At 45.9% G+C, this 283,401-nt stretch overlaps 7 protein-coding genes across 10 annotated transcripts in view; 5 read left to right on the top strand and 2 right to left on the bottom strand.

Moving 5' to 3' along the window:
* Window positions 1-75,013, top strand: part of FANCD2 (FA complementation group D2) — an 82,919-nt gene extending 7,906 nt beyond the window's left edge. The window contains 39 exon segments of the mRNA XM_053598718.1: window positions 798-850; window positions 1,896-1,974; window positions 3,737-3,861; window positions 5,054-5,141; window positions 6,435-6,539; window positions 6,902-7,002; window positions 7,339-7,447; window positions 7,666-7,701; window positions 12,626-12,769; window positions 15,161-15,295; window positions 17,391-17,522; window positions 21,664-21,774; window positions 29,714-29,823; window positions 31,627-31,681; window positions 34,626-34,745; window positions 36,009-36,082; window positions 36,394-36,540; window positions 37,071-37,171; window positions 37,817-37,932; window positions 39,778-39,886; window positions 40,458-40,568; window positions 40,819-40,887; window positions 40,890-40,930; window positions 42,098-42,241; window positions 49,137-49,253; window positions 50,779-50,907; window positions 51,034-51,152; window positions 55,219-55,329; window positions 56,929-57,059; window positions 62,023-62,113; window positions 62,415-62,537; window positions 63,652-63,745; window positions 64,008-64,079; window positions 65,582-65,620; window positions 66,630-66,704; window positions 68,596-68,670; window positions 70,953-71,099; window positions 72,193-72,288; window positions 74,902-75,013. Coding sequence (XP_053454693.1) covers window positions 798-850; window positions 1,896-1,974; window positions 3,737-3,861; window positions 5,054-5,141; window positions 6,435-6,539; window positions 6,902-7,002; window positions 7,339-7,447; window positions 7,666-7,701; window positions 12,626-12,769; window positions 15,161-15,295; window positions 17,391-17,522; window positions 21,664-21,774; window positions 29,714-29,823; window positions 31,627-31,681; window positions 34,626-34,745; window positions 36,009-36,082; window positions 36,394-36,540; window positions 37,071-37,171; window positions 37,817-37,932; window positions 39,778-39,886; window positions 40,458-40,568; window positions 40,819-40,887; window positions 40,890-40,930; window positions 42,098-42,241; window positions 49,137-49,253; window positions 50,779-50,907; window positions 51,034-51,152; window positions 55,219-55,329; window positions 56,929-57,059; window positions 62,023-62,113; window positions 62,415-62,537; window positions 63,652-63,745; window positions 64,008-64,079; window positions 65,582-65,620; window positions 66,630-66,704; window positions 68,596-68,670; window positions 70,953-71,099; window positions 72,193-72,288; window positions 74,902-74,976 — 3,909 coding nt within the window. The 3' untranslated portion in view covers window positions 74,977-75,013.
* Window positions 75,014-76,813: 1,800 nt separating this feature from the next.
* On the bottom strand, window positions 76,814-82,493 carry FANCD2OS (FANCD2 opposite strand). 2 transcript variants are annotated; one of them, XM_053598717.1, is made up of 2 exons: window positions 82,301-82,493; window positions 76,814-77,457 (listed from the first exon to the last, which is right to left on the bottom strand). In XM_053598717.1, the coding sequence occupies exon 2, from the start codon at window positions 77,447-77,449 to the stop codon at window positions 76,913-76,915; it is 537 nt and encodes a 178-aa protein (XP_053454692.1). In that variant the 5' UTR covers window positions 77,450-77,457; window positions 82,301-82,493; the 3' UTR covers window positions 76,814-76,912. The 2 variants fall into 2 exon arrangements, with proteins under 2 accessions (XP_053454692.1, XP_053454691.1); XM_053598716.1 differs by having other exon boundaries at window positions 82,212-82,333.
* A 15,564-nt stretch (window positions 82,494-98,057) lies between these two features.
* BRK1 (BRICK1 subunit of SCAR/WAVE actin nucleating complex) lies at window positions 98,058-107,654 on the top strand. Its single transcript, XM_053599276.1, has 3 exons — window positions 98,058-98,276; window positions 106,418-106,500; window positions 107,021-107,654. Exons 1-3 carry the CDS (start codon window positions 98,159-98,161, stop codon window positions 107,045-107,047), a joined length of 228 nt encoding a protein of 75 aa, XP_053455251.1. The 5' UTR covers window positions 98,058-98,158; the 3' UTR covers window positions 107,048-107,654.
* LOC128591632 (60S ribosomal protein L37-like) lies at window positions 102,467-104,560 on the bottom strand. Its single transcript, XM_053599275.1, has one exon. It carries the CDS (start codon window positions 104,443-104,445, stop codon window positions 104,152-104,154), a length of 294 nt encoding a protein of 97 aa, XP_053455250.1. The 5' UTR covers window positions 104,446-104,560; the 3' UTR covers window positions 102,467-104,151.
* Window positions 107,655-116,554: 8,900 nt separating the features above from the next.
* Window positions 116,555-134,384, top strand: VHL (von Hippel-Lindau tumor suppressor). 2 transcript variants are annotated; one of them, XM_053599273.1, is made up of 3 exons: window positions 116,555-116,961; window positions 128,595-128,717; window positions 131,537-134,383. In XM_053599273.1, the coding sequence occupies exons 1-3, from the start codon at window positions 116,622-116,624 to the stop codon at window positions 131,731-131,733; spliced, it is 660 nt and encodes a 219-aa protein (XP_053455248.1). In that variant the 5' UTR covers window positions 116,555-116,621; the 3' UTR covers window positions 131,734-134,383. The 2 variants fall into 2 exon arrangements, with proteins under 2 accessions (XP_053455248.1, XP_053455249.1); XM_053599274.1 differs by lacking the exon at window positions 128,595-128,717 and having other exon boundaries at window positions 116,561-116,961; window positions 131,537-134,384.
* A 12,720-nt stretch (window positions 134,385-147,104) lies between these two features.
* Window positions 147,105-230,283, top strand: IRAK2 (interleukin 1 receptor associated kinase 2). The gene is made up of 13 exons (XM_053599272.1): window positions 147,105-147,241; window positions 156,682-156,864; window positions 184,319-184,465; window positions 187,956-188,062; window positions 193,913-194,107; window positions 194,189-194,253; window positions 198,508-198,622; window positions 202,818-202,927; window positions 207,385-207,580; window positions 212,193-212,255; window positions 225,338-225,538; window positions 226,770-227,043; window positions 227,928-230,283. Exons 1-13 carry the CDS (start codon window positions 147,148-147,150, stop codon window positions 228,044-228,046), a joined length of 1,869 nt encoding a protein of 622 aa, XP_053455247.1. The 5' UTR covers window positions 147,105-147,147; the 3' UTR covers window positions 228,047-230,283.
* Window positions 230,284-235,318: 5,035 nt separating this feature from the next.
* TATDN2 (TatD DNase domain containing 2) lies at window positions 235,319-281,517 on the top strand. Of its 2 annotated transcripts, none has more exons than XR_008381828.1 (8): window positions 235,319-235,935; window positions 236,067-236,480; window positions 247,016-247,627; window positions 267,841-268,725; window positions 274,972-275,099; window positions 278,094-278,277; window positions 278,479-278,575; window positions 278,706-278,839. XR_008381828.1 is itself a non-coding variant. In XM_053600169.1 (8 exons), exons 2-7 carry the CDS (start codon window positions 236,073-236,075, stop codon window positions 278,844-278,846), a joined length of 2,358 nt encoding a protein of 785 aa, XP_053456144.1. In that variant the 5' UTR covers window positions 235,321-235,935; window positions 236,067-236,072; the 3' UTR covers window positions 278,847-278,881; window positions 279,046-281,517. The 2 variants fall into 2 exon arrangements, 1 of the variants encoding a protein (XP_053456144.1); XM_053600169.1 differs by lacking the exon at window positions 278,479-278,575 and adding an exon at window positions 279,046-281,517 and having other exon boundaries at window positions 235,321-235,935; window positions 278,706-278,881.
* The last annotated feature ends 1,884 nt before the right edge of the window (window positions 281,518-283,401 follow it).

Below are 283,401 nucleotides of genomic sequence, written 5' to 3'. Positions count from 1 at the left end.
CAAGCATGAGAGCTCGTGAGATGAGAGCAGTGGTGATTTTTCAGTCTCCACACCTGTGGTGGTGGGAGGCGCGAGATCAGCCTTATATTAGGCTAGAGGAGAAGGCAGTCAGGAACATGCACATTCTATCACAGAATGTGCTTACTCTGACTCTGTCTCCTCTTCTGCCTGCAGAACGCCAGCGTGGCGTCTTTCTGTTGAAGATCACTAAGCTCTGCTAACGTCCAAGATCTATCTTTCTAAAAAGACTGCTTTACTTTCTCTAAGACACTCTCTTTCTCTTTCCAGCTAAAGTAGATAGCCCTCAGGCACCTAAGAGACCCAAGCAAGGTAATTTAGCGGTCTGTGTCCGGTACTTAGTTAAGCCAGGCCTGAGACCTGGCCAGTCCTGGGCCCTGGCAAGTGGTGTCAGGAGTGGGATGTGACAGCCTGGCTATTTTTTTGGTTGCCGGTGTCGTTTTTGTTTAGCAGGCCTGGGCTGGGCTTGAACTGCTTGTCTCAGTGTATGTGGCCAGTGCCCTACTCACTGATCTCCAGGCGCTGAGCCAAATTTTCAGGTTTTTTTCAAAGACAGAGAAGTCTTTGTCTTCCAGCAGATTATATTCAAGATATAGCCAAGTCAGGGGGAAAAAAAAAAGATATAGCCAAGTATTCCTCTGGACACTTCTATAATAAAAGGATGTCAATTTTAGCAATATCTTTCCTCTCAGGTCTGGTGGGTGGGAGAATTCTGGCTAAATTTTATTCCAGTTGTGTGTTTGAGATCATCTCCTAATGCCATGTATCTTCTTTTTTAGCCTGCCATTATCAAAACCTTATTTGAGAAGTTGCCAGAATTTCTTTTTATAAAGTAAGTGAAGTTATTCTGGAATCCTCAAAGTACTTATGTTTTTCTCTGAAAAGGTTACTGTGAATTATCATTTTTCTCTGAAGGTCATATTTATCAAGATGCCAGATTCTTAAATTACTACTAAAATTTTACTAGGGTATCTTTAAAATTTTATTTTATTTTTTTTTTTTTTCTTTTTTTGAGACGGAATCTCACTATGTCGCCCTGGGTAGAGTACTGTGGCATCACAGCTCACAACAACCTCAAACTCTTGGGCTTATGTGATTCTTTTGTCTCAGCCTCCAAAGTAGCTGGGACTACAGGCGCCTGCCACAACATGTAGCTATTTGGCTGGGGCCAGGTTTGAAACTGCCACCCTTGGTGTATGTGGCCAGCGCCCTGCCGACTGAGGTATGGGTGCTGCCAGAAATTTTTTCTATTTTTATGACTTCATAAACATAATTAAGATTATTTTAAATTATATATATACTTTTTTTTTTTTTTTTTGAGATAGTCTTACTTTATCACCCTCGGTAGAGTGCTGTGGGCTTAGACAATTCTCTTGCCTCAGCCTCCTGAGTAGCTGGGACTACAGGTGCCCACTACAACGTCCAGCTATTTTTTGGTTGTAGTTGTCATTGTTGTTTGGCAGGCCTGGGCTGGATTCGAACCTGCCAGCTCCCATGTACATGGCTGGTGCCCTAGCTGCTGAGCTGCAGGTGCCGAGCCTCAAAAATATATTTTATATTTTATTTTATTTATTTATTTATTTATTTTGAGACAGAGTTTCACTACGTCACCCTTGGTAGAGTGCTGTGGTGTCACAGCTCACAGCAACCTCAAACTCTTGGGTTTAAGCGAGTCTCTTGCCTCAGCCTCCCAGGTAACTGGGACTACAGGCGCCTGCCACAATTCCCGGCTATTTTTTTTCTTGTAGTTGTCATTGTTGTTTAGTTGGCCCTGGCTGGGTTTGAACCCGCTGGCCTCAGTTCATGTGGCTGGTGCCGTAACCACTGTGCTATGAGCTCCAAGCCAAGATCCTTGTCTTTTCTTTGTAACATTTCAGGATGAACAGTGATGGAATCAACATGCCTCGGCTCATTATCAGTCAATTAAAATGGCTTGACAAAGTTGTGGATGGCAAGGTAGCATTTGGGATTTTATCTATTATATTTCTTTAATTGTATTTATTTATGTATTTATTTTCTGAGACAGAGTCTCACGTGTTCACCCTCGGAAGAGTGCCATGGTGTCATAACTAATAGAAACTTCAAACTCCTGGGCTAAAAGATCCTTTTGCCTCAGTCTCTCAAGTAGCTGGGACTATAGGTGCCCACTACAATGTCTGGCTAGTTTTAGAGACAGGGTCTTGCTCTACCTCAGGCTGGTCTCAAACTTCTGAATTCAGGAGACCCACCCACCTCCGCCTCCCAGAGTGCTAGAATTATAGGCATGAGCCACTGCACCTGCCCTTATTTGTATATTTACTTATTTATTTATTCTTTTTTAATTGAGACAGAATCTCACTTTGTCACCCTCTGTAGAGTGCTGTAGCGTAATAGCTCACAGCAACCTCAAACTCTTGGTGTTAAGCAATTCTCTTGCCTCAGCCTTCTGGGACTACAGGTGCCCACCACAATGCCTGGCTGTTTTTTTTTGTTGTTGTTGTTTTTTTAGTAGAGACGGAGTTTCACTTTGTCACCTTCGGTAGAGAACCATGGCATCCCACTGCTCACAGCAACCTCCATCTCCTGGGATTAAGCGATTCTCTTGCCTCAGCCTCCCGAGTAGCTGGGACTACAGGCTCCCACCACAACCCCCGGCTATTTTTTTGCTGCAGTTTGGCTGGGGCCGGGTTTGAAGCCGCCACCCTCCGTATACAGGGCTGGCTCCCCTACCAACTGAGCCACAGGCGCCGCCCTATTTTTTTTTTTTTTTTAATATTTATAAAGTTACATGCAATTTTGTAGAATTGACAAAGGAATGGCTCAAAAATGGACAAAGGAATGGCTCAAAAATGAATTTTCCTTCATTCCTAAAATGCCTGACTATTTTTTAGAGACAGGGTCTCACTCTGGTTCAGGCTGGTCTTGAACCTGTGACTCAGGCAATCCACCACCTTGGCCTTCCAGATCTGCTGGGAGTACAAGCATGAGCCACAATAGTTGGCCTCTTTTTAGGAGTTTTTAAAATCATTTTTGTAATTTTTGGTAGATATTCTAAGGGTAAATCTTCGTTTGGAAGAACAGAAGATTTGGAATCTCATTAGAACTGGAATTTGGGGGCCTACCACTTAATTGTATCTTTGAGTAACCATATAGTCATATGTAAAAAATAGGAATTGTCACAGAAATTCCTTAGAATTTGTAGGCTGGGTGTTGTAGCTCATTCCTATGGTCCTAGCACTGTGGGAGGGTGAGGCAGGAGGACCCCTTGAGCTTAGGAGTTTGAGACCAGCCTGAGCAAGACCCCATCTCTACTAAAAATAGAAAAATTAGCTGGGCATTTTGGCACGTGCCTGTGGTCCCAGCTATTCAGGAGGCTGAGATAGGAGGATCACTTGAACCCTGGAGTGGAATCTGAGGTTGCTGTGAGCTAGGCTGATGCCATGACACTCTACCCTGGGACAACAGAATGAGACTCTGTTTCAAAACAAAATATTCCTTAGAGTTGTTAATGTTAAAAGAATTAATCTATGTAACAGATCTATTAGAAAATATATTATCCACTCTACATTTTTTCCTATATCATGTAAAATGTTCATTTCTCTCTGCATTTAGGATTTGAGCTTGAATCTGTACACAATTATATTATACACAAAATAATTTCAGCTCTGCATTTTATGAGTAGGTAGTCTTCCTCTGATCTAGGCAATGTGGTACAATTCTAACAATGTTCTATGCGCAGGACCTCACCACCAAGATTATGCAGCTGATCAGTATTGCTCCAGAGTACCTGCAGCATGATTTTGTCACCAGCCTACCTGAAATCTTAGGAGATTCCCAGCATGCTGATGTGGGGAAAGAACTCAGGTAGATAAGCACCTTGTCACCATCTAAGCAAGGTTCCCCCATAAGAGCTTTATCACTTCAGTATGCAAAGACTAGTAAGGTGGTCCTTTGTATAGAGAGAAGATGATACCTATCTTCTGTGAGTAGGGTATGGGATTTAACTTGTTTTTCTAAGCCACCTCGCCCGACCCCTAGTAATGATTTTTTTCTTGATGCTTTTGGACAGGTTGTTTGCTCTGGATAGAGCACTGTATCACCCACTTTGCCAGTTTTGTCCTTTGTATTATCTTCTCTTAGAACTCATCACTGTCTTTCTCACTACTGTTTGCTCCTGTAGCACCCTTCAAATAGTCTATCATACTTGTCACAACTCATTTTAACTATTTTAGGGTTTTTCCTCCCTTTTACTGAATAGTGGTGGTCTCTTGGTAGTGGGTATTATGAAGGAAGGCTTCTTATTTCCACTTTGTTGTTGAATTTTTTTTTTTTTTTTTTTGAGACAGCCTCAAGTTGTCACCCTGGATAGAGTGCTGTTGCATCACAGCTTACAGCAACCTCCAACTCCTGGGCTCAAGCGATTCTCTTGCCTCTGCCTCCCAAGTGGGTGGACAGGCACCTGCCATAACGCCCAGCTATTTTTTTGGTTGCAGCCGTCGTTGTTTGGCAGCCCGGGCTGGATTCGAACTCGCCAGCTCAGGTGTATGTGGCTGGCGCCTTAGTCACTTAAGCCACAGGCGCCAAGCCTGTTGTTTGAATTTTTATAATGCACATGCATTACTTTTTTTTTTTTAATTGTTAAATCATAGCTCTGTACATTAGTGCAATCAAGGGGTACAATGTGCTGGTTTCATATACAATCTGAAATATTCTCATCAAACTGTTCAACGTAGCCTTCATGGCATTTTCTTAGTTATTGTATGTAGACATTTGTATTCTGCCTTCAATAAGTCCCCTGTACCCATTCTAAGATGCACCGTAGGTGTGGCCCAACCCATTACCTTCCCTCCACTCTAACCTCCCCCCTCCCTTCCCCTTCCTTGGCCCAGCATTACTTTTTGTAAACAAAAGTTTTCAGTGAAATAGACTATAAATAGTAACTTAATGGGAACTAAGTACATCCTCTCTCCCTGTACTCTGAGTGATTTTCTTAAGTCATTATCTGCTCAGCTCTGTTCAAGCTGGTACATCATTTTTCTTTTTCAACCATTCACAGTGACCTGCTAACGGAGAATACTTCACTCACTGTCCCAATCCTGGATGTCCTTTCCTCCCTCAGACTTGACCTGAACCTCCTGTCTCAGGTAGGAAAAATTATGTTTTCCAGAACCAGAGCCAGCTTTTTGACCTCTTGGGACCAATGTCAGTCAGTCATTGCCTTGGAAGAAATCAATTTTTTTTTTTTTTTATTTGTTTTGTTTTGAGACAGACTCTCACTACATCACCCTTAGTAGAGTGCCATGGCTTCGTAGCTCACAGAAACCTGCAACTCTTGGGCTTAAACGATTCTCTTGTCTCAGCCTCCCAAGTAGCTGGGCCTACAGGCGCCCACCACAACGCCCAGCTATTTTATTTTTGTTCCAGTTATCATTGCTATTTAGCTGGCCCAGGCTGGGTTCGAACCCACCACCCTTGGTGTATATGGCTGTCACCATAACCACTGTGCTACGGGCACTGAGCCAGAAGAAATCATTGGTAATGAACATTTTTTTCTTTTCTTTTTTTTTTTTTTGAGACAGAGTCTTGCTTTATCGCCCTCAGTAGAGTGCTGTGGTATCACAGCTCACAGTAACCTCTAACTCCTGGGTTTAGGTGATTCTCTTGCCTCAGCCTCCCAAGTAGCTGAGACTACAGGTGCCCGCCACAATACCTGGCTATTTTTTTGTTTGTTTGTTTTTGGCCGGGGCTAGGTTTGAACCCGCCACCTCTGGCATGTGGGACCGGCGCCCTACTCCTTGAGCCACAGGCGCCACCCATGGCTATTATTTTTTTTTTTTGTTCCAGTTATCATTGCTGTTTAGCTGGCCCAGGCCGGGGTCGAACCCGTAACCCTCGGTACGTGTGGCTGGTGCTGTACCATTGTGTTGTGGATGCCACCCCAAAATTTCATTTTTAAACTATACTGAATGACATTCAATACCTTTTTCATCTTTTCAGTGAGTTTTAGGTGTTACACAATGAGAGATTTTTAGGTCTGTTTTTAAGCAATAAGTTGTAGTGGAAATCTTCTCTATTACCTACATGTTAATTACATATTTCCCCATAGAAATAACACTTTTTTATATTATGTGATCCTTTCTATATAAAAAGAGGATGATACCTATCTTCTTGTGGCTGGTTGAGAATTCAGGCTCCAAAATGTAAGATAACAACATCGCTATACATTTATCATCTGTCTGTTTTTCTGTAAGCTGGGGTGTTAACAAATGAAAGATTATAATTTGGGGAAAAGTAAAAGGAGCCTTTTCCTAAATTAGAAGCGGGAGAACTGAGAGAGAAGTAATTTTTTTTTTTTTTAACCTAACAAGTTAGTGTCAGGTTGAAGTACTGACATGAAATTATTTAAGGTTTTTTTTTTTTTTTTTGCTTATTTTCAGGTCCGGCAGTTGGTGATGAGTAAGCTGTCTTCTGTCAGATTGGATGATTTACCTGTGATAATCAAGTTCATTCTTCATTCTGTAACACCCACGGATGCACTTGAAGTATGCTATTTTTTTCCACCTAACCTAAATAAACATCAGGATAATTACTAAGTTCCAATTGCTCGTCTCTGTTCCCAGACTCATGGTAATGCTGCGTAATGCAGATGACATTCAGGGAAGAGATTGGAACTACTAGTCATAGTAATGATTCTTTTTCAGCTGCTACAGGTTATATTTGCTGTGTAGTACGTCTGTGTGGTAACCCAAGGAATTCTGGAATTGAGTGTGACACACTATACTTCATTGGCTATTCTCATTAACTATTTTTCAAAATGGTTTCTCCAGCATTTTAAATTTTTTCTCGAACTGTGCCTATCCGCTCTGAACGAGCAGAACACATAACTAATATTTATTTTTAACAGGTAATTTCTCAACTTAGGGAGCAGTTGGATCTGCAGCATTGTATTTTGCCATCCCGATTCCAAGCTTCCCAAAGCAAGTTGAAAAGTAAAGGACGAGCAAGGTATAGAGAGTTCAAGAATCACCACCTCTTTTCTTGCATAGAGGAAATTTTCTAACATTTGTCCTGAAATCAGGACAGCTAGAGTTTTTACTACTTACGACCACAAATAACGATAGTAATATTACATTCATACACTGTCACACAGTTTTTAAAATCATGTGTATATTTTTTCTTAGATGGTCATATAAATCCCAGATAAACTACTGTAGACGTTTATTAGCTGTCTTACACATGAGGTTTTGGCTTAATCCAAGGAACATGACTAGTAAGCAGGCACCCATTATCTTGTAAATTCTTTTCTGTTAAGTAGAAGTTTTTCCCCTTTGCTACTCACAGTTCTTCAGGAAATCAAGAAAGCAGCAGTCAAGACTGTGTTATGCTCCTCTTTGATGTAATAAAGTCAGCCATTAGATATGAGAAAATCATTTCAGAAGCCTGGATTAAGGTGAGTGACAGCTTGGGGACTTTGACTATCAAGGAGGAAATGGGTGGCAATAAGTAACAAATGTATAAAAGTCTTTCTTAAAAGTCATTTAAGTAGATACGCTAGATGCTGGTTGCCAGATGGGCAGACTGATTCTAAAATAAGATAACAGGGCATGCTGAATAAGGCCAAATATGTTCCACTGATGTATCATATTTTTGTGACCTTTATATTTTCAGGCAATTGAAAATACTAACTCAGCATCTGAACACAAGGTAATATTCATATGGTATGCATTTCGTGTATTGCAGACATTGGCTAGCTTGCCTTGGTGCTTTCTTTCTTTTTCTCCCTCCAGTCATCCTATGCCCTCTGTAATTGCTTTGAGAAAGATGATTTGAGGGGTGACTTACCAGATAGCCTGCTCCTACTCATTCTTTTTCTTTCTTTTCTAACTCGTGAGTTTCTTTCTAACTCATCCTATGACAGATTCTTACTCTTTAATTCTGGTGATTAAATAAACCTACAGGCCAGGTGCATTGGCTCACACCTGTAATCCCAGCACTCTGGGAGGCTGAAGCAGGTGGATTGCCTGAGCTCAGGAGTTGAAGACCAGCCTGAGCAAGAGTGAGACCCCATCTCTAAAAATAGCCAGGTATTGTGGTGGATGCCTATAGTCCCAGCTACTGGGGAGGCCAAGGCAAGAGGATCAATTGACTCTAAGAGTTTGAGGTTGCTGTGAACTATGAAGCCATGGCACTCTACCAAGGGCGACAAAATAAGACTGTCTCAGAAGAAAAATAATAATAATAAGCCTACAGTTTCCTGAAAGGGAAATATTAACATTCCTTTTTTTTTTTTTGAGTCATGAGTTTTACTATGTTGCCCTTGGTAGAGTGCTGTGGTGTCACAGCTCATAGCAACCCCAAACTCTTGGGTTTAAGTGATTCTCTTTCCTCTAGCCTCCCAAGTAGCTGGGACTACAGGCATCTGCCACAACACCCAGCTGTTTTTTTGTTGTCACTGTTTTTAGCGGGACTAGACCAGATTCGTACCTGCCAGTCCTGGTGTATGTGGCCAGCGCCCTAGCCACTGAGCTATGGGTACTAAGCCTTGTTTGTTTTTTTTGTTTGTTTTGTAGAGACAGAGTCTCACTTTACCACCGTTGGTAGAGTGCCATGATGTCACAGGACTCACAGCAACCTCCAGCTCTTGGGCTTCCACGATTCTCCTGCCTCAGCCTCCCGAACAGCTGGGACTACAGGCGCCTGCCACAATGCCCGGCTATTTTTTTGTTGCAGTTCAGCTGGGGCGGGTTTGAACCCGCCACCCTTGGTATATGGGGCCGACGCCCTACTCACTGAGCCACAAGCGCCACCTTGTTTTGTTTTTTTTTGAGACAGAGTCTCAAGCTCTTGCCCGGGTATAGTGCCGTGGTGTCATAGATTACAGTAACCTCCAACTCTTGGGCTCAAGCGATCCTATTGCTTTAGTTTTTTTTCTGTTGTCAGTAGACACAGGGTCTTGCTTTTGCTCAAGCTGGTCTCAAATTCGTGAACTCAAGCAAGCCACCCACCTCGGCCTCGCAGAGTGCTAGGATTTACAGGAGTAAGCCCCTACACTCAGCCTGGAAATACTAACATTCTAAACAAGCATACCAAAATGTAGTCTAAGAAACCAAGTCCCTAGTGAAGAACATAACCACCTTTTTCTTTTTCTTTTGACTCACCCAGGTCATGAGTTAAGTCCCTATATCTGTCTGATTCCCCTACCTCCCAGCTGGTGCAGTGGTTAAGATAATAGCATTCCTTGGGGCGGTACCTGTGGCTCAGTGAGTAGGGCAACAGCCCCATATACCGAGGGTGACAGGTTCGAACCCTGCCCTGGCCAAACTGCAATAAAATAGCTGGGTGTTGTGGCGGGTGCCTGTAGTCCCAGCTACTCAGGAGGCTGAGCCAAGAAAATCACCTCAGCACAAGAACTGGAGGTTGATGTGAGCTGTGATACCACTGCACTCTACGGAGGGCGACAAAATGAGACTCTTGAAAAAAAATATAGCATTCCTTGTTTTATGTACTTTGTATATGTACACCTGACTGGAATGAATCAAATAGTTTTATATTTTTAATAGATTTTATGTTTCTTTTCTTCATTTATTTTTTGAGACAGAGTCTCATTTTGTTACACTCAGTAATGTGATATGATAGCTCACAGCAATCTCAAACTCTTGGGCTCAAATGATTCTCTTGCCTCAGCCTCCTGAGTAGCTGAGCCTAAGGGGCCCACCACAGCTATTTTTTAGAGATGGGGTCTTGCTCTTGCTTAGGTTAGTTTCAAACTCCTGAGCTCAAGCAATCTACCTGTCTCGGTCTCCCGGTGTGCTGTGGTGTCAGCCTAGCGCACAGAAGCCTCAAACTCCCGGGCTCAAGCAATTGATCTTCCTGCCTCAACCTCCCAAGGACTATAGGCACCCACCACCACTGCCTAATTAATTTCTGTTGTTTCTGTTTTTCTTTTACATAGAGAACGGGTTTCACTCTTTTGCTTTTTAGTTTTTTGTTTGGTGGTACCTGTAGTTGCAACTACTCGGGAGGGCATACTATCTGCCCCAGGAGTCTGAGGTCCCAGCAAGCCAGATTGACACCATGGCACTCCATCCCAGATGACAGAAACTGTCTCAAAACAAACAGAAACAAGCTAACCTTTTAATATTTTTTTATATATTTTGCTAAACTATGTATTTGTATGTGTGTATAATATATATTTCATACTTAAAATTGAGATCATATTCTCAATATAATTTTATAACTCAATTCTTTAAATTTTTTATTTACTTTTTTTTTTTTTTTTGAGACAGAATCCTACTGTTTTGCTCTTGGTTGAGTGCCATGGCATCATCATAGCCCACAACAATCCCAAACTCCCAGGCTTAAGTGATTCCCCCCGCCTCAGCTTCCTAAGTAGCTGGGACTATAGATGCCCACCTGGGGTTTTGCACTTGCCAGAGCTGGTCTCAGACTCCTGAGCTCAAGTGATCCTCCTGCCTCAGCCTCCCAGAGTGCTAGTATTATAGACATGAGCCACCGTGCCTTGGTATGTCTCTTTTAATTCTAGAAATAACTTCTTCTGTCATAAGCCACATGATTGATTTCCTTTAAATATTTTTTTTTTTAGTTGAAATCTTTTTTGTGAGATTGTTATTTGGGTTATTCAGTTGTTGGATGACTATCTTAAACACTTTTATGATATCAAATAAAACAATGAAAAACATCAGTAAATTTTTATGGGTCAAAAATCAAAATACCCTAATATAACTTTTTATTTTTTCATAAATATAAATTGGTCACCTTAGCTGCTTGCATACTTATCTTTGTAGATTTATAATCAATGTATAAATGTGACTTTGTATTCTGATTTTTTTCTCTTGACTTTTTTTTTTCTCCATTCATAAACATTTTGCATGCTTCAATATTATCTTCATTGTTATTTTTAATGGCTATATTCTGTTCTGTTCTAATGATTCTCAATTTTGGTGCCTTGGGTAGACCTTCAAGTCAGAATAGGTGTTCTAAGTAATTTGTATTTTCTGTTTTGTCCTGCTTAAACTTTTTAACTTTTTCTTTTTTTTTTCTTTTTCAACATAGATAATGCTAGCTAATTGAGGAGAAAACCCCACAAGGAATCTACGAATGCAAAAAATCAAAAAGTTTCCCTCCACACTCTCTCATTCCTCAACAGTAATCATCCCTCTAGATATTTTTCTATTTATATGCAAGCTATATGTATGTGCAAATGCTGGCATACCTGCTTTTATACCTACAAATATATATGTTGATATATTGTTTTTACAAAAATAGAATCTTACTATGATTATCATTTTGTAGGTTGTTTTGTTTCCACTTTGCTATATCTCTGCCAAAAATCATATTGTAGGCTTGGAGCCTGTGGCTCAAGTGGCTAAGGCATCAGCCACATTCACCTGAGCTGGCAGGTTCGAATCCAGCCCGGGCCCACCAAACAACAATGACGACTGCAACCAAAAAATAGCTGGGCATTGTGGCAGGCGGCTGTCGTCCCAGCTACTTGGGAGGCGGAGGCAGGAGAATCACTTGAGCCCGGGAGTTGGAGGTTGCTATGAACTGTGATGTCATGGCACTCTACCCAGGGCGACAGCCTGAGGCTTTGAGACAGTCTCTTTATGTCACCCTCGGTAGAGTGCCACGGCGTCACAGCTCACAACAACCTCAAACTCTTGGGTTTAAGCAATTTTCTTATCTCAGCCTCCCAAGTAGCTGGGACTACAGGCGCCTGGCTATTTTTTTTGTTGTAGTTGTCATTGTTGTTTTAGCTGGCCCAGGCTGGGTTCAAACCCACCAGCTTCGGTGTATGTGGCTGATGCTGTAACCACTGTGCTGTGGGCACCGAGCCTGTAGCTTAATTTTTGATGGCTGTTATGCTCAATCATAATTTATTGAAACTTTCCCATATTATTTTCCTAATAATAATAATGGAAGTACGTATTGAGTTGACAAGTAATTTAATCTTTTTTCTTTTAATAAATGGTAAGATTTTCAAAGTTACTTCTGTAATAACGTCACTTTTACTTTTATTTCACACTTTTTTTTTTTTTTTTTTGCAGTATTTGGCAGGGTTAGATTTGAACCTGCCACCTCCGGCATATGGGGCCAGCGCCCTACTCCTTTGAGCCACAGGCACCACCCTATTCCACTGTTTTCTTTTTTCTTTTTTTGAGACAGAGCCTCAAGCTGTCACCCTGGGTAGAGTGCTGTGGCATCACAGCTCACAGCAACCTCCAACTCCTGGGCACAAGCAATACTCCTGCCTCCGCCTCCCAAGTAGCTGGGACTACAGGCACCCGCCACAACACCTGGCTAGTTTTTGGTTGCAGCCATCGTTGTTTGGCGGGCCCGGGCTGGATTCAAACTCTCCAGCTCAGGTGTATGTGGCTGGCGCCTTAGCCGCTTGAGCCACAGGTGCCGCCTTCCACTGTTTTCTTAACAGAGACCAGGGTTTAATACTTGTGACACTGTTTCTCTGAAAAATAGTTTTGAGTTTTGTAAAAATGCAGGTACACTCATGGAAGTTATGTTTTAATGGGAGAAAGTTGAGAGCTGTTGTTTTACTATGGTAAAACAATTTATTAAACTTTTCATGTTGTTGCATATTTCTTGACAATAGATTTTTGACATGGCAATGCTTCTCATCATCTATAGCACCAGTACTCAGACAAAGAAATGCATTGAGAGGGTGCTAAGAAATAAGATTCGATCAGGCTTTATTCAAGATCAGCTACTTCAGAGTGCATTCTTTATTCATTACTTGGTAAGTGTCAGAGAATCAGACAACCTTAGTCCAAAAGTTGTGGCGATGTCATCTTAACCTTTCCTACCCAGTACAACAATCTTACCAGCACCGCTTTGCTGCATTTGATCTTTGATCGGGAGCTCTATATTTCTTTTTTTTTTTTGTGGCCGGGGCTGGGTTTGAACCCGCCACCTCTGGCATATGGGACCGACGCCCTACTCCTTGAGCCACAGGCGCCACCCGGGAGCTCTATATTTCAAAACATAGTAAGATTATCACTTACCTTGATTGAAACCTTATAGTGTTGATAAACCAACCTAAGATTGATTTTCACATTTGTAGCAGAAAGGTCACAAAATTGGTTTACATTGAACTTACATGACTCAAATCCCTTTTTTTTTTTTTTTTGAGACAGAGTCTCACTTTGTCACCCTTTGTAGAGTGCCATAGCATCACAGCAACCTCAAACTTCTGGGCTCAAGTGATTCTCTTGCCTTAGCCTCCCAAGCATCTGGGACTACAGGAACCTGCCACAACGCCCAGCTATTTTTAGAGATGAGGTCTCACTCTGGCTCAGGCTGGTCTTGAACCCAAGAGTTCAGCCAGTCTACCTGCCTCGGCCTCTCAGAGTGCTAGGATTACAGGTGTGAGCCACTGCACCTGACCTAAATCCCCATTTTTTTAAATGAGAAATGTTTTAGTCCAAATCTTCTGATTCCATATGGTATAACTTCATTTTTATTTTTTATTTTATTATTTTTTTGTGAGACAGAGTCTCATTATGTCGCCCTTGGTAGGGTGCTGTGGCGTCACAGCTCACAGCAACCTCAAACTCCTGGGCTTAAGCAATCTCTTGCCTCAGCCTCCCAAGTAGCTGGAATTACAGGTGCCTGCCACAATGCCTGGCTATGTTTTTTTGTTGTAGTTGTTTAGCTAGCCCGGGTCAGGTTTGAACCCGCCACCCTCAGTGTATGTGCTGGTGCGGTAACCACTGTGCTGCGGGTGCCGAGCCATCATTTTTATTTTTTAATTAAAAAATTTTAAGAAACGAGGTTCTTGCTATATTGCCCAGTTTTAGTTTTCATTTTGCATTAATAATTTTAGTCATCTAGCCCTGTTCGATTTGTAGTTTTAACAAACTTCTGTATACTGTTCAAAGTTTAGGTCTTAGAATAGCCGGGTGTTGTGGCGGGCGCCTGTAGTCCGAGCTGCTTGGGAGGCTGAGGCAAGAGAATCGCTTAAGCCCAGGAGTTGGAGGTTGCTGTGAGCTGTGTGAGGCCATGGCACTCTACCAAGGGCCATAGAGTGAGACTCTGTCTCTACAAAAAAAAAAAAAAAAGTTTAGGTCTTGTCTTAGAAGAGAATGAGAATATGTAATTGTAATTGGGTCTTAAGATTTTATGTTTAGCAATGGATTCAATGTCTGTATTGTATATATATTTCTATGTTTATTTCTTATAATGGCATATTTGGAGGTGTGATTTTCCAGATAGCAGAAACAACATATAATTTTTTTTTGCATTTTTCTCAGAAAAGCATTATACCAAGTTTAGTATGTAATACAAGATTTTTGTTTTTTTAGGCAGAGCCTCAAGCTGTTGCCCTGGGTAGAGTGCAGTGGCATCACAGCTCACATCAACCTCCAACTCCTGGGCTCAAGCGATTCTCCTGCCTCCGCCTCCCAAGTAACTGGGACCACAGGTGCCTGCCAGAACGCCTGGCTATTTTTTGGTTGCAGCCATCATTGTTGTTTGGCGGGCCCAGGCTGGATTCGAACCTTTCAGCTCAGGTGTATCTGGCTGGCACCCCAGCCGCTTGAGCCATAGGCGCTGAGCCAGATTTTTTTTTAAGTCCATGATGGTATCAGTAAAGAAGCTGGACTTATTAACTATTTATTTACTCTGGCTCTATTAATATCTGTCTACGTTGCATTATTGGTAGGGCATGATCACATCTTTTATTCATTTATTTTTATCTGATATATGAAGAACTTTTTGATCATCTTTAAATCAGTTTTGTTGTATTGAACTTTATAGACTGATCTCAAATCACAATCAACGCAGCATAGGCCTTCCCAAGGGAAGCAGTATGATTGAAGAAACTGGGATTTAGAGGATCCGGCTTCTAAACTTACATTGGGCAGATAGAAACAGTACTGTTAGGTTTGTAATTTAACTTCTTTAAGTTCAAGGTCAATTTTTATCCATATGTAGAATCCCATTAATTCTGAGAGAAAATACAGAATGGTGAAAGATTATTCTGGGTAAAAGAAAGATTAAGATGACTTAAATTACAATGAAAGTTTGAGAAGAACTCTGATAATCCCAAAAGGGTAAGCATTTCTCAGGTCTTGTAATAGTTAAGTTTTTCCCACATTTTATTTTCTCTCTCTTCTCTTTGCCTCTCAAGGTTCTGAAAGATATTTGTCCATCTATTCTGTCACTGGCTCAGAACTTGTTTCACTCCCTCGACCAGAGCATAATTTCCTTTGGCAGTCTTCTATACAAATATTCATTTAAGTTTTTTGACACTTACTGCCAGCAGGTATGTTGAAATATTTATTTTGGCAAGGAGGGAACAGGGAAAGAGAAAATGACTTGGTTTTTATTTCTTATTGTTTAGAAGGCAGTGGAGGGGAAAGAACTCTGAAGGAGCGTTTGGGAAAGTTCAGTTCTAGCTAGTCCCGTCCTTGGTAAAATGAAGAGACTGGACTGGAGAATCACTCTTGTGTTCTGAACTCTAAAATCTCCAAGTCTAAAAGTGGGGTCTAGATCCAGTCCACTTCAAATAAACCTGGCCTTTAAAGGGCTGGGCTTGTTAGGTAGTTTCTACAACACAGAAATGTCAGTTAAATTTAGCCATAGATAATTTCTTGTTCATTCTGGAATTGCTCTCTGAAAAAAAACTGCGGTGAAAAAGTAATGAATTAGAAAATGCTTGGGCGGCACCTGTGGCTCAGTTGGTAAGGCGCCGGCCCCATATACCGAGGGTGGCAGGTTCAAACCCGGCCCCGGCCAAACTGCAACCAAAAAATAGCCGGGCGTTGTGGCGGGCGCCTGTAGTCCCAGCTACTCGGGAGGCTGAGGCAAGAGAATCGCTTAAGCCCAGGAGTTGGAGGTTGCTGTGAGCTGTGTGAGGCCACGGCACTCTACCGAGGGCCATAAAGTGAGACTCTGTCTCTACAAAAAAAAAAAAAAAAATGCTTGATGGCCTAACCCTATTCTCATGAATATGAGAAAAAATTTGATAGCACCTAACCATAGAGTGAGCAGTGCTTATTGAAAGTATTTATGAAAGCAAGTAAGGAACAAAATGTCTTATTTTATATTTTTGTACATACTATGCTTATTAACTTTTTTTTTTTGAGAGAGAGTCTCACTATGTCGCCCTCAGTAGAGTATGGTGGCATCACAGCTCACAGCAACCGTTAACTCTTGGGGTTAAGCCATTCTCTTGTTTCAGCCTCCCAAGTAGCTAGGATTACAGGCACCTGCTACAATGTTCGGCTATTTTTTGTTGTAGTTGTCATTGTTGTTTAGCAGGCCTGGGCAGGTTCAAACCCGCCAGCCTCGGTTTATGTGGCTGGCGCCGTAACCACTGAGCTACTGGCACCAAGCCCCTATTAACTTTTTTTTTTTTTTTTTTTTTTGAGACAGAGTCTCAAGCTGTTGCCCTGGGTAGAGTGCTGTTGCATCACAGCTCACAGCAACCTCCAGCTCCTGGGCTCAAGCTTCTGCCTCCTAAGTAGCTGGGACTACAGGCGCCCACCACAACGCTTGTCTATTTTTTGGTCGCAGCTGTCATTGTTGTTTGGTGGGCCCAGGCTGGATTCGAACCCGCCAGCTCAGGTGTATGTGGCTGGTGCTTTAGCCACTTGAGCCACAGGCCCCGAGCCATATTAACATTTTTAAAATACAGTTGAGTGGAAATTTAACAAAGATTTGAAAAAAAATTTACAGCAGAGCAGTAGATTCAGCTGACATGAGCTGCCTGCTGCAATTGAGAGTATAATTCTGTTACGACTCTCTTCGTAGAGAAGGGCATCTAAAACATTTTTAAACCTTTTTAATATCTTAGCGCCACTATCATGACCCATGTTTGCTTAGAAACATGCAAGTTTAACCTGCACTGTATAGACCAGTGGTTCTCTACCTTCCTAATGCTGTAGCCCTTTAATACAGTTCCTGTGGGTCACGACCCACAGGTTGAGAACCACAGCACTCTACTTTCTACTCGAAAGGATCTTTAAGACCTTAAGGTCTTTTAAGCTCCTTTTGTGCTATCTTTCTGAGAAATTTTAACAGATTAAGTGCAATTACAACTTCAAGGGTAAAATTTAACCCATATATGAGAAAAAGAAGACAACTATGCTAAGGGACAAAATCAGGAGGGCTTAGATGTGTTCACTGTGGGAAATTAAAACTGGATGGTATTGTGTTTATGCTGATATAATCCTAAACTTCCTGAAGCCAACATTAGTAAAAACTAGTCAATAAATGGTGGGATAAGGTAAGTTATGATTTTAACAAAGTAGATATTAAAAAGGCGTCAGGCACTGACCCCTTTTATTATATCAGCATAAACACAATATTTACCATATTTTTGCTTCACACTATCCCATTGACTGTCCCTGGCTTAGGAAGTTGTTGGTGCCCTAGTGACCCATGTCTGCAGTGGGAATGAAGCCGAAGTTGATACTGCATTGGAGGCCCTTCTTGAATTGGTAGTATTAAACCCATCTGCTATGAAGCTGAATGCTGTTTTTTTGAAGGTATTTACTGGCTCTTTTGTTAGCATGTATCTTAGAGTTATGTGGTTACTGTTTATACTCTTTAGAAACTCTTTTAGATATTGTACACTATAAATGGGGGAGTGGTAAGGAGGTGAAATGATGGGTGAGTAATATGAAAAAAGACTATCCATCTATCTGTATATTAGTTTATTCAGCAAATATTTCTTTATACCTGTGTGCCAAGTTCTTTTTTTTTTTTTTTCTGAGATAGTCTCACTTTGTAGCCCTCAGTAGAGTGCTGTAGTGTCATAGCTCACAGCAACCTGAAACTCTTGGGCTTAAGCAATTCTCTTGCCTCAGCTTCCCAAGTAGCTGGGACTACAGGCGCCCACCACAATGCTCAGCTGCCAAGTTCTATTCTGAGTGCTGTGGTTATAAAGGTTGGTCCTTGCCTTTTGTGAGATAGGCTAACACAGATAAGTCATTATAAATAATACACAATGAATTCTCTCATAAAGATAAAGTGCTGGGCGGCGCCTGTGGTTCAGTGGGTAGGGCACCAGCCCCATATCCAGAGAGTGGTAGGTCCAAAACCGGCTCCAGCCAAACTGCAACAAAAAAATAGCCAGGCATTGTGGCAGGCACCTGTAGTACCAGCTACTTGGGAGGCTGGAGCAAGAGAATCGCCTAAGCCCAGGAGTTGGAGGTTGCTATGAGCTATGACGCTACGGCACTCTACCGAGGGCGATAAAGTAAGACTCTGTCTCTTAAAAAAAAAAAAAAAAGGATAAAGTGCTGTTGATATAACAGCAGGAATAATAATTAAATTTGGGTTGGGAAGTGGCTGGCTCCGCGCCTATGGCTCAAGTGGCTAAAGCGCCAGCCACATACACCTGAGCTGGCAGGTTCACATCCAGCCTGGGCCCGCCAAACAACAATGACAGCTGTAACCAAAAAATAGCTGGGCGTTGTGGTGGGTGCCTGTAGTCCCAGCTACTTGGGAGGTGGAGGCAGGAGAATCGCTTGAGCCCAGGAATTGGAGGTTGCTGTGAACTGTGATGCCATAGCACTCTACCCAAGGCGACAGCTTGAGTCTCTGTCTCACAAAAAAAAAAAAAAAAATTGGGGGGGGGGTTGGGAAGCTGGAGAATTCTTCAAAAAGGAGATAAGATTTTAGTGCTTCTTTTTTTTTTGGCCAGGGCTGGGTTTGAACCCGCCACCTCTGGCATATGGGACCGGCACCCTACTCCTTGAGCCACAGGCACCGCCCGATTTTAGTGCTTCTTGAAGGGTGGGAATGAATGATTGATGAGAGAAAATAATGGAAGTGCTTTCAAGGCAGAGGAGAGTTATGAATAGAAGCAAACATGTACCGGAGTCCATGGTATGTCTGAGGGACGACAAGCAGGCTAGAGTGGCTAGAGAATAGGATATATGGAGAGCAGTGGGAGGTGAGACACATAACAGGGCTATGTTGTGAAGGGTCTCAAATACCATGCTAATAAAGGTTTTCAGCTTTCTTTTATAGGCAATAGGAAGCTATTGCTGGGTTTTTTTTTTTTTTTTTTTTTTTTTGAGACAGAGCCTCAAGCTATTGCCCTGGGCAGAGTGCCATGGCATCACAGCTCACAGCAACCTTCAACTCCTGGGCTCAAGCGATTCTCCTGCCTCTGCCTCCCAAGTAGCTGGGACTACAGGTGTCTACCACAACGCCCAGCTATTTTTTGGTTGCAGCCATCATTGTTGTTTGGTGGGCCCGGGACTCGAACCCACCAGCTCAGGTGTATGTGGCTGATGCCTTAGCCGCTTGAGTCACAGATACTGAGCCTGCAAAACTCTTTTATTACTTCATACGCAGACCAGCTTTAAAAACTAGTGTAGCTATTATCATCTCCACTTGGGAGATGAGAAAGTTGAGGTATTACCCAACTGAGGTTAAAAAGTAAATAGTTTTCTGGGCGGCGCCTGTGGCTCAGTGAGTAGGGCGCCGACCCCATATGCCGAGGGTGGTGGGTTCAAACCCAGCCCCAGCCAAACTGCAACAAAAAAATAGCCGGGCATTGCAGCAGGCGCCTGTAGTCCCAGCTACTCGGGATGCTGAGGCAAGAGAATCACTTAAGCCCAGGAGCTAGAGGTTGCTGTGAGCTGTGTGATGCCACGGCACTCTACCAAGGGCCATAAAGTGAGACTCTGTCTCTACAAAAAAAAAGTAAATAGTTTTCCTTGTGATCCTTCCTGATGTGTTGAAAAGGATAAATAATTCATAGAGTAGACTCGGTGCCTGTAGCTCAACCCCTAGGGTGCCAGCCACATACACTAGAGCTGGTGGGTTCGAATCCAGCCCAGGCCTGCCAAACAACAATGACGACTACAACCAAAAAAATAAAATAAAATAGCTGGGGCTCAGCCACTAGGGTCTGTAGCGGCTGACTACAAACCCAGCCCGGACCTGCCAAATAACAATGACAACCATACCAAAAAAATAGCCAGGCGCTGTGGTGGGCGCCTGTAATCCCAGCTACTTGGGAGGGTGAGGCAAGAGAATTGCTTAAGTCTAAGAGTTTGAGGTTGCTGTGAACTGTGACACTAGAACACTTTACTGAGGGAGACAAAGTAAGACTCTGTCTCAAAAAAAACCAAAAAATCAGAGTAAAAGCTGGGAAGGGGGGCAGCGCCTGTGGCTCAGTGAGTAGGGCGCCGGCCCCATAAACCGAGGGTGGCAGGTTCAAACCCAGCCCCGGCCAAACTGCAACAACAACAAAAAAAATAGCCGGGTGTTGTGGCGGGCGCCTGTAGTCCCAGCTGCTCGGGAGACTGAGGCAAGAGAATCGCGTAAGCCCAAGAGTTAGAGGTTGCTGTGAGCTGTGTGATGCCACGGCACTCTACCCGAGGGCGGTACAGTAAGACTCTGTCTCTCGAAGAAAAAAAAAAAAAAAAAAGCTGGGAAGGGATCATGTGATAAGGAATAGGGCCAGAGACATAACTTTTGGTGGCATATTGTTTCCACTGAGAAAAATGGGAAGGTGTAAGCAAAAGGAATACAGAGAACTTGGAGATATGTTAGAATGCCAAAACAGGAAATTATTAAAGCCCAGGATTGTGGTTCAGAGTCAAGTGAACAAGGAAAGACCAGGTGCAGTGGCTCACACCTGTAATTCTAGCACTCTGGAAGGCCAGGGTGGAAGGATCATTTGAGTTCAGGAGTTTGAAACCAGCCTGAGCAAGAGGCTGGTTTAAAAAACAAAACATATGGGGGGGGGGGGGGAGGAAAAGCAGAAAGAGGGACGGAGGGAGGGGGTGGGGCCTTGGTGTGTGTGTCACACTTTATGGGGGCAAGACATGATTGCAAGAGGGACTTCACCTAACAATTGCAATCAGTGTAACCTGGCTTATTGTACCCTCAATGAATCCCCAACAATAAAAATATATATATATATAAAGATATAAGAAAAAAAACAAAACAGACAAACTAGCTGGGCTTTGCAGCAGTCTCCTATAATCCCAGCTACTTAGGAGGCTGAGGGAGGAGGATCACTTGGACTCAGGAGTTTGAGGTTGCTGTGAGCTAGTCTGATGCCACAACACTCTAGCCTGTGCAACAGAATAACACTTCATCTTTCCTGGTGAAAGAGACGAAGACTTCATCTTTCCTGGTGATACAGTTCCTCGCTAAAATAGATTTGAAAGCCTTAGGAGCCCTCTCAGCTCATATGCAGAATACAAACCTTTGGACTCTGAGCATGGACTTTAGAACTTGAACTTTTAGAGAACAGATACTTGTAGATCACTGTAGATCTCTCTTACAAGGATTTTACCTTTACTTTAGAGAGAGAAAGATGAGATATCACTCTGTCACCCCGGCTGGAGTGCAGTGGTGCAATTATAGCTTACTTCAGCCTCTAATTCCTGGGCTAAGCAGTCCTTAGCCTCCCAAGTAGCTAGGACTATAGGAACACACCACCACATCTGGTTAATTTATTTTTACTTTTATAATTTTTTATAGAGACAGTGTCTCCTATGTTACCCAGTCTGGTCTTGAACTCCTGGGCTCAAGTAGTCCCTCCCATCTTGGCCTCCCTAACTACTGAAGTGTGAGCCACTGTGCCCAGCATTTAACTTCTATTGAAAGGGAGAAATGTTAGCTGCTAACCTCATTGTTGGCATTTTTTTCCTCCCACAGGGTATTTTAGATTACCTGGATAATATGTCTCCTCAGCAAATACGAAAACTCTTCTATATTCTCAGCACACTGGCATTTAGCCAACAGCTGGAAGCCAGCAGCCACATCCAGGTAAGAGGCAGTGTGTTCAGAAAGAGTCTTTTAAACTTCTTCACTAGAAATTTGCTGGAAAAAATCTAGCAAATGATAGCTTTGCCTGTTTGAGTAGTAGTGGAAATAAAATAGATAGCCATAGTCCCAGCATTTTTTTTATTCTTGCCACAAACATGAAACACCTGTTCTGAGCCTGACACTGAGATGCTAGGTATGTTAGCTCTTCTGCCCGCAAGAAGCTTTGTCTGTTCAGATAGAGATCGGTCCATGATCAGCTAACCACAAAAATGAATAAGAAAAGCCATTCATGGCTTGATGCCTGTAGCTTAGTGGTTAGGACACCAGCCACATACACCAGGGCTGGCGGGTTCGAACCCGGCCCAGGCCTACTAAACAACAATGACAACAACAACAACAGCAAAAAAAATAGCCGGGCGTTGTGGTGGGTTCCTGTAGTCCCAGCTACTTGGGAGGCTGAGGCAAGAAATCACTTAAGCCCAAGAGTTTGAGGTTACTGTGAGCAGTGACGTCACAGCACTCTACCCAGGGCGACATACTGAAACTGTCTCAAAAAAAAGAAAAGAAGATCCATTCACGTCTTGTACTTTGTGTGGTGGGAACACAGAATTCCCTTATTTCCTAAGGAACATCTGCATCTAATGTGAACAACTTCTGGACTTGCTTTCTTTTGTGAGCACTGTTTGATGAAAAGGCCAGGCAAAGGAACTGAAATAAGACAGGATTAGAATCCGGTGATGCCTATGGCTCAGTGAGTAGGACACCGGCCCCATATACTGAGGGTGGTGGGTTCAAACCCGTCCCCAGCCAAACTGCAACAAAAAAATAGCCGGGTGTTGCGGCAGGCACCTGTGGTCCCAGCTACTCGGGAGGCTGAGGCAAGAGAATCACCTAAGCCCAAGAGCTGGAGGTTGCTGTGAGCTGTGACGCCACAGCACTCTATCGAGGGTGATAAAGTGAGACTCTGTCTCTAAAAAAAAAAAAAAAAGATAGGATTAGAAGCATAACTCATAGCTCTTTTGTATCTTTAGTGCCCACCCTATAGTAGTAATTCATACTGGACTATGAATAGCCAGAACCTTTTTTTCCTTAATTAAAAATTTTTGTTTTGGTTCCATGTCTATAGCTTGGTATCTAGGACACCAGCCACATACACCTGATCTGGTGGGTTTGAATCCAGCCCGGGCCTGCCAAACAATAATAAAAACTACAACCAAAAAATAGCCAGGCATTGTAGTCCCAGGCACCTGTAAACCCAGCTACTGGGGAGGACGAGGCAAGAGAATCGCTTAAGCCCAAGAGTTTGAGGTTGCTGTGAGCTATGATTCCATAGCACTCTACCCAGGGCAACAGCTTGAGACTGTCTCAAAAAAAAAATTTTTTTTTCTTTTTGGCTAGGTAATATGCACACTTGGGAAAAAAATTCAAAATGTATAGAAAGGTGTACAGTGAAAAATCACTCTCATTTCCTCTCAGTCCTCTAGACAACTGCTTTGTCTTCCTAGAGGAAATTGTTGTTTTTTTTTTTGAGACAGAGTCTCACTCTATTGCCCTGGGTAGAGTGCTGTGATGTCATAGCTCACAGCAACCTCCAACTCCTGGGCTTAGGCAATTCTCTTGCCTCAGCCTCTGGAGTAGCTGGGAGTGCCTGTACCCACCACAACACCCAGTTATTTTTTATTGCAGTTGGGCTGGGGCCGGGTTTGAACCTGCCACCTTCAGTACATAGGGCCAGTGCCCTACCCACTGAGCCACAGGTGCCACTGTTCCTAGAGGAAACTACTCTTACTATTTTATAGCCTTCTGAAATGTTCTCAGCATTTACAAATTGGATATACCTATATAGTCCAACCCTTTTCCCTCGTGTTCTACATCTTTTTTGCATTTAGTGGCATATTTTGGAAATTGTATTCTATCAATGATATAAATTTTATTTTTGTTTTTTTTTTTTTTTTTTTTTTTTTATTTTTTATTTTATTTTTTTTGTAGAGACAGAGTCTCACTTTATGGCCCTCGGTAGAGTGCCGTGGCCTCACACAGCTCACAGCAACCTCCAACTCCTGGGCTTAAGCGATTCTCTTGCCTCAGCCTCCCAAGTAGCTGGGACTACAGGCGCCCGCCACAACGCCCGGCTATTTTTTGGTTGCAGTTCGGCCGGGGCCGGGTTTGAACCCGCCACCCTCGGTATATGGGGCCGGCGCCTCACCGACTGAGCCACAGGCGCCGCCCATAAATTTTATTTTTGAATCGTACAATGTATTTATCATAAAATTTACCATTTTATCTATATTTTAAGTATATAATCCAGTCACATTAAGTACATTCACAATGTTATGCAACCATTACCACTCTCCATTTTTAAAACTTTTTCATCATTCCAAACAGAAATTTGTACCTAGGCAATAATTATCATTTTCCTATTCCCAGCTTCTAATTACCTCTGATCATTTGACTTAGTGTAATGTTTTCAAGGTCCATGTGTGTTGTAGGATGTATCAAAACTTCATTCCTGGGCGGCGCCTGTGGCTCAGTCGGTAAAGCGCCGGCCCCATATACCGAGGGTGACAGTTTCAGGCCCGGCCCCGGCCAAACTGCAACCAAAAAATAGCCGGGCGTTGTGGCTGGCGCCTATAGTCCCAGCTACTCAGGAGGCTGAGGCAAGAGAATCGCCTAAGCCCAAGAGCTGGAGGTTGCTGTGAGCTGTGTGAGGCCACGGCACTCTATCGAGGGCCATAAAGTGAGACTCTTGTCTCTACAAAAAAAAAAAAACTTCATTCCTTATTATAGCTGAATAATATTTGATTTTATATGTATATATCACATCTGTTTATTCATCCATTGATAGACTTGGATTGTTTCCCCCCTTTGGTCCTTTGAATAATACTGCTATGAGCATTAGTGTACAAGTATTTGAGCCTGTGTTCAGTTCTTTTAGGTATATATACCTAGGAGTATAATTGCTGGATCATTTAAAGTTTTGAAAGATGACCAAAGCATTTTCTGTAGCAACTAGACCATTTGCATTCTGACCAACAATGCCGAGAGTTCCAATTTCTCTGCATTCTTGCCAATACTTATTTTCCATTTTTTTATAACTAGCCTTGGTATGAAGTAGGACCTTGTGGTTTGATTTGCATTTCCCTGATAACTAATGATGTTAAGCATTTTTTCATATACACTTATGTACCATTTCTTTATCTTATTCATAGAATTGTCTGTTAGAATCCTTTGCCCAGTTTTAGTTTTTTTTTTATATATATACATGTATGTTTTTAGAGATGAGATCTTACTATGTTGCCCAAGCTGGCCTCTGGGCTCAAGCAATCCTCCTTCCTCAGCCTCCCTAGTAACTGAGACTACGGGCATAACCTCCTTAATAAATGAGAATATAGGCACATGGCACAATGCCTGGCCAATTTATTAACATTTTTTTGTAGTGACAGGGTCTCTCTTTGTTGCTTGAACTCGTGGAATCAAGCGATCTTCCCTACTTGGAGTCTTCAAGTGGCTCAGATTATAGGCGTGAACCACTGTGCCTGGCCTTTTCTTTTTTTTTTTTTTTTTGCAGAGACAGTTTCACTTTATCGCCATTGGTAGATGCCGTGGCGTCACACAGCTCACAGCAACCTCCAACTTCTGGGCTTAGGCGATTCTCCTGCCTCAGCCTCCCGAGTAGCTGGGGCTACAGGCGCCTGCCACAACGCCCAGCTATTTTTTTGTTGCAGTTTGGCCGGGGCCGGGTTTGAACCCGCCACCCTCGGTATGTGGGGCCGGTGCCCTACCGACTGAGCCACAGGCGCCGCCCCGCCTGGCCTTTTCTTTATATACTTTGGATATTAATCCCTTATCAGATATACGATTTACAATTATTTTCTCCCATTCTGTGGGTTATGTGTTCACTGTCTTGATGCCCTGTGATACACAAAAGTAGTTAGGGTGGCGGCACCTGTGGCTCAGTGAGTAGGGTGCCGGCCCCATATGCTGAGGGTGATGGGTTCAAACCCGGCCCCGGCCAAACTGCAACAAAAAAATAGCCGGGCGTTGTGGCAGGTGCCTGTAGTCCCAGCTACTTGGGAGGCTGAGGCAAGAGAATCACCTAAACTCAGGAGTTGGAAGTTGCTGTGAGCTGTGATGCCACAGCACTCTACCGAGGATGACAAAGTGAGACTCTGTCTCTACAAAAAAAAAAAAAAAAATAGTTAGGGTTTTTTTTGTCGTTGTTTTGGGGGGGTGTTGCTCTATTGCTCTAGACTAGAGTGCTATGGTGTCCCTCAAGCTCACAATCAACCTCAGTCTCCTGGGTTCAAATGATCATCCTTCTGGCTCAGCATCCCAAGTAGCTAGGACTAAAGAGCCCACCGTAACACTTGGCTGACTTTTCTATTTTTAGTGGAAATGGAGTCTCTCACTCTTGATGAAGTTGGTCTCAAACTCCTAAGCTCAACTGATTCTCCCACTTGGGCCTCCCAGAGTGCTAAGATTACAGGCACGAGTCACCATGCCTAGCCAAAAGTATTTAGTTTTGGTGAAGTTCAATTTTTCTATTTTTTCTTTTGTTGTTCATACCTTTGGTGTCATATTTAAACCATTGCCAAATCCAAGGTCATGAACATTTTCCCATATTTTCTTTTATTTTTTTTTTTTTGAGACAGAGCCTCAAGCTGTCACCCTGGTTAGAGTACTGGGTAGAGAGCTATGGGCACCACCCACTACTGCACTCTAACAGCCCACAGCAATCTCCAACTCCTGGGCTCAAGCGATTCTCCTGCCTCCACTTCCCAAGTAGCTGGGACTACAGGTGCCTGCCAAAATGCCCGCCTTATTTTTTGGTTGCAGCCATCATTGTTGTTTGGCGGGCCCAAGCTGGAGGGCTGGATTTGAACGTGCCAGCTCAGTAGTGGCTGGCACCTTAGCCGCTTGAGCCATAGGCACCGAGCCTCCCCTGTTTTCTTCTAAAAGAAAGTTTTGGCTGGGGCGGCACCTGTGGCTCAGTGAGTAGGGCTGCCGGCCCCATATGCCGAGGGTACGGGTTCAAACCCAGCCCCGGCCAAACTGCAACAAAAAAATAGCCGGGCGTTGTGGCGGGCGCCTGTAGTACCAGCTACTCGGGAGGCTGAGGCAAGAGAATCGCTTAAGCCCAGGAGTTGGAGGTTGCTGTGAGCCGTGTGACGCCATGGCACTCTACCCGTGGGCGGTACAGTGAGACTCTGTCTCTATAAAAAAAAATAAAGTTTTGGGCCGCTTGCGGTGGCTCATGCTTGTAATCCTAGCACCCTGGGAGGCCAAGGTGGGTGGATTGCCTGAGCTCACAGTTTAATACCAGCCTGAACCAGAGTGAGACCTCATCTCTAAAAATACCTGAGTGGTGTGGCGGGCACCTGTGATCCTAGCTACTTAGGAGGCTGAGGCAAGAGAATCGCTTGAGCCCAAGAGTTTGAGGTTGCTGTGAGCGATGACGCCATGACAGTCTACTATGGGTGACAAAAAATTAATTAATTAAATTAAAAAGAAAGTTTTGACTTAAATTTAGGTCTTTGGTCTACTCTGTGTTAGTGGCCAGGGCCAGACTTGAACCCACCACCCCCGTATATGGAGCTGGCGCCCTACTCCTTTAGCCACAGGTGCTGACCCACTTTGTGTTAGTTTTTATACATGGTATATGTTTAGAGTGCAACTTCATTCTTTTTTGCATATGAATATCTAGTTTTTCCAGCACCATTTGTTGAAAAGTGTCCTTTCACTACTGAATGTTTTTTGTTTGTTTGTTTGTTTTGAGACAGAGTCTCAAGCTATCACTCTGGGTAGAGTGCCATAACATCACAGCTCACAGCAGCCTCAAACTCTTGGGTTTAAGTGATTCTCTTGCCTCAGCCTTGCAAGTAGCTGGGGCTACAGGTGCCTGCCACAACACCCGGGTATTTTGTTTTTGTTGTTGCAGTTGTCATTGGTTAGCTGGCCCAGGCTGGGTTTGAACCCACCATTCTGGGTGTATGTGGCCGGTGCCCTCCCCACTGAGCTATGGGCACCACCCACTACTGAATGATCTTGATACCCTTGTCAAGTCAACTGATCACAAAAATGTAGCTTTATTTCTTGTTTTGTTTGTTTGTTTGTTTGAGATCGAGTCTTAAGCTGTCGCCCGGGGTAGAGTGCCATGGCATCATAGCTCACAGCAACCTCCAACTCAGGCTCAAGCGATCTTCTTGCCTCAGTTTTTCTATTTTTTCTAGTATAGACCAGGACCGGCTTTTGCTCAGGCTGGTCTCAAACTTGTGAATTGAAGCTATACGCCTGCCTTGGCCTCCCAGAGTGCTAGGATTATAGGCATGAGCTACCACATCTGTGTAGCTTTATTTCTATACTCACTATTCCATTAGTCTGAATGTCTATCTTTATGCCAATACCACAGTGTTTTGATTACTGTAGCTTTGTAGTCATAATGCAATCAGAAAAAGTGAGCCCTCCAAATTTATCTTTTCAAGATAGTTTTGGCTATTTGGGATCCCTTGAAATTACATACGAATTTTAGTGTGGACTTTCCTATTTTTTGCAAATATGTTGATGAGATTTTGGTAAGTATTGCACTGGATTCCTTCGATTGGTATTGTTATCTTAACAATACTAAGTTTTCAATTGATGAACACAGGTTATCTTTTCATTTATTTAGGTGTTTAACTTTTTTCAGAAATATTTTGTCTTGTGCTTTTGTTTTTGTTTTGAAGCAGAGTCTTATACTTTGTTGCCATGACTTGAGTACAATGGTGCTGTCATCATAAGTCACTGCAACCTCAAACTCTTGGGTTCAACTCAAACGATTTTCTTACCTCAGCCTTCCAAGTAGTTGAGACTATAAGTGTGCACCACCACACCAAGCTTATTTTTCTGTCTTCCGTAGAAACAGGATCTCACTCTTGCTTAGTATGGTCTTGAACTCCTGAACTCAAGTGATCTTTCTGCCTCAGCTTCCAGAGTGCTAGGACTACAGGCATGAGCCACCATGCTCAACCATTGTTTTGTACTTTTTAATGTATAAGTCTTTCACCTTCTTGTTTAAATCTATACCTAAGTATTTTAGTTGAGCAACCAACAACCTAATAATTTTTATAACCTTATATCATAACAAAGTAATAATAGGAGCTATCACTTTTGAATGTTTACCATGTGCCAGGCACTGTTCTGGGAATTTTTTATGATTTATCTCTAATTCTTAAAACGATGTTCCCAGGGCTGGGCACGGTAGCTCACACCTGTAATCCTAACACTCTGAGAGGCCGAGCCAGGTAGATTGCCTGGCTCGGCCAGGAGTTCAAGACCAGCCTGGGCAAAAGTGAGAGCCTGTCTCTAAAAAAAACAGCCGGGTATTTGTGGCAGGTGCCTGTAGTCCCAGCCACTTGGGAGGTGAGGCAAAAGGATTGCTTGAGCCGAAGAATTTGAGGTTGCTGTGAGATATGACACCACAGCACTCTACCAAGGGCAACAAATCTCAAAAACAAAACACCACCACCCCCAAAAGATGCACCTCATTTAATAGCATTTAATAGATAAGAAAATTGAGACTCAGAGATGGAACGAGTTGCTAAAAGCCATGCGGTAGATGACAAAATTCTTCCTGAGCTAGGTTTTTGTTTGTTTTGAGACAGTCTCACTATGTTGCCCTCAGTAGAGTGCTGTGGCATCACAGCTCACAGTAACCTCAAACTCTTGGGCTTAAGCGATTCTCTTGCCTCAGCCAGCTATTTTTTGGTTGTAGTTGTCATTGTTGTTTGGCAGGCCTGGGCTGGATTCGAACCCACCAGCTCTGGTGTATATGGCTGGTGCCCTAGCTGCTGAGCTATAGGTGCTGAGCCACTGGGCTAGGTTTTTTAGCTCCAATATCTGTAGGCTTTTTTGCTGTGCCATTCCAGCACCTTTATCTTTCTCCATCATTGTCTCATTGCAGGATGATATGCACCTGGTGGTCCGGAAGCAGCTCTCTAGCACCATATTCAAGTACAAACTCATTGGGATTATTGGTGCTGTCACGATGGTTGGCATGATGGCTGCAGATAGGTAATATGGGGATTCTGATGTCTGTGGCTCAAGATGCATTAATCAAATTGCTACCTTAGAAAATAAAAGTAGACATAAATTTAGAAGTGAACAAATTTGTTTTTCTATTTTCCATGTTCCCCTCTTATCTTGACTATATATATTATGTAATTTTTGCAGAAGTATAAAAATAGTCATTATAGTCTGATGGCTAAAACTGGGGGGATGGCACCTGTGGCTCAGTGAGTAGGGCACCAGTCCCATATACAGAGAGTGGCAAGTTTGAACCCTGCCCCAGCCAAAACTACAACAAAAAAATAGCCAGGCATTGTCGTGGGTGCCTGCAGTCCCAGCTACTCGGGAGGCTGAGGCAAAAGAATTGCTTAAGCCCCAAAGCTGGAGATTGCTGTGAGCTGTGATGCCACAGCACTCTACCAAGGGTGACAAAATGAGACTCTGTAGCTAAAAAACTAAATAAATAAAACTGGATTATCAATGGATAAAGTTCTAGGAATCTTTCCACAAAAGGGGAACTCTGGTCCTCCTAGAATGCGTTTTTCTGTATTGCTATGTTATTCCTATCTAGAACTTAATGTTTGATACAAATAAGATCTTCCTTGTGGATTCCCCTCTTACTCTTTCTTACTCTTTGATATCCCAATGACAACATCTAAAAAAGCATCAGATTTGGGGCTTTCTTAGATGTTGCCATTACAAATTGACATTGGAATTCAGTTCATGATTCTTAGAAATTATCTGTCAAGAATTCCTGAGACTGTGGTGGCGCCTGTGGCTCAGTGAGTAGGGCGCCAGCCCTATATGCCGAGGGTGGCAGGTTCAAACCCAGCCCCGGCCAAACTGCAACCAAAAAACAGCCGGGTGTTGTGGCGGGTACCTGTACTCCCAGCTGCTTGGGAGGCTGAGGCAAGAGAATCGCGTAAGCCCAAGAGTTAGAGGTTGCTGTGAGCCGTGTGATGTCACAGCACTCTACCCAAGGGCGGTACAGTGAGACTCTGTCTGTACAAAAAAAAAAAAAAAAAAAGAATTCCTGAGACCTCAGTTCTATCCTTAGAACTAGTATTAGTAATAGGAAGAGGTTGCCCAGGGTACTAATTGAGAGTTTATTCACCGAAGCCATACTACTTTCCTTAGCTCAAATCTTGGCTCTACCATTGCTTATTAACTGAATGACATTACTTTATTTAAACCCAGTGCCTTTGTAGTCTCACCATCTGTGAAATAAGGATAATAGCATTTATCTCAGATTTATTGAGAGCATCGAATCGTTAGAATGCCCAGCACGTAGTACATACTAAAGAACTGCTTGCTTTTTTTTTTTTTTTGAGACAGAGTTTCACTTTGCCACCTTCAGTAGAGCGCCATAGTATCATAGCTCACAGCAATCTCAACCTCAGCAAGTGATTCTCTTGCCTCAGCCTCCTAAGTAGCTGGGACTGCAGGTGCCCGCCACAATGCCCAGCTGTTTTTCTGAGACGGGGTCTCACTCTGGCTCAGGCTGGGCTCAAACCTGTGAGCTCAGGCATTCCATCCATCTCGGCCTCTCAAGTGCTAAGATTATAGGTGTGAGCCACTATGCCCGGCCCAGAAGTGCTGGCTCTTGTTATTACTAATTTAGTCTGCCCTTAGGAAATGTAAGTTAGCTGTCCTTTAATCTATATTTTATGTGGACAAAATAAATACTTGTGTATGCCTTCATGCACTTTTATCCTCTCCTCTACCCCAGAGAAGGCAGAATTTTTTAATTTATTGTCAGTTATAAAATATTACAAAAATGAAACTGAAATTCCTTGTTTTTCAAAGTAGATCTTCTCATCTGACCCAAGGGAGAACTGACCTGAGCAATGAACAGTACACACAGGTGAGATCTTATAACATAGTCAGATAAGTATGAGTTTTATGAGTAATGGAAGAATTACTTCTTGTCATTTGTCAGTTTACCTGAAAGACTAATTCTTTTTTTATTCTTTCAAAATCCACTTTGAAATCCTAAGAGTACTTCTTTTTTTTTTTTATCTTTGAGACAGTCTCACTTTGCTGCCCTCAGTAGAGTACTGTGACGTCATAGCTCACAGCAACCTCAAACTCTTGGGCTCAAGCTATTCTTTTGCCTCACCCTCCCAAGTACCTGGGACTATCGGCACCTGCCACAATGCCCAGCTATTTTTTTAGAGATGAGAGTCTCACTCTTGCTCAGTCTGGTCTCAAACCTTTGAGCTCAGGCAATCCACCTGCCTGGGGCTCCCAGAGTGCTAGGATTGCAGGTGTGAGCTATCCTGCCGAGCCCCAGAGTACTTTTTTTTTTTTGAGACAGAACTTCAAGCTGTCCCCCTGGGTAGAGTGCCGTGGCATCATAGCTCACAGCAATCTCCAAATCCTGGGCTTAGGCAATTCTCTTGCCTTAGCCTCCCAAGTAGCTGGGACTCAGGCGCCTGTCACAACGCCTGACTATTTTTCGGTTGTAGTTGTCATTGCTGTTTGGCAGGCCCAGGCTGGATTCAAACCCGTCAGCTCTGTTGTATGTGCCTGGCACCTTAGCTGCTTGAGCTACAGGCACCGAGCCCCAAGAATACTTCTTTTTAAAAATATTTTTTTCTGGGCGGTGCCTGTGGCTCAGTCGGTAAGGCGCCGGCCCCATATACTGAGGGTGGTGGGTTCAAACCCGGCCCTGGCTGAACTGCAAACCAAAAAATAGCCGGGCGTTGTGGCGGGCGCCTGTAGTCCCAGCTACTCGGGAGGCTGAGGCAAGAGAATCGCTTAAGCCCAGGAGTTGGAGGTTGCTGTGAGCTGTGTGATGCCATGGCATTCTACCTAGGGCCATAAAGTGAGACTCTGTTTCTACAAAAAAAAAAAATATATATATATTTTTTTCTTGGGCGGTGCCTATGGCTCATTGAGTAGGGCGCCGGCCCCACATACTGAGGGTGGTGGGTTCAAACCTGGCCCGGCCAAACTGTAACATAAAATAGCCGGTGTTGTGGCGGGCGCCTGTAGTCCCAGCTACTGGGAAGCTGAGGCAAGAGAATCCCCTAAGTCCAAGAGCTGGAGATTGCTGTGAGCTGTGATATTATGGCACTCTACAGAGGGCAATGGAGTGAAACGCTGTCTCTAAAATATATATATATTTATATATATAATTTTTTTTTTTTTTTCCCTGCCTCTGGGCCCTTAGCACAGTGATTACGGCATCAGCCACATACATCCAGGTTGGCAGGTTCGAACCAAGCTAAAGCAACAGTGACAACTGCAACAAAAAAATAGCTGGGCGTTGTGGCAGGTCCCTATAGTCCCAGCTACTTAGGAGGCTGAGACAGGAGAATCGCTTGAGCCCAAGAGTTTGAGGTTGCTGTGAGCTATAATGCCACGGCACTCTACCGAGGATGGCATAGTGAGACTGTCTCAAAAAAAAATTTTTTTTTTCCTCAGTAGGGAAAAGCTAAGTAAATAAAAACAAAAAAGTAATTTTATGCCTGAACCCATAGCTTTTGTGATTTCTGTTATTCTTTTTTTTTTTTTTTGTAGAGACAGAGTCTCACTTTACCGCCCTCGGTAGAGTGCCGTGGCGTCACACAGCTCACAGCAACCTCCAACTCTTGGGCTTATGTGATTCTCTTGCCTCAGCCTCCCGAGCAGCTGGGACTACAGGCGCCCGCCACAACGCCCGGCTATTTTTTGTTGCAGTTTGGCCGGGGCTGGGTTTGAACCCACCACCCTCGGCATATGGGGCCGGCACCCTACTCGCTGAGCCACAGGCGCCACCCGATTTCTGTTATTCTTATAACGTTGAGAATCTGCTGGTCTCAGGCTCGACACCTATGACTCAAGTGGCTAAGGCGCCAGCGACATATACGTGAGCTGACAAGTTCGAATCCAGCCTGGGCCCGCCAGAACAATGACGGCTGCAACCAAAAACTAGCTGGGCCTTGTGGCGGGTGCCTATAGTCCCAGCTACATGGGAGACAGAGGCAAAAGAATCTCTTGAGCCCAGGAGTTGGAGGTTGCTGTGAGCTATGATACTACGGCAATCTACCCAGGGTGACAGCTTGAGGCTGTGCCTCAAAAATAAAAAAGGAGAATCTGCTGGTCTTGGTTGCATGTTTTTCTGTATCTGTCTAATTTTTCTAATTAATTTTAAATTCTAAGCAAGAAAGATAAGCAGTTTTATTGGAACATGGCGACAATAGTGTATAGTTGGAAAGTTGGACATAAAGGTAATTCAGAGATAGAAAACAGAGGGCCATGAATATCAAGCAAGATATTTTGATTTCATTCTTTAGGCAAAGGTTTCTTAGCATGGAAATGATTTCTAAAGCTTTGCTTTAGAAAAATTAATTTGAGGGCCGAGCGCAGTGACTCATGCCTGTAATCCTAGTACTCTGGGATGCCGAGGCGGGTGGATTGCCTAAGTTTACAGGTTGGAAACTAGCCTGAGCCAGATCAAGACCTCGTCTCTAAAAATAGCTAGGCGTTGTGGGCACCTGTAGCCCTAGCTATTAGGGAGGCTGAGGCAAGAGAACCACTTGAGCCCAAAAGTTTGAGGTTGCTGTGACCTATGATGCCACGGCACTCTACCAACGGCCGCGAATGAGAAAATGAGACTCTGTCTCAAAAAAAGCAAAGAAAAGGAAAATTAATTTGGTTGCGCATATCTGATGGGTTGGAAAGGGGATAAAACTGGAAGGAGATAGATTGGTCAGTAGGTGTAGGAAAAGCTTAGTTGAGAAGTAGTATTTTATCAGGAAGGTTAGTTTAGGAAGGGTTGGCAGCCCAAAGGTTTAACCATTCTTTCTCTTTGTCTTCTCAAGGTGACCACCTTGCTGCAGTTAGTTCATTCTTGTAGTCAGCAGTCTCCTCAGGCCTCTGCACTTTATTATGATGAGTTTGCCAACCTGATCCAAGGAAGAAAGCTGGTTCCAAAAGCTCTGGTAAGGACTGTTTTCTTTGTCAAAGTGATAAATCATGAAAGCAACTTTACTACATACTCTTCAAGTCTTTGACTGTGTTGAGATAACCTCTGTGAGCTCTCCCAAGTTCTAGTTCTGCTCATCTCGCCTTAGGGCTCTCCTCCAAGGCCTCCTTTAGGTAATAGAGATGATAATGAGGAGGATGGTGGTGGAGGTGATGTTGATAGCCACAGTCTTTTTTTTTTTTTTTTAAGAGACAGGGTCTCACATTGTTGCCCTCGACCTCAAACTCTTGGGCTTAAGCGATTCTCTTGCCTCAGCCTCCCAAGTAGCTGGGCTATAGGCGCCTGCCACAACACCCAGCTATTTTTAGTTGCAGTTGTCATTGTTGTTTACCTGGCCCAAGCTGTGCTCGAACCCACCACCTTTGGTATATGTGGCCGGCGCCCTACTCACTGAGCTACGAGCGCCAAGCCGATAGCCACAGTCTTACCTGAGAACCCTATTCTATGCCAGGCTTTGTGCTAAGCACTTCTCATGCATTATCTCTTTTCTACTTCACAATAATGAAGTATGTACTATTGTTACTTACTTTTTAGAAATGAAGGAACTGACTCGGTGCCTATAGCACAGGGGTTACAGTGCCAGCCACATACACCAAAGCTGGTGGGTTTGAACCTGACCTAGACCAGCTAACCAACAATAACAACTGCAACAACAAAAAAATAGCCAGCCATTGTGGCAGGCGCCTGTAGTCCCAGCTACTTAGGAGGCTGAGGCAAGAGAATTGCTTGAGCCTAGAGTTTGAGGTTGCTATGAGCTGTGACACCACAGCACACTACCAAGGGCAACATAGTGAGACTCTGTCTCAAAAAAAAAAAAAAAAAGAAAAATGAAGGAACTGGTCCCGTGCAGTGGCTCAAAGTCTAGCAGGCAGAGGCAGCTGGATTGCCTGAGCTCAGGAGTTTGAGACCAGCCTGAGCAAGAGCATGTCTCCATCTTTACAAAAAGTAGAAAAATTAACCAGGCATGACAGTGTATGCCTATAGCCGCAGCTACTTGCGAGGCTAAGGGAGGAGGATCACTTGAGCCCAGGAATTTGAGGTTGCAATGAGTTATGATGAACCACTGCACTCTAGGCAGGGGGGCAGAGTGAGGCTCTGTCTCAAAAGAAAAGAAAAAGAAATGAGAGAACTGAAGCTTAGAAAGGTTTAACCTTGCTTTAACTAGGGATCTATGGAAAGTATATCCTGGACTCTACCTTTTATTTGTTTCTTCTTGAAGGAATCAGTTGGGCAGACCATCTTTAATGATTTCCAAGATTCCTTTGTGGTGGACTTCTGTGTTGTTCCAGAAGGGTAAGTAGTGTTTACCTATTGGCTTGGTTGTACTGGTGAAGAAGTTATGCTAATATGCTGTTAGTAGCTGAAACAAACTTCACAGTACTCTTGACCTAGCCATTTCTACCCACTCCCACATGTTTTGTTCTCCTAACCCCAGGACCCATGTACTCGCAGCTTCAGAATTGTTAAAAAGCTTCCTTATTCTTTGTCTTGTTTCTAATTTTTCCCCACAGTAGTTTTGTTTGAAATTGGTTTATTCTAGTGATTTCCCGTATCACCTCACTTATCCCTGAGCTGGGACATCAGATTCTGGGTTCTCTCCACAGTGACTTTCCATTTCCTGTGAAAGCTCTGTACGGACTAGAAGAGTACAGTACTCCTGATGGGATCGCCGTCAACCTCTTGCCACTGTTGTTCGCTCAGGACTGTGCAAAAGATGGGGGTCGAATGACTTCACAGGAATCAGACCAGAAGTCAGTAGACCTTTTCTTTTCTAAAACCTGTGTTAGTGTTTTGAACGTTCAGAGGGAGTTCCACAATGTTTTCAATCTGTAGGAAGTTGATCAGAAGGGTATTTCCCAAAAAGGTATTTAGAGGGGTTAGAGATAAGGAGACAGGAGTCTGTGTTTTTTCTTGGATTCTGGGGTTGAGATTTATATTGTATTGGTTGGTGACTGCTTGCAGATACTCTTGAGACTGTTTCCTGTTCTTTATCCCTTGCTTTGCCTCCTGTGGACATCCTTGGCTAACTCTACCTCTCTCACCCTCTCCTTCCATTGTACTTTTTGCTTCACCTGTCACATAGATAGCCACTCCTTATGCCTCCTGCCTTCCTGCAGTTCATTGTATATTTACTGAGTATTCATTAAGTTCCTTGCCATTTGTTCTTGAAAGTAGATAATTCACTTTGGACAAAATTCTTTCACTGTAGCATTGGATTCACTATAACCATGGTATAATGTGTCTGTAAAGTGTGGCCTGCAAATGTATTTTTCCTTTCCAGATTAGTGTCTCCTTTGTGCCTGACTCCCCATTTCCGGTTGCTGAGACTGTGTGTGGAGAGACAGCATAATGGAAACTTGGAGGAGATTGATGGCCTATTAGGTATAGGATGAAGTTTTCAGATCCCTTCTTCTTTGTCACCTTGCTTTGATAAACTTAGGGAACAGGCAGACCAGTATAGAGTATGTGTGGGACAATTTTCTAACTTTAGCAGAATAGTATAGATTTGGAATAGTGGGATTACAAAGACAAAATAGTACATACAGAATCCCGTTATGTTAAATTATTTTTATATTTCTGTATTGCTTCCTGGCTCTTCTATAATTGTTGCAAATTTCTTTTTTTTTTTTTTTTTTTAATAGAGACAGAGTCTCACCTTATCGCCCTCAGTAGAGTGCTGTGGCGTCACACAGCTCACAGCAACCTCCAAATCCTTGGGCTTAGGCGATTCTCTTGACTCAGCCTCCCAAGTAGCTGGGACTATAGGCGCCTGCCACAACGCCCGGCTATTTTTTTGTTGCAGTTTGGCCGGGGCTGGGCTTGAACCCGCCACCCTTGGCATATGGGGCCGGCGCCCTACCCGCTGAGCTACAGGTGCCGCCCAGTTGTTGCAAATTTCTAATTATATATGTTGATTGCTATATAATATGGAGTTCAAGGGTAAAGTAGCAAGGAGAGCTAGCTTCAGGGGCAGCATCCTAGTTCTTTTAGTTTGGACGAAAAGTTGGAAATGTTTGTTTTTCTCAGACTGTCCTGTGTTTCTCACTGACCTGGAGCCTGGAGAGAGGCTGAAGTCTATGTCTGCCAAAGAGCGTGCATTCATGTGTTCACTCATATTTCTTACTCTCAACTGGTTTCGAGAGGTGAGCAGGGTTACTGGGATTTTTTACCTATCGTCCATAGTTTCTCTTAGAAGAAAACTATTTTCTTGGTTCCCCCAGGACTCCTTAGCATGTTTCTACCAAGCACTAATACCCATGTGCTTCTTTAGCTGTTACATCCCACCACTCCCCAGGCAATTATATGTACCTCCTGATGTAGCCAAATCAGAATACTTAGAATTCACTTTATGTTGCCCATGCTTTACTTCCTCCAAGCCTTCTTGTCGTATTCTTCTGACTAGAATAAACTTTTCACCTTCTCCCTGTGGAAATACTGCTCGTGCTAGCACAGGCATACACTTAACTGTGTTGATTCAGTGAGAGGAGTGAGTGGTAGTTTCCCTTCCTTTAGAAAAACAGTATTTTTGCTTAATAGTAATAAAATCTATGATGCCAATATCTTGCATCTCTTCCTTACTGCCTTCCTCTCAAATATTATTTCAGAGAATGTTTGTGACTTGAATGAGTTTATTCAGTCCTCACAGTAGGACAGGCATTTTCCTTGTTTTTGTTTGTTTGTTTTTGTTTTTTTATTGAGACAAACTCTCACTTTGTCGCTCTCTATAAAGTGATGTGGCATCATAGCTCATAGCAACCACAAACTCTTGGGCTCAAGCGATTCTCTTGCCTCAGCCTCCCTAGTACCTGGGACTACAGACTCCCACCACAACACCCGCCTGTTTTTTGTTGTTGTTACTGTTTAGCAGGCCTGGGCCAGATTCAAACCCACCAGCCCTGGGGCATGTGACTGGCACCCCCAGCACTGAGCTACGGGTACTTCCGTCCTTGTTTTTTATATCCAGAATTTTAAGTACAGAGATTTAAAAGTCATGAAAATTTATTAACCACTTTCACTGTACTAGGTGTAATAAGAATGTAGCCCACTGTGCTAGAATAATTTTTAAATTTGTACTCTTGTTTGAGGCAGAGTCTCATTCCATGCCCTAGGTAGACTGCTGTGGTGTCATGGCTCATAGCAACCTCAAACACTTGGGCTCAAGCCTTCCTCTTACCTCAGCCTCCCAAGTATCTAGGACTGCACCTCCCACAATGCCTGGCTAATTTTTCTATTTTTAGTAGATAGAGGGTCTCACTCTTGTTCAGGCTCGTCTAGCACTCCTGAGCTCAAGCAGTCCAGTCTCGGCCTCCCAGAATACTAGGATTATAGGCATTAGCCACCACACCTGGCCTAATTTATACTCTTAAATTGATTCAACTACATTTTCATTTTATGGTTGAAAATCTCAGAAAGGTAGAAGACTTGGCCAAGGTCACATAGCTGGTAAAATAGCAGAATAGGATTTGTTTTAACAAAGTATATGTGCACTCTTGCTAGTCCACCTTGTGAAATAACTAGTAATAAGTAGAACTAGGATTAAAAGTCTGGCTCAGTCGGTAAGGCGCCGGCCCCATATACCGAGGGTGGCAGGTTCAAGCCCGGCCCCAGCTGAACTGCAACCAAAAAATAGCTGGGCGTTGTGGCGGGCGCCTGTAGTCCCAGCTACTCGGAGGCTGAGGCAAGAGAATCACTTAAGCCCAGGAGTTGGAGGTTGCTGTGAGCTGTGTGATGTCATGGCACTGTACTGTGGGCCATAAAGTGAGACTCTGTCTCTACAAAAAGAAAAAAAAAAAAAGTCAGATCTCCTGTATTTTGGCCCAAGTACTTTTGTTTTCTCTACACCAGCTTATTGAGAACACTTTTACATATTACAGACTGAACTCCCAGATCCTGTTGCCTACTGGCATCTTTCAGCTCTGTATGAATAATGTGAAAAAGGTTAAAATCCGAACATATGAAAGTATGAGAACATAATTTGTACTTTACAGGTTGTGAATGCCTTCTGCCAGCAAGTATCACCTGAGATGAAGGGGAAGGTGTTCACCCGGTTGAAGCACATTGTGGAACTGCAGGAAATTCTGGAAAAATATTTGGCAGGTAAGGAAAGTGTCTTATACTGGTAACTACTAGGTCAGTGGTGAGGAGATAAAGAACTTAGCTTTTAAGCCAGGCTCAAGGATAGCAGTCTCCTATTCCTCTTTGTCCAGGAAAAGAATGTTGAACAAAATTTTTAGTGAATATGTTCGTTTTGGTCCTATTATTGTCTCCAAGAGTTCTTGCTGCTTAAAAAAATAAAAATTATGGAGCCTCCTTCACACTATCTACATTAATCGTTTGTAAAACAAATTGCTGTGTGACCAAATATTGTTGCTGTCTTTAGATTTTAAATGTAAGTTTATTTATTTTTAGTCTTTATCTGCTTGGTTATTTTATATCATTATTTAGAATAGTTTTATATTAATTGAGCATAATCAATATGCTATTCCTATAAATTATGTCTGCTATTTTGCTATGCCAAAACAATGTTAGATGACTTGACTGTGTCTTAGAAACATTTAGCCACTCTGGGAATTTTGGAACGAGTTTTTAGCCACGTTAGTGACTGCTGTTCAAGTCTAATGGTGGTATATGGTTCGTACACATTGAGTTTCTACCTGTTCTGTTTCAGTCACCTCAGACTATGTCCCTCCTCCTGCAAACTTTGACTTAGAAACTTTAGACTTAACACCTCATACCAGTACTGCCAGTTTAGCAAAAATCAGAAAAAAAGGAAATATAGGTGAGTATATTTTTTTCTTCTTATCTGTCTCTTTACATTAATGTAAGAGGTTCAATGTATTAAGGCCTAAGTCATTAAAGAGCTTATGGACCCCTTCTTTAGCAGGGTCATAAATGTGCTATAATTTAGGGTTATAAAATTACCGTTTCTACCGTATATAGTCTTCAACAGGTTGTTTCCTGAGGGCAATGATATTTGACAAACATGATTATTGATTACCTGGGTCACTTTTCTCCTTTTGAAATATAAGGAGGAAGGAAGCGTAAAGCAGATGACAGCAAAACATCATCCCCTGACACACTTTCAAAAGAAGATAATTCAGATGTGACCCTACACCATCTGACAGAAGCCAGCTGTATAAGGTATTGAAAAATGACAGATGCCCATAGAGGTAGCAACCTCCAACTGCTGGGCTTAAGAGATTCTCCTGCCTCCGCCTCCCAAGTAGCTGGGACTGCAGGCACCCACCACAACGCCTGGCTATTTTTTGGTTGCAGCCATCATTGTTGTTTGGCGGGCCCAGGCTAGATTCAAACCCGCCAGCTCAGGTGTATGTGGCTGGCACCTTAACTGCTTGAGCCTATTTTCTGCATTTTATAAAGAAAAAAATTAGGGGATAGAGAGGCGGATGAATTCTACTAGGCCTTGGAGTAACACATTGGTAGCAAGATTTGGATTGACTCTATGTCCTTATTTCTCTCACATACTGGAAATTATTTTTTCTAATTATTATCTTGAGGATTTTATTCTCCATTTTTGCTCTCCACCGGTACTTCAGTCTTTCTCTTGCACAAATTATCAAATTCTGCCTTAAGACATCATTTTATAAATACTTTTTTAGCCTCTTTCCTGTTTGATCCCAGATATCCCATGTTATCAGATAACATGAAATGCTTAGTACAGTTTCTGGTACTTGATTAACAGTTGCTCCCTTTTCCTTTTCCTTTTCCTTTGTATCACTTTCTGAATAGGTTTTATGTATTCCTAAAATTGTGTAGGCCATGTGGATCCCAGCTATTTGTTTTTTTAGCTACTATTTATTGTATTAACGTATTTCTTATGTATAGCTTATCTAATTATCCTAAAAACCCAAGATTAGTATTAATAGCACATTTAATATATGAGGAAACTAAGTCCAGAGAGGATAAGTGATTTGCCTCAGGTCACAATAGTTAATCAATGCTTAACCTCAAATTTGCAGCCAGATCTTATTGTTGTTGGAAGAGCAGCCAGATCTTTCTGTCTCCTAAACTCATAGTTTTCTATACTGCACCATAATCCCTTGATTTACCTGATAATTCATCCCTAAGTACAAACCAGCCAGGGTCTTGATGTTTGGCCTCTATCCCTGTAGTAATTAAGTGCTCATCTCAGGAATATTTAGGAAGTTTGATGAAGAGAAACTGGTTATGTGGTGAAAATGTAACTTTTTGCATAAAGTGAATGTATATTTGTACTTTAAACTCTTTGTTAAAAATTAGATTAATATGAAAGACTTGTTCTCTTCATTCCTGCTACTTTCTGTCCAGGAGTTCACAGGAAAAGAAGAAAAAACATCAGTGTCACTACAGAATTACCATGCTTTTTTCCGGGAGCTGGACATTGAGGTCTTCTCTATTCTGCATTGTAGTTTTGTGACCAAGTGCATCTTAGATACTGAAATGCACACTGAAGTAAGTGACAGACTGGGATCTCAGAACTTAATCTTTTGGAAAGTTCTTCAGCCCTACTCTTCTAAGAACATGTGGCATTTAGAGAAGTTAGACTAACTTTTTTTTTTTTTTTTGAGACAGAGTCTCACTATGTCGGCCTCAGAGTGCTGTGACATCACAGCTCACAGCAACCTCAAGCTCTTGGGCTTAAACGATTTTCTTGCCTCACCCTCCCAAGTAGCTGGAACTATAGGCACCCACCACAACACCCAGTTTTTTTTTTTTTTTCCTGTTGCAGCTGCTGTTGTTGTTTGGCAGGCCCAGGCTGGGTTCAAACCCGCCAGCTCTGGTGTATGTGGCTGGTGCCCTAGCTGCCGAGCTACAAGCGCCAAGCCAAGTTAGAATGTTAACTTTAAAAATAATTATGACTGATCATTCTCATCATCCTGTTTATAAGTCATAAGTTTTTTTTTTTGTTTTTTTTTTTTGTAAAGACATAGTCTCACTTTATGGCCCTCGGTAGAGTGCCGTGGCATCACACAGCTCACAGCAACCTCCAACTCCTGGGCTTAAGCGATTCTCTTGCTTCAGCCTCCCGAGTAGCTGGGACTACAGGCGCCTGCCACAACGCCCAGCTATTTTTTGGTTGCAGTTCAGCCAAGGCCGGGTTTGAACCCGCCACCCTCGGTATATGGGGCCAGCACCTTACCGACTAAGCCACAGGCGCCACCCCATAAGTTTTTTATAATGTGCTAGACATTACATCTTGCCAATGAGTGATCCTACATAGGTTACAATGCTACGCTACTTAGATTATTTTTATAGAACACTGTTTTCTTTGTGTTTGTTTTCTTCAGACAGAGTCTCACTTTGTTGTTCCAGGTAGAGTACCGTGACGTCATAGCTCACCGTAACTTCAGACTCTTGGGTTCAAGTGATCCTCTTGCCTCAGCCTCCCAAGTAGCTGGGACTATAGGTACCCACCACAATGCCCAGCTAGTTTTTCCAAGATGGGGCCTCACTTTTGCTCAGGCTGGTATCGAAATCGTGAGTTCAAGTGATCCACCTACCTTGGCCTCCCAGAGTGCTGGGATTACAGGTGTGAGCCACCCCGCCTCGTAAGAAGAACACTGTTGTGGATTATAGTGGTCAATGCTATTTTTACTTTTTCATGACATTTGTTCAGGATCCAACAAATGCTCACTGATGCCATCCCCCCCCCCGCCCGCTCAGTCAGTGCTTATAAAAGTCAGCTATTTTTATTATACTGAGACTGGGAAAGGCCAGATGCCTTCCCCAAACCTCCCAAAAGTAGTGGTGCACAAGGACGGCTGGCACTGATATCTGTGCTGGCACCGGCCACTCTGTCCTCACAGACCATGAGCCACAGGAAATAGGATCAGGGCTGGGCCCTGAGACACTGTCCCTTCAGCAATCTCTCCTGTGGATGCTGGATACGTGTGCAGCCCCTCCCCACCTACCCCAGTCAATCCCAAGACTCATTCTAGGAGCTTCTGTGGAGAAAAACCAAAGCCCTGCCCCTGAAGCCTAGGCCACTGCAGACGTAAACCTCGGACTCTGCCTCATAGGGACAGGGCATTATCAGCATCTGGAGGGACTGACGGCCGTCAACAAAGTCTCTGCCCAGATATGGGAAACCAAAGGTAGGGAAGGACTTGGGGAATGTTCCAGGTGTCAGGGAGCCTATCTTCCCTGTCAGGACGTCAGTGCTCAGAGCAGGGTCTCTCTTCCTCCCTTTCTTTTTTTTTGTTTTGCTTTTTTGTTTGTTTTGTTTTTTGGCCGGGGGCTGGGTTTGAACCCACCACCTCCAGCATATTGGGCCGGCACCCTACTCCTTTGAGCCACAGGCGCTGCCCTCTCTTCCTCCCTTTCACCAACACTTTTGTACTGAGCAGCTGCCATGAGCCAGGCACGGATAGTAATTGGAAAGGCCTCTTCCATCAGAATGGGCTGGAAGGTTCCCTCCAAGAAGGTGATATTTAAACTGAGACCTGAGGAATAAGGAAGAGTTACAATTCCAGGGAAGAGGGTTCCAGGCAAAGGGAGGACCAGGACTGGAGGAGGGGGAAGGGTAGACGGAAGGCAGGAGGCTGCTGGGGTCAGAGCAGGGAGGGTGAAGGGGGATTAGGTAGCCCCAACATCTAATCCATACCCTAATCTCTGCAACCTGAGAATGTCACCTTCTATGGCAACAAGCAGGCTTTGCAGATAGGATCTTGAGATGAGGGGACTGTCCTGCAGTATACAGGAGGGCCCAAAAAACTATTGCAGTGTTTTTCTAAGAGGGAGGTGGAGGGAGACAAGGAAAAGGCAGTGTAGCTATGGAGACGGAGACTGAAGTGATGTGGACATGAGCCAAGGAGTGCCCAGAGCCACCAGAAACTGGAATGGGTGACAGTGGATTCCTCTGTATGAAGCCCAGCCCTAGCTACACCTTGACTGTAGCCCAGAGAAGCTGATTTTGGGTTTCTGGCCTCCAGAAATATGAGAGTAAATTTGTGTTGCCGTAAGCCACCAAGTTTCCAGGAACTTGTTACAGCAGGAAACTCATACAAAGGGCCAGGAGGGATGCTCTGGAAGCGGGAAGAGTCTGGCTCTTTCTCCCAGCACGTCCTACCTGTCCCTTACTCATTCACCTCCTCCCTCCTCCCCTGCTCGCCTCAGCGTTCCTCGCCCCTTTTAAACCAGACTCAACGCAAAGAGCAGGCATCTCAATTTTGCGAAAGTACAAACACATTTAAAAAACTTTGAAGGACTCGGCACCCATAGCACAGTGGTTACGGTGCCAAACACATACACCAAGGCTGGTGGATTCAAACCCAGTCTGGGCCAGCTAAATGACAATGACAACTACAACAAAAAACAGCCAGTGCCTGTAGTCCCAGCTACTTGGGACACTGATGCCTTTTTTGTGTTTGCCATTAATCTAGACAATGGCAATTCAGTAGTACATACAGCATGATACTTGCCTTAAATATCTCATTATTAGCCAGGCATAGTGGCTCATGCCTGAAACCCTAGCCCCTTTAAAGGCTGAGATGGGAGGGTCGCTTGAGGCCAGGAGTTTAAGACCAGCCTGAACAAGAGTGAGAGTCTGTCTCTACCAAAATAGAAAACTTTACCTGAGTATGATGGGATATGCCTGCTGCCAGCTACTTGGGAGGCTGAGGCAGGAGGATTGCTTGAAACTTAAAGTTTGAGGTTGCAGTGAGCTGCAGTGACACCACTGCACTCTACCCTGGGTGACAGAGCAACACCCTGTCTCATAAAAGGGAGCAGGTGCACTGGCTCATGCCTATAATCCTAGTACTCTGGGAGGCCAAGGTGGGGTTGATTGCTTGAGCTCACAGAGACCAGCCTGAGCAAAAACCAGACCCCTGTCTCTACTAAAAATAAAAAAACTGGGGCGGCTCCTGTAGCTCAGTGAGTAGGACGCCGGCCCCATATGCCAAGGGTGGCGGGTTCAAACCCAGCCCCGGCCACACTGCAACAGAAAAATAGCCGGGCGTTGTGGCAGGCGCCTGTAGTCCCAGCCGCTCGGGAGGCTGAGGCAAGAGAATGCCGTAAGCCCAAGAGTGGAGGTTGCTGTGAGCTGTGTGACGCCATGGCACTCTACCCAAGGGCAGTACAGTGAGACTCTGTCTCTACAAAAAAAAAAAAAAAAAACTGAGGCAAGAGAATCACTTGAGCCCAAGAGTTGGGCTATGAGCTATGACACCACAGCACTCTATCCAGAGCATTAGCTTGCGACTCTTATCTCAAAAAAAAAGAATAGGGCCAGGCATGTTGGCTCATGTCTATAATCCTAGCACTTTGGGAGGCTGAGATGGCTGGATTTGCTGGAACTCAGGAGTTTTGGACCAGCCTGAACAAGAATGAGACCTCATCTCTAATAAAAAATAGAAGAAAAAATAATCTGGGCATTGTTGCTGGTGCCTGTAGTCTCAGCTACTTGGAAGACTGAGACAAGAGGATCACTTGAGCCCAAGAGTTTGAGGTTGCTGTTTGCTGTGAGCTTTGATGTTTTCAGGGCAACAGAGTGAGATTTTTGTCTCAATAAAAAAAAAAAAAAATAGGGAGTGGCAGCCATAGCTCAATGGGTAGGGCACTGGCCACATACACCCAGGCTGGTGGGTTTGAACCCAGCCTGGGCCAGCTAAACAACAATGACAACTGCAACAAAAAGAATTTAACCAGGTGTTGTGGCGCGGGCACCTGTAATCCCCGCTACTTGGGAGGCTGATGCAAGAGAATCCCTTGAGTCAAAGGATTTGAGGTTGCTGTGAGCTATGACACCAGAGCATTCCATCGAGGGCCATATAGTGACACTCTGTCTCAAAAAAAAAAAAAAAATAGGACTCGGTGCCTGTAGCTCAACAGCTAAGGCGTCAGCCACATACATGGGGCTGACGGGTTTGAATCAGGCCTGCTAAACAACAATGACAACTATAACAACAAAAAAAAATAGCCAGGCATTGTGACAGGCATCTCTAGTCCCAGCTACTTGAGATGCTGAGGCAAGAGAATTGCTTAAGCCCAAGAGTTTGAGGTTGCTGTGACCTATGATGTCACAGCACTCTACCGAGGGTGACATAATAAGACTCTGTCTACAGTGGGGGGTGGAAATTAGAAGAGGGAGAAAAAAGGTCATGATCTAACCAGTGGATTAGTGGGAATACCTATTTGTACCTGCTCCATTGATGCCACGTGATATGTTAATGGTCTGAACCAAGTACCAGTGAAACTCCGAGAAAATGGTATTTAGAATGAAGTTGTGAGTAGAGCACATTTTCACAGAAAAAAAGAAAAGTTTTTATTTTTTGAGACAAGAGTCTCAACTTTGTTACTCTTTTTTTTTTGTTTTTTGTTTTTTGTTTTTTGTTTTTTTTGTAGAGATAGAGTGTCACTTTATGTCCTTCGGGTAGAGTGCCATGGCATCACACAGCTCACAGCAACTTCCAACTCCTAGGCTTAAGCGACTCTCCTGCCTCAGCCTCCCGAGTAGCTGGGACGACAGGAGCCCACCACCATGCCCAGCTATCTGGTTGCAGTTCAGCCGGGGCCGGGTTTGAACCCGCCACCCTCGGTACGTGGGGCTGGCGCCCTACCGACTGAGCCACAGGCGCCGCCCCAACTTTGTTACTCTTGATAGAGTGCCATCATGGAATCATAGCTCACAGCAACCTCAAACTCTTGGGCTTAAGTGATCCTCTTGCCTCAGCCTCCCAAGTAGCTGGGACTATAGGCATCTGGTCAGGAAAAAAATAACTTTTTTTTTTTAATGCCGAAACGTGGGAAAATATAACTTTTGATATGAGATTTCACTAAATAAAATTTCTCAAAGGTAAAAACTTTAGCATAGGCTAGGTATAGAAGTTCATGCCTATAATCCTAGCATTCTGCAAGCTGAGGTAGGTGGATTGCTTGAGTTCAGAAGTGAATTGCTTGAACTCAGAGACCAGCCTGAGTAAGAATAAGACCCTGTCTCTATGAAAAGTAGCCAGGCAGGGCGGCGCCTGTGGCTCAGTGAGTAGGGCGCCGGCCCCATATACCGAGGGTGGCAGGTTCAAACCCAGCCCCGGCCAAACTGCAACAAAAAAATAGCCGGGCGTTGTGGCGGGTGCCTGTGGTCCCAGCTGCTCGGGAGGCTGAGGCAAGAGAATCGCGTAAGCCCAAGACTGTGAGGTTGCTGTGAGCCGTGTGACACCACGGCACTCTACCAAGGGTGGTACAGTGAGACTCTGTCTCTACAAAAAAAAATAAAATAAAATAAAAATAAAAAAGAAAAGTAGCCAGGCATAGTGGTACACACCTATAGTCCCAGCTACTCAGGAGGCTGGGGCAAGAGGATCGCTTATGCCCAAGAGTTTAAGGTTGCTGCAAGTGATCATACCAGGGCATTCCACCCAGAGCGACAGAGTGAGACTCCTTCTCAAAAAAAAATTGCCTGAGCTCAAACCTGGTCTCAGGTTTGAGACCAGCCTGAGCCAGAGTGAGACCCCATTTCTATTTTAAATTTCTTTTTACTTTTTGGCCAGGGCCAGGTTTGAACACACCACCCTGGGTGTATATGGGGCCAGTGCCCTTCCCACTGAGCCACAGATGCTGCCCAAGACTCCATTTCTAAAAATAGCCGGGCGTTGTAGTGGGCACCTGTAGTCCTAGCTACGTGGGAGGCTGAGGCAAGAGAATCACTTGAGCCCAAGAGTTTGAGGTTGCTGTGAACTATGATGCCATGATATTCTACCAAGGGTGACAAAGTGAGACTCTGTCTCATAAAAAAAAAAAAGCATAGATTTTTACCTGATAGTTGTAGGCACTTCAGAATAGGGGAAAAAATGTTTTTCTGCATCAGGTTCCCTTATAGGCCCCTCAATAAATGTATGCAGAATAAACAGTTTTAAGTGAGACTGTGTTTCACCTGTTTTACTTCTGACAATGTATAGTTAGTACATTGGGATTTTTCTAGGATCCTGCCCAGAGTTAATAGTATCACAACATGGGAAAGACAGTACGAAAGGATTATTGAATGAACAGAGAAAAGTGAAATTTTCTTGAATTAGTTATTTTATATCACAGGATACTTAGGAAATGCATCTTGGGCCCACATCTGAAAAGATACAGAGAAGAATTTAGAGAAAAATGTATGTCTTCTAAACTATACTGTCTTGGATTCCTATTTTAATACTATAATTTTAAAATGTGTTTTGTTTTGGAAATGCTTGACTTTTTGATCATTTGACAGAGAACAACAGCCATCCTTTATATGATGGTGGGGGAAATTTTCCTTTTTTGTTAAAAGTCAGATTTTTACCCATTGGAAAGATGGTAACATGAAATGTACCAAAAAATGACTGGGACCTACTTGCAGTTAATCTTGCTTTCCATGTGACAGGCTACAGAAGTTGTGCAACTTGGGCCCCCTGAACTGCTTTTCTTACTGGAAGATCTGGCCCAGAAGATGGAAAATATGCTGACACCTTCCTTTACCAGGAGAGTCCCCTTCCTCAAGGTTATTATAGACAGAAGCATGGGACCTGAGGTTGTACATTTGGAAAGAAAGAGGTCTTAGTGAATAAGTTGTCACTTTCTCTGGCATTGTGTTTAAGTCACTGGGTAACATGGGGGCAGCCCTATTGCCAAACCATATTCACCTGGCCTTAGACAGGAACTCTGAAACAGTAAATAAAAAAGAAATGTATTTGTAAATTCCTGAATCCGAAATCCCGTTCTTTTCTCAGATTTTGGTTTTAACAGCCTCCAAAGCTAAGCTTACGCCCAAGCCTCAGTTTAATAGTTGACCATCTAGGCTTAACGCCTGTAGCTCAAGCGGCTAAGGCACCAGCCACATACACCAGAGCTGGCAGGTGAATCCAGCCCGGGCCTGCCAAACAACAATGACAACTACAACCAAAAAAAATAGCGCCGGGCATTGTGGCGGGCGCCTATAGTCCCAGCTACTTGGGAGGCTGAGGCAAGAGAATCTCTTACACCCAGGAGTTTGACGTTGCTGTGAGCTATGATGTCACAGCACTCTATCCAGGGCGACAGCTTGAGGCTCTGTTATAAGGAAAAGAAAAAAAAATAGTTGACCATCTAGAACAGTGGTTCTCAACCTTCCTAATGCTGTGACCCTTTAATACAGTTCCTGTTGGTCCTGACCCACAGGTTGAGAACCAATGGTCTAAAGAGACCAGAACCTCAACTGTGTGTACAACATACAAATGTATACCTAGCAACAGGGGAAGCAGCTGGATGGTACAAACAACAAAATAGGGAAATCTTGGGTATAAATGTTTAAACATTAATATATCCAGTTACTTGTTTCTTTCTTCTTTGTACTTACTATTTTCTCTATGTGCTTGTTAACCTAAATGATTCTACCTTTTTGTGAGCTTTATCTCATTAGGTGTGATGGGTCTATATTTCTCAATCAAACATTATTCTTGCTCTACGAAAACCAGTCTGTTCATTATTTGAAGATGGAACAAGATTTTTTTTTTTTTTTTTTAGTTGCAATTTTGCCTTTTTTTCTTTGTTTTTTTTGTCTGGGGCCGTGTTTGAACCCGCCACCTCCGGTATATGGGACCCGTGCCCTACTCCTTTGAGCCCCAGGCGCTGCCCTTTTTTTTTTTTTTTTGAGACAGAGTCTCACTATGTCACCCTTGGTAGAGTGCCGTGGCGTCATAGCTCACAGCAACGTCAAACTCTTGGGCTCAAGCAATTCTTTTGCCTCAGCTTCCCAAGTAGCTGGGACTATGGGAGCCGCCACAATGCCCGGCTATTTTTTGTTGCAGTTGTCATTGTTGGTTAGCTGGCTCCGGGCCAGGTTTGAATCTGCCACATTCGGTGTATAGGGCCCCGAGCCAAGGAGCAAGATTTTTAGCTCTGTCAGGATATAGTTTTAGTCAAGAAACCTGTTTGTCCTATCTGCTCCTACCTGGTGAAACAAGTTTGACTGAACTACATAGGGAACCCTTAGTTTCACAGAAGCTATCTAGCAGTTTCTTCCCCCCGTAACTCTGAAATTATTACAGAATAAAGGAAACCGAGATATTGGATTCTCACATCTCCGTCAAAGATCTTCCCGAGAAATTGCTCATTGTGTTGTTCAATTGCTGCCCCCAATTTGTAACCATCTGGAGAATATTCACAACTACTTCCAGGTCAGATGCTAATTTTATCATTATAGAGACTTAGAAATTACTAAATTAACACAAGATTTCATTTTTGGCTGAGAAAAATGAGGGCATTTGCTGAAGCAAGTGTCCTAGAATCATTTTCCTTTTTAGTGCTTAGCGGCTGAGAATCATGATGTGGTTGATGGACCAGGAATGAAAGTTCAGGAGTATTATATAATGTCTTCCTGCTATCAGAGGATACTGCAAATATTTCATGGGCTTTTTGCTTGGTGAGTATATAGGAAGTATGGTAATAATAAGAAATGAGTATATACTTACTTTTACTTAGTGTCACCAAGGTACTGAGTGTACAAAAGAAGACTCAAAAATCTTACATAAATGTGGTGCTTTATTCATTTGTGTTTTTTGCTTGTTTGTTTTATTTTTGAAGCAGAATCTTACTCAGGCCTTGGGTAGAGTACCTTGGTGCCACAGTTCACAGCAACCTTGAACTCTTGGACTTCAAGAGATCCTCTTGCCTCAGATTTCCAAGTGGCTGGGACAACCACCACAACACACCACAACTCCCAGCTAGTTTTTCTATTTTTAGCAGAGATGAGGTCTTGCTGTTGCTCAGGCTGGTCTCAAACTCCTGAGCTCAAGCATATACCTGCCTCTCTATTATTAGAGAGTGCTATTATTGTAAGCGTGAGCCACTGCACCCAGCTGCCTTATTCTTTTTGAAGTGTTGTATCATTTCATTTGCTCTTTCACCCTCTGAGTCTTTTTTTTTTTTTGAGATAGAGTCTCATTATGTCACTCTCCATAGAGTGCTGTGGCATCACAGCTCACAACAACCTGCAACTCTTGGGTTTAAGCAATTCTCTTGCCTCAACCTCCTGAGCAGCTGGGACTAAAGGCACCCACCACAACACCCGGCTATTTTTTTTTTTTTTTTTATTGCAGTTGTCATTGTTGTTTAGCAGGCCCAGGCTGGGCTTGAACCCCCAGCTTCGGTGTATGTGGCCAGTGCCCTACTCACTGAGCTATAGGTGCCAAGCCACACCCTCTGAGTCTTAGGGAGTCACAGTTTGACAAATTAGGTGACTTGCTGGTGAGTTAACTTAATCTGGCCGTCTGAGTCTTAGTCCAGTTTCTTGTAGCAAGTTTTCTATTATGATACTGAAAAAGACTATTTTTTTTTTTTTGGTGGGGGGTGGTTTAGACTGAATCTCAAACTGTCACCTTGGTAAAGTGCTGTGCCGTCATAGCAACCTCCAGCTCGGACTCAGCAATCCTCTTGCCTCACTTTTTATGTTTTTAGTAGAGACAGGGTCTCGCCTTTACTCAGGGTGGTCTTTAACTTGTGAGCTCAAGCAGTCCACCCACCTTGGCCTCCCAGAATGCTAGGATTATAGGCGTGAGCCACCCCGCCCAGCAGAAAGACTATTACTAAACTGGCATTGTTACTTAAACAAGTTATACTTAAATTTCAGATTATGTTGCAAAGAGCTAAACACGGTGTGAGATGGAGTGATTCTTTTTCCATGAAAAAAATCATGGAAGCAGTAGGACTTGATGAAACCCTGAAGGTGTAAGTGGCCTTCAGGAGAAGGTAAAGGAATGAGTTAGAAGGCATAGCATGGATAAAAGTAGAAAAAAAAAAGAACTGTGTCCTTTAAATACCTTGTTCCTCAGGGCTAAGAACTAAGCCCTAGCCCCTCTTATTATACAAGTTTTCTGGGCAATCTTACCCAGGCTTAAATTTATGTTAAGATGTATCTTCTGGGCGGCGCCTGTGGCTCATTCGGTAAGGCGCCGGCCCCATATACCGAGGGTGGCGGGTTCAAACCCGGCCCCGGCCAAACTATAACCAAACAATAGCCGGGCGTTGTGGCGGGTGCCTGTAGTCCCAGCTACTCGGGAGGCTGAGGCAAGAGAATCGCTTAAGCCCAGGAGTTGGAGGTTGCTGTGAGCTGTGTGAGGCCATGGCACTCTACCGAGGGCCATAAAGTGAGACTCTGTCTCTACAAAAAAAAAAAAAAAAAAGATGTATCTTCTGAGCTGTGGACATTTATATCCAAATGCCTACTCAACACTTCCCTAGATGTGTCATGACACCTCAGACTCATCACATTCCAAAACAGAACATATCATCCTTACCAGTGCCCCTTCAGCTTTGCCTGGCTTGGTAAATGGCACTACCACTTGCCTGAGCCAGAAACCAGGAATTATCTTAGTCCTTCCCTCTACTTTCTGCCCTTTTTCTCTTCTACATCTGATTACTCAATCCTGTGGATTTTTCCTTCTAGATAACCTATAGATAGCCATCTGTCCCTCTCTCTCCACTGCTTCCAGACTCTCATCATCTCTTACCTAGACTTAACTCTAGCCTGTAAGGAATGAGGGAGAGCTTTTCTTCCCTTAAAAATAAACCTCTGTCAGGTGGCGCCTGTGGCTCAGCGGGTAGGGTGCCGGTCCCATATGCCGGAGGTGGCGGGTTCAAACCCAGCCCCGGCCAAAATAAATAAATAAATAAACCTCTGTCATACTCAGCCCTACTATGAAACCAATTTATAGCTTTCATATGAAAGCTGTAACCCAACTATAGCCCAAGAAGAAGGGGAAATAGGAGAGGGAGGGGAGGATAGGCGGAGGGAGGGTAGTTGGTGGGACCACACCTATAGTACATTTTACAAGGGTACATGTTAAATTTATTAAGTGTAGAATATAAATGTCTTAGCACAATAACTACGAAGACGTAGAGGGCGGCGCCTGTGGCTCAGTCGGTAGGACGCCAGCCCCATATACCGAGGGTGGCGGGTTCAAACCCAACCCTGGCCAAACTGCAACCAAAAAATAGCCGGGCGTTGTGGCGGGCGCCTGTAGTCCCAGCTACTTGGGAGGCTGAGGCAAGAGAATCGCCTAAGCCCAGGAGTTGAAGGTTGCTGTGAGCTGTGTGAGGCCACAGCACTCTACCGAGGGCCATAGGGTGAGACTCCTGTCTCTACAAAAAAAAAAAAAAAAAAGAAGACGTAGAGAAGGCTATGTTAACCAGTTTGATGAAAATATTTCAAATGGTATATAAAACCAGCACATTGTACCCAATGATTGCATTAATGCACACAGCTATGATTTAATTAAAAAAAAAAAAAACTCTGTCTTTAAGGAAAGACTATTTTGGGTGCACTTCAACTTCTAATCTGATAGAACTGTGATTGACGCCTATAATCTCAGCACTTGGGAGGCTGAGGCGAGTAAATGGCTTGAGCTCACAGGTTTGAAACCAGCCTGAGCCAGAGCGAGACCCTGTTTCTTTTTTTTTTTTTTTTTGTGGTTTTTGGCCAGGGCTGGGTTTGAACCCGCCACCTCCAGCATATGGGACCAGCGCCCTACCCCTTTGAGCCACAGGCGCCGCCCTGAGACCCTGTTTCTAAAAAATAGCCAGGTGTTGTGATGGGCACTTATAGTCCCAGTTATTTGAGAGGCTAAGGCAAGAGAATCGTTTGAGCCCAAGAATTTGAGGGTACTGTGAGCTATGTCACCACGGTATTCTATCAAGGGTGACCAACTGACTCTGTTTCAAAAAAAAAAAAACTGTTAAAAAAAGACAACTGCGGGCGGCGCCTGTGGCTCAGTGAGTAGGGCACCGGCCCCATATGCTGAGGGTGGTGGGTTCAAACCCAGCCCCGGCCAAACTGCAACCAAAAAAATAGCCGGGCGTTGTGGTGGGCGCCTGTAGTCCCAGCTGCTCGGGAGGCTGAGGCAAGAGAATCGCGTAAGCCCAAGAGTTGGAGGTTGCTGTGAGCCGTGTGACGCCACGGCACTCTACCCGAGGGCGGTACAGTGAGACTCTGTCTCTACAAAAAAAAAAAAGACAACTGCGATTGAATTTGGTACTTGAGTGGGTTTTTGTTTTTTTGTTTTGTTTGTTTTTTTGGTTTTTTGTTTGTTTGTTTTTTAAGACAAAGTCTCACTCTATTGCCCTGAGTTGAATGTCATGGTGTTATCAGGAACCTCACACTCCTGGTCTCAAGGGATCTTCCTGCCTCACCTTCTCAAGGAGCTGAGACTAGAGCCACCCACCACCATGCCTGTCTAATTTTTCGATTTTTAGTAGAGATGGGGTCTTGCTCTTGCTCAGGCTGGTCTCAAACTCTTGAGCTCAAGGGATCTGCCCATCTTAGCCCCCCAGAGTGCTAGGATTACAGGCATGAGTAACTATGCCCAGCCTAAAAAAATTTTTTTTTATCTCTGTTGACTTATTGAAGATTCAGACTAGGGGCCAGGGTCCTCGAGTGCTAAGTAATCTTACTGAAACTAAGCTAAAACTTTCTTACTTTGACTTTCCCTTAGGAGTGGATTTTCTCAACCTGAAAATTATAATTTACTGTACTCAGCCCTTGGGGTTCTTAGTGGCCGACTGAAGCCGGGAGAAACTGATCAGGCCTTGGAGGAACTGCTCAGGTGGGTCAGACTACATACCCCAGAGTATTCTCTAAAAACACTCCTGGGATTAAGATTGGAAAGATTTCTTTGAAATAACTATGGGGGGGAAGGAAATAGTATTTTTCAGCTACTTTCCTTAATAGATGAGCTTTCTCACCTATGTATTCAGATAAATCCTGAAGCATTAGAAACCCTTCAATAAATCATGCTAAATCTTCATGCATACATACATCAGCTATATACTGTCTTTTCAGGTAATGATCATGAAAACATTGACCATCTCTAGTCAACTCCTGATTATCCAAGGATCTACTCTGTCTCCCAGAAGGGATGGGTAATCAGTCATCAACTGGTTATCACTGGTTGCTTGTCTCATTCCCCACAATCTTGGAGGAAGACCATATATGGCTAAGGGCTAGGCAGTGGACAAGGGAGGTGTGCGAAAGTGATCTTGGTGGCTTGGCTTTCAACCTCCTACCCCAGCTCCAGCAAGAGTGACTAGTCCTTTCTCTCACCTCTCCTGATCACTGGGTCAGCCTCAGAGCTTGTAATTCCTGCCTCTAGGGCAGGTCTTTTAAAAATGTCAGTCCAGGCACAGTGGCTCACCCCTTTAATCCTAGAACTCTGAGAGGCCAAGGTGGGTAGATTGCTTGAATGCACTAATTCAAGAGAAGCCTAAACAAAAAAGAAAAACCCCATCTCTACTAAAAATATAAAAAGTAAGGCAAGATGGCAGCTCAGTGGGTAGGGCACCGGCCACATACACCCAGCCCATGCCAGCTAAAACAACAGTGACAACTGCAACAAAAAAATAGCTGGGCATTGTGGTGGACGCCTATAGTCCCAGCTACTAGGGAGGCTGAGGCAAGAGAATCACTTGGGCCCAAGAGTTTTAGGTTGCTATGAGCTGTGACGCCATGGCATTCTACTGAGGGTGACATAGTGAGACTCTGTCTCAAAAAAAAGTGAGACAAGAGGATTGCTTGAGCCTGAGTTGGAGGTTGCTGTGAGCTATGATGCCATGGCACTCTACCCAGGGTGACAGCTTTAGACTCTGTCTCAAAAAAAATAAAAAAACAATGTTAAATATAGTACAGTGGTTTATACCCTATTGATTAATCAGGAGTTGACTCTATTTTTATTGTAACTACATTTTTGGATTAGATGTGATTCTCCATCTCCCATACTTCAGTGTATCGATAGTGACCATATATGATGCACTTACTCAAAGCTGTACTTGCTCTGCTTTATGTTAATAACTTCCTTTCACTTCTCTATACAAACCACATTTTAAGCATTGTTTTGAGGATGTTGCCTAAGGTTTTAAATAACAAATAATTTATACAGGGTTGTATGTGTTAGCACGGTCCTTGGGTTTCTTGGCATATATGAAAAGCCAACAGTTCCATTTATGGAGCTCTCTTCTGTTGGCTTTCTCCACCCAAAGATACGGTTTTCTTTGTATCTTTTCTACCAAGATACAGTTTTCCCCAAGATGCTTGAGGGAAAGTCTCATTTTGTCATGAAACACTTAAAGGACATGAGGATGTAAACGTATCTGTGATGCATATGCTAATGTTGTGTTTTTTGCTTTTTGTTTTTCTTTTTTCTTTACAGCCAGAGCTTCCATTACTTGCAGAATTTCCATCAGAGCATTCCTAATTTCCAGTGTGCTCTTTATCTCATCAGATTTTTGATGGTCATTTTGGAAAAATCTAGAGTTCCTGCCCCGAAAAAAGAAAGAATTGGTGATGGGCCCAGATCTTTTTTTTCCTTTTCCATTAATAGGATTAATTTCTTACACTTATAAACTTGAGGCTTCCCAGGACTTTGTACATTTTTCCATGTAAATCCCCATGTAACCTCTCATAGGCCCTCTTGCTGTACCAAGAAGGACCCAGAAGAAGCTATGACTGATTTTGGCCAACACTGCTTAATCTAAGTTTGATTAGACCAGTTAGCTAGATAATTTGCTGTTTAATCATGTTCTTCCTTTATTTATTTATTTATTATTCTATTTATTTATTTTGAGACAGAGTCTCACTATGTTGCCCTGGGTAGAGTGCCATGGCGTCACAGCTCACAGCAACCTCAAACTCTTGGGCTTAAGTTATTTTTTGTTGCAGTTACCGCTGTTGTCTAGCAGGTCTGGGCCGGTTTCGAACCCACCAGCCTCGGTATATGTGGCTGGCACCATAACCACTGTGCTACAGATGCTGAGCCATATATTTTTTTTCTAAGCCATATTTATTTTTAATTATATCAGACAGGCTAGGCGCAGTAGCTCATGCCTATAATCTTAGCACTCTGAAGGCTGAAGCAAGTGGATTGCCTGAGCTTACAAGTTTGAGACCAGCCTGAGCCAGAGCAAAACCCCATCTCTAAAAATACCCAGCCTCTTGACTCGGGCCCTGTGGCTAAAGCAGCCAAGGCACCAGCCACATACACCTGAGCTGGCAGGATCAAATCCAGCCCGGGCCCGCCAAACAACAATGGCAGCTGCAACCGAAAAATAGCCGGGTGTTGGTGGCAGATGCCTGTAGTCCCACCTTGGAGTGGCAGGAGCAGGAGAATTGCTTGAGCCCAGTAGTTTGAGGTTGCTGTGAGCTGTGATGCAACAGCACTCTACCCAGGGGAACAGCTTGAAGTTCTATCTCAAAAATAAAAAAATAAAATAAATAAAAATACCCAGCCTCCCTAGTAGTCCCAGTCGCTTGCCTCAGCCTCCCTAGTAGTCCCAGCTAGGGAGGCTAAGGCAAGAGACTGAGACTGACAGAATTGCTTAAGCCCAAGAGTTTGAGGTTGCTGTGAGCCTTGATGCCACAGCACTCTACAGAGGGTGACATAGTAAGACTCTGTCTCAAAAAAAAAAAAAAATGTAAAACAAACTTTATTATTCCTTATTGATTAAGAGAAGAAGGTTTTGTCTGAATCTGTAAGTTGAGCACTGCTATTGCCATGCCCAGGAGGAGTAATATCCCCTTTCCCACTCCCTGGCAACATGTCATTTCTCTGTGTGTATGTTTGTGTGTTTGTTTGTTTTGAGACAGAGTCTCAAGCTGTCACCCTGGGTAGAGTGCCATGATGTCACAGCTCACAGCAACCTCCAACTCATGGGCTTGAGCGATTCTCTTCCCTCAGCCTCCCAAGTAGCTGGGACTACAGGCGCCCACCACAACGCCTGGCTATTTTTTGGTTGTAGTTGTTGTTTGGCAGGCCCAGGCTGGATTCGAACCTGCTAGGTCTGTTGTATATGTCTGACACCTTACCCGCTTGAGCTACAGGCACCAATCTTTTTTTTTAATAGAGTTTATGTCACCTCTGTAGAGTGCATGGTGTCACAGCTCACAGCAAGCTCAAACTCTTAGGCTTAAGCAATTCTCTGCCTCAGCCTCCCACATAGCTGGGACTATAGGTGCCCACCACAATGCCCGGCTTTTTTTTTTTTTTTTTTTTTTTTTTTAGAGACAGAGTCTCACTTTATGGCCCTCTGCAGAGTGCCGTGGCCTCACACAGCTCACAGCAACCTCCAACTCCTGGACTTAAGCGATTCTCTTGCCTCAGCCTCCCGAGTAGCTGGGACTACAGGCGCCCGCCACAACGCCTGGCTATTTTTTGGTTGCAGTTTGGCCGGGGCCGGGTTTGAACCCGCCACCCTCGGTATATGGGGCCGGCGCCTTACCGACTGAGCCACAGGCGCCGCCCTTTTTTTTTTTTTTTTTTTTTTTTTTTTTTTTTTTTGAGACAGAGCCTCAAGCTGTGGCCCTGGGTAGAGTGCTGTGGCATCACAGCTCACAGCAACCTCCAACTCCTGGGCTCAAGCAAATATCTTACCTCAGCCTCCCAAGTAGGTGGGACTACAGGTGCCCGCCACAATGCCCGGCTATTTTTTGGTTGTGGCCATCCTTGTTTGGCAGGCCCGGGCTGGATTCAAATCCGCCAGCTCAGGTGTATGTGGCTGGCGCCTTAGCCGTTTGAGCCACACGTGCTAAGCCATGCCTCGCTATTTTTTGGTTGGAGTTGTCGTTTGGCAGGCCCGGTCTGGATTTGAACCTGCCAGCTCAGGTGTATGTGGCTGGTGTGTTACCCGCTTGAGCCACAGGCACTGAGCCATGCCCGGCTATTTTTTGGTTGGAGTCGTCATTGTTGTTTGGCACACCTGGGCTGGATTTGAACCTGCCAGCCATATGTTTAAGGATGGGTCAAAGGTGGGACGTGTTACATCTTAGACAAATGGGTTCATTTCTTTTTTTTTTTTTTTTTTTTTTTTTTTTTTTTTTTTTTGTAGAGACAGAGTCTCACTTTATGGCCCTCGGTAGAGTGTCGTGGCCTCACACAGCTCACAGCAACCTCCAACTCCTGGGCTTAAGCGATTCTCTTGCCTCAGCCTCCCGAGTAGCTGGGACTACAGGCGCCCGCCACAACACCCAGCTATTTTTTGGTTGCAGTTCAGCCTGGGCCGGGTTTGAACCCGCCACCCTCGGTATATGGGGCCGGCGCCTTACCGACTGAGCCACAGGCGCCGCCCCAAATGGGTTCATTTCTGACAGAAGGGCCAGTGGAGCATGAATATGACAGCTTTTTTAAAATTTCCCATTGGGGGGCGGTGCCTGTGGCTCAGTGAGTAGGGCGCCGGCCCCATATGCCGGGGGTGGCGGGTCCAGGCCCAGCCCCGGCCAAACTGCAACAAAAAAATAGCTGGGCGTTGTGGCGGGCGCCCATTTTCCCAGCTGCTCGGGAGGCTGAGGCAAGAGAATCGCGTAAGCCCAAGAGTTAGAGGTTGCTGTGAGCCGTGTGACGCCATGGCACTCTACCAAGAGCGGTACAGTGAGACTCTGTCTCTACAAAAAAAAAAAAAAAAAAAAAAAAAAAAATATATATATATATATATATATATATATATATATATAAAAAGAAAGTTAGCCAGGCATTGTGGTGCTTGCCTATAGTCCCAGCTCCTTAGGAGGCTGAAAGCAGGAGGATCACTTGAGCTCTGGAGTTTGAGGCTGCTGTGAACTATGACACTTCAGCACTCTACCTAGGGAGACAGAGACTTTGTCTCAAAAAAATAAAAATTTCCCATTGGGCTCAGCGTCCCTAGCACAGTGCTGACAGTGCCAGCAACAAACACTGAGGCTGGCGGTTTCAAACCCAGCCCAGGCTGGCTTAAAAAAACAACAACAATAATCAAGTAAAAATGAGGTAAAAGCTATGTTGATTGGTTTGATCTAACCACATCAGATTGTATAAAAAAAATCAACACATTGTACCCCACATATGCATAAATATATTCATGATCTATGTGTATTTGACTTAATTAAAACAATAACAACAAAAAAAAAAATAGCCAGGTGTTGTGGCGGGTACCTGTAGTTCCAGCTACCTGGGAGACTGAGGCAAGAGAATCGCTTAAGCCCAAGAATTTGAGGTTGCTGTGAGCTGTGACACCAGGCACTCTACTGAGAGTGACAGAGTGAGACTGTCTCAAAAAAAAAAAAATGAGGGCGGCGCCTGTGGCTCAGTCGGTAAGGCGCTGGCCCTATATACCGAGGGTGGCGGGTTCATAACCTGGCCCCGGCTGAACTGCAAACCAAAAAATAGCTGGGCGTTGTGGCGGGCGCCTGTAGTCCAAGCTACTCGGGAGGCTGAGGCAAGAGAATCACTTCAGCCCAGGAGTTGGAGGTTGCTGTGAGCTGTGGGATGCCATGGCACTCTACTGAGGGCGATAAAGTGAGACTCTGTCTCTACAAAAAAAAAAAAAAAAAAAACGAAAATTTCCCGTTAGACTAGGAAGTTTTTAGTAAATTTAAAATAATCCTTTTGGGCCGGACTCAGTGGCTCACACCTGTAATCCTATCACTCTGGGAGGCCAAGGTGGTTGGACTACCTGAGCTCAGGAGTGCAAGACCCTGTCTCTAAAAATAGCTGGGCCCCGTGCCAAGTGCCTGTAGTCCCAGCTACTTGGGAAACTGAGGCAAAAGGATCGCTTGTGCCCAAGAGTTTGAAGCTGCTGTAAGCTAAGATGCCATAGCACTACCAACAGTGAAAGAGTCAGACTTGGGCGGCGCCTGTGGCTCAGTCGATAGGGCGCCGGCCCCATATACCGAGGGTGGCGGGTTCAAACCCGGCCCCGGCCAAACTGCAACCAAAAAATAGCCGGGCGTTGTGGCGGGCGCCTGTAGTCCCAGCTACTTGGGAGGCTGAGGCAAGAGAATCCCTTAAGCCCAGGAGTTGGAGATTGCTGTGAGCTGTGTGAGGCCACGGCACTCTACCGAGGGCCATAAAGTGAGACTCTGTCTTTACAAAAAAAAAAGAAAGAGTCAGACTCTGTCTCAAGAAAATAAATAATCCTTGTGATCAATAATCATCCCCCCAGGGCAGCGCCTGTGGCTCAGTGAGTAGGGCACTGGCCCCATATACTCAGGGTGCGGGGTTCAAACCTAGCCCCGGCCAAACTGCAACAAAAAAATAGCTGGGCCTTGTGGCGGGCACCTGTAGTCCCAGCTGCTCGGGAGGCTGAGGCAAGAGAATTGCTTAAGCCCAAGAGCTGGAGGTTGCTGTGAATCCTGTGACGTCATGGCACTCTACTGAGGGTGGTAAAGTGAGACTCTGTCTCTACAAAAAAAAAAAAAAATCATCCCCCCCAAACCCTGAAAAACAAGTAATGTCAATTTCCCATATACTAGATGCCTTTATCTTGTTTTTTAACAGCTTCCCTGGCCAGACAGTTCCTCTGTCGGGTATGGCCTAGTGGGGAGAAGGAGAAGAACATCTCTAATGACCAGCTCCATGCTTTGCTCTGGTAAGATTTGGTCTCTTCCAATAAGCTAAATAGACTTTTTCCACTTTGCTACTGTTGGGATCCTTTGTCTTGTCACAGAGTGAGAAATGATCTTTGTGAGTGAGAACTTGAAAGCAATGAACACTGTTTGGAATATATGAATCATTAAACCCTCTAGTTCTGTTTTATATGCCAGCTAATTCCTTATTATTAAATCAATTCATAGAGAAAATAGAGCTATCTGTTGGATACAATATATACAACCAGTTGTATCTGATCTTGTTAATCAGTGAGTCAAATATTTATTTGCTTTTCAATGCAGTATCTACTTCGAACACACAGATAGTGTTCTGAAGGTCATAGAGGAGATTGCTGGTGTTGGTGTCCCAGAATTAATCAGTTCTCCTAAAGATGCATCTTCCTCCACGTTCCCTACACTGACCAGGTAAGGGCGTTCTTGCCTCCAGTTTTTTTGCTAAGATGAGATCATAGTCATACTGCAATAGATGTAGTTTTTAAATAACTACTTCTCATCTCATTCTGCACAGGTGGTAGATATAGTCATTCATTCAGCAATGAGTAGCTACTGTGCATTCTCCTTCCAAAGGCCTCTCAGCCACCATATATGAGAGGACCTTGTTCAGGACTGAATCTTCTGTAGTTACAGTCAGCAAAAGCAATGAACGTTTACTCACCAAACTTCTCTTTGCCCATACTTCCATCCTTTAAACTTGAAACTATTTTTCCAATATTTTAACTACCTTTAGAACAACAAGGTGATTGTATCTATTCCTATGTGTCTCACCTAATGGATTTGTGTCTCAGAATATCAATAGCTGTCTTAGACTTGTAGTTTTTTTGATTTATAAAGCCCTTTCACCTTGTTTATCTCATTCGATCCCTTTGGTAATTCTGTGAGATAGGTATCATTACCCCTATTTTACTGCTGAGGAAAATGAGGGCTAGGGCAGCACCTGTGGCTCAGTGGGTAGGGCACTGGCCCCCTATACCGAGGGTGGCAGGTTCAAACCCAGCCCCAGCCAAACTGCAACAACAACAACAAAAAATAGCCGGGTGTTGTGGCGGGTGCCTGTAGTCCCAGCTACTTGAGAAGCTGAAGCAGGAGAATCGCCTAAGCCCAGGAGTTGGAGGTTGCTGTGAGCTGTGATGCTACAGCACTCTACCGAGAACAATAAGTGAGACTCTGTCTCTACAAAAAAGAAAAAAGAAAATGAGGGTTAGAACAGGAACTTCGCAAGCTTACACAGGCAATAAAACAAATAGAACTGGGACTCAAACTCAGGTTCTGTCACATTACATCACTCTTCTTTCCATGTTACCACACCACCTTTTGTAAAGTGAACTCTAGATTGACAGTCTGTCTTCCTGGGCTCATTTCTGATCCCTTTCTACTCCCCTATCCTGTTACAGTGGACCTTAGTGAAAGGACATTCAGACAGGTGGGGAAGGTAATTACATTTGATTCCTGGCTTCCTCCCACAAAGTTCTTTCTAAGCAGTGCATCAAGGTGTGGACGTACGTGGTTTGCCCTCTTCTAGGCACACTTTTGTCATTTTCTTCCGTGTGATGATGGCTGAACTAGAGAAGACAGTGAAAGGTCTGCAGGCCGGCACAGCAGCAGACTCACAAAAGGTGAGTCCGATGCTCCCACTCCAAGCAGAAGCTTGTTGGAGATGCTGTGGGCCTTAGCAACCTGCTAATGAGGACTAAGCTACACCAGTGAGAGGAATGGCTAGCCAGGAATGCTGCCCTGTTTGCCACCTCTCTTTGGAAGGATAATTGGCTTAAATATGTGAAGAGCTAAGTAATTCAAGAGCTGTGTTATTGCTGAGAGTACAGTAGGAGCGGTATTTGGGTGTGATTCTGAGGTGCCTATGTATTTGGCTGCCCTCAGATTCATGAAGAGAAGCTCCTCTACTGGAACATGGCTGTTCGAGACTTCAGCGTCCTCATCAACCTGATAAAGGTGAGTATGGAGGCTCCTTGACCCATGTCATCAGCTAACCGCAGAAACAAAAGGTCCTGGCTTCCAAAACTGACTCTCCTTGCTCCTCTCTCCACACTTCCTTAGGACCTGTTCTCACCCCATCATCCATCTTCTCTTGTCCCCCTACCCTTCTTCATTCCTGGGCAGTTTCCTTTTTATTCCCTTCCTTCCTCCCACCTATGCCACAGTACCTTAGTGGCCCTTCACCTGTAGTCCCCACCCCCAACCCGGCTTTCTCTCATCTTCCCTTGGGTCCTCTATATGAGCAAACTCCCTCTTACAACCCTGAATGCCTTCATTATTCTTTTTTTTTTTTTTTGTAGAGACAGAGTCTCACTGTACCGCCCTCGGGTAGAGTGCCGTGGTGTCACACGGCTCACAGCAACCTCTAACTCTTGGGCTTACGCGATTCTCTTGCCTCAGCCTCCCGAGCAGCTGGGACTACAGGCGCCCGCCACAACGCCCGGCTATTTTTTGGTTGCAGTTTGGCCGGGGCTGGGTTTGAACCCGCCACCCTCGGCATATGGGGCTGGCGCCCTACTCACTGAGCCACAGGCGCCGCCCGCCTTCATTATTCTTTCAATACATTGTGTTCTCACATGCTCCATCATTTTGCTCAGGCTGTTCTCTCAACCTAGAATGTCATTATCTCTCCTTTCCACCTCTGTCATCCAGTCTGAAGGCTTCAGATCAAGATTTTAGACCTCTAATAATGTCATCTTCTCACCATCCCTAGCTAGAATCAGTTTCTTTTCTTTCTTTCTTTTTCTTCCTTCTTCTTTCTCCTTCCTCCCTCCTCCTCCTCCTCTTCCTCCTCCTTTTCCTTTTTTTTCGTGTGGCATCAGTTTCTTGTTCCTCTATGCTCCTGTCTTCCTTTTCTTTTTCTCTTTCTCTTTTTTTTTTTTTTTTTTGCAGTTTTTGGCCAGGGCAGGGTTTGGACATGCCACCTCCAGTATATGGAGCCAGCACCCTACTCCTTGAGCCACAGGCGCTGGACATGTCTTCCTTTTCTTTATTTCCTTTTTTGTTTTTGAGAGACAGTCTCACTTTGTCACCCTCAATAGAGTGCTATGGCATCATAGCTCACAGCAACCTCAAACTCTTGGGCTCCAATGATTATCTTGCCTCAGCCTCCCAACTACAGGCCCCTAACCCAATGCCCAGCTATTTTTTTTAGAGATGGGGTCTCGTTCTTGCTCAGGGTGGTTCAGAACTCCTGAACTCAAGCAATCCACCCACCTCAGCCTCCCAGAGTGCTGGGATTACAAGTGTGAGCCACCTTGCCCGGCCTTGTCTTCTTTTTCTTGAACCTCAGTTGTGGTGATTACTGTATTCTGCTTTGTGGTTTATTTAACTGACATGCCCTGTTCATTTCAGAATTCTCTCCAGCATCCAGAGCTATGCTTTGCACAGTAAGAAAGCGGTTGGGTTGCTTAAAGGAGCAGAACTCAGTTTTGGTTTCTTGTCTTTCACTGCACTAGGTATTTGATAGTCGTCCTGTTCTGCATGCATGTTTGAAGGTGAGTTATTTGCTAAGCCCTGTTTAGTATTTATTCTTCCTGTAAATCACTCTAGAGAGTGCCTCAGCTGAGGTGAATTCCCTGATACCTTGCCTACAAGCCAGTCTCCAGAATCTGTGGCAACAGATAGTAGTTTGGGGACAGCAAGGGAAGTACTTTCCCACACTAGTTGAATAACCATAAAAGCCAATTTTCCCAAGTTTGAAACTTTTGGTTAGAATCTTTCAACTAGGAAGAATGACTTCAGGGCATTTGAGTTTAGGAGCAGTAGTCACTGCCCTTGTCATTCCTTCCCAGGCAGCAGAGACAAGGAAGGAATGGATGATTCTTCTCTTTTTTTTTTTTTTTTTTGTAGAGACAGAGTCTCACTTTACTGCCCTCGGTAGAGTGCCGTGGCCTCACACAGCTCACAGCAACCTCCAACTCCTGGGCTTAAGCGATTCTCTTGCCTCAACCTCCCGAGTAGCTGGGACTACAGGTGCCCGTCACAACGCCCGGCTATTTTTTGGTTGCAGTTTGGCCGGGGCCGGGTTTGAACCCACCACCCTCGGTATATGGGGCCGGCGCCTTACCGACTGAGCCACAGGAGCCGCCCAACCCAATTTCTTTTTTACATAAGAAATGAGAAAGTAGGCTCAGTGCCTGTGGCTCAAGAAGCTAAGGTGCCAGCCACATACACCTGAGCTGGTAGGTTCGAATCCAGCCTGGGCCTGCCAAACAACAATGATGGCTGCAACCAAAAAATAGCCAGGCGTTGCGGCAGGCGCCTGTAGTCCCAGTTACTTGAGAGGCAGAGGCAGGTGACTCGCTTGAGCCCAAGAGTTGGAGGTTGCTGTGAACTGTGATGCCACGGCATTCTACCCAGGGCAACAGCTTAAGGCTCTGTCTCAAAAAAAAAAGAAATGAGAAAGTAAAACTCCTGGGCTGGGCAATATTATGTTGCCTCAGGCAGAGGCCTTTCAAATGAAAGACCTCAGCTAAAGGTCACTACTATGTTTTTTATTTTCAGTTTGGACGTCTCTTTGTGGAAGCATTTCTCAAGCAATGTATGCCGCTCCTAGACTTCAGTTTTAGAAAACACCGGGTAAGAGCTGAGATCAGAGAACAAAGACATCTGCTTAAGACAGTAGTTCTCAACCTGTGGATCACGACCCACAGGAACTGTATTGAAGGGCCATGGCATTAGGAAGGTTAAGAACCACTGCCTTAAGAGTTCCTCAAAGGTTGCTGTGAGCTACCATGCCACGACACTCTACCCAGGGCAATAGCTTGAGGCTCTGTCTCAAAAAAAAAAAGAGTTCCTCAAAGGGCCGCACCTGTACTCAGTGGGTAGGGAGCTGGCCACTGGCCACATACTCCCAGGCTGGTGGGTTTGAACCTGGCCCAGGCCAGCTGAAACAACAATGACAACTACAACAAAAAAATGGCTGGGCATTATGCGGGCACCTGTAGTCCCAGCTACTTGGGAGGCTGAGGCAAGAGAATCACTTGAGCCCAAGAGTTTGAGGTTGCTATGAGCTGTGATGCCACAGCATTCTACCCAGGGCAACAGCTTGAGACTCTATCTCAAAAAAAAAAAAAAGAGTTGCTCAAAAGATATGTCCACAGCAACTTCTGGGTTGGGGCTGGGGATGAGAGTAGTCCCGTTGCCCATATTCTGGGCTACAATTCTACTTGGGCTCTTCCTCTTGAGCTATAGCCAGAAATGCCCAAATAAAGACTGAATATTACAAAGTAGGCTGAGCTTTTAAGACCCACTCTGGTTCAAACCCTCCTTTCTACTTAGATTCCAGACCTGAGGGTGGTGGTTCCTTTTAGCTTTATTGTGCTGCTGCATTCCCAGGACTTCATGTGTCAGGGTGTCAATTTTTTTTTTTTTTTTTTTTTTTTTTTGTAGAGACAGAGTTTCACTTTATTGCCCTCAGTAGAGTGCCGTGGCTTCACACAGCTCACAGCAACCTCCAACTCCTGGGCTTCGGCGATTCTCTTGCCTCAGCCTCCCAAGTAGCTGGGACTACAGGCGCCCGCCACAACGGCTATTTTTTTGTTGCAGTTTGGCCGGGGCTGGGTTTGAACCCGCCACCCTCGGTATATGGGGCCGGCGCCCTGCTCACTGAGCCACAGGCACCGCCCAGGGTGTCAATTTTTTATTTTTTTGTGCTTTCCAGGTCCACTCTCAGGAGTGATTAAAACAAGAACTCCTTTGTATTATAAAACCCTTTGTTATGGCTCAGCGCCTGTGGCCCAAGCAGCTAAGGCACCAGCCACATACACCTGAACTGGCAGGTTCAAATCCAGCCCTGGCCCGCCAAACGACAATGATGGCTGCAACCAAAAAATAGCCTGGCATTGTGGTGGGCACCTATAGTCCCAGCTACTTGGGAGGCGGAGACGGGAGAATCTCTTGAGCCCAGGAGTTGGAGGTTGCTGTGAGCTATGATGCCATGGCACTCTCCCAAGGGCAACAGCTTGAGGCTCTGTCTCACACACATACAAAAAAAAAACCCTTCGTCACTATAATGAATAGTCTTGATAGCTTTTTTAGCCAAGTGGTACCCAGACTAAAGTAGTAAAATGAGCATGGAAGCAGATGATTGTTTATACATACTTAGTGAATCGAACTTTGTACGACACTCACTATATTTGGTTCATCCCTCAGAGCCCAGAACAAGAAAGGGAAGATGGTATTTTATCCTAATATTGCAGATGGAAAAACCGAGACATGGTAGTGTACTTACAACTAAAATCCAGATCTTAACAAGTCTTTAGATGTACACAAGGGACAAAAGTGGGATGGTTGAGAATAAGAGGTGGTCAGCATTCCTCCTATTTAAGGGCCAAAGGACAATGATTATCAGCATAGCCTAGGAACTGTAGAGTTTATCCTCTTTAAAGCCCTTGGTTGCAAAGATATCTTGCATCCAGAATCAAATTAGAACATTGAATACAGCACTTAATGAATTTTTTGGTTGTAGGAAGATGTTCTGAGCTTACTGGAAACCTTCCAGTTGAACACAAGGCTGCTGCATCACCTGTGTGGGCATTCCAAGGTGAGAGGGGAGGCAGGTCCTGTCAACAGCCTGCCTGTTAGCTTAATCTGAACAATAGAATTTTAAGGATTCTATCAGTTAAATAAGGGAGTCCCCCAGGCCACAATTACTACTTTCTTTTTTATGCTTTGTAAAACCTTTATCCAGGGCTGCGTCCAAAGACTTCATTCAGAGCAGTCACATTCTTAGTTATTGGTTACAATTGTATAATCATCTAAGGGAAATTTCTGCGTCTGCAATTTGAATCTCACTCCATAGCTCTATTTCCTCTAGAAACTCTTCTTAGGTGGGAGACATAGAAGAGTGGTAAATGTATTACTGCTACGAAGTCCTCTGGGTAGAAAGACTATAATGTAAGTGATGGCTCTGCAGGAGATGGCTCTACAGTAGCTATTGTAGAGGCTATCTGCTATGCTATTTACTTGTCAAGTAATGCATCTGTCTCTCGTAAGAACATCTTAGCATTAGAAGACTTTCCCACTTGAAGCCTCCTTACAGTTGAACGATGTCACTTTTTGTCTGAAGGAACACAGAACCCTAGAGTTCTGTAGTCACCTGCAAACCAACTGATTCATTGATCCCATTCCTATTGCTTTTTACCCTCCCGGTTCTAAGTTTAGAAGGTGCTGAACAATAGAATTTCTAGGATTCTATCAGTTAAATAAAGCTATTGCCTGTGATATTGAACATTATGATATATGTTCAAGAATATTTTAGGTTGGCGGCGCCTGTAGGTCAGTGGGTAGGGTGCCCACCACATACACCGAGGCTGGCAGGTTCAAACCTACCTGGGCCAGCTAAAACAACAATGACAACTGCAACAAAAAAGTAGCCAGGCGTTGTGGTGGTTGCCTGTAGTCCCAGCTACTTGGGAGGCTGAGGCAAAAGAATCGCTTAAGCCCAAGAGGTTGAGGTTGCTGTGAGCTGTGGCATCACATTACTCTACCCAGGGTGACAGCTTGAGACTCTGTCTCAAAAAAAAAAGAAAAATTAAGGTTAAGGCTGGGTGCAGTGGCTTACACCTGTAATTCTAGCACTCGGGAAGGCTGAGGTGGTGGATTCCTTGAGCTCAGGACTTCAAGATCAGCCTGAGCAAGAATGAGACACTATCTCTACTAAAAATAGAAAAACTAGCTATATATTATGGCAGGTGCCTATAGTCCTAGCTACTTAGGAAGCTGAGGCAAGAGGATCTCTTGAGCCCAAGAGTTTGAGGTTGCTATGAGCTATGGTGCTATGGCACTGTACTCAAGGTGATAGAATAAGACTCTGTCTCAAAAACATATTGCAAGGGTACAAGTCAAATCAATCAAGTATTGAACACAAATGTCTTAACACTGTGATTAAGTAAATGAGGTGAAAGCTATGTTAATTAGTAGGATGTAAGCACTCCAATTTCTACAAATAATCACATTGAATCCCACAAAGGCATAAATGATCTATGTATATATGACTTAATAAAAAAATTTTAAAAACATTTTAGGTGAATTCATCGATGATTGGTCAATAAGAGGTTATGAAGGGAGGTGGGCGGAGGGAGGGTGATTGGTGGGATTACACCTGCGGTGCATCTTACAAGGGTATATGTGAAACTTAGTAAATGTAGAATGTAAATGTCTTAACACAATAACTAAGAAAATGCTAGGAAGGCTATGTTAACCAGTGTGATAAAAATGTGTCAAATGGTCTGTAAAACCAGTGTATGGTGCCCCATGATCACATTAATGTACACAGCTATGATTTAATAAAAAAAAAAAAAAAAAAGAGGTTATGAAGAGGGCTCAGCGCCTGTCGTTCAAGCGGCTAAGGCACCAGCCACATACACCTGAGCTGGCGGGTTCAAATCCAGCCCCGGCCACCAAACAACAATGATAACTGCAACCAAAAAATAGCCAGGCGTTGTGGTGGGCACCTGTAGTCCCAGCTACTTTGGAGGCAGAGGCAGGAGACTCGCTTGAGCCCAAGAGTTGGAGGTTGCTGTGATGCCACGGCACTTTACCCAAGGTGACAGCTAGAGGCTCTGTCTCAAAAAAACAAAAAAGAGGTATGAAGAGGAGTGAGAGGTGTCGTTATGTCTTCTCGGCTTTGAATTTTTAGCTGCCATTCTTTTTGGAATACTATGCCAAACTACTGCTCTTTGATGGAACGTATCTTTGGCCCACATTGGCAGGGCTTATGCTCTTATTCCGTGTTTTAAGGCATTAGGAATTCAAAAGGTTCTGTATAAGAAACATGAAGGCATGATAAACTCATATAAGATGGGTATATTTATTTTCATTCAGATTTGCCAAGATATGAGACTCACCAAACATGTCCCTTTGCTCAAAAAGACCCTGGAGCTATTAGTTTGCAGAGTCAAAGCCATGCTTATCCTTAACAACTGCAGAGAAGCTTTCTGGTTGGGCAATCTCAAAAACCGGGACTTGCAGGTAAGCTGTGGGCCCTGCTGTTCTTTGTGAGAACATCAGAAGGTACATAAAGGAGGTAACCTAAGCCTTGCTCTCTCAATAAGACTGCTTTTTTCCTAAGTCTTGGGCTGGTTATCTCTTAGTTAAGGTACATATTTTATGGCCCCTGATCATAGGCTTCACCCTTCAGCAGTAAAGGCCCCTGAAATATGCCTTTGATAATAAACAGTGCCTCAGCAGAAAAAGAGCCAGATCAGTACAAACTTCTCTCCACAGCCAGAGGGCTGCCTTGAAACCCTACCAAGGGTAGATGTGTAATAACATTTTTATATACACATAAATTTCTATTCTTTGGTTATTTTGGTGTTTTGTTTTGTTTTGTTTTTAAGCTAGTCTGTCATACTCCTGAAATTACAAATTACTCTGGCTAATTTTTAACAAATGAACATTTCTAAAGTCTTTGAATTGTCTGATTGGCTAATCTTTTGCAGCTTTTAATACTGTTTTGTAGTCATGACCGTTTTCCAATAGGGTGTAAGTTCTCTCATTCTTGCTTATAATATCTGAGTTTTATAATTGGCTACATACAAAAAGAATAGCACATAGAGAATTAGCTTCTATTCCATGCTGGTAAGATCAGATCATTCAGCAATAAATGAGTGGAGCCAGGGTTTGAGTTTAAACAGTCCTAATCCAGAGTTGATGTCATTAAACCACTTGACTATTCTTACTTTCAGCCTCTGCACAGCCATTCATGGTTTGCATATTGGTGCTTATATACTTCAAGGTATTATAGGAAATCTTAGAACCATGTTTAACATTAACTGAAAGAGCCCCCAGTACAATCTGGCTTTGTAAAATCTTGTATAATACTAGAACACAAAGATGGACCTTTTATTGAACTACTTATTATAGCAGAGTGACAGGCATCTCAGAAACCCAAGTTGAGTATACCTTCTCTAGATGTTGAATCACAACTTGGTGTCCATGTTCAACCGTGTTTTGAACGGCTAGAATATCTTCCATTGTATTGCCTAGAAACTCAGCCTTTCTCCCTAAGATCCCAAAAGTGATTGTTAAAACCCACTATTTTTTCTTTTCCATTCACATTTAGGGTGAAGAAATTATATCGCAAAATTCCCAGGAGAGCACAGCAGATGAGAGTGAGAATGACGCATCATCCCAGGTCTCCAAAAGCAAAGCAAGAGAGGTATCTCTGCAAAAAGCCCTGGAGTCTGGCATTAATTGTTACATTTTGTTGACTATTCTAAGTTGTTAGAAAGAGCAGGACTTTGCCTGCTTCTGTTTATTATAACATTTGCGTGCCTGGCTCAGTGCCTGTAGCTCAGTAGTTAGGGCTCCAGCCACATACATCGGAGCTGGTGGGTTTGAACCCAGCCTGGGCCTGCCAAACAACAATGACAATTACAACCAAAAAATAGCCAGGTTCTGTGGTGGACGCCTGTAGTCCCAGCTACTCGGGAGGCTGAGACAAGGGAATTGCTTAAGCCCAAGAGTTGGAGGTTGCTGTAAGTTATGACACCACAGCACAGAGCAACATAGTGAGAGTCTGTCTCAGAAAATATATATATATATTTCTGTGCCCATCTCCATTCCCTCCAAAAAACTTCTGTGCTTATATAATTTTCTGGGGTCCAGAAAAGACGATCACAAAATCTTAGAATCACTCAAGAACATCTCAAATTGTGGTATATGTTATAAAGTTAAATATTCCTCTCCATTATAGCCTCCTATTTTCCATGAATTCATATCTGAACCCTTTTAAACAGGAAAAAAGAAGTCAAAGCGTTCTGCATGTTGAAAGAAATGCGTTAAACCATTTGAACATGTTCGAACACACAAAAATAGAAATGTGAAAGTCAAAGCAGAGTCAGAAGCTGCCACCATTCTTTCTTAGAAAACTAAGAATAGAAGTCCTTGTTTTTTTTTTCTATAATACAGATGCTTTTGAAAATTTTAGGGACCTAAATAAAAATGTGTACATTTATAAAATTTTGCTACAATCCAGATAGGTTATGGACACCAGAAAGTTCAGATTTAAGAATTCCTGCCTGGCTCGGCGCCTGTGGCTCAAGCGGCTAAGGCGCCAGCCACATACACCTAAGCTGGCAGGTTCGAATCCAGCCCGGGCCCGCCAAACAACAATGATGGCTACAACCAAGAAATAGCCGGTCGTTGTGGCAGGCGCCTGTAGTCCCAGCTACTTGGGAGGTGGAGGCATGAGACTCACTTGAGCCCAGGAGTTGAAGGTTGCTGTGAGCTGTGATGCCACAGCACTCTAACAGAGCGACAGCTTGAGGCTCTGTCTCAAAAAAAAAAGAATTCCTGCCATGGCTTGGTGTCCGTAGCTCAGTGGTTACAGTGCCAGCCACATACACTGAGGCAGGTGGGTTTGAACCCAGGCCGGGCCTGCTAAATAATGATGACATTTGCAACAAAAAAATAGCCAGATGTTGTGGTGGGTGCCTGTAGCCCCACCTACTTGGGAGAATGAGGCAAGAGAATTGCTTGAACCCAAGAGTTTGAGGTTTCTGTGAGCTGTGATGCCACTGTACTCTGCCGAGGGTGACACAGTGAGACACTGTCTCAAAAAAAAAAAAGAGAAAGAATTCATGATGTCAAGAATGGGAAGCTAGAGGTTGTGACTCTTGCCTATTATCCCAACTAATCCAGAGGCTAAGGCAGAAGGATTGCCTAAGGCCATGAGTTTGAGACAAGCCTAGGAAAAATGGCAAGACCCTGCCTCTTAAAAAAAATAATAATAAGGGAGGCTCAGGGCCTGTAGCTCATTGACTAGGGCGCCAGCCACGTACACCAGAGCTGGCAGGATCGAATCCAGCCCAGGACTGCCAAACGACAACTACAACCCAAAAAAAAAAAAAAATATATATATATATATATATTTTATATATAGAGAGAAAGAGCGCCAGGCGTTGTGGCAGGCACCTGTAGTCCCAGCTACTTGGGAGGCTGAGGCAAGACAATCACTTAAGCCCAAGAGTTTGAGGTTGCTGTGAGCTATGACACCACAGCTCTGCCCAGAGTGGCAGCTTGAGACTCTGTCTCACAAAGGGAGACTCTGATTTATTTTTATTTTATTTTATTTATTTATTTTGAGACAGTCTTACTGTGTCACCCTCGGTAGAGTGCTGTGCCATCACAGCTCACAGCAACCTCGTAACTCTTGGGCATAAGTGATTCTCTTGCCTCAGCCTCCCAAGTAGCTGGGACTACAGTCACCTACCACAATGCCTGGCTATCTGATTTATTTTAAAAATTCTTGGTTTAGGCTCTGCACCTGTGGCTCAAGCGGCTAAAGTGCCAGCCACATACACCTGATCTGGTGGGTTTGAATCCAGCCTGAGCCTGCCAAACAATGATGGCTACAACCAAAAAATAGCCAGGCATTGTGGCAGGCGCCTATAGTTCCAGCTACTTGGGAGGCGGAGGCAGGAGACTCGCTTGAGCCCAGGAGTTGGAGGTTGCTGTGAGCTGTTATGCTACAGCACTCTACCCAGGGCAACAGCTTGAGGCTCTGTCTCAATTTAAAAAAAAAAAAAAATGCTTGATTTAAAATCTGTCATTGGGGTGGTGCCTGTGGCTCAAGGAGTAGGGCGTTGGTCCCATATGTCGGAGGTGGTGGGTTCAAACCTAGCCCCGGCCAAAAACCAAAAAATAAATAATAAAATCCGTCATTGGCTTTAACAATGAGCATAGTAGAGTCATACATCCTGTGGGAGCTGTATTCATGGGGTCACCCAGAGTAGTAACCTGAAATACTTATTTGTCCTTTATCCTTTAGGATGGTGAAGAAGATCAAGCAAGTGCTGAAGAAAAAGAGCAAGATAGTGAAGAAAGTTATGATGACTCTGAGTAGACCCCAGAGAGACTTGCTTTCTTCCCCATCTCTACCAGCTTTGACCATTTTGTGTTCAGGGTTTGAAGTCTGCTGTTTGCCTTTCTAACTGGAAGGATCCTATTTTGTTCTTAAAGAGGGGGCTTTAATTAATTTCATAGATTATCTAACATCAAAGTGCCAAGTTTCCACTCTAGCATTATTTACTGGGTTGGATAAACATGGCAGTGCTGTGCTATAGAGTAAAAACTCAAGAGTCATTCTGGGCCTTAGGAACAAGTGTTGAAACTCTGATTTATTCTAGAATTTAGGCTTGTCTCAGTTTTATAAATAAATTCTCTTCTAAGTTCTGTCTCAGCCAACATTTCTATTTTTGGATTTCCTTCATTATTCAAGGATTAGATGGAATTGAGTTGAGGTTTGTGCAGAGAAATAATGGAGACTGGTGCTAACATAGTTCTGCTGATTAAAATCATGTCTCTTGGGTGGCGCCAGTGGCTCAGTGAGTAGGGTGCCAGCCCCATATACCAAGGGTGGGGGGTTCAAACCCAGCCCTGGTCAAACTGCAACAACAACAAAGAAAATAGCCAGGCATTGTGGTGGGCACCTATAGTCCCAGCTACTCAGGAGGCTGAGGCAAAAGAATCCCCTAAGCCCAAGAGCTGGAGGTTGCTGTGAGCTGTGACGCCAAGGCACTCTACCAAGGATGGCAAAGTGAGACTCTGTCTCTTTTTAAAAAAAAAATCATGGGGGCGGCGCCTGTGGCTCAGTCGGTAGGGCGCCGGCCCCATATATCGAGGGTGGCGGGTTCAAACCCAGCCCCGGCTGAACTGCAAACCAAAAAATAGCTGGGCGTTGTGGCGGGCGCCTGTAGTCCCAGCTACTCGGGAGGCTGAGGCAGGAGAATCACTTAAGCCCAGGAGTTGGAGGTTGCTGTGAGCTGTGTGATGCCATGGCACTCTACCGAGGGTGATAAAGTGAGACTCTGTCTCTACAAAAAAAAAAAGTAAAAAAAAAAAAAAATCATGGGCGGCGCCTGTGGCTCAGTGAGTAGGGCGCCGGCCCCATATGCCGAGGGTGGCGGGTTCGGACCCAGCCCCGGCCAAACTGCAACAGAAAAATAGCCGGGCGTTGTGGCGGGCGCCTGTAGTCCCAGCTGCTCGGGAGGCTGAGGCAAGAGAATCGCGTAAGCCCAAGAGTTAGAGGTTGCTGTGAGCCGTGTGACGGCCACGGCACTCTACCCGAGGGCGGTACAGTGAGACTCTGTCTCTACAAAAAAAAAAAAAAAAGAAAGAAATAGAACATTAGAAGTACACTTCAACTAAATGGAGATTTTAATGTCTTCTGCCAGAAAGCCTAGTTTCAGTGCTACTACTAAATTCTTAATTGCCAGGCTGTAAATATTATTTAAAATATTGTTAGTACTTTTACCTACTTTTGGATTCTAGTAGCGTTAGGTTGTGGCTGGTTAGGGGGTTTTGTTGTTTGGGGGGGAGAGAGTTGTTTTTTAAACTAATCCTTGACCCACATATGGATATTTGACCACTTCATTCTCTGGTAGGTAGAAGTCCATACCTCTCTTTCCTTGCCACTCCCCCATACCCCCACTCTCCCAACTTACTGTGGTTTTCCTTGTTTTAAGTGAGTTCACACTAGGCTCAATGGTTTTATACGGTTTGTTTAATGGTTCTTTATCACATGTACATGTGTGCTAGTTTTGACTGTCTTTTTAAATCATTGTTCAGCTTTGCAATGGAAGTATTCTCCCTTGCTTGTTATTACTGCCCCGTTTTTGAAGGGGAGGGAGAAAAGGGGCTCACAAATGGTTACTGCTTGACAGAAAAGGAAGATGGCTGGGCAGTGTCACAGTTTCGTGGATATGGACAGGTTTCTGTAAACTGCAGGTACATATACCAAAGGACATGGCGTGAAAAACTGGGGTGCAAATGAGGACCCTTTACTTGGAGTGTTGCAAGGCAAAGGTGCACTTCTTGTACGTTGCATATAGCAAGAGGATAGAGCGCAGCATCTGTTTGCACATAGTCACTGTCATCTGAATCTGAGGCTCCTTAAGTCCAGTGGGCCACTGATGCTCCCTGCTAATGATTTTGCAAAAGGCTGACTTGTCAGAAACTCTGAAGGTCCCTGTCCACTTTGGTGGCTGAGCTGTGATGACCCTGCCAAAGACAGAATCCACTCCACTGAGACGGACGGGCTGGGGCTTCCTGACCAGTCCTTTCTTGTTTTTCATGGTTCGGAGCTCTGATGTGTGGCATGGTAACTTGGGGCTCACTCCAGGTTCCAGGAATGAGCTGTCTAGGACTAGAGTGACTTCTTGAAAGCACAGCTGCACCTCAAGGTCAGAAGGGGTGTGTGGGAAGCAGGGGGAGGCCCTAAAGGGGTGCTTGGAGGAAGGTGTAGGTGTTGTATGCCGCAGCCATTGGAAGCTCTCGTCCAGTGGGGTCCATGGTGACCAGAGCTGGTATCCTGCCATTGACAGTCCTAAAGGAGAGGAATCAGAACATGGAATTTCATTGGCATGCTTTTGGTGAGGGCATGGCAGTTCAAATTCCTATCTCTGGGGGCAGCGCCTGTGGCTCAGTTGAGTAGTGCACCAACCCCATATACCAAAAGTGGCAGGTTTGGACCTGGCCCTGGCCAAACTGCAAGAAAAAAATAGCTGGGGGTTGTGGTGGGCACCTATAGTCCCAGCTACTGGTTTGGCTGAGGCAAGAGAATCGCCTAAGCCCAAGAGCCAGAGATTGCTGTGAGCTGTGACGCTACAGCACTCTACTGTGGGCAACAAAGTGAGAGATTGCCTCTTAAAAAAAAAAAATTTCCTATCTCTGTCTCATTGACTTAAACTGTAGTTCCCATGAACTACATTATTAGGGTATTAGTAATTCTATAAAGGACAAGTCTCTACTGCCAATAAAGTAACAAGTATTGAATCTAGCCACTGCTTAGGTAGACTAAAACTTTAATAAACCTTTTCATTAGCCTCTGGAGGTAGGCTTTAACCCATGTTATAGATAAGGGAATGTATTCGTCTGAAGTGGACCATCCCAGTCTACCATTAGGACCTGTGGTTGTTAGCTCTGTTAGCTTATGACAGAATCTATGTCTGAGGTGGCAGAGGCAGCTGGGACTTCATAATGAGACCCTATTATTTGAGATTAGAAGAAGCTCAGAAAGGGCACATTACAAATATTTGTAACTTTATGCCAGTGGTTCTCAAAGTATGATCCCTGAACTAGCAGCTTCAGCAATCATTTGGGAACTTGATAGAAATGCAGATTTTTGGCCCCATATCAGACCTACAGAAACGGAAACTCTGGGAGTAGTAGGACCCAGCAATCTGTATTTATACAGACTGAAGGAGATTCTCCTGCACTGTGTATTTTAAGAACTTATGCTGGGCGGCGCCTGTGGCTCAGTGAGTAGGGCGCCGGCCCCATATGCCGAGGGTGGTAGGTTCAAACCCAGCCCCGGCCAAACTGCAACCAAAAAAATAGCCGGGCGTTGTGGCGGGCGCCTGTAGTCCCAGCTGCTGGGGAGGCTGAGGCAAGAGAATCGCGTAAGCCCAAGAGTTAGAGGTTGCTGTGAGCCGTGTGACGCCACGGCACTCTACCAAGGGCGGTACAGTGAGACTCTGTCTCTACAAAAAAAAAAAAAAAAAAAGAACTTATGCTGTTCCTTTCAAGCAACTAGCTTTCCCTACTCTGCATTATAGAGATAATCTAGTCTTGGCCCTAAAAGCCTAGAAAAATGCTAGAAAACTCTAGCATAAGGGAGCAGTTTTCTCAAGCCCTGGGCTATTTATGTACCACCTCAGGATTTACACTTGCTGGGAGGGAAAAACTTTTCTAAAGGCCAATCTTTAAAAATTGTTAAGACTTTTTTTGTTTTTCTAGGTGTGGGTTGCTTTTTGTTCTGTTTCTTTTGCTTTCTTTTTTTCATCTATGAGACACCCATTAGTTAAGAACTTGATTTTTTTTCCTTTGAAGATAAAAGAAAGGCTGGAGGCCATGGCTTGAGTCAGAGTGAGGCCCCATCTCTAAAAAATAGCCAGGTGTTGTGGCACATGCCGATAATCCCAGCTACTTGGGAAGCTGAGGCAGAAGAATCACTTGCACCCAGGAGTTTGAGGTTGCTGTGAGCTGTGACACCATGGCACTCTACCAAGAACAAAAAAGTAAGGCTCTGTCTCAAAAAACAAGATAAAAGAAAGAGCTGTGACATTATTGGTAACTCAAAGTTTACTCAAGTAGAATTTGGATTGTCCATTATTCTTACATCAAAATTGCCAGTTTAGCTGGATGGCAGCTCACGCCTAGCATTAGGTTGGTAAGTTAGTTTAAGACATAAGGGGAGGCTGGGCGCAGTGGCTTACGCCTGTAATCTAGCATTGTGGGAGGCTGAGGTGGATGGATTGCTTGAGCTCAGGAGTTCCAGACCAGCCTGGGCAAGAGCAAGACACTGTCTCTACTAAAAATAGAAAAACTAGCAGGGCATGGTGACAGGTGCTTATAGTCCAGCTACTCAGGAGGGTGGGCATGAGGATCACTTGAGCCTAGAAGTTTGAGGTTGCTGTGAGCAATGAGGCCATGGCACTCTAGCCTAGGGCAACAGTGAGACTGTCTCAAAAAAAAAAAAGAAATTGTCAGTATTCTGAATTCAGGAGAAGCTGCCTATTAGGATGGGGGGGGGAGTAGATCCTTTTTATTTACACCCCAGTGTATTTCTCTGCCTCTTCTCCCACAAAAGGTAACAGTGGCAAATCTTATCACATCCAGTAATTGACCCAGCAATTCTGTGACAAGCTGGCATTTCCACCATAATTTGTGAGACAGAAAAGTTCATTTTAAAAAAAGAACTATTGGCCACACAGAGAAAAACACAAATTCAAGAAAGGGGTAGGAGAAAGGAGGCTTGATTACTCCTATTGGGTACAATGTAGGGGTATGAATGAAAGATTCAACTACAGCTGAGACTTTGGAATTCATGTAGATGCACTCGTTAACTCATAATTTAAAAAACAAAATAAAGGCGATGCCCATTGCTCAGTGGGTAGATCACCAGCCACATACACTGAGGCAGGTGGCTTTGAACTTGGCCCAGGCCTGCTAAACAGCAGCTGCAACAAGAACAAAAATACAGCCAGGCTCTGTGGCAGGTGCCTGTAGTCCCAGCTACTTGGGAGGGTGAGGCAAGAGAATTGCTTAAGCCCAGTAGTTTGAGGTTGCTGTGAGCTATGACGCCATGGCATTCTACCCAGGACAACAGCTTGAGACTGTCTCAAAAATAAAATAAAGGCATGGCGCCCATAGCTCAGTGGTTAGGGTACCGGCCACATAAACCAGAGCTGGCAGGTTCAAACGCAGCCCAAGCCTGCTAAAAATAACTGATAACTACAAAAAAAAAAAAAAAAGCCAGGCATTGTGGTGGGTGCCCATAGTCCCAGCTACTTGGGAGGCTGAGGCAAGAGAATTGCTTAAGCCCAAGAGTTTGAGGTTGCTGTGAGCTGTGACGCCATGGCACTCTACAAAGGACGATAGAGGGAAACTGTCTCAAAAAAAATAATAAAATTTTTAAGAAAAAACAGGCACAGTGCCTGTAGCTCAAGTGGCTGAGGCATCGGCCACATACACCAGAGCTGGCGGGTTCAAATCCAGTCCGGGCCTGCCAAACAACAATGACAACTGCAACCAAAAACTATCCGGGTGTTGTGGTGGGTGTCTGTAGTCCCAGTACTTGGGAGGCTGAAGCAAGAGAATTGCTTAAGCCCAGGAGTTGGAGGTTGCTGTGAGCTGTGATGCTACGGCACTCTACCCAGGGCAACAGCTTGAGGCTCTGTCTCCAAAAAAATCCCAAAAGAAGCAAAAAATGTGTTGGTGACATTTCAGACCAAAAGACCTGCCCCAGATAATGGTTAGTATAAAGGGGATTTGTTGATTTTTCTCCAACTAGTGTGTTTCTCATAACTTACGTAAGTTTTCTTTAAAATTATTATTTTTTTTTTTTTGGAGAGACAGAGTCTCACTTTATGGCCCTCAGTAGAGTGCTATGGCATCACACAGCTCACAGCAACCTCCAACTCCTGGGCTTAAGGGATTCTCTTGCCTCAGCCTCCCAAGTAGCTGGGACTACAGGCGCCCGCCACAACGCCCAGCTATTTTTGGTTTGCAGTTCAGCCGGGGCTGGGTTTGAACCCGCCACCCTGGGTATATGGGGCCGGCGCCTTACCCACTGAGCCACAGGCGCCGCCCATTCTTTAAAATTATTGTTAAAATATCTGGGCTGCCTTAAAATGAGAAACTGACACCCAAGGGACAGTTATCTATTCTAAACAGCCTATGATAGGTTTCCAATGCTTGTTATTTTGGCCTTAAGAGCACACATCTGGCCAGGTGAGGTGGCTTAGGCTGGCAGTCCTAGCACTCTGAAAGGCCAAGGTGGGTGGATTGCCTGAGATCACAGGTTCAAGACCAGCCTGAGCAAGAGCGAGACCTCTAAAAATAGCTGGGCATTGTGGCAGGCGCCTGTAGTCCCAGCTACTTGGGAGGTTGAGGCAAGAGAATCGCTTGAGCCAAGAGTTGGAGGTTGCTGTGAGCTATGAACCCATGTGTCATGCCATAGGGTGACAAAGTGAGACTGTCTCAAAAGAAAAAAAAGCATTCATCCAAGATTAGGGCTACTCTGGTAAACCACCATGGCAAGAGAGGAATGGGGAGGGGGTATTAACTTCCCTGAGCAAATTATTTAATCCCAAAATCCTGTCTTAACTTATACAAAAAGGAAATAGAGCCAGAGGTAAATGACTTCGTCGCATGTCCAGCCTAAATATGTAGGAAAACAAGATGAGAAAGTTTCTGACTCAGGTCTTTGCTCTCCTTCACACAGGGTTTAAGAAAGATGGTTCATTCCATCCCTACTAACCCAAGTCACTGTCATCCACTCCAGTGGGATTGAACCTTAGGGCTTGAACCTAAGAAGTCTGTTCAAGCTGTTCCAATAGCTCCCAGATAAGGGACAGACATCTGGCTCTCCTGCCCCCAAATGCTTCCCCTTCATGAGTCCTGCCATTGCAAGGAGCCCCATCGCCTAATTACCCAACGTGGGAAAGCAGAGGGCAGCGCCAAGGTGCAGCTGAGGTCCTCCCACACTGTAAACTGCGAAGGGACTGGAGCTGCCCCGTAGTGCGAAAGGCTCACCCTCCCCAACAGAAGAAGAAACTTGTCTCCCGGGATTCCTACCCTGTGGCGGGAGCCAGACGGCTCTGGTTGAGGCGGAAGAGGCGGTGGGAGCCGGCCCCGGTCCCACCATCCGGGGCCGGAGGGCTCACCTGCTGAACTCCGCCGGCTGCACGCTCCAGAAGTGGCATCTTTTCTGCGCCCGGCGCCTGGCAACCGCCTTTGTGACCCAGGACCGCAGACTAACTCGAGCCACGGGGCGGGGGAAGGGTGGAGTTGCGCCCCGCTGGGGGTGGGGTCAGGGCTGGACTCCCACCTCCATCTCCTTCGAACGCCCGATCAATGACTCCAACTTCAGGAGGGCTGCTTTCTTTTTATTCTTGAGACAGCCTCACTCGGTCGTGCTGGGGAGAGTGCATGACGTCAGCGCTCACAGCAAGCTCAGCCTCTTGTGCTGGGGAGAGTGCGATGACGTCAGCGCTCACAGCAAGCTCAGCCTCACTCTGTCGTGCTGGGGAGAGTGCATGACGTCAGCGCTCACAGCAAGCTCAACTCTTGGGCTCAAGTGATCCTCTTGCTTCAGTCTTACAAGTAGCTAGGACTAAGGCCCTGCCACAACGCACGGCTATTTTTAGAGACGGTGTCTCGATCTTGCTCAGGCTGGTCTGGAACCTGTGAGCTCAGGCAATCCACCCCCTCGGGCACCCAGAATTGCAAGGATTACAGGTGTGAGCCACCACGACTGGCTAGTTTTTCTATTTTTATTTTTATTATTTTTTTTTTTTTTGTAGAGACAGAGTCTCACTTTATGGCCCTCGGTAGAGTGCCGTGGCCTCACACAGCTCGCAGCAGCCTCCAATTCCTGGGCTTAAGCGATTCTCTTGCCTTAGCCTCCCGTGTAGCTGGAACTACAGGCGCCCGCCACAACACCCGGCTATTTTTTGGTTGCAGTTTGGCGGGGGCGGGTTTGAACCCGCCACCCTTGGTATATGGGGCCGGCGCCTTCCCGACTGAACCACAGGCGCCACCCCTTATTTTTATTTTTTAAATAGTGTCGCTAACGCAGTAACCACTGTGGCTATGGGCTCCTAGGAAAGGGAGCAGTCTACCCAGCTGACACCTGCATCCCCAGTGCCCGACTATTGCCGTACCTGGCAGTGTGCAGTAAGTGTGGGAGGAATTAACTAATAGCCGACCTGCCCTCCCTTTTTACACCTAAAATTGCCCCTGTACTTTGAGAACTAGAGAATCCCCCAGAAATTAAGAGTTGTCACCTTTGTCTAGTTCTTTGGATAAAGTTGATAGAGACCAAGGGTCTGAGCATAGGTTTAGCCTGAGATCCTGGTTTAGAAGACCAGAGTCTTTAGATACTTGTCAAGAATTGTCAGATGCCTACTGTGTGTGCACCTTTGGGAGAAGGGGTAAGTGGAGAAGACTTTGGAGGGAGTGTCAGTAAATGGAGAGAGGGGCAGAGAATGATGAGATTTAAAAAACACAAAAATGGCCTCAGCACCGTAGCTCAGTGAGTAGGGTGCCAGCCACATACACAGAGGCTGGTGGGTTTGAGCCCAGCCTCGGCCTGCTAAACAACAATGACAACTGCAACCAAAAAATAGCGGGGCATTATGGCCTGTAGTCCCAGCTACTCCAGAGGCTGAGGCAAGAGAATCGCTTAAGCCCAAGTGTTTGAGGTTGCTGTGAGCTGTTGCACCATGGCACTCTACCCAGGGTGACATAGTGAGACTCTGTCTCAAAAATAAATAAATAAATAAATTTAGTTTTTTTTTTGTTTGTTTGTTTTTTTGTCACAATTTGGCCAGGGCTGGGTTCGAACCCTCCACCCTCAGTATATGGGGCTGGCACCCTACCCACTAAGCCACAGGCACCACTCATAAATTTAGTTTTTATTGCATAGTGTCTCACTCTCAAAAAAAAATAAAAATAGGCTTGCCGCCTGTGACTCAAGCGGCTAAGGCACCAGCCACACACACCTGAGCTGGCGGATATGAATCCAAACCGGCCCACCAAACAACAATGACGGCTGCAACCAAAAAATAGCTGGGCGGGTGGTGCCTGTGGCTTAAAGGAGTAGGACCCTGGCCCCATATGCCGGAGGTGGCGGGTTCAAACCCAGCTCCAGCCAGAAACTGCAAAAAAAAAAAAAAAAAGCCGGGCGTTGTGGCGGCCTGGAGTCCCAGCTACTTGGGAGGCTGAGGCAGGAGAATCACTTGAGCCCAGGAGTTGGAGGTTGCTGTGAGCTGTGATGCCACAGCACTCTACCCAGGGCTACAGCTTGAGGCTCCGTCTCAAAAAAATAAAATAAAATAAAAATGAAATTTAGGGGGCGGCGCCTGCGGCTCAGTGAATAGGGTGTCAGCCCCATATACCAAGGGTGACAGGTTCAAACCCAGCCCCAGCCAAACTGCAACCAAAAATAGCTGGGCATTGTGGCGGTCACCTGTAGTCCCAGCCACTAAAGCAAGAGAATCACCTAAGTCCAAGAGCTGGAGGTTGCTATGAGCTATAATTCCACAGTACTCTACCAAGGAAAAAAAAATTAAAAATAATAATAACAAATAAATAAAATTTAGTTGTTGTTGCATAGTAATAGTGTTCTTTTCCTTTTCTTTTTTTGGGACAGAGTCTCACTCTGTTGCCCTCAGTAGAGTGCTATGGTGTCACAGCTCACAGCTGCTCCGGCCCACGGGGAATTCAACGGAGACCTGGGAAACAAAGGGGTCAGTCGAATGAGGGGACAAGAGACACGAAAGAATGAGAGCAAGTCAAGAGTCTGATCAAGCTCCGAAGAGTTCATTTTTCAGCTGGGCTTATAAGCACACAAACGAGGAAGTAACTAAGGGCTGTTCCTAGCAGGGCGGGGAGGGGGCTAGTTTCTGGAAAATTACTAGGAGAAGGACCCTAAGACGGGGGGTGCATTTTTGAAGAGATATGCAAGGGGAAAGTACTGTTGCTGTTTACGGTTGAATTCCTGAGAATAGTTTGCTCGTAAAATCAAGATAGCAAGGTGCATTTTTGTGATATGTTTTGGCTCCCGGCATCTCCTCCCTTTTAGTTTTTTAAATTGTTGGGGTCTGTCAGTTGTCGGCGTAGAAGAGAGGGCATTAACCTTTTGGGGGGAAGTATTGACCTGATTCCTCCCGCGGGCATAATGACCGCATGATAAGTTTGAGTGTCTTTTGGGGAGGAGAGGAGAAATTTTTACAACGCTAACCTCTATGCAAATCAGGTTTGCTTCCAAGGGACTCAGAGAGGCTGTTTATGCCTTCCCTTTGCAGTGTCTTTATTGCACCCCGTAAAAAGGTACCCAGGTTGTACTCACATATGATGGTGAGTCAACATGCATAGCTCTGAGTGCTTACGTGGTTCCCGGAGGAATATCTTCGTTGTTAGGTTCGGCAAGGCCCCGGTCTGCAAGGTCGAGTCTATGATAATGGACTTGAATGGGTTTTGATGCCAGGGAGTCAATCTGTGATTTGATAAAATTCGTGATTTTGTTAAGAACAATGGGTCCAAGGGTGATTATTAATAGCAAGTTAATAAGGGGACCTGCAAGGGGCATGAGTAAGGAGTACGTGGAGGATTTCCACCACTCGTTTGCCTCAGAAGAAAATTTTTGTTTTTGTAAATCTAAGCTAAGCTTATGAAGTTTGTCAATCTGTGTTTCTACTGTGCCTGATTCATTAACAAAGTAACAACATTCCTCTTGTAGAAATAGACATGTTCCTCCTTTTTTGGCGGTGAGGAGGTCTAAGGCTTGTCTATTTTGTAGGGTTACTTGGGCGAGGGAGGTCATTTGTCTTTGTAGGGAGGCGAGGGATTCTGCAGAGGCCTCGACTGCTAGTTGGAATTGTTCTGTTAACTTGGCAGCAGTGATGTAGGAGTGCCCAAGGGCCCCTCCTGCAAGTCCCGCAGATATGGCAGATGTTGCAAGAGAGATACCCGCAACTAGGGGAAGGAAAACAGCACGTTTGTTTCTGGAAAAAACACAAGAGTCAATTTTGTCCAAGGGGGAAATAAATTCAGTAGGTGTACGGATGTTCAGTTGAGGAATAAGAGTTACTGGGAGGCACAAGGCTGTAGGCTGAAGTGGGAGGGTAAGATTTTTGGAAAGAGTGCCATTGCACCAAATGAAGGAGCCAGGGGGGGCAGTGATGTTTTGGGTAGGTGGAGAAGTGGTGTTGCAGAGTCTAGTAGAAGCGTTAGAATAACAAAAGATGGGGCGGCGCCTGTGGCTCAGTGAGTAGGGCGCCGGCCCCATATGCCGAGGGTGGCGGGTTCAAACCCGGCCCCGGCCAAACTGCAACAACAACAACAAAAAAATAGCCGGGCGTTGTGGCGGGCGCCTGTAGTCCCAGCTACTCGGGAGGCTGAGGCAAGAGAATCACGTAAGCCCAAGAGTTAGAGGTTGCTGTGAGCCGTGTGACGCCACGGCACTCTACCAAGGGCGGTACAGTGAGACTCTGTCTCTAAAAAAAAAAAAAAAAAGAATAACAAAAGATGAAGGAGTCTTCTTGGGGGTTTAAGAACAGAGAAATATCAAGTAGAGGTTTAAAGGATGTTTCTTCTAAAGCAGTAGCGTTCAGGGGAGATGGCAAAGGGACGGCGGTAAGGGGTGGGCGGCCGAGACTGGCGCAGAGGAAGCAAGAGGTGAGGTTGCCTAGCCCGCTCATATTGGCAATGAGGAGACCTTCACGGAGGAGAGTAAGCCAGGAAAAAGGGCTATCTGGGGCAGGGGGTGCAAGTTGTTTAAGCAAGGCGTTTTCTTGGTTTTGAATCTAGGTATGAAGGGTGGTTTGGATTTGTACGAGGGAGCGCCATATGAACAGCTTGCTGGAAGGCCAGGAGCTGTATGAGGTAGGGTACATGGCACCTTTGACAGGGGACGTCCATCTATTGTCCCATGGATCTTGAATGATAAGGGTGTAGTGGTCTTGAAGTAAAAAAGCTTATGGGGACTATGGTAAGGAAGTGAACTAAGGGAATAACTTGAATCAGGATATTGGGTTGGGTGAATATTGCAGTAGTAATAGGGACAGCCTACATTTTGCATGTACCAGTAATCTTTACAATTACGATCGGTTTGATCGTACAAAAAACATAGATGTGGGCGGGGATGCCATGCTTGGATTTTAAAGTCAGTAAAATTAAGAAAAATGGTAGAACTGCATCCAGAAGGCGGGCAGTCGGCAGTGGCTAGGAGGTGGCCGAAACCTTTTTCATCAGTCGAGTTTTCAGTTAAATAAAAGCGCCAAGCGAAGGGCTTCGTAACTGCTGGAACAGGTTGGCCCAGTGCCGGGAGGCAGAAGACCAGGAGATAAAGCAGCATCATGGATGGAAATCCGTGGTTCTGGAAGGGAAAGGAGAAAGATAATCTCAGGGAGGTTTTTCTCCCTGGATTTTAGAATTGTTATCAATTTGTTTCACTAATTTTTCAGGCAGCCATCTGGCTGCATTTTCTTTCATATCAAATAGGCATACAGATCCTCGGCCCCAGATAAGAACTGGGTCTGGGCCGTTCCATTTTGAGGTGAGTGGATCCTTCCATAGGACTGTGGCATAATTGTTATTTGTTTCTGGGTGCCAAAGGCGGTCAGCGGCAGACTTGCCCTGGGCATCCATATTTAAAAAATTAAGGACAAATAGGGCATGATGAAGAATGTTTCTGGGGGATCCTTGCGTGGGGTATAATTCTCCCTTTTTTAATTTGTGAAAGGTATTTTTTTTTTTTTTTTTTGTAGAGACAGAGTCTCACTTTATGGCCCTCGGTAGAGTGCCGTGGCCTCACACAGCTCACAGCAACCTCCAACTCCTGGACTTAAGCGATTCTCTTGCCTCAGCCTCCTGAGTAGCTGGGACTACAGGTGCCCGCCTCAACGCCTGGCTATTTTTTGGTTGCAGTTTGGCCGGGGCCGGGTTTGAACCCGTCACCCTTGGTATATGGGGCCGGCGCCCTACCGAGTGAGCCACAGGTGCCACCCTGTGAAAGGTATTTTTAAGGGTTTGATGAGCACGTTCAACGATGCCCTGTCCCTGAGGATTATAAGGTGTGCCAGTAATATGTTTAATCTGCATTTGGTGGCAAAACTCCTGAAAGTTTTTTCCGGTGTATCCGGGGCCGTTGTCAGTTTTGATGATTTTAGGTTTGCCCATGACTGAGAGACAATTAAGGACATGGGCGATAACGTTTTTGGAGGCTTCTCCAGTATGGAGGGTGGCAAATATAAATCCACTGAAGGTGTCTACATGCAAGTTACATGCAAGTACTTGAGATTGCCGAATTCAGGGATGTGTGTAATATCCATTTGCCATATATCATTGGGAATTAGACCTCTGGGATTAACACCTATATGAGGGGAGGGTAGTAGGGTGACACAGACTGGGCATTGTTTAACAATTTGTCGTGCTTGTTCCCGGGTAATTTTAAAAGCTAGCCGTAGGGTTTGGGTGTTTAAATGATGTAGGGCATGGCATTGCTGGGCTTCTGCAATAGGGTCTACAGAAATAGGGAAGGTGAGGCGTGTGGCCACATCAGCAAAAGCATTTCCTTTGGCGAGAGGACCGGGCAGATCAGAATGGGCGCGAAGGTGTTCAAGATAAAAGAGGTAATTTCTGGAGTTGATTAATTTTTGGAGGTGGATAAAAAGGGGGGTGGCGTTGGTGGAGGGTTTAATATAGGGAATTGTCTCAAGGAGAGGAACTGAATGAGCAATGTAAGCGCTATCAGTATATAGATTAAAAGGATGATTAGTTGGGCGGCGCCTGTGGCTCAGTCGGTAAGGCGCCGGCCCCATATGGTGGCGGGTTCAAACCCGGCCCCGGCCAAAATGCAAAACAACCAGAAAATAGCCAGGCGTTGTGGCGGGCGCCTGTAGTCCCAGCTACTTGGGAGGCTGAGGCAAGAGAATCGCTTAAGCCCATGAGTTGGACATTACTGTGAGCTGTGTGAGGCCACGGCACTCTACCGAGGGCCATAAAGTGAGACTCTGTCTCTACAAAAAAAAAGAAAGTAATAAAAGGATGATTAGTTAAGGTTAAGAAGACTTGAATTACTGCATAAAGTTCTACAAGTTGTGCTGATTTAAAAGGAGATTGGACAGTGGTGGTTTGTCCGTCTATGGTGTAGGCAGCAAGACCATTAGAGGAGCCATCGGTAAACACAAGGCATGCCTCAGGAAGTGGTTGAGGGGAAGTTGCTCTTGGAAAAATAAAAGGGTGAATTTTGCTGAATTGGAGTAATTTGTTGGCCGGATAATGATTGTCAATCGCACCGGGAAAAGATAAACAGGCAATTGGCCACTCATCTGTGGTTTGTAAGAGCCAGTTTAGCTGGTCTTTTGTATAGGGTAATATTAACCTGTCAGGATCTTTGCCAAAGAACTGACGACTTTGTTCGCGTCCTAAACGGATGAGGTTGGCAACTAAGGTAGCATAAGGGATGAGAATTTTGGAAGGGGAAGCAGGAAGGGGGACCATGTTGCCAAAATACTCCAGTAGGGGTATGAGGTGTGGCACAGATAATGAATGAGAAGGGTTTGTCTAGATATAGTGAAAGGGGCTGTGGGGCCATAGAGGGACACAGCAGTTTTTAATTCTTTAACATGCTTGAAATTCAAGTGACGATACTGCTGATCGGCAGTTTCAGCTTTTTCAGCATCTGAGTCAGAGGCCTCGTGGTCATTATCTGAGGCTTCATCTGCCGAGGGGTGTTCGTCCCCATCAGAGGGGGGTTTTGGTTCTGATTCGGGAGGGGGATTCCCTTTTATCTTAGTTACAGGAAAGGCGTGCAGCGCCTTTAAAGGTTTTTGTTTTGAGCTATGTTTATGAAACGTTGGGGTGAGGGGGGTTTAGTTTTAATTCTAAAGCACGTAACTCTTGAATGATTTTTAAATGTTCCTTGTTTGGAGTAAGTCCTTAAGGGAGGAGACCTCTTGACATAATTTGCATTTGACATTTTCAATTGGAGTGTCTATACCTAGAATCGGAGCACAAAATGGAGGGGCAGAAGCATAGGAAGGGGAATGATTTAGGATGGAAGGGAAGGGAGGCCAGTCAGAATTGTGATACTTAGGGGCCTCCTCTTCCCGGGTGGTCATTTCTTCGGGAGAAAGGGAGTTGGGAGGGGGCTCCTCAAGGGAGGGGTATAGGGAATTAATAGGAGGTTTGGGAGGTTCAGGATTGGGGGGAGTGTCAGACTCAGGCATAGGAACAGAAACAGAAGGGCAGGCTGAGGGTGGTCTGGAGTGTTCTTTAAGCGCCTTCTCTCCTTCTTTAACAACTTCTTGGACATCAGGCCATTGGTTGTAAGTTTTTAAAATATCATAGATCAAGTTCCAGTGGGAAAATGCCTGAACGGGGATTTTTTCGGGGCCGAATGTTCTATAATAATCTTTTAGACAATCACCAACTCTAGTCCATCTCAGAACATCAATAGTGCCTTCTTGGGGGAACCAAGGACAGATATCACCAATAAAAACAAAAAAATTATAGAGATCTTTTTCTTTACCCGAATTCCTCGTGTCTTGAGGGACTCCTTGAGTCCCTGAATAAACAAGTCACATTTACTTAACGTTTGTCCCATAAACTCGTTGCTTTCTCTTACCTTGATGGATCAGACTCGCAGGTGGGCAATTCTGCAGCGATCTCAGTGCGGATCTTCACGCACATCCTTCTTGTGGCACGGCAATCACAGTGCGGATTTTCACTCACAACCTTGGTGTTGCGGCAATCCAATGATAAGGGTACCCTTACTGGCAGCAACATTCAATGACACCCCCGTACCCTTGCCCCACGTTGGGTGCCAATTGCCCCGGCCCGCAGGGAATTCAACGGGGACCTGGGAAACAAAGGGGTCAGTCGAATGAGGGGACAAGAGACACGAAAGAATGAGAGCAAGTCAAGAGTCTGATCAAGCTCCGAAGAATTTATTTTTCAGCTGGGCTTATAAGCACACAAACGAGGAAGTAACTAAGGGCTGTTCCTAGCAGGGCGGGGAGGGGGCTAGTTTCTGGAAAATTACTAGGAGAAGGACCCTAAGGCGGGGGGTGCATTTTTGAGGAGATATGCAAGGGGAAAGTACTGTTGCTGTTTACGGTTGAATTCCTGAGAATAGTTTGCTCGTAAAATCAAGATAGCAAGGGGCATTTTTGTGATATGTTTTGGCTCCCGGCACACAGCAATCTCAAACTCTTGGGCTTAAGTGATTCTCTTGCCTCAGCCTCCCAAGTAGCTGGGACTACAGGCACCCACCACAATGCCCAGCTTTTTTTTTGCAGTTTTTGGCCTGGGACAGATTTGAACCTGCCACCTCCGGTATATGGGTCAGCGCCCTACTCCTTTGAGTCACAGGCGCCGCCCCCGCAGCTATTTTTTGTTGCAGTTGTCATTATTGTTTAGCTGGCCCAGGCCGGGTTTGAACCCACCAGCCTTGGTGCATTCAGCCAGCACCATAACCACTGTGATACGAGTGCCAAGCCTTTTTCTTTTTCTTTTGAGGCAGAGTCTCACTTGGTCACCCTTGGTAGAGTGGCATCTTAGCTCATAGCAACCTCAAACTCTTGGGCTCAGCAATCCTCTTGCCTCAGCCTCTCAGATAGCTGGGGCTATAGGCACCCATGACAGTGCCCAGCTACTTTTTAGAGACGGTGTCTCACTCTGGCTCAGGTTGGTCTCACACTCATAAACTCAGGCCATCCACCTGCCGCCAAAGTGCTGGGATTACAGGCATGAGCCAATGTGCCCCGTTTAGTTTTCCTTTCCTTTTCTTTTTTTTTTTGCAGTTTTGGCTAGGGCTGGTTTGAACCCCCCACCTCTGGCATGTGAGACCAGTGCCCTATTCCTTTGAGCCACAGGTACCGCCCTAGTTTTCCTTTTCTTAAATGAAATTCCTTGACACAAAACTGGATAGAGAGAGCTTCATACTGTCCTCATAATCTGTACCACTGTCATCTGTGCAGTCTGTCTAGCTCTAAAGGATATGTTCTTAGAAGTGCCATTTGCTGGGCGGCGCCTGTGGCTCAGTGAGTAGGGCACCGGCCCCATATGCCGAAGGTGGCGGGTTCAAACCCAGCCCCGGCCAAACTGCAACAAAAAAGTAGCCGGGCGTTGTGGTGGGCGCCTGTAGTCCCAGCTGCTCGGGAGGCTGAGGCAAGAGAATCGCGTAAGCCCAGGAGCTGGAGGTTGCTGTGAGCCGTGTGACGCCACGGCACTCTACCCGAGGGCCATAAAGTGAGACTCTGTCTCTACAAAAAAAAAAAAAAAAAAGAAGTGCCATTTGCTATCATGTTCAAGTCTGTAATACTGCTCCACGTGGAAAAACCAGAGTCTCGATGCCACCCACTACTGATGGCCCACAACATCAACTTGGACTGTGTCACGTAGTGCTCAACATTCTGGTTGTATTGTTCAAAGATGCCTTTTTGTTTGTTTGTTTTTCTTTTGAGACAGAGCCTCACTTTGTCACCCTTGGTAGAGTGCTATGGTATCACAGCTCACAGCAACCTCAAACTATTGGGCTCAAGTGTTCTCGTCTCAGCCTCTGGAGTAGCTGGGACTACAGGCACCCGCCACAATGGCTGGCTATTTTTTTTTACTATTATATGTTTTTTTATTGAGGTTTAATTTATGTAAAATAAAATGCACAGTTAAGGTGTACAGTTCTTAGGGTTTTAATGAATGTATTCGCCCAGGTTTCTCCCATCCCAATTAAGACATGAAGCATTGTATTTTATTTTTTTTTTGTAGAGACCGAGTCTTACTGTACCGCCTTCGGGTAGAGTGCCATGACGTCACACGGCTCACAGCAACCTCTAACTCTTGGGCTTACGTGATTCTCTTGCCTCAGTCTCCCAAGCAGCTGGGACTACAGGCACCCGCCACAACACCCGGCTATTTTTTTGTTGCAGTTTGGCCGGGCCTGGGTTTGAACCCGCCACCCTCGGCGTATGGGACCAGCACCCTACTTATTGAGCCACAGGTGCCACCCAACATGAAGCATTTTAATTCTGCCCACATGAGCAGCCAGTAATCTGAGTTTTCCCTGCCTTCTCTCAGAACTCACTCAGATGGAATTACACAGGATGTAGCCTCATGAGCCTTTCTCTTGTACCACGTGTTTCTGAACTCCACCTGTCTGTGTGGTGTCTGTTTCCCGCTAGGATTCTCAAGTGGGAATCATTACATGTGACTTTTTACATCTAGGGTCTCTCCCTACTTTGCAGAAGTTTACAGCCAGACATGTTAGAAGGGAAGCAAGGGGCACCGACCTGAGATTCTACAATGGGATACAGGCAGTAGATGTTGGGGTCTTGACAGCAGCCAAAATGGACTATGCTGTGGCCAAGGAAGACATCTGCAGGGGCCTTAACACTGGGGTACAGGGTGGCGCCTGTGGCTCAAGGAGTGGGGCGCCAGTCCCATGTGCCGGATGTGGCGGGTTCAAACCTAACCCCGGCCAAAAACCAAAAAAAAAAAAACAAAACACTGGGGTACAGGCTGAGTTAGTATGAGGGTGCCTGGGAATCTGCACAAACACGGGCTATTGGATAGTTGTCGCTGGGGGTTCTGGGTTGTGTGTCCTTATCTTCTTGGGAGGGACTGGTCTTGACTCCACCCTAGGGCACCAGCTGCTATTGAGCTTGAGGTTGTTGGCTGAAGGTCCTTGCATTTTGCTTTCTTGATTTTGCTCTGTGGTTCTTGTACCAAACCCGCAGTGCTGTTGGATGTACGTCTATTTTTGAGGCCATCTCTTTCTGAAGGCTGGGGTTTGGGTATGGATTCTTATACAAGACTTTCAAAGTTTCCAATTGCTTCTCAGTGAACATGGTTCGTCTCCTGTGTGAATGCATCTGGCGGTTGCCTTTCAGAAGCTCCTCTGCACCTGACATCTTCTGATCCAGATGTGCTCCTCTGATCAGACCTAGGGCTGAGCTGCTTTTTTTTTTTTTTTTTTTTTTGCAGTTTTTGGCAGGGGCTGGGTTTGAACCCACCACCTCCGGCACCTGGAGCCGGCGCCCCACCCCTTTGAGCCACAGGCGCCACCCTGAGCTGTTATTTTTTTTTTGAGACAGAGCCTCAAGCTGTCTCCCTGGGTAGAGTGCAGTGGTGCGGTGGCATCGCAGCTCACAGCAACCTCCAACTCCTGGGCTCAAGCGATTCTCCTGCCTCCGCCTCCCAAGTAGCTGGGACTACAAGCGCCCACCACAACACCCGGCTATTTTTTGGCTGTAGCTGTCATTGTTGTCTGGCAGGCCTGGGCTGGATTCGAACCCGCCAGCTCAGGTGTATATGGCTGGCACCTTAGCCACTTGAGCCAGAGGCACAACCCAGGGCTGGCTATTTTTTAGAGATGGAGTCTCACTCTTGCTCGGGCTGGTCTCAAACCTGTGAGCTCAGGCAATCCACCCACCTCGGCTTCACAGAGTGCTAGGATTACAGGTGTGAGCCACTGTGCCCCACCCACTCAAAGATGATTTTTTTTTTTGTAGAGACAGAGTCTTACTTTATGGCCCTCGGTAGAGTGCCATGGCTTCACACAGCTCACAGCAACCTCCAACTCCTGGGCTTAAGCAATTCTCTTGCCTCAGCCTCCCGAGTAGCTGGGACTACAGGCGCCCGCCACAACGCCCGGCTATTTTTTGGTTGCAGTTTGGCCGGGGCCGGGTTTGAACCCGTCACCCTCGGTATATGGGGCCGGCGCCTTACCGACTGAGCCACAGGTGCTGCCCAAGATGATTTTTTTTTTGGAGACAGAGCCTCAAGCTGTCACCCTGGGTAGAGTGCCATGGCATCACAGCTCCCAGCAACCTCCAACTCCTGGGCTAAAGCGATTCTCCTGCCTCCGCCTCCCAAGTAGCTAGGACTACTGGTGCCTGCCACAACGCCTGGCTATTTTTTGGCTGCAGCTGTCATTGTTGTCTGGCGGGCCCGGGCTGGATTCGAAACCACCAGCTCAGGTGTATGTGGCTGGTGCCTAAGCCGCTTGAGCCACAGGCGCTGAGTCTCAAAGATGATTTTTAAGCAGCTAGGAACATTATTGCTGTGGTGCACATGCCATATCCAACCTCAGATGTCTCAGCATGTTACTGTTAGAGTGTCACAACTAGGCTGTCACCACATGTTAGTAGGAATTCTTTTTTTTTTTTTTTTGTAGAGACAGAGTCTCACTGTACCACCCTCGGTAGAGTGCCGTGGCCTCACACAGCTCACAGCAACCTCCAACTCTTGGGCTTAAGCGATTCTCTTGCCTCAGCCTCCCGAGTAGCTGGGACTACAGGCATCCGCCACAACGCCCAGCTATTTTTTTGGTTGCAGTTTGGCCGGGGCTGGGTTTGAACCCGCCACCCTCGGTATATGGGGCCGGCGCCTTACCGACTGAGCCACAGGCGCCGCCCAGGAATTCTTTTTTTTTTTGAAGAGACAGAGTTTCACTTTATTGCCCTCGGTAGAGTGCCGTGGCGTCACACAGCTCACAGCAACCTCCAACTTCTGGGCTTAGGCGATTCTCCTGCCTCAGCCTCCCAAGTAGCTGGGACTACAGGCGCCCGCCACAACGCCCGGCTATTTTTTGTTGTTGTTGCAGTTTGGCTGGGGCTGGGTTTGAACCCGCCACCCTCAGCATATGGGGCCAGCGCCCTGCTCACTGAGCCACAGGCGCTACCCAGTTAGTAGGAATTCTAAGTACTAAATTCACAGGCCTAGGCTGGGCAGGTAGCTCACACCTGTAGTCCTAGCACTCTGGGAGGCCGAGGTAGGTGGATTGCCTGAGCTCACAGGTTCCAGATCAGCCTGAGCAAGAGCAAGACCCCATCTCTAAAAATAGCTGGGCGTTGTGCCAGGCACCTGTAATCCCAGCTACTTCGGAGGCTGAGGCAGAGAATCGCTTAAGCCCAAGAGTTTCAGGTTGCTGTGAGCTGTGACGCTACAGCACTCTACCAAGGGTGACAACTTGAGACTGTCTCAAAAAAAAAAAGCCGGGCGTGGTGGCTCATGCCTATAATCCCAACACTGTGGTAGGCTGAGGAGGGAGAATCGCTTGAGCTCAGGAGTTCGAGACTCTCCTGAGCGACAGTGAGACCCCTGACTCATGAAAAAAATGGAAAAACTCAGCCGGGCGCCTGTAATCCCAGCGGCTTCCGGAGGCTGAGGCAGGGGGGTGCCCGCAGCCTGAGTCTGAGGTTGTGGTGAGCTACCACGCCCACTGCACTCTGCTCAGGGGCATAGGGTGGGACCCTGTCTCAACAGCAACAACAACAAAAAAGAACAAGAGCTGAGTCTGACTTATCCAAGGAAGATAATCATAAATAAATGTTTGATATATATCATTTCCTGCTTTCTGCATAATTGAATGTAGACTGATCAGCCAGGTGCAGTGGCTCATGCCTGTAATCCTACTATGGGGGGCCCAGTTGGCTGGATTGCCTGAGCTCATGAGTTTGAGACCAGCGTGAGCAAGAGCGAGACCCTGTTTCTAAAATAGCCAGGTGTTGTGGCGAGTGCCTGTAGTCCCAGCTACTCCAGAGGCTGAGGCAAATGAATCGCATAAGCCCAAGAGTTTGAGGTTGCTGAGAGCCATGACTCCACACCATGGCATTCTACCCAGGGCAACAAAGTGAGGCACTGTTTCAAAAACAAACAAACAAAGAACGTACACTGATCGTGAGTGCATACTTTGTCAGGAGCTAGGCACTGTCCTTAGGGTTTTACCTATCGTTTCTCATATAATCATTCCAACAATCCTAACCCATCAATGTAGTTATCCTCATATGACACACAAAGAAACCAAAGGTAAGAGGGGTGAAATGACTTCTGTTTGGTAGATTTGAGATATGAATCCAACATATGCTACCTTTAAAGGAAAAGCAGGTCTATCTATCTGGTCTCTTTGTGACACATAGGCATGATGCTACTTCAACAACATCTCTAAGGAGACAGGACCTCCAATGGCAAGGAGGCTACTGGATGCCTATGGTCCTCTAGTTGGTTATTTGTTTTTGAGATAGAATCTCACTGTGTCGCCCTGGGTAGAGTGCTGTCGTATCATAGCTCACAGCAATCTGGAATTCCTGAGCTCAAGCAATCCACCTGCCTCTGCCTCCTAGAGTGCTAGGATTATAGGTGTGAGCCACTGCACCCAGCCTAAAAGGCTTGAAATTTTTTGCAGCTCTTGCTATCAATTTACAAATTCCTTTTTCAAAGGACTGTGCCAATTTGCAGTATGCCCTACACAATTTCATCTCAGCCTCTCCATCCCTGGGTATTGTCGTTAAAAAAAAAGTTTGGTTCATTTGATAAACATAAGGTGGGACATCATGTTGTATTGTTTGTTTGCTTGTTTGTTTTTGAGAGTCTCACTTTGTCAGTGCCGTGGCATCAAAGCAACCTCAAACTCTTGGGCTCAAGCGATTCACTTGCCTCAGCCTCCCAAGTAGCCGGGGGTACAGGCGTCCACCATAATGCCCGGCTATTTTTAGAGGCAGGGTTTTGCCCTTGCTCAGGCTGGTCTCGAGCTCCTGCAATCAGACGATCCACCTGCCTGCGCCTCCCGAGTGCTGAGATTACAGGCGTGAGCCACCGCGCCCGGCCGACATCATGTTGTATTGTTGAAAGCATTTTTAAAAAGTCATTTTTAGTGTCAGTTAATCAACTATGCCCATTTTATTGTATAACAGACTTCACACCCTGAGCCTGGAGCAGCTGAGAGAGGATGCCACCAAAGCCCACGTCCCTACTAACAACCAAAACCGTGGGAGAGCGGCGTAGGTAGGTGGTTTCTGACGCTTGCGCACTCAGTCCGCCCCGCCCCAGTTACATCTGCTTTCGCCGGCGTGGGAGCTGAGAGAAACGTCAACTAGGGCGTAACGTTGCGCAGGCGCACCAGAACGCCCGTGGATTCGTGGGTGCCAAAGGAGATGGGTGTGGGCTGGACGCGCAGGCGCACTGGCCGCCTGTAGGGCCAGGGCGCTTGCGCAGTCGCTCTTCCTCAGGCGGCAGCTATGGCGGGGCAAGAGGATCCGGTGCAGCGGGAGATACACCAGGACTGGGCGAACCGGGAGTACATCGAGATTATCACCAGCAGCATCAAGAAAATCGCGGATTTTCTCAACTCGTTTGGTCAGCGGGCGAGCAGGGGGAAGCGGGGAGGAGGGAGGCCTTTGAGGAGGTTTGCTGGGGCGCTGAGCAGGTTTAAGGGGGCTCTCCGGGAGCCTTTGGCATTTGCCGGTTTTCACTTCCTCCTTCAGGCCCCCCTTCCCTCTCCCGCCCTGCCCCTCAGGTTCAGCTGGACAGTCTCTGTGAGGTTACCGGCCCTGAGCGGAGCTAATCGGCTTCTTGCCATCCCCTTGGACCCCGTTCCCAGACCCGTTAGGCAGTGCCATCTACACTGTTGCGTTCTGTGACCTCCCTGCCTCCTTCGTGCTCGGCTTCCATCCCAGCCTCCACTTTTCACCCAGAATGCGCAGCCGAGACTGTGTCACTGTCCTGTTTCAAGACTCTTGGTGGCACCGTGCCACGTTCAGGATGAAGTCGAAACCCTCTAGCGTCAGTGCCTTTTAGTGGTGCCCTCAGCCTCTCCTTTCCATTCCTTCCTTGTGTGGTGGTAGTGATAGGAGAGGAGGTCTGAAGTCAGGTCGGAGACTCGTAGGGCCTTGCAAGTCCTCTTTTTGTTGCTAGTATCTAACCTACACTAGCTGTTCTGTCTGTAGGCTCAGATTGGGAGGCCAAGGCGGGTGGATTGCTTGAGCTCATAAGTTAGAAACCCTCCTGAGCCAAAGCGAGACCCCGCCTCTAAAAGAAATAGCTGGGGGGCTCTGCGTGGCTCGAGCGGCTTAGGCGCCAGCCACATACACCTGAGCTGGCAGGTTCGAATCCAGCCCTGGCCCACCAAACAACAAAGACAGCTGCAACCAAAAAATAGCCGGGCATTGTGGCAAGCGCCAGCTACTTGGGAAGCAGAGGCAGGAGAATCGCTTGAGCCCAGGAGTTGGAGGTTGGTGTGACCTGTGATGCCATGGCACTCTACCCAGGATGACAGCTTGAGGCTCTGTCTCAAAAAAAAAAAAAAATGCTGGGGATTGTGGTGCATACCTATAGTCCCAGCTACTGGGAGGCTGAGTCTAGGGGATCACTTGAGCCCAAGAATTTGAGGTTGCTGTGAGCTATGATGCTAGGACACTCTACCAAGGGTGACAAAGCGGAACTCTGTCTCAAAAAAAAAAAAAAAAAAAGAGTTCAAGACAAGAGAGCCTGTCTTGTCTTGAACTCTTGCTGAAAAAGAGTTCAGCAAGAGAGCCTGTCTCTACTAAAAATAGAAAAATTAGCTGGGTGTTCTAGCAGGCGCCAGTGGTCCTAGCTACAGGGAAGGCTGAGACAGGAGGATTGGTTAAACCCAGGAGCTTGTGGTTGCTGTGAGCTAAGCTGATGCCAGTACAGGGTAGCCTGGGGCAACACAATAAGACTGTTGTCCCAGAATGAATGAATGAATGGATCAATGAATAAATAAATAAATATAATGGTAATTGCCAGATGTTCAAAGTAATTGCCTGGTGGTTTACAAAGATTTTTAGATTTAGAAAGTGAATTTAGTGGGAAAAAAGCTAAGAGAAAAGAAATTTAAAAAATTAAAAATAAACTGAAAAAGAAAAGAACAAAACATAGAAATAACAAAAAGTATTTAGAGAAGAGAACAATTAGTCACATGTAAAGAAGAACAGAATTATGATGTAAAATTAAAAATTAAAGCAATTTGACTTAGCAGTTAGGTCTACCTGAGGAAAGTTCTGAGGGTTTATAATATCATAAAACAAGGCTGAGAAACTGGTTAAGTCATTAGACAGACCTTAGTACATTGTTTTGACATTCCGTGATTCAAGTTGAGTATATATGTGGTGTATTTTTGTTCCAAGTCCTTAGCATGACTCCTCAATTCTTATGTCTGTGAGACTCATACAGTTGACTAGTGAACAACACAGATTTGAACTGCATGTGTCTATATACGTGTGGGTTTTTTTTATTTTTTTGCAGCTTTTGGCTGGGGCTGGGTTTGAACCCGCCACCTCCAGCATATGGGGCCGGCGCCCTACCCCTTTGAGCCACAGGCACCGCTCCGGGTTTTTTTGTTGGTTTTTTTTTTTTCAATAAAAAGTTATACCTGGGCGGCGCCTGTGGCTCAGCGAGTAGGGCGCCGGCCCCACATGCCGAGGGTGGCGGGTTCAAACCCAGCCCCGGTCAAACTGCAACAACAACAAAAAATAGCCGGGCGTTGTGGCGGGCGCCTGTAGTCCCAGCTGCTCGGGAGGCTGAGGCAAGAGAATCGCGGAAGCCCAGGAGTTAGAGGTTGCTGTGAGCTGTGTGACGCCACGGCACTCTACCCAGGGCGGTACAGTGAGACTCTGTCTCTACAAAAAAAAAAAAGTTATACCTGGTGTGGTGGCTTACACCTGAAATCCCAGCACTCTGCGAGGCTGACATGGTGAAGCTCAACAGTTCAAGATCAGCCTGAGCAAGAGCGAGACCCTGTCTCTAAAAATAGCTGGGCGTTGTGGCGTGCCTGTAGTTCCAGCTACTTGGAAGGCTGAGGTAAGAGAATCGCTTGAGCCCAAGAGTTTGAGGTTGCTTTGAGCTAAGACGGCAATCTATGGAGGGTGACCAAGTAAGACTCTGTCTCTAAAAAAAAAAATAAAGTACAATAAAGATATACCAAGTGTGCCTGCCTCCTGCCTCCTCCACCTCTTCTGCCTCTGCTACCCCTAAGATAGCAAAACCAATCCTTCCTCCTCCGCATACTGTTTGATGTGAAGATGATCAGTATAAAGACAGATTTTTTTTTTTTTTTTTTTTTTTTGGTAGAGACAGAGTCTCACTGTACCGCCCTCGGGTAGAGTGCCGTGGCGTCACACGGCTCACAGCAACCTCTAACTCTTGGGCTTACGCAATTCTCTTGCCTCAGCCTCCCGAGCAACTGGGACTACAGGCGCCCGCCACAACGCCCGGCTATTTTTTTGTTGCAGTTTGGCCGGGGCTGGGCTTGAACCTGCAACCCTCAGCATATGGGGCCGGCGCCTTACCAACTGAGCCACAGGCGCCGCCCATAAAGACAGATTTTTACAATGATCCACTTCCACTTAAGGAATAGTTAATATATTTTCTCTTAATTATGATTTTCTTTTTTTTTTTTTTTTTGAGACAGCGTCTCAAGCTGTTGCCCTGGGTAAAGTGCCATAGCGTCACAGCTCACAGCAACCTCAAACTCTTGGGCTGAAGCGATTCCCTTGCCTCCCAAGTAGTTGTCATTGTTTGGCAGGCCCAGGCTGGATTCGAACTCACCTGCTCCGGTGTACGTGGCTGGTGCCCTAGCTGCTGAGATACAGGCACCGAGCCAATTACGATTTTCTTTTCTTTTCTTTTCTTTTTTTTTTTTTGTGGAGACAGAGTCTCACTGTACCGCCCTTGGGTAGAGTGCCGTGGCGCCACACGGCTCACAGCAACCTCTAACTCTTGGGCTTATGCGATTCTCTTGCCTCAGCCTCCCGAGTAGCTGGGACTACAGGCCCCCCCCACAACACCCGGCTATTTTTGGTTGCAGTTTGGCCGGGGCTGGGTTTGAACCCGCCACCCTCGGCATATGGGGCTGGCGCCCTACTCACTGAGCCACAGGCCGCCACACTTTTTCTTTTTTTTTTTTTTTGTAGAGACAGAGTCTCACTTTATCGCCTTAGATAGAGTGCCGTGGTGTCACACAGCTCACAGCAACCTCCAAATCCTTGGGCTTAGGCGATTCTCTTGACTCAGCCTCCCAAGTAGCTGGGACTACAGGCGCCTGCCACAACGCTCGGCTATTTTTTGTTGCAGTTCGGCCGGGGCTGGGTTTGAACCCGCCACCCTCGGCATATGGGGCCGGCACCCTACCCACTGAGCCACAGGCGCCGCCCACGATTTTCTTAATAACATCTTTTCTCTAGCTTACTTTATTACAAGAGTACAGTAAATAATACATTTAACGTACAAAATGTGTTTATCAACTGTTTATGTTATCAGTGAGGTCTTCAGTCAAGCTATTAGTAGTTATGTTTTTGGAGAGTCAGAAGTTACACAAGACTTTTTTTTTTGTAGAAACAGTCTCACTTTATCGCCCTCGGTAGAGTGCCGTGGCGTCACACAGTTCACACAACCTCCGACTCCTTGGCTTAGGTGATTCTCTTGCCTCAGCCTCCCGAGCAGCTGGGACTACAGGCGCCCGTCACAACGCCCTGCTACTTTTTGGTTGCAGTTTGGCTGGGGCCGGGTTTGAACCCGCCACCCTCGGTATATGGGGCTGGCGCCCTACCGACTGAGCCACAGGCGCCGCCCTACACAGACTTTTAATTGCACAAGGCATTGGTGCCGCTAACCCATGCGTTGTTCAAGAGTCAACTGTACTGTGTTTATGAGGGTATAATTTGGTGGTGCAAAGATGCAATAGAAGTTTACTTTGAGGGGGCATCAATAGGTCTTTGAAAACAGCAGTAGTCCTTACCCTGATTGCAGGGTCTGCATACACCATGTGTTTTGGAGAGGAAACTGTTTTTCCAAGATAGCAAATGACTTTCTGAACAGGTTTTACCCTGTGATTCCAGCTGGTGGGAGTAGAACACACAGATCATAATACAGCAATCATATCCTAACATTAGGCCTATCTGTTCTTTCAAATCTGTGAAATTTCTAAAAATAGATTGTCATGCATTATAGCTTTTTTTTTCCTCCCGGTTTGTTTTTTGAGACAGAATCTCACTTCGTCACCCTAAGTAGAGTGCTGTGGTGTCACAGCTCACAGCAACCTCAAATTCTTGGGCTCACACGATCTCTTGCCTCAGCCTACCCACTGAGAAGGCAAGATCAGCATGTAGGAAGATTTGTCAAAGTGGATGCTGAAGTGATTTTTTCAAAATAGCTAGCAAAGAGATGAAAAGGAAACTTGTTAGCTAAGTGTTAAACCATTATGTGAGAGAGTGTCTCAAGTTATTTTAGAATTAAAAAGTGAAGGTTGGGTGGCGCTTGTGGCTCAGTGAGTGGGGCACCAGCGCCATATGCCGAGGGTGGTGGGTTCAAACCCAGCCCCGGCCAAACTGCAGCAACAACAACAAAAATAGCTGGGCGTTGTGGCGGGCGCCTGTAGTCCCAGCTGCTCGGGAGACTGAGGCAGGAGAATCACGTAAGCCCAAGAGTTAGAGGTTGCTGTGAGCCGTGTGACGCCACGGCACTCTACCCGAGGGCGGTACAGTGAGACTCTGTCTCTACAAAAAAAAAAAAAAAAGTGAAGGTTATTGAGAGATGACTGAAAACAGTGTTGGAAGAGGAAGTAAAAATTACCATGCTTAAATACCCTTTCTCTCACGTTGAGAATAGTTGGAGAAAGAATAAGTTTCTGTTTTAGAAGTTTACAGAGGAGGGAAATCTAGGTTTCATCTTGGGTGAGGTGGGAATAGAAGATTGAGAAAGCTAGAGGGGGTGGCGCCTGTGGCTCAGTGGGTAGGGCACCGGCCCCATGTACTGAGAGTGGCGGGTTCAAACCTGGCCCAGGCCAAGTTGCAACAAAAAAAATAGCCGGGCATTGTTGCTGGCACCTGTAGTCCCAGCTACTCGGGTGGCTGAGGCAAGAGAATCACCTAAGCCAAGGAGTTGGAGGTTGTGTGAACTGTGTGACACCATGGCACTCTACCGAGGGCAATAAAATGAGACTCTGACTCTGCAAAAAAAAAATTAAAAAAAAAAAAGAAAGCTAGAGGAAGAAAAGGAATTTTGTCTGTTTTTACAGATGGAATGTGGGTTCTGCAGGGTATTTGATGTTCTTCAACTTTTCTCTAGTTCTAAAAAGCCTTTGCAGATATCCATAAATCATTAAGTATCCTCTAGACCTACAGTAATGATGTGGCTCCAGTAATCTCAGATTTTTTTTTTTTTTTTGGATTTTTAAAAACCAAAACATTTATTGCATGACTAATTGTTGAAATTCTTAAGATGAACTGGATGCTGCAACAGCTGCCCTCTTGGGTTTAGGCGTCGTTCCTTCACAGAATCCATGCCTGAATCTGCTGTACACAATTTTTAGGTGCCTCATCCGACCAGTCCCAGTGGTATTTCTTCTTTTAGCCTTGGCCCTCCAGTTATACTTTCTCTTGCGCTTAGCGAGATAGCCACATTTGCCATAGGTGGACTTTTGTAGGTGGTAGGCCTTAGAGCCACAGCGGCGGCACAACGTATGCGTCTTATTCCGATGCTTTCCAAATGATGACGTTCCCTTCGTCATGGTGCCAAGTAGATGGGACTACAGGCACCCACCACAACGCCCAGCTATTTTTTGGTTGTAGTTGTCATTGTTGTTTGGCAGGCCCAGGCTGGATTCAAACCCGCCAGCTCTGGTGTATGTGGCCAGTGCCCTACCCACTGAGCTACAGGCGCTGCCCTTCTCTTTTATTTTTGAGACACAGTCTCACTGTGTTGCCTAGGCTAGAGTGCCATGGCATTAACCTATCTCACAGCAACCTCAAACTCCTGGGTTTAAGTGATCCTCCTGCCTTAGCCCCCCAGGTAGCTGGGACTATAGGTGTCCAACACTATATGCCATATCAATTTTTCTATTTTTAGTATAGATGGGGTCTTGCTCTTGCTCAGGCTGGTCTCTTAACTCCTGAGCTCAAGGGATCCTCCCACTTTGGCCTCCCAGAGTGTTAGGATTACAGGTGTGAGCCACCATGCCTAGCCCAAAAAACATTAAAGCAGATGGCCATCTGTACAGCCTTGGTATATTACCTTTCTATTGCTACTTTAACAATAAATTGCCACAAATTTACCAGCTTAAATCATGTAAATGTATTAGTTTGCCATTGTATGAGTCAGAGATCCAGCAGTTATCACGGGGCTAAATTAAAGATGTCAGCAGGGTTGCCTTCCATTCTGGAGGCTCTAGGATAGGATCAATTTCCTTGTTTATTGGGTTGGTGGCAGAATTCAGTTTCTTGTTATAGGACTGAGATCCCTGTTTCCTGTCATCTGGGTGTCCCCAGCTTCTAAAAGTCACTTGTATTTTTTGCCTCATGGCCCCCTTCCTTCATCTTCAAAGCCAGCAATGGCAGGTTAGTCCTTTTCATACTTCAAGTCTCTTTTCCTTCTTTCATCTCATCTCTGACCCTCTTCCTCTGCCTTTCTCTTCTACATTTATGAACTTGTGATTAGATTGGGCCCACTTAGATAATCTAGGATAAATCCCAGGATCTCAGGGTCCTTAACTTTATTATCTTTTTTTCCTTTTTTTTTTTTTTTATTGTTAAATCACAGCTGTGTACATTAGTGCAATCAAGGGGTACAATGTGCTGGTTTCATATACAATCTGAAATATTCTCATCAAACTGTTCACCATAGCCTTCATGGCATTTTCTTAGTTACTGTATGTAGACATTTGTATTCTGCCTTTAGTGTCCTTAACTTTAATCACATCTGCAAAGTCCTTTTTGCCATGTATAATACATGTTCACAGGTTCTGGGGATTAGGGAATGGACATCTTTGGCCATTATTCTCTGCCTACCACACTTGGTAGGAAGTTTAGCAGATCCACTTTATGCAGTTGTGCACCTAAGAAACTTCTCACCGGGCGGCGCCTGTGGCTCAAGGAGTAGGGCGGCGGTCCCATATGCCGGAGGTGGCGGGTTCAAACCCAGCCCCGGACAAAAACCACAAAAAAAAAGAAACTTCTCACCTTATCCCTTCCACTCCCATTTGTACTTTATGTATATGTATATATATATATATTTTTTTTGAGACAGAGCCTCAAGCTGTTGCCCTGGGTAGGGTGCTGTGGCATTACAGCTCACACAACCTCCAACTCCTGGGCTCAAGTGAGTCTCCTGCCTCTGCCTGCCAAGTAGCTGGGACTACAGGCGCCCGCCACAACGCCCAGCTATTTTTCGGTTGCAGCCGTCATTTTTGTTTGGCGGGCCTTGGGCTGGATTCGAACCTGCCAGCTCATGTTTATGTGGCTGGCGCCTTATCCGCTTGAGCCACAGGCATTGAGCCTGTACTTTATATATTATTGCTTTTTTTTGTGTGTGTGTGGTTTTTGGCCGGGGCTGGGTTTGAACCTGCCACCTCCGGCATATGGGACCAGCGTCCTACTCCTTGAGCCACAGCGCCGCCCTATATTATTGCTCTTTGTCGGTATACTAGGGTGTGTGTGTCTGTGTCTGGAGTGAAATTAATCCTGACATTAGTTTCTTTTTACCAGATATGTCTTGTCGTTCAAGACTTGCAACACTAAACGAGAAATTGACAGCCCTTGAACGGAGAATAGAATACATTGAAGCACGGGTATGTATGATGGACAAGGGCTGTCCAAGAGAGAATGGATATGTACACTTACTGCTGAAAAAATCCTGAAGGAAGAAACAGGCTTAGAGAAGTTAAGTACTGTGCCTGAATTTGAGCTAGGTTTCTGTGGCTACAAATCTGTATTCTTTCCTTTTTTTTTTTTTGTAGAGACAGAGTCTCACTTTATGGCCCACGGTAGAGTGCCGTGGCCTCACACAGCTCACAGCAACCTCCAACTTCTGGGTTTAAGCGATTCTCTTGCCTCAGCCTCCCGAGTAGCTGGGACTACAGGTGCCCGCCACAACGCCCGGCTATTTTTTGGTTGCTGTTTGGCTGGGGCCGGGTTTGAACCCGCCACCCTCGGTATATGGGGCCGGCGCCTTACCAAGTGAGCCACAGGCGCCACCCCAAATCTGTATTCTTTTCTACCATTCGTCACTGCCTAGGATGATAAGTAAGATTTCTTTAGATGCCTTTAATCTTTTTGAATTTATCTAAATGTCAGGGTTTTTTTTGACAGGTGACAAAGGGTGAAACGCTCACCTAGAAGCATGCCGTGCTGCTGCTGGGAAGTTGCTTGACAGAACACAGGCCACGTGGGAAAGGCCCCAGCAGCCTTCAGCTCCTTCCTCTCTCCTCGAAGAGCAACAGGGCTTATTCTTGTTTTCTTTTTTCAAAAGTGTAGCCTTTGGGCTCTGCCATATGCATCTGGGGGTGTGATGTGCCTCACAGGGAGAAGTTCAGGGCAACTCTTGGCATTTTACCTTTTCAGTAACATTTTATCAAACTACTTGTCAATGTATTTGAGGTGTTTGGGGCCAAAATCCTGGAACTCTTTGTGAAGGTCCTCACCACATCTCTTTCTTTGTCTCTCAGACTCTCTTTACCTCTCATTGCCTCTGCACTGAATCTATATACAGTCTTTTTCTCTTCCGCACCTTTGGTGGGAGGTGAGGGGTGGCAGCCTGGCTGAGGCACTCGTCCTCTGGCAGTGTGGCTGCCAGGGAATGTTGTTGCTAACCCACCAGTTTCTTGTCATTTGGGGGAGGTCAAGGCCAGGCCCTCACTTGGCTTGAAGGGACACTTCCAGAGCTTTCTTCCTGTCAGTGGAGGTGTCTGTGCCTCATATTCCCTTAATAAACTCCTCGACTTATCTGACTGCTGTGATTGTGATGGGCAGACAAGCTATAAATGGGCTCACTTACTCCACAGAAATGTGACATGTAAGATGATTATTCTATCATAAAACCTTCAGATGTAGCTGTTTGATTCAAAGCTTAAGTGGCTTACCAACCCAAGCCCCCATCTTTATACATTCAGCTGACAATTCATTCTGGGAATCTTTTGGTTAATTAGCAGACATTGACCAAGTATGTACTGTGTAAGCATGTTTTAATAAAAGACACAGCATTGAATCAGGCGTGATGCTTACAGTCTATGGAAATGCCAGTATCCACATGATTTAACTAATCCAGGACAGACTGTAATCTTGGATTACAACTATAATCCAAGATAACCTATATCTTGTTATACAGTACAAGTTAAATGTCTACTTTCTTTGAAAGCAAATTAATTTTTTGAAACAAGGGTCTCTGTTGCCCTAGGTAGAGTGTCCGGACATCATAGCTCCCAGCAACCTGAAACTCTTGGGCTGCAGCAATTCTCTTGCCTCAGCCTCCCAAGTAGCGAGACTACAGGTGCCTGCAACAACATCCGGCTTTTTTTTTTTTTTTTTGGTTGCAGTTATCATTATTGTTTAGCAGGCCCGGGCCAGGTTCAAACCTACCAGCTCTAGTGTATGTGGCTGGTGCCCTGCTGACTATAGGCGCCACCCTTGTTTTTTGTTTTTTGTTTTTGAGACAGAGTTTCATTTTGTCACCCTTGGTAAAGTGCCATGGCGTCATAGCTAATAGCAACCTCCAACTCTTGGGCTTAAGCGATTCTCTACCCTCAGCCTCCCAAGTAGCTGGGACTACAGGCACCTACCACAATGCCCGGCTCTTTTTTTGTTCTAGTTGTCATTGTTGTTTGGCAGGCCCAAGCTGGAATCTAACTCACCAGCTTGGGTGCATGTGGCCGGTGCCCTAGCCGCTGAGCTATAGGCGCCAAGCATGAAGTAGGCATTTTTTCTTTTTTTTTTTTTGGCCGGGGCTGGGTTTGAACCCAGCACCTCCGGGATATGGGACCAGCGTCTCACTCCTTGAGCCACAGGAGCTGCCCCGGCACTTTTTTTTTTTTGTAGAGACAGAGTCTCACTCTATCACCCTCGGTAGCTCACAGCAACCTCCAACTCCTGGGCTTAGGTGATTCTCTTGCCTCAGCCTCCCAAGTAGCTGGGACCACAGGCACCCGCCACAATGTCCAGCTATTTTTTTGTTGCAATGTGGCAGGGGCCGGGTTTGAACCTGCCACTCTTGGTACATGAGGCCGGCGCCCTACACACTGAACAGGTGCTGTGCTGAAGTAGGCATTCTTATCTTCATTAATAGGTAAGGAACAAGTTCAGAGAGGCCAAAACTTGCCCAAAGTCATACAAAGTAAAGGGAAGTACTGGGTTTGAATCCAGATGTACTGACTCAGACTGCTGTAAGCATTTTTTTTTTTCTTTTTTTTTTTTGTAGAGACAGAGTCTCACCTTATCACCCTTGGTAGAGTGCCATGGCATCACACAGCTCATAGCAATCTCCAACTCCAGGGCCCAGGCGATTCTCCTGCCTCAGCCTCCCAAGCAGCTGGGACTACAGGCGCCCGCCACAACGCCCGGCTATTTTTTTGTTGCAATTTGGCCGGGGCTGGGTTTGAACCCGCCACTCTTGGTATATGGGGCCGGCGCCCTACCCACTGAGCCACAGGCGCCGCCCGCATTTTTTAAATTTTGAATGTGGTAATGAGATCTGAAACGCTTTCTCATTCCTAGTCCAGTGCTCTTTTTTTTTTTTTTTCTATTTTTGAGACAGTCTCACTATGTTGCCCTCAATAGAGTGCCATAGTGTCACAGTTCACAGCAACCTCAAACTTTTGGGCTCCAGCGATTCTCTTGCCTCAGCCTCCCAAGTAGCTGGGACCACAGGCGCCCACCACAACACCCAGCTATTTTTTTGTTGTTGCAGTTGTTTAGCTGACCCAGACAGAGTTTGAACCTGCCACCTTCAGTGTACATGGCTGGTACCGTAACCACTGTGCTATGGGCACTGAGCCCCAGTGCTCTTTCACTGCCTCATATTAGATCATTTTTTTGTTTGTTTGGTTTTCTTTTTTTTTATTGTTGGGGATTCACTGGGAGTACAATAAGCCAGGTTACACTGATTGCATTTGTTAGGTAAAGTCCCTCTTGCAATCATGTCTTGCCCCCAGAAGGTGTGGCACACACCAAGGCACCACCCCTTTCCCTCCTTCCCTCTCTCTGCCTTTGTTTTTTTTTTTCTTTTGAGACACTCTCCTGACACCCTGCCTAGAGTGCTCTGGCATTACAGCTAACAGCAACCTCAAGTTCTTGGGCTCATGTGATCCTCTTGCTGAGGTTGGTCTCAAACTCCTGAGCTTGAGCAATCCATTCCCTACGTCCCCCAGAGTGCTAAGATCATAGGTGTGAGCCATGACACCTGGCCCACATTAGATAGTTTTCAAGAAATTATAGGCCCATGTTAAAATTATATGCCTCTCCGCCAGTTGCCCTGGGTAGAGTGCCATGGTATCACAGCAACCTCAAACTCTTGGGGTCAGGTGATCCTCTTGCTTCAGATTCTAAAGGAACTAGGACTACAGGCCCTGCCACAATACTCAGTTATTTTTAGAGACAGGGCCTCCTCACTCTTGCTCAGGCTGGTCTTAAACTCCTAAGCTCAGGCAATCCACCTCCCTTGGCCTCCCAGAATGCTAGGATTACAGGCATCAGCTTCTTTGCTCAGTCTGAAAGTCCTGCTTAAGATTTTTTTTTTTTTCTTGAGACAGAGCCTCAAGCTATTGCCCTGGGTAGAGAGGTGTGGCATCACAGCTCACAGCAACCTCCAATTCCTGGGCTCAAGCGATTCTCTTGCCTCCGCCTCCCAGGTAGCTGGTAGCTGGGACTACAGGTGTCTGCCACAACACCTGGCTATTTTGTGGTTGCAGCCGTCATTGTTGTTTGGCAGGCCTGGGCTGTATTCAAACCCGCCAGCTCAGGTGTATGTGGCTGGCGCCTTAGCTGCTTGAACCACAGGCGCCAAGCCCCTGCTTAAGAAATTTAATTTAGGGGCGGCGGCGCCTGTGGCTCATTCGGTGGGGCCCCGGCCCCATATACCGAGGGTGGCGGGTTCAGGCCCGGCCCTGGCCAAAACTGCAACCAAAAAATAGCCAGGTGTTGTGGCGGCGCCTGTAGTCCCAGCTACTCGGGAGGCTGAGGCAAGAGAATTGCTTAAGCCCAGGAGTTGGAGGTTGCTGTGAGCTGTGTGAGGCCACGGCACTCTACCGAGGGCCATAAAGTGAGACTCTGTCTCTACAAAAAAAAAAAAGAAATTTAGGTAGTGTCCATTGGTCAGTGAGTAGGGTGCTGGCCACGTACACCCAGGCTGGTGCGTCCGAACCCAGCCTGGGCCAGCTAAACAACAACTGCAACAAAAAAATAGCCGGGGGCGGCGCCTATGGCTCAAGGAGTAGGGCTCCGGTCCCATATGCTGGAGGTGGTGGGTTCAAACCTAGCCCCGGCCAAAAAAACCCCCAAAAAACAGCCGGGCCTTATGGCAGTGCCTATAGTCTCAGCTACTTGGGAGGCTGAGGGAAGAGGATCACTTTAGGCCAAGAGCTGGAGGTTGCTGTCAGCTGTGATGCTACAGCACTCTACCGAGGGCAACATAGGGAGACTCTGTCTCAAAAAAAAAAGTAATTTAACCAAGCATGATGTCTCATCCCTCTAATCCTAGCATTTTGCCAGGCTGAAACAGGTGGATTACCTGAGTTTAGGAATTGAAGACCAGCCTTAACAAGGTGAGATCCCGTCTCTACTAAACCTACAAAAAGTAGCCAGATGTTATGGTGGGTCCCTGTAGTCCCAGCTACTCAGGAGCCTGAGACAAGGGGATCTCTTTTTTTTATTATTTATTTTATTTTATTTTTATTAAATCATAGCTGTGTACATTGATATGATCATGGGGCATCATTCACTAGCTTTACAGACCATTTACCAAGTTTCACGTTATACCCTTGTAAGATGCACCCCTGGTGTACAACAGGATCTCTTAAACCCAAGAGTTTGAAGTTGTGGCTATGATGCCAGGGCACTCTACCCCGGGTGAGTCTGTCTCAAGAAAAAAAGATTAAGGAGTCTGAGTCAAGAGAATCGCCTAAGCCCAAGGATTTGGAGGTTGCTGTGAGCTGTGTGACGCCACGGCACTCTACCCAAGGGTGATAAGGTGAGACTCTGTCTCTACAAAAAAAAAAAGAAAAAAAGATTATTCTTTGGGAGACAGAGGAGGGAGGATCCCTTGAGCTCAGGAGTTTGAGACCAACCTGATCCAAGAGCACGACTCCATCTCTAAAAATAGCCGGGCATTGTGGTGGGTGCCCATAGTCCCTTCTACTTGGGAGGCTGAGGCAGAAGGAACACTTGAACTCAGGAGTTTGATGTTGCTCTAAGCTAGTCTGATGCCACAGCACTCTAGCCTAGGCAACAGAGTGAGACTGTCTCAAACAGAAAAAAGAAATTTAGGGCGAGGGCGGCGCCTGTGGCTCAGTGAGTAGGGCGCCGGTCCCATATGCCGGAGGTGGTGGGTTCAAACCCAGCCCCGGCCAAAAACCACAAAAAAAAAAAAAAATTTAGGGCGGTGTCTGTGGCTCAAAGGGGTAGGGTGCCAGTCCCATATGCCAGAGATGGCGGGTTCAAACCCAGCCCCGGCCAAAAAAAAGAAAAAAGAAATTTAATCCACTTTCTCTAGCTATCCCTAGGTTGGAGTAGCTTCTGGAGCCAAAAGCAGTTCTCTATCTCCCTTTACAATGACCTTATTTAGTGAGGCTTCAGGAACTGAGATTTTATTCTCAAGTCTCACACATCTTTCATCACAGCTCATTGCAGTCAAGAAATAGTGTTATGCTAAACCACATTTTTTTGTCCCAAAAGTGTGATTTCTTCAACTATGCCTTTCTGGAATACTAACACTTCACCCTAACTCAGGATGATAAAATTAGATTTTACATTTTGATTTAGGTTTGATGAATCATTCTTTTTTAAAAAACATAATATTTAATCTTTATAACAAAACTAATATGTTGACAGGATTATTTGAACTATGAAGAGACAATTTCAGAGAGGCTAAAGATTCAGAAATCTGTCCCCAGCTTTTCTGAATTGAAATTGTTCTTAGTTGCTTCACTGTAAAGAAAAGTTCAGCCAGGCTTGGTGGCTCAAGCCCGTAATCCTAACACTTAGGGAGGACCAGGCCGGTGGGTTGCTTGAGCTCAGGAGTTTTGGGAGACCAGCCTGAGCCAGAGCAAGACCCTGACTCTAAAAAAATAGCCATGCCCTGTGGCAGGGGCCTGTAGTCCCAGCTACTCAGTAGGCTGAGGTAAGCGTATTGTTTGAGCCCAAGAGATTGGGGTTGCTGTGAGCTATGATACCACAGCACTCTACCCAGGACAAATGAGACTCTGTCTCAAAAACATTAGAAAAATAAAAGTTGGGGCCGGGCGTGGTGGCTCGCTCCTGTAGTCCCAGCGCTGTGGGAGGCCGAGGCAGGTGGATTGCCTGAGCTCAGAGGTTCAAAACCCATATGAGCAGCAGTCAGCCAGAGTAAGACCCCGTCTCTACCAACAACATCAAAAAAAAACAGCCAGCACCGCAGGAGAAGGAAGAAAATCACCAGAAAAGGAGTACTTCAAACAAACATGAACAAGCACACTGAAATTAAAAAAAAAAAAAAAGAAAAAGAAAAGTTGAATTGAGTTCTTAAACTTTTTTTTTTTTAATGTAGAGACAGTCTCACTTTATTGCCCTTGGTAGAGTGCCGTGGCCTCACACAGCTCACAGCAACCTCCAACTCCTGGGCTTGGGAAAAATTAACCCGGCATGGTATTGAACCCATGTAGTCCCAGCTACTTGGGAGGCTGAGATAAGAGAATCACTTGAGCCCAAGAGGTTGCTGTGAGCTGTGACACCACAGCATTCTACTGAAGATGACAAGTGAGACTCTGTCTCAACACAACTAGGGTTGGGCACAATGGCTCCTACCTGTAATCCTACCAGGCTGGTAGCTTGCTTGAGCTCAGGAGTTGGAGACCAGCCCGAGCAAGAGTGAGACCCCATCTAAAAAACCAGCCAGGCATTTTGGCTGTTGCCTGTACCCCAAGCTACTTGGGAGGCTGAGGCAAGACAATTGCTTGAGCCCAGGAGTTTGAGGTTGCTGTGAGCTATGATGCCACAACACTCTCCCCAGGGTAAGACGTCTCAAAAAAACAAATCCAAACTACCAGATGGGTAGAGTAGTTCATGCCTATAATCTTCCTGCTTGGCCGCAAAGAGGTTTGAGACTAGCCTAAGCAACATAGTGAGACTTAATCTCTACAAAAAATAAATAAGTTAGCTGTATATGTTGACACTTACCTATAGTGCTAGCTAACAATAACTTACCATATGATCCTGTAAAACCAATGCCGAGTATATAACTTAAAAAAGGAAATCAGTATACTGAAGAGGTGTCTGCACTCAAATGTTAATTTCAACACTACTCACTTTTTTTTTTTTTTTTTTGAGACAGAGTTTCACTTTGCTGCCCTGGGTAGAGAGCTGTTGTGTCACAGCTCACAGCAACCTCAAACTCTTGGGCTCAACCTATTCTCTTCTCTCAGACTCCCAAGTACCTGGGACTACAGGTGCCTGGCTGTTTTTTAGAGACAGGGTCTCACTCTGGCTCAGGCTGGTCTTGAACCTGTGAGCTCAGGCTATCCACCCGCCTCAGCCTCCCAAGTGCTGAGGTTACAGATGTGAGCCACTGCCCTCGGCCCCAACACTACTCACAATAGCCAAGGCGTGGAATCAATCAAAGTGTCTGTCAGTGGATGAATGGATAAAGAAAATGTGTATGTACGGGCTTGGCACCTGTGGCTCAAGTGGCTAAGGTGTCAGCCACATACACCTGAGCTGGCGGGTTCAAATCCAGCCCGGCCCACAAACAACAATGATGGCTGCAACCAAAACATAGCCAGGCATTGTGGCAGGTGCCTGTAGTCCCAGCTACTTGGGAGGTGGAGGCAGGAGAATCGCTTGAGCCCAGGAGTTGGAGGTTGCTGTGAGCTGTGACGTCATCGCACTCTACCCAGGGTGACAGCTTGAGGCTCCGTCTCAACAAAGAGAAAATGTGTATGTATGCAATGGAATATTAAATAAAAAAGATGAAATCTTGTCATTTGTAGCAACACGGAAGCATTTGGAAGACATTATGTTCATTGAAATAAACCAGACACAGGTGAGGCATGGTGGCTCTTGCCTGTAATCCTAGTAATGTGAGAGGCTAAGGCAGGAGGCTTGCTTGAGGCCAGGAATTTGTGACTGGCTGGGCAACATACCTTGACCTCTGTCTCTACAAGAAATAACTGGGTTGGTAGTCCCAGCTACTTGGGAGGTAGAGGTAAGAGAATTGCTTGAGCCTAAGAGTTTGAAGTTTCAGGGAGCTAAGACAGTGCCACAGCACCACTCCAGCCTAGGTCACAAAGTGATACCCTATCTGGGGTGGGTGGGTGGGTGGGGAGAAGTGTAATTATACATCAGTTTGTTTTTTTTTTGGAGACACAGTCTCACTATGTTGCCCGCAGTAGTATGCTGTGGGGTCACAGCTCACAGCAACCCCAAACTCTTAGACTTAAGTAATTCTCTTGCCTCAACCTCCCAAGTAGCTGGGACTACAGGCACCCACCACAACGCCCGGCTATTTTTTGTTGCAGTTCTCATTGTTGTTTAGCTGGCCCAGGCCAGTTTTTTTTTTTTTTTTGTAGAGACAGAGTGTCACTTTATGGCCCTCGGTAGAGTGCCGTGGCCTCACACAGCTCACAGCAACCTCCAACTCCTAGGCTTAAGCGATTCTCTTGCCTCAGCCTCCCGAGTAGCTGGGACGAGTAGCTGGGACGACAGGAGCCCGCCACCATGCCCAGCTATTTTTGGTTGCAGTTCAGCCGGGGCCGGGTTTGAACCCGCCACCCTCGGTATGTGGGGCCGGCGCCTTACCAACTGAGCCACAGGCGCTGCCCAAGCCCAGGCCAGTTTTGAACTCATCAGCCTCAGTATATGTGGCTGTTGCTGTAACCACTGTGCAACGGGCGCCAAGCCTATGTATCAGTTTTAAAAAGAATTCAGCTAGCCGGGCGTTGTGGCGGGCGCCTGTAGTCCCAGCTACTCGGGAGGCTGAGGCAAGAGAATCGCTTAAGCCCAGGAGTTGGAGGTTGCTGTGAGCTGTGTGAGGCCACGGCACTCTACCGAGGGCCATAAAGTGAGACTCTGTCTCTACAAAAAAAAAAAAAAAAAAAAAAAAAAAAAAAAAATAAAAATAAAAAGAATTCAGCTACCTTTTCTGTTGTTGGACATGTTCATTACAGATAAGTTTTTTTTTTTTTTTTTTTTTCTTTTTGTAGAGACAGAGTCTCGCTGTACCGCCCTCGGGTGGAGTGCCTTGGCCTCACACGGCTCACAGCAACCTCTAACTCTTGGGCTTACGCGATTCTCTTGCCTCAGCCTCCCGAGCAGCTGGGACTACAGGCGCCCGCCACAACGCCCGGCTATTTTTCTGTTGCGGTTTGGCTCGGGCCGGGTTTGAATCCGCCACCCTCGGTATGTGGGGCTGGCGCCCTACCCACTGAGCCACAGGCGCCGCCCTAAGAAAACCTTTTTGTAATGAAAATACAGAGAAGAGTGTGCCGCGCCCCATCCCTGCCAAGTGGTTGGAATATCCTTGTGCGCATGTGCACAGTTTAGAGGCGGCCATTTCCGCGTGTCTATCCGTCCCCTACCGAGAGCGCGCGAAAAGAGTACGCTCGCCTGCCCAGGAGCGCGCGCGCACGTACGCACGCCTGCACGTACGCACGCCTGCACGCCCCGCCCCACTCCACGTCCGGATCCGGAATCTCGAGGTCGCCGGGCTCCAGGCGTCTGGGTTCCGGAGGTAATGCCCTGGAGGGCGAGGAACGGAGAAGAGGCTGAGGGGGACGCCGAGGAAGCCGGCGCCGAAGAGTACGGCCCAGAAGAGTACGGCCACGAGGAGTCGGGCGCTGAGGAGTCTGGCCCAGAAGAGTCCGACCCGGAGGAGTCGGGTACCGAGGAGGAGATGGATGCCGGGCGGCCGCGGCCGGTGCTACGTTCGGTAAACTCACGCGAGCCCTCCCAAGTCATCTTCTGCAACCGCAGCCCGCGCGTCGTGCTGCCAGTGTGGCTCAACTTCGACGGCGAGCCGCAGCCCTATCCGACGCTGCAGCCCGGCACTGGCCGCCGCATCCACAGCTACCGAGGTACGAGGCACACCGCGCCCCCACTTTGTCCGGGGGTGCGGCGAGCGCTCGTCGGTGCCGGTGCTGAGCGCCGTGCCCAGAGCACTAGGCCTGATCTCAGCAGTAACGATAGCACCATCTGTTTGAATCCCCTCCATCGTCCTGGAGAGCAGGTGATACTACTGTTATTATTCCCATTTTACAGATGAGGAACTGAGGCCTCAGGGATGTGACATATCCAAGGTGACGCTGCTAGTAAGTGGCAGAGCATTCTTTGTAAGACCGAATAATGAAAAAAAAAAAAAAAAAAAAGACCGAATAATGAGTATTTGAAAAAGTTTCCCTCCCTTTCGCTTGTATTTTTCCTTAAAAGATGTGCACAATCCCAAGGCTCACCTATCCAGTATTGATTGACCCCCAGTGGGCCAATTCCGTGTAGGGTCAGAGTCCTTTTATGGAGGACACTGCGGCTGGGGAGACAAACAAGAATCAGCCAGTGTCATGATTGCTGCTGCAGTGAGGAGAGGGGTTATGTGGTTTCAGTTAAGGGGAGCAGGATGAGTAGGAGTTAGCCAGTTCTAAAGAGGAGTTGAGAGTTTTACCTTGGGACTATACAAATGTTGATCAGGGCCTAAGATCTGGAGCCTTGGCAAAGGGACCCCAAAGGGTGATTTTATCCCTAGGTAAAAGGAGTCATTGAAGCTTTGGAAGCGGGGCAGTGCCTGTGGCTCAAAAGGGTGGGGGTCCCGGCCCCATACACCAGAGCTGGCTGCTTCAAACCCTGCCCCCCAGCCAAAAACTGGGAAAAAAAAGAACTTTAAGGGTGGTGCCTGTGGCTCAAAGGGGTAGGGCGCCAGCCCCATATGCTGGAGGTGGCAGGTTCAAACCCAGCCCTGGCCAAAAACTGCAAAAAAAAAGTTTGGAAGCGGGGAGATGACTTTGTCACATATAGTACTGAAAAGCTCACTCAGGTTGCAAGGCCATTTGGAGGTGGAAAACTTCTGGTGAGGAAGCAGTTAGGCAGCTGTTACAAAAAAAACACATGAAGGGGCGGCACCTGTGGCTCAAAGGAGTAGGGTGCTGACCCCATGTGCCGCAGGTCGTGGGTTCAAACCCAGCCTCTGCCAAAAACTGCAAAAAAAAAAAAAAAAATACACGTGAGGGGCTGGGCTTCCTTAGCACAGTGGTTATCACGCCAGCCACATACACCAAGACTGGCTGGTTCGAACCTGACTTGGGCCAGCTAAACAACAATGACAACTGCAACAAAAAATAGCCCGGCATTGTGGTGGGTGCCTGTAGTCCCAGCTACTTGGGAGGCTGAGGCAAGAGAATCGCTTAAACCCAAGAGTTTGAGGTTGCTGTGAGTTGTGACGCCATAGCACTCTACTGACAGTGATATAGTGAGATTCTGTCTCAAAAAAAAATTGCAGTTGAAGTATAACTAGGCCATACCTAAAGTTGGAGGCAGAGAAATAGTCCTTCTCTGACTTAATTTTTTCAACCATCCTATAAGGATGGATCTTTTCCTTTTTGAGGGTGGTATCTGTAATAAGCTAAGGCTTCTCAAACTTTTACACCAAACTTCTCAAACTTCTAGTGTTAGATGAGGAAGGACACAATTCTTAACAGGGATCAACATTTAACATTTCTGTAGTCTCTGAGTTGTATGAATTTTTTTTTTTTTTTTTGAGACAGAGCCTCAAGCTGTTGCCCCAGGTAGAGTGTGGTGGCATCACAGCTCCCAGCAACCTCCAACTCCTGGGCTCAAGCGTTTCTCCTGCTTTTGCCTCCCACTTAGCTGGGACTACAGGTGCCTGCCACAACACCCCGCTATTTTTTGGTTGCAGCCGTCGTTGTTTGGTGGGCCCAGGCTGGATTTGAACCCGCCAGCTCAGGTGTATGTGGCTGGCGCCTTAGACACTTGAGCCACAGGTGCCGAGCCGAATTTTGTTTTCTACTTAAAATTAATCTGTGCTTGATATGTTAGATTTTAGGTGTGGTGATTTACTCCTGTAATCTTTCTTTCTTTTTTCTTTTTTTTTTTTTTGAGACAGTTTCACTTTGTCACCCTCGGTAGACTGCCATGTGTCATAGCTCACAGCAACCTCAAACTCAAGCGATTCTCTTGCCTCAGCCTCCCAAATAGCTGGAACCACAAGCACCTGCCACAATGCCTGGCTGTTTTTAGAGACAAGGTCTTGCTTTTTGCTCAGGCTGGTCTTGAACCTGTGAGCTCAGGACAGTCCATCTGCCTTGGCGTCCCAGAGTGCTAGGATTACAGGCGTGAGCCACTGCTCCCTGCAAGCTTACTCCTGTAATCTTAATGCTTTGGTTGTTGGAGGAGGGAGGATTGTTTGAGCCCAGGAGTTTGATACCAGCCTGGACAATATAACAAGACTCCATCTCTATATAAGAAAATTATTATTATTCTTTTTTTTTTTTTTTCTTTTTTTTTTTTTTGTGGTTTTTGGCCGGGGCTGGGTTTGAACCCACCACCTCCGGCACATGGGACCAGCGCCCCACTCCTTGAGCCACAGGCGCCGCCTTATTATTATTATTATTTTTTTATTTTTTGGCTGGGGCTGGGCTTGAACCCGCCACCTCCAGCATATGGGGCCAGTGCCTACTCCTTTGAGCTACAGGTGCCGCCCTATATAAAAAAATTAAACGAAATAAAATGTCTAAAATGATTAATTTTTATGCCACTGTTCTGATCACGATAGACTTCTAGTATTGTTTGAAGTGTGGTAAAGTGATGCCTCTTTTTTTTTTTTTTTTTTTTTTGGAGATAGAGTTTCACTATATTGCCCTCGGTAGAGTGCTGTAGCATCAGAGCTCACAGCAACCTCCAACTCTTGGGCTTAAGTGATTTTCTTGCCTCAGCCTCCTGAGTAGCTGGGACTATAGGCCAGCTGCCACAGGCACCTGCCACACACCTGGCTATTTTTTTGTTGCAGTTGTTGTTGTTTAGCAGGCCCGGGTCAGCCTCGAACCAGCCTCCGTGCATGTGGCTGGTGCCGTAACCACTGTGCATGGGCGGCGAGCCATTGATGCCACCATATTTGTTCTTTTTTTTTTTTTTTTTTTTTGAGACAGAGCCTCAAGCTGTTGCCCTGGGTAGAGTGCCATGGCATCATAGCTCACAGCAACCTCGAACTCCTGGGCTCAAGCGAGTCTCCTGTCTCCGCCTCCCAAGTAGCTGGGACTACAGGTGCCCACCACATCCGGATATTTTTGGGTTGCAGCTATTGTCGTTTGGCAGGCCTGGGCTGTATTCGAACCTGCCAGCTCAGGTGTATGTGGCTGGCGCCTTAGCTGCTTGAGCCACAGGTGCTGAGCCCATATTTGTTCTTTTTTGTGTGTATTTTTTTTTTTTAAAGAGTCTTACTATGTCACCCTCTGTAGGGCATTGTGGCATCACAGCTCACAGCAACCTGAAACTCTTGGGCTCCAGCAGTTCTCTTACCTCGGCCTCCCAAGTAGCTGGGACTACAGATGCCCACCACAACACCTGGCTATTTTTTTTGTTGCAGTTGTCATTGTTTAGCTGGCACAGGCAGGTTTGAATGTGCCAGCTTCAGTGTATGTGGCCGGCGCCCTAACCACTGAGCTACAGGCGCTGAGCCTCTTTTTTTTTTGAAACAGACTCTTTTTTTTTTTTTTTTTGTAGAGACAGAGTCTCACTTTATCACCCTTGGTAGAGTGCCGTGGCATCACACAGCTCACAGCAACCTCCAACTCCTGGGCTTAAGTGATTCTCCTGCCTCAGCCTCCCGAGTAGCTGGGACTACAGGCGCCCGCCACAATGCCCAGCTATTTTTTTTTTGGTTTGCAGTTCAGCCGGGGCCGGGTTTGAACCCGCCACCCTCGGTATATGGGGCCGGCGCCCTACCGACTGAGCCACAGGCGCCGCCTGAAACAGACTCTTACTCTGTTGCCCAGGCTGGAATGCAGTGGTGTCAGCTTATCTCACAGCTACCTCAAACTCCTTGGTTCAAGTGATCCTTCTGCCTCAGCTTCCTGAGTAGCTGGGACTACAGGCACCCGCCACAATACCCGACTAATTTTTCTATTTCTAGTAGAGACAGGGTCTTGCTGTCCTCCCTCTTCAGCCTTCTGGAGTGCTAGGATTACAGGTGTGAGCCACCTTACCTGGCCTCCATATTCATTGTTATTTCATAGAATTGCATTGGCTATTCATTTCAGGGCTTTTTCTGGTTCCATATAAAACACAGAACTATTTTTTCAAGCTCTTTTCGAGTATGAATTTATTTCAGTGGGTATTATATTAAATCTGTAGATTGCTTTAGGTAGTATAGACTTTTTTTTGCAGTTTTTGGCCAGGGCTGCGTTTGAACCTCCAGCATATGGGGCCGGCGCCCTACCCATTTGAGCCACAGGTGCTGACCGGTAGTATAGACATTTTAACAATGTTGATTTTTCTAAACCATTAGCATGATATGTTCTTCATCTGTTAACATCCTCTACAATTTTTTCTCAGTGTTTCGTAATTCTCTATAGAAATCCTTCATATTTTTTGTTAAACATATTCCAGGGTATTTCATTTTCTTTGATGCTACTGTGGATTGTGTCCTTGATTTTTTTTTTTTCCCAAAGGATCATAGAAGTTTTACTTTTCTTATGTAAAGACCTGGCAATACACATAATAGTCCTCTGCTGATTTGGAAGCAACAAGTTTCTACTATAGCTGTTCATCATATGGTATACCTGTTAAAGGAGAAAAAGGAAAATCTGTATTTCTTACTGGAACTGTTTTTCTTGTTTGAGGTTTCTTTTCCATACCCTACATCTACAATGGCCCAACCACAAATTTGGGAACATTGCTTCTGAGGCCCCTTCTCTGATAAGAAATTTCAGTCCCAACTAAGGAAAGTACCTGAGTCCCAGCCTTTTTATATAACATTACCCCTATCACCTAGAATAAGTCAGACATCCATGTATCCATCCTGGGTCTAAGGAAAAGAGTTATTTATGCTTTTACAAAAAATGGAGCTATATGACACACCATAAAGTCAGAGGGAGCCGCATTAGGGATTTTTGCCTCTTAGAAGGAATCAAATGGAAAATTTTCATTTCTCCTCTTTCTCCCCATTCCTCTATGTCCAAAGTTGAAGACAGGCCACACTACTGGGCTTATCACATCTTCTGAATTGAAAAGCCACTTACTGCCACTTTTCTTCCAATCTTAGCAATGTAGAAAACTAAGTCTCAAATGCTATGTAAGATAAGATTCCACAAAAAAGAATGAAGCAATTGAAGGAGTCTCTCCTCCAAGGAGGGTGAAAAGGTCCATTGCTAGACTGAAAACTGTTTTCCTTTACTATCCTTTCACTAACCCAAGCATGCACTCATAGGTTAATTGTTGCACAATTTGGTACTTCTTCTTCTTCTTTTTTTTTTTTTTTTTGTAGAGACAGAGTCTCATTTTATCGCCCTGGGTAGAGTGCCGTGGCCTCACACAGCTCACAGCAACCTCCAACTCCTGGGCTTAAGCGATTCTCTTGCCTCAGCCTCCCGAGTAGCTGGGACTACAGGTGCCTGCCACAACACCCGGCTATTTTTTGGTTGCAGTTCGGCCGGGGCCGGGTTTGAACCCGCCACCCTCGGTATATGGGGCCGGCGCCTTACTGATTGAGCCACAGGCGCCGCCCACAATTTGGTACTTCTTAGAATAAAAAACGTGTTTCTTTTGCAGTTTTTGGCTGGGGCTGGGTTTGAACCCACCACCTCTGGCATATGGGGCTGGTGCCCTACTCCAATGAGCCACAGGCGCCACCCAGAATAAATAACATTTTTAGGAAATCAAATGTCTAAAGCCTTCTGAGAAAACACCTTTGTCTTGGAGAAAAATCCCTCTTCTGGAGTGGTGCCTGTGGCTCAGTAGTAGGGCGCCGGCCCCATATACTGAGGGTGGTGGGTTCAAACCTGGCCCCGGCCAAACTGCGACAAAAAAATAGCTGGGTGTTGTGGTGGGTGCCTGTAGTCCCAGCTACTCGGGAGACTGAGGCAGGAGAATCACCTAAACCCAGGAGCTGGAGGTTGCTGTGAGTTGTGATGCCACTGCATTCTACTGAGGGTGATGAAATGAGACTCTGTCTCTAAAAAAAAAAAAAAATCCCTCTTCTGATCCAAAAGCTGGGATTTGGGCGGCGCCTGTGGCTCAGTCGGTAAGGCGCTGGCCCCATATACCGAGGGTGGCGGGTTCAAACCCGGCCCCAGCCAAACTGCAACCAAAAGCTGGGATTTAAACATGCAAAACTGTGTATTCATACAGACACTGTGAAGGTATGTTTGCATAAGAAATTAACTTTGATAGTTTGTCTTTATGCTGCTTTTATCACATGGAAGGTTTAATTGTAAAACAGTATCTTTGTTTACTCTGTAATCTGTCATGGGATTAGCCAGGATTAGGTATATAATGTATGTAACTTTTTAGCATCTTTCATTTCAAATTGGAATGAATATTTGGAATTTACTCTGCAGTCTTCAACTGTTCTTATCATGATAGTGGCTGAAACGAAGACATTTAAAAAACCCTGAAGTCATCCATACTTACTATTTATTTCGTCTTCTCATTTGGAACAAACAATAAAATATTCACAAATACCATCATCTAAGCACCTGTTTCAAGTGGAACATTAGTCATTAACTTGCAAAATAATTTCTTTACAATTAAGCAAACAGCAGCAAAAGACCCATATCAGTTGCTTCTCTCTTCCTGGAGAATTAGGCAGGATAAACACATCTTAGGGGTTTCTCTGTGTTGAATCTGACAGATGGAACAAAAAACCTGGTCTTTTCCATTCCAAATCATGGAGGTAATGTGTAGAGAAGAGATATCCACATTTCAACAATAGGGAAAGTGGCTGGATAAAGGAAGTTGGACTGCCGCTGTAGGAGACGACGCAGATACTTTCCAGGTCCTGAATTTAGCATTTTGTTTTTGAGATGAATACAAAAGCACCTAAAGTTCAAAGAAAAATGTTCTTCCTGTGATAAGGAACCTGTCTCGGACAGACACACTCGACCTCCTAGGGGCTGGCCTGCCCCGCCCCAGAGGCCAGTCACCAGCTGCACCCTCACTCCTCCATCTTTGCTCCTTTCTTTTTTTTGAGACAGAGTCTCAATTATGTCTACACCTTGGTAGAGTGCTATGGCATCACAGCTCACAGCAGCCTCAAACTCTTGGCCTCAAGTGATTCTCTTGCCTCAGCCTCACAAGTAGCTGGGGCTACAGGTGCCCGCCACAGCGCCTGGCTATTTTGTTGTTGTTGCTGTTGTCCTTGTTTTATCTCCTTCAGGCTGGTTTCAAACCCACCAGCCAGGCTGTGTGTGTGGCCAGCACTCTACCCGTTGAGCTACGGGTGCTGCCCTGTGTTCTTGATTTGATTCTCAGCTTGACTGTCAGTGTATATGGAGGCTACTGATTTTGTGTGCATTGGCTTTATAACCAGAGACATTACTATGGAACAGAACAGGGAATCTAGAGATGAAACCAGCTTCACATTGCCATCTGATCTTTGACTAAGCAAACCAGTCGTATACTGGGGAGAATTCCTATGCAGTAAATTATGCTGGGAAAATTGGTTAGCCACATGAAAAGGGCTGAAAATAGACCTGTACCTCTCACCACTTAGAAAAATGAATTGACAATAAATGATTTAAATCTAAGAGATGAACCTATAAAAATCTTGGCCTGGTGGGTTAGCTCACACCTGTAATGCTAGAGGGCAAGGTGGGAAGGTTGCTTGAGCTCAGGATTCTAGACCAGCCTGAGCAAGAGCGACACCCTGTCTCTGTTAAAAATAGAACAAATTAGTCAAGTATTGTGGCAGATGCCTATAGTCCCAGCTACTTGGGAAGCTGAGGCAGGAGGATCACTTCAGCCTAGGAGTTTGAGGTTGCTGTGAGTTAGGCTGACACCGTGGCACTCAAGCCTGGGCAACAGAGTGAGACTGTGTCTCAAAAAACCAAAACAAAACAAACCTAAAAAATCCTAGAAGAAAATTTGTGAGAAACTTTTTTTTTTTTTTGGTCTTTTTTCACTTTGTCGCCCTCAGTAGAGTGCTGTGGCGTCATAGCTCACAGCAACCAGAAACTCTTGGACTCAAGCGATTCTCTTGCCTCAGCCTCCCTAGTAGCTAGGACTACAGGCACCCACTACAATGCCCAGCTATTTTTAGAAATGGGGTCTCACTCTGGTTCAGGCTGGTCTCAAACTCATGAGCTCAGGCAGTTCACCTGCCTTGGCCTCCCAGAGTGCTAGGGAAAAACTCTTTTTATTTTTTTTTTATTTTTTTTTATTTTTTATTTTTGGCCAGGGCTGGGCTTGAACCCGCCACCTCCGGCATATGGGACCGGCGCCCTACCCGTTGAGCCACAGGCGCCACCCGCTAGGGAAAAACTCTTAATCTTATCAGCCTAGGGAAAGAATTTGTGAAGAAGACCCCAGTGGCAATCACAGCACAGCAAAAATGAACAGATGGAACCTGATCAAGTTTAAAAGGTTCTGCACAGCTGAGGACCCAACAAAGGAAAGAGATGAATTACAGAGTGGGAGAAGATATTTGCATGCTATGAATCCAACAAAGGATTAATAACCGGAATTTGTAAAGAACTCAAGCAAATTAACAGGAAAAGATCAATCAGCTCCATTAAAAATTAGACTTGACCTGTAATCCCAGCACTCTGGGAGGCTGAGGCAGGTGGATTGTCAGAGCTCAGGAGTTTGAGAGCAGCCTGAGCAAGAAGGAGACCCTGTCTCTATTAAAAATAGAAAAGCTAGGTAGATGTTGTGGTGGATGCCTATTGTCCTAGCTACTTGGGAATCTGAGGGAAGAGGATATCTTGAGCTCAAGAGTTTGAGGTTGCTGTGAGCTATGATGTCACCGCACTCTACTGAGGGTGACCAAGTAAGACTGTCTCAAAAAAGAAAAAAAGGCAGCTCCTATAGCTCAGTGGGTAGGATGCCGGCCACATACAGTGAGGATAGTGGGCTGGAACCTGGCCTGGGCCAGCTAAAAACAATGGCATCTGCAACAAAAAAATAGCCAGGCGTTGTGACCGGCGCCTGTAGTTCCAGCTACTTGGGAGGCTGAGGCAAGAGAATCACCTAAGAAGCCCAGGAGTTGGAGGTTGCTGTGAGCTGTGACAGTATGGCACTATACTGAGAGCAACATAGTGATTGCTCTGAGTATTGAGTGTCTATGGTGCTTGCTCTTGTTAATCAGTAGATTAACAACTACATGTTCATGTGAGAGAAAAACTCAGTTAAATTCAAGTAGGGGAGGGGCATAAGGAGTTGGGTAAACTCCCACCCAGTGGGTATATTGCACAGTCTCACTCTGTTGCCCAGGCTTGAGTGCCACGGTGTCAGCCTAACACTTTTTCTTTTTTTCTGTCTCAAAAAAGAAATTTTTGGGGGGTTAAAGACATGAACAGAAACTTCTCATGAGAACAAATGACAAATACATGAAAAAATGATCGTTATCCCTAATCATCATAGACATGCAAATCAAAACCACTTCGAGATATTACCTGCCCCTGTTAAGCCGTGCTCTGTGTCTCATGCCTATAATCCTACCACTTGGGAGGCCGAGGCAGGTGGATTGCCTGAGCTCATGGGTTCAAGACCAGCCTGAGTCAGAGTGAGACCTTGTCTCTAAAATATCTGGGCATTGTGGCGAGTGCCTGTTGTCCCAACTTCAAGGGAGGCTAAGGAAAGAGAATCGCTTGAGCCCAAGAGTTTGAGGTTGCTGTGAGTTATGATGGCACGGTACTCTACTTAGGGTGACAAAATGAGACTCTGTCTCAGTAACAATAACAAAACAGTCCTGACAATCACCTACACCTGTGAGAATGGCTCATGATGCAAGGTCCCAAAGCAATAGATGCTGGCGTAGGTGGGGAGAGAGGGGGACTGCGAACTAGCCTCTGTTGTAACACATATTGAAAGAACTGAAGTATATCTACCATCTGATCCTGCAGTCTCATTACTATGTATCTACCAAAAGGAAAAAAAAAAACATTTTACCATGAGGACATTTGCACTCTGATGTTTTATAGTAGCAATATTTGCAATTGCAAAGATGAGGAAACAACCCAGGTTCCATTCACCATGTGAATTGGTTAATAAACTGTGGTAGATGTATACCACGGAATATGATTCAGCCATGATGGAGGTATCATATCTTTTATAATAACCTGGATGGATTTGGAGAACATTCTCCTAAGCAAAGCATCACAAGAATGGAAAAGCAAGCACCATAGATACTCAATACTCAGAATCGGTAGATTAACAACTACATGTTCATGTGAGAGAAAAACTCAGTTAAATTCAAATAGGGGAGGGGCATAAGGAGTTGGGTAAACTCCCACCCAGTGGGTATATTGCACACTTTCTGGGTAAAGGGCAGAACTACAACCCTGACTTTAACCTTACAAAACCACTACATGACTTAATCGTACGTACTCCCATATTAATCTATTAAGCAGGCCAGGGCCAGGTTAGAACCTGCCACCACTGGTGCACGGGGCCGGCACTCTAACCGGATGTTCAGACTCTCATATTGATCTGGAATAAACACAGAGTGAAGTAGTAAATTTATACTCCAGAAAGGCCAGGTGAGATGGCTCACATCTGTAATCCTAGCACTCTCGGAGGCTGGGGTGGGTGAATTCCCTGAGCTCAGGAGTTTGAGACCAGCCTGGGTAAAAGCAAGACCTTGTCTCTAAAAATAGCCGGGAGTTGTAGCAGGTGCCTGTAGTCCCAGCCATTTGGGAGGCTGAGGCAAGAGAATCACTCATGCCCAAGAGTTTGAGTTTGCTGAGCTGTGATGACATGGCCCTCTACTGAGGGTGACAAAGTGAGTCTCAAAAAAATAAATAAAATGTAGGAATAATTTATATACAGTGAAATGCATAGTTTGTAGGATTTTATAAGTTTTGGCAATTGTAGCAACACCTAGATCAAGTTATAGATTAGAACACATCTATTACCCCAATAGGTTACCTCTTCCCATTCAATCCCCTCCCTTCCAAAGCCAACCACTTTACGATATTTCACACTGTAGACTAGTTTGCTGGTTCATGCAGAATGTGTCCTTTTCTGTCTGGCTTCTTTCATCATTCTGGTTTTTGAGAAGCTCAGATTTGGGCGGCGCCTGTGGCTCAGAGGGGTAGGGTACTAGTCCCATATGACTGAGGTGGCGGGTTCAAACCCAGCCCCAGCCAAAAACTGCAAAAAAAAGAGAGAAGCTCAGATTTAAGGAGTCAGTGACCTTCTGCCTTAGAGTTTGCAGTGCTCCATGTGGTTTGCAGCCATGTACTTCACCCAGGCTTTGCTTTGCCAGCACAGCAGAAAGAACGCAGGCCTTAGAGCCTCAAGTATATGCTCTTCTGTTTACTGTCTCTTTTGCCTTCAGCAAGTCACTTGCCTTCTTCAGACCTGTATTCTCATCTGTAAAAAGATCTCTTGTGAGGATGGAATGAAATAACATTATTGGGAGGGCTTTGTAGGATATTTAACTTTAAAAACAAGCATTTTTCACATAGGTCAAAAGAAAGGGAGAAAATAGGTATGCTGATTCAGACCAGTGTGGCTCCATAATAGCCTCTGTTTGTCTTAACAGGTCACCTTTGGCTCTTCAGAGATGCAGGGACATGTGATGGGCTTCTGGTTAACCAAACTGAATTATTTGTGCCATCTCTCAATGTTGATGGACAGCCTATTTTTGCTAACATCACACTGCCAGGTACTGGTGTTTGATCTTACTTTTTAAAAAGATATGGTGGTTTGTTGTAATAAGTAAAGGATAGGCCACTTCTTGAAGGAGGCCAGTTCTTAGCAGTTTTTGCCTGATGCCAAGCAAGCTATCTAACCTTTGTGTGTCCAATTTTCCATTATAAATAAAGTAGAAGTAATTTATTTGTTCTATATTGAACATAGATGTGGGATCTCAAAAGCCCTTGGGGCCCTTAAGAGACAGGCTAAATTATCACACTGTATATTTATTCTGTGTAACTGTCAAATTATAAATGCCTTTTGATTCCCTGGCCTCAGAGCAGAATTAGGCCCTAGAATCCCTGGAGAAAAACAAGGTGTAGAGCATGAGATATCATGGCTTAATTTGTTTCTGACTTCTAATGTTACATTTTTAATTTAATCCAGTCAAGCTCACAGTGCCAATCAGAGTTTAAAAAATAAAAATCGGCTTGGCACCTGTTTCTCAAGTGGCTAAGGTGCCAGCCACATACACCAGAGCTGTTGGGTTTGAGTCCAGCCCAGGCCTGCCAAACAATGACAACTACAACCAAAAAATAGCTGGGCGTTGTGGCGGTCACTTGTAGTCCCAGCTACTTGGGAGGCTGAGGCAAGAGAATCACTTAAGCCCAGGAGTTGGAGGTTGCTGTGAGCTGTGATGCTACGGCACTCTACCCAGGACGACAGCTTGAGACTCTGTCTTAAAAAAAAAAAAAAAATCATCAAATTGAAGGTTTGCATAATGGTTCACTATATACTTAAAGCTCAAATGATTTTATTAGGTTGACCCCTAGGAAACTTATGTTCCTTTTTTTTTTTTTTTTTTTTTTTTTGTAGAGACAGAGTCTCACTGTACCGCCCTCGGGTAGAGTGCTGTGGCGTCACACGGCTCACAGCAACCTCTAACTCTTGGGCTTACGCGATTCTCTTGCCTCAGCCTCCCGAGCAGCTGGGACTACAGGCGCCCGCCACAACGCCCGGCTATTTTTTGGTTGCAGTTTGGCCGGGGCTGGGTTTGAACCCGCCACCCTCGGCATATGGGGCTGGCGCCCTACTCACTGAGCCACAGGCGCCACCCTCCTTTTTTTTTTTTTAAGAGACAGAGTCTTACTTTGTCACCTCGGTAGAGTGCTGTGACGTTACAGCTTACAGCAACCTCCAGTTCTTGGGCTTAGGTGATTCTCTTGCCTCAGCCTCCCAAGTAGCTGGGACTACAGGCGCCCGCCACAACACCCAGCTATTTTTTGTTGCAGTTTGGCTGGGGCCGGGTTTGAACCCACCACCTTCACTCTATGGGGCTGGCGCCCTACTCACTGAGCCACAAGTGCCACCCTTTTTTTTTTTTTTAGACAGAGTCTCACTATGTCACCCTCAGTAGAATGCTATGGTGTCACAGCACACAGCAACCTTAAACTCTTGGGCTTAACCAATTCTCTTGCCTCAGCCTCCCAAAGTAGCTGGGACTATAGGCACCCACTACAACGCCTGGTTATCTTTTTGTTGTAGTCATTGTTGTAGCAGGCCCTGGCCAGGTGTGAATCCGCCAGCCCCAGTGTTGTGGCTGGCATCCTAACCACTGACCTACATAAGAACATAAGTTTCAGTGCTGAGCTGAAACTTATGTTCTTGTGGGGTAAAAAAACTAAATACTGGGTTGCGCCTGTGGCTCAAAGGAGTAGGGCACTGGCCCCATATACCGCAGGTGGTGGGTTCAAGCTCAGGACACCGGCCAAAAACTGCAAAAAAAAAAAACCCTAAATATCTGTGGCTTCACAGGGTTCAAACTAATATGTATATATAGATCCTGTTTTAAGGAAGTGGGTATACAATACTGAGCATTGATAAGTTGAATTTGGTAAATCTGCCTTTTAGAATGCCCTTAAAGAGTAAATTCCCAGTAAGTGTAAAATAGGAATTGAGTTCCCTCAAAACCCAATTACAGGCCAGGCGTGGGGGCTCATGCCTGTAATCCCAGCATTTTGGGTCGCCTGATCTCATGTGTTTGAGGCTAGCCTGAGCTAGAGTGAGACCCCATCTCTAAAAATAGCTGGGCGTTGTGATGGACACCTATAGTCCCAGCTACTAGGGAGGCTGAGGCAAGAGGATCCCTTGAGCCCAAAAGTTAGAGGTTGCTGTGAGCTATGATGCTGAGCGCTCTACTGGGGGTGACAAAGTGAGACGCTGTCTCAAAAAAAAAAAGAAAAAACCATTACACACTGTTTTTGTTATCTATTACTGTGTGATGACCACCCCCAAATTAACAACCACCATATTATTTGTACATAATTTTGCGACCTAGGCTGTGCTTAATTAGGTGATTATTCTGATGACTGGTAGTCATTGGAGGGCTGCTTTTTCCTGGCAGGTTGTCTGAGGTCTGAGCCTGTCTTTCAGGTAGGCTCAGGGCTTGTCCCTCTTTGTATGGTCTTTGCAGCAGGTTAGCTTAGGCCTCCCAAGAGTATAAAAGCAGAAGTTGCCGATCCTTAAGGATTAGGTCCAGAATTGCCAATATTACTTCATCCACATCAATTAAAGTAAATCCCAGGCCCAGCCCTTTACCAGGGGAAGTTACTACAGAAGGGTGTGAGTGGTATGAGGCATCCATTGGGGGCTATCAGCATAGGATACTGCCACACGCACTTCTGTATTTTCACCCAAGAGGAATCCATGTGTGGTAAAGGTAATTGGTATGCTTGGAAAGGCCTCTGGCTCAGCCCTGTCCCACGACCTCCATGTGCCCCTGAGTATTTGCTCAGCCCTGTCCCAAGATCTCAGTGTACCCTGAATATTTTTTATTTTCTGCCCTTACAGTGTATACCCTAAAAGAGCGATGCCTCCAGGTTGTACGAAGCCTAGTCAGGCCTGAGAATTACAGGAGACTGGACATCGTCAGATCACTCTATGAAGATCTGGAAGACCACCCAAATGTGCAGAAAGACCTGGAGCGGCTGACACAGGAGCATATTGAAAGTCAACGAATGGGAGAGGAGGTGGAAGGATTTAATTGAGACCTGTACTCCTACGTCTCAACCTTTGGTGGTACTGATGAGTCTTGATCTGGATATTAGACTGGTCACTTACTCTCTGTTTCAAAGTGTGTCATTCTTGGAGTTAAATGTGATCCATTGTTTAAAAAGAAAGTTAACTGACTTCACTAGGCTTCTGTGATGGTTAGGGGCAAACATCACAAAGTATAATTTAATGCTTGCCCTTTCTAGAGAGTATTTATTAGGAGAAAATAATTTGCATTGGGCGGCACCTGTGGCTCAAAGGGGTAGGGCACCCGCCCCATATGCCTGAGTTGGTGGGTTCAAACCCAGCCCCAGCCAAAAACTGCCAAAAAAGAAAAAGAAAATAATTTGCATTTTTGCCTCCTAGTAAGTCAGGAGTTTCAGTGTTTCAGAGGATATTTGTAGAAATCATTCAAGTGAGAATTGCAGTATATCCTTTAATTGTACGCAAAGCAGTGACATCTGCTTTTAATTGATGTATTATAGTTGGTATTGTGTCTGCTTCCTGCTTTGAGAAGACTGAGATGTCCTTGAAGCAGGGAAAAAGTCTTTTTCTTCTCTTTGAGACCTCAGTGCCTAGCACATTATGAGCCTTCAGTCAGTGTTTGTTGGATGAGCAAAACAGTAGATACTTTGGTAGAAAACACTTGGAGGTTTCGCCTCTTTTTTTCTGTTGTGGGAAAAGGGGGGAGGCTTCAAAGTGTGCACAGGAAACAGTGTCTTAAAGGGAATCATTTGTATAGAAATTGCTAAATTTCTATAATTAGAAATTGTAATTTTCTAAATTCAGTGCTGTTCTCAGTCCACTGTTGCGGTTTTGTTTTTTTTTCTGTTTCTAAATTAGGATTGGCTTTCTACTGTTCCTGTGCTAAAAATGTTTTTATAACTTAACGTCTACACGGAAAGGAGAAAACCCTCATGTTTTATTCTAGTATTAATGAGCTACTATAGCATAAGTAAATTTTTGCTAATTGTGGGTATTTCTGTTCCTTTCTGTAAATCTGACATTTCCACTGAGTTCAGCATTTTTCATCAGGCGGGATCTGGTGACATCTTTCACTTGACTGGAGAAGAGGCTCAAAGTCCTTCAAATGTCTGCTGAGTTACTCCTAACAGTGATTCATGGAGTAGCCAGGGTTTTTTGTTTTTAATAGTTTTATAAACGCGTAGATCCTTTCTTATAGTCTGGGCTTAAATTCATTAACTCAGATTCAAGACTTTTGTTAGATTTAGTCTTTTGTAATTAATAGTCTTTAAAAAAAAAATCTGCCCACTAGAGAAAAATTTGGAAAAGACAGAAAAGTAAAGGAAGAAAAAAAATCACTGTAAATACACTATTTAAACATAACCACAATTAACATTTTAAACTTTTTATTTCACTGTTTATTTCAGCTTTTTTAAGAGTATATTTTGATTAGTTGGTTTTTATATAATTGAGCTTCATATTATATATAGTTTTGTATCCTACTTTTTCATTTAACTTTATAACTTAAATATTTTTCCATGTTATAAACTTTTCAATAGTATAATCTTCTATTTGTAATTAACATTTGGGGTATTTCTTGGAATCTGTAATTCCTTATCCTAACCTTTGGGCACAATTCCTGTGCTCTAAAAGCAGAGTGACGTGAATGAAACATATGCTCTACTGTTTTCTCACTACCCTTTAAATTTTTCCTAATCTTCAAGCAAAGGTACGTATGCATAAATGAATGAATGAATGTAAAAATAAATTTCACCTAATCCTAGCCCCCTCTTTCTTTTTTTTTTTTAAGAGATAGAGTCTCACTTTGTCACCCTTGGTAGAGTACTGTGGTGTCACAGCTCACAGCAACCTCCAGCTCTTGGGCTTAGGCAATTCACTTGCCTCAGCCTCCTGAGAAGCTGGGACTGCAGGCGCCTGCCACAATGCCTGGCTATTTTTTTTGTTGCAGTTTGGCCGGGGCCAGGTTCTAACCTGCCACCCTCGGTATATGGGGCTGGTGCCCTACTCACTGAGCCACAGACGCCACCTCCCAGCCCCCTCTTTCAACATTCACGGAATAAATTGGCTTTTTTTGTTGTTAGCATGTTGTAGTAGTTGTTATTCAGTGACATGCCTCTATTTATAATTTTTGTTGAAAGTTTGGATAGAAAAAAAACTATAAAGGCAGAGAGAGAGGAAAGTGCCAGAAAGGAAGGTAACTATATAAGCCCCAGAGTAGGGTAGAGTAGGGGATTTAAAACAGTTCTGGGTTATCACTGGGTAGGGGTCAGGGCTCGGTTTATTCTCACATGTCCCTACCTGCCTCTTACCCGCCTTGTTTTGCCCTTAAGGAAGTCTACTGGTGCTGGAGTAGTTGGTTTTGTTTTTTTTAAACTGGTTTTTAACTGTTTTAAACTGTTTTGTCAAAATGAGATTTCACATTCCTCGTTAAAACATGTAGTTTGAGTACTGTGTTTTTTTGTGTGTGTTGTTCAAAGAAGATTGAAAACCTATAGCATAAATAATGTATGTTTTTCATTTGAAATCTTGTGAATGTATTAAATGTGTTGCTCTAAAGAGGCTGTGAAATTCCTATTTTGAGTTTTTTAAAAAGATGTGCTTTAATTCATTAAATGGTGCTGTGTAAAGGAAATAGGTAGGGTGTGTTGGTGCTGTTGTTTTAACCAGGCTTTTCTCAGACAGTTTTGAAAGCTTTCAGGTGGAGATAGGATAGCAAAACAGGCCACTAGCCTCATTCTTAGACTGTTGTCTTTCCAACTCTGGATTTTTTTTAAATTTTTTTTATTGTTGCAGTTTGGCCAGGGTTGGGTTTGAATTCACCACCCTCAGCATATGGGACCAGCACCCCACTCACTGAGCCACAGGCATCACCCCAACTCTGGATTTTTTTAAATTTAATATTGTTTCTTTTAGCTTTAGGTTTCTTTCTTCTTCTTTTTTTAGTTTTTTGGTTCGTTTTGTTCAGCAGGCCCTGGCTGGGTTGAACCCGCCAGCCCCGGTACACAGGGCTGGCTCCTGTAACTATTGAGCTATGGGCGCCCAGCCAGCTTTATGTTTCTTATAAAAATGAAATGTCGGGCGGCGCCTGTGGCTCAGCAGGTAGGGCACCTGCCCCATATGCCGAGGGTGGTGGGTTCAAACCCAGCCCCGGCCAAACTGCAACAAAAAAATAGCCGGGCGTTGTGGCGGGTGCCTGTAGTCCCAGCTGCTCGGGAGGCTGAGTCAAGAGAATCACCTAAGCCCAAGGATTTGGAGGTTGCTGTGAGCTGTGTGACGCCACAGCACTCTACCAAGGGCGATAAGGTGAGACTCTGTCTCTACAAAAAAAAAAAAAAAAATTAACAGAAATTTAATTAATTATTATTTTTTTTTTTTTGTAGAGACAGTCTCACTTTACCATCCTCAGTAGAGTGCCATGACGTCACAGGACTAACAGCAACCTCTAGCTCTTGGGCTTATGCGATTCTCTTGTCTCAGCCTCCCGAGCAGGTGAGACTACAGGCGCCCGCCACAACACCCGGCTATTTTGTGGTTTGCAGTTTAGCTGGGGCTGGGTTTGAACCTGCCACCCTCGGTATATGGGGCCGGCGCCCTACTCGCTGAGCCACAGGCGCCACCCAACAGAAAATTAATTTTTTTTTTTTTTTTTTTTTTTTTTGTGTTTTTTGGCCAGGGCTGGGTTTGAACCTGCCACCTCCGGCATATGGGTCCGGTGCCCTACTCCTTGAGCCACAGGCGCCGCCCCCAGAAAATTAATTTTTTAATTATTTATTTTTGAGACAGAGTCTCACTATGTTGCCCTCAGTAGAGTGCTGTGTTGTCACAGCTCACAACAACCTCAAACTCTTGGACTCAAGTGATTCTCTTGCCTAAGCCTCCCAAGTAGCTGGAACTACAGGTGCCCGCCACAATGCCCGGCTATTCTTGTTGTTGTTGCAGTTGTCATTGTTGATTTCACCTGGCCCAGGCTGGGTTCAAACCCACAAGCCTCTGTGCATGTGGCCGGCGCCCTACCACTGAGCTACAGGAGCCACCTAATTAATTTGTTTATTGAGACAGAATTGCACTCTGTTGACCAGTCTAGAGTGCCATGGCATCACCCTAGCTCACAGCAACCTCCTCAAACTCTTGGGCTCAAGTGATCCTCTTGCCTCAGCCTTCCAAGTAGCTGGTACTACACGTGCCTGCCACAACACCAGGCTAGTTTTCCTATTTTTAGTAGAGATAGGGTCTCAATCTTGCCCAGGCTGATCTCTTAATTCCTGAGCTCAAGGGATCCTCCCGATTTTGTCTCCCATAGTGCCAGGATTACAGGTGTGAGCCAGCATGCTCAGCAAAAATTAATTTTATAGAGGGCTAAAACGTGTGAAGGGCTGGGCTTGGTGGCTCACGCCTGTCATCCTAGCATTCTGGAAGAACAAGAGAGAAGGATCCCTTGGTCTCAGGAGTTCCAGACGAGACAAGCCTGTGCAAGAGAGAGACTTCTTTACTAAAGAAAAAGTAGCTTGGGCAGCGCCTGTGGCTCAAAGGAGTAGGGCGCCAGCCCCATATGCCGGAGGTAGCGGGTTCAAACCCAGCCCCGGCCAAAAACTGCAAAAAAAAAAAAAAAAAAGTAGCTAGACCTTCTGATGGGCTCCTGTAGTCTCAGGTACTTGGAGGCTGAGGCAGGAGAATCACTTGAGCTCAGGAGTTTGAGGTTGCTATGAGCCATATGATGCCATGGCACTCTACCCAGGGGACAGAGTGAGACTCTGTCTCAAAAAAAAAAAAAAAAAAAACCCAACAACGTGAAAGTACATACTCCAAACTGTAATGGCGGTCCCTTGAGAGTGAGACTGTGGAAGGGCATTCACTCACAGGACTTAGAGGACTGGCTCCTAACCTTGTTACCTCCTCAGTGGTGTTGAGCCCTTTCCTGCCTCCAGCCCGCAGTGTGTGGCATTTGGAGCCTGAGCTGGTGGAAAGCTGTCACTTTGGGTTATTGTTTTTACTCTTCAGCCACTTTTACTCCTCCCCACACATTCGGCATCAGTGGGCTGTGTTGGGCCTCATGGGCTTTCCAGGTACCATCTTAGCTCCTGCAAGACCAGCCCAATGGCTCAGCTGATCTGCTACCTTGGGTACAGAAACTGGAGTAGCTGGGTCAGAGTCTCTTATGGACAGACACCCGAAGGTGAGGGAAGCCCTGAGGGTCAAAGGCAGGGGCTGCACCAAGAGATCAGCACTTCTAGCACTGGGAAGAGCAAGCCAGGCCTCAGATCTATGTTGAAATAGAGTCTGAACTTGAAGGATCTTTAAGCTTTGGGTGCAGAAAGTGGGAACCCATGGAACTTTCCAGATACTCTGTGGGATGAGAATGTAGAAAGTCTGTAAAAGCAAGTGCAGATTATTCTTCCATCTTTTGAAAGAAAAAGAGAAATTAGATTATGGAAAAGGGAACGTCAGAGTTCAGTATGGGGTGGTGCCTGAGGCTCAGTGAGTAGGGCGCCGGCCCCATATACCGAGGGTGGCGGGTTCAAACCAACCCTGGCTGAACTGTAACCAAAAAATAGCCGGGCGTTGTGGCAGGGGCCTGTAATCCCAGCTGCTAGGGAGGCTGAGGCAGGAGAATCGTGGAAGCCCAAGAGCTAGAGGTTGCTGTGAGTCCTGTGACATCATGGCACTCTACTGAGGGTGGTAAAGTGAGACTCTGTCTCTACAAAAAAAAAAAAATTAATTAAAAAAAATAATAAAGTATGTGCAAAGAGCATAAGTATTATCATTATTTCCCTTTTGTCAATCTTCCTTCCTAACCCAGCTTCCTGATATAACTGTTGTGGGAAAAGAAGTCATATCATACAAAGAGGTTTGGCTTGGCACCTGTTGCTCAGTGGTTAGGGTGCCGGCCACATACACGGGGGCTGGCGGGTTTGAACCCGCCCTGGACCTGCTAAACCAATGACAACTACAGCAAAAATGTAGCCTGGCGTTGTGGTGGGCGCCTGAGGCAAGAGAATTGCTTAAACCCAAGAGTTTGAAATTGCTGTGAGCTGTGACACCATCGCACTCTACTGAGGGAGACATAGTGAGATTCTGTCTCAAAAAAAAATTAAAAAATAAATAAATAAATAAAATAAAGAGGTTTATTTAGAGCCAAATTTAAGGACTATGACCTGGAGCCACGCCCAAGAATCCTTGAGCAAGTGGACTGGCTGTGGTGGGGTTTCAGTTGGTTTTAGACATTTCAGGGAAACAGGTTTGTTAACAGGTGATGTCATAAATCAATACATTGGCATTCGTTGATTTTGGCTGGAAAACGTGGGACATCTCACAAGGGGGCGCTTAAGGTTATAGATGGATTTAAGGATAATTTAGTTGACAATTGGCTGAAAGAGTTAGACCTGGTGGGCAGCGCCTGTGGCTCAAAGGAGTAGGGCACTGGCCCCATATGCTGGAGGTGGCGGGTTCAAACCCAGCCCCGGCCATAAAAACTGCAAAAAAAAAAAAAGACCTGGCTGTCCAACCTTTGTTTTCCTCTGCCACATGTTAGAAGAGTATGGGCCATATATTAAATATACAGACACTAATGAAAAGTGACTAGCAAAAATAAAAAAAGGTCTGTAGATGGGCGGCACCTGTGGCTCAAGGAGTAGGGCGCCGGTCCCATATGCCGGAGGTGTGGCGGGTTCAAACCCAGCTCCGGCCAAAAAAAAAAAAAAAAAAAAAAGGTCTGTAGATACTTGTCATGATACCCCACACCACAGATAGGCAAAAAAGTCCTTAGAAAATTAGCATTGAGCCCACAGGCTGCCTGTTGGTCACCCCTGAGTTAGGCCTTGTCTAAAAGACTAGGAGTCATTGAAAAGGAATGTTTGAGTTAAGATAAGGGTCTGTTAATCACAGACAAACTACAGGCCATATATTTGTTGTATAAATTGAAGACCTGCAAGTTTGTTCTGCATAGCATTCAACCTGTTGGAGAGCTCTAAAGGATATCTCCAACAAGGGAGAGATTATGATGAGGTGTGTTCTTATGACTGGTAACTCATGGTTTTAGGGTATCTCCTTAGCCATGAAGTCCAGTCAGCCACTGGTGGGGAGAACCTTAAAACTGTTTTAGTCTGGGTGCGGGCAGCTCATGCCAGTAATCCTTGAACTCTGGGAGGCTGGGAGCACTTGGGGTGAATTGCTTGAGTTGCGGAGTTCACGACCAGCCTCAGCAAGAGTGTGACTCCTGTCTCTACTAAAAATAGAAAAACTGAGGCAAGAGGATTGCTTGAGCCCAGAGTTTGAGGTTACTGTGAGCTATGATGATGCCATGGCACTCTACTCAGGGTGAGAGTGAAACTCTCTTTCAAAAAAAAAGCTAGCTCTGGTTGGTGGCGCCTGTGGCTTGGTGAGTAGGGCGCTGGCCCCATATACCGAGGGTAGCGGGTTCAAACCTGGCCTTGGCCAAACTGCAACCAAAAAATAGCCGGGTGTTGTGGCAGGCGCCCGTAGTCCCAGCTGCTCGGGAGGCTGAGGCAAGAGAATCGTGTAAGCCCAAACGCTGGAGGTTGCTGTGAGCCGTGTGACGTCATGGCACTCTACGAGCGGCAAAGTGAGACTCTGTCTCTACAAAAAAAAAAAGCTAGCTCTATGTTTTGGCAGGTGCCTGTAGTTCCACCTATTCAGGAGGCTGAGGCAAGAGGATCCCCTGAGCTCAAGAGATTGCAGTTGCTATGAGCTACAATGATGCCACGGCACTCTACCCAGGCCCAGGGTGACAAGAGTAAGAGAGTAAGATTGTTCAAAAAAAACAAAACAACAAAAAAAAAAGAATTAAAAAATAGAATTATTTACTCTGAGAGGCCAAGGAGGGTGGATTGCTTGCTCTCAGGAGTTGGAGACCAGCCTGAGCAAGAGTGAGACCCCCATTTCTACTAAAAATAGAAAAATTTGGCTCGGCGCCTGTAGCTCAAGTGGCTAAGGTGCCAACAACGTACACTAAAGCTGGTGGGTTCAAATCCAGCCCAGGCCCACCAAACAATGACAACTACAACCAAAAAATAGCTGGGCGTTGTGGCAGGTGCCTGTAGTCCTAGCTACTTGGGAAGCTGAGGCAAAAAGAATCGCTTAAGCCCAGGAGTTGGAGGTTGCTGTGAGCTATGATGTGACAGCACTCTACACAGGGCGATAGCTTGAGGCTCTGTCTCAAAATAAAAAATAAGGGCGGCGCCTGTGGCTCAGTCGGTAAGGCACCGGCCCCATATACGGAGGGTGGCGGGTTCAAACCCGGCCCCGGCCAAACTGCAACCAAAAAATAGCCGGGCGTTGTGGCGGGCGCCTGTAGTCCCACCTACTCGGGAGGCTGAGGCAATAGAATCGCTTAAGCCCAGGAGTTGGAGGTTGCTGTGAGCTGTGTGAGGCCACGGCACTCTATGGAGGGCCATAAAGTGAGACTCTGTCTCTACAAAAAAAAAAAATAATTAAAATAAAATAAAAAATAAATAAATAAAAATAGAAAAATTAGCCAGGCGTTGTAGTGAATGCCTATAGTCCTAGCCACTTGGGGGGGTGCTGAGGCAAGAGGATTGCTTGAGCCCAAGAGAGTGAGACTCTGTCTCAAAAAAAAAAAAAGGAATTTATCTCGGACCCCCCCCTTTTTTTTTTCATTTCTTTTAATTTTCTTTTTGAGACAGATTTTCACTTTGTCACTGTGGCATCACAGCTCACAGCAAACTCAAACTCTTGGGCTCAAGTGATTCTTTTGTCTTAGCCTCTCAAGTAGCTGGGACTATAGGTGCCTACCACAAGGCCTGGCTGATTTTTGTTTTTGTGTTTTTTTGCAGTTTTTGGCTGGGGCCGCGTTTGAACCCACCACCTCCAGTATATGGGGCAGGTGGCCCTACTCTCTGAGCTACAGGCACCGCCCCAAGGCCCGTCTCTTTTTAGAGACGGGGTCTCACTCTAGCTCAGATTGGTCTCAAACCTATGAGCTCAGGCAATCCACCGGCTTCAGCCTCCCAAAGTGCTAGGATTATAGGCATGAGCCACCCCGCCCAATCAGAAGACCCTTCTAAAGAGTGGAGACTAAGATTGTATCCCTCAGATGGCCTGCTCAGGTCCCAAACCATTCAAGCCTGTCTGGAAGCGAAAATTCTTCAGATTCCAAGCCCTGGGTTGGGGGTGATAAGGAAATCTGCCAAGGCTGGTGGAGGCAGCAGAGAGAAGCAGGTTAGGTGTTTCTGCCTTCCTCAGTTGGCCAAGGCTGAATGTGTGTGGTCTTAAAGTCTCAAGGAAGGCTTAAAGGCTTGAAGGAAAGCCGCCCCATGGCACTTATGGAAGAGAGGCTGAGACAGATAGGAGAGGCCGGGTGTAGTGGCTCACACCTGTAATCCTAGCACTCTGGAAGGCCAAGAGTTGCTTGAGCTCACAACTCAGAGATCAGCCTGAACAAAAATCAAGACACTCCCCCCACCCCCATCTCTACTAAAAATAGAAAAACTGAGGCAAGGGCGGCGCCTGTGGCTCAGCGAGTAGGGCGCTGGCCCCACATGCCGAGGGTGGCGGGTTCAAACCCAGCCCCGGTCAAACTGCAACAACAACAAAAAAAAAATAGCCGGGCGTTGTGGCGGGCGCCTGTAGTCCCAGCTACTAGGGAGGCTGAGGCAAGAGAATCGCGGAAGCCCAGGAGTTAGAGGTTGCTGTGAGCCGTGTGACGCCACGGCACTCTACCCGAGGGCGGTACAGTGAGACTCTGTCTCTACAAAAAAAAAAAAAAAAAGAAAAACTGAGGCAAGAGGATTGCTTGAGCCTGGGTTGGAGGTTGCTATGAGCTATGACAACATAGCACTCTACCCAGGGCAACAGCTTGAGACTCTGTCTCAAAAAAAAAAAGGAGACATGAAAGAGGACCTTTATTCTCTTTGTCCCTGTTTAGGGATGGAAGCAGGTTGAAAGGGCTACAAGGAGGTGGGAGAAAATTGTGGCCTTCTTGACAAGAAAGTTGGAAGGAACCCTGAAGCAAAACAAGAAATTTCGAGTGGGCTCAGTGCCTGTAGCTCAGCAGCTAGGGCGCCAGGTACATACACCTGAGCTGGCGGGTTCGAATCCAGCCTGGGCCTGCCAAACAACAATGACAGCTACAACCAAAAATAGCCGGGCGTTGTGGCAGGCCCCTGTAGTCCCAGCTACTTGGGAGGCTGAAGCAAGAGAATCGCTTAAGCCCAAGAGTTTGAGGTTGCTGTGAGCTGTGATCTCGCAGCACTCTACCCAGGGTGACAGCTTGAGACTGTCTCAAAAATAAGTCAATAAACATAAAAATAAAAAAGAAAGTTTGAGTGGTTGTGATCTAGTTAAACAAGTATGTGCTGTTTATGCAAAATGTAATTTATAGTCTGTGACCCATGACCTCTAGCCTGTGAATGATACCCACATAAAACAAAGATAAGGATCCCCATTATAGAACAATGCATGCCATGGTTGCCACAAACAGACTAACAGACATCACACCATCCCTAGTAAAATAAGAGCTAATAATTATTGCTACAAGGCCGACACAGTGGCTCGTGCCTGTAATCCTAGCACTCTGGGAGGCTGGGGTGGGTGGATTGCTTAAGAGAAACAAGTTCTAGACCAGCCTGAGCAAAAATCGAGACCCCTATCTCTACTAAAAATAGAAAAACTAAGTCAACAGGATCGCTTGAGCCTGAGTTGGAGGTTGCTGTGAGCTATGACAGGACAGCACTCTATTCAGGGCCACAGCCTGAGACTCTTGTCTTGAAAAAAAAATTATTGATACGGAGTAAAGGAAATTGGATTTACTGTCAACTGAGGTAATGCACAACCGAGGAAACTAGAACAGTACACCTGAAGGCCTCAGGGGACCCCCGGTGGACGCAGGAGGACCTGGGTTGAAGGTGCTCATCACGCTGTATTGCCTTTGTGCGGCGTCTTCTCTCGCTGGTGAGGGGGCCCTTTCCCACTCTCCTGGAAAAGTCCATGCTTATCTCTGCTGTGATTTAAATACCATATACTCTTTTTCTTCACTTTAAATAAAATGTTTGCTCCCATTCTGCTATATTGGAGCCCCAGCTGCCTCATTTTCCACTCCCCAGTTTCTTGCTCTCCCTTTGACTCAGCTGAACTTGCTTGTTCTGCTGGGTGAACTGTACCAGGTCCATTGAGCTGCTCAGGGTGAACTTTCATCTCTGACAGTTCCTTAGCACCTGAGATGTAGGTGCTTTCCCACCCAGCGTCTGGCAGGCCATCAGTAGAGTACTCCACCCAGAAGTTTACCTTCAGCCATGCTGAAAACATGGGAGCTCACTTGAAAAAGTGGCCTCAGAGCACTGAAACGTGTCCCATCTTTATTTATTTTTATTTATTTTTTTAGAGACAGAGTCTTGCTTTGTCGCCCTCGGTAGAGTGCTATGGCATCACAGCTCACAGCAACCTCCAGCTCTTGGACTTAGACGCTTCTCTTGCCTCAGCCTCCCGAGTAGCTGGGATGACAGGTGCCTGCCACAAAGCTGGCTATTTTTTTGTTGCAGTTTGGCTGGGGCCAGGTTCAAACCTGCCACCCTCGGTATATGGGGCCAGCGCCCTACTCACTGAGCCACAGGTGCTGCCTCCCCCATTTTTATTTAACATGAAGGAAATAGGCTTATATATTAGTAAGTAATCTTTTACTGGGCTTAGCACTTCAGTTTATCTCCACCACTTTGGAGTCCTTTCATAGCAATCTTTCCACGTGGTTGGGGCAGGAAATCCAATTTACAAAAGAGAGAAAACTGTTCAAGGACAAAGAACCAGAGAATGGCTGAACCTAGGACCCAAACCTTGATAGGACTACGAAGCCCACGAATGTATCAGTGGCAGTTACCATTTTTTTTTTTTTTTTTTTGAGACAGTGTCTCACTTTCTTGCCCTGGGTAGAGTACTGTGGCATCATAATTCACAGCTACCTCAAACTCTTGGGCTCAAGCGATTCACTTGCCTTAGTCTTGCAGGTTGTTGGGACTACCGGTGCCTGCCACGTGCCTGGCTATTTTTAGAGATGAGCTCTTGCTCTTGCTCAGGCTGGTCTTGAACCTGTGAGCTCAGGCAATCCACCCGCCCCGGCCTCCCAGAGGATTACAGGAGTGAACCACTGTGCGGGCCATAGCAGTACCGATTTTTGAGCACATTCTCTTTTCGAGGAAAGCCTGGTAGGTGTCCTAGATAGGCCTAGATAGGCTGTATAATTTGATTTAATCCATGCCCCCCTAACTCTAAGCAGTAGGAATGTTTAGTTTCACTTTGTAAGGGTGGGAAGCCAGGGTTGATAAGTGAAATGAGTTCTAGGGTGACAGGGCTCTTGATGGCATACTGGGTCTTGACCTCAGGACTTCTCACTCTGATTTCAAAAAAATGATTTTTGCAGCCATATTCCATACCTGTCCTTGATGATGCCACCTAAGTTCTTAGAACCTATTTACTTCTGTGCAACATAATAATACCTACAGTATAAGCTTATAAGAATTATGTAAGACCATTTATGCCAAACACATTGTAGATAAAGATAAACAGCAGGGTTTTTTTGTGTATGTGTTTGCTGCTTTTTTTTTGAGACAGAGTCTCACTCTGTTGCCCTGGGCAGAGTGCTGTGGTGTCATAACTCATAGCAACCTTAAGCTCCTGGGTTCAAACAATCCTCTTACCTCAGTTTCCTAAGTAGCTGGGACTACAGATGCCTGCCACAACACCTGGATATATATATATATATTTTTGTAGAGACAGAGTCTCACTTTCTGGTCCTCGGTAGAGTGCTGTGGCCTCACACAGCTCACAGCAACCTCCAACTCCTGGGCTTAACCTATTCTCTTGCCTCAGCCTCCCGAGTAGCTGGGACTACAGGCACCTGCCACAATGCCCGGCTATTTACACCTGGATATTTTTTAGAGATGGAGATCTCACTCTTGCTCAGGCTTGTCTTGAACTCGCGATCTCAAGCAATCCACCCATCTTGGCCTCCCAGAGTGCTAGGATTATAGGTGTGAGCCACTTGGCAGCTCGGCACCCAGCTCAGCAGATCCTATCTCTAACAAAAAAAAAATTCAATTTGCCCCCCAATCCTCTGTACCATACTCTGCTTTTTACCCAATAATATTTATCATCTTCTAAGATAATTAATGCAGGTAGCCATCATCCTTACCCCCTTTACCATCCTCCACTTTTATTATTTTTTTTTTTGTTACAGAGTCTTACTATGTCACCCTGGGTAGAGTGCAGTGGCATCACAGCTTACAGCAACCTCCAACTCTTGGGTTGAAGTGATTCTCTTGCCTCAGCCTCCAAAGTAGCTGGGACTACAGGCACTAGCCACAAGGCCGGGCTATTTTTTTGTTGTAGTTGTCATTTGTTTAGTAGGCCGGGCCAGGTTCGAACCTGCCAGCCTTGGTGCATGTGGCCAGCGACGTAACCACTGTGCTACTGGCACTGAGCCCATACTCTACTTTTATTGTTCTCTTACATAACTTATCACCTTACATATTGCTAATTTGTTTATTTATTTAGTTTTTTTTTTGTAGAGACAGTCTCACTTTATCGCCCTCGGTAGAGTGCTGTAGCATCGCAACTCATAGCAACTTCCAACTCCTAGGCTTAAGGGATTCTCTTGCCTCAGCCTCCTAAGTAGCTGGGACTATAGGCGCCCACCATAATGCCTGGCTATTTTTTTGTTGCAGTTTGGCCAGGGCCGGGTTTTTGAACTTGCCACCCACTGAGCCACAGGCCCTACCCTTTAGTATTTTTATCATTTATTGGCTGTATCCTTCTAGGACAGAGATTTTGTTCTTTTTTTTTGCAGTTTTTGGCTGGGGCGGGTTTGAACCCACCACCTCCCATATATGGGGCTGGTGCCCTACTCCTTGAGCCACAGGAACCACCCTTTTTTTTTTTTTTTGAGGCAGAGTCTCACTTTGTTGCCCTGGGTAGAGTGCTGTGGCATCATAGCTCACAGCAACCTCAAACTCAAGTGATTTTCTTGCTTCAACCTCTCAAGTAGGTGGGACTACAGGTTCCTGCCACAACATCTGGCTATTTTTAGAGATGGGGGTCTCACTCTTACTTAGGCTGGTCTTGAACTTGTGAGCTCAGACAGTCTACCCACTTTGGCCTCCCAGAGTGTTAGGATTACAGGCGTGGATTTTGTTCTTTTCTTTTTTTTTTTTTGCAGTTTTTGGCCGGGGCTGGTCTTGAACCTACCACCTCCGACATATGGGGCTGGCGCCCTACCCCTTTGAGCCACAGGTGCTGCCGGATTTTGTTCTTTTCTTCAGGAGTATCCCCAGAACCTGCAACAATGCCTGGCACATAGTAGCTACTCAATAAATATTAGCTGTTGTGGTAAAGTCTGATGACCCTATTTAATAGAGTCCTCTCCCTGCTTACTCTGAACTCCTGATTTCTCTTAACCAACTTTTTTTCTTTTTTGCAATAGCACTTATTATCTTTCAAAAAAGATAGTATTTGGCCTGGCATGGTGGCTCACATCTGTAATCCTAGCACTCTGGGAGGCCAAGGCAGATGGATTGCTTGAGCTCAGGAAGTTTCAGACCAAGTTGAGCAAGAGCTAAACCCCATCTCTACTACAAATAGAAAAAAAAAAAAAAAAACCAGCCAGGCATTGTGGTGGGCACCTGTAGTCCCAGCCACTTGGAAGGCTGAGGCAGGAAGAATTGCTTCAGCCCAGGAGTTTGAGGTTGCTGTTAGCTAGGCAGATGCCACTGCAGTTTAGCCCAGACAACTAAGGGAGACAACATCACATAAAAAAAAAAAAAAAAAAATTGTTGCAGAGACAGGGTCTTGCTATGTGGCTCCGTTTCTTTATTCTTAGGATGAGGGTGATAGCCACACGTACTTCATAGGGTCAGTTAAGGAATAAGTAAAGTAACCCAGGTAAAGACTACACACAGTAAATGTTTAATATTTACTAGCTATTATTAGTGTAAGTTCTGTTCCTCCCCCTATTTAATAATTCAGTTTTATCCAAGCTGGTCTGGAACATCTGGCCTCAAGTGATCCTCCCTCCTGGGCCTCCCAAAGTGCTGGGGTCACAGGTGTGAGCCACTGTGCCGGGCTACAGTCGGTAATAAGTAGAGGATGTGATGACTGCATCATTTGTGGTGTAGTGCCAAAAACACTGGAAGTGGCACTAGGCCTCCGCGATGCCTGCGGAATTCCCGAGCTCCTTCGCCTCTCTGGGTGTCCTCCCCACGCAGTTATGACCCTCCTCTGTGTCTTCCAGCCGCTAGGGTCGAGCTCGCCGGGCTGCGTTCTGCCGCCCGTGGCCGCTGGGGGGCAGTGCTGGCCACCCGCCCCGCCCACTTCCCCGTCGGCGCCGCCGGCTGGTGGGAACAGCCCACCCCCGCCTAGAGAAGCAGGTCCCGCCGCGTCCGATTCAGTTCCGCGCGCGCCCCGCCATGTCCTGCTACATCTACCAGCTGCCCTCCTGGGTGCTGGACGATCTCTGCCGAAACATGGACACGCTCAGCGAGTGGGACTGGATGGAGTTCGGTGAGTGGGGCTCGGGAGGGCCAGGGCGACCGATCCCCGTAGCGATTCTGATTTGAACTGGCCGCCAAGTCCCCTCTGGGACTCAGTGGGTACTGATCGGGGGGGCGTGTGTGCTGAGATTTCCGGACTGGGGCTCAGTTTAACCATCTCTAAGACGTTGTAGGGTCTTTGAAGATTTCTGTCGGTAGTTAGCTGTCCGCCTCTACTTTGCCGTGCTGTTGACAGTGAACTTGATAACAATAGGCACCCACAGTTTTATGTACGCTTACTGTGTGACAGGCCCTGTTGGATTATTTCACTCAAATCTCCCAAACAGCCTATAAAATTCATCCTTCTCTTCCCCCATTTTACAGATGAGGTAGAATAACTTGCTCAAGTGGAATGGCGTGGCTAAATGGCAGAGTGGGATTGGAACTCAAGCCATCTGGCTTCCAAGGCCTCACTACATTGTTACCCCTCTGGAGTGTTTTGTTTGTTTGCATTTGATGACTGGCCTAGAGGGTCATGGCATCGAGGGGGAGGCTACACGTGTAGTCTCAGCTTCCCAAGCGAAATCTGCATTCCAAATTCCACCACCTCCCAGCTTTGTGATTTTGGGCCAGTTTCTTAACCTCTCTGAGCCTCAGCTTCTTAATCTGTAAATTGGAGGTGTTAATTAACAGCTTCCTCAAAGTTGTGAGGAGTGAAAGTATTGTATAAAAAGCACAACACCTAAGTGTTAGATATTCTTACAAGTCATAAAGAACTGTTAATTATTAAAATAGGCGGGGCGGCGCCTGTGGCTCAAGGAGTAGGGCGCTGGTCCCATATGCCGGAGGTGGCAGGTTCAAACCTAGCCCTGGCCAAAATAAACCAAAAAAAAAAAAAATAAAATAGGCGGGCATTGTGGCAGGCGCCTGTAGTCCCAGCTGCTTGGGTGGCTGAGGCAAGAGAATTGCGTAAGCCCAAGAGTTAGAGGTTGCTGTGAGCAGTGTGACGTCATGGCACTCTACCCAAGGGCAGTACAGTGAGACTCTGTCTCTACAAAAACAAACAAACAACAAAAAAAAACAAACCTGTTAATTATTCTTAGTTTTGTGGTTTAAGTCAGTGTAACTAGTGCCACTTAACTTTTATTTATTTATTTTTTTTGGTTTTTGGCCGGGGCTGGGTTTGAACCCGCCACCTCTGGCATATGGGACTGACGCCCTACTCCTTGAGCCACAGGCGCCACCCTGCCCTTAACTTTTAAAATGATGTGTATTTTTATTAAGTGTTAGATTAAGAAATATACCATTTACACAAAACCGTACGTAATATATATGTACAGTTGCAAAAATAATAAAATGAACATGTATGTGTTATCCATCCAGTTTGAGGAAATGTTTATTTTAACGAGGCGCCAAGTGGTTAGGTGATTTTGCCCCTCCGGGACATTTGTCAACTCTGGAGAAATTCTTGGTTGTTCTAATTTGGAGCATGTAAACACCAGGGTGTTGCTAACTATGCTACAATGCACAGGACATTGCCCCACCAAAAAGAATGGTCTGCCTCAACATATCAATAGTGCTGAGGTTCAGAAACCCTGTTTTAATGTAGAAACAAAAGTAATATGTGTTTAAAGCACAAGATACTGTGGGAAACAAACAACAACAAGATTAGCTCAGATTTCATCGGGAATAACCATTCTTTTTTTTTGTTTGTTTGTTTGTTTTGTAGAGACAGAGTCTTACTTTATGGCCCTTGGTAGAGTGCCATGGCATCACACAGCTCACAGCAACCTCCAACTCCTGGGCTTAAGCGATTCTTTTGCCTCAGCCTCCTGAGTAGCTGGGACTACAGGTGCCCGCCACAACGCCCGGCTATTTTTTGGTTGCAGTTTGGCCGGGGCCGGGTTTGAACCCGCCACCCTCGGTATATGGGGCCGGCGCCTTACCGACTGAGCCACAGGCGCCGCCCCCATTCTTTTTTTTTTTTTTTTTGAGACAGAGTCTCACTATGTAGCCCTCTGTAGAGTAAAGTGCTCTTCCTCAGGCTGATCTTGAACTCCGCTTGTACTCCTTCATTGTCACTCCCAATCCTTCCCCCCATTTCTCTCATCTTTAGGCATTGCTTGTTCCAGATATTTCATGTAAATGTAATCATACAATATATGGTCCTTTGTAACTTCTTTCATTTAGCATAATGTTTTCAGCTTCATCCATTTTGTGGCATTCATTGTTCTAAATTTTATTTTAATAATATTTCATTGTACAGCTATACCACATTTATTTATTCGCTCTTCAGTTGATGGACATTGAGTTGTTTCTACTTTTTGGCTATTATGAATAATGCTGCTGAGAATGTTCAGGTACCAGTTTTTGTGTGGACACTTGCTTTCAATTTCCCTTGGATATATACCTAGGAGTGGAATTGCTGGATCAGATGGTAACCCTAACGTTTAACCATTTGAAGAGCTGCCACACCATTTTCTAAAGTGGCTGAGCCAGCAAGGTATGAGGGTTACAGGCTCGGCACCTGTAGCTCAGCGGCTAGGGAGGCAGCCACATACACCGGAGCTGGTGGGTTCGAACCCAGCCCGGGCCTGCCACGCAACAATGACAATTACAACAACAACAACAAAAATAGCCAGGTGTTGTGGTGGGTGCCTGTAGTCCTAGCTACTCAGGAGGCTGAGGCAAGAGAACTATGTAAGCCCAAGAGTTTGAGGTTGCTGTGAGCTGTGATGCTGCGGCACCCTACCCAGGGCGACATAATGAGACTCTGTCTCCAAAAGTAAAAAATAAAAAAAAAGGTATGAGGGTTACAGTTTCTCCACATCCTTGTCCACATAAAATTATTGTCATCTTCTTGATTCTAGCTTTCAGAGCAGTTATGAAGCAGTGTCTCACTGTGGTTTTGATTTGCATTTCCCTAGTGATAGTGCTACTGAGCTCTTCCCATGTGCTTCTAGGCCATTTGTATATATATTTTTGGAATGTGCCCCTGACTTTGTAGCCCTTGGAGCTACTGGAGCTGTTCGCAGTCCTGGCTGGCGCCTTCTCCCCCTGGCTGCCCCATGGCTGGCTGTCTAGTCTGTATTAACTTCCTCTTGGTGCTGTAAAGTTACCACACACTGAGTGGCTTAAAACAGCACACATTTATTATTATTCTGGAGATCAGAAATGCTAATATCAAGGAAGCTCTAGGGGAGGACTCTTTTCCATGCCTTGACTCGCTCCTAGAGACATGCTGCATCCTTTGGCTTGTGGCCCCTTCCTCTATCATTGTTTATTTATTTATTTACTTATTTTTGAGTCAGAGTCTCAGTATATCACCCTCGGTAGAGTGCCATGGCGTCACAGCTCTCAGCAACCTCCAACTCCTGGGCTTAAGTGATTCTCTTGCCTCAGCCTCCCGAGTAGCTGGGATTACAGGCACGCGCCACAACACCCAGCTATTTTTTTGTTGCAGTATGACCTGGGCCAGTTTTAAACCTGCCACCCTCGGTATGTGGGGCTGGCGTCCTACTCACTGAGCCACAGGCGCCGCCCATGTTGTCGTTTTTTTTTTTTTTGTGGTTTTTGGCCGGGGCTGGGTTTGAACCTGCCACCTCCGGCATATGGGACCGGTGCCCTACTCCTTGAGCCACAGGCGCCACCCTATGTTGTCATTGTTGTTGCAGTTGTCATTGTTGATTTTAACTGGCCTGGGCTGGATTTGAATCCACCAGCCTGGGCGTGTGTGGCCGGCGCCCACCTTCCTCTGTCTTTAAATCTCTCTCTGACCCCTGCTTCTGCCATCACATCTTCTCTGAATCTGACACTTAGGTCTCCCTGCATGGTACTTCCTGGTACCTTAGCCTGACCCAGGTACTCCAGGATAATCTCCTCATCTCAAAATCCTCAACTTAATTCCATCTGCAAGGCCCCTTTTGCCATGTAAGGTACCATAGTTACAGCTCTTAGAGTTTAATATGTGGCTGCCGTGGGGGGGCGTTATTCTGTCTGAAGCTGTTCTTCAGGTCAGCTCTCATGGTGTCTCATCCCAGAGGCCTTTCCCGCCACTGTTCCTCTCTGGTTCATCACCATGCTTCACTTCCTTCATTCCACTTAACGGGATTTGATGTTCCCTTGTTCCTAACTTGTTTCCATCTGTCTGTTCCCGGTGAATGTAAATGCCATGAGGTCAGGGGCCTTAGCCGGGCAGTTCCTGCCTGTACTCCCAGAGCCAACCTAGCACAACTCTGGCCAGTGGGCCCGTGCTCAGTGACCACTTGAGGGAGTGATGAGCTGAAGGGTGTAGGAGTGGTGAGGACGTGGGTTGTGGCCACTTCCACCCTAAAGAGCTGGTGTGGAGCAGTGGCCAGCCCGCTTCTCTGGACTGTGCCAGCTGTGCCACCCAGTCCCCGTGTTCTCCATCTCTGTGATTATGATTATCTCGCCGGCCCTGTAAAGTCCAGGCTTCTGTGGGTCATTTTAGAAAACAAGCTGATCGTTGTTCTGTGAGGCAGAGGGTAGGGGCATGGGAAGAACTCGAAAATGGTTCAGAAATTCTCACAGCCACAAACAGGCATACTCTTTTGGGTTTGACATTTGTTGACAGATGATCTGGTCACCTCTTGTTCATTCCTCTGTGACTGCGGCTGCATCCATTGGCGTCTGTCTGAGCCCCTGTGAAGTGGGATTCTTTTTTTTTTGGTAGAGACAGAGTCTCACTTTATCGTCCTTGGTAGAGTGCCATGGCGTCACACAGCTCGCTGCAACCTCCAGTTCCTGGACTTAGGCGATTCTCATGCCTCAGCCTCCTGAGGCTGGGACTACAGGCGCCCGCCACAATGCCTGGCTTTTTGTTGCAGTTTGGACGGCGCCAGGTTTGAACCCGCCACCCTCGGTATATGGGGCCAGCGCCCTACTCACTGAGCCACAGGCACTGCCCGTGAAGTGGGATTCTTACATCGTCACCCACTGAGGTGTGTGCAGAGGGGCTTGGGACAGGGGCTTCTTTGTGGGACAGCTCCCCACTGGCCTCTGTTCACTCATGCGCATATGCCAGCCTCTGTGCACAGCTCTGTTTTACCCCTGTGACATCAGGCAAATGACTGCCTCTCTCTGAGGCTTTAGGTTCCTCAGCTATAGTAACACCCTCTCGCCTGGACGTGGTGGCTCATGCCTGTAATCCGAGCACTTTGGGAGGCTGAGGCTGGTGGATTGCCTGAGTTCATGAGTTCGAGACCAGCCTGAGCCAGAGGGACTCCTCGTCTCTAAAAATAGCCAGGTATTGTGGCAGGCCCCTGTAGTCCTAGCTACTTGGGAGAGGCAAGAGAACCACTTGAACCCAAGAGTTTGAGGTTGCTGTGAGTTATGGCGCTATGGCACTCTGCCCAGGCCAACAGAGTGAGACTCTGTCTCAAAAACAAACAAACAAAACACCCTGTTGGGCAGCGCCTATGGCTCAAAGGGGTAGGGCACCGGCCCCATGTGCTGGAGGTGATGGGTTCAAACACAGCCCCGCCAAAAAAACTGCAAAGCAAAAAACAAACAAACAAAAAATACACCGTCTCAGAGTTTCTGAGAGGCTTAGGGAACAGGATGGTTGTAAGCATCTTTAGGGCTTTTCTCCTTCCCCACCCATGGAGGAATCTGTTTAGGCTAGAGAAGGACAGTCATTTCAGGAGGACATGCCGTCCCCACTCTGGAGGGCTTTGAAGATGGGCCAGGTTTTCTACTGCCTCAGGTGAACTGTAGGATTTGGGAACTTGGAGTGATGGTCTCCATATGCAGTTAACCGTTGAAGGTAAAAGAGGTTTTCGGCCAGGTGTGGTGACTTACGCCTGTAATCCCAGCACTCCAGTAGGCTGAGGCAGGAGGATTGCTTGAGCTTAGGAGTTCAACACCAGCCTGAGCAAGAGTGGAACTCCCTTTCTACTAAAAGTAGAAAAAAACTAGCTGGGCATTGTGATGGATGCCTGTAATTCCAGCTACTCAGGAGGCTGAGGCAGGAGGATCACTTGAGCCCGAGAGTTTGAGATTGCTATGAGCTATGATGAGGCCAGGGCACTCTACCAAGGGTGACAAAGTGATACTCTACAAACGAACAAACAGGTTTTCACAGAAAGTAGATAGTTTAATACTTACAGCTAACATTTATATCTCATTTATTGTATGCCAGGCACTATTCCAAGTGCTTCTGTGCAAATAACTCATCTAATCAGGCGGCGCCTGTGGCTCAGTGAGTAGGGCATCGGCCCCATATACCCAGGGTGGGTGGTTTGAACCCAGCCCCGGCCAAACTGCAATACAACAATAGCTGGGCGTTGTGGCTGGCGCCTACAGTCTCAGCTACTCAGGAGGCTGAGGTAAGAGAATTGCCTAAGCCCAAGAGCTGGAGGTTGCTGTGAGCTGTGACACCACAGCACTCTACCAAGGGCGACAAAGTGAGACTCTGTCTCTAAAAAAATAAATACATAAAAAATAACTCCTCTAATCCTCACAACAACCTCTGAAGCAAGAGCTGCTGTCATCCTTTCCCAAATGACTAGCAAGTAAGAAGCAGAAACAGAATTTGAACTCAGGCTTCAAATCCCAAGATCTGGCCTCTGAACCACCATGTACACATGTTTTTATATCGGTGGAAAAAAAGTCTGGAAGATCAGACGCCAACATATAACCAGTGGTTTCCTCGAGCTCTTCCAGGAGGGATGATCGTGGGGACTTTGGTTTTCTTCTGTTCTCCTGATGTTCAACGGCCAGGCCTTACTTGTCTGTGCTGAGGACAGAGCTGTGGACTTGGCAGGAGCCCTCAGTAGGGACTCACCCCACGAGATCTCTAGCATGCCTTGACCCCCTTTAACGGGCCTGGTTAAGTGCTAAAGGGTCAATACTTGTCTCTTTTGTTTAAGTGTCCAACCTGGAAGCCACCTCAGAGATTCTGTGGCTGAGTTTCCAGTGCCACCGGCCACCAGTGGCAGCTCTGGGCTTTTGTTCTTCCCATTACATCACGCTGCCTCCCAAGGGTAGAGTGTTGGTTGTCTCGGGGGTGGGGGGTGTGTGTGTGTGTTCCTTCCTCTCTTCTCTCCACTCTTTGTACTGCAGGAAGCAGCTCCTGACCTGGCTGACTTCACTTCCCATTGACTGGGAGCCTGGTCTGGGGATTCCAGTGACTAAAGTTGTAACTTAGGAACTTTTTATTCTCAATGGGCCGCTTCTGGAGATTTTCTCTCTACAGGAAGCTGTTGCAAGCCTAGTCTGTCCAGAGGGGAGGGCCTTATGCAATCTGATCCGTTTACTTCCTGGCTCTGTGGTCCCCTGTGGCTCTAAGGATCAGGTCCAAACTCCAAAGCTCCGCATTCATTGGCAGGTCCTTATTGTACGGTCCTGGGCTCCATCTTTTGCTTCGCCTTCCCCTAAGTGGCCCACCTGTTTGTATTTTCTGGGCAGAAAATCTCCATGGGACTTTGGGTTCCTCACCACAGTCTCTCGAGAGCTTGTCACAGGCTAGTGCACAGGAGGTACAAGTGATGCACAGGAGGTACAAGTGATGCTTTACTGGATGAGTGAATGAGGGACTTAGCGGTCACATCCATTCCCGGGACATGACTTCTGAAGTCCTGGAACTAACCAAAGCTTGATTACTTGATTCCTGGTTTTGAAGAATGCCTCTCTCACTTCACTAAACTCAATGGAATGCTGACCATTGAAAATGCCATTTGTGGGGTGGCGCCTGTGGCTCAAAGGGGTGGGGCGCCGGCCCCATATGCCGGAGGTGATGGGTTCAAACCCAGCCCCAGCCAAAACTGCAAAAAATAAATAAATAAAAATTAAAAATTAAAAAAAAAAGAAAATGCCATTTGTGAAGAGCTGTTAACAACTCAGAAAATGCTTATGGTATAATGTTAATAATAAAGGCAGGATGCAAAATTTTGCCTACAGTCTGGCAACAACTATGTCCAAAGCCACGTGTAGGTAGAGGGGAGTGCTTTCTGGCCCCTAGTGGCCTTGGGAAGGTGGCAGGACACTGTAACATTTTTCCTCCTGCATTTTCCTGTTTTGATTAGTGAACAACCATTAATTTTATGGTAAAAATTGAAAAGGAAGAATGCATTTTTTTTTTTTTTTTTTTTTTGAGACAGAGCCTCAAACTGTTGCCCTGGGTAGAGTGCCATGGCGTCACAGCTCACAGCAACCTGCTGCAATGCCCAGCTAATTTTTGGTTGCAGCCGTCGTTGTTGTTTGGCAGCCTGGCTGGATTCGAACCCGCCAGCTCAGGTGTATGTGGCTGGTGCCTTAGCGGCTTGAGTTACAGGCGCCGAGCCAGAATGCATTATTTTTATTCTTGCCAAGTAGCTCCCTGAAAATTTTGTTTAGTACTTCAGAATTGGCAAAGTGCTTTTGTATTCACAGCTGTCTTGATCCTTTTAACAGTATCAAGAGGATGGTGGGGCATGGGTTTGTTCCTTCATTCATTTATAGTATATATAGTTACTGAGTTCCCCCCAGGAGGGCTGGGGCTTAGCTAAGGAGAGTGAGATGCCCCGGGGCAAATTTTGAAGGAGGTGCTTATTGTTTTTCTTTCTTTTTTTTTTTTTTTTATTGTTGGGGATTCATTGAGGGTACAATAAGCCAGTTACTTCTTTTTTTTTTTTTTGAGACAAGAGTCTCACCATGTCGCCCTCTGTAGAGTCTTGGGCTTAAGCGATTCTCTTGCCTCAGCCTCCTGAGTAGCTGGGACTATAGGCACCTGCTACAACGTGGGGCTATTTTTTTTTTTTTTTTGGCCAGGGCTGGGCTTGAACCCGCCACCTCTGGCATATGGGGCTGGCGCCCTACCCCTTTGAGCCACAGGTGCTGCCCTCGCCTGGCTATTTTTTGGTTGGAGTTGTTATTGCTGTTTAGCAGACCCGGGACAGGCTCAAACCCGCCAGCCTTGGTGTATGTGGCTGGCGCCCTACTCACTGAGCTATGGGTGCTGAGCCGAGGTGCTTATTCTTGAAGCCCTGCGAGAGCAGGATGGGTCCTCCAAGTGAGCCCTCCTCACATTTTGCTCCCCAAGTACCTTACTTGCCTGGCCCTGTGCTGCCTCTGCCCCTGCTCAAAGCCAGGCACTGTTCTTGGTTCCAGGGCTGTGACAGTGAATGAAATAGAATGAAATCCCTTTCCTACATGGGGTTTGCCTTTCTAGAAGAGGAGGCAGGCAGAGCTCTGTTACACACTGGGACACCCACTGGGGACATGACTGGCTATAGCAAAGAAGTAGTAAAGCTCAAGGCTTGCCCTCTGCTCCTGTGGTCTTGTGTGGCAGCTAAGCTGATATTTACGTTCAGGTCCTAAGGGTGTTAGAACTTCGAGGCCCCTGTGAATCTCAGCTAACTGTGGTATAGGGTGAGTGGGAGGGTGTCCTAGACAAAGCTGGGCTATCATGGGGATGCTCTCCTTTCTGGAGGGACAGCCTCTCTAAGGGCAGCCCTCTTCCTTGCCCTCCAGCCTCCTACGTGATCACAGATCTGACCCAGCTGCGGAGAATCAAGTCCTTGGAGCGGGTGCAGGGTGCAAGCATCACACGGGAGCTGCTGTGGTGGTGGGGCATGCGGCAGGCAACCGTCCAGCAGCTCGTGGACCTCCTGTGCCACCTGGAGCTCTACCGGGCTGCCCAGATCATCCTCAACTGTGAGTAACTCTGGGGGCCCTTCCTTGGGGGGAGCTATCATGCTCCTAAGCTGTTTGGGTGTGAGTTATACTCTCTAGCCTTAAAATCTTTTTTACTCTTATAACTTTTTAAAAAATTTTAATGAGGGCAGCTCCTGTGGCTCAAAGGAGTAGGGCTCTGGAGGTGGTGGGTTCAAACCTGGGCCCGGCCAAAAACTGCAAAAATAAAATAAAATAAAATAAAATAATAAAATAATAAAATAAATAAGAATTTTAATGAGTGAGTTTCCTATGCACCTAAAAACCAGTAACAGGGCTTGGTGCCTGTAGCTCAAGCGGCTAAGGCGCCCGCCACATACACCAGAACTGGTGGGTTCGAATCCAGCCTGGGCCGGCCAAACAACAATGACAGCTGCAACCAAAAAATAGCCGGGTGTTGTGGTGGGTTGAGGCTCTGTCTCAAAACAAAACAAAACCCGGTAACAGCAATTACCTGTGGGGAGAGAAATTGGGTGGCCAGGGAACGAGACATTGGAGGGAGACTTTACTATAAATTCCTTCATACCTGTTAAATTTGGGTTACCGGGAGTATTTACTCAGGGCAAGTTGAATCTATGCTGCTGGGCAGTCATCCTCAAGATTTGGGCTCAAATAAACTCTACACTTAATTATAATAATAAACCCTCCCCCCAATTTTTAATATTGTAAAGCTTTTTTTTTTGTTGTTTTTTGAGAAACAAACAAAAAAAAAAACCCCGGCTTAGCGGGGGTTTGTAGGTCAGTGGCTTGAACTTGGCGGATTCAAACCCAGCCTGGGCCTGCTAAACAACAATGTGACAACTATAACAAAAAATAGCCGGGCGTTGTGGCAGGCCCCTGTAGTCCCGGCTACTTGGGAGGCGGAGGCAAGTGAATCGCTTAAGTCTAAGACTTTGAGGTTGCTGTGAGTTGTGATGCCCTGGCACTCTACTGAGGGCGAAATAGTGAATGAGACTTTGTTCTCCCCTCCCCCCACAAAAAAAAGAAAAATAGGGCAGTGCCTGTGGCTCAAGGAGTAAGGGCGTCAGCCCCATATACTGGAGGTGGCAGGTTCAAACCCACCCCAGCCAAAAACTGCCAAAAAAATTTAAATAAAGGGAGGCTGAGGTGGGTGGATTGCCTGAGCTCACAGGTTCCACACCAGCCTGAGCCAGAGCAGACCTCATCTCTAAAAATAGCCAGGTGTTGTGGTGGGCGCCTGTAGTCCCAGCTACTTGGGAGGCTGAGGCAAGAGAATTGCTTAAGCCTAGAAAGTTGCTGTGAGCTGTGACGCCATGGCACTCTACCAAGGGCTATAAAAACAAAAAACAAACAAACAAAAAAACCCCACCCAAACGTGACTCATCTATTTCAAAAATAATAATTAAAAAAAAACAACAAAAAAACCGGGGTGGCACCTGTGGCTCAAAGGAGTGGGGCGCCAGCCCCGTATGCCAGAGGTGGTGGTGGGTTCAAACCCAGCCCTGGCCAAAAAAAAAACCAAAACAATTGTTAAAGTATAAAAAATTCAATAAAGCCTATAGTAAAATTGATTCACATCGTCATCTGTTTCCCTGTTTTTCATCCCAAGAAGTAATGACTGTCAGCAATCTCTGGGTTTTCCTAGAAGCTTTCTTTGCATGAGTAAGCACATTGTGCGTCTGCAGCCTCTCCCCTTTGAGACAGAGTCTCACTCTCTTGCCTGGGGTTGAGTGTAGTGGTGCCATGCCTCACAGCAACCTCAGACTCCTGGGCTCAAGTGATCCTCCTGTCTCTGCCTCCAAGAGTGCTAGGATTACAGGCTTTTCTTCACATTTTGAGAGAATTAATGACAAACACTTAATGAGTCCAAAAGGCAGCAAGGAGGGGCTGCCAGAGAGGGAGGGGGAGCTGTTGGCTCTAGCACAGTCAGGGGCTAGGGACAGGGGCTCTGGGTAGGGGCTCCAGCCCGGTCCAGTTTGGAGAAGGGGAGAGTGCCAGACACTTGTTTTGCCCCTGCAGAGTGAGCTAAGATGTTGCAGGGGTGTCCTAACACATGAAAACAGAGAAGCACCAGGGATTGAGACACTGGCCTCTCGTTGGGCACATTCTCACCATTGACGTCAGTCAGAACTGGTGACTAATCTCTTTTTCTTTTTTGAGACAGAGTCTCACTTTGTCACCCTCCGTAGAGTGCCATGGCGTCACAGCTCCCAGCAACCTCCAACTCCTGGGCTTAGGTGATTCTCTTGCCTCAGCCTCCCGAATAGCTAGGACTGAAAAAGAAAAAAAAGAAAAAGGAACTAGGTCATCGATGGCTAAGGGACTTACCCATGGGCCCACGCCTGGTGCTAGGGATATGATGGTGGTCACATCTATGTGTGTCTGGATCCGGAGCCCTCATGCATAGCGTTCACATCGGGACCACAACTGCATGAGTTGCTACTGAGCACAGTCTTTGGGATTCCAAGAAACACTAGTGATGTTGCCCGTCAGCCTGTGTTCTGCTTAGAACTTTGCTCAGATCCAGCTCTCCTGTTCCCACCACCCTACCCTTTTCTTGTTCACCAAACCTCCTCTCTTCACCTTAGCCCTGTTGATCAAAACTGCTGGCGGAAGAGAAATTAAGGCTGGTTTTCACATCCACAAATCCCCTGGTTGTTATTGTGTTTGGGAGATCTGGTTGTGTTTTACTATTGGTTTGAGTTCTCAGGCAAGGCACTTCTCCTTTTGTAGCTTATGAGGTTTTTGGTTTTGTTTTATGAGATGGGGTCTTACTCTGACCCCAGGCTACAGTACAGTGGGTCATCATAGTTCACGGCAGCTTCAGACTCCTGGGCTCAGCTTCCCAAGTAGGTGGGACTGCAGATGTCCACCATGATGTCTGGTTAATTTTTGTATTTTTTGTAGGGATGGGGTCTTGTTCTTGCTGCTCTCAAACTCCTGACCTCAAGTGATTCTCCCGCCTCAGCCTCCAAGAGTGCTAGGATTACAGGCGTGAGCCACTATGCCTGGTCTTTTTTTTTGTTATTTAGGAAAAAAAGTGCTATAAATCCCTGTTACTTGGAGGTGACTATGGAGGGCATGTAAGAAGTATTTATCATTGCAACTGGTCAAGCCTCTTCCCTTCCCTAGTTGTAACATCAGGTAAACATTATTTTGCATTTACTTGCTTAGCTGCCTCTGGCAGTTTGGGCACCTGACTTCTTCTATCACTTCTTAAATGGCTTTAAGAAAAATAGATTTGATGGGTGGCGCCTGTGGCTCAGTGAGTAGGGCGCCGGTCCCATATGCCGGAGGTGGCGGTTTCAAACCCAGCCCTGGCCAAAAACCACACACACAAAAAAAAAGAAAAATAGATTTGATATATTTTTTTTTGTAGAGACAGAGTTTCACTTTATGGCCCTCGGTAGAGTGCCATGGCATCACACAGCTCACAGCAACCTCCAACTCCTGGGCTTAAGCGATTCTCTTGCCTCAGCCTCCCGAGTAGCTGGGACTACAGGCGCCCGCCACAACACCGGCTATTTTTTGGTTGCAGTTTGGCCAGGGCTGAGTTTGAACCCGCTACCCTCGGTATATGGGGCTGGCGCCTTACCGACTGAGCCACAGGTGCCGCCCTAGATTTGATATGTTATGAATCACTAATGAGAATGTTTAAGTTAAATCACTTCAGCAAATGTGAGTCTTAACTATTGCCATTTCCATGCATATAATTTTTCAGTTTCAGCCAGCGATGCAGGAACTGAAAAGATGTAAAACTTAGATCAAGAAGGGTATTAAACTAATCACCCGGAAATGTTACCTTTTTTTTTTTTGATAAATTGGAATGTTACCTTTTTTTTTGATTAATTGGAATTTTAGGAACACAGAAAAAGCCTCTTCGTGTGCTTAAAAACCACAACTTCTAAAGCAGAATGGATTCTTTTATTTTTTCCTCCTGTTTGATTACTTTCATTCCTTCCTGTTCTCAGGCACGTGATCTTTATTTGTAGGCAATGTTCCCATTTCTTCAGTTTGCCAGGTCTGTTTCTGAGTTATTTATTCCTTACACTACCATCCCTGAAGACGAGACAAGGTCCCACACTAACAGCTTTCATGTGATTGAAAATAGCGAACTTGGAATTCAGTTTATGTGCCGCTCCTGCGGGACAGATAGACTTAAGAATTTACAAGATTATGTAGGTGTAGTATCGTATACCCCCCAAAGGGAACCTCATTTCATCAGACAGAGGATTTCAGTCTTCATTTGGGCCTGTCTTTCCATCTCAGAGACATACTCTTAGTGGATTAGAATGAAGCTAGCACGGTCCTGAAGCATATTTGTCTACAGTGACACCTTTTATCTTCCAGGAGCACTCCCAGAACACTCTGTGCCTAATCAGTGTTGACTGCTTTGCAGATCTCAAGGGAATAAGATGACAAAAGTAGGGAAGGTTACAGATTCAAATAGAAATGTAGGGCGGTGTCTGTGGCTCAAGGAGTAGGGTGCTGGTTCCATATGCTGGAGGTGGCGGGTTCAAACCCAGCCCCGGCCAAAAAAAAAAAAACATAAATAAAGAAATGTAACTCATATTGATCTGGATAATTAACTTACTTCTTCTAAAGATGTGTCATTTCTTGGGGGGAAAATAATATCACATGATTAAAGTACACTTCTTATCAACATATTAGTCTGGAAAAGATAAGTCCAATTTCCCACCAGATGACTCTGATTCATTAGAGACAGGAGGTACATCATTACATATCCCCAAGCGCCTTCGTGAAAAGCTCATTACATAGCCATGGTGGCCTGAGGACATCGTCCACGGTCAGGAACAGCACGTGCCCTGATTATGAGCCATGCTAATCCTGGTCCTGGTGTGAGGAGTGCCTTTCATCAGGGAGTCCCCAGGACTGGGCTTGTTTTCATACACCCTAGTGGTCAGCATACCAAAGCTGCTGCCATAGTGAATGTGGCTTCCTGGCACCCTCCACCCTCTTATTCTAGGCCTAGTGACTCATCTGTAACTGTAGGAGATTACGCATGAGATAGGAGTAGACCCAGATAATTTTTTTTTTTTTTTTTTGTAGAGACAGAGTCTCACTTTATGGCCCTCGGTAGAGTGCTGTGGCCTCACACAGCTCACAGCAACCTCCAATTCCTGGGCTTAAGCGATTCTCCTGCCTCAGCCTCCCGAGTAGCTGGGACTACAGGCGCCCGCCACAACGCCCAGCTATTTTTTGGTTGCAGTTCAGCCGGGGCTGGGTTTGAACCCGCCACCCTCGGTATATGGGGCCGGCGCCCTACTGACTGAGCCACAGGCGCCGCCCAGACCCAGATAATTTTAATCAAGAAAAGAGACTCTGCATTTGATTTGAGCATCCAGCCTCTTCTAGGGCCAGGCAGTTATGGGTAATAAAGGAAAATGGTTCGGCCACAAAGTGTTCCAGTATCTGGAGACTACTTCCTCCTGAACTCCCATGCCATCACACAGACCCAGCTCCCTGAGTTTTGCTCAGCCTGGCGGTCTACTCTGCTTGACTGCTTCTAATCGTCAGGCCCTTGGAGAGCTCTGGAGAAGACACGGAGCCAGCACCTCTCCCCCTTGACTGGTGACAGTTGGTGCTAGGTGCAGGAGGAGGAACAGGAGGTGACTGGTGTCCCGTGCATGTTGGACAGGCCTTCTCCTGCTCAGGTGCCAGAGGAGCCTACCTGTCAGCATCCCAGCAGCTGAGGAGAGAGAAACACACTTCATAATAGATTTTAGAGGCTCGTTAAAGTAGCTTAACTCTAGACCACAGTTTTAATTGCCTGCCATGAATGTCGTAAAAAAAAAAAAACCACCCAATATTTATATAGGATTCATCAAAGCAGTATTTCTGGGTTTTTGAATTGTCCCAGTGGATGAGGGACAACATTTTGTTATCTTTCTTAATCATGTTAACAATGTGGCCGGAGAGTGTTCCAGGCAGGCCACAGAAGGTCCACCCGCTCTGGGATGGAGAGTGGACTTCTTCTCCCTGGAGGAAGCCAGTTTTCATTCCGCACAGCCCGGGTGGGAGTGCCACCATTCCTCTCCTCACTCCCCTGTGATTCTGCCCCGAGGAGGGGTGTCCTTTCCCTCTGTTACCTCTTTTCTCTAAAGTGTGTGACTATCTCCTAGTGTTTGCATTTGGCGACTAATCACTGTATCATGATGTCAGCATGGAAAAGGAAACATTTTTACCTTATTTCCTTGTATATACCACAGAACTGCAAAACAAACATGCATTTATTTATTTATTTTTTTTGTAGAGACAGAGTCTCACTTTCTGGCCCTCGGTAGAGTGCCGTGGCCTCACACAGCTCACAGCAACCTCCAACTCCTGGGCTTAAGCGATTCTCTTGCCTCAGCCTCCCGAGTAGCTGGGACTACAGGCACCCGCCACAACACCCGGCTATTTTTTGGTTGCAGTTCGGCCAGGGCCGGGTTTGAACCCGTCACCCTCGGTATATGGGGCCAGCGCCCTACTGACTGAGCCACAGGCGCCGCCCTTGTGCCATTTTCTTAAGTTCATCTTACAAGATGTGTGAGAAGTTAAAATGTGTGAGCAGCTCCGGAAAAGTAGAACTGAAATATTCATGGTGCTTTTCATACATTGTAGCGTAAGATGTAAAGTTTGTAATTAATGTCTGTTAATTTCTGTGCATTTTAATATTCTTTTATAATTAGGAACATTTTAATAAATTCATTTTTACAAACAAAAAGAATAGATTTGAATAAAATAGTAATTGAAACCCCACACACAATTCTTGACATTAGGAGGCTTGATTGGGGTCCACTGGGGACTGCGTATTTGCGCACAGTCTCTTGAAGTTGCAGCCTGTGGTACCTGCCTGGTCTGATTAACAGACCAGAACTGGTTCTGTGTCTATTCCTTGATAGTTTCTTTCTTTCCTTTTTTTTTTTTTGAAACAGAGTCTCAAGTCATTGCCCTGGGTAGAGTGCTATGGCATCGTAGCTCATAGCAACCTCTAACTCTTGAGCTCAAGTGATCCTCTTGCCTCAGTTTATCTACTTTTAGCAACTCGCTGTTGCTCTGGCTGGTCTCGAACTCATGAGCTCAAGCAATCCACCTGCCTTGGCCTCTTAGAGTGCTAGGATTACAGGCATGAGCCACCGTGCCCGGTTAATGTACCTTGATGATTTCTTGGTTTTATTTGCCAAGGCCATCATTATTTAATTTGTCAAACATTGAATGTTGTAAGAATTAGGATAAATTAGTACAGAAGGCTTGTAACAGGAAGCTGCTACTTGTTCCTAGCCCCAGTAAATCTGCTTGCCCATGTCAGCCCCTTTTTCTGTCAGCTATTTTTGGAAGTCTCCTGTATTAGCTTTCCAGGTTCACTGCTATTAGCAATGGACAGACCACAGTGGCTTAAATAAGACGGATGTCTATTTCTTTCTTTCTTTATTTTTTTTGGATGTCTGTTTCTCTCCCTGTGATAGCCAGGCTGACCTGGGCTGGTGTGGTATGGCAGGCTCTTTCTTTTCCATAGCTCTGCCACTCATTCCAGCCAGCAAGGAGAGGAGAAGAGGGAAGGGGCGAACAGGTTCCTTTCCTTTTATTTTATTTATTTATTATTTTGAGACAGAGTTTCAAGCTGTCGCCCTGAGTATAGTGCTGTGGCATCACAGCTCACAGCAACCTCAAATTCTTGGGCGTAAGCCATTCTTTTGAGTCAACCTCCCAAGTAGCTGGAACTATAGGTGCCCGCCACAGTGCCCGGCGTTTTTTTGGTTGTAGTTGTCATTGTTGTTGGGTGGGCCTGGGCTGGATTCGAACCCAGCTCTGGTGTTTGTGGCTGGTGCCCTAGCTGCTTGAGCTACAGGTGCCAAGCCAGGTTCCTTCCTTTTAAAGGCATGACCAGGAAGTTGCTTTCCCTCACAAGCCATCGGCTAGAGCCTTGTCACAGGATCACACCTGGCTGCAAGAGAGGCTGGAAAATGTAAACTTTAGCTGGATGGCTATGTGGGCAACTAAAGCTTCTATTACTCTAGAAGAAGAAATAAAAATTGGAGGGACAATTAGCAGTCTCTGCCGCAGTCTTCCTACACATAAAACATGCTTTCCCCGAGGGAGACAGGCCTGAGGTCCTAATCGGTTGCTTTCTTTAGGTCAAGCCCAAGGTCTGTGGGTGCTGCGTAGCCCTCTCTCTCCGGCCCCTAACGATCCAGTCCTCAGTTGTCTGCACCCCTTCCCCCAACATGCCCACAATTCAATGGTGGAATTTGAACAGGAAGCCACAATAAAAACTCCCATCTGAGATGAGACACATGCAGTAGTTACTCGTCTGTAGAAGTCAACACATTTTTCAAGCAGTGGCTGTAAAAGCTCATTCCCCACTGGGGGAGTAAGTTCTTTGGCCCATCTGCTGGTCCTTGGTTCTTCTCAGTGGATCTGTGACTGTGTAAACGTCAGTATCACCTGGGAACTTGTTAGACGTGCAGATGGTGGGGCCCCCTGTCATCTACTGATTCAGGAACCCCAGGGTCGCTTCAGGTGATTCCCATGCGCCTGAAGATGGAAGCCCCACTGCTCTGTTAGCTGGTTCTCTGTGATCCCTGGCTCTGCTCCTGGGGGAGTGGAGCTTCTGTGTTCATTGTTCTGTGTCTTCATGTGAAGTGGAGCCAGAGAGAACCTGTCCTGTTGAGGGCTGCTTGGCTTTCACAGCCCACTTCCTGGTGGTGTGGGTTTGGGGGCTTGAGGGGTGTCAGATAGTCACAAGGTTAGGTCAGACCAGGCCTGTGTTTTTTCTGGCAATACAATTCTCTCAGAGAGCTAGAGGCTTCTGGTCTCTTGGCTTCTAATCACTTCTACTGTGGTAATCACAGCCAGAGATCCAGACTAGAAGTATCTTAGCTCTGAGCCCCAACAGGTTTGCTCTTTCACTGACTGGCTTCTGTACTTAGCCTGCCTCGCCTCTCCTCCTAATTCAATGTGCTTACCTGGAGCCTTCCTTGAAGCTACCCCAAACCTACATTGGGTGGGAAGGCAGCACTCTTTTGTTTCTTTTTTGAGACAGTCTCGTTATGTCGCCCACAGCAGAGTGCCGTGGTGTCACAGCTCACAGCAACCTCGAACTCTTCAGCTCAAGCGATTCTCTTGCCTCAGCCTCCCAAGTAGCTGGGACTATAGGCGCCCGCCACAGGCCCGGCTGTTTTTTTGTTGTTGTCATTGTTGTTTAGCAAGACATCGGCCCTGGTGGATGTGGCCAGTGCCCTAACCACTGAGCCATGGGCGCTGAGCCGCAAGGCAGCACTCTTTTTTTTTTTGGTTGTTGCAGTTTGGCTGGGGCGGGTTCAAGCCCGCCATCCTTGGTATATGGGGCCGATGCTCTACTCACTGAGCCACAGACGTTGCCCTTTTTTTTTTTTTTTTTTTTTGGTAGAGACAGAGTCTCACTTTATTGCCCTCAGTAGAGTGCGGTGGCGTCACACAGCTCACAGCAACCTCCAACTCCTGGGCTTAGGCGATTCTCTTGCCTCAGCCTCCCGAGTAGCTGGGACTACAGGCGCCTGCCACAGCACCCAGCTATTTTTTGGTTGTAGTTGTCATTGTTGTTTGGCAGGCCTGGGCCGCATTCAAACCCGCCAGCTCTGGTGTATGTGGCTGGCGCCTTAGCCACTTGAGCTACAGGTGCTGAGCCACCAACTTTTTACTTTGGTAAAAAAGAGTCACCGGCTTCCCAGCCTGGAATATCTGAGTCCTTACTACCTGGAGCTGTACTTCTGGCGCCAAATTTTATTTATTTATTTTTATTTTTTTATTTATTTATTTTTTTTGTAGAGACAGAGTCTCACTGTACCGCCCTCGGGTAGAGTGCCGTGGCGTCACACGGCTCACACCAACCTCCAACTCCTGGGCTTAAGCGATTCTCTTGCCTCAGCCTCCGGAGTAGCTGGGACTACAGGCGCCCGCCACAACGCCCGGCCATTTTTTTTTTTTGGTTGCAGTTTGGCCGGGGCTGAGGTTTGAACCCGCCACCCTCGGCATATGGGGCCGGGGCCCTACTCACTGAGCCACAGGCGCCGCCCTGGCACCAAATTTTATATTAATTGTTACACTGTCTTGGCTGTTATAAAAGGGTCAAAATAACAGCGGCTTAAGCCAAAGGGTTTGTTTCAATTAGTAGTGTGTGAGCAATCCCAGGCTGATGCGGTGGATCCATGGTGTGAGGGATTCTGGCTTCTTCTGTCTTGTTTTCTGCTGTCCTTGACATGTGGCTTCCATCCTGTGGGATAAGATACTTGCTCATGCTCCTGCTGCCACGTCTGCATTCCAGCCAGCAAGAAGGAAGGGGCACAATATGGAAGAGACACATTTCTTTTTTCGAGACAGAATCTCAAGCTGTTGCCTTGGGTAGAGTGCCGTAGTGTCATAGTTCACAGCAATCCCAAACTCTTGGGTTTAAGCTGTTTTCTTGCCTCAGCCTCCCAAGTAGTTAGGATTACAGGCGCCCGCCACAATGCCCAGCTATTTTTTTGTTGCAGTTGTCATTGTTTAGCAGGCCCGGGCCGGGTTTGAATCCGCCAGCCCCCGTGTATGTGGCCGGCGCCCTACCCACTTAGCTATGGGCACTGCCCGAGACACCATTTCCCTTCACATGACTTTAATCAGCTGCAAGGGAGGCTGGGAAAATGTAGTTTTCAGCCAGGCAGCCATAGGTCTATCTTAAACTTTCAGAACATTGGAGGACGGGGAAGTGGATATCCTCTGCCATGTGAGTGCCATCTCTAAATAATGTCCTCTGTTCTTTTCAGATTTATCAATTTAAATATTATCTACTAACTTCCTAGAAGAGTAGATTATATATGTACCTCTCTTACCCTTTCCTCTCAAAACATTTATTTGTTTATTTATTTATTTTGTGACAGAGTTTTACTCTGTCGCCTGGAGTTAGCTGTTGTGGTACCACAGCTCACAGCAACCTCAAACTCCTGGGCTCAAGTGATCCTCCTGCCTCACCTTCCCAAGTAGCTGGGACTACAGGCGCCCGCCACAATGCCCGGCTATTTTTATGTTGCAGTTGTCATTGTTGTTTAGCAGGCCTGGGCCGAGATTCGGTGTATATGTCCGGCGCCCTAAACAATGAAATACGGGCACCAAGCCCATTTTTTATTTTTTAATTCTTTTTTGTGGTTTTTGGCCAGGGCTGGGCTTGAACCCGCCACCTCTGGCATATGGGACAGGCGCCCTACCCCGTTGAGCCACAGGCACCGCCCCCCATTTTTTATTTTTATTTAATTAATTTATTTATTATTATTATTTTTTGAGTCTACGGTAATTTTATTGTAATAGGGATTAGAGCAGGTGGTGGTTATCTTTCCCAGGGGTAAAGCCTGAGTCCCACTGGCAGCACACAAAGGCCACAATATCCTCCTTTCTGGTACTGCCCTGACTCACGATGTGAGAAAAGTGACTGTACAACCACACTCAACCAAAGAGGATGCTGAGATAAAGTGCAGTTATCGACTCTCTACTTTTCTTCGGCCCAGAAAGGTGAGGGTATGGTATTAGCAGAAAATTATGTTCTTCATTCTTAAATCTGATAGGATGGGGTTGTCAGTCAATCAAGCAATAGAGTGGGATGAAAATCTAGGTTAGTTAAAAATCTTTGTGCCTAAGGAAAAGAACTGCAATGACAAGGGAGAAAAGTGAGGCTTCTCTTTTTCTTAAATAGGGTAAGAAAAAGCATCTTTTATTTTCCTTGCTGCATTGGCAGCAGACTCATTGGTAAAACACAATTTCTGCAATATGGTCTGTTGATAAGGTTGCTCCACATGAAGAGACAAACGTGAGGTTGACCATTCATAACAAAACTAGGTCTTCTCTCAAAGTTGCTAATATCATATTTTATTTTTAATTTTAACTTTTTTAGAGACAAGCTCGGTGCCGTAGCAGTGCATGTGGCTGGCCCTGGTTACACTGAGGCTGGCAGATTCGAGCCTGGCCCAGGCCAGCTAACCAACAATGACAACTGCAGCAACAACAAAAATAGCCGGGTGTTGTGGTGGGTGTCTGTAGTCTTATCTACTTGGGACGCTCAGGTAAGAGAATCACTTAAGCCCAAGAGTTGGAGGTTGCTGTGAGCTGTGATGCCACAGCACTTTACCGAGGGCAACATAATAAGACTCTGTCTCAAAAAAAAGAAAAAAACAAACAAACAAAAAACCCCACCTTTTTTAGAGATAGAGTCTTTATTGCCCAGGCTAGGTAAAATGGCATGATCATAGCTCACTGCAGCTTCAAACTCCTGGGCTCAAGGGATCCTCTTGCCTCAGCTCCTGAGTAGCTAGTACTATAGGTATATGCCACCATGCCTGGCTAATTATTAAATTTTTTGTGGAGACAAGGTCTCATTATGTTGTTCAGGCTGGTTTTGAACTCCTGGGCTCAGCTGATCCTTTTGCCTCAGCTTCCCAAAGAGATAGGATTACAGGTATGATACCCAGCCTCCTTTCGAAACATTTATGTCACTATTTTTAGTCCCTCTATAGGCTGTTTTTGCAATATTATTTATTTACATATGTATGTGCGTATTTACTTTTTAGACAGGGTCTCACTCTCTTACCTGGCTGGAGTTCAGTGGCCTGATTGTAGCTCACTGCAGTCTTGAATTCCTGCGCCCAAGCACTACTCCTGCCTCAGCCACCACAACTGGCTAGTTTTTCTATTTTTATTACAGTTGGGGTCTCACTCTTGCTGAGGCTAGTCTGGAACTCCTGACCTCAAGCACTCTGCCTGCCTCAGTCTCCCAGAGTGCTAGGATTACAGGTGTGAGTGACCGTGCCCAGCCTACTTTTGCAACTTTTGATGAATATACTTACATTTCTAGTACTTCCATCAGCTATAGGCAATCTCTCTTGATGCTCCACTTTGAAGATGAAACTCTATCTTACCTTTTTATTTATTTGTTTATTTTTGAGACAGAGTCTCATTTTGTCACTCTTTGTAGAGTGCTATGGTGTCATAGTTCACAGCAACCTCAAATTCGGGCTCAAGTGATCCTCCTGTCTCAGCCTCCCAAGTAGCTGGGACTACAGGTACCCGCCACAACACCTGGCTGTTTTTAGAGATGGGGTCACGCTCTTGCTCAGGCTGGTCTCGAACCTGTGAGCTCAGGCAATTTACCTACCTAGGCCTTCCAGAGTGCTAAGATTACAGGAGTGAGCTACCACGCCCAGCCCTATTTTATTTTATTTTGAGACAGGGTCTCACTTTGTCACCCTGGGTAGAGTGCTGTGGCATGATTATTAGCTCAAAGGAACAACGTCAAACTCCTGGGCTCAAGCAATCCTCTTCCATCAGCCTCCCTAGTAGCTGGAACTACAGGTGCTCACCATTGTACCTAGCTAGATTTTCTATTTTTAGCAGAGACAGGGTCTTCCTCTTGCCCAGGCTGGTCTTTGAACTCACCTGCGTTGGTCTCCCAGAGTGCTGGGATTAGAGGCGTGAGCCACTGCGCCCAGCCTTTCTTACCTTCTCATTTCCTCTTTTACCTCCAACTTCTGGTAAAGACCAGTTGTAAAATAGTTTTCCATGGATGTTGTTACGTCTCCTAAAGCTGCAAGGAAGAACTGGATTAGGGATGAGGACTCACTGTCTGGGTCAGAACTAAAAGGCGAATGCTGCCTTTATTTTCTATTTGAAGGATGCCTTACTGTGATGGAGAGAGTGCTCTTTGTTCAGGCTATAAGCAGTGGTCAGTGTAGAACAGCAGTTCCCAAACCATGTATCTCAGAAGGGTGGTCCAGAAGATACCCCAGTGTAAACAGAGGGTTCTTGACTACCTAAACTTGGGAAGCCCTGCATACTTTACCACTGTCCCCTACCTTTGGAGATTCACCATGCACACATGCCCGTATCAAGGTTTTGATGTGTCCTACAACAAAGAAACCTGTTCAGACCACTGTTTCTCATTGATATTTAACCATGGAACCCTTTTTTGTTTGATATGTATTTTTTTTTTTTTTTAAGAGACAGAGTCTCACTTTATGGCCCTCGGTAGAGTGCCGTGGCCTCACACAGCTCACAGCAACCTCCAACTCCTGGGCTCAAGCGATTCTCCTGCCTCAGCCTCCCGAGTAGCTGGGACCACAGGCGCCCGCCACAACGCCCGGCTATCTTTTGGTTGCAGTTTGGCCAGGGCCGGGCTTGAACCCGCCACCCTCGGCATATGGGGCCGGCGCCCTACCGACTGAGCCACAGGCGCCGCCCTGATATGTATTTTTATAAGCCCATGAAACTAATATACTTTGTGAATCACTGCTCTGGGAAATGGTGACCATAGTGAAATTGCTGGGCATCTCAGGGGAGCCCATGATGGAGAGCCTGGAGGCCCAGGGACAGCATTGGTCTGTTCAGGCACCAGAAGAGTCTGGTTCTGGAGGCTAGGGCCAGCCATCACTCTGGGGCTTAAAGATGAGAATCCCCTCTTGAGAGGGACTTTTCTATACTACCAGGCTTAGGAGGGAACTGCAAGCCATGCTCTAGAGCAGGGGTCCTCAAACTGCGGCCTGTGGGCCACGTGAGGCGGTGTGGCAGTGTGATTGTTCCTGGTTTTTTTTTTTTTTTTTTTTACTTCTAAATAAGATATGTGCAGTGTGTATAGGACTTTGTTCATAGTTTTTTTAAAAAACTACAGTCCGGGGTGGTGCCTGTGGCTCAAGGAGTAGGGCGCCAGTCCCATATGCCGGAGGTGGCGGGTTCAAACCCAGCCCCGGCCAAAAACCACAAAAAAAAAAAAAAAAAAGAAAATAGAAAAAAGTTTGAGGACCCCCTGCTCTAGACCTTATGCTCTGGCATCTTGGGGGCTTTTGAGCAGGAACTGAGGTGAACTGAAGCAGAGGCTAAAGCACCCCTGTCAAAGGAGAATCAGCTGTACTCAGTGCTGAGCTCTAGAGCGGATTACATGACACTTAAGTCTGGCTTAGGGGCTGAGCCTCTGGGTGGGGGGGGGTTAGATGGCTCTGGCAAGGTGGTAGAAGCTGGAAACTGGGTGTGCCAACCTGTGAGGTGAAATTCTTCTGTGTCCCCAGGGGAGTTAGACATACCGAAGCTGGACAAGAGCACTAATTATGAACTAGAACATTTATCGAGTGCCTGCTGTATGCTAGGAGCTGAGGACACAGCCATGAAAATGTAAATGAGAGAGGGGTGGTGCCTTGGTGTGTGCCACACGCTCTGGGAGCAAGACATGATTGCAAGAGAGACTTTACCTAACAAATGCAATCAGCGTAACCTGGCTTATTGTACCCTCAATGAATCCCCAACAATAAAAAAATAAAAATGAAAAAAAGAAAAAAGAAAATGCAAATGAGAGCCAGGTGTGGTGTCTCACCCCTGTAAAAGTAGCACTCTGGGAGGCCGAGGTGAGTGGATTGCTTGAGCTCAAGAGTTGGAGAACAGCTTAAGCAAAAGCAAGACTGTTCTCTACTCGCCTGTGGCTCAAGCAGCTAAGGCACCAGCCACATACACCTGAGCTGGCGGGTTCAAATGCAGCCCGGGCCCTCCAAACAACAATGATGGCTGCTACCAAAAAGTAAAAATAGCTGGGCTTTGTGGCGGGCGCCTGTAGTCCCAGCTGCTTGGGAGGCAGACGCAGGAGAATTGCTTGAGCCCAGGAGTTGGAGGTTGCTGTGAGCTGTGATGCTACAGCACTCTACCCAGGGTGACAGCTCGAGGCTCTGTCTCAAAAACAAACAAACAAAAAAAAGAAAAACTGAGGCAAGAAGATCGCTTGAGCCTAAGTTGGAGGTTGCTGTGAGCTGTGATGCCAAGAAAATGCAGACGAGGTCCTAGGCCTCGGGGAGCTTGCGATCACGTGAAGGAGACAAATATTAATGAGATAATCGCACAGATGCACACGACCCACCACAGTGCCAGTGCTCAAAGGGGCCATCAAGGGAGGGTGGGTACGGCCGGTAGGAAGACAGGAGGATTTGAGCTGAGGAAGGGAAGCTTGAGACTCCAGCTAAAGGATTAGTGGGCCAGTGAAGGACCATGTATGTGCACAGGCCTGGGGTGGGCTGCAGGGGAGAGGGTAGGGTCAGGCCACTCAGGGCCAAGCAGCCATGGTCAAGAACTTGCTTCCACCTGGGAATGAAGGGAAGATACTGGAGGGTTCCACCCTGTGGATACCCACCCTGTGAGGAACTGGGGGCCTGTGAGTTTCCAGCTATCAACTGAGTGGGAGCGTGAGATGCTTCAGGAATCTGAGGGGTTCCAGGAGGTGACCAGGGTCCTATCTTTCCCTCTCTTACGACTATCTTCTTGGGTGTCCTATATTTCACGATTTTCATGTACTTTCTTCTTGATTGTGCAATCCAGACGGTTTCTGACTTTGGGTTTGGCATCTCAGCCAAAGTAATTTCCTTCCTGGAGTGGGACTGTCATTGAACGGGAAATTTTGAGTTGTTGCCTAAAATGAAAGAGGAGCATGACCCCTTCCTCTCATGAAGAGGTGGGGCTGTTGAAAGGTCCAGATAGGGCTTATGTTTGCCCCACGTCCACCCTTTTCCAGCCACTAGAGAACAACAAAACGTGGATAGGATTCCGGTCCTAGCACTCATTTGGGGCAAGTTCTCCTTTCCCCCAGGCCAGGAGTCTGTTTCCCCAGAAATAAGACCTACTTACAGGAAAGATAAGACGTCCCCTGGAAATAAGACCTAGCGCATCTTTGGGAGCACACCTTAAAATAAGACACTGTCTTATTTTCGGGGAAACAGGGTAGTAACTTGTTTTTTTTTTTTTTGTATATATCAGTAATTCATCTCTTTTATTGCTAAGTAGTATTCTATTACATGAATGTAAAACATTTTGTTTATCCGTTACACAGCTGAAAGACATTTGGTTTGTTTTTAGTTTTTGGTGATTATGAATAAAGTCACTATAAACATTCATTTACAAGTTGTCTTGTGAACATAGGTTTTCTTTTCTTTTTTTTTTTTATTGAGACAGAGTTTCACTTTGTCACCCTCAGTAGAGAGCTGTGGCATCCTAGCTCACAGCAATCTCAAACTTTTGGGCTCAAGTGATTCTCTTGCCTCAGCCTCTCGAGTAGCTGGGACTACAGGTACCTGCCACAGCACCCTGCTGTTTTTTTGGAAACAGGGTCTTGCTCTTGCTCAGGCTGGTCTTGAACTACTGAGCTCAGGTGATCCACTGGCCTTAGCCTCTGGAGTGCTAGGATTACAGGTGTGTGCCACTGTACCTGGCCAATGATGAGGGTTTTTTTTTTTTTAATTGAGACAGAGTCTTACTTTGTCGCCCTCAGTAGAGTGCTGTGATGTCATAGCTCACAGCAACCTCAAACTCTTGGGCTCAAATGATTATTTTGCCTCAGCCTCCCTAGGAGCTGGGACTACAGGTGCCCGCCACAATGCTCAGCTATTTTGTGTTGTTGTTGTTGCTTGTTTGTTTAGCATGCTCAGGCCATGTTTGAACCCACCAGCCCTGGTGTACATGACCAGTGCCCTAACCACTGAACTACGGATGCCGAGCAGAAAGCAGGGCTTTAATCACAGTTGGTGTCTTGGGTGTAGCATTAGACTGAAAGGAGGCACGTGTGCAATGTATCTAAACTAGTCCTCAATTTTTTTTTTGCAGTTTTTGGCCGGGGCTGGGTTTGAATCCACTACCTCTGGCATATGGAGCCGGCACCCTGTTCTTTGAGCCACAGGCACCACCCTAGTTCTCAGTTTTTTAAGAGAGGAAGGATAAGAGCTGCGGTGAAGTGAAAAGTCATTTTTTGAACTCCTGCTGTATGCTAAGCTCTTGTAACTAGGTTCCTCCAGGTTGCAAGTTTTGGACATAGAGTTATGCATTGACCAGTGTGGTCTCAGTTATGCTACACTAACAAATAAATCTGGAAACCTCGTTTCTCAGTTTCTCACTGGACTCGTGTAGTCCAGTGTGGGTCTGGGGGCCCCCTGCGTTTTTGTAGCTGACTGTATCATCTGAAACATGTGGCTTCCAAGGGTACTGTAGCAGGGGAAGAGGCTCACTAGCTCTTAATTGCTTTGTGCAGGAAGTGATGGATAGCATCACCATTCAAAATCCATTGGCCAGAACCTTCTCCATGTGTCCCCAGCCTAATGCAGGGGAGACTGGGGTCTGAGAGGGAGCAAATGGTTATGGTTATTTGGTAAGTATTGTTGCAGCTACAGGTTACTTCAGTTCAAAGGGGTTCATGGTGAGGTTCTGCCTACTCAAGGCCTACAGGGTCCTGCCTGGTCTAACTCCTGGACAGCTCTCTGTCCTCCTCTCTACCGCTTCCCCCTTATTCACTCAGCTCAGGTACTAGGGCCATTCTTCACTTGAAGAGATACACCTTTGTGCATCCTTGAAACACTGATCCTTCCCTAATTTCCCTGCATTCTTCCCGTGACTGGGCCTTTTTATCTTTTGGGTCTCTGCTTAAATGGCACCTCCTCACAGAAGCTTCCCCTGAGACTCGGCACAGTAGCTCACGCCCGTCACTTTAGGATGCCAAGGTGGGAGGATTGCTTCAGGCCAGGAGTTTGAGATCAGCCTGGGAAACATGGTGAAGTCCTGACCATAGAAAAATTAAAAAACTAGCCGGACATGGTGGCACAAACCTATAGTCCTAGCTACTTGGGAGGCTGAAGCCCAGGAGTTAGAGGTTATAGTGAGCTATGATTGTACCTCTGCACTCCAACCTCAGAGTGACAACTTGTCATAAAAAAACAAAAAACCCCAAAACTTTCCCTGACCACCTTACCATAGTTATAAAGTAGCTCTATTAGGCGCCCCTCCCTCAAGTTTGCTTTCAGTATAGGAACTCCTCCCAGTTATGATTAAATATCTATTATTTAACTAGCTTAAAGTCAGGATTATGTCAGTCTTGAGATAAAGGATGGAATCCCCAGTCTCTAACGCAATCAATGAATGAGGAAGAATGAGTCATTTTGGTAGCTGGTGGATACAAGTTCACTGGAGAAGATAGGAAGACAGATTTGCCTAATTTCATGTCTGGCTTGAGCTGGGAGTTTTGAATGGTGTGTGTGTGTGTGTGTGTGTATGCCTAGGTGAGTCAAACTCAGGGATTAGGAGGGAAGGCCCAGAAATCTGGGCTTGTCCTTGGGATGGCCAGCTGGCACCAGGGTTTGTTAGTTATGGCTGAGTCATTCTAGTTTGTTCTAAAAGAGATCTATTCCAACCACGTGAGTCAGTTTAAGAATAAATCACTGTTTAATTTGAGGGGTGTGAGGGCAATGGGGATTTCCAGAGTGTGCTCATCGAGGAAAGACTTTGTCAGCTGGTCTGAACCTCTTCCAGCCGCTCCTGGCTTTGCCACTGTGTTAAATGCTCACAGGCAGTGAAGGGAGGAGGTCAGGCAGGGGCCCCATAGGATGACCTTCCTTTAATCCTTTCTACCAGAAGGAGTTGGGGCATATATAGATAGACGTAAATAGATAACCATCCTAGGATTCAAATTTTTCAAATCTGAGACAGAGTTAGCAAAGGCACCTTTCCCCGGAGAAAAATAGGCCAAACCTATGGGAAAGCACTTGACCTAGTTAGGGATGATAATGAAAATAACAACTGTAGGCCGATCCTTCTTAGAAATCGGATCTGTAGGGCGGTGCCTGTGGCTCAGTCGGTAAGGCGCCGGCCCCATATACCGAGGGTGGCGAGTTCAAACCCGGCCCCGGCTGAACTGCAACCAAAAAATAGCCGGGCGTTGTGGCAGGCGCCTATAGTCCCAGCTACTCGGGAGGCTGAGGCAAGAGAATCACTTAAGCCCAGGAGTTGGAGGTTGCTGTGAGCTGTGTGAGGCCACGGCATTCTACTGAGGGCCACGAAGTGAGACTCTGTCTCTACCCAAAAAAAAAGAAAGAAATAGGATATGCAGCCTAAGAAGGCTACACTCAGGGCCTGGCCAGCTGTTAGGTGACTTAAGCATCAGAAACAGGGGATGTAAGTGGTTGAATACCACCTGCCTCTGACAAGGGTTAGTCCTGGTTACTGGGAGTAGCAGAGTATTCCCGCAGGGACAAAGGCTCTGCCCCATGTCAGAAGATGGGAGCCAGGCAGGCCCAAGTACTAAATCCTGCAGGGGGAAGAGAAGAGCAACGTCCATCCACATTCGTCCACTGCATGTGAATGAGGGAAGGCTTCAGGCAAGAGGTGGCATTTGCTGGGGCTTTGAAGGAGAATAAGCAAATATATGTAAGCAGGAGTGGTCACAACCCTAGTATACTAGAAGGGGAAAAAAGCTTTGTCTAGTATGCCGTGAGTCTCATCAAGCCAGCGATATCACTGTGAAAGGTATTGGGTCTGCTTTGCGTTTCTTCTGCTATTTGACACCACCGTTGGTTTGGTTTCCTTCTCCTATTCTAAAGGAATACAGATTCGTTTTAGAAATATTGAGTTAAACAAAAGGAAAAATAACAAGTTAAATATAGTTAGAATACTCAGCACTATTAAACTTTGTCAATGTAATTTCTTCCACTCACACACAGGGTTTCCATAAAGTTTAAACTTTATAATAATCTGTATGATAGTCCCTCAGTATCTGTGTAGGATGACTCCCTTCACACCCCCAGCAGATACCAAAATCCATGAGTGCTCAGCTCTCTTATATAAAATGGTTATATAAAACATAACTTAATGCAAACCCTCCTGTATACTGTAAATCATCTTTAGATTACTTATAATACCTAATATAAAACAAGTATTATATAGTAGTTATACTATAAAGTTTAGGGAATAATGAAAATTAAAGAAAAGTCAGTACATGAAAAAAACAAAAAAACAAAACAAAAAAAAGAAAAGAAAAGAACAACAGTAAATAATAATCGTGTGCATTTGCTGGGCACTGGAAGCTGAGGCTAAGCGAGGTCTCCTTGCCGCTGCACACTGACCAGGCTGCAAAGCTCTGAGGCCCTTTGACCTCCAAGGCGTAATTCATACTTGTTAGAGAGAGTGCCCGGCATTCTGAAAACACAAATCGGAGAGAAAAAGAAATCACACCTGTCAGCCACTCTTGGTGAACCATGAAGCAGGCACAGAGCAGTGCTTCTGTCCCCAGCCTCCTGTCCTCCTGGTGCCCATGACCTGACCCTCATCACTCTGGGTTTTTAGCTTCCTCTAGGGAGCGTCTGAAAACATCCAGACGTTTTGTGGGTCTGGGTTGAAGATTGATTTCAACCAGACTGATTTTGTGGGTCTGCAAATTAACATACCAAACCCCTAGCACCCACAGCCACTGAGGCTGTAGGAGATTAGTTCATCCCTAATTTTGTTCTAGAAGGGATCACTGGCATCCCCTTCCCATCCTTGGGGGTCCTGGCAGAGAGAAGAACCCCAGGCTGCCTGCCTCCTGTATGTGATGAGGCTGGCAGTGAATGGCACAGGCAGGTGGAAGCTGGGCTGCCATGTTACTTTGCCCCAATGCCCTTGCGCCTTTGAGATTGTACCCCAGGTTGCTGCCCATCTACAGCCAGCTTTCATTAGAGCATTTAAAGTGCTAAAGAAGGGGCAGCACCTGTGGTTCAGTGGGAAGGGCACCGGCCCCATATACCGAGGTGGGTTCGAAACCGGCCCTGGCAACAAAAAATAGCTGGGTGTTGTGGCAGACACCTGTGGCAGACACCAGCTATTTGGGAGGCTGAGGCAAGAGAATCGCTTAAGCCCAGGAGTTGGAGGTTGCTATGAGCTGTGACGCCACAGCACTTTACCAAGGGCGACAAAGTGAAACTCTGTCTCAAAAAAAAAGTGCTAAAGATAGCCTTCACCCCAGATACTTGTTTTAGAGACCCTACTTGGAAATCAGAGGTTCTTTTTTATTTGTGCCTTTTGGGTGGTGTGTGCCCAGCTCTGGCCCTGGGCCAGCTCATGGAGCCCTGGGATAGTCCCGGGAAGGGTAAGGTTGTTACTAGTCTGACTCCATAGATGAAGCTCAGAGGGTTAACAAATATGCGCTCATGCACACAGCTGGGATTGCAGAGGCTAGGTCTGGTTCAACCCAGAGTGGAAGATTCCCTAAGCTTCCCCTTGATTCTGCCCCTTCATCACAACCTCCATTGTTCATCTCATGATCCTGCAGAATCAACTTCATGTGTGGAATCTTCTTATAAGAATTTAATCTCAGGGCATATGGGAGGCGGCTCCTGTGTCTCAGTGATAAGTCTGTGAACAGCTCGTGCCTCTGCCCCCGCAGACAGGAAGCGCAATGTGGTTTAAAGCATGTCACAACCTTTCTTGTGAGCATTTTGGCCTCCTTTGCCTCATCCTGCCTGTGTTTTATTTTTGCTTCACTAGCATTCTGTGTGCCAGCCTGAAAGTGTGTATCATATCTGCCTACCTATCAGATGTCAGGTTTCCAGAGAATGACAGAGAAGCTACCTCCCCTCCATCCTGCAGTTTGGACAGGAGGAAAAGGCAAACAAAGGAGCTTTGGAGGTGCAGGCAGGCCACACGTCAGCCCCTCCAAAGTAGTAGTGACAGGCTGGGCTCAGTGGCTCACGCCTGTAATCCCAGCACTCTGAGACAGAAGCAGGTAGGTGGCTTAAGCTGAGGAGTTTGAGAGCAGCCTGAGCCAGGGCGAGACTCTTTATTTTTTTAAGAAATAAAAAAGTAAGAGTGAAGACATTAATGTATATACGTGTTACTTATTACTTGCATTTAAAAGGCATCTAAAAACCCAAAGCAGGGGCAGTGCCTGTGGCTCAAAGGAGTAGGGCACTGGCTCCATATGCCAGAGGTGGTGGGTTCAAACCCAGCCCTGGCCAAAAACTGGAAAAAAAACAAAAAAAACCCCAAAAGCACTCTGAGATGGGGCTTTCACAGGAAACTGAAACTTCACGTCAAGTCAGGCTCTGTCAGATGACATCTGTGGCTGGGTGTGACGGGGCGCCTTTCATGTGGGAGGGTGTCCGCCCGACATGTGCTGACAGGGCCACTTGCAGGCTGTGCCCCTGCCAGCGCCACCCCCTCCCCATGTGTGTTTGTGTTTTCGCACTCCTGCACACTTCCGTGTGCCCTGCAGTGCCAGGAGGGGGCTACCGCATATCCCTGTGGAAAGAGCAAGAAAAAGAAAGAGCAAAATTGGACTCCCCTTAGGATGAAAATATAATGATGCTTTTTCTCTTCCCTACCGGTGGAGCCCACAGTGGCCGCCTGCAGATGGGCTGGTGGCCTTGAGCGTGTCTTGCTTAACAGAGAGCCAGGCGGTCCCTCCTCCTGGGGACACAGGCAGTGTTTCCCTTCTGTGCACACCCTCTGAGCCGGCAGCTCCGTGCCAAATCCGCGGCTGAGTCAGCATTCACCCCAGCAATGGTTCATTGTCATTTTGTACAAGCACTATTTGTCTCCTCCTGGGCCTGTGGAAGGCAGTGGTGTTCCCTAAGACTGGCAGTGGTTTTGTGAATCCTGGCAGCAAGGTCACTGTGGAGGAGAAGCCGGCTTCTTCTTTTTTTTTTTCTTTTTTTTTAATAGACACAGAGTCTCACTTCATCGCCCTCAGTAGAGTGGGTAGAGTGCCGTGACATCACAGCTCACAGCAATCTCCAACTCCTGTGCTTAGGTGATTCTCTTGCCTCAGCCTCCAGAGCAGCTGGGACTACAGGTGTTTTCCACAATGCCCGGCTATTTTTTTGTTGCAGTTTGGCTGGGGCTAGGTTTGAACCTGCCACCCTCCGTATTTGGGGTTGGCACCCACTGAGCCACAGGCACCGCCACGGCTTCTAGCTGCTAAGTTTTAGGCAGAAAGGGCTCGGGCTGGAGGGATGGTGTGGTCTGTGGAATGCCCTTCTGAAGTGCCCTAGACCCCAGTTGGGAGAGGTGACGTGTGCGTTGTCTGGGCCCCCCAGGGTGGAGTGGGGATCCTGCCCACGGCCCTGGTGCCCCACCTTGGCCCTGGTTCCTGCCTTCCTGCCTCTGCGCTGCTTTCTCCCTCCGGCAGTCTCAGTTTTCTTTACTTAAGACCTCTAGGGTTGTGGGAGGATACCAGAAGTGAAAAATAACAAGGACAAATCTGGACAGTTGTTAGTAAAAAGTGAGTAGGATGTGAATCTGGGGAAGGGCTGATGCATTTTCTGCCTGCTTACTAGTCTGCACCAGGTGGGTCCCCAGGGCAAAGGCTTGTGTCCCCAGGGCACTCTAGTTTGCATTATTTTTTTTTTTTTTGTAGAGACAGAGTCTCACTGTACCGCCCTTGGGTAGAGTGCCGTGGCGTCACACGGCTCACAGCAACCTCCAACTCCTGGGCTTAAGCGATTCTCTTGCCTCAGCCTCCTGAGCAGCTGGGACTACAGGCGCCCGCCACAACGCCCGGCTATTTTTTGGTTGCAGTTTGGCCGGGGCTGGGTTTGAACCCGCCACCCTCGGCATATGGGGCCGGTGCCCTACTCACTGAGCCACAGGCGCTGCCCTAGTTTGCATTATTTTAGCTAGCTTGCTACTGATTTTATATTTCCTTAAGAAATATACTTTACCATGCAAATAATGCGTGATCATTGTTGAAAAATTCTCCAGCATGAATAAACCAAAGGGGAAAAAATCCCACAGTATAAAATCACCAATAATAAAGGTCCTGTTGGGCAGCGCCTGTGGCTCAAAGTAGTAGGGCGCTGGCCCCACATGCCAGAGGTGGCAGGTTCAAACCCAGCCCTGGCCAAAAACTGCAAAAAAATAAAAAAAAATAAAGGTCCTGTTGTTTTTATTAACCCCAAACTTAGTACCCCTATTTTGAGCCCAGCAATTCACATGCTCTGTCTTCACTAGTCCTCATCAAAGTTGTCCAGAGTAGGTTTGGCGCCTGTAGCACAGTGGTTACGGTGCCAGCCACACATACCAAGGGTGGCAGGTTTGAACTCAGCCCGGACCAGCTAAAGAGCAATGACAACAGCAACATAAAATAGCCGGGCATTTTGTCATACCCCCCACTCAAGAAAAAAAAAAGTTGTCCAGAGTAAATACCATCAGGAATGATGAAGCTATTTTCCATTCCTGAGCCTGAACGCTAAACAGCGAAGCTCTGCTGCTTCTTTTATAAGATAGGTTTTTTTTATTTTTTTTTTTGAGACAGAGTCTCACCATGTCGCCCTGGGTATAGTGCTGTGGTGTCACAGATCACAGCAACCTCAAACTCTTGGGCTCAAGTGATTCTTTTGCCTCAGTCTCCCTAGTAGCTGGGACTACAGGCGCCCTACACAACCCCCGGCTATTTTTTTTGTAGTTGTCATTGTTGTTTTTAGCAGGCCTGGGCTGGGTTCGAACCCACCAGCCCCGGTGTACATGGCCGGCACCCTAACCACTGAGCTGTGGGCGCTCTGCTTAAGATGTGTTTATTTAATGAATATGTCAGTGTCAGCAAAGAAAACACAAGGAGAAAGTTTTCCATTATCCTTCCCATTTAGCCTTGTTGTTACTGTTGTGCTTCTCCAAGGTCTCCCCACCCTGGGGAAATCAATGATTTCCCTTTGTTGCTGCTTTGAAACACCCCTTTGTTCCTGCTTGTTCTGGACTGAGCCATCTGCCTCTGGTGCCAACCCTGGGGCAAGGGATGGTGTTTACGTAGCTCTACCTCAGCTGGATGGCAGGCTTGTGAAACCAGCCCCAGGCTTGACCCTTACTGGCTGTTTGACTTGGGAGAAGTCATTTCACCTGAGTCGCGATGTGCTAAAAAATAAAATACAGATAATCCTATTAATCCTTAAATTGTGAAAATTAAATACATCTGCATGGCGCCATTATAGCATGGTGCCATTCACGTTTACATCTTACTATTTTTGTTCTAGTCCCACAGCTAGATCCAGTGGTAACAATGGGTTTTGTTCAGAGACACATTTACCAGTTGGAGTAAATGCTATTAGAGACTCTACTTCCCAGCCTTATTTGGTGCTTCCTGTGAGATTAAGCAAGTTGGCAGCCTTCTCTGGGACTTCAGTGCCTCTGTTTTCTGTGGCTGTCAAACACGGGTCCACTCCAAGTCACCAGAGAGCAAAGGGCCTTGAATGCAGAGCTAGAAAATGCAGGCTTTATCTGGAAGGCAATGGGGAAGTAGAAGAATTCAGGCTAAGGAGTGTGGACATTAGGCAATGGGGAGCCCCATAAAGGCTTAAAACAGAGAAGTGCTCAGAGGCCAGATCTTATTTTAGTAAGATGCAGGCTGGGGAGGATATCCCTGCCAGCTGGTTATCCCCCCCCAGCTGGCAGGGATAACCAGGGCATGGTGGAGGTGGGGGAGGAAGCTGTTTACAGAGAGCGGTTCTGAGGAGCTGGCCGGAAGCCCAGCACCTTTGGGGGCTTCCCAATTCAAGGGAAAGGGGAAGTGATTCCTCTGGAGAAGGCAGCTGACTTCTTCACGCAGTCCTGCCTGCCTCTGGCTATGGCGTCTTGGGCAAGTGACTTAACCTGCTCAGGCCTCAGTTTTCTCATCTCTTCACAGGGATGACATACGAAGCTGTTGGGAGGATCTAGCATAAGCAAAGCTGGGCCTGGGCTTGGCACAGTTGGTCCTCAGGAGGTATAGCTGCTGTTTTTGGGATCGCAGCTGTACGAAGGGCAAGGATGATGTTTCCAAAGCTTGTAGAAGGAAGCTGCAGGACAGCTAGAACTTCTCTCTAGGGGCCTGAGTAGGGACTAAGAGGGATGGATAATTTTTTCCCCCATTTTTTAAAATTTCAGATTAATAATAAAAAAAAGAAAAATAGAAAAAATGTCAGATTAATAGGACAGTACAAACCATTAGATTATAGTTTACACATGACAGCTAAAACACTTCCAATTTTGCAATACTATACTTAGGAGAATGTTCTCCAAATCCATCCAGGTTGTTACAAAGGAGGCAAAATTTCCTTTTCTTTTTAAGGATGAATAGTATTCCGTGGTTTACAGAGACCACAGTTTATTAATCCATTTGTGTATTGAGGGACACTTGGGTTGTTTCTACAAGGGATGGGTATCTTAAAGTTGCTCTCACATTCAGGGAAATGCATTGTCGACAAAGCCCTTTCACCTCTGTCTTCCTCATTTCTCCCTTCACAACAGCCCTGGGAAGCAGGTAAGCAGAGACTGTTGTTATTATCATCTCCATTTTATAGGTGAGGAAATGGATCTCAAAGGAGGTCACACAGCTGTAGGGTCAGAAGCCAGATGTCAGAGCTCGGCCATCACGGGACATTGTTGTGTCCAACTACCACATATTACACATGTGGGGGCCCACGGGTCACACAGCTGTAGGGTCAGAAGCCAGATGTCAGAGCTCGGCCATCACGGGACATTGTTGTGTCCAACTACCACATATTACACATGTGGGGGCCCACGCCCCGAGAGAGAAGCCCCCCCCATCACCCACCTGCAGCACTATGAATTTGTGGCAGAGCCAAGGTTAGAGCCCAGGTCTCTGACTTGGAGACCCAGGCTCTTGATGGCTACCCCATGTCATAGAATCATAATAACTTTGTTTCCATCTTGCTTTCAGGGAAATCGGTTCCTGAAATCAGGTCTCCCACTCCAGGCTTCCCTGCTGCTGTGAAGCCAGAAAGGCCTTTGGCAGCTTCTCTGAGAGGCACCGAGAATGGGCAGAGAGAAGAGCAGTCCGTGAGATCTGCCACCTTTCTGGGCCCAGGTATTTTTAATTTAATTTTTCTACTTAAAGCCAATTTATTTTTAAAAATGAAGATTTATCTATAAGGACATTCAGCTCAGCATATAAGCAAAAAATTGGAAACAACATAGATGGTAAAATTAATGAAGTACTGTTAACAATGTTGTCTTGCGTATGTAAACGTGCTGACAGGGTGGTGAGTTTGTTTTTTTTTGAGACAGAGCCTCAAGCTGTCACCCTGGGTAGAGTACTGTGGTATCACAGCTCACAGCAACCTCCAACTCCTGGGCTCAAGCGAGTCTCCTGCCTCAGCCTCCCAAGTAGCTGGGACTACAGGCGCCTGCCACAACGCCTGGCTATTTTTTGGTTGTAGCCATCATTGTTGTTTGGTGGGGCCAGGCTGGATTGGAACCTGCCAACTCAGCTGTATATGGCTGGCGCCTTAGCTGCTTGAGCCACAGGCGCTGAGCCTGAGGTTTTTTTTTTGAGACAGAGCCTCAAGCTATTGCCCTGGGTAGAGTGCCGTGGCATCACAGCTTACAGCAACCTTCAACTCCTGGGCTTAAGCAATTCTTTTGCCTCAACCTTCCAAGTAGGTAAGACTACAGGCACCTGTCACAACGCCAGGCTATTTTTTGGTTGTAATTGTCATTGTTGTTTGGCAGGCCTGGGCTGGATTCGAATCCGCCTGCTCTGGTGTATGTAGCTGGCACCTTAGCCGCTTGAGCTACAGGTGCTGAGCCCGAGCGAGGTATTGTTATTTGCCCATTTTATAGATGGGAAAACTGAAGCATAGAGGGATGAAACAACCTGGCCAAGGCCATATGCAGCTGGGCCCGTGTTCTACCTATAGTCTCTCAAGCCGCCAGCACAGGCTGGCCTTGCGTGTGGGCTCCAGGCAGAGTGCCTGATCATCTCTTCTTTCTCTTATACCCCTGGCCCTTGCAGCTGTTCAGCGGGAGTGCTGCATACCGCACCACTTTCCTTACCTCTGTCAGTCCCAGGCTGCTGCTTTGTCCTCAGGCCCCTGGAGGCCAGAGGGAGAGAGTGGTTTGTTTTCGGGTCATATGAGTAGGAAGTAGCATCTGAGCTGTGTGATTGGAATGTACACGTCTCTAACCCACTTACTAACTAACTGCTACCCCAAAGCCTTTCAGACCACCTCAGATTTATCTCTGTCTCCTCCTGCCCAGGCAAGGGCTTGTCCAGTTTGCCAAATGACAGAAGGACTCAGCCAGGGGCTGACTTTCCCAAGGGGAGCTGCTTCTCAGCCCTGTCTCATTCTCACCCTCTTGCCGCCAGAGCCAAACCTCACTTCAGCGCTCCTGCAGCCTCCTGGGTGGTGAGCCGGAGGTCCCGAGTCCATGTAATTGTCAGTTCACTGGTGCAGTTCCTGAAGCCAGGGCCAGTGTCTGCCGAGAGGCATACTGTGGGCTTCTGCGTTAGACAGATCTGTATTGGAATCCCAACTTTGCCACTTTCTAGCAGGAGAATTAGCTTCACTGTGGCTTAGTTTCTTTTTCTTTTTTTTTTTTTTTGAGACAGAGTTTCAAGCTGTCACCCTGGATAGAGTGCTGGGGTCACAGCTCACAGCAACCTCCAGCTCCTGGGCTTAAGCGGTTCTCTTGCCTCAGCCTTCCAAGCATCTGGGACCACAGGCACCCACTACAACGCTTGGCTATTTTTTTTTGTTGCCATTGTCATCGTTGTTTTAGCTGGCCTAAAACACCCACCCTCAGTGCATGTGGCCGGCACCCTGCCAGCTGAGCTACAGGCACTGCCCCTTTTTTTTTTGAAACAGAGTCTCACCCTGGTTAGAGTGCTGTGGTGTCATAGCTCATAGCAACTTCAAATGCCTGGGCTTGAGCAGTCCTCCTGCCTCAGCCTCCCGAGTAGCTGGGGCTACAGGTGCCCACCACAACCCCTGGCTAATTTTTCTATTTTTATTTATTTATATTTATTTATTTATTTTTGAGACAGAGTCTCAAGCTGTTGCCCTGGGTAGAGTACTGTGGCGTCACAGCTCACAGCAACCTCCAATTCTCAGGCTCAAGTGATTCTCTTCCCTCAGTTTTTCTATTTTTAGTAGAGCTGGGGTCTCACTTTTGCTCAGTCTGGTCTCGAACTCGTGAGCTCAAGCAATCCACCTGCCTTGGCCTCCTAGAGTGCCAGGATTACAGGCATGAGCCACCGTGCTTAGCTGGTTTCTTTGTTTCTTAAAATGACAATACTAGGTGGTACCTGTGGCACAGTGAATATAGGGTGCCAGCCCCATATACCGAGGGTGGCCGGTTGAAACCCTGCCCTGGCCAAACTGCAACAAAAAATAGCCGGGCGTTGTGCTGGGTGTCTGTGGTCCCAACTGCTCAGGAGGCTGAGGCAAGAGAATTGCCTAAGCCCAAGAGCTGGAGGTTGCTGTGAGCTGTGATGTCATAGCACTCTACCAAGGGCAACAAAACACTCTGTCTCTAAAAAAAACCGAGAATACTAGCAGAACCTGTTTCATCCTATTGTGGTAAGGAATCATACACCCTAGTGTTGCCACCTTCTCTCCCCCTCCCCTCCTCCTCCCCCTTCCCTTTCCTGTGACAGTCTCATTTTGTTGGCTTTGGGAGAGTGCCGTGGCTTCCCAGCTCATAGCAACCTCAAACTCTTGGGCTTAAGCAATTGCCCTGGGTAGAGCACTGTGGTGTCTTAGCTCACACAGACACAAACTCCTGGACTCAAGCAATCCTCAGCCTCAGCCTCCTGAGTACCTGGGACTATAGCCACCTGCCACAACACCCAGCTATTTTTAGAGACAGGGTCTCACTCTGGCTTAGACTGATCTTGAACTCATGAGCTCAAGCAATCCACCTGCCTTGGCCTTCCAGAGTGCTAGGATACAGGCGTGAGCCACTGTGCCTGGCCCCTTGGTCCCAGTTCTGATAGCAATAAAGAAGATGGGGAGAAAAAAAAAGATAAAAAAAATAAATAAATAAGACGGGGAAGCTATGGGGCAGCTATGGGGCAACGGCAGCAGGGCCGGATACAGAAAACCCTCCCACATCAGCAAATGATACTGTATCTAGCATGCTCATGCCTGCAATTACAGAACGTGGCAGGACAAGATTTCATGTGCTCTGCTTAGGAAAGCGGACATTCTGGGTGGCACCTGTGGCTCCATGGAGTAGGGTGCTGGCCCCATATGCTGGAGGTGGTGGGTTCAAACACAGCCCCAGCCAAAAACTGAAAAAAAAAAAAAAAAAAAAAAAAAAGAAAGGAAAGCAGACATTCTAGAAAGATTTCCAGGTCGGGTGTGGTAGCTCACACCTTCAGTGCTTCTGTGTCTCCACCTGTCCAATGGGATGAAAATAGGACCATAGGGTTGTCCCAGGCTTAAATGAGGTCAAAGGCTTCCCTGAGGAGTGTGTTGGCTGGCACAGGGTGATGAGAGACTGGCATATCTGGAGATGAGCCCCTCAGCCTCCTCCACCAGGCCACATCTTAACCCACAGTCCCTCCTTTCCAGGGTCTGCTCCAGCCAGAGCCCATGAACGGGCCTTTGTCCTGCTTCCTTCTGAAGAAGATGCCCCTGCTTCCTTAAAAACCGACCTCCCCGCTTCATCTGATGCAAAGGTAAATCTTCCCCTCTGCTTCTGTTCCCAGCTTGTGGCTCCCTCTCAAAAATGCAATTTCCTTATTCCCTGAGGCCAGTTTAGGGCTGGGGAGGAGAAAGGAGACCCATTAAATTACTCTCAGCTTCTAAGACTGTAAATATAGGTGGTCAGCAAAACTGGTGGAGAGGGAAGGGTACTTCAATGAATACATACCTTTTTTTTTTTTTTGAGACAGAGTCTCACTATGTACCCCTGACACTGGGTAGAGTGCTGTGGTGCTACAGCTCACAGCGATCTCCAACTCTTTTTTTTTTTTTTTCTCCTTTTGAGACAGAGTCTCATTATGTCACCCTTGGTAGAGTGCCGTGGCGTCATGCCTCACAGCAACCTCACTCTTGGGCTTAAGCTATTCTCTTGCCTCAGCCTCCCCAGTAGCTGGGACTACAGGCGCCCACAACAATGCCCAGCTATTTTTTGTTGTACTTGTCGTTATTGTTTGGCAGGCCTGGGCTGGATTCGAACCCATTAGCTCTGGTGCATGTTGCTGGCGCACTAGCCACTGGACTACAGGCGTCGAGCCACTTTTTTTTTTTTGAGACAGAATCTCACTTGGTCATCCTTGGTAGAGTGCTGTGGTGTCTGAGCTCACAGCAACCTCAAACTCTTGGGTTCAAGTGATCCTCTTGCCTCAGACTTCCAAGTAGCTGGGACTACAGGCGCCCACCACAACGCCCGGCTATTTTATAGAGACGGGTCTTGCTCTTGCTCCAGCTGGTCTCAAACCTGTGAGATCACACAATCCATCAGGCTCAGCCTCCCAAGTGCTGGGACTATAGGCATGAACCACTGTACCCGGCCTGAATACATATTTTTAATGAGCTTTTCCAGTATCTGTGCTTAATGAGGGCTGACCCGACCCAAATATATATTGGTCGAAGTAGCCATTGGCTTATAACCTTCCTCCCCTCAACTTTTTTCAACTGAGTTATGTTGCTTGGGTTGAATAACTCAGTATGAGTTATCTTGAATTTTGAATGACTTGGGTCCAGCGATACATTATGACTTTTGTGGGTTTTAGGCACTTTTGCCTTAATGGGTCCCTTCCTTTTTTTTTTTTTTTTTTGATACAGAGTCTCACTTTATTACCCTCAGTAGAGTGCTGTGGCGTCACAGCTCACAGCAAGCTCAAACTCTTGGGTTTCAGTGATTCTCTTGCCTCAGCCTCCCAAGTAGCTGGGACTTCAGGCACCTGCCACAACATCCAGCTATTTTTTATTGCAGTTGTTCATTGTTGTTTAGCTGGCCCAGGCCAGGTTCTAACCCACCAGCTTCGTTGTGTGTGGCTGGCGCTGTAATCACTGTGCTATGGTCATGGAGCCGGTCCTTTCCTATTTTTAAAAACAAAAAACAAGGCTGGGTGCAGTGGCTCACTCCTGTAATCCTAGCACCCTGCGAGGCTGTGAGGTAGGAGGATCACTTGAGCCCAGGAGTTTGAGGTTGCTGGGAGCTAAGCTGAGGCCATGTCACTTTAGCCTGGGCAACTGAGTGAGACTCTGTCTTAAAGAAAACCCTAAATCAAGCCCCCTTTATCAAGTGAGGGGCTTGATAAAGTCCCATCTATCTGGTACAACGTAGAGGTATATGGCACACTTCCTTGGTGAAGGACTCAACTACAACTCAGACTTTGCACTTTACCTTACAAATGCAATTCATGTAATCTAATTGAATGTACTCTCATAATAACCCAAAAAAAAAAACCCCCAAATTATTATTTTATGACTGGATTGGTATGAAGACAAATATAATTCAAGCTAGGTTAAAAATGAGAACTTTATTTTCTTTTGATTTTAAAAGAATTTAAAGTGCTGTGAGCCTGAGATACTTCATGTCTGGTGTCTGGGAGAGAAGATAATTTTGTATGGGTCTGGTTAATGAAGGAGATTCTTGTGCCTGGCGAGGTGCCTCACACCTGTAATCCTAGCACTTGGGAGGTTGAGGTGGGTGGATTGCCTGAACTTGGGGGTTCAAGACCAGCCTGAGCCAGAGTGAGAGCTTGTCTCTAAAAATAGCCAGGCGTTATGACAGGGGTCTGTAGTCCCAACTACTCAGAAGGCTGAGGCAAGAGAATCCCCTAAGCCCAGGAGTTGGAGTTTGCTGTGAGCTGTGACACCACAACACTCTACCGAGGACGATAAAGTGAGATTCTGTCTCTAAAAAAAAAAGAAGAACCGGGCGGTACCTGTGGCTCAAAGGAGTAGGGTGCCGGCCCCATATGCTGGAGGTGGCGTGTTCAAACCCAGCCCTGGCCAGATACTGCAAAAAAAAAAAAAAAAAAGAAGAACCCCATGATCATATCAATGTACACAGCTATGATTTAATAAAAAAAAAGAAGAAGAAGAAGAAGAAGATTCTCTTTTAAGCAGAGATTTTTGTTTATAATAATTAATCATTTTCCAAGATGACTTAACAACTTGGGAGAATGATCATGGTATTATGTTAAGAAGTAAAAACACCAGAAATCAAAACTATGTGTGGCGTGTTCCCTAACATATCTAATTGGCAGGAAATACACTAAATTTTAATAGCAAGTAAGTGGGTAATGACATTATGGATGATTCTCCCCCCTAGTTTTCTAAAACTATTAAATATATTGTGATACGTGCTAGGCCAGGTTCTAACCCACCAGCCTCGTTGCACAGTGGTTATGGCGCCAGCCACATACAATGAGGCTGGTGGGTTAGAACCTGGTTGCATATATCACAATATAATTTAAAAAATTAAATTAATGTACACTGAGTTGTTTTTTTTTGTTTGTTTGTTTTGGAGACAGTCTTACTTTTCCTGGGTGGAGTGTCATGGCGTTATCATAGCTCACAGCAACCTCAAACTGCCATGCACAAGAGAGAGATCTTCTTGCCTTACTTAGCTTCCCAAGTACTTGGGACTACAGGCTTGTGTCACCATACCTGGCTAGTTTTTCTATTTCTAGTAGAGATGGGGTATCACTCCTACTTACGCTGATCTCAAACTCCTGAGCTCAAGCAAACCTTGGGTTTGGCCTCCCAGAGTGCTAGAATTATAGATATGAGCCACCCTGCCTGACTTATTTACTTTTTTTTGAGACAGAGTCTCACTATGTCACCCCTCAGTGGAGTGTTGTGGCGTCACAGCTCACAGCAACCTCTATCTCTTGGGCTTAAGTGATTCTCTTGCCTCAGCCTCCCAAGAAGCTGGGACTACAGACGCCCGCCACAACGCCCAGCTATTTTTTGTTGTTGTGTTGTAGTTGTCATTGTTTAGCAGGCCTGGGCCAGGATTGAACCTGCCCGCCCCGGTGTATGTGGCTGGCGCCTTAACCACTGAGCTATGGGCACCAGGCCTGTATAGGTGTTTTTATTTATTTATTTATTTATTTTTTTAGAGACAGAGTCTCTCTCTATTGCCCTTAGTAGAGTGCTGTGGTGTCATAGCTCTCAGCAACCTCCAACTAACTCCTGGGCTTAGGTGATTCTCTTGCCTAAGCCTCCCGAGTAGCTGGGACAATAGGCGCCTGCCACAACACCCAGCTATTTTTTTGTTGCAGTTTGGCTGGGGCCAGGTTTGAACCTGCTACCCTCCATATATGGGGCCGGTGCCTTACCCACTGAGCCACAGGCACCACCCGCTTGTTTTTATTTTTATTTTTATTTTTGAGACAGAACCTCAAGCTGTTGCCCTGGGTAGAGTGCCATGGTATCGCAGCTCGCAATAACCTCTAACTCCTGAGTTTAAGCGATTCTCTTTCCTGAGCCTCCTGAGTAGCTGTGACTACAGGCACCCGTCACAATGCCCAGCTATTTTTTGGTTGTAATTGTCATTGTTGTTTGGCAGGCCCAGACTGGATTCAAACCCGCCAGCTCTGGTGTATGTGGCTGGCACCTTAGCCACTTGAACTACAGGCGCCGAGCCTACACTTTTTTTTTTTTTTTTTTTGAGACAGAGTGTCACTTTTTTGCCCTGGGTAGAGTGCTCTGATGTCACAGCTCACAGCAACCTCCAGCTCTTGGGGGTTCTCTTGCCTCAGCCTCACGAGTAGCTAGGACTATAGGCGCCTGCCACTTCCCCTGGCTATTATTTTGTTGTTGTTGCAATTTGGCCAGGGCAGGGTTTGAACCCACCACTTTCAGTATATGGGGCCAGTGCCCTACTCACTGAGCCACAGGCGCCACCCTCTACAGTTGTTTTTAAAAAGCCAATTTATTATGGCCGGGCTTAGTGGCTCACACGTGTAATCTCAGTACTTGGAAGGCTGAGGCAGGTGGATTGCCTGAGTTCACAAGTTCAAGACTAACCAGAGCAGGAGCAAGACCCTGTCTCTAAAATATAGCTAGGTGTTGTGGCGGGTGCCTGAAGTCCCAGCTACTTGGGAGGCTGAGACAAGAGAATTGCTTGAGCCCGAGAGTTAGAGGTTACTGTGAGCTAAGATCTTACAGCACTCTACTGAGAGTGAGTGAGACTCTGTCTCAAAAAAAAAAAAAGGAGAGAATTTATTAAAAAGCGAAGTACAGTGCTCGGTGCACATAGCACAGTGGTTACAACGCCAGTCACATGCACTGAGTGTGGTGGGTTCAAACCAGGCCTGGGTCAGCTAAACAACTGCAACAAAAAAATAGCTGGGCATTGTGGCAGGTGCCTGTAGACCCAGGTACTTGGGAGGCTGAGGCAAGAGAATTGCTTAAGCCCAAGAGTTGGAGGTTGCTGTGAGTTGTGATGCCATAGCACTCTCCCAAAAGTGACATAGTAAGAGTCTGTCTCTAAATAAATAAATAAAGTAAAAAGGGAAGTACAGCGTCCTTTTATAGGCTTATGTACACATGCAGTCTCTGCAGCTCTGTTTGGCTGCGTGGACCTGTATCGTACTTCCCAGGATTCTGGAGGCCCAGCTACATGTAGTGCATTAGGTTGAGATCACTGGGCCCCGCCCATTGACCAGCTGTGTGACCTCACTTCGCTCTTTTATCTTCTCTTTGCTTATCCCTATGAACTGAGGAAATGGAAACATCAGGTATGTGCCAGGAGTACTCACATCTTTTTTTTTTTTTTTTTTTTTGTGGTTTTTGGCCGGGGCTGGTTTGAACCTGCCACCTCCGGCATATGGGGCCAGTGCCCTACTCTGTTAAGCCACAGGCGCTGCTTGAGTACTCACATTTTTTTTTTTTTTTTGTGGTTTTTGGCCGGGGCTGGGTTTGAACCTGCCACCTCCCGTATATGGGACCGGCACCCTACTCCTTGAGCCACAGGCGCCACCCCCGAGTACTCACATTTTTATCTTCATAGTTCATCTTCAAAATTACTCACCAGGGTACTGTTATCTTATTTTTAGTTTTTTTTTCTTTTGTGAGATAGCGTCTCACTAAGTTACCCTTGGTAGAGTGCCATGGCATTTGGGGTTGCTCACAGCAACGTCAAACTCTTGGACTTAAGTGGTTCTCTTGCCTCAGCCTCTCAAGTAGCTAAGACTACAGGCGCCCACCACAATGCCTGGCTATTTTTTTTTGTTGCAGTTGTCATTGTTGTTTAGCAGGCGCTGGCCGGGTTTGAACCTGCCCCCGTGGGTGCATGTGGCCGACACCGTAACCACTGTGCTACGGGCGCCGAGCCTGTTCTCTTAATTTTTGCTGATGAAGAAATTGGAGTTCAGAGAGGTTAAGTAACTCACCCAAGGTCACAGAGCAAGTTAGGGGCAGAGCTGGGATTTCAGCTTGGGCCTGTCCATGTTTTTTTTTTATAGATCCCCACTGGATGAAATGATCTCTACCCCTTCAGCTCTGGTGTTCCAGGGGAAAAGAACTTTTATAGTAATCTCTGTCTCTTCTCCCTGAATTCCCAGGATTTTAGCACCTCCATTCCTAAGCAGGAAAAACTTTTGAGCTGGGCTGGAGAGAGCTTTTTTTGGAGTGAGGCAGACGTGGTTCAGGCAACTGATGACTTCAATCAAGACCACAAAATTAACGAAGGGACGTTTGCAGACATCTACAGAGGACAGAGGCATGGGACACCATTCATCTTCAAGAAGTTCAGAGAGGCAAGTACTTCTTGGTTTCTAGGGAAAGGTGGAGCTTCGGGGGCGAGGCTGGATCTCATGTTCCGATGTCTTCCTTCACAGACAGCCTGCTCAAGTCCAGGATCAACTGAAAGATTCTTGCAGGCAGAGGTACAAGTTTGTCGTAGGTAAGCCTCCCTTTTGGAAAATACTTTGTTTACTAGTAATGACACATCCTTCCCTTATATAGTTCTTCCTATGTTCCAGGCATGTTTTAAGCACACTATTTTGTATAAACTTGTAATCCACGCAAGAATTCTATAACATAGCTACTGCTATCACATTATTTTACAGGCAGATAAACTGAGGCACAGAGAGGTTAAGTGTCTCATCCAAGATCACACAGCCAGTAAGTAGCAGAGCTGGGATTTGGACCTATGTGGTGTGGGTCCAAGTTCATGGTTTTTCAGTAGCATGTAGCAATTGCATGTATAGATTAGAATCATAAATGAATCTTGGCTCACTCCAACTCCTTTCATGGAAAACATTCCATAGATGTTTCTTATTTATTTATTTATTTTTATTAAATCGTAGCTGTGTACATTGATATAATCATGGGGCATCATTCAACCATAGTATTTCTATCTCCCACCTTTTTTTCCTGACAGAATCTCACTTTGTTGTTCTCAGTAGAGTGCCATAGCATCATAGCTCACAGCAACTTCAAACTCTTGGGCTCACATGATACTCTTCCTTCAGCCTCCTGCGTAGCTGGGACTACAGGCACCCACCAAAATGCCCACTAGTTTTTTCTATTTTTTTTAGAGACAGAGTCTCACTTTATCACCTTCGGTAGAGTGCGATGGCATCACAGCTCACAGCAACCTCCAACTCCTGGGTTTAGGTGATTCTCTTGCCTTAGCCTCCCGAGTATCTGGGACTACAGGCGCCTGCCAGAACACCTGGCTATTTTTTTGTTGCAGTTTGGCTGGGGCTGGGTTCAAACGCACCACCCTTGGTATGGGGCCGGCGCCCCACTCAGTGAGCCACAGGCACCACCCTAGTTTTTTCTATTTTTTGTAGAAAAACTTCTAGGCTTAGGCAATTCTCTTGCCTCAGCCTTCTGAGTAGCTGGGACCACAGGCACCCGCCACAACGCCTGGCTATTTTTTGTTGCAGTTTGGCTGGGGCTGGGTTGAACCTACCATCCTTGGTATATGGGGCTGGCACCCTGCCCACTGAGCCACAGGCGCCGCCCTCGCACACACAGATTTTTAGGGAAGTGTTAACTCCGCTAGTTCCCTGTGGAGTAAACCATCACTGGCGTTAATCTCCTCTGAGGAATCTGTGGGAGGGAGGAATTTTCCTCCCATCACCACTGCAGAGGAATAAGCTCTTCTGCTCTTATCTTAGGGCCGGAGCTACTCCCTTGATCTCTGCCCCAGGCAAATACACATCTCCACAATGGGTATCTGCTTTGCCTGTTTAATGGGCAGGAAATGCCCTAGAAATTGTATCTTTTTCTAGGACTTGCCACAGTCTCTTCTATGGCCATTATTTTCCTCAGAGTGCTCAGAGATCCAGCCGAGTGTTTGTAAACTGTATCCCCCACAGGCTAGAATTTCAGAAAAGGCAGTAAGCTTGCTAGGAATGACTAGCTTAAATGTAAACTAGCTAACTTTTCTTTGTTCTGACTCACTCAGCTTACTTTTTAATTTTCCTCTTTTGCTGGGGGTGCTTTCCTTTGCCAATAATGGGGTCTTTGGTCCCCATTCTCCCTGCAGATGCCAGCTCTAAGGGTGAATCCCTCTTAAAATCATAGCCATCAAGAGAAGGGCTGGGCAAATGAGGGCCCATGGATTACATCTGGCCCGACCTATGTTTGTAAAACCTGAGAGTTAACAGTTTTTACATTTTTTTTTTTTTTTTTTTTTGAGACAGAGTCTCACGTTATCATTTTGGGTAGAGTGCTGTGATGTCATAGCTCACCGCGACCTCCAGTGCCTGGGCTAAAGTGATTCTCCTGCCTCAGCCTCCCAGGTAGCTGGGACTACAGGTGCCTGCCACAACACCCAGCTATTTTTAGAGACAGGGTCTCACTCTTGTTCAGTCTGTCTTGAACTCTGAGCTCAAGCAATTCACCTGTCTTGGCCTCCCTGAGTGGTAGGATTACAGGTGTGAGCCATCACATCTGGCCTGATTTTTACAGTTTTAAATAATTGAAAGAATAAAAATAAAAAATAGGCCAGGTAGGGTGGCTAATGCCTATAATCCTAGAACTCTAGGAGGCTGAGGTGGGTGGATTACTTGAGCTCAGGAGGTAGAGACCAGCCTGAGCAAGAACGATACACTGAGACGAGATTTCGTCTCTACTAAAATAAATGGAAAAACTAGCGGGGCATTGTGGTGGGTGCCTATAGTGCCAGCTACTTGGGAGGCTCAGGCAAAAGGATTGCTTGAGCACAGGAGTTTGAGGTTGCTGTGAGCTATGATGTTACAGCACTCTACAGAGTGAGACTGTCTCCAAAAAAAAAGGTAGAATAATATTCTGTAACATATGAAAATTATATAAAATTCAAGTTTCAGTGTCTGCCATAAAGCTTTATTAGAACACACCCAGACTCATTCATTTCTGTATTGTCTGTGGCTGCTTTTGTGTGACAGTATACAGTTGAGTAGTGACAACAGAGACCATATGGCCTACAGAGTCTGAAATATTTACTGCTATTCCTTTACAAAAAAGTTTGCAGATACATGGTCTAGAGTAGTGAGGACCTCCAAAGTTATCCTCATATCTGTTCATTTTACAGATAGGGAAACTGAGAGCAGAGAAGTGAGCCTCTTGGTCACAGAGCTGAGTGGGGACTTAGAAAGAGCAGGGAACGACTGCTTGGAGACTTGGAGACCTGTCCTGGCTCTGCCATTAATTGACCAATGAACTTAAATGCATACGGGGCATCTGTCATATGCTAAACACTTGCAATCATGTAACCTTGCCAAGTCACTAGGTGCCCCCTGCCAGTACACAGCCTTGGGAAAGAAATGCATGATTACTGTGGAATGTTTAAGAAATAAAGAAAATTATAAATAAGAGAATAGAAATTACATGTACCTATTTCCTACAGCACCTATAAATAACCACTACTACATTAACATTTTGATATATTTTCTTTATTGGTTTCTCTATTCATACATATACACAGGCACACATACCACACATTTAATCAAAACCGGAAGTATAAAAAAAAAACGGAAGTATATTTGTCTCTCCACCTGGCATAATCCGTTCCTAGAGTCTGCAGTCACTACTTCATTCATCAGTTCAGAAAACATGAGTAGTCAAGCCCTTTCCAAGGGCCCAGGGAGTGCAGACTTGAAGCATACATAGCCCATCCCCCTGGTCCTGCCTTGGAGAAGTTTATGGCCTACAGGGGAGACTGACATGTAAATAACGCTAATGAGTGTGGAAAAGTGTGTAGTAGGATGGCTTGGGGGAAGTGGTGGCCGGCAGAGAGATCAGGCAGGAGGCCATTTACAGTAGTCCTGGGGAGAATGGCCTGCAGTGGAGGAGAGGGGAATGAAGGGGACTCGTTGAAAGCTATTTAATCACAGTGAATGGTTACTACCTGGATACAGGAGGTAAGGAGAGTTTAGGAAACTGGGTGGTGAGGTGCCTTCACTAGGATAATAAATATGAATGGGGAAGCAAGTTGGGACTTGAGTGTGGGATGATGTTCACCTGAGCATCAGGCTGCAATGAGACACTCAAGTCTGGAGCCTACGATGGGCTGGAGAGGAGATTTGGGAGTGTTCTTCATAGCAGTTGGAGGTACCTGGAGAAACAGAATATAAAACTGGGTGAGGGTCCCAGCTGGTGGCCAGAAGGAAGGCAAAGGAGGAAGGTCTTTTTTTTTTTTTTTGGTTTTTGGCCGGGGCTAGGTTTGAACCTGCCACCTCCGGGATATGGGACCGGCGCCCTACTCCTTGAGCCACAGACGCCGCCCAGGAGGAGGGTCTTATTGGAAAAGACCAAGGAAGTGTGGCCAGAGAGGTGGGAGGACAATGAAGAGGGAATGGGGGACTCAGTGGAAGAGGGTTTTAGAGAAGGACTCCAGTCCTGGGTTCACTATTTGCTAGTTTGTGATGTTGGGCAAATTCTTAAATCTCGGAGCCTCTGTTTCTGGAGGTGAGGTGGCTGAAGTGTCATATGCTGCAGAGCAGTAAGGCAGGATGAGGATCACTAGCTCTTCAGCTCCTTGAAGGCAAGCAGTTTTCATCTTTCTGCCCTGGTGCCGTGTCTTTAGGGCGAGAGCATGTGGTACCTGGGAGGTTACTGGCGGCCTTCGGGTGGAGAGGGCAGAAGGGTGGGAGATGAGGAGGTAGGTAAGTCTTTGGTCAGTCTGTGTCTGACACCTCACTCCTGCACTGATACCTGATTTCAGATGCTGCCACCCAAACATCTTACCTATGCTGGGCTTCTGTGTTGGAAGACGGTTTCATAGCTTGATTTACCCCTACATGGCAAATGGTTCTTTACAGGACAGACTCCAAGACCAGGTAAGAGGCTGGGTCATATGCTTGGCATAGTGGCTCACACCTGTAATCCTAGCACTTCATGAAGCTGAGGCAGGTGGATTGCTTGAGCTCAGGAGTTTAAGACGAGCCTGTCAATAAAAATAACTAGGCGTTGTGACCGGGGCCTGTAGATCCAGCTACTGGGGAGGCTGAGGCAAGAGGATCATTTGTGCCCAAGAGTTTAAGGCTGGTGTGAGCTATGATGCCAAGCACTCTACCCAGGACATAGAGTGAGACTATCTGTTTTTTTTTTTTTTGTAGAGACAGAGTCTCACTTTATTGCCCTTGGTAGAGTGCTGTGCCATCACAGCTCACAGCAACCTCCAGCTCCTGGGCTTAGGCGATTCTCTTGCCTCAGCCTCCCCAGTAGCTGGGACCACAGGCGCCCACCACAACACCTGGCTATTTTTTTGTTGCAGTTTGGCCGGGGCCGGGTTTGAACCCACCACCCTCGGTATATGGGGTTGGCGCCTTACTCACTGAGCCACAGGTGCCGCCCGAGATTCTATCTTAAAAAAACAACCTAGGTCATGGGCAGACAATCGGACCAGGCAGCACCCAGACATGCAGTTAGGGAATCACAGGTTAAGTTAGGGAATCAAAGGTTAAGTTAGGGATCCGGAGGGGAGAGCGGCCATCTTCTCAGTCCCAGAGAAAGCTTTAAGGGAAAGAAGCTGGGCCAGGATAGATAAGATCTAGCTCTGTGTTTTTTCACCCTTTTTTACTATTTTCTTTTTTTTTTGTGTGTGTGTAGAGACAGAGTCTCACTTTATGGCCCTCGGTAGAGTGCTGTGGCCTCACACAGCTCACAGGAACCTCCAACTCCTGGGCTTAAGCGATTCTCTCGTCTCAGCCTCCCGAGTAGCTGGGACTACAGGCGCCCGCCACAACGCCCGGCTATTTTTGGTTGCAGTTTGTCCAGGGCCGGGTTTGAACCCGCCACCCTCGGTATATGGGGCCGGCTCCTTACCGACTGAGCCACAGGCGCCGCCCTTTTCACCCTTTTTTAGTCTCACAGCACACTTGAACCTGCAGTTAAACTTCTGCGGCATACCTCAATCAAAAAGAGAGTAAAAAAAAATAAGAATATATTTAATTGTGCTTTGAACTTCTTTTTTTTTTTTTTTTTTTGAGATAGAGTGTTGCTATGTTGCCTTTGGTAGATTGCTGTGGCATCACAGCTCACAGCAACCTCAAACTCTTGGACTTAAGCGATTCTCTTGCCTCAGCCTCCCCAAGTATTTGGGACCACAGGCGCCCGCCACAACTCCCAGCTATATTTTTGTTGTAGTTATTGTTGTTTGGCAGGCCCAGGCTGGGTTCAAACCCTCCAACTCTGGTGTATGTGGCTGGGGTCTTAGCCGCTAAGCTACAGGCGCTGAGCCTGGTTTGAACTTCTTTTGAAAATAATTTAATGAATAATCTGTAAAATTGGCCAGGAGTGATGACTCACACCTGTAATCCTAGCACTCTGGGAGGCTGAGGCAGGTGGATTGCTTTGAGCTCAGGAGTTCGAGAGCAGCCTGAGTCAGAGTAAGACCCTGTCTCTAAAAATAGCCAAGTGTTGTGGCAGGTGCCTGTAGTCTCAGCTACCAGGGAGGCTGAGGGAAGAGGATCATTTGAGCCCAAGAGTTTGAGGTTGCTGTGAGCTATGACATCACAGCACTCTACCAAAGGTGACAAAGTGAGACTGTCTCAAAAAAAAAAAAAAAAATTTTCCATGGCACACCAGTTGAAAATCACTGGTTTAGAGGATGTGGGAACTAAGCCTGAGCTTGAAAACTGGGTGGTGATTCAGCCTGGGGGAGTCTTAGAACCACAGTGGCAGTATTGGCAGCAAATGGGAGGCTTTCAGGGGTGTCCAACTTGAAGCCCATGGGCCACATGCAGATCATATGAATACTTTGTTGCTTATCTATGGTGGTAGCTATTATGAAAATTATGCATGGACTTTTTTTTTTCTCTCATCATCTTTCATGAGTGTTTGTATATTTAATATGTGGCACAGATAACCCAAAAGGCTGGACACCCCTGCGCCATGCTACAGTCTCTATTTAGGTATATGTGAAATTTCTCCCATATACACAAAATTGGTATAAGGCTCATGTGCCTGGAGCGCAAACGCAAGCTCCCTAGCTCCTTTCCCGACCAGCCCCTTCTAGGGAGAAATTCCAGAGCTGCCAGTGTAACAGTTGTGATAAAAACAGCTATGCTATTGGCTTGGTGTGGGGGCTCACATCTGCGATCCTAACATTTGGGAGGGGGAGGTGAGTGGATCCCTTGAGGCCAGCCTGAACAAGAGTGAGACCCCATCTCTACTAAAAATAGAAAAACTAGCCAGGCATTGTGGTGCTTGCCTGTAGTCCCAGCTACTCGGGAGGCTGAGGCTCAAGCCCAAGAGGTTTCTGTGAGCTATGATACTGCAGCACTCTTCCCAGGGTGACAGAGTGAGACTGTCTCAAAAATGAAAAAAATGAAGAAAAGCTGTTATTCATAAACACCTACTCTGTGGCAGGGATTATTATGTATACTTCCTTAAATCCTTATTAGCAACCCTGAAACATAGGAATCAACGTTTCCATTTTTACCCCTGGAAATTAAGGCTCTGAGTTGTTAAGTGTCTCTTACAAAGTCACACAGAAAGTGCATGTTGGAACTGGGAATTACACCTTTTTTTTTTTTGGCTGGGGCTGGGTTTGAACCCACCACCTCCGGCATATGGGGCCAAGCCACAGGCGCCGCCCCCGGGAGTTACACCTTTACTGCCTTGTGTGAAAACCCTTGGTGTCTCAGGAAATCCTGCCGGCTGAACCTGTTGCAGAGACCGCGAAGGGCGGGAGAAGAGGCAGGGTCTGGACCCTGCCATTGAGCATTTAAGAAGGCACAGGTGGCTCAGAGCCTATAGCTCAGCGGTTAGGGCGCCAGCCACATACACCGGGGTTGGTGGGTTCGACCCTGGCCTGGTCCTGCCAAATGACAATGACAACAACAACAACACAACAAAAAATAGCTGGGCGTTGTGGCGGGCACCTGTAGTCCTAGCTACTTGGGAGGCTGAGGCAAGAGAATCGCTTGAGCCCAATAGTTTGAGGTTGCTGCGAGGTATGATGCCACAGCACTCTAGCGGGGGCAACAAAGTGAGACTGTCTCAAAAAAAAAAAAAAAGAAAGAATTAACAGAAAATTAATTTTTTAATTAGAAGGCACAGGTGGCTCAGGGCCTATAGCTCAGCCCTCTAATTTGTTTATTGAGACAGTTTCACTCTGTTGACCAGTCTAGAGTGCCATGGCATCACCCTAACTCACAGCAAACTCAAATTCTTGGGCTCAAGTGATCCTCTTACCTCAGCCTCCCAAGTAGCTGGGACTATAGGTGCCTGCCACAACACTGGGCTAGTTTTCCTACTTTTAGTAGAGACAGGGTCTCGATCTTGCCCAGGCTGGTCTCTAACTCCTGAGCTCAAGGGATCCTCCCGATTTGGCCTCCCAGAGTGCCAGGATGACAGGTGTGAGCCAGCGTGCCCGGCAAAAATTAATTTTATAGAGGGTTAAAACATGTGAAGGGCTGGGCTTGGTGGCTCACGCCTGTCATCCTAGCATTCTGGGAGAACAAGAGAGAAGGATCCCTTGGTCTCAGGAGTTCCAGACGAGACCAGCCTGTGCAAGAGAGAGACTTCTTTTTTTTTTTTTTTTTTTTGTAGAGACAGAGTCTCACTTTATGGCCCTCAGGTAGAGTGCCATGGCCTCACACAGCTCACAGCAACCTCCAATTCCTGGGCTTAAGCGATTCTCTTGCCTCAGCCTCCCGAGTAGCTGGGACTACAGGCGCCCGCCACAACGCCCGGCTATTTTTTGGTTGCAATTTGGCCGGGGCCGGGTTTGAACCCACCACCCTCGGTATATGGGGCCGGCGCCTTACCGACTGAGCCACAGGCGCTGCCCGAGAGAGACTTCTTTACTAAAGAAAAAGTAGCTAGACCTTGTGATGGGCTCCTGTAGTCTCAGGTACTCGGAGGCTGAGGCGGGAGGATCACATGAGCTCAGAAGTTTGAGGTTTCTGTGAGCTATGATGCGACAGCACTCTACCCAGGGGACATAATGAGACTCTGTCTCAAAAAAAATAAAATAAAATAAAAAGGCACAGGTGTAACTATTTGTCTTTCTTTTCTTTCTCTTAGAGTGGCTCAGACCCTCTTTCCTGGCTTCAACGTGTCAGCATCTGCTCGGGGCTGCTTTGTGCCTTGGAGCACCTGCACGGACTGGAGATCATCCACAGCAATGTCAAGAGGTGAGAGGGTGGGCAAGGAGGAGACAGCAGGGTTTCTGGGTCCCCTTCTCTCTGTCCCTCTTTTAGTTTTGTTTTTCTCTTTCCCTCCGCTCCCCTCCCCTGGGTACCTTTTTTCTTTGTTATACCCTCAGAACTCAGTGTTTTGGTTGTGCTGAGTCTGTTTGCCCTCAGTGGTAGAGGTGAGAATTTATATTTAGGAATTAACATTTCCATTTTATACCCCTGGTGTGAGCTCTTCTTTTCACCCACCAGAACTAGCAAGTTTGGCTGAGTCAAAGGGAGAGCAAGGAACTGGAGGAGTAGAAAATGAGGCAGCTGGGGCTCCAAAATAGCAGAAAAAGAAGTACATTTTTTTATTTAATGGAAAGCAGAGATAAAGATAGACTTCTCTTGCAGGGTGGAAGAGGATCCCCCTTGCTAGTGAGAACAGAGACCACATAAAGGCAATACATCAACATGAGTACTTTTATCCCAGTTCCTCCTATACCCATCTATAAGAGTTCCCATTGGGGGGCCCCGCCTGTGGCTCAAGGAGTAGGGCACCGGTCCCATATGCCGGAGGTGGCGGGTTCAAACCCAGCCCTGGCCAAAAACCACACAAAAAATAAATAAATAAAATAAAAGAGTTCCCATTGGGGCTCAGCGCCCATAGCACAGTGGTTACAGTGCCAGCCACACACACTGAGGGTGGTGGGTTTGAACCCTGCCCAGGCCAGCTAAACAACTGCAACAACAAAAAAATAGCCAGGCGTTGTGGCAGGTACCTGTAGTCCCAGCTACTTGGGAGGCTGAGGCAAAAGAATCGCTTAAGCCCAGGAGTTTGAGGTTACTGTGAGCTGTGACACCACAGTACTCTATCAAGGGCGATAGTGAGACTCTGTCTAAAAAAAAAAAGGAACTCCCATTGGTTCCCCCAAGGCCTTCAGGCGTGCTGCCCTGGTGTCCTTGGTTGTACATTACCTCAGTTGTCTCATAAATCCAATTTTCTTCACTTTGTATTTATAATTATTAGCTGTTATTTTACTAGTGATTGTATGACCTCTTTAGTCTCATGATGTTTGTAGTAACCATGGTGTGCCATTGTTCTATGATGGGAATCTGTATCTTTGTGTCATGGGGGGATCATTTGTAGGCTAGAGGTCATGGGTCACAAAGTCATTTTTTTTTTTTTTTTTTGAGACAGTCGCCCTTGGTAGAGTGCAGTGGCATCACAGCTCACAGTAAACTCAAACTCTTGGGATCAAGCGATTCTCTTGCCTCAGCCTCCCAAGTAGCTGGGACTACAGGCGACTGCCACAACGCCCGGCTGTTTTTTTTGTTGTTGTTGCAGTTGTTTAGCTGGCCCAGGCCAGGTTCAAACCTGCCACCTTTGGTGTATGTGGCTGGCGCCGTAACCTTGTTTTGTTTTGTTTTGAAACAGTGTCCCATGGTATTATAGCTCACAGACTAGAGTCCCATGGTATTATAGCTCACAGCTATCTCAAACTTCTGGGTTCAGTCACTTCAGGTGATTCTGCTGCCTCCGTCTCCCAAGTAGCTGGGATTATAGACACCCACATCAACGCCTGGCTAGTTTTTCTATTTTTAGTGAGACAGAGTCTCACTCTTGCTCAGGCTGTTCTCAAACTTCTAAGTTTAAGCAATCCAGCTGGCTTGGCCTCTCAGTTTTAGGATTACAGGTATGAGCCACCGTGTTGGGCCATAGTGATCCTATTTTATAGAAAAAGTATATACTTAGTTAACCAAGTCACTCTCACCAAAATTCCTCATTTTGTTTCAGAGCCCTTTCCAACTTTCTCATCCAGAAGTCCATAATTCTCTCCTCCTTCCCTGTAGCTCCTTTAACCTCCTTCTGTTCCTAATCACTCAGCATGAATTGCTCCCCTGTCACCACCTCGTCTTTCTTTCTTTTTTTTTTTTTTTTTTTTGTGAGACAGAATCTCAAGCTAGTGCCCTGGGTAGAGTGCTGTGCCATCATAGCTCACAGCAACCTCAAACTCTTGGGCTTAAGCGATTCTCTTGCCTCAGCCTCCCAAGTAGCTGGGACAGCAGGCGCCCGGCTATTTTTGGTTGTAGTTGTCATTGTTGTTTGGCAGGCCCAGGCCGGGTTCGAACCCCCCACCCTCGGTGTATGTGGCTGGCGCCGTAGCTGCTGAGCTATAGGTGCCGAGCCCACATCATCTTTCTAAGATGCCGTTTTCCCAGCAATCCTTCCATACTCTGTCTCATTTCACTGTCCGCTTAGCAGCTGTCCTGGCCCCCTTTGAGCCGTGTTCACTGATTCCTTGGGACTTTGACTCCTTGTTCAGACCTTTCTCAGAGACCTGTCTCCTGTTCGTGTATCTGCTGATGTTCGTATCTGTCAGGGAGGCTTCCTGCAGCTTAGGCCTGCACCCCAGCACCCCAGTGCCTTGCATCTGGTGAGAGGTCCCTGTTTAGGGCCTGGCAGCGAGGGGTAGGATTCCAGGACAGCACAGAAAATATGGTAGAAGTGGCCCTGGAACCATAGAACGCCTCAAAGTTCTGTCCTTTTGACCCAGGGAGGCCCTTTCCTCTGATTTTTATTTAATTGTACTGACAATTATCATAGCGAGAAAGGTGAGAAGTCTCACTGACCTGTCTCCTCAAAAGGGCCTCTGTTAGGTTTCTTTTTCATTCTCCACCCACACAAATCAGCTCTCAGGTGGCACTGTTGTGGATTACCCATTTTTACTCTGTTTTTTTTTCCCCCCCTTCATTTATTTGAAAAATTCTTTTTGAAACAGAGTCTCACTTAGTCACCCTCAGTAGGGTGCGATGGCGTCATAGCTCACAGCAGCCTCAAACTCTTGGGCTCAAGTGATCTGGCCACAGCCTCTGAACTAGCTGGGAGTACAGGCACTCACCACAATGCCTGGCTGTTTTTAGAGATGGGGGTCTTGCTCTTGCTCAGGCTGGTCTGGAACTCTTGAGCTCAGACAGTGCATCCACCTCAGCCTCCCAGAGTGCTAGGATTGCAGGCCTTAGCCACCATGTCCAGCCTTCCTCCTTTCATTTAAATATTGTAAACATTTCCCTACTTTGCACATCATCATGTTTTTTTTTTTTTTTTTTTTTTGTAGAGACAGAGTCTCACTGTACCGCCCTCGGGTAGAGTGCCGTGGCGTCACACGGCTCACAGCAACCTCTTAACTCTTGGGCTTACGCGATTCTCTTGCCTCAGCCTCCCGAGCAGCTGGGACTACAGGCGCCCGCCACAACGCCCGGCTATTTTTTGGTTGCAGTTTGGCCGGGGCTGGGTTTGAACCCGCCACCCTCGGCATATGGGGCTGGCGCCCTACTCACTGAGCCACAGGCGCCGCCCACATCATCATGTTTTTATTTTTGGTTGTTTGTTGATGGTTTCTTTGTTTTTACTATGAACTCAACCAAGTGGTACAATGACTATAACTCCATAACTCAACCAATGGTACCACTTGCCTTCGTAGCCTGCCGTTAAAGGGATTTGCCCATTATTTACTTAACAGTGGATATTGGAAATTGTGTCTGCTTTTTAAAATCCTGTTTGAGGTTAGTTCTATACTGAATATATATATATATGTATTTTTTTTTTTTTTTTGCATTTTTTTTGGCCAGGGCTGGGTTTGAACCCGCCACCTCTGGTATATGGGGCCAGCGCCCCATTCCTTTGAGCCATAGCTGCTGCCCTATACTGAATATTTTTATACATGTGGTTCACTTTTAAAATTTTCCTTTAGAGTACTTTTTTTTTTTATTTTGCAGTTTTTGGCCAGGGCTGGGTTTGAACCCGCCACCTCTGGTATATGGGGCCAGCGCCCCATTCCTTTGAGCCATAGCTGCTGCCTTATACTGAATATTTTTATACATGTGGTTCACTTTTAAAATTTTCCTTTAGAGTACTTTTTTTTTTTATTTTGCAGTTTTTGGCTGGGGCTGGGTTTGAACCCACCACCTCCGGCATATGGGGCCGGTGCCCTACTCCTTTGAGCTGCAGGCGCTGCCCCTAGAATACTTTCTTAGAGTTCACTCCCATGAGTTAGATGACTGGGTCAAAGGATATTTTTATTGCTTTTCTCATTCCCCACAATCTAGACAGGTTCAGCCACAAACAATGCTGGCATTTAGGCTTGAGTCATCCAGGCCAGCATAACCTATGGGCTCAGTGAACGGAGGTTGATGGGGTTGACATCTGTGGGGATCAGGGAGGCTGTACCGCTTTCTCCACATTCTGGGGGCAGGAATTCTCAATCTTAACTCCATCCCCCTTTACTAGAGGGAGTGGGCCCTCCTTTCCCTGTCGGGACTGGTTCTGAGACCCCATGTGAAGGGTCTTCAGGGACCTCAACCTGTAGGGGCTAAATTGCTCACTGCTAAGTTGTTTCCCAAAAGGGTCTCCATGGCAATCTCTTGTTATCCAGCTGAAGATGAGAAGGTTTTCTCTGCTTTCTTTTCCACAGCTCCAATGTCTTATTGGACCAAAATTTTGTTCCCAAGCTGGCTCACCCAATGACTCACCTGTGTCCTGTCAACAAAAAGTCAAAATACACCATGATGAAGACCCACCCTTTCCAGGCATCAGCTGCATATCTTCCAGAAGATTTCATCAGGGTGGGGCAGCTGACAAAGCGGGTGGACATCTTCAGCTATGGCATAGTAAGAGCTTCCTACGTAGACTTGGGCACGTGCCCCTGTGTCTTTCCTGCGGCTCTTCGTAAGTGTAGGTTGTGGTAGAGGTACATATACATGTTCCATCAAAGTGCAGCGAGCCTGTCACGCTGTGGCCCACGGCCAGACAGGGCCCGCTGCCTATTTATTTTATTTTATTTTTTTTGTGGTTTTTGGCAGAGGCTGAGTTTGAACCTACCACCTCCAGCATATGGGACTGGCGCCCTATCCCTTTGAGCCACAGGCACCGCCTTTTTTTTTTTTTTTTTTTAGACAGAGTCTCACTATGTCATTCTCGGTAGAGTGCGATGATGTCACAGCTCACAGCAACCTCAAACTCTTGGGCTTAAGTGATTCTCTTGCCTCAGCCTCCCGAGTAGCTGGGACTACAGGCATCCACCATAATGCCTGGCTATTTTTTTTTTTTGGTCACAGTTGTCATTGTTGTTTAGCAGGCCCGGGCTGGGCTCGAACCTGCCAGCCTTAGTGTATGTGGCCAGCGCCCTACTCACTGAGCTACAGGTGCTGAGCCATTTTTTTTGGCCAGGGCTGGGTTTGAACCCACCACCTCAGGCATATGGGGCCGGCACCCTACTCCTTTAAGCCACAGGCGCTGCCCTTTTTTTAGTTTCTTTTTTTTTTTTTTGAGACAGAGTCTCAAGCTGTTTCCCTGCGTAGAGTGCTGTGGTGTCACAGCTCACAGCGACCTCAAACTCTTGGGCTCAAGTGATTCTCTTGCCTCAGTCTCCCAGGTAGCTGGGACTCCAGGTGCCACCACCACGCCTGGCTATCCACTGCCTATGTGTGTGGCCTGTGAGATAAGAATAGTTTTTACATTTATAAAGGATAGTACTTAGACAAACAAAAGAGTATGTGAGAGAGACTAAATATGGCCCACAAAGACTAAAAGATTTACTGTGTCGCCTGAACTTTTTTTACTATGTTTGCCTATCCTTGAAGTAAAGCCACTCAAAAGTGTCCAGATTCTAATAGGGTGCCAATACCACCTCCTGACTTCTGCAATCCCCTCCAGCCCTCCAGTTGTCTGTCCTGGCTTCTTCATCCCCTGTCCATTCAGCATCTGTCCACCTATCCTGTCCCTGCCTAGCATTACTTTGTGCTAGGCTTTTGGAATGTGAATGTAACTAAACCACGGTTCCACCCCCAGGAGCTTGTAGTCTGAGTGTAGCATTCTCCAAAGTGTATTTCTGTAGAAGACCAGTCCTTTTGGGTCCCTGTTGAACCGATGTGTTAAAAGGGATCAGTGGCCAAATAGATTTAGGAAATACTGGGTGAAGCAGTTGAGCAGGCTTCTTTACCACAAGATTAATTTGACCTTTAATATGGTAGTGAACCTTTAATCTGGTAATTGTGAATTCTCCAGAGAGGGGCAAGCAGTGTTTTCCAAAGTTATTCACTATGAGAGCTTGTTATCTGTTCCTCTTAGTGTTCCAAGGAACTCAACATGGAAAATGCTGGCTGAGAAAAGTGACAGTCTTGTTGAACTCAGCCAAGTGCTAACACCTGCAGCTCAGTTCTTGCCCTCTCTCTGGCCTGGAACTCTGCACATCTTCTCTCTGACTGTAATATCCTGTCTGTCCCCCTCTGCCACTAGAGCCCTGGTCCAGAGCTGCCTTCTGCCCTCTGTTCAAAGGCCAAATTCTGCTCCCCTGAGTCTTGCAGCCTTTCCAACTCTCCTGGCCTCCCTCAGCCTTACTTTGAGTTGCTTAGTAAAGCTCAGCGGGGTGAGCCTCAGCTCCTGCTGCCCTAAGAACCAGCAGACTGACCTCCTAGGCCGCTAGGCACTGTAGCCTGGCCCCAGCTGTGACTTCCAGCTGTCTGACCTATGGCACACAGCTCTCTATCTGTGAGCCTTGGTTATATCTTCTGTAAAATGAAGGTAATGATATATGAGGAGGTTAATGGGATAATATATATAAACTGCCTAGCACAGTACCCTGCACATACCAAGAACTTTATTATTATCAGGGCTGTTATTATTCCTGCATTCACGCCCTTACTCTGGATCTCTGTTTACTCTTGACCTAACTTAGCTCTTGGTGTCACACTTGACTTCCTCATTCATTGAGTACTGACTGGTTCTCCCACCCATTTTCTCAGCCCTGCCACTGATTAATAATTTTGAACTTCTGTTCCCTTTTTGGGGAGCATTAAATGACTTTTGAGGGGCCTGGCACAGAGCCGGCCATGTGGAAGAGGCAGAGGATTTCTTTTTTTTCTTTTTTTGAGACAGTCTCCCTATATCGCCCTCAGTAGTTGCAGCTCACAGCAACCTCAAACGCTTGGGCTTAAGCGATTCTCTTGCCTCAGCCTCCCAAGTAGCTGGGACTATAGGTGCCCGCCACAAGGCCTGGCAACTTTTTTTTTTTTCCCCCCGCAATTGTCATTGTTGTGTAGCTGGCCCCGGCCGGATTTGAACCGCCAACCTCGGTGCATGTGGGCAGCGCTGTAACCACTGAGCTAAGGATACTGAGCCCGGAGGATATGTTTGTTGTCTGCTCTGTCCTCTCCCTTCCTGGCAGGGGCAGGAGTCCCTTCTCAATTGGCACCTGTTCCACTCCCTGCAGGAGTGCCCTCTGCTGCCCCCTCTTGGCCACTGCCAGTCTGTTATTAGCCCTGGAGGCTTGGGTCCTCTCAAAGCCCCATCCTTTGCTTCCTCCATGTTTGGAGGGATTCTTGGCAGTAAATGTTAGGAGAGGCTGTGGAGAGGGATTTGACACTAAGGGTGGGTTAGTCACTCCTTAAATATTCACAGTTGCTAGCTGTCTATTTAACAGATGAGGACACTGAGGTTTAGATTTTAGTTACTTGCCCAAAGATCACCTGAGTATCTAAGGAGGAAAGTCAGATTTTTGAATCCAGGTCAGTCTGACTGTAGAGCCCTCAACCCCCATGCTATATATCTCTGCTGAGAATTCCTGTTCACAGCAGGTTTGTCGATTCTGTGGTGGCTTTCTGGGTACAGAGCTGTGTGCTTCTTTTGTGAGTGGTTGCACAAATGCAGTGTTTTTCAGGCTTTTTTTTGAGACAGAGCCTCGAACTGTTGCCCTGGGTAGAGTACCGTGGCATCACAGCTCACAGCAACCTCCAACTCCTGGACTTAAGCGATTCTCTTGTCTCAGCCTCCCGAGTAGCTGGGAGTGTAGGCACCCGCCATAACGCCTGGCTATTTTTTGGTGTGGTTGTCATTATTTGGCAGGCCCGGGCTGGATTCCAACCCTCCAGCTCTGGTGTATGTGGCTGGTGCCTTAGCTGCTTGAGCTACGGGCACCAAGCCTAATCTTTTTTTTTTTTTTTTTTTAATCTCATGGCACTCTTGAACCTGTAGTGAAACTTCCATGGCATACTTAAATTATGCTGATCAAAAAAAAAAAAAAGACTAAGGGCTAGGCATGATTGTAATCCCAGCACTGGGGAGGCCAAGGTGGGAGGATCGCCTGAGCTCACAGGTTCAAGACCAGCCTGAGCCAGAGTGAGACCTTGCTCGTCTCTAAAAATAGCTGAGCGTGGTAGTGGGTGCCTGTAGTCCCAGCTGCTCGGGAGACTAAGGGAAGAGAACTGCTTGAGCCCAAGAGTTTGAGGTTGCTGTGAGCTATGATGCCACGGCAGTCTGCCAAGGGTGACAAAGTGAGACTCTTTTTCAAAAAAAGATTCAAAGAAAGAGTATATTTACCGTGCTTTGACCTTCTTTCTAAAATAATTTAATAATGATTAATTAATAATAAATTTAATAATAAATTAATTAAGGATTTAAAAATTTTTCTGTAGCACACCTAAGATCCTCTCATGGCACACCAGTTGAAAATCATTGCATTCGTGAATTTAAATAATTTTTTTTTTTTTTTTTTGAGACAGAGCCTCAAGCTCTGGGTAGAGTGCTGTGGTGTCACAGCTCACAGCAGCCTCCAACTCTTGGGCTCAAGTGATTCTCCTGCCTCTGCCTCCCAAGTAGCTGGGACTACAGGTGCCCACCACAATGCCTGCCTATTTTTTGGTTGCAGCCATCATTGTTTGGTGGGCCTGGGCTGGATTCGAACCCACCAGCTCAGGTGTATGTGACTGGCGCCTTAGCTGCTTGAGCCACAGGTGCTGAGCCCATGAATAAATAATATTAATAAAGTCCTGTGGATGAAACATGCTACAGATGTTTCTGAGACTTTCTACTGGCATGTGGATTCCTTTTTTCCCTGAGATTAACAACATCGCCTGCTTGCCATTCCTGATGTATTTTTAAGTGGAACAATCTTTTAAAAATACTGAGTATATATATATACTTATATGTGTGTGTGTATAAAAATCTTAGGGTAATAGAATATATACACGCGTTTTTGAATTCCATCTTCCTTGCCTTGCTGTTAATTCCACTAGCAGCTGGGTGGCATCTTTAGTTGGAGGAAGGGGTTAGGGATAGTCACATGTCCTGGATTTTGGGCAAGTGTCTTTGTTGGCAAATGGCAGAGCCAGGCCTGGAGCTCAGACTTTATAACTGAGAAGCAGCTTCTCTGTTGGCTAGAATCTCCTGCCTGACCTTTTGCATGAAAGTCTGAACCGAGCTAACTCCATCTTCTCTCTACTCCAGGTGTTAGCCGAGGTCCTCACTGGCATCCCTGCGATGGACAAGAACCGAAACCCAGTTTACCTGGTATGGGAACCAGTCACGTCTGCCCGGGCGGTACATTTGGGCTGCACAGTTACGTGGGTAGGGAGGGTAGGGACCTCAACTCTAGCCATTTATACATGCTAACAAGGTCTTAGTCCAGGGTTTTATTTACATCTCTGTAAGGTATCTTGAACCTCCATCCCCACCACCCAGCCAATAATTGCCTTGTCATAACAACAGAATTTAGAATGTTGAGGGAATACCCATTTCTTTTCTGCATATCAGGCAATTGGAATTTGTTCTCAAATTGGTGGAAGTTAATCTCAGCCCTTTTAAACAGGTGTCTATAATAAAAGCAGTAATTTCCATTTTAGAGTTTTTTTTTGAGACTGAATCTCACTCAGTCACCCTGGGGTAGAGTGCCGTGGTGTCATCGCTCACAGCAACCTCAAACTCTTGGGCTCAAGTGATTCTCTTGCCTCAGCCTCCTGAGTAGCTGGGACTACAGGTGCCCACCACAACACCTGGCTGTTTTTTATAGATGGGGATCTCACTCTTGCTCAGGCTGGTCTCGAACTCCTGAGCTCAAGCAATCTGCCCACCTCGGCCTCCTAGAGTGCTAGGATTACAGGCATGAGCCACCATGTCTGACCCATATACTGAGTCATTTAAAAAATAAAAATATAGGGCAGTGCCTGTGGCTCAGTGAGTAGGGTGCCGGCCCCATGTACCGAGGGTGGTGGGTTCAAACCCGCCCCGACCAAACTACAACAAAAAAATAGCCGGGCGTTGTGGCAGGCGCCTGTGGTTCCAGCTGCTCAGGAGGCTGAGGCAGGAGAATCACTTGAGCCCAGGAGTTGGAGGTTGCTGTGAGCTGTGTGGCGCCACGGCACTCTACCGAGGGTCATAAAGTGGGTCTCTGTCTCTACAAAAAATAAAAAATAAAAAAAAAATATGTATATGTATAGGCTTGGCACCTGTGGCTCAGTGAGTAGAGTGCCAGCCACATACATCGAGGCTGGCCAGTTTGAGCCCGGCCCAAACAGTGACAACTACAACCAAAAATATAGCCCAGTGTTGAGCCTATTTCTCTTGTCTCAGCTTCCCAGCTACTTGGGAGGCTGAGGCAAGAGAATCGCTTGAGCCTAAGAGTTTGAGGTTGCTGTGAGCTTGACGTCATGATGCTCTACCAAGGGCAACCTACTGAGACTCTGCCTCAAACAGAAAACAAAAAAATAAAAATATAATAACACAGCCCGACTCCATGTTAGATACTTTATAAATCATCTCAAAATCCCCACGAAAGGGTCAATGTGTTCATCTACAGAGGAGGAAAGCAGATTTGCCTGAGACCCCTGAGTTACTAAGCATCAGAGTGTCAGAGCTAGAGTTCTGAGTCAGGTCTTCCTAACTCCAGGTCCCTAGCCTGAGTCTTTAGCACAGCACTCTCCTGACTGTTTCTCATGGTGAACCAACCATAGGAGTTCAGAATTGTCATTTCCATTTTGCAATTGAGAAAACTGAGGTCAATCTCATGTGACCTGTCTCATGTTCCTCAGTGAAATCAGCCATAAAGCTGGAATTTGAACCTATTTTTTTTGCATAATTCCAAATCCTGTGCAAGCTCTAGTCTTCTTCATCAGTTTGAGAGGGGACACTTTTTCCAACGTTGGGGCCATTGGAACAGGCAGATTTTGTATGTGTGTTTGTGTGTGTGTGTGTGACTGGGCTGGAAAAGCATCTCGTGTGCTCTGGGGTAAGGAAACTGATGTCTTCCCTCTGGACTCAGAAGGTCATGCCTTGTCCCTTTGCTGAAGTCTCATTCTGCACCTGTTGAGCACCCAACACCATATGTTGTGAAGGTCGGTTTGGGCAGCTCTAATATGGGCCATTTGGGGTGGTTTCTCCTCTCCTGACTTTTCTAAGGATGCGTTCCCCAGCAGTCTTCTGGGGGTTCCTGAATGAATGTCAGAGGAGAAGAAGGCTTTGAAGCACTGCTAAAGAATTTTCTGAAAGGTTTGTTATTGTTATTGTTGTTGTTGAATGAGATAGAGTCTCATTCTATAACCCTGAGTAGAGTGCCATGGTGTCACAGCTCATGGCAACCTCAAAGTCTTTGGCTGAAGTGATCCTCTTGCTTCAGCCTTCCAAGTAGCTGGGACTACAGATACCCACCACAATGCCCAGCTATTTTTAAAGACGGGGTCTCACTCTTGCTCAGACTGGTCTTGACCTCCTGAGCTCAAGCGATCCACCTGCCTCAGCCTCTCAGAGTGCTAGGATTATAGGCATGAGCCACTGTCTTTGGTTAATGATTTCTAAAGATGTGGAAGATTTTTTTTTTGATCTAATTTTTCCTTCTTCCCCTAGACTCAGATATGATCTTTAACCATGTCTTATTGTGGTACAGATAGTCTGATGGGTAATCAAGACTTGAGTCTGACAGGAAAGCTTGCTGATACTTCCCGTTGTCTGGGGTGAAGGGAGCAAGCCTGTCCCCAGCCTTGGGAAGGTGTTCATTGCCGCAGTGTTTCTCGAGGGCATTTGGTGGTTTCCATAAAAATGAAAAATGCATGTGCCCTCTGATGCAGCAATTTCACTGTATACTAGAAAAACGTCACACAAGTGAGGAAAGACAGATGGGCAACGATGTTTGGTGTGGCATTGTTTACGATGGTAAAGCACTGCAGACAAATGAGATACCAGTGGTGAAGTGGTTAAAGAAATTATGGTACAGGGCACCAGGGCGAGTGAGAGCCGGATGGGCACTGGGCGACTCTGTGCCTCGCTGAGGAAGAATAACTAAACGTGGGCAAAGGAGATCCTAAGAAGCCGAGAGGCAAAATGTCATCCTATGCAAACTTGTCGGGAGGAGCACAAGAAGAAGCACCCAGATGCTTCAGTCAACTTCTCAGAGTTTTCTAAGAAGTGCTCAGAGAGGTGGAAAGACCATGTCTGCTAAAGAGAAAGGAAAATTTGAAGATACGACAGAGGCGGACAAGGCCCGTTATGAAAGAGAAATGAAAACCTATATCCCGGGCAGCACCTGTGGCTCCGTCGGTAGGGCACCGGCCCCATATACCGAGGGTGGCGGGTTCAAGCCCGGCCTCGGCCAAACTGTAACCAAAAAATAGCTGGGCATTGTGGCGGGCGCCTGTAGTCCCAGCTGCTCGGGAGGCTGAGGCAAGAGAATCGCTTGAGCCCAGGAGTTGGAGGTTGCTGTGAGCTGTGTGACGCTATGGCACTCTACCGAGGGCCATAAAGTGAGACTCTGTCTCTACAAAAAAAAAAAAAAAAAAAGAAAACCTATATCCCTCCTTTAGGGGAAACAAAAAAGAAGTTCAAGGATCCCAATGCACCCAAGAGGCCTCCTTCAGCCTTTTTCTTGTTCTGTTCTGATTATCGCCCAAAAATCAAAGGAGAACATCCTGGCCTATCCATTGGTGATGTTGCAAAGAAGCTGGGAAAGATGTGGAATAACACTGCTGGGGATGACAAGTAGCCTGATGAAAAGAAGGCCGTAAAGCTGAAGGAAAAATATGAAAAGGATATTGCTGCATACAGAGCTGAAGGAAAGCCTGATGCAGCGAAAAAGGGAGTCGACAAGGCTGAAAAAAGCAAGAAAAAGAAGGAAGAGGAGGAAGATGAAGAGGCTGGGGAAGATGAAGATGAGGAAGATGAAGAGAAGGAGGAAAATGGAGATGATGATGAATAAGTTGGTTCTAGTGCAGTTTTTTTTCTTGTCTTAACCCCTCCGTACACAACTCACTCCTTTTAAAGAAAAAAATTGAAATGTAAGGCTGTGTAAGATTTGTTTTTATACTGTACAGAGTCTTTTTTTGTATAGTTAACACACTACCGAAAATGTCTTTAGATAGCCCTGTCCTGGTGGTATTTTCACCAGCCACTAACCTTGCCTGGTACAGTCTGGGGGTTGTAAATTGGCATGGAAATGTAAAGCAGGTTCTTGTTGGTGCACAGCACAAATTAGTTACATATGGGGGTGGTAGTTATTCATCTTCAGTTGTCTCTGATGCAGCTTATACAAAATGATTGTTCTGTTAACTGAATACCACTCTGTAAATGCAACAAAAAAAGTTGCAGCTGCGCGGCACCTGTGGCTCAAGGAGTAGGGTGCCGGCCCCATATACTGCAGGTGGTGGGTTCAAAACCTGGCCCCAGACCAAAATAATTGCAAAAAAAAAAAAGTTGCAGCTGTTTTGTTGACATCCTGAATACTTGTAAGTAAATACAATTTTTTTATTAAAAAAAAGAAATTATGGTACAATTATACATTTCATGGAATATATGAAGTTATTTATAAATAAGTTTAGAAATATAAATTTATAATTTCTTTTGAGACAGAGTCTCAAGCTGTCACCCCTAGGTAGAGTGGTGTAGTGTCATAGCTCACAGCAATCTCCAACTCTTGGGTTCAAGCAATCGTCTTGGCTCAGTTTTTCTATTTTTAGTAGAGATGGGATCTCACTTTCTGCTCAGGCTGGTCTCAAACTCATGAGCGCAAGCAATCCACCTGCCTTGGCCTCCCAGAGTGCCAGGATTACAAGTGTGAGCCACGGGGCGGTGCCTGTGGCTCAGTCGGTAAGGCGCCGGCCCCGTATACCGAGGGCGGCGGGTTCAAACCCGGCCCCGGCCAAACTGCAACCAAAAAATAGCTGGGCGTTGTGGCGGCGCCTGTAGTCCCAGCTACTCGGGAGGCTGAGGCAAGAGAATCGCTTGAGCCCAGGAGTTGGAGGTTGCTGTGAGCCGTGTGACGCCACCGCACTCTACCGAGGGCCACTTCACCTGGCTAAATTTATAAATATTTATAAATAATGAGGATAAATTATGTAATATGATAGATTTTGCCACATATGTGTATCTCTGAAACCATCATTAAATCAAAATAATAAACATGCTGGGTGCAGTCACAGACACTTATAATTCCAGCTGTTTGGAAGGCCAAGGTGGGAAGATCACTTAATTCCAAAAGATCAAGGTTACAATGGGCTACAGTCACACCACTGCACTCCAGCCTGGACAACACAGCAAGACCCCATCTCTTAATTAAGGAACAGGGATATCAAGATCCACCATCCCCAGAAGTAAGCTCTCTACCCTCCTGGCCCTGCCACCCCACTTCCTTTGTCTTTGACCTACTGTCTGTCACTATTCAAAGGCTTACATTGTATGGAGCTTCCTAGAAATGAAACCATACACTGTGAGTCCTTTTGTCTGGCCTTTTCCTCTCAGCATAGTTATATGTTCTAAGATTGATCCACATGCTTTGTGTATGGAAGTGGCTCACCTCTGTCCTTGCTGAGTGGTGTTACACTGTGTGGATGTGCTGAAGTTTGTCCATTCACCCAGTTTTTGACCATTACAAATTAAGCTGCTAGACCCCTCTGTGTGTGGGTCTCTGTATGGACGTATGCTTTCATTTCTTCTGAAATGTATAACTCAAACTTCTGAGGTGTACAGAATGGCATGTGTCTTGACAAATGTACACAATATGTGACCACCTCCACAATTAAGACAGATGATAGTGCCAGCCAGGTATGTGATCATGCCTGTAATCAATCCCAGGACTTTGGGAGGCTGTGGCAGCAGGATAGTTTGAAGCCAGGACAATGCCCAGCTATTTTTTGGTTGCAGCCGTCATTGTTGTTTGGTGGCCTGGGCTGGATTCAAACCCGCCAGCTCAGGTGTATGTGGCTGGCACCTTAGCGGCTTGAGCCATAGGTGCTGAGCCCAGTTATTTTCTTAATACTCATTCCATATTTAGATTTCCTAAATTTTATTGAAAGTTGCTTTATAAAGATGGGTTTTTTCCTTTTTAGAAATAGGGTCTTGGGATGGGGGCAAGACATGATTGCAAGAGGGACTTTACCTAACAATTGCAATCAGTGTAACCTGGCTTATTGTACCCTCAATGAATCCCCAACAATAAAAAAAAAAAAAAAAGAAATAGGGTCTTGGGGTGGCGCCTGTAGCTCAGTTGGTAGGGCGCCAGCCCCATATACCGAGGGTTACGGGTTCAGGCCCAGTCCTGGCCAAACTGCAACCAAAAAATACCCGGGCTTTGTGGTGGGCGCCTACTAGTCCCAGCTACTCGGGAGGCTGAGGCAAGAGAATCGCTTAAGCCCAGGAGTTGGAGGTTGCTGTGAGCTGTGTGAGGCTCTCTACCGAGGGCCATAAAGTGAGAGACTGTCTCTACAAAAAAAATAAAAAAGAAATAGGGTCTTGCTCTGTCACCCAGACTAGAGTACAGTGGTGTGATCATAGCTCACTGCAACCTCAAACTCTGGGCTTAAGTGATCCTCCCATTTCAATCTCCTGAGTAGCTGAGACTATAGGTGTGTTCTAATTTTTATTTTTATTTTTTTATTTTTTATTTTTTTTTTTGGTTTTTGGCCGGGGCTGGGTTTGAACCCGCCACCTCCGGCATATGGGACTGGCACTCTACCCCTTGAGCCACAGGCGCCACCCTGTGTTCTAATTTTTAGAAAATTTTTTTGTAGAGATGGAATTTCACTATCACTGCACTTTTTTTTTTTGCGACAGAGTCTCACTTTGTCTCATCCTGGTAGAGTGCCGTGGTGTCATAGCTCACAGGAACCTCAGACTCTTGGGCTCAAGTGATTCTCTTGCCTAAGTCTCCCAAGTAACTGGGACTACAGGCACCAGCCACAATGCCCAGCTATTTTTAGAGATGGGGTCTTTCTCTTGCTCAGGGTGGTCTCGAACTCATGAGCTCAGGCATCCGCCCGCCTCAGCTTCCCAGAGTTGTCATTGCACTTTTGCATAAAGTGAGTCATTTGTCTCATATTCTGGGTTTTGCTGATTACATCTTTGTGGTATCCTTCACTTGTTTCTCTGTTCCTCATATTTTCTGTATTCTGGCAGTTAGCATTTGAGACTTATTTAAGTTCACAGTCAGGCTTTTGTCTTTTTATTTTTAAAGAGACAAGAGTTTCACTTTGTCACCCTCTGTAGAGTGCTATAGTGTCAACAGCTCACAGCAACCTCCAACTCTTGGGCTTAGGAAATTCTCTTGCCTCAGCCTTCCGAGTAGCTGGGATTATAGGCGCCCGCCACAACTCCCAGCTACTTTTCCCCCATTTTAATTTTCCATTCTTCTGCCAAGAAAAAAATTAAATTTCAAGTTATTTAAAGCCGAGACACACTTCCATGATCAGCTAGGTTATGGAAACGTTGGTGGCTTTATTTTTCTTGCTGTGTAAACAGATCCAGGCCCTAGAAAGATTGGACCAGGTTATAATTGTTTTTGAAAGTATGCGGCCAGGTGTAGTGGCTCATGCCCTTAATCCTAGCACTATGGGAGGCCAAGGCAGCTGGATTATTGCCTGAGCTCAGGAGTTCCAGACTAGCCTAAACAATAGTGAGACCCCATCTCTACTAAAAGTAGAAAATCTAGCTGGGCTGGAGACAGGTGCCTATAGTCCCAGCTACTTGGGAGGCTGAGACAAGAGGACCTCTTGAGCCTAGGAGTTTGATTTGCTGTTGGTGTGATGCCACGGCATCACTCAACTCAGGGTGACGGAGTGAGACTCTGTCTCAAAAAAAAAAAAAAAAAAAAAATTGTGCTGCCCAAATGGATGGCCTGTTATAAAGTAGGTAACAAAGTAAGGAGAAGGGTAAGGGATGGACATTTTCTTTTCTTATTTTTTAATTTTTTTTTGTAGAGACAGAGTCTCACATTACTGCCTTCAGTAGAGTGCCATGATGTCATAGGACTCACAGCAACCTCTAGCTCTTGGGCTTCCGTGATTCTCCTGCCTCAGCCTCCCGAGCAGCTGGGACTACAGGTGCCCGCCACAACGCCCGGCTGTTTTTTGGTTGTAGTTCAGCCGGGGCTGGGTTTGAACCCACCACCCTCGGTATATGGGGCCGGTGCTCTACTCACTGAGCCACAGTTGCCACCCTTTTTTTTTTTTTTGAGACAGTCTCACTATGTCACCCTTGGTAGTGCCGTGGTAGCACAGCTCAAAGCAACTTCAAACTTTTGGGCTTAAGTGATTCTCTTGCCTCAGCCTCCTACTAGTTGGGACTACAGGCACCCACCACAACGCCTAGCTATTTTTTTGTTATAGTTGTCATTGTTGTTTAGCTGGCCCTGGCTAGGTTCCAACCCACCATCCCTGGTGTATGTGGCTGGCACCCTAACCACTGAGCTACGAGTGCCGAGCCTCTTTTTTTTTTCCTTCTTTCGAGACAAAATCCCAAGCTTTTGCCCTCGGTAGAGTATTGTGCGATCCTCTTGCCTCAGTTTTTCTATTTTTTAGTAGAGACAGGGTCTCGCTCTTGCTCAGGCTGGTTTGGAACTTGTGAGCTCAGGCAATTCACCCACCTCTGTCTCCCAGAGTATTAGGATTATAGGTGCGAGCCACCTTGCCTGGCCAGGACATTTTCTTACAGAAAAAAAAAAAAAATGGCATTTCTAAATAGTCCCAGTCATAGATTTTTCCCAAAATGGTTAGAGGAGGGGGTATAATCTCAACATGAGCTTCAAAGTACTATCTCTGAAGTGCTGGTGGTTGCTTTGTCAAGCAGGGGGGTTTCTGAGGAAGGAGGTGGCTAAGGGAAATGGAAATGGAAAATCTGTTGCCCAGTGGGTGTGGAAGTGGACTGAAGCTTTCTGGTGCCGAGTACTCTAAGAAGTTTCTTCTAGAACAGACAACTGGATGTGTCCTCTCACTTCAGCAAAGAAGTTATTTTAATTAATTAATTAATTATTTTGAGACAGCGTCTCACTTTGTTGCCCTTGGCTCACAGCAACCTCAAACTCCTGGGCTCAAGAGATCCTCTTGCCTCAGCCTCTTGACTGCGTAGCTGGGACTACAGGCGTCTACCGCAATGCTAAGCTGTTTTTAGAGATGGGGTCTCAGGCTGGTCTCAAACTCCTGAGCTCTAGCAATCCACCCACCTCGGCCTCCCAAATGCTAGGATCACAGCCACTGCACCCAGCCCTAGAAGTTATTTTGAAAAGCAATTGGGAAGTTCCTCCTCTACCTCACAGGGGAAAAGGCTCAGGGAAAGGGCCTTCTCGGTCATTATTCTTGAAGGTTGGACACTCCATGGAAGTGGACCAATGCTGCCACCACCAGGGCATGGAAAATCTGATGAGGCTGGACTGTATGTCACGTTTTCTAGGAAAGAATTGCACAAGAATTCACACAGCATAAAGGCCAGCTCCAGTGGTGCACATCATAGCCATGAGGGAGAACCAGTCCTCCTGCCCATTTTGATGGCCTTGACAGACCCCTTGGTGATAGTAGAGCATGTGATGGGCACCACCCTGCTCCAACCAAGTCCCAGGAACACTCCTGCTGCCTGTCAGTGCTCAAGAGTGGTAAACTGTTCCCACTGTGCCACAAGGAAGCAGAAATGCCCAGGACACAGGCAAGGGGGAGATAGGTGAGCCTCGGCTGTGGGGGGCAGAGGAAGGAATGAGAGAGCCAGGGGGCAGAGCTTCCTCTGATCAGTAGGGGATCCCTGCAGAATTCAGTTCGGAAAAGTCCAAGACACTTTCTCTGAATGCAACATACAGTGTGGAAAAGCCAGGAGAAGCTGAGGCAGAACACTGCACACGAAAAGGACATCTTCGAAACCACCTTCTCCTACAGAGGGGCCGGGAAATATATATTCGGTCTGAGCACGGTCTAGATTCCTGAAAGAAAAACAGCAAGCAGATGGGTCCAGCAAGCACCTGGTGGTGCCAGCCAGATGTCTTCCCACAAGGATCTGCTGTGCCACAGGGCAATGGGGCTCCCGTCACCTTCCTCATCCACAGAGCCTGAAGGAATGTGTTCTGTGGCAATGGAACTTCAGCCACTCAGGCAGCACATCATAGAGATGCCCTCCCCGACGTCCCTCCCAGACCTTGTAGACAAACTCCTCCCTCTTCTCCAGCAGACAGGAGGCTTGCAGGGGAAGCCTCGGGACCTACCTGCTCCTCTTCCTCCTCAGGCACTGGCATGTTTGCTCATCTTTAGCTTTGGTGGGGTTGGAGATTACCCATTTGTCCTTCTTTTCTAACAGGGGTCCCAATGCAGCCAGTTCCATATTTTGGTTTCCCTGTTCTTGGCAGGAGCCCCGTTGCCCTGTGGCTCTGCAGATCCTTGTGGGAAGACATCTGGCTGGCACCTGAATACCTTGCAGCTTCACCCTAGGAAAAGATTGGGATCTCTCAGCTGTGGGGGTTAGAGATCTCCCTGTGAGGGGAGACAAGCTGGGTGGGCAGACTCTGCTGGGCCTTGGGCGGCCTGTGTTCAAGCTGCCCATATCTTCATCGCCCCCAAGGGGTGCATGACCGCACCCTCTGTGTCTTCTCGTGCGGGTTGCCCGATGAGATCCATCATTTCATTAGGGGCAGTAAAATGGTCAGCTGCTGCTACTTCTATCATTCCTTCCGGGCACTCGCTTTTAACAGTTTCTAATTCTGGTTCAGATGGTAGTAACCAATGTACCTGTATATAATATGCTTTGTTATTTATTGATTTATCAATGTTAAATACCATTATACTCTTTAAAAAGAGAAACATGTAAAAGGCAGAGCTGGCGGCGCCTGTAGCTCAGTGGATAGGGAGCCGGCCACTTACACTGAGGCTGCTGGGTTCCAACCCGGCCCGGGCCAGCTAAAAACAGCAATGACAATGGCAACAATAACAAAAATAAATAAATAAATAGCCAGGTGTTGTGGCGGGCGCCTATGGTCCCAGCTACTTGGGAGGCTGAGGCAAGAGAATCCATTGAGCCCAAGAGTTTGAGGTTGCTGTGAGCTGTGACGCCATGGTACTCTACCCAGGGCGACAGCTTGAGACTCTGTCTCAAAAAAAAAAAAAGGCAGAGCTCATGCAAGACAATTATTAGAGATATGACCCTTGCCCACTAGGTTTATTTTTATTTGATTTAGTAATTTACAAATGTGACAATATAAAACATTATATATTTTATGATATAAATTACGAAATATAGGTAATTTTTATGATATAAATTACGATATACATATAACATTATTTAGGTTGAGCACCGTGGCTCATGCCTGTAATCCTAGCATTTTGGGAGGCAGAGAGGATTGCTTGAGCCCAGGAGTTCAAGACCAGCCTGGGCAAAGTTGTGAGACCCTATCTCTACAAAAAAATAAGCCAGGTATGGTGGCATGTGCCTGTAATCCTGGCTACTTAGGAGGTTGATGCAGGAATATCACTCGAACCTAGGAATCTGAGGCTCCATTAAGCTATGAGCATGTCACTGTACTCCAGCCTGGGTGACAGATGACAGAGCATGACACATCTCTAAAAAAATAATAATAAAAGTATGTATATACAGTAGAACCTCTGTGTAACAAAGTGGTCAACAGGGCAGTGCCTGTGGCTCTGTGAGTAGGGCGCTGGCCTCATATCCCCAGGGTGATGGGTTCGAACCCGGCCCCGGCCAAATTGAAAAAACAAAAAAACAAACCAAAAAAAAAAAAAAAGTGGTCAACATAAGAAACTAGGCCTACTGTGCTGATCCATACATGTGGTGCTTATCTCATCTATAAAAATTAGGTCAACTTGAGGAGGGGTCAATATAGGGAGGTGATTAACTTTAGAGGTTCTACTGTAATATATGATGTATAAACGACAAATACAATATGTATGAAACATTTGTACGTAAATATTATTTATACAAATAGACCATACGTGTAAATGTTAGTACAATGATAAATAGATTAATGCTAGTTAAATAACTATGCTTACAAATCAATAGTACTGCTTATGCACAATTACCTTAGTTTTTTTTTGAGACAAAGTCTCCCTATGTCGTCCACGGTAGAGTGCTGTGCCATCACAGCTCACAGCAACCTCAAACTCTTAGGCTTAAGTGATTCTCTTGCCTCAGTCTCCCGAGTAGCTGGGACTACAGGTGTCTGCCACAACGCCCGGCTGTTTTTTTGTTGCAGTTCGGCCGCGGCTGGCTTTGAAACCACCACCCTTGGTATATGGGTCCGGCGCCCTACTCACTGAGCCACAGGCGCTGCCCTTTTTTTTTTAGACAAAGTCTTACTTTGTTGCCCTCGGTAGAGTGCTGTGTTGTCACAGCTCACAGCAACTTCAAACTCTTGGGTTCAGGTGATCCCCTTACCTCAGCCTCCTGAGTAGCTGGGACTATAGGCACCTACCACAACCCCTGGCTATGTTTAGGATGGGGTCTTGCTCTGGTTCATGGTGGTCTCGAACTCATGAACTCAGGCGATGTGCCTGCCTCGGCCTCCTAGAGTGCTAGGATTACAAGCGTGAGCCACAGCGCCCAGCCTTACTTTAATTTCTTTATATTTAATCAATATAAGTACTTAATACAATATATTTGTAACATATGTGCAAATATGTAGGTATATACCATGTTACACATGAGATATGTAACATAATATTTATATTAACTAAATATACTTCTATATTTGTAAAGAGATATTATTTATATGGTATGTCTTCAGTTGTATACATTATTCACAATCCTGAACTTTATGTAGTAAAAAATATTGTACAATATATACTATGTAAATACAAAATATGTAAAAAGTATAGACATGTTATTTATATGGTGGATCTCCTGTTTTTTATATATATATATACATATATATATGTATGATCAGAGTCCTACATTTGAAAATGCTGGTATCATAAGAGATTTCCTATATAATTGTTAACAAAATGATATTATTAGTTTAAGTAAGATGCTCAGCATGTGGTAAGAGCCATGTAAATGATAGGCTGCTGTAATTATTATTTATTATCACTGATAGGCTATTGAATGCTTTTTCTGTGTCAGGTGTCCCCTCTGCTTTAGGTTCATTGTTCCGTTTAATGTTTGTCTTAGTCCCAGGAGTAGGTGTTTTGAAGCAACTGCCTGTGTTTGTGGTGTGCGTACACTATGGTATGTCCTGTGCTTGTAGGAAATTGAGTAATTCTCCAGTCGTTAGGTGTTTTATTTGTTTCTGGGACCCTTGCATTTATTTATAAAATATCCTTTTGGGTTTCTGATCCTGGAGGAGGGTAGGGCACATGGCCCCTCGTTCCCCTGCAGCTCACACGGGGGCATTTCTACTCTTCTTCCTGCAGAAAGATTTACTCCTCAGTGAAATTCCAAGCAACACTGCCTCGCTCTGCTCCAGGAGGACCGGTGTGGAGAAGGTGATGGCACAGGAGATCTGCCAGAAATACCTGGAAAGGAGAGCAGGGGAGCTACCCGAGGACTGCGCCGAGGCTTTGGCCGTGGCCGCCTGCCTCTGCCTACGGAGGCGCAATGCCAGCCTGGAGGAGGTAAGCCTCACTCTGCCAGCCTGGAGGAGGTAAGCCTCACTCTCGGCAGGGCTTTGCTACCCAGGGGCCGCCAGAGCCTGGCCCTTTACCAAGACATGACTTTGTAAACCAGAGCTGTGTTTGAGTACAAGCAGCAGGACTTACTGGAACTCATGTTGGCAAAGGGGGTGGCACATGGGTAACAGGGAACCGAGCGCACGTGTTGCTGGGCCTGGAGCAGCACAGCACCAGCCCCTCAGATGTTTTTTTTTTTTTTTTTTGGTAGAGACAGAGTCTCACTGTACCGCCCTCGGGTAGAGTGCCGTGGCATCACACAGCTCACAGCACTGCCGTGGCGTCACACAGCTTAAGCCCTCCAACTCCTGGGCTTAAGCGATTCTCTTGCCTCAGCCTCCCGAGTAGCTGGGACTACAGGCGCCCGCCACAACGCCTGGCTATTTTTTGGTTGCAGTTTGGCCGGGGCTGGGTTTGAACCCGCCACCCTCGGCATATGGGGCCGGCGCCCTACTCACTGAACCACAGGCGCCGCCCATCAGCCCCTCAGATGTTAACAGAACTCTGCTCACTCCAGTCTGCTTCCTCCTTTTTCTTCTCTCTGTGGGCCCCCTTTCTCTTTGCCTCCATTCTCTTGGTGAGAGAACATGGCCACCTCTGTTTGCATGTTATAGTTCTGTCCTCACTGAGAGACCAAGTTTCTATATCCTAATTCTGACCTATCAGGGAGAATCTGATTGGTCTAACGTGGGTCAAGTGTCTACCCAGGTAAGGGGGCGCGGGTCCAGTATATAAACCTGGGGGTTCTTTGCTCAATAAGCTCTAGGTAGAAAAATCCTAGGGAAGAATTCTGATGGGTCACATGCCCAAACCTGGACTAATCATTATGGCCAAAGGAATGGGGTTGTATGATTGGCCCATCTGGGGTCATGTGATCTCATCTATGGTCCAGCTGGGTGGGGGGCAAGTTCAGATCTTTTCAATGGAAGGATGCTGTTTTTCCAAAGCACTCAGCACTTGATTCTTTTTTTTTTTTTTGTAGTTTTGGCCAGGGCTGGGCTTGAACCCGCCACCCCGGTATATGGGACCAGTGCCCTACTCCTTGAACCATAGGTGCCACCCCAGCATTTGATTCTTTTGTGTCTGTCTCTCTTTCTTCTGTGGCCTGGGAGACCAGGCATTAGATTTTTTATTTCAGGAGTTCCTGATGAGCATCCTTGTTCCTTTCTTCCCCAAGGTGTGTGGCTCTGTGGCTGTCGTGGAAGAGCGGCTCCGAGGTCAGGAGACATCACACCCTTGGCGTGAGCTTTCTGAGGGCATAGGCTCTTCCTCCAACACCCCAGAGGAAACAGATGATGTTGACAATTCCAGCCTTGATGCTGCTTCCTCTGTGGGGGTAGCATCCTGGGCAGGAGCTGCTGCCTCGTTTCTCCCCACAGAAAATGAGGAAGGAAGGCTGCAGGCCGATTCCTCCTATGTGGCCTCAGCCAGTCCGGAGCCTCCCCGGGATGGTAAGCCATGGAGGTCAGAGTGCTTCTACATGCCCACATGTGTCTTCAGCCTATCGTTTATTCCATTTATCCTTCCTGATGCCTTTATCCACTGTCATTTTGTTATTCAGCTATTCACCAACAGCTGATTATACAAAAAGAGACCTGTGAGTCATCTGTGACACCTTCTCTTCTCTGTCCTCCATGTCTACTCAGTCACCCAGTACCATCCATTGGCCTCCCAAATCTTTCTCACCTCCATCTCCATCTGCTTTGTCCCCTTCTCTGAGCTTCTGGCCATTTGCTGGGATAACTATACAGCCTCTCTGCCTCCTCCATCCACCCGAGCCCCTCCCTCACCAGTGATTTCTCCAGGAGCCAGCCAAAGTGGCTTTTTAAAAACATAGTACGTGCCACCCCTGGTTTAAAGTCTTCATTGCTTTTAGGGACCAAGTCAGGGCCCTGTGTGGTCTGTCCCTGCCCACCCCTCCATCCTCACTTCACAGCACAAACCCTATCCTTGCCAACCACTCCTAAAGATATCTTTCATTTCTGCCGCTCAGGTGCAAACACACCAGATTTCCTTCTTAGATAAAATTTAGGAAGGCCTTTCCAATGAAGTGTCCCTGTCCCCTAGTAAGCATGGTTCGATAAATGTCCCAGGCTCTGGCTCTTCTCCTTCCATGGTGAGGAGGGAGGAAGGAGAGAGACAGGCTGTGAACCGTATTCGCTCCACCGTGCGGAGGAGCATGGGAGCAGGTTTGCAGGGCTTCTCTGCAAAGGCAGGAGAGATAAAAATGCTCATTACACTGGGTGTGATTCAGAAACCTTATGTAAGTGAGTCTAAGGATTATAATAGTAACTTTTGTTCAAGTCACTCATTTTTACTTTCTATTGAACATCAGCTAAAGCTAAAGATACTTCGTGGAAAATTGAGATCAATGAGGCCAAAAGGAAACTGATGGAGAATATTCTGCTCTACAAAGAGGAGAAACTGGACAGTTTCGAGCTTGTTGGCCTGTGATGAATGGAACACAGCTGAGGACCCTTGTCCATAATTGGAAAGACCAGCTTCGGATCAAGAAGGTCTGAGGCAAAAGCCAAGATCTGGCAGGAAACTCAACTTTCATTTCCCCAGAATGAGTTAGAGGAGAAGGAACCTCAGCTTTTAGAGACACAAAAATCGACAAATCCTGGATGGCGCCTGTGGCTCAAAGGAGTAGGGCGCTGGCCCCATATGCTGGAGGTGGCGGGTTTAAACTCAGCCCTGGCCATAAACTGCAAAAAAATATATATATATATACATATATATATATTGACAAATCCTCTTGTTGGTCAGAACCAGCTATGAGAGAAAACTGAAGCAGAAACTGGTTCATGGGCCTACAACATGGATGATTTTATGGTTCTGGGGAGTATGCAATGGTAACCCTCCACAGTAGATGCTGTTACCCCAGGAGCTCTTGTCCCACCACCCTGATAACTGACAGCATTCTGCAATGCCAATGGCATTTTCCAAAGTTACGATTTCTGGGTCATCTTTGCTGATAGCCACCTGCAAACTTCCATACTTTGAACAATTTTCACCTTGAGTTCCAGTGGATTTCTTTCATTAGAACTTTTTTTTTTTTTGAGACAGAGTCTCACTGTGTTGCCCCAGGCTAGAGTGATGTGGCATCACCTCAAACTCAAACTCCTGGGCTCAATCCTCCTGCCTCAGCTTCCCAAGAAGCTGGGACTATACAGGTGCTTGCTATGATGCCTGGCTAATTTTTCAATTTTTTTTTTTTTTTGTAGAGACAGAGTCTCACTTTATGGCCCTCGGTAGAGTGCCGTGGCCTCACCCAGCTCACAGCAACCTCTAACTCCTGGGCTTAAGCGATTCTCTTGCCTCAGCCTCCCGAGTAGCTGGGACTACAGGCGCCCGCCACAACACCCAGCTATTTTTTGGTTGCAGTTTGGCTGGGGCCGGGTTTGAACCCGCCACCCTCGGTATATGGGGCCGGTGCCCTACCAACTGAGCCACAGGCGCCGCCCTAATTTTTCAATTTTTAGTACAGACGGGGTTGCTTTTAAAGCTGGTCTTGAACTCCTGAGTGCAAGTGATCCTCTGCCTTGGCCTCCCAGAGTGCTAGGACTACAGGCGTGAGCCACTGCATCCCCAGTAGAGTTTTTGACTTCACTTCTTCAGGTCTCAAGTTTTTTTTTTTTTTTGTAGAGACAGAGTCTCACTGTACCGCCCTCAGGTAGAGTGCCATGGCGTCACACGGCTCACAGCAACCTCTAACTCTTGGGCTTACGCGATTCTCTTGCCTCAGCCTCCTGAGCAGCTGGGACTACAGGCGCCCGCCACAACGCCCGGCTATTTTTTTGTTGCAGTTTGGCCGGGGCTGGGTTTGAACCCGCCACCCCTGGCATATGGGGTCGGCGCCCTACTCACTGAGCCACAGGCGCCTCCCTTCAGGTCTCAAGTTTTACAAATGCCAGATACCTGGCAAAGGGCTGTCTAGGTTTTCTGCTTCCTCTTTTGGAAATCTTGCAATCTGCAGAAGTGCCTTCTCAGCACCTTTATCCTCCCATCCCACTAATGCTCGTTTTTTTTTTTTTTTGAGACAGAATCTCATTCAGTTGCCCTGGGGTTGAGTGCTATGGTGTCATAGCTCACAGCAACCTCAAATGCCTGGGCTCAAGTAATTCTCTTGTCTTAGTCTCCCCAGTAGCTGGAACTACAGGTACCCACCATAATGCTTTTTTCTTAGAGACGGGGTCTTGTTCTTGCTCAGGCTGGTCTTGAACTCCTGAGCTCAAGCAATCCACCCACCTCAGCCTTAATGGTAGGTAGTATTTGATGGGGCTTTTATCTTGAGAATGTGTGTTATTTATGGCTGGATGAACAATCAGGAGAATATGTTTCATGGCTGCTGCTGCTGCTAATTAAGTCAATCATTCAATGTCTTGGACCTCAGTTTCCTTGTAAGTAAAATAACACCTGCTCATGTTCCCTCCCTGGGCTGTTGGGAGGAACAGGTGAGACGGTGGCTATGGAAGTATTAATCCATGGAAAAATCCACTTATCCTGTTTTATAAAATAAGTAAAATGTCTTACATGTGTATTTCTGCAGTGGGTGTATTTTTGAAAAGTCATGTTGCAAATATTTTTGTGAAACATACTATTTAAAATTCACTAGGAGAAATGTCATATTTAAAATAATTCTAATATAGTGTTTTTTTCTTGTTTTTTTTTTTTGTAAAATAAAAATATGTTTGTAAACTCAATGGCTGCCTAGTATTGTAATTAGTTTTTGGTCCAGATGAATTTGTTTAGAGAAGGTGTTCCTTATCCACGAGAGGGAAATAGTGGGGTGGCCGAGAACTAGGGCCCAGCTCTGACTGTGGCTGTTAAAAGCTGGTGATATTGGGCTGAGTTAGGGAGTTACTCTGAGCCTCTGTTTCCTCACTATACAAATGGGAAGAATAAAAAGTACCTGTCTGGTAGGGTTGTTGGCAGGGGCAGGTCTGCTTATGAAAGCATTTAGCAGCCCCCAGCAAGGACAACATTGGCTTGATGTGTAACGTAGCTGAGCCAGGCTCCAGCCCAGGTGGACAGTGATCTGTGCACACAGCCCTGTCTGAAGCTCTGGTAGCTGTGAAGAGAATGTGTATCCTGTGCTCCAAACAGGACCCAGCATGTGGTGAACAGCTTATATTCAGGAGCACGATGTTTCCAAGGTTGTTTGAGCAATGGAAGGCTAACACCGGTAGGGTATCCAGACGTCCTTGAATTTCCAGACGAGGGCTTCATATATTTTTGGAGAAATCAGTGAATCTTTCTGAAAATGTGATGAAAGCACAGACTGTCTCTGCTCAGCAAGGTATAAATACATACATACTTATGACACAATTTTTTTATTTTTATTTTTGTAGAGACAGAGCCTGCCACAACACCCGGCTATATTTTTGTTGCAGTTTGGCCAAGGCCGGGTTTGAACCCGCCACCCTCGGTATATGGGGCCGGTGCCCTACCCACTGAGCCACAGGCGCCGCCCTTACAACACAATTTACACAATTCTGTCTATGCATTCCAGGGACTTAGGGTACCACGATGTCTTTTCATGGACCCCTTCCCCCAGAGGGAAGACCCGAATTTATTTAAAGTTAATAGAGTCACATGATAAAAAAATCCAAATAGTATCTTAAGGTTACATGGTAGGAAGGAAGTCATTTTCCCACTGAGATTTTAGTCTCCTAGTTCTTTCCAGAACAACCACTGTCAGTAGGTTGGGGGTGTCTTTCCAGGGATGATAATTTTTTTTTTTTTAATCTTGGTGTGCTCAACTTCATTAATCATCAAGGAAATGCAAATTAAAACCTCAATGAGGTACCACTTAACATTCACTAGGATAGCTAGTGAATCATATCCATCATATGGATAGTGCATGTAGTATATAACCAGCTCCTAGGATAGCTAGTGAACGTTAAGACAAGTGTTAAAAAAAAAAAAAGACAAGTGTTGACCAGGATTTGGAGAAATTGGAGCCCTCATATACTGGTGGTAAGGAATGTAAAATGGGGTATATGGGAGTTGCCATATGACCCAGCAATTCCAATCCTAGGTCTCTATCCAAGAGAAATGACATACGTCCATACGAAAGTTTTCAAACCAACGTTCAAAAAAGCATTATTCATAATGCTGAGGTCCAAGACACATCTATCCAAAAATAGAAAGTAGAAACTGAGGTCCAATAAACTGAGGTCCAAGACACATCTATCCAAAAATAGAAAGTAGAAACTGAGGTCCAATAAACTGAGGTCCAAGACACATCTATCCAAAAATAGAAAGTAGAAACAACCAGAATAGCCATCAACCAGTGGGTAGATAAAACAGAGAATTAAGTATTGATATATATTACAACATAGATGAACCTTGAAAAGGTTATTCTAAGTAGAAGCCAGACACATATTGTATGATTCCATTTTTATTTTGTCAAAATGGGCAGATCTATAGAGATAGAAACTAGATTAGTGGTGGCCTAGGAAGTGTGGATGTGGGGGTTATGATAATGAGCACAAGATTTCTTTTAGGGGATGATGATAATGTTCTAAAATTTGATTATGGCAATACCTTCTTTTTGTTTTGGGATAGGGTCTTGCTCAGTCACTCCAGCTAGAGTTTAGTGGTGTCATTATAGTTTATCACAATCTGAAACTGCTGGGCTTGAGCAATCTTTCTGCGTCAGCCTCTGGAGTAGCTGAAATGGCTCATGTCACCACGCCTGGTTAACTTTTTTTTTTTTTTTTTTTGAGACAGAGTCTCACTATGTCGCTCTTGGTAGAGTGTCCTGGTATCTCAGTTCACAGCAACCTCAAACTCTTGGGCTTAGGTGATTCTCTTGCCTTAGCCGCCCAAGTAGCTGGGACTATAGGCGCCCGCCACAATGCCCAGCTATTTTTTTGTTGCAGTTGTTTACCTGGCTCTGGGCCGGGTTCAAACCTGCTGCCCTCTCCAAATTTTTTTTTTTTCCCATAGAAACAAGGTCTTTTTTTTTGGAGATGGAATCACACTCTGTTGTCAGGCTAGCATGCTGTGGCATCAGCCTAGCTCACAGCAACTTCAGATCCTGCCTTAGCCTCCTGAGTAGTTGGGACTATAGGCACCCTGCCATGACTACCAGTTAATTTTTATATTTTTGGTAGAGACCGGGTCTCACTGTTGCTCAGGCTGGTCTTGAACTCCCGAGCTCAAGTGATCCTCTCACCTTGGCCTCCCAAAAGTGCTAGGATTACAAGTATGAGCCACCATGCCCAGCGAAGACAGTCTTTTTCACTTTATCGCCCTTGGTAGAGGGCCATGGTGTCATGCAGCTCACAGTAACCTCAACTCTTGGGCTTAAGCGATTCTCTTGCCTCAGCCTCCTGAGTAGCTGGGACTACAGGCACCCGCCACAATGCCTGGCTATTTTTTGTTGCGTTTCTGGCCAGGGCCGGGTTTGAACCCGCCACCCTTGGTATTTGGGGTCCGCGCCCTACCTACTGAGCCACAGGCGCTGCCCACGCAGATAGTCTTGTTATGTTGCTAAGGCTGGTCTCAAACTCCTGGGCTCAAAGGGTCTACCTGCTTCAGCCTCTCAAAGGGTAGGATTATAGGCATGAGCCACCAAGCCTGGCCTGAATCATACACTTTAAATGGGTAAACTTTCTGGTACGTAAATTACATCTCAGCTGAACTGTTAGTAACAAACACAAAGTGGTTATCCTTAGGCATTTGAAAAAAGAAAGCCACATTTATCTTGGAGCCCTGCTCCTCTGGCCTTTATTTAGCTATCCATGGGGTAGTTCCTTCATACTCTTTTAGACTCTTTGGTTTTTCATGTTTTTCTTGTACATTGTTTAACAGTACTTTTAGATTAGATCACTTTACTTTTTATTTTTTTTTTGCTTGACATTTCATCATATGGATAGTGCATGTAGTATATAACCAGCTCCTACTGATGGATATTGAGGTTTTGTTTTTATTCCTGCTACTGCAAACAGTGCTGTCTTCCAAGGAGATTGTACCAGTTTATAGTTGTAGTGTGCATTTCCCCACATCCTTAGCTATAAAGTATATTACTACTCTTTTTGATCACTGTCAATCTAATAACTGAAAAATTACAATTTTATTTGTACTTTTTTTTGAGACAGAGCATCAAGCTGTCACCCTGGGTAGAGTGCTGTGGGGTCACAGTTCACAGCAACCTCCAACTCCTCAGCTTAAGCAATTCTCTTGCCTCCACCTCCCGGGTAGCAGGGACTACAGGTGCTTGCCACAATGCCTAGCTATTTTTTGGTTGTAGTTGTCGTTGTTTGGCAGGCCCAGGCTGGATTCCAACCCACCAGCTGGCTATGTGGCTGGCGCCTTAGCCACTTGAGCTACAGGTGACAAGCCATTATTTGTACGTTTTTTTTTTTTTTTTAGAGACAGTCTGACTTCATCACCCTCGGTAGAGTGCTGTGACATCACAGCTCACAGCAACCTCCAACTCCTGGGCTCAGGCGATCCTCTTGCCTCAGCCTCCCAAGTAGCTGGGACTACAGGCGCCCACCACAATGCCCGGTTATGTTTTTGTTGCAGTCTGGCCGGGGCTGGGCTTGAACCCGCCACCCTCCATATAAGGGGCAGGAGCCCTACGCACTGAGCCACAGGCGCTGCCTATTTGTATATATATATACATATATGTTTTATTTTGCAGTTTTTGGCCGGGGCTGGCATATGGGGCCAGCGCCCTACTCCTTTGAGCCACAGGCGCTGCCCCTATTTGTGTGTGTGTGTGTGTGTATATATATATACACTTTTTTTTTTTTGGGCCGGGGCTGGGTTTGAACCCACCACCTCCGGCATATGGGACCGGTGCCCTACTCCTTGAGCCACAGGCGCCACCCCCATTTGTATATTTTTAATAATTGAGGTGGAGTCATCTTTTCATGTTTTAGAGCCTTTGGTAATTTTTTTTTTTGAGACAGAGCCTCAAGCTGTGGCCCTGGATAGAGTGCTATGATGTCATAGCTTACAGCAACCTCAAACTCTCGGGCTTAAGCGATTCTCTTGCCTCAGTCTCCCAAGTAACAGGCGCCCGCCACAATGCCCAGCTATTGGTAATTTGTTTCTATTCATTAGTCATTTCCTTTGCCCATTTTAATACTGAATTATCTTATTGGGAGAATTTGTCCTTGGTCATATGTTAACAAATATTTTTCCTAAATTTATACCTTCTCTTTGCTATGTTTTGCAGGGTGCATAATCTACGTTTTGTCTTGTCTCTCTTTTTGTAGCTTCTAAATTCTAACTTCTAATTCTGCCCCTTTCTGGGTGTGTCACTGTGTCTTTGAGCCAGTTTCCTGCTCTATGGGGTAATGATGCTTTGTACAAGGTTTGGTGTAGGTTCAATGAGTCAATCTGGATCTGAAAGCGTCGGGTAGAGACAGGGCCAACGCCGAGCAGCAGGATGCAGCATTACGAGATACATACACCCACTAGCAGTACAAAGGGCTGGCCCGAGGAACAGCCGGTCTGGCCTCAGCTTCGCGCTCTTCCAGCTCACGTGAGTGGCTCCGCCCCGTCTGATTTCCGACTAATGGAAAAGCTTCGTGAGGCGTAGAGTCCCGCCCCCAAGCCTCCTGACCAAGAGGCGGGCTCCATCTTGCTCGGAGTCCCGCCCCTTGCCATTTCGAGCAATGGACGCCCTCCGTTTGGCGCAGGCCCCGCCCCCGCCGCGCGCCGGGCTGCGGGCCTCGGGGCTGGTTCCGGAGGGCGGACGCCGAGGAGGCTGGAGTGGTTGTAGCTCGGGCGGAGTCCGTACCGGACTGCGGGACTGGGGCGGGCAGCGAGCAGGCGGGACGGCGGGGGCAGCAGGGCCGGCGTCTGGGCCGCGGCGGCCGGGCGGGCCGAGAGTCTGTCCTGAGGCGGCCGACCGGGGCGCCGCCGGCTCCCGAGGGGCGGCTCGGGCCCCTTCCGGCCCAGCGCTGGGTGGCGGGGCGGCGGGCGCAGGGCGAGCTGCGGCGCCGGGTCCGGCCCTGCCCTCCGGCCGGCTCTAGGCGGCCAGGGCCTTCGGGCCGCGCGCCTGGCCCTAGGGCTGCGGGTCCGGCCGCCATGTGGGGACCTTAAAGCGCCTGTGGTCTTTTGAAGCGCTCTGACAGCTCTGAAGGGCTTTGTAGTCCCGGAAGCGCTTTGGCGTCCCTGAAGTAGCGCCTGCAAACTGAAGCTCCTGGGGATCTCGGAGAGCCTGCCGTGGGCTGGGAAGCCAAACCGAAGCCTTTAGTAAATTTCGAATCGATTTGACTTCTCTGAAGCGCTTTGGAATTGCAAGCTGAGTCGAAGCGCTTTGATATCTCGGAAACCTTGAGAACTGTGATGGGCAGTGGAAAGAAGAGGGAAAGGTCAGTGAGGCCAGTCCCTGACTCTGACCTTCCGCTGGCTCGCCCTCCCTAGGGGGATCGGGGTGGTGGGAATCTGAGGTGGGGCAGCCAGGAAAGGAGTTGTTGGAATCCAGGCCCCCTTTACCTTGCAGGTGCCCATGGCGTCGGAGAGGCGCAAGGTCAAGTACCACTGGAGCAGCACGTCGGAAGGGTGTCCCAGCAAGCGCAGCTGCCTCCGGGAGCCCAGTGATGTGGCCCCCTCCAGCCGGCCAGCTCGTCGTAGCTCTGTGTCGCGTTCAGGAGGGGCCGGCAGCCCCAAGTGCTTGAAAGCCCAGGAGGAGGATGATGTGGCTTGCAAGCCGCGGTTACCCTGGGGCTCATCCCGAGGGAGAAATTCCTCCTACTGTAACAATTCTTCCGGCCCAGGTGTGGGCGGGGCCGCCTCCAAAGGCTTCCTGATTCGGAGCACTCGCGGGCACCTTTCATCAAGGGGATCCCCTCTACACTCTGCCAACTCCTTTGTAGAAGAAATGGCTTCTCTAGAGGAGGAAGCCTGCAGCCTTAAGGTAGGTGGCTGCCACGCCTTGCAGTCGATGAGGCCCCTTCCACGTGGTTTGAGGTTGGAGGTGGGAATTTTGGTGGAAGGAGACTAAAAAACATCACATGCTTGAAGGTCTTTGGCATGTTCCCAAAAGTCTCCTGTACCCAAACTCGGAAGAACAAGTCTTCCAGAGGTGGCCTAAAGTTCATAGGAAGGTAGTTTTCAAACTTGGCAGCACGCTAAGCTATTTGGAAAAACGCTATGTCTGCCTCCCATCTCAGAGAAACATTTAATTGGACTAGGATGTGGACTGGGCTTCCAGATTTTTAAATGCTTCCTGGGTAGTTGTAAATGTGCTGCCAGGTTGGAGAATTTCTGCAGCAGAAGGTAGAGTGCCTGCTTAAGAGAGACAGATGTATTTAATTTGGTTGTCAGTTTAAAGAATTGTGCCTTTGTACTGTGAATCACAGAACCAAGGAACGTTGTTCTTGATGTGGTTTTTCACCAGCAAAGCCATGGTTTACAGCACACTGCTTGGTGGTGTGGGTTTTTTCTTTTCCTTTTTTTTTTTTTGAGGGTTAAATATTTAGTGCCCCAACGGAAACATGCAAGAGGGTTTCATCAGTTCTTGGGGGCAGACTGAGGAGTGCTTCACCGAGAAGGTACATTTCATCTGCACATTCAGTTAGGCTTTGAGTAAATATAGTAATTTATTGAGGGCTTAGTTTATGCCAGGCAGTGTTCTAGGTGTTTGGAATTCTCCAGTAACAAAACAAAGATCATGATCTTAGAGTTTGCATTCTAGGTTTTGGAGCTCAAGTAAGTAGTTTGGCTGTTGCGGTTAGCACTGTCAAGGTGGGTGGATTGCCTAAGCAAGAGTGAGACCTTGTCTCTACCAAATATAGAAAAACTAGCGCCTGTAGTCCTAGCTACTTGGGGGAGGGGGCTCTGAGGCAAGGGGATCATTTGCGCTTAAGAGTTTGAGGTTGCTGTTAGCTGTGATGCCATAGCACTCTACCCAGGGTGACAGTGAGACTCTGTCAAAAAAAAAAAAAAAGGCTCAGCGTCTCTAGCTCAAGCGGGTAAGGCGCTAGCCACATACACCGGAGCTGGCAGGTTCAAATCTAGCCCGGGCCTGTCAAACAACAATGACAACTACAACCAAAAAAAAAAAAAAAAAAAAAGGGCGGTGCCTGTGGCTCAAAGGAATAAGGTGCCGGCCCCATATGCTAGAGGTGGTGGGTTCAAACCCAGCCCTGGCCAAAAACTGCAAAAAAAAAAAAAAAAAATAGCTGGGTGTTGTGGTGGGTGCCTATAGTCCCAGCTACTTGGGAGGTTGAGAGACTGGGACAAGAGAATCGCTTAAGCCGAGAGTTGGAGGTTGCTGTGAGCTGTGACATCATGGTACTCTACCCAGGGTGACAGCTTGAGACTCTTGTCTCAAAAAAAAAAAAAAAAGAGTTGTTCTGCATGTGGAGGAGTGGAAGAAAAAGTCTTATTTGGGATGAGAGAGGCTGCCTTGAAAGTTATTTGACAACAGCAATAAAAACAAGCCCTAAGGAAAGTGAGTTTACATTTTTTTTTTTTAATTGCCCACAGCAACCTCCAACTCCTGGGCTCAGGTGATTCTCTTGCCTCATCCTCCTAAGTAGCTGAGACTACAGGTGCCCGACACAATGCCCGGCTTTTTTGTTGCAGCCACTCTCGATATATGGGGCCGGTGCTCTACCCACTGAGCTACAGGCGCTGCCCGGAAAGTGGCTTTACTGTTAACCTTTTCCTCAGCTATTTCTTATGTGGAGCTGAGAAAAGAAAGTGTATCTGGCTGTTTATCCTGGGGAACCTGAAGTGCTTTAGGTCTTTTTCACTGTGGATGTTGCGATCAGAACTCTTGAGGGTACATGAATTTCTTTTTTTTTTTTGTGGTTTTTGGCCAGGGCTGGGTTTGAACCCGCCACCTCTGGCATATGGGACCGGTGCCCTACTCCTTGAGCCACAGGCGTCACCCGGTACATGAATTTCTTCTTTTTTTTTTGAGACAGAGTCTCACTTTGTCACCCTTGGTAGAGTGCCATGGTGTCATAGCTCACAGCCATCTCAGACTCTTGGGCTCAAGTGATTCTCTTGCCTCAGCCTCCTGAGTAGCTGGGACTACAGGCACCTGCCACAACACCCAGTTATTTTTAGAGACGAGGTCTGGCACTGGCTCAGGCTGGTCTCAAACCTGTGGGCTCAGGCAATCCACCCGCGTCGGCCTCCCAGCGTGCTAGGATTACAGGCATTAGCCACTGGCTGGCCATACAATATAATCGTGTCATAAAGATCTTTCTTGACACAATTTCAGAGGACTTGGGTACAGTATAAAATAACATGGATTAAATTCAGCTTCACTGACAATTACAGATAAAGTGAAGCCTAGTGTAAGGAGAGGCAGGAAATTTATTTTACTTAGTCTTTCAGGTCTGCTGTATCCTTGGCTCAGGCCATTCTGGGAACTCAAGAGTTGAGGGTGTGGTCTCTAATTTGGGTGGGTCTGATTCTACTATGGACCGATCTTTCTCAGGCCACGGGGGCTTTGTTTTGCCAGTTTAATGCTTTCAACAAGCACTTGAGGGTTACTGTGTGTCAAAGCACGCTGTTGGGTCTTGGAATGATGAGACACATTCTTGGGAGCACATAGTCTGGAGGGGGTCTGGAGTGTAGTCCAGTCTGTAACTGTCCATCCTGTGGGATGCTGGGGAGCCAGGGAAGGGGCAGATTGCAGCCAGGTCTTAGTAGCCAAGGGACTTTGGTTTCTACACTGAGGGCAGTGGGCTTTATTCTAAGGGAATTTGGATTATATTCTAAGCCATTACAATGTTTATATGTGGTTCTATACAGGGGAAAGGCAGATTTGCATTGTAGAAAGATCACTCTTATTGAAGAGGATTTTGATATTTTCCTAATTGTCCATCTCTAGCAGTGCTAAAGTCTTTGCCCAGGGTGTGTGTGTCAGTTTGAAAACAAGGAACAGTACTTTACTCATCTTAATGAATTTCAAAAGACCTCTCTTACCTTTCCCCTCCATCTGTGCCTCTTCCCTACCCTCTTGCTTTGCTGTGTGGGAGCTTGTTTGTCTAACAAGTCCTAAGTCCTTTTTTTTTTTTTAAGACATAATCTCACTCTGTTGCCCAGGCTAGAGTGCTGTATGGACAGTTTAGCTCACTGCAACCTCAAATTCCTGGGTTCAAGTGATCCTCCTGCTTCAGCCTCCTGAGTAGCTGGGACTACAGGTGCCTGTCACTAGGCCTGACTAAATTTTTCTTTCTCTTCTTTTCTTTTTTTTGTTTTTGTTTGTTTGTTTGTTTGTTTGAGATACGGGTCTCCTTTCTCAAGCCGGTCTGGAACTCCTGAGCTTTGTCCTGCCTCAGCCACCCAGAGTGCTAGGATTATACTCATGAGCCACTGCACCTGGCCATAAGTACTAAATCCTGTCAGCATCCATAGCTAAGGGGCACTCAGAAAAATGCCATCTTCTCCCTCAGTTCCTTCCAGGGTACCCTCACCTCCCTTCTGTGTCTGCTCCATAAACTTTGAGGGATATGTACTTGGCTTTGTGTCCCTCTCCCCTATCCTTTAACACAGAGGCTCTGTGCTGGGTCACAAAATATTTAGAAAGTTGTTAGAGTGAGCATTTTAGAATCACTGCTGGCTGACCTCACATTGTTCCCGTCTTACCTCCAGGGCAGTTATTTGAGAGGTTTTCTCAAATTCCAACCTTACCCTGATAATCTTAGCTTGTAACCTTCATAGAGGAGGTTAACTGTATTATGAGCACTTTCAAGTTCTCTATATTTAGTCTTTATTATGACATATCTAAATTTCTACATTCAATTTAGGGAAGGAAGAATGGAAGGGAAAATTTGAGCATTTATGATGTGATAGGCCCTGATCAACTGTGATTTTTAGTGTTTTTTTTTTTTTTTTTTGAGACAGAGTCTCAAGCTTTCACCCTGGGTAGAGTGCCATAGTGTCATAGCTCACAGGAACCTCCAACTCTTGGGCTCAAGTGATCCTCTTGCCTCATTTTTTTCTATTTTTAGTAGAGACAGGGTCTCAGTTTTTTGCTCAGGATAGTCTTGAACCATGTGCTCAAGCTTTCCACCCTCCTCAGCCTCCCAGAGTGCTAGGATTATAGGCGTGAGGTGATTTTTAGTGTTTGACCTATAGAGTGTCACATCCTGAGAGTCTCATGAAATAGGTGGCATTATTTCTGCATATCAGTTAACAAATAGATTCATAACAATTAAAAAGTACTTGAGCACTTATTTTATGTGTAAGCAGTGGGAAAATGAGACTTGGAAAGGTTAAATAACCTGCTATGGCCATGTGGCTTGTAAGCAGCAGAGCTTCTGTCTGGCTTCAAAGCCAGTATGCTTTGCACTGCTGCACCTGGAAGAGGGAGGGAGCATGTGCTCTGCTCTAGCCTGGCACGTGATGGGAGGAGTGGAGAGGTGAAGGCAGCAAGATGATGAGTGCTGTGCAGGGAGATAGACCCAGATAGCTTGGCTCTCAAATGATCGTGCTTTCACAATATACCCCTTCTTGTGTCTTCTCTCTTCTCCTGGTAGATGACCAGTGCTTGGGTGGAGAGTGCTAGGGATTGGAAAATTATTTTATTTATTTTAGAGGTAGAGTCTCACTTTGTCGCCCTTGGTAGAGTGCTGTGGCGTCACAACTCAACAGCAACCTCTAGCTCTTGGGCTTAGGCGATTTTCTTGCCTCAGCCTCCTGAGTAGCTGGGACTATAGGCGCCTGCCAAATCACCTGGCTATTTTTTTGTTGGAGTTAGGCCGGGGCCGGGTTCGAACCCGCCACCCTTGGTATATGGGCCCGGCGCCCTACTCACTGAGCCACAGGCACCGCCCTGTAAAGTTATTTTATGAAAGCCAGGGACACTAAGGCTGTACTTGGCAGACTGAAAAATTTCTTGTTACAGGGCAGTGAACAGAGTACTGTACCAGGAATGTTTGAAGTATCGGAGGGTCAGTAGAATGAGCAGCTAACCACTGGGAAGTTCTTCACTGAATAGTTGACATCTGAGTTCTGATGGACAAGGAAGATCAAAGGACATCTCAGTGTGCCCAAAAGGTTTTAAGCTGAGGCATGCTGGTGTAGGATTTGCGAGTTTTAGAGCTCCTCTCGCACACTGGAGAGGAAGGCTAGGGAAAGAGAAGGCAGGCGCTGGCTGGGAACTGTTGGGATTGTTCAGTGGTGGAGGGGCTGGAGCCGCTCACCTAGCACTGTTGCCAGGAAGAACGAAATCTCCTTTTTGAAGCAGGCAGTTTCGCTCTTCTGCACTTTCTGTCCACATTCTGCCTACTCCTAACCTTTATTGCTTTTTGTCACCTGTTGAAACTCTTCCTCAGTGTCTTTGACTCCTGCAGCCTTTGATAGTGTTTCTATCATGTTCTTCATGTTTTCACTACTCTTCTCCCTTGGTTTCTAGGATTTTAGGGAGGACTTGCGTCTGAATCCTGTGTCTGCCACTCACAAGCTGTGTGGCAGTTTCCCTTTCTGTGAATGAGGAGTGATAGCTGTGGCAGCTTGGTAAATTGTCATTCCATATGAAAACATGAAGTATATTACTGTATTACTACCCTTTTTTTTCTTCCCCAACTATAGCTCTGGACTTCATAAATAGTGTTGGCTAACCCCTGGTCCATGGACTGAATATAGCCTGCTAGGTCTTCACTGTATATAACATTTTGGAAAATTCACATTAAGAATTTATGACTTTGGCCAGGCATGGGGGCTCACACCTATAATCTTAGCACTCTGGGAGGCTGAGGTGGGAGGATTGCTTCAGCTCAGGAGTTCAAGACCAGCCTGAGTAAGAGTGAGGCCCTGTCTCTACTAAGAAAAAAAATGGAAAAATTTAGCTGGGGCGGTGGCACATATCTACAGTTTCAGCTACTCGGGAGGCTGAGGCATGAAGATCTTGAACCTAGGTGTTTAAGGTTGCTGCGTGTTGGACTGATGCCACAGCACTCTAGCTGCAGCAACAGAGTGAGACTCTGTCACGTGCCTGCACACACAGAGTTTATGACCTCAGCCCAAATCCCTACCTGGAAGTCAAGACTTGCTGATGTCTGCCATTTTTCACTCTAACATATATTTTACTTATTTGCCCTGCTTTTCCTCTGTTTTTCCTTTCTCTCACCACTTAGAGATAAACTCTAGAGGCAGTTTTTTTTTTTTTTTTTTTTTTTTTTGAGACAGTCTCACCTTGTTGTCCTGGGTAGTGTACTGTGGTGTCATAGGTCACAGCAACCTTAAACTCATGGACTCAAGCGATTTGCTTGCCTCAGCCTCCCAAGTAGCTGGGACTATAGGTGCCCACCACAACACCCGGCTATTTATTTTTTTGGTTGTAGTTGTCGTTGTTTGATAGGCCTGGGCTGGATTCGAACCTGCCAGCTCTGGTGTATGTGGCTGGTGCTCTAGCTGCTGAGCTACAGGCGCCAAGCCAGGAGGGAGGTGTTTTGTATGATCCAGAATAGGCCTGCAGGCAGAGAAAGTGTCCAGTGAGTACTTGCTGAATGGATGAAAAAAATGCATTAAATTCAAGATTTCTGGTTTTACTTGGGAAAAACAAACAAACCCCCCCCCCCCCCAGCATCTGTAACTCTGGGTCTGTACTTCCCAGTGGCACCAGTGGGCTTGAAGTGAGGAGCAGAGCCCTTCTGAAGGAAGCTGCAGGTGTTCCTCAGTTGGCTTTAGGCCCCCCTTTTCCACATTGCCTTATACCTACTTAGCCTGCAGGAAGGGAGGGGGCAGAGGTGGAGAACCAGTCAGAGACTGGAGATGGGGCCTTGAAGGATTAGTAAGAGTTTGTCAGAAATAAAATGGAACAGAAACAAGAGGAAATAAGATCTGCTGATGACAGTGTGTAAGGGCATGATGGGCCCAGAATGGCAGGTGGTTGGTAGCAGGCAGAGAAATGGGCAATGGAGAAGTAGCTGGGGGGCGGTGCCTGTGGCTCAAAGGAGTAGGGCGCTGGCCCCATATGCCGGAGGTGGCAGGTTCAAACCCAGCCCCTGCCAAAAACTGCAAAAAAAAGAAGCAGCTGGATAGCTGGAGCTGTGACCTATAGGGCAAGCCTAGGGAGTTACCAAGTTTATTGTTAATTATTAGAATTTCTTAAATACAGAAAGGTATAATGAAAACAAAAATGGCCCATCATCTTCCCCAGATAATCTGTATAGACACATGAGGAAATTCAGAAAGTAAGAAAACTCAAAAGTTCAGAGAAGTTCAAAATGAAAGTAAAAGCTACCTTTTTTGTCCCCAGAGTTAGCAGCTACCAATAATTTGAGTATTTCTAGGAAGAAATATTACAGGCCTGTAATCCTAGTACTTTGAGAGGCCCAGGTGGGAGAATGGCTTGAGGCTAGCAGTTGAAGACCAGCCTGAGCAACATGCAAGACCATGTGTCTGCAAAAAAATGAGGAATTTTGCTGGCTATGAGTTGTAGTCCCAGCTACTCAGGAGACTGAGGTAAGAGGATTGCTTCAGCCTAAGAGTTTGAGGTTATAGTGAGCTATGATGATGCCACTGTATTCTAGCCCAGGCAGTAGCCCCGTTTCAAAAAAGACCCACAACAAATTATTACTGCTATACTATCATCTATTTTTGTGTATATTTCTAAAGGTTTAATGAATTTTTTCTTTTTTTTTTTTTTTGAGACAGAGCCTCACTTTGTGGCCCCCAGTAGTAGCCATGGGTTACAGCTCACAGCCACCTCAAACTCTTTGGCTCAAGCTATTCTCTTGCCTCAGTGTCTCAAGTAGCTGGGACTATAGGCGCCCACTACAATGCCTGGCTATTTTTAGGGGCAGAGTTTCACTCTGGCTCAGGGTGGTCTCCAACCTGTGCGGTCAGGCAGTCCACCTGCCTTGGCCTCCCAAAGTGAGGTTAAATGATTCTTTTTTTTTTTTTTTTTTTAGAGACAAGAGTCTCACTTTATGGCCCTCGGTAGAGTGCCGTGGCCTCACACAGCTCATAGCAACCTCCAACTCCTGGGCTTGAGTGATTCTCTTCCCTCAGCCTCCGGAGTAGCTGGGACTATAGGTGCCCGCCACAACGCCTGGCTATTTTTTTGTTGCAGTTTGGCCGGAGCCGGGTTTGAACCTGCCACCCTCAGTATATGGGGCCGGCGCCTTACCTACTGAGCCACAGGCACCGCCCGGGTTAAATGATTTTTTAAAAAATTTATGTTTTTTCTCTGGTCCTTGAGTCAGGATAATGTTTTATTTTTACTTTTTTTTAGATTTGGGCGCAGTACCCAAGCACATTGGTTAGGGTGCTGGCCACATACACTGAGGCTGGCTGGGTTTAAATCTGGCCCCGGCCAGCTAAAATAACTCTGATAACTGCAGCAAAAAACAGCCGGGCGTTGTAGCGGGCGCCTGTAGTCCCAGCTACTTGGGAGGCTGAGGCAAGACAATCACTGAAGCCCAAGAGTTTGAGGTGTCTGTGAGCTGTAATGCCATGGAACTGTTCCAAGGATGACATGGTGAGAGTGTCTCAAAAAACAACAAACTTTTTTTTTTGAGATTTGGGTTTCACTAGGTTTTCAAGTTAGAGTACAGTGATGTGATCATAGTTTGCTGTACCCTCAAATTCCTGGGCTTAAGCCATCCTTCTAGCTTAGCCTTCTGAGTAGCTGGGACTATAGGCATGTTCTACTACAACCAGCCAATTAAAACTTTTTTTTTTTTTTGTAGAGATGGGGGAGGATATTACTATGTTGCCTAGGTTGGTCTCAAAGTCTTGGCCTCAAGCAGTTCTCTCCTCTCGGTCTCCCAAAGTGCTAGGATTACAGGCATGAACTATTGCACCTGGTCTGAAAAAGAACAAATTTATTTATTTTTTTTTTGTAGAGACAGAGTCTCACTTTATGGCCCTCGGTAGAGTGCCGTGGTGTCACACAGCTCACAGCAACCTCCAACTCCTGGGCTTAAGCGATTCTCTTGCCTTAGCCTCCCGAGTAGCTTGGGACTACAGGCGCCCGCCACAACGCCCAGCTATTTTTTGGTTGCAGTTTGGCCGGGTCCAGGTTTGAACCCACCACCCTCGGTATATGGGGCCGGCGCCTTACCACTGAGCCATAAGCAAGATACTATGTGTTAGCTTGGCGCCTGTAGCCCACATGCACTGAGCTGGCGGGGTTGAGCCAGGGCCTGACCATCTAAATAACAATGACAAATGTAACAAAAAATAGCCCGGCTCTATTTTTAGTGAGACTCTGTCTCAGAAAAAAAAAAGAAGAAAGATACTATGTGCTTCTTGGAAGAAAAATGTCAAACTATACAAACTTACAAGAGCCTAAGTCTTTTTCCATTCCATATCCCAAAAATATCTTTTTAGGCTTTGTAAGTATATACATATAAAATGTTTTTGTCTTTTCAAAAGTGAGAATACCTTGTATTTGTTAGTCAGCTACTTTTTTTTTTTTTACTCCATTATGTAGCATGAACATTAGAGCAACCTTTCCTTTAAAAAAGCTGCAATGTTTTTAAAGGTATGTGACTATTCAACCTTTCCTTTATTTCTGGACATTCCTTGGGAAAGATTCTTTTCCTCATTAGAGGAAAAATATTATTGAGGTTGGTATGTGGAGTTTCCCTCCCTGAGTGTATTTACTTTTGAGAGGAATTTAATACTCACAGATTTAAAAAGTTTTGTTTTAGAGGCTGTAGAATGCATAGGGTAATGGTCTATTGCTTACAGAATGACTGGAGGACTTATAGAGTGTTATTACGCCAGGCTGCACTTAGACTGGATCAGAGTTTCTACAGCAAATTTTGCAGACAAATAATCTAGTTTTTTCCCTGTAGACTCCTGGAGTGAGTGAGTAGGGGAGGGAAATGAAGAAAGGGGCTGAGGCTTCATCTCTGACTATGAGGAGATTTAAGATTGGGAGGAGTTAGAGTCACTCGATTGACTTCAGTGCATTCCTTGGGAGCCTGAAACACTTTCCAACATCAAGGTTATGATTTGAGGGAAGATGTTTGCAGAGTACTTTTGAGGAGTTTGGGCAAAGTGAGAAGAATGCTGCACCGAAGATTTGGGAGATTGGGGTCCCTTGGGCCAGCCCTTCCCCTAACTGTGTCTTTAGGTTTCTTTGACTCTTAGATATGGGATTGGGCTAGCTGGTTTCTGAGGGATCTATTCAGTGGGAAAATACTGAGCTTCTGTTTTGCTCTTTTGTGTGCTCTAAAGTGTGTGCTAGTCCTTGCCTTTCTTGAGTTCACAGTCTAGTATAATTAAACTGTTAATTTCAGCTCATTATCCTACTGTATTAAGAGGATATCGTCTGATAAGTATAAGGTGACAGTAATCAGACCCTTTCTTGGTGGCACTTCTCAGTGGAGTGGGATGAAAACCACCACTTGGACAGGATCTTTGCCTTAGCCACTTTCCCTTTGTAGCCACCACTGAATTATAATTTGCCAAATGCTTCATGTATAAAATACTCTTGGAACAGTGTTTTCAAAATCTTTTTTTTTCTTCCAGGTTGATTCCAATGATAGTTCTCATAACTCAACAAATTCTGAATGTGCAGCTGAAGCTGAGGGTCAGAATGATACAACTGAGGAGCCAAACAAGCTCCAGACAAGGAAGAGGGATAGACTTCGAGACCAGGGCTCTACAATGATCTACCTGAAGGCTATTCAGGGCATCCTGGGGAAATCAATGCCAAAAAGGAAGGGAGAAGCCACCGCTAGGGCAAAACCAAGTATAGGAGAGCGTCCCAGCTGTGCAAAAGGACCTGTCAGGAGTGAAGGACCAGTGAGGAGTGAGGGACCGACCAGGAGTGGAGAAGGACCAGTCAGGGGTGGAGAAGGACCGACCAGGAGTGGAGAAGGACCAGTCAGGGGTGAAGGACCAGCCAGGAATGTCAAAGTCACAGCTCCTCAGAAGGAGAAAGAATCCGTCCCAGAGGTTGGAGTGAAGGAGGAAAAGACTGTGCCAGAGAGGAACAGCTTTTGCCACAGGAGAGTGGTTATGGACCCTGAGGAGAAATCCAGTGAGGAGCCACGTGGTAACCGAAGGACAGTCATTGACAAACAAACACCACCCCTAGAGTTTTTGGATGACTCTGACTCTCATTTAGAAATCCAAAAGGTGAGATAAGCTCATGCCACACATCTGGATTAAGCTCATGCCACACATCTGGATTAAGCTCATGCCACACATCTGGATTTTTAGTTCTCTTGATTAAGTATATTTAGTCTTTCTAGTTTGATTGTAATGTTTATTAATTAAAAGTAGTATTTTACTTAACCAGGATTCCAGGAAACAAATTGATTTTTTTTTTTTTTATAGTTCTTTTCTAATGTACATTTTAGAGTTATTTTATTTTTTAATTTTTTTTTTTTTTTTAGAGATAGAGTCTCACTTTATTGCCCTTGGTAGAGTGCGCTGGCATCACAGCTCATAGCAACTTCCAACTCCTCAGCCTCCCAAGTAGCTGGGACTATAGGTACCCGCCACAACACCCGGCTGTTTTTCTTTTTTTGTAGTTTGACTGGCCGGATTTGAACCTGCTACCCTTGGTATATGGGGCCAGCGCCCTACCCACTGAGCCACAGGTGCCGTCCTACATTTTAGAGTTATTGATAAATCTGTATTCAGTACCCTTTTTTTTTTTTTTTTTTTGAGACAGTCTCACTGTGTCACCCTTGGTAGAGTGCTGTGGCCTCACAGCTCACAGCACCCTCCAACTCTTGGGCTTAAGCGATTCTCTTGCCTCAGCCTCCCAAGTAGCTGGGACTACATGTGCTCACCACAATGCCCAGCTATTTTTTTGTTGCAGTTGACATTGTTGTTTTAGCTGGGCCGGGTTCGAACCCTCCACCTCCGTGTATGTGGCTGCTCCTCTGCTCCTTAAGCAGCCCCCCTCATCTTTTAGCTGTTTTTTTTTTTTTCCTGTTGCAAATGTTTGCATTTTTATTTTCCCTTTTTTTATTAAATCGTAACTGTGTACATTAATTAGCCGTTTTTTGTTTTGTTTTGTTTTTTTGAGACAGAGTCTCAAGCTGTCACCCTGGGTAGAGTGCTGTGGCATTACAGCTCAGAGCAACCTCAAACTCTTGGGCTTAAGCGATTCTCTTGCCTCAGCCTTCCAAGTAGCTGGGACTACAGGCACCCGCCACAACCCCCGGCTATTTTTTGTTGCAGTTGTTATTGTTGTTTAGCTGGCCTGGGCTGGGTTCAAACCCGCCAGCCTCTGTGTATGTGGCTGTTGCCCTAGCCACTGAGCTACAGGCGCTGAGCCAGCTCTTTTTTTTTTTTTTCAGGGACAAGACCTCTCTTTGTTGCCCAGGCTGGAGTGCAGTGACATAAGTCATATCTCACTGTAACTTCAAACTTCTGGGTTCAAGTAGTTCTCCTTCCTCAACCTCCCAGGTAGCTGGGACTACAGGTGCACAACACCATGCTATCTAATTTTTATTTTTTGGGAATATACGTTACCCAGGCTGGTCTTGAACTCTTGGCTTCAAATGATCCTTCTACCCTGGCCTCCCAAAGTGCTGGGATTATAGGTGTGAGCTATTGCATCCAGCCATAGCTCACTCTTTTAGTACTTATCTGTATATTTCTAAATGCTCTTTTGTATTTATTGGTTTTTTAGTTTTAGACTTTGAGGACATCCTGCTTGGGAAGATGAGAATTTAGTTTTCCATACTTCTTTTAGCAGCACCTGCATCCGTGGACACATTGACTTCTGCTTTCAGCAGCCTCCTATGTCTTTGTGATACCAGCTGAGTTCACCTAATACACTGATTTTATTTCCTTTCTTGTAAAACCTTAATTTTTTGAAGCTTATCATTACTGTGTTTTTTCCTTCAGTTTTCTCTCTACCTATTACTGATTCATCCCCAAACCACTAGAGTCATGAAATTCTTCTCAGTGCTCTTGAAATAAGTAATCTGTTCCCTTTTATTCCTTGGAGATGTCCCTCCTAAAGCCCTCTATTGTCCTTGTTGGGGTCAGGGCTGCTTGTTCTTAGGCGGGCTGACAGATGTCTTTCTAGAATCTTCCTTCACAACTGTCTGTGTTACGTCTTTTTCCTCCTGTATTCTGTGTCTTTTCGTGTTCTTCCTTGGGCTGATCTGACATTTTGGTGGAATACTTTTTCTAGTAGCTTTGAGAAAGAGTACATGGGAGGTATTATACTTTTTTTTTTTTTTTAAGAGGTAGAGCCTCACTCTGTCTCACAGCCTGGAGTGCAGTGGCCTCCCTGCAACTTCAAACTCTGTGGCTCCCAAGTAGCTGGAACTATAGGGATGTGCCGCTATGCTTGGCTAAGTAAAAAATTTTTTTGCAGAGATGAGGTCTTCCTAAATTGCCTAAGCTGGTTTTGAACTCTTGACTTCAGGCGATCCTCCCGCCTTAGCCTCCCAGAGTGCTGGAATTATAGGTGTGGGCCGCTGTGCCTGGCTGGGAGGTACTTTTTTTCTTTTGAAGATGTGTTTAAGATTGTGTTTATTTTACCCACACCCTTGATTACAAGTTTGGTTGGTTTTGGAATCCCAGACTGGAAATTGTTTTCGTTTGGGATTTTTGAAGGCATTGCTCCTTTGCCCTTTTTATTCTGCTTTTGTTGAGATATCTGAATTATTCTGATTTCTGAATCATGGTCTATGATTATTGTTTTTTTTCTCTCTCTGGAATCTTGTAGAATCTCTTTTATTAACAACTATCAGAAATTTCACAGTGTTATCAATTCTGTTGAGCATTGAATATTCTCTTTTTTTTGTAGAGACAGAGTCTCACTTTATGGCCCTCGGTAGAGTGCCATGGCATCCCACAGCTCACAGCAACCTCCAACTCCTGGGCTTAAGCGATTCTCTTGCCTCAGCCTCCCGAGTAGCTGGGACTACAGGCGCCCGCCACAACGCCCAGCTATTTTTTTGGTTGCAATTTGGCCGGGGCCGGGTTTGAACCCGCCACCCTCGGTATATGGGGCCAGTGCCTTACCGACTGAGCCACAGGCGCCGCCCTGAATATTCTCTTTTTATTCTAGAAACTCATATACCTTAGTTATGGGAGAATTTTGTGAATGATTTCATTGTGCTGGTGCTTTCTTCCTTTTCTTTGTTCTCTCTTCCTCTAGCTTTTATTATTTGGATGTTAGATTTCCAGAACTGGTCTTCTAATTTTATTGCCTTTCTTCCTTGTTTTTTTGAAACAGAGTCTTACTATGTTGCCCTGGGTAGAGTGCATGGCATTACAGCTCATAGCAACCTCCAACTCCTGGGCTCAAGCAATTCTGCCTCCGCCTCCCAAGTAGCTGGGACTATAGGCGCCCACCACAAGGCCTGGTTATTCTTTGGTTGCAGCCATCATTGTTGTTTGGCAGGCCCGGCTGGTTTCGAACCTGCCAGCTCAGGTATATGTGGCTGGCGCCTTAGCCCCTTGAGCCACAGGCGCCAAGCCTATATCCAATATATTGCATTACTTTGTAGATTTCCTCATTTTTAACTTTCAACTCAATTGTTTAGTTTTACTTTGATGTTGTCAAGTTTTACTATTTAAACTCTTGTTATTTTTTTCTTTTTTATAATATCTCTATTCTTGTTTTTTTTTTTTCCATTTTTTTTTTATTGTTAAATCATAGCTGTGTACATTAATGCGATCATGGGGCACCATACACTGGTTTTATAGACCGTTTGACACATTATCACACTGGGTAACATAGCCTTCCTGGCATTTTCTTAGTTAATGTGTTAAGCTCTGTTCTTGTTTTATCTTCTGTTGTATCTTTTAGGAAATTAATGGTAGGATTTTTGTTAATTTTCTTGAAGTTGTGTCTTTCTGTTTGTTTTGATCTCTTCCATGTTGGAGGCTGTCTTTATATGTCTAGTGATTTTTGGTTGTTGATTAAGAGTGAGAGGATTAAAAAAGGGTGGTAGCTCATTCCTGTAATCCTAGCACTCTGGGAGGCCAAGGTGGATGGATAGCTTGAGCTCACGAGTTCGAGACTAGCCTGAGCAAGAGTGAGACCCTGTCGCCTGTGGCTCAGTCGGTAAGGCGCCGGCCCCATATACTGAGGGTGGCGGGTTCAAACCCGGCCTCGGCTGAACTGCAACCAAAAAATAGCTGGGCGTTGTGGCGGGCACCTGTAGTCCCAGCTACTTGGGAGGCTGAGGCAAGAGAATCGCTTAAGCCCAGGAGTTGGAGGTTGCTGTGAGCTGTGTGATGCCACGGCACTCTACCGAGGGCCGTAAAGCGAGACTCTGTCTCTACAAAAAAAAAAAAAAAATAGAAAAATTGAGGCAAGAGGATCACTTGAGCCCAAGAGTTTTGAGGTTGCTGTGAGCTATGATGCTATGGTACTCTACCCAGGGCAACAGCTTGAGACTCTGTCTCAAAAAATAAAAAACAGTTATTTGGAAGCTCTGAGCTTGGAGGCTTTGGGCTTCACTTTAGGATGATAGTGCTGGGTCATTTATTGGGGAATATAACTCTCTTCCCCTCACCATGTACCTGTTTTTAGGTCTTTCCTTGAGGATTTGTCATGTTGCCTAGTAAGTTTTCCAGCCTCCTGCTTAGGACTGAATGTGTCTAGGGAAGAGGGTGGGCATCTATGCATGTGCTGAATCTTTCTCTTTTTGGCATCATACCAGTGCCCTCCATGAAGCCGACCAGGCATTATTCTGGAGAGCATCTGTTTTACTGTCTTCAAACCACTTAACTTCTCTGAGCACAGCCAGGAATCTAGGGATCTAACTTGTTCTTAACCAGCCTTCACCTTATTTCTAGAAGAACAGGACACTGCTAGTACCTGAGCTGTTTTGAGGTTCCTGGCTTCGGCCCCAGCCCTCTTGCTGTGTATTTGCATCCTCCACAGTGTGATTGTTTTTATAATCTCTTGTTCTTCTTGTTCTCATGTTTTTTTGTTTTGTTTTTTGTTTTTTATTGAGACAGTCTCACTTTGTCACCCTCTGTAGAGTGCTATGGTATTATAGCTCATAGCAACCTCAAACTCTTGGACTCAAGTGATTCTCTTGCCTCAACCTCCCTAGTTCCTGAGACTACACACGCCCGCCACAATGCCCGGCTATTTTTTTGTTTGTTTGTTTTGCATGTCTGGGCTGAGTTTGAACCCACTAGCCCTGGAGCATGTGGCCGGTGCCCTAACCACTGAGCTATGGGTGTCCAGCTTATTCTCATGTTTTTATTATTGTAGAGGTATTTGTTGGCTGTTTTCTGTTTTTTTTTTTTCTTTTTTCTTTTTTTCTGTTTTTTTTCTTGCTCTGCTTCCCAGGCTAGTCTTGCCTCAGCCTCCCAAGTAGCTTGGACTGTAGGTGCACACCACCATGCCTGGCTAATTTTTCTACCTTTTTTTTTTTTTTTTTTTTTTGAGTCTCAAGTTGTCACCCTGGGTAGAGTGCCATGGTGTCATAGCTCACAGCAACCTCCAACTCTTGGGCTTAAGCCAGTGGTTCTCAAACTTCCTAATGCCGTGGCCTTTTAATATAGTTCCTGTGGGTTGCAACCCACAGGTTTAGAACCGCTGACTTAAGCAATTCTCTTGCCTCAACCTCCCAAGTAGCTGAGACTACAGGTACCCGCCACAATGCCCGGCTATTTTTTGTTACATCTGTTGTTGTTGTTTAGCAGGCCAGGGTTGGGCTCGAACCCGCCAGCTTTGGTGTATGTGGCCACCACCCTACTCACTGAGCTACAGGCACCGAGCTTCTACAAAAAGTCTTGCTCTTGCTCAGGCTGGTCTTGAGCTCCTGGCCTCAAGCAGTCTACCCACTTTAGTTTCCAAAGTGCTAGGATTACAAGTGTAAGCCACTAAACCCAGCCTGCTGTTTTTTAGATTCTTTAGGTTTTTTTTAAAAAATTAATTTATTGGGCAGCGCCTGTGGCTCAAGGAGTAGGGCACTGGTCCCATATGCCGGAGGTGGTGGGTTCAAACCTAGCCCCGGCCAAAAACAAAAACAAACAAACAAAAAAAATTAATTTATTTATTAAGGTGGAGTCTCACTCTGTTGCCTTAGGTAGAGGGCTGTGGCTTCATTATAGCTCACAGAGAGATTTATTAGTTTTAATGGGGTTTTAGGAAAGAGTAAAATAAGATGAATTTGTTCAATCCATCTTTGCCCAGAAAGTTCTAGATAATTTTTTTCATGATTTATTTCTTTGATAATTTCTTCACTATTTCTGTCTTCTTTTTCTGGAATGCCTACTAATTTTGTGTTTGATTTTTCTAGATGGATGTTCTAATATTCTTTTTTCTCCAATGTGTTTTTTTGTTTTTTTTTTTTCTGAGAATCTCACTTTGTCGCCCTCTGTAGAATGCTGTGGCCTTATAGCTCACAGCAGCTTCAAACTCTCAGGCTCAAGCAATTCCCTTGCCTCAGATTCCTGAGTAGCTGGGACTACAGCCACCTGCCACAATGCTTGGCTATTTTTAGAGACAAGGCTGATCTTGAAACTGTGAGCTCAGGCAATCCACCGCCTTGGCTTCCCAAGTGCTAGGATTACAGGTGCAAGCTGCTGGGCCCAGCCAGTGTATCTTCCTTTTTAATTCTTTAATTTTCTGGAAAGTTTCTTCAACTTCATCTTCTAACATTTCTGTTCAGTTTATTATGTGTGCTAAAATTTCTAATTTCCAAAAAAATTTTTATTTCTTCTTCTTTTTTTATTTTGAGACAGTCTCACTTTGTTCTCCAGGCTAGTGTGCCAAGGCATCAGCCTAGCTCACAGCAACCTCAAACTCCTGGGTCAAATGATCCTCCTGCCTCAGCCTCCTGAGTAGCTGGGACTACAGGCGCCTGCCACAATGCCTGGCTGAATTTTTTTTTTTTTTTTTTTTTTTTTAAAGCAATCTTGTTCAGGCTGGTCTCTAACTCCTGAGCTCAAGTGATCTCCCGCCTTGGGCTCCCTAGGGAGTGCTAGGATTCCAGGCATGAGCCACCCCTGATTGGCCTCCAAAAGTTTTCTTGTTTTGTTTTGTTTTTTGAGACAGTCTCACTTTGTCGCCTTGGATAGAGTGCTGTGGCATCATAGCTCACAGCCACCTCAAACTCTTGGGTTCAAGTGATGCTCTTGCCTCAGTTTTTCATTTTTAGTAGAGACGGGGGTCTCACTCTTGCTCAGGCTGGTCTCAAACTCCTGAGTGCTCAAGCAATCCACCCACCTCGTCCTCCCAGAATGCTAGGATTACAAGTGGCAGCCAAGGTGCCCAGACTTTTTTTCTTGTTCTTTAAGTGTCTTTCTTTCCCCGTTTGAGACAGGGTTTCACTCTGTTACCTGGGCAGTAGTATAGTGGCATCATCATAACTTACTGAAACCTCAAACTCCTGGGCTTGGGTGATAATCTCACCTCAGCTTTCTAAGTAGCTGGGACTACTCACGTGGGTTGCCATACCCAGATAATTTTTGTATTTTTTGTAGCGATGGGGTCTCACTATGTCGAGACCTGACCTTAAGTGATCATTCTAAAGTGCTGGAATTATAGGCTTGAACCACTGCACCTGGCCTCAATATATATATATTTTAAATAGTTTTCTGTTCTTGTTTCATGATTATAATTGCTTGATTTTGCTCTTTAAGGCTATCAATAATAAGACTCGGTGCCTGTGGCTCAAGTGGGTAAGGCGCCAGCCACATACACCTGGCGGATTTCAATCCAGCCTGGGCCCACTAAACAACAATGACGACTGCAACCAAAAAATAGCTGGGTGTTGTGGCAGGCGCCTGCCCCAGCTAATTGGGAGGCAGAGGCAGGAAAATTGCATGAGCCCAGGAGCTGAAGGTTGCTGTGAGCTGTGATGCTGCAGCACTGTATGACAGCTTGAGGCTCTGTCTCAAAAAAAAAAAAAAAAGATATCAGTAATAGTTTGGGTATTTTTTTCCCCCTTGTTTGGCTTCTTGTGTTCCCTTAATTGTTTCATTAGTGTTCCTTTTTTATTTCTATTTCTTTTCATCTCTGCTTTTTGTTTTTATGAATTATTAAGGTGACTATGTATGATGCTTATACGTACTTTTCTTCCCACTTTGGCAAACTTAATTTCTGAGAACACTGTTTTTTGGTCTTTGAGTGTTCTTCTCTTAAAACTTCCTGTTTTGGGGTTTTTATACCCCTCCCTCAACTATTAATTAATAGGTTTGAAGTTATCTTCTTTTTCTGTTACTTTTCCTCTGTGTTTCTTTTTTCTCGCCCTAAATGTTGGTAGGGTTCTCCTCAGAATTCCTGGCTATCCATTCATTAAAAAAACAAAAAACTTTTTCACACTTTATTAAGCATCAGAATACCCATTCATATTTAAAGATGAAACAGTAAAATCTGTTTGAACCTTCTGTGTAGGTGATGAGCTTCTCAATTGGGAACCTTTAGCATGGAGTGTTGACTTCAGGTTATTTTGTGGGGTCCCTGAGTAGATCGGAAGCTTGATCTTCAGAGGCTGGTCAGCTTCTCCTGGGAGAAATCCTGTGGTCCTCTGACCAAGAGGCACACACTGGGCTCAGGTATTCTGGGAGTCAGGCTAGGGAGTGCCTGGGTTTCCTATATAACCCAAGGGTGCTTCCCCTTGACTGTTTTTGTTGTCCCTGATTATTCTACAGTCTCCTTGGTTTAACTTTTCCAAGCATGAACCCTTGTCTCGGACGGGGAAAGGGCTGCCCCATCTGCACAGGTTGGGAGCAGTTATGTGGGGATCTTAATTTCACAGACTTACAACTGATTTTTCTGTTTTCATCTCTAATTTTACCCATTTTGAGATGTCTGGCACCTCCAGTTCCTGAATCTTTCTGGGGTCCCGTAGTCTGTTCTGCTTTTTCTCATTGTAGGCTTAGTTTTTGGCCATCTCTCTTCTGCTTAGTCAGTAATCATTCATCTATTTGTTTTGAGCACCCAATTTTTGCCCCCCCCCCCAATAAATCCTGAATAACATTCAATTTTTTTTTTTTTGAGACAGAGCCTCAAGCTGTTGCCCTGGGTAGAGTGCTGTGGCATCACAGCTCACAGCAACCTCCAACTCCTGGGCTCAAGTGATTCTCCTGCCTCCGCCTCCCAAGTAGCTGGGACTACAGGCACCCACCACAACGCTCGGCTTTTTTTTGGTTGTAGTTGTCATTGTTGTTTGGTGGGCCCAGGCTGTATTCAAACCCGCCACCTCAGGTGTATGTGGCTGGTGCCTTAGCTTCTTGAGCCACAGGCGCCAAGCCAGCATTCAGTTTTTATTTAATTTGCTTTGCTATTTTACTTTCTTCTATTACAGTGGTTCTTTTTTTTTTAATTACAGTGGTTCTTAACCTTCCTAATGCTGCAGCCCTTTAATACATTCCTCTGGGTCACAACCCACAGGCTGAGAACCGCTGCCCTAGTAGATTATGCCTTTTTAAATCTATGTTGTGTAATTTTAGAAGTGTTTTGGGTGGGAAGGGCAAAAGCCACACATGCTATATATAATTGGAAATCCTTGTGTAAAATAGTTTGTTGTTTTTTGATTTTTCAGCTTAAAGACCAGAAAATATGATTTACTGTATTCTTTTTTATTTTTATTTTTTGAGACAGAGTCTTATTATGTTGTCTTTGGTAGAGTGCTGTGATGTCACAGCTCACAGTAACCTCCAACTCTTGGGCTTGAGCGATTTCTTGCCTCACCCTCCCAAGTAGCTGGGTCTACAGGTGCCTGCCACAGTGCCTGGCTACTTTTTGGTTGCAGCTGTCATTTTTGTTTACCAGGTCTGGGCCGGGCTTGCACCTGCCAGCTTCGGTGTATGTAGCCGGTGCCCTACTCACTGAGCTATAGGCGCTGAGCCAATTTATTGTATTTTTGTTATGTTCGGCCACAGTCGAGAACAGAATCTAGTCCAGAATATCACACATCCAGGGCATAGGACCAATAGGGACTATTTTGGTATGAACAAAAGGGTCTAGCAGGGTCTTGGTGTTTGGATGGCGATGAAGTCTTAGATCCATTGAGAGGCAAGTTCTAGATGGCCCATGTAGTTCAACAGCTATACCAGCATCCTCAACACCTGTACCAGCGTCCTCAGCTGTTGTGACATTTCACGTTTCTGCTCTTGTGGCCTTTAAGTGTGTATGAGCAAGTTGATTACATGGATCTCTGTTTCATCTTGTTTTATGTTTCAGCCTGGCCATTCACTGAATCCTCCACTTGGCAATCATGGGGCAGAGGTTTCTATGGAAAAAGAGAAAAAAGCTACAGTTAGTTTGCTATAATGATGGTATGTGCAGAGGTCAGATGTTATGGATTGTTGGCGGAATCTGAGCATTGATAAAAAGTGGGTTTGTGGGCGGCGCCTGTGGCTCTGGGCAGGGCGCCAGCCCCATATATTGAGGGTGGCGGGTTCAAATCCAGCCCTGGCCAAACTGCAACAAAAAATAGCTGGGTGTTGTGGCGGGTGCTTGTAGCCCAGCTACATGGGAGGCTGAGGCAAGGGAATCCCCTAAGCCCAGGAACTGGAGGTTGCTGTGAACTGTGTGATGCCACGGCACTCTGCCAAGGGCAACAAAGTGAAACTCTGTCTCTTTAAAAAAAAAAAAAAAAAAGTGAGTTTGTAACCTAATTTTCCCACTGAATATTTAGAGGGTGTGTTTTCTGTCCGTGGTTCTCAGCCTTGCTAATGCTGCGGCCCTTTAATACAGTTTCTGTGGGTAGTGACCCACAGGTTGAGAATCCCTGATACAGATCATCATGTTTGGCTGCCTCAGTTTTCAGTGTATGGGGGAACTTGCAAAAATTATACCCAAACTTCTTTTATAAGCCTAGTCATTTAATTTAGGTTGTCTGTGTTAGGACTCTATTTGGAGGTCAGCACATGAATGTGGGGATAAGACCATGTGGGTTCAATCCTGGCTCTGCCACCTGAATGTGATCTTGAGATAATCACTTTACCTCTTTGAAACCTAGTTTCTTCCTGTGTATGAAAAGGAATAGTTCAGGCCAGGCATGATGGCTCATGCCTCTTATCCTAGCACTCTGGAAGGCTCAGGTAGGAGGATACCTTGGGCTCAGAAGTTGGAGACCAGCCTAAGCAAGAGGGAGATTCTAGCCCCTACTAAACATTGCAAAAATTAGCTGGGCATTGTGGCAGGTACCTGTAGTTCCAGCTACTCAGGAGGCTGAGACAGGAGGATCACTTATACCAAGGAGTTTGAAGTTGCTGTCCAGGCTAATGGCATGGCACTCTAGCCTAAGAAACAGAATGAAATTCTATCTGAAAAAAAGGGATAGTTCTTCAAGTGTTATCATAATTAAAAAACTGATGTGGAGGTATGGAGCCTGTAGCTCAGTGGCTAGGGTGACAGCCACATACACTGGAGCTGGGGGGTTTGAATCCAGCCCAGGCCTGCTAAACAACAATGACAACTGCAACCAAAAAGTAGCTGGGTGTTGTGGCAGGCTACAATGCTTAAGAGACTCGCTTAAGCCCAAAAGTTTGAGGTTGCCGTGAGCTGTGACGCTACAGCACTCTACCGAGGGTGAAAAGTGAGACTCTGTCTTAAGGAAAAAAAAAACAACCACCACCAAATGTGAGGTTAGCAAATGTAAATATTTAGGGTTTATGGGCTATAGGGCCTCTGTTGCAGCTACTCTGAAAGTTGCAATAGATAGTATATAAATGAATGGGGCTATGTTCCATATAAAATTTGCATTGGATTTGCCTTATGGACCCATAGTATGCTGAACCGTGAATTAACACATGAAAACACTTTCTCAGTTCCTAGTAAGTAGTAGACTACCAATGTAAATGTAACTTTAAATTTTATCTTATGGACTGGAATCCACTAAGGCAATCTTTTTTTTTTTGGAGACAGAGTCTTACTCTGTCACCCTGGGTAGAGTGCCCTTGTATCATAGCTCACAGCAACCTCAAACTCTTGGGCTTAAGTAATCCTCTTGCCTCAATCTTCTGAGTCTCTGGACTACAGGCATATCCACCATGCCTGGCTAGTTTTTCCATTTCTTTTGGTAGGAACAGGGTCTCACTGTTGGTCAGTCTGGAGCAGGTCTTAAGCTATTGACTTAAAATCAACAGGTCTGGAACTCCTGAGCTCAGACAGCTCTCCTGCCTTGGCCTCCCAGAGTGCTGGGATTACAGGTGTCAGCCATCATGCTCAGCCTAAGGCAGTCTTGAAGATAGGCAGTCTCCTGTGTTTTCAGAAAGAAAACCTAAAATCTTTTCTTTTTTTTTTTTTTTAAATTAAATTTAATTTTATATATATTTTTATTGTTAAATCATAGCTGTGTACATTACTGCAATCAAGGGGTACAATGTGCTGGTTTCATATACAATCTGAAATATTCTCATCAAACTGTTCAACGTAGGATCTGTATTTTTGCATCAATATTCATTAGTGATATTGGTCCATAATTTTCTTTTCTTGTTGGGTCTTTCGCTGGTTTAGGGATCAAGGTGATGTTTGCTTCGTAGAATGTGTTGGGTAATATTCCTTCTTTTTCTATATTTTGGAAGAGGTTTAGTAATATAGGTACTAGTTCTTCTTTAAAGGTTCGGTAGAATTCTGACGTAAAGCCATCTGGTCCTGGGCTTTTCTTTTTAGGGAGATTTTGTATAGTTGATGGCTATTTCAGAACTTGATATAAGCCTGTTCAACATTTCCACTTTGTTCTGGCTAAGTCTGGGTAGGTGGCGTACTTCCAATTATTGGTCAATTTCTTTCAGATTTCATATTTCTGACAGTAAAGTTTCTTGTAATATTTGTTAAGGATTTTTTGAATTTCTGAGGGATCTGTTGTTATTTCATCATTACCATTTCTGATTGATGAGATTAGAGATTTTACTCTAGTTTTCCTGTTTTGGTTGGCCAAAGGTTTATCTATTTTATTGATCTTTTCAGAAAACCAACTTTTGGATTTATTGATCTGTTGTATAATTCTTTTGTTTTCAATTTCATTTAAGTCTGCTCTGATTTTGGTTATTTCTTTTCTTCTGCTGGGTTTGGGGTTGGAATGTTCTTTCTTCTCCAGTTGCTTGAGTTGTCCCATTAAGTTATTAACTTCCTCTCTTTCTGTTTTCTTGAGGAAGGCTTGCAGTGCTATAAATTTTCCTCTCAGGACTGCCTTTGCAGTATCCCAGAGGTTCTGATAATTTGTGTCTTCATTATTGTTTTGTTCCAAAAATTTGATGATTTCCTTCTTAATCTCATCTATAACCCATCTATCCTTCAGTATAAGGTTATTTAACGTCCATGTTCTTGTATGGGTACGCAGGTTCCTGTTGTTACTGAGTTCAACTTTTATTCCATGATGGTCTGAGAAGATGCAAGGGATCATTTCTATTTTTTTTAATTTACTGAGGTTAGATTTGTGGCCTAGGATGTGCTCGATTTTGGCGTATGTTCCGTGGGCTGATGAGAAGAAAGTGTATTCAGTTTTTTGGGGATTAAATGTTCTGTAGATGTCTGTTAGGTCCAGATGTTGAATGGTTAAGATTAAATCTTGAATTTCTTTGCTTAGCTTCTTTTTGGAGGATCTATCTAGCACTGCTAAAGGGGTGTTAAAAATCTCCAACTACTATAGAACTGGAGGAAATCGAGTTGTTCATGTCTGTTAGAGTCTCTCTTATAAATTGAGGTGCATTCTGGTTGGGTGTGTAAATATTAATAATTGAAATCTCATCATATTCAGTATTACCTTTAACAAATATGAAGTATCCATCCTTATCCTTCCTTATTTTGGTTGGTTTAAAGCTATTGCATCTGCGAATAGGATTGCAATGCCTGCTTTTTTCTGCTTTCCATTTGCCTGGAGTATAGATGACCATCCCTTTACCTTGAGCCTATATTTGTCTTTTAATGTAAGATGAGATCCTTGTATGCAGCAGATATCTGGCTTGAGTTTTCATATCCAGTCAGCCAACCTGTGCTGCTTTAGAGGACAATTTAAATCATTCACATTAATTGAGAATACTGATAAGCCTTTCGAGAGTCCAGTGAACATTTTTAATCCTTTTGCTACTGTGGAAGTTGGAATTTGATCAAAATTTTCTGGGTGGGTTTACTTTTGTGGTGGAGGATTACACTGATCTTTATGGAGGATAGGTCTGAGAATATCCTGGAGAGCTGGTTTAGTTATGGCATATTTCTTCAACATGTGAATGTCATTAAAGTATTTAATTTTTCCATCATAAATGAAACTCAGTTTAGCTGGGTACAGGATCCTGGGTTGAAAGTTATTTTGTTTTAAGAGCTTAAAAGTCGATGACCATCCTCTTCTAGCTTGAAAGGTTTAAGGAGTGAGATCTACAGTTACTCTAATATTCTTCCCCTTGTAGGTAATGGTTTTCTTTTGTCTGGCTGCTTTCAGAATTTTCTCCTTCATATTAACTTTAGTGAAATTGATTATGATGTGTCTGGGGGATGTCTTATTTGGGTTGAGTCGTGCTGGAGTTCTGAAACTGTCTGCTGTCTGAATTTCAGAATCTCTTGGCATGTCTGGAAAGTTCTCCTTCATAATCTCATGGAGAAGAGACTCTGTGCCTTGTGAAGCTACTTTGTCACTTTCGGGGATCCCTATAAGACGAATATTGCTTTTCTTTGAATTATCCCAGAGCTCTCTGAGAGAGTGATCTATTTTTGCCCTCCATTTCTCATCCTCTTTGAGAGTTTGGGAGCATTCGAAAGCTTTGTCTTCAATGTCAGAAATCCTTTCTTCTGCTTGCTCCATTCTGTTACTGAGGGATTCTACTGTGTTTCTCAGATCTTTGAGGGCTGCAGCTTCTTGTCTCAATGTGTCAAAAATCTTTGGTCATTTGGTCTTTGAATTCGTTGAATTCTTGAGACATCTTTTGGGTTACTGCTTGGAATTCTAATTCCATCTTATTTGCTATCCAGATTCTGAATTCGATTTCTGACATCTCAGCTATTTGTTTGTGCATGGGATCTTGTGCTGTGTCTGCCCCATTGTTTCTTGGGGGAGTTGATCTTCTCTGATTATTCATATTGCCAGAGTATTTCCGTTGATTTCACCTCATGATTGTTTTTCACCGTTGTGTCTGGCTGTCCTCAGAGTTGGGGAAGTGTCTCTCCAAGATTAGACTCTAGCGGGATCACTCTGTTGTTGCTGGATCTTTGTAGGGAGTGACCCTGTGTAGCTCCTCTGGGGCTGCCCCAGCCAGGGAGTTCTGGTTGTGGGAGCAGCTCCGGAGTGTGACACACCCAGATCCAGCAACAGGGCAGGGGGTGGTGCACAGGGTTCTGGGAGTGCCTGGTGCCCAGTGACTTTGGCACAGAGGGCCCAAGGCTCCAGCAGTCTCTGGCCAGGAGAAGAGCTCCACACAGAGGCAGGGAGGGCTCCGGAGGGCACGCGGCTACCGGAGTCCCTGGCCAGACAAGCGGCCGGTGTGGAGGCAGGGAGGGTACAGGAGGGAGGACGTGGGGTGGCGCGGCTCTCGGAGTTCCTAGTTAGGGCGTGCAGAGGCCTGGCGGGCACAGCTCTTACCGAGGTCCAGGTGGATGCTGATCGTAGGTCGTGGTGCTCTTCTCGTCCCGGCGGGCGCTGATTGCGGGTCGCGGTGCAGCTCTTAGGGAGGTCTGGGCGGGCCAATATTCCCCTGTCTCTAAGTCAGCTGTAGAGTGCTCCACCTCCCACCTACTTGTTAACATGCAAGGTGCAGCCGGCTTTGTATTTCCCTCCCTCCTCCTCTGCAGCCGCCCGGTCCACAGCCCTAAAATCTTTTCTTGGCCAACTTGACTATATAAACTTCTCAAGGACTTAGATTACATAAACGTAAGCATTTCTGGTTACCAGTTTCCCTAACTCTGCCATTTGCTTATCTAGTGAATGATTAAATTTGTTTCATGATTGTTTTAGTTTGTTTGAAGCAGGATCCATATAAGAACCATATGTGGTATTTTGTTAAGTGTTATCAAGTCTCTTAGTCTCCATAGATTCTTCTCCATAGTCTGTGCTGCCAAGGAGCTTTTATTTATTTGTTATAAGAAACAGGATCATTTGTCTTGTATAGTTTCCTGCAGCTGAGATTTTGCTGATGAGATATAGTGCTTTTTTTTTTTTTTTTTTTGAGACCAAGTCTCATTCTGTTGCCTGGGCTAAAGTGCCATACCATCAACCTAGTTTTCAGCAACCCCAAACTTCTGGCGTCAGCCTCCCTAGTAGCAAGGACTACAGGAGCCGGCCACAACACCTAATTCTCTTTCTCTTTTTAGTAAAGAGACAGGGGGATCTTGCTCTTGCTTCTGGTGGTGTTTTTTTTTTTTGAGACACAGTCTCAAGCTGTTGCCCTTGGTAGAGTGCCAAGACTTCATGCTCAGAGTAACCTCAAACTCTTGCACTCAAGTGATCCTCTTGCCTCAATTTTCTGTTTTTTTTTTTTTTTTGGTTCTTGTTGGGATTCATTGAGGGCACAAAGAACCAGGTTACATTGATTGCATTGTTAGGTAAAGTCCCTCTTATAATTGTGTCCGCTCCCAAAAGGTGTGTCACACACCGTGACACCCCCCCGCCCCCCAACCTGGTTTTTTTGTTTTTAGTAGAGATGGGGGTCTTGCTTTTGCTCAGGCTAGTCTTGAACTCATGAGCTCAAGCAGTCCACCTGCCTCAGGCTCCCAGAGTGCTAGGATTGCAGGCATGAGCCACCATGCCTGGCCGCTTATGGTGGTCTTGAACGCCTGAGCTCAAGGGATCCTCTCACGTCTGCATCCCAAATGCTAGGATTACACGCTTAAGCCTGTATACTCCTTGGAAATGTAGCACTTTTGAATCTGTATGATGTTCTTGGAAATTTTTTTTTTTCCTGGAGACAGTCTCACTTTGTCACCCTTCATAGAGTGCTGTGTCGTCCTATCTCACAGCAACTTCAAACTCCTGGGCTTAAGCGATTCTCTTGCCTCAGCCGCTGGGACTACAGGCACCTACCACAATATTCAGCTATTTTTAGGGACGAGGTTTCACTCTGGTTCAGGCTGATTTTCAACCTGTGAGCTCAGGCAATCCACCAACCTCGGCCTCCCAAGTGCTGGCATTACAGGCGTGAGCCACCGTGCCTGGCCTGTTCTCGGAAATTTTATTCTGAGTTTCACGTAGCCATTATATCACATTCAGGCAGTCTGTTTCCATTGTTCCTGGAGGAAAAATGTTTTTAGGATTGCCACAATGTGACCACCTCCACTTACTTCTAGGTTACTTTTTGAGTAAATGTATTCCCATAGTTTAAAAATAAAAGATATTTAGTGAAAAGTAGCTTTCTTAGTGTCCTCAACCTGGATAAGCACAGTTAGAAATTATCCACTGGTTATCTACTGTTTTGAAACTTTTTTCAGTATGTCTTTAACCATGTTTCCCTCCCCTCCTCCAGCCCCATCAGTCTGTTGCCCAGGCTAGAGTGCTGTAGTGTTAATCCTAGCTCATAGCAACCTTAAACTCCTGGATTCAAGTGATCCTTCTGCCTCATCCGCCTGAGTAGCTGGGACTATGGGGATTTCCTGCCACAATGCCCAGCTAATTTGTTTCTATTTGTTTTTAGTAGAGACAGGGTCTTGCTCTTGTTCAGGCTGGTTCTGTACTCCTGACCGCAAACTATCCTCTGGCCTTGGCCTTCCAGAGTGTTGGGATTACAGGCATGAGCCAGGCTAAGTGATTCTTAAAATGTTTGTTAAAAATGACATCCAGCACATAGAATTGTGGGGTTATGTCCCCTGTTACATTTCTTTGCTCCCCCGCCCCCTTTTTTTTTGGAGACAGAGTCTCCCTAAATTGCATTCAGTAGAGTGCTGTGGCATCACAGCTCACAGCAATCTCAAACTGTCAGGCTTAAGCAATTCTTTTGCCTCAGCCTCCCAAGTAGCTGGGACTACAGGCGCCTGCCACAGTGCCTGGCTATCTTTTTGTTCTAGTTGTCATTGTTGTTTAGCAGGCCCAGGCCAGGTTTGAACCTGCCAGCCCCCGTGTGTGTGGCTGGTGCCCTGGGCACTGAGCCGAGACTCTTGTCTTAAGAAAAAGAAGAGGAGGAAATGATAGTACTTCATTTGTTTTGTTTTGTTTTCCTCTAGCATGAGTTGATAATCTGCGTGCTTCCTGTATTTCTCAAACTGGTTTGCATCAAAATTACATGGAGAATTAAATACTGATTTCTGGGGCCCATTCTGGACTTGTTGAATCACAGTATCTCAGGGTAGAGTGGGCCTTAATAATTTTTTAAAATATACTCCAGTTGGTGATGATGTGATGCTAACTTCAGGAATCATCATATCATGTATTTCTATAAATTCTGCAACTAGTTGTGAGCACTTATTATATGCCAGGTACTGGTCTAGATGATAGACATAAGTGAAAATAAAAAAATTCCTGGCTTTGTAGAACTTACCTTCCAGTAAGGCTAAATTGATTTAGTCCTGGTATGGCTCTTCAGATTACTATGGCTAGCTATTGGCTTAAAACAACTGTTTTATTTTGCTCTCAATTTGTTGGGGCAGGAATTTAGAAGGGTTTAGACTAGGCAGGTCTCGTTTGGGGGCAGTTTCTCATATAGTTTCTTTCAGATATTGGCTAGGCTTGCAATCATCTGAAAGCTCGACTGAGTTGGGTGCAATGGCTTACACCTATAATCCCGGGACTCTGGAAGGCCAAAGTAGGTGGATTGCTTGAGCTCAAGAGTTTGAGACCAGCCTGAGCAAAAGTGAGACCCCATCTCTAGTTAAACAAACAAGCAAACAAACAAACAAAAAATACCTTCCTGGTAAAGAATGTCAATTATAATTGTTTAAAGAAAAAAAATGGCTGGGTGCCATGGCTCATTACTCAGGGCTCAGAAGAATCCTAGCACTCTGGGAGACAGAGGTGTGTGGCTTGCTCAAACTTAGGAGTTTGAGACTAGCCTGAGCAAAGCGAGACCCTGTCTCTATTTAAAACAGCAAAACTAGCCAGGCACTGTGGCAGACGCCTATGTCCTAGCTGCTCGGGAAGCTGAGACAAGAGGATCACTTGAGCCCAAGAATTGAAGTTGCTGTGAGCAATGACACCACAGCACTCTACCTAGGGCAGACAATGAGACTGTCTCAAAAATAAAAAGCTTGACTGGGTTACACATCTAACATGTACACTCACATGACAGACAGTTAATGCTGGTTATCAGCTGGCTGAGGTCAGCCAGGTTGTAGACTGGCTTAACTGTGGGTAGTCTGACTACTTATGTGGTACTTGTCTTTCCCCAGAGTGAGCAAGCTGAGAGAACCCAGGTAGAAGCTACAGATTGTTCTGACCTAGCCTTGGAACTTTCACAGCTTTATTTCTGTAGCATTCTGTCGGTTGCACTTGAGTCTCTAGGGTGGCCCAGGTTCAAGTGGAGGGATCATAGACCCCACCTCTCACTGGGGGCTACAAAGATAATTTGGGGACACATTTTAAAACTACCACAACTGTTATGGTTTTGCTTTTTTTTTTTTTTGGAAGCGAGAGTCTCACTTTGCTTCCCTTGGTGGAGTGCCATGGTGTCATAGCTCACAGCAACCTCAAACTCTTGGGCTCAAGCAATTCTCTTGCCTCAGCCTCCCAAGTAGCTGGCACTACAGATGCCTGTCACAACCTCTGGCTATTTTTTGAGATGGGGTCTTGGTCTTGCTCAGGCTGGTCTTGAACCCATGAGCTCAGGTAATCTACCCGCCTTGGCCTCCCAGAGTCCAAGGTATACAGCCATGAGCCACCCCATGCAGCCTGTGGTTTTGCTTTTTTTTTTGGGGGGGGACAGAGTCTCAAGCTGTCACCCTGGGTAGAGTGCCATGGCGTTGCAGCTCAGAGCAACCTCAAACTCTTGGGCTTAAGCGATTCTCTTGCCTGAGCCTCCCATGTAGATGGGACTACAGGTGCCTGCCACAATGCCTGGCTATTTTTTTTGTTGCAGTTGTAGTTGTTTTAGCTGGCCCAGGCCGGGTTTGAACCTCCCTGTCTCGGTGTATGTGGTTGGCGACCTACCCACTGAGCTATGGGCACTGCCTGCATTTTTCATATGTTAGATACATTGTTAGAGATAGAAGCTGAGGTCTGTTTTCATCTAAATCCCCAATACAGAGTATTCACTAGAGCGCAGTTTTTCTCAAGAGGGGTCATTAAGAAAGGGAGGACAAGTATAGCATCCTCTTGAGGAGTAGCATTATGAGACCATGGGCATAGGTTTATTCCTTGACTATTCACAGCTGTAACTTGGCTAAGTTCTGGAAATTGTGAGGAAACCAGACGAGAAGGTGAGCTAATAAGCCAATGCAACGCCTTCACTATGGCCAGAAAAACTGGAGTTTATGTTCTGCTGCTGACTGAGGATGGGAGGTTGTCTTAACATAGGAAGACTAACCTGTTATTTCTTTCCTACAGCATAAAGATAGGGAGGTGGTGATAGAGCACCTCTCTTCAGGAAGTGACTGGTCTGATGTGGATGAGATCTCCACAGTCAGGTTCTCTCAGGAGGAGCCTGTCTCCCTGAAACTCTCAGCAGCTCCAGAGCTGCCTTCCTTCACCACAGACTATGTCATGTACCCGCCTCATTTGTATAGTAGTCCTTGGTGTGACTATGCCAGCTATTGGACCGGCAGCCCCAAGCCTTCAGGATACCCCTCCATGGGCAGCAGCAGCACTGACACAGCCCAGGCTGGGAGGAGCAGCTGGAGCCTCCTGAGTGATTATTCTCCTAACTCTACAGTGAGTTCCCAAAACACCTCCAGAGACTTTGAGGCCACAGAGGAAGGCAGATCCCAGAATTCTCGTTCATTTCCATTCTCCAGGACCTTAGAAGAAGAAGAGGTGAAGGAGAAAAGAACATTCCAAGAGGAGACGCCGCCACGTCATTGTGGAGGACACATACCTGGCTCCCTTCCTAGGAGCCACTGGGAGCCAAGCCTGGAGGAGGGCTTCATTGATACCCATTGTCACTTGGACATGCTCTATTCCAAGTTGTCTTTCAAAGGGACTTTTACCAAGTTCAGAAAAATTTATAGCAGCTCCTTCCCTAAGGAATTTCAGGGCTGCATCTCTGACTTCTGTGATCCTCGGACACTGACGGATTGCCTGTGGGAGGAGCTGTTGAAAGAAGATCTGGTTTGGGGGGCTTTTGGCTGTCACCCTCATTTTGCACGTTACTACAATGAAAGTCAAGAAAGAAATCTTTTGCAAGCCTTAAGGCACCCCAAGGCTGTAGCATTTGGGGAAATGGGCCTGGATTACTCTTATAAGTGCACCACACCTGTCCCAGAACAGCATAAGGTAATTAGGCTCTCTTTAGTCTGTTTTAGAGTTTTAATCCTTTTAGTTTTAAAATGTAATAATAAGGATTTCCTCTACTTTTTTTTTTTGAGACTCTCTTTGTCACCCTGGGTAGGGTGCTGTGGTGTCTTAGCTCACAGCAACCTCAAATATGTGGGCTCAAGTGCTCCTCTTGTTTCAGCCTCCTGAATAGCTGGGACTACAGGTGCCCACCACAAACCCGGCTCAGGCTGGTCTCAAACTTCTGAGCTTGGGCAATCCACATTGCCTACTTGGCCTCCCAGAGTGCTAGGATTAAATGTGTGAGCCACTGTGCCGGGCCTCTACTTCTGGATCTAAAGAAATTAGAGTCCCGGGACAGGTGCAGTGGCTCACACCCATAATCCCAGTACTTTGGGAGGCTGAGTCAGGAGGATCACTTGAGGCTAGGAGTTTAAAGCTGCAGTGAGGTGGCGCTCTTAGCTCAGTGGGTAGGGTGCTGGCCACATACACTGAGGTTGGTGGGTTTGAACCCAGCCTGGGCCAGCTAAAACAATGACGACTACAACAACCAAAAAATAGCCAGGCATTGTGGCAGGCGCCTGTAGTCCCAGCTACTTGGGAGGCGGAGGCAAGAGAATTGCTTAAGCCTAAGAGTTTGAGGTTGCTGTGAGCTGTGATGCAACGGCACTCTACCCAGGGCGACAGCTTGAGGCTGTCTCAAAAAAGAAAAACAAAAAACTGCAGTGAGCTATAATTGTGCCATGGCATTCCATCCTAGGTAATGGTAGAAACCCTATCTTTAAAAAATATAACAGGGGCGGCGCCTGTGGCTCAGTGAGTGGGGCGCCGGCCCCATATGCCGAGGGTGGCGGGTTCAAACCCAGCCCCGGCCAAACTGCAACAACAACAAAACAAAAATATAAAGGGCTGGGTGCGGTGGCACACGTCTGTAATTCTAGCACTGTGGGAGGTCGAGGCAGGTGAATTGCTTGAGCTGGAGTTCAAGACCAGCCTGAGCAAAAAGCAAGACCTCGTCTCTACTAAAAATAGAAAAACTGAGGCAAGAGGATCTCTTGAGCCTAAGAGTTGGAGGTTACTGTGAGCTATAATGCCACGGTACTCTACCCAGGGCTACAGCTTGAGACAATGTCTTTAAATAAATAAATAAATGAATAATGTAAAAACATACAAGAAAAGGTATAATTTCTCATTCAACCAGAGATGATGACTATTACAATCTTAACATTTTTCCTCCATATATACGTATATATATATATAGAGGCAAAAAATATATATATACCCTGTTTCCCGAAAATAAGACATCGTCCGAAAATAAGACCTACTTACAGGAAAGATAAGACATCCCCTGAAAGTAAGACCCAGCGCATCTTTGGGAGCACACCTTAAAAGAAGACACTGTCTTATTTTCAGGGAAACAGGGTATGTTTAGGCACTTTTTGGCTGGGGCCAGGTTTGAACTCACCACCTCCAGTATATGGGGCTGGCGCCCCCTCCTTTGAGCCACAGGTGCCACCCTCCTCCCAATATTTTTTGAGCATGGTGCTTTGGCAGGGTAAAAATGATAGCATTTCAGTAGAAGTTTCTGAAGGAGCAGAACAAGGAGAAAGACCCTCTTACTCCATCTCTTCCCTGGCTTCCAGCATGAATTTGTTGTTGGAGAATGGGCTGCTAGGTCTGAGTCTGCCTGCCCACTAGGCTCCAGGCCTTGGGGAGCAAGAGTGTGGATTCTACCCCATGCAGAATTTGACACACCAGCTTTCCTCTTGGCACTGTCTCAAATCCAGCTTGAGGCAGCAATTTATTGGCCAGAAGTGAATAGTAAAATAGCTAAATCTGAACACAGGAAAAAATTTTTAGGAAAGTGGGACAAATATTTAATATTCTGTTTTCCCATCTTGTTTCTAGTGTGCAGTTCAGATGTACGGAGAGGGGAAGAGTTCAGAAGTGTATACCGAGAGGAGTATTATGTTTAATTGTATAGCTGATGTTTATTGAATGCCTACCAGGTGCCAGTAATATAAATGTGCTGCATATTAAATTATCAGTCTCACCGGGTATGGTGGGCTCATAGCTGTAACCCTAGCACTCTGGAGGCCAAGGCAGGTGGATTGCCTGAACTCAGGAGATTGAGACCAGCCTGAGCAAGAGTGAGACGCCGTCTCTTAAAAAATAGCCAGGCATTGTGGCGGGAGCCTTTGGTCCCAGCTACTCAGGAGGCTGAGGCAAGAGGATCACTTGAGCCCAGGAGTTTGAGGTTGCTGTGAGCTATGACGCTACAGCACTCTACCAAGGGTGACACTGTACCAAAGTGAGACTCTGTCTCCAAAAGAAAAAAAAAATTATCAGTCTCAGACCTGCATATAAAGGTCCACAGGGCATGGTGTACATTAAATTGGACTTGAAGTAAGAGCATGGGGTGAGAAATAAAATGTCATTCGGCTTGGTGAGATGTGATTCAAAACTGGCAAACAGAGGAAATAAATGGCTGTCTGGACTCAGTGGGCAAAGCTGCACAGATAGGAAGACTACAATATATATATATATTTTTAGAGACAGAGTCTCACTTTGTTGCCCTCGGTAGAGTGATGTGGCGTCACAGCTCACAGCAACCTCTAGATCTTGGGCTTAAGCGATTCTCTTGCTTCATCCTCTCAAGTAGCTGGGACTACAGGCGCCTGCTACAATGCCCGGCTATTTTTTTGTTGCAGTTTGGCTGGGGCTGGGTTCGAACCTGCCACCCTCAGTTTATGGGGCTGGTGCCCTACTCACTGAGCCACAGGCACCACCCAGCCATCTTAACATTTTTTAAATTTGGATGTGTCTTTACAAAACATTATAAATTCAATGTTATTGTTCCTTAGAAAATTGCAAGAGACAATTAGTGGCTTGTCTCATATGCACCTGTCATGGAATCAAGACAATGTGTTGTATGTATGTGCTTTTTATTTTATTATTTATTTATTTATTTATTTTTGTAGAGACAGAGTCTCACTTTATTGCCCTTGGTAGAGTGCTGTACCATCACAGCTCACAGCAACCTCCAGCTCCTGGGCTTAGGCGATTCTCTTGCCTCAGCCTCCCCAGTAACTGGGACCATAGGCGCTCGCCACAACGCCCGGCTATTTTTTGTTGCAGTTTGGCTGGGGTCGGGTTTGAACCCACCACCCTTGGTATATGGGGTTGGCGCCCTACTCACTGAGCCACAGGTGCCGCCCTGCTTTTAATTTTATTTTTTGAGACAGAGTCTTACTCTGTCACCCTGAGTAGAGTTCCGTGGCATAGTCATAGTTCACGGCAACCTCAAACTCTTGGACTCAAGCAATGCTCTTGCCTTACTTAGCCTCTGGAGTAGTTGGGTCTACAGATGCCCACCACAATGCCCAGCTAGTTTTTCTCTTTTTAGTAGAGATAAGGTCTCGCTCTTGCCCAGGCTGGTCTTGAACTCCTGAGCTCAAACAATCCACCTGTATGTGCTTTCTAAAAAAAATTTTTAAAGGCTTTGAATGTTTTTTTCCTTTTGTGAAATTTTCCTGTTTCATTAAAATTTGAAAAATGTTTTAACAGCTATGTAGTATTCTCAACTAAAATTGTCATAGTTTGCTTTATTACTCTAAGGAATAATTTTTTATTTTATTTTATTTTTTTATTAAGACAGAGTCTCACTATGTTGCCCTGGGTAGAGAGCTCTGGCGTCACAGCTTACAGCAACCTCAAACTCTTGGGCTCAAGCGATTCTCTTGCTTCAGCCTCCTGAGTAGCTGGGACTACTGGCGTCTGCCACAATGCCCGGCTGTTTTTTTGTTTATTTTAGTAGGCCTGGGCTGGGTTTGAGCCCACCAGCCCTGGTGCATGTGCCCTACCCAGTGAGCTACGGGTGCCGCTCCTAAGGAATAAATTTTTAGAGGCAGGAATTAAAATATGGAATTGGAATCTCTTAAAACTTCTTATGTCTATAGGGTCAAAAGACAGACGAGCGCTTACCAGATTTATCTAGGAGGTGGGTTAGCTAGTCTTTAAAGCCCCTGCCAACCATTCTGTAATTTTGCTGTCTCTGGTCATTTTCTGTTTGTTGGAAACATAGGTTAAATAAACATTACTCAGAATTGGTTTTGGTTTAGTATTGCTATTTTGAGAAGAGGCAGTACCAGCATTAAATTGTAAATGTCATTCTCAAGTGAATATCATCTGAGTCATATTGCCAGACGCCTTTTATTATTTGAAGCTAAAAATGTAAATATGAATTATATTCCATGATTGAAAATGCTCATAACAACATTAAGATGAAGAAATTTGCTTATAGAGTTATAATACTTTTGTCCTTTGTTCTAAACCTGGCCTTCCTTGTTATAGGAAAGAAGGGATTCTGGCCCTACTTTTTTCATTTAAATTATTAACAATATGCATATTTTGGCTCCGCACCTGTGGCTCAAGTGGCTAAGGTGCCAGCCACATATTCAACCTAAGCTGGCGGGTTTGAATCCAGCCTGGGTCCACCAAATAACAATGACAGTTGCAACCAAAAAATAGCCAGGCGTTGTGGCAGGCATCTGTAGTCCCAGGTACTTGGGAGGCGGAGGCAGGAGAATCGCTTGAGCCCAAGAGTTGGAGGTTGCTGTGAGCCGTGATGCCACGGCACTCTACCCAGGGCGACAGTTTGAGGCTCTGTCTCAAAAAAAAAAAAAAAAAAAGCATAATTTTAGGGCCTGGACGGTAGCTCACACGTGTAATTCTAGCACTCTGGAAGGCTGAGGCTGAAGTGGATTGCTTGAGCTCAGGAGTTAGAAAGCAGCCTGAGCAAGTGTAAGACCCTGTCTCTAAAAAAATAGCCAGGCTTTGTGGCAGTACATCTGTAGTTCTAGCCACTTGGGAGGCTGAGGCAAGAGGATCACTTGAGCTAAAAGTTTGAGGTTGCTGTGAGCTGACACCATGGCACTCTACCAAAGGTGACAATGTGAGACTCTGTCTCAAAAAAAGGAAAACAAACAAAAAATAGTATCCATATTTTATTAATGAAAATTTGAAAGTGGCTAAAGTTGTACTTGAGGTTTTAGAGCCCTGCCCCAAATATGCAGTGCACATTTGTTACTGCCTGGGTTCGAATTTGAATTCTGGTGCTGTAGCTTACTATCTGTTGGTTTCTTGGCCTCACTGCTTGAGGTGCTGACATTAGCAGTACCCACTTCAGGGTGGTTGTGAGGATTACAGTTTATAACACACCTGAAATGCTTTGAACACTGGCTTTATAGTAAGTATCCAATAAGCACTATTATTATTATTATTTTTTTGAGACAGAGCCCCAAATTGTCACCCTGGGTAGAGTGCCGTGGTGTCACAGCTCATAGCAATCTCTAACTTCTGGGCTTAAGCGATTCTGTTGCTTCAGCCTCCAAGTAGCTGGGACTACAAGCACCGGGCACAACACCTGGCTATAGTTTTGGTTGTAGTTGTCATTGTTGTTTGGCGGGCCTGGGCTGGATTCAGACCCACCAGCTCTGGTGTATGTGGCTGGTGCCTTAAGTGCTTGAGCTACAGGCGCCGAGCCAAGCACTAGCTGTTATTATTATGTAGTTTAATTAATTAATTTGTTTATTGAGACAGTTTCACTTTGTCGCCCTCGGTAGAGTGCTCTGGTGTCACAGCTCACAGCAACATCCAACTCTTGGGCTTAAGTGATTCTCTTGCCTCAGCTTCCTAAGTAGCTGGAACTACAGATGCCCTCCATAATGCCTGGCTATTTTTTGTTTCAGTTCTCATTGCTGTTTTAGCTGGCCGGGACCAGGTTTGAACCTACCACCCTCAGGATATGGGGCCGGCACCCTACCCACTGAGCCATAGGCACTGCCCTATTTATTTATTTTTTGGAGACAGAGTCTCACTTTGTCACTCTTGGTAGAGTGTCATGGCCTCATAGCTCACAGCAACCTCTGATTCCTGGGCTTAAGTGATTCTCTTGCCTCAGCCTCCCAAGTAGCTGGGACTACAGATGCCTGCCACAGCACCTGGGTATTTTTTAGAGATGGGGTCTCACACTTGCTCAGGCTGATCTTGAACTCCTGAGCTCAGGCAATCCATCTGCCTCAGCTTCCCAGAGTGCTAGGATTATAGGCGTGAGCCACTGTGCCTGGCTCACAGTTTAAATACAAAGAATTATAGACCGTGGGGGTGCCCATTGGACTGGGTGTTGAGAGGTAACAGACTTATAAAGTGCTATTAACCAGTAGGTGTTGTCACTGTGTCTTCTAGGTATTTGAGAGACAGCTACAACTTGCTGTGTCTCTAAAGAAGCCTCTGGTGATCCACTGCCGAGAAGCCGATGAAGATTTGCTGGACATCATGAAAAAATTTGTCCCCTCTGACTACAAAATCCATAGGTTAGAGAAGGCTGGAACTTCAGTGGGCAAATGAAGAAAACATCCCTCTGTCTAGGGCAGGGGTCCTCAAACTGCGGCCCGTGGGCCATGTAAGGCGGTGTGATTGTATTTGTTCCCGTTTTGTTTTTTACTTCAAAATAAGATATGTGCGGTGTGCATGGGAATTTGTTCATAGTTTTTTTTTTAAACTATAGTCTGGCCCTCCAACCGTCTGAGGGACAGTGAATTGGCCCCCTGTTTAAAAAGTTTGAGGATGCCTGGTCTAGGGTGTTAGTTGGAAAAAAATGAAAACTCAATGAGGAGAGAAATCATAATCTGTCCTTATATACTATCTTTTATAAAGAATTATCAGGCTGAGCTATATGAAATTCCTGATATTTGACCATTGCTTATAAAACATCAACTCCAAATGGTTTAAGCTGAAGCCCTAAATCAGGTGTCCTCAAACTTTTTAAACAGGGACCCAATTCATTGCCCCTCAGACCGTTAGAAGGCCAGACTATAGTTTAAAAAAAAAACTATGAACAAATTCCTATGCACACTGCACATATCTTATTTTGAAGTAAAAAAACAAAATGGGAGTAGGGTGCTGGTCCCATGTGCCGGAGGTGGCAGGTTCAAACCTAGCCCTGGCCAAAAAAAACAAAAAAAACCAAAATGGGAACAAATGTAATCACACCGCCTCATGTGGCCCACGGGCCACAGTTTGAGGACCCCTGCTCATGAGTGAGCAGGAGAGGCTCTCACAATCCCCTTCCTGGGTGGTGGGCTGACATGGAGTCTCAGCTCTCAGAAATGAGGACTGTTGGGTGGTGCCTGTGGCTCAGTAGGTAGGGTGCCAGCCCCATATACTGAGGGTGGTGGGTTCGAACCTGGCCCCGGCCAAACTGCAACAAAAAAATAACCAGACATTGTGGCGGGCACCTGTAGTCCCAGCTACTCAGGAGGCCGAGGCAAGAGAATCGCCTAAGCCCAGGAGTTGAAGGTTGCTGTGAGCTGTGATGCCACAGCTCTCTACCGAGGGTGATAAAGTGAGACTCCGTCTCTAGAAAAAGAAATGAGGACTGTTGTTCTTGTGAGTAACTTCTATGGGGTCCAGTGGTTTAGCACATAGTGAACATTTCAAAGTACTTAAAAACACATTTTCTTTCCTTTTTGGAATTTAAAAGCTTCTTTCCCCTCAGTTACTCATTAAAGAGGAGGATGTGTTTTGTCTAACTGGCACCTTGGGGTTTTTAAGTTCAATTTGGTAAACTCTCTGTGAACTCCTAACTGTACCACATGTATGTACTAGGGGCATTGGCTTTGCTATGGGGACATCTGGAGATACTGCCAAGAGACAGGTTGCTGGTGGCTTCTGTGCGCATGGAGTATGGGACTGAGGTGGGCCCAGGTGCTTTGAGAGTCAGAGCAAAGGGCATTCAGTTCAGCCTGATGAACGGCATTGGGAGGTGATGCCTGAGCTGACTCCTTAAAGATGAGTGAGAGAGGGGTTAACTCATTGGTTCTCAACCTTCCTAATGCCGCAACCCTTTAATACAATTCCTGTGGGTTGCCACCCACAGGTTGAGAACTGCTGGGTTAACTGAAAAACATGGTGTCCAGAACCTTCAGCAGTGGGCAGGGAGGAGGAGCTGGGGGGAGCTAAGTGGAGCCGGTGAAACCTCTTGACCCCCTGGTTGTGGAGCGTGCATACCAACAATGAAGCAGTCGCTTGGCTCTTCTGGCTTGGCTGGCTTTTCATCCCTTTATTTTGGGCTGCCTTTAAAGGAAATCTAATGGTGGCCGGTAGACTAGGGCTGAGATAGCCCAACAAGGTGTTATGGCTAGAGAAAGCCCTGAATTTCCAAATTATTTAATAAACATATATTGTGCCAAGAACATGAAGGGGTATCAAATTAAGAGAAGAAAATTCACCCATGGTTTGGTGCCTGTAGCTCGGTGAGTAGGTGGCCACATATGCCGAAGCTGGTGGGTTCAAACCTGACCTGGGCCTGCTAAGCAACAATGACAACTGCCACCAAAAAATAGCTGGGTGTTGTGGTGGGTGCCTGTAGTCCCAGCTATGTGGGAGGCTGAGGCAAGGGAATTGCTTAAGCCCAAGAGTTTGAGGTTGCTGTGAGCTGTGATAACGTGGCACTCTACCAAGGGCAACATAGTAAGACTCTGTCTCAAAAAAAAAAAAAAAAAGAAAGCCTGCTCGGCGCCTGTGGCTCAAGCGGCTAAGGCACCAGCCACATACACCTGAGTTGTTAGGTTTGAATCCAGCCTGGGCCCACCAAACAATGACGGCTGCAACCAAAAAATAGCCGGGTGTTGTGGTGGGTGCCTGTAGTCCCAGCTACTTGGGAGGTGGAGGCAGGAGACTCACTTGAGCCCAGGAGTTGGAGGTTGCTGTGAGCTGTGATGCCATAGCACTCTACCCAGGGTGACAGCTTGAGGTTCTGGCTCAAAAAAAAAAAAAATTCACCTGTAAGTGGGACTATGGAAATAGTCTTGATGAGTTGAGGCCCAAAGGGGAGAGGGAGGGAAGCTAGGGGGTTACCCTTACAGGTATTTCAATGTTTTGTTTCCTTTCATTTCATTTGATTACACTGGCATAATTTTTACATGCTGTAGTTGTACTCTAAGAGGGCCTATGGTTTTTTTGTTTTGTTTTGTTTTGCTTTTTGGCCCATGGTTCTTCATTCTTTTCTTTTGCTGTTATAAGCACACGCTACCCCTATACCATTGCTGTGTATTTGTGTGGTCATTTCAAGTGACTGTGTAGGATTCTGCAGTGTGATGAGTGGTGGCTGAGTAATGCTCACACAGTGTCGTCTTGGCTCTTACTCTGTTGGAGCCAGCTGTTGCCTGGGTTTATTGTAGAGTCGTCCCTTGGGGGAAGTTTCTCTATATCTGGGAATTATTTAAAAGGGGCACTAGGTCTAGAGGGGCTTAGGGTTGCTGCAGAAGGGACTAGGAATGATTGCTGACCTGGAGTTCTCTCCCCAGGCATTGCTTCACCGGCAGCTATCCAGTCATTGAGCCCCTGTTGAAGTACTTTCCCAACATGTCTGTGGGCTTCACAGCAGTCCTGACATACTCCTCTGCCTGGGAGGCCCGGGAAGCTCTGAAAAAGATCCCGTTGGACAGAATCATCGTGGAAACTGATGCTCCCTACTTCCTTCCTCGCCAGGTAGGGGTGTCTTTGGGATGAGTTGAGGCCTGGAGGGGTGAGGGTGGGGCGGTGGGTGGTCACCCTTCCAAGGTTGGCAGGGCCAGAGCCCCAGTGACTTCTAGGTCTCACCCTGGGCTATGCAGATGTCTCCGCATTGTTGCTCTACAGAACCAAAAGTCTAGGGGGCTGAGAAGCTGAAGGGTAACCACTCTCTTCCAGGCAGTGCAAAGCCCTACCCTGTAGAGGGTAGTCCAAGGAAGCGTGGGACCCTGCTCACCCAGAGCCCCCATGACTAGGACTCTCCCTGCACCTGCAGGTAAAGGGGTCTCTACAGGGCAGCCCCAAAGAGGTCCTTGCTGGGGAAGGGACAGGGAGGGAGTTCTGTATTATGCTTCTATATTATCACAGAAAACACAGTGATGTTATGAATTCTTGGTGTCTTCCAGGTTCCCAAAAGCCTTTGCCAGTATGCCCACCCGGGCCTGGCCTTGCACACAGTTCGAGAAATTGCCAGGGTCAAAGATCAACCACTCTCCCGCACCTTGGTCGCTTTGCGTGAGAACACCAGTCGCCTCTACAATCTATAAGCAGAAAGTACACAATCAGGAGTTTCCTGGAAAAGGTCAGAAAATTTACATTATATGTTTTTTAGAAATCAGGACAAATAAGATTTTTGTTGCATTCTCTTAATGTAGAGAATGTAAACTTAGAGGGAACACGATGCTCAATTTGTCTTAAGTGAGCTTGTTTTGGAACCTTCTTCCTTTTCTCTTCCAAACTCTCCAGGGCGACCAGCAGCCTGATGTAACATAGGCTGGGCTTGAACTCTGCCTGTGTCAAGGATATGTTTGGAGAGCCCTTTGGAACAGAGAAACCAGGACAGGATGTTTTCCTCGAAACCTCATCATAAAGCTTCAGCTTCTGGCTGGTGGGTGGAGTGGATGTGGGACAAGGGTTAGGGGAACTGCTCCAGATAGTATCAGGGTTTTGCCACCCAGTCCCAATACTCCAAGGTAGGCAGTGAAGAAGAAGAGTTTGCCAATCCAAGTCCTGTTCTCTGCAACCTGTATTTTTGAGCAATCTGTGAATAAAGTCACCCTCCTTCTCGGCTAAGCACATGTGGGTGTGTAACTCAGTTCCTGGTTCTCAGTTCTAAAAATGAACTGCTAAGTGGGAAATTTCTTGAGAAATTCACTGGACACCTGTCTCAGAAGTTTATTTTCTTGGGATTAGTGAAGTCATCCTCCTTTCTTTACTGGATAACTCTTCAATTTGGCTGTCACTGTTCCGGTATCAACTCCAGCATCAGCATAGGCAGAAGGACTTCAGCTGCTGGTCTCACTGGTTCTGCTGCCATCAGCGTGGAGGTGTGCAGAGGGGCGCTCATTGTCCATGGAAATCCTGGCTCATGGAGATCCAGGACAGACTGGGGGACTCAAGGAAGAGGGCTTCTTCTTTTTATCTTTTTTTTGAGACAGAGCTTCAAGCTATTGCCCTGGGTAGAGTGCTGTGGCATCACAGGTCACAGCAACCTCCAACTCCTGGGCTTAAGCGATTCTCTTGCCTCAGCCTCCCAAGTAGCTGGGACTACAGGCGCCCACCACAACGCCCGGCTATTTTTTTGGTTGTAGTTGTCATTGTTGTTTGGCAGGCCTGGGCTGGATTCGAACCCACTAGCTCTGGTGTATGTGGCTGGCACCTTAGCCACTTGAGCTATAGGTGCCGAGCCAGGAAGAGAGCTTCTTGGGGAAGAGGACCTCAAAGGAGATACTCCCTGCTCACTGTGTCTCCAGGACTGCTTATGGGGTGTGTTAAGTGGATAAGTGTTCAGTTTATAGCAGAAACTACCTGCTAGTTTGGTGTTAGGGGTTCCAGCCTCCCTTTTTGCCCTCTTCTCTGGAACACTTGACCAAAAATAATCCTTTTGTTTCATTTCATGTCACAGCCCCTGTGCACCCCACCAAGGTTGAGAGGTAAATCAATTTCATCTTCCAAAGCTCTGCTCATGCCGGTGCAGAACAAGAACAAGCAGGCCTGCTGTTTATAAATCAGTCCCTCTCCTGCCTTTGCCTCTCCCGTGTCTTGTCTTTTTCTGTGTTTTAGAAGTGAAAGCCTCTCCTTCGACTTTTGAGCAATCATGTCATCTTATGTTTTAAGCCCTGCTCTGCTCCCTGCTGGTGCCTTGTAACGGTATATTCATTATAGGCCCTAGAGGTTATAAGGGTTGAGGGTTAAATGTGAGGAGAGCCCTGCACTATATTCATAAAGGATCCTTCACCCTCCTCTCCTTGGAGTTCCTTGTCTGTTTCTTGGAGGGTTAAATTGTAAAATCCATCATTTAGGCCAGGCGTGATGGCTCACGCCTGTAACCCTAGCACTCTGGGAGGCTGAGGTGGGTGGATTGCTTGAGCTCAGGAGTTCAAATCCAACCTGAGCAAAAGTGAGACCCTATCTCTACTAAAAATAGAAAAACTGAGGCAAGAGGATCACTTGAGCTCAGAGTTGGAGGTTTCTGTGAGCTATGACACTATAGCACTCTACACAGGGCAATGGAGTGAGACTCTGTCTCAAAAAAAAAAAAAAATCCATCATTTATGGTGGATTTCTCTAGGTGGTTTTGGAAGGCACATTTGAGCCTTGTGGGGTAAAATGGAATGCATATTCATGTTTCATGTCTGGTATTTCCATCTTGCCCCTGGTACACAAGTAACTAGCCTGAGAAGTAGGCCTTGGTTCACTGTCCACCTTCCATGATCATCTGTGCTGTTATGTTGCCCGTGCCTCAAATTTGCCCATGTGGGGAATCAGAAGGACCTTGATCCTCCCACTTGGAAGACTTGTGGGACTGCTAAGTCTATCAAAGTGCTTTGTTACCCAAGTGAACCTCACCATAACCATCTCCTCTACAGCAAGCCCTTTAAGTCAATACTGCCTCCACGTGAAACCGACTTCCTGGCATTAGAGGATGAAAAGACTAGATTGATGAAATGACTAGCCCATGGACTCTGGGCCGATGCAGTCCACCTGCCAAGGAAAAGCACAAGGTGCTATCTACTTTTCTGTCTAGGATTTAGGATTATCATTTATGTGTTCTTACACAGGGAAACTTACCTGTTTGGGCGTGAAAGCTGGTTGGCATTGTTTTTGATTCCCTTTATTTTTGGATGGCTGACTCGATTGTTTTTGCCGTGCTGCTGGAATGCTCTGTTTTTCTGAAAATAAAGTGATGGATTCTCTAGCCAATTCTTAGGCTCTCCATATTTGTGTAGATTTCTTTGAGTGATACAGAGTCATACAGTGATACAGAGAGGTTTAATCTGGTTGGCTAATCTTGTAACCTGAATCTTCAAATATCTAGAGACTTTCTTGAGTATATGTGTATCTCTGTAAAATTAAACTGTATGTAATAACATATGATACCTTAAAAGTTTTGCTGCCTTGGAGCATTTGAAAAATACATAGATATCTTTTCTTTTTTTGTTTCCAGAGCAAGGCAGTAGGAGGAAGAAAAATGTAGACCCCAGGGGCGTTGATGAATCAGTTGTACTGTGGGCTTTGGAATGAACTCCTGATGCCTCAGGGTAAATTTTGGAGGAAATTCTGTTTTGCTACTTGTAGTCCTCTTATTTTGTAGTAAGGTATTCCTGAACATAAGTGCACAAGTCAAAAACTAAACCCATGTGTAAAAGGAAGGTTTTCTGCCAAGAAAGCTAAACAAATTCAAAATCTCTGTTGCTCCCACATTTTTCAGGTGCAGTTATTGATTATGTATTTTCAGCATGGTCCTTAACTTTATCTCATTTCCTTCCCAGTTGAACCCACAGTTGACACAGGGATAGTTTATCGTGGCTAAAAATCTGCTCTTGACTTCTTTAATGTTTCCATCTTTCTGTATTAGGTTTGGGACTGATAGTGATCATTTACTGTCAGCACTTTCAGATTTGCCTCATTCATTTTTATAAAATAAGGGCAAATAACCACTGGAATATTCAATGTTTGAACAAGCACACTTTGTCGAAGATGGTGGTTAGTGGCCAGTCAGTCCTTCTCGTGATCACTGTAACTGCTCATTTGTATGTGACATTGAAAGTGGAGTCAGATGAAGGAGGGCAACTCAGTGCAGGTGTTTCAGCTCTTCTGTTGGCACTCTGTCATGGAATTTCTGACCACCCATCTGTGAGCGTATAATAAGTTAAATGCATATGCTATTATACCTAATTATAAAATGGGTATAATCATTATTATGGTTTTAGAAGTTTTTTCATCAGGAGAATTTTTTTCCTCCAACAAATAACTCACTCACCCAGAGTGAGGTACGTACATCCCACTTCAGAAATCCTTAAGTCAGTGGTATAACTCGTGAAGGAGTAAGTTTAAGAAGACTGACATAGGAACCTATTTGAAATGTTTTCTCAAGCATGTCCCTGAACCATTTCCCTTGATAAGCTTTATTTCTGCTGATTATTTATTTGAAATTTTCATCACCTCACCAAGTTTACCCAGTGTTTTATAAAGAAAAATTATTAAGTCCCAGAAATCCCTTGGATCCAAGACAGTAGGGTAAGGGGAACCACATTGATTGAGAGGTAGTAGAATATGATGGAAAAAGTACACACGTAAGTGCTACAGCTCATGCTTGTGTGTCTGCCACGTATTTGCTGTGTGACTGTGGGAAAGTTACTCAATTTCTCTGAACTTTAGTTTTCTTCCTCATCGATAGGCTTGTTGTGGTAGTTACCTGAAATTACAGCAATCTATTTAAATATTTAGAACAGTGCCTGGTACACAGCAAAAGTGTAGTAAGTGGTGGCTGTTAATAATAATTGAATACCCTCCATGTGCCAGGCTCTGAACCTGGTACTCGCCTGTGAGATATCATGTTTAGTCCTGATAGTAAACCAGCAGGGTAGGTATTTTACATTTGAGGAGCCTGGTCTAGATCACAAAGCTGATATCAAAATCATTCTGAGACCAAAGCCAATTATTGCTTTGCATCCAATTTTGTTGCCTGGCACAGGTGAAAAACCAGAGTGAGTGTCCAATATCTGTTTTTTTTTTTTTTTGTTTGTTTGTTTGTTTTGTAGAGTCTCACTTTATCGCCCTTGGTAGAGTGCCGTGGCATCACACAGCTCACAGCAACCT

This window comes from Nycticebus coucang, chromosome 8 (assembly GCF_027406575.1).
Source record: "Nycticebus coucang isolate mNycCou1 chromosome 8, mNycCou1.pri, whole genome shotgun sequence".
Taxonomy (NCBI): Eukaryota; Metazoa; Chordata; class Mammalia; order Primates; family Lorisidae; genus Nycticebus; species Nycticebus coucang.
Note: the sequence above shows the minus strand (reverse complement) of the source record. Positions and strands in the feature narration are given on the sequence as shown.

Bases quoted from the DNA above. Each gene is read 5' to 3' on its own strand.
- BRK1 (XM_053599276.1), top strand. From the start codon at position 98,159: ATGGCGGGGCAAGAGGATCCGGTGCAGCGGGAGATACACCAGGACTGG. The intron at 98,277-106,417 runs GTCAGCGGGCGA...TCTTTTTACCAG, and splicing joins GGATTTTCTCAACTCGTTTG to ATATGTCTTGTCGTTCAAGA. The intron at 106,501-107,020 runs GTATGTATGATG...TTTTTTTGACAG, and splicing joins TAGAATACATTGAAGCACGG to GTGACAAAGGGTGAAACGCT.
- FANCD2OS (XM_053598716.1), bottom strand. From the start codon at position 82,281: ATGGTGGGACCGGGGCCGGCTCCCACCGCCTCTTCCGCCTCAACCAGA. The intron at 77,458-82,211 runs GTAGGAATCCCG...CCTCTCCTTTAG, and splicing joins CGTCTGGCTCCCGCCACAGG to GACTGTCAATGGCAGGATAC.
- TATDN2 (XM_053600169.1), top strand. From the start codon at position 236,073: ATGGCGTCGGAGAGGCGCAAGGTCAAGTACCACTGGAGCAGCACGTCG. The intron at 236,481-247,015 runs GTAGGTGGCTGC...TTTTTCTTCCAG, and splicing joins AGGAAGCCTGCAGCCTTAAG to GTTGATTCCAATGATAGTTC. The intron at 278,278-278,705 runs GTAGGGGTGTCT...GGTGTCTTCCAG, and splicing joins CCTACTTCCTTCCTCGCCAG to GTTCCCAAAAGCCTTTGCCA.
- IRAK2 (XM_053599272.1), top strand. From the start codon at position 147,148: ATGTCCTGCTACATCTACCAGCTGCCCTCCTGGGTGCTGGACGATCTC. The intron at 188,063-193,912 runs GTAAATCTTCCC...CTGAATTCCCAG, and splicing joins CCGCTTCATCTGATGCAAAG to GATTTTAGCACCTCCATTCC. The intron at 212,256-225,337 runs GTATGGGAACCA...TTCTTCCTGCAG, and splicing joins ACCGAAACCCAGTTTACCTG to AAAGATTTACTCCTCAGTGA.
- VHL (XM_053599273.1), top strand. From the start codon at position 116,622: ATGCCCTGGAGGGCGAGGAACGGAGAAGAGGCTGAGGGGGACGCCGAG. The intron at 116,962-128,594 runs GTACGAGGCACA...TTGTCTTAACAG, and splicing joins CCGCATCCACAGCTACCGAG to GTCACCTTTGGCTCTTCAGA. The intron at 128,718-131,536 runs GTACTGGTGTTT...CTGCCCTTACAG, and splicing joins TGCTAACATCACACTGCCAG to TGTATACCCTAAAAGAGCGA.
- LOC128591632 (XM_053599275.1), bottom strand. From the start codon at position 104,445: ATGACGAAGGGAACGTCATCATTTGGAAAGCATCGGAATAAGACGCAT.